Raw genomic sequence first — 220175 nt, 5'->3', positions numbered from 1 at the left:
CCAGTGGCTTCCTAGTAAGTCCAGGATTGAATATTAAATCCTCTACTAGGATTTTAAAGTTCTTCATGATCTGACCCCTTCTTACCTTTCTAGTCTTTAAGTGTAAACTTGATTCCCCTCTACATATTCCATGACCCAGAGACACTAGCTTCCTCCCACATGACACACTATCTCATAAGTTTGTACCTTTTAAATGTCTTCGCCCATGCTTAGAACTCTTCCTCCTCATCTTCACCTTCTGACTTCCTTGGTTTCCTTCAAGTATCAATTGAAGTCTCACTTTCTGCAAAAAGTCTTCTTCATCTGGTACTTATTCTCCTCCCCCTCATCCTCCTCCTCTTTTTCCTTTCAAGGCAATCAGGGTTAAGTGACTTGCCCACAGTCACATAGCTGGTAAGTGTCTGAGGTCAAATTTGAACTCAGGTCCTCATGAATCCAGGGCTGGTGCTCTAAAACACTGTCACTTAGTTGCCCCATTATTCCCTTTTCATCTAAATGTCTTCACTCTGAAATTATCCCTAATATATCCCACATGTATCTTGATTGTACATAGTTGTTTACATGTTGCCTTCCCCTATTAGACTGTGAGCTCCTCGAAAGAAAGGATCCCCCCCCCCTTATTCTTAGCACCGCTGAAATTTAGCATAGTGTCTGGTACATAACAGGTGCTAAATAAACAACTTGTTGAATTGTTGATCCAGTTACAAACCATGAGTTCATAGCCTCCTCCATAGCCTATGCCTAGGAGGGGCTACCTCCTGTTTGTATCTTCTTTCCTTTAGCACAGGCCTTGAGAGATTTCAAGAGGCAGCTGGCCTCTTCCCAGGCACCAGAGCAGCAGGTTAGTGGCTACTGGTACAGTTGTTGCTGAAGCAGCTGCAGAAGCAGGCCGACTAAAAAGAAAGAGTTGCTTACAGATACAAAGACCATTGGAAAGAAAGAGCCCACCTGGTGTTGATTAGACTTTGCAGCAGTGGAGTCAAAAATGCCAATGGATAATTAGCCTTTTCGAAGAAATTGTTTGCAAATGTCTCAAAGAAGTTAAAATGTTAGCCCTTAACTGCTGGTACTAAGAGTGATAAGTTCCTGGGTTGTTCTTTTTTTTTTTTTTTTTGGCGGGGCAATGGGGGTTAAGTGACTTGCCCAGGGTCACACAGCTAGTAAGTGTCAAGTGTCTGAGGCCGGATTTGAACTCAGGTACTCCTGAATCCAGGGCCAGCGCTTTAACCACTGCACCATCGCTTCTGTTCTAATCATCCTATGATGCATCATTGCTTGGCATTTCCTTTCTCTGTGGGAATAAAATAATCTGTTCCATTCCTGATTCACATTTGTCTATCCTACCCTTTGCTAGGGAGAACCCCTAGAATTGTCCCTGAAGTAGTTGGAATAGGGACCTGAGCCAATAAATATGAGAATGAGGATCCTACTTCACTATCAAGAGATCAGGCTTCTCAAGCTGAATCTGGGCAAACTTCAAGGCTAAGTAAAGGGCCTGGATAGCCACAGACTGGCAGCCCATCACTGTGCCTATCCCCCTAATCTCATTACCTTGCTACTAAGAGGCAAAGAATGTATCATGTCTTTTTCACCTTGTATTCCTTCTGTTTACCAGATCCCTTTGCACACAGTAGCCACTTAAAAAGTATTTGCTGTAGAAGATGGAAACAAAGTTAATGTAACATCCTTCTCCGGAGCCTCCTTGACCTCCCAGCCAGCCTGTCAGGAGGCTGCTAGAACCAAGTCAAGGAAGGAGCCAGGGATTTGAAGTCAGAAGGCCTGGTCCTGGGGGAAGCTAGGTGGCGCAGTGGATATAGCACTGGCCCTGGATTCAGGAGGACCCGAGTTCAAATCCAGCCTCAGACACTTGATACTTATTAGCTGTGTGACCCTGGGCAAGTCACTTAACCCCCATTGCCCTGCAAAAAAAAAAAAAAAAAAAAGAAGGCCTGGTCCTGGCTTTGCTACTTCTATCTTTTTTTTACAAGTCATTTAACACCCCTCAGCCTCAGTTTGTTCACTTGTGAAAATGAGGGATTTGGACTCCATGGCCTCTATGGTCCTCTTTTATCCCAACCTAAGATCCTGTGAATCCCAGCTATTAGGCCCCGAGCTCTTGGTTACACTAGGCCTAGCCTCTACTGCCACCTAGTGGAGTTTGGGAGATGAGCACTGATGACTGATAAAGAGAGGGGCAGAAGCTTTGCCACCCTGGGTTCCCCAATACTTCCATGGACTGTGATCTCATTGGTGGGAACCTCTTCCTTAATAGATACCACCTGTCCCTTCTGGGGAGAACCCTTAGACAGGACACAAAAATATAGAATTGTCCCTGGAGTAGTTGGGGTAGGGGAATGAGACAAATCATATGAGAATGAGGTCTCTGCTTAACTCTCAAGAAATCAGGCTTCCCAAGCTGAGCCTGGGCGAATTTCAGGGGTAGGTAAAGGACTGTCTGTTCCTGTACCATTATTTTCATGTCCTTTCATAAATTCTTCCCTGTGCACCTGTCTGAGGCAGAACAAAGTTATCCAACACACAGCCCACCAACCATATACCCAAGTATAGCCTGAATCAGATTACAATGTAATTGGGAAATATTTAACAAATAAGTAAAAATACAATAAAACATAGATAATGTTAATATATGGTTCTTTAAGTCAATATGCTATGTATTGATACATATGTATGATTTAGTGGCTCCTGTTTTTATTCGTATTCTCACCACTGTTCTTCCATTGACTCTTTTAATATTTGTAGACATCAGCACCACTTTTATTTCTTTTTTTTTTGTGGGGCAATGGGGGTTAAGTGTCTTGCCCAGGGTCACTCAGCTAGTAAGTGTTAAGTGTCTGAGGCCAGATTTGAACTCAGGTACTCCTGACTCCAGGGCCGGTGCTCTATCCACTGTGCCACCAAGCCATTCCCAGCACCACTTTTAGACAATCCTTCTCTTATTGCTCACCTTTGTAGTCATACTCTGCTCCCCTCCCCTACCTCTGGCACCCTCACTAAAATTATTAGTTCTCTTTATTTTTTTGTTGTTGTTGTTCAAAAGTTTTTCAGTCAGACATTATTTGTGACCCCATTTAGGTTTTGGGTTTTTTTGGCAAAGATACTGGAGAGATTTGCCTTTGCCTTTTCCAGCTCATTTTACAGATGAGGAAACTGAGGCAAAGAAGGTTAAGTGACTTGGCCAGGGTCACATAACTAGTAAGTGTCTGAGGCCAGATTTGAATTCAGGAAGATGAATCTTCCTGACTCCAGGCTTGGCATTCTATCCACTGCACTACCTAGCTTTGAAGAGACAGATTAGAAAGCTATTGCATTAGTCAACTGGGGAGGTGACGGGGCAGTTGCAGTGGGACTATTGAAGAAGGGGCACTTGTCTGAGGTGTGGCTACAGTAGTATGAATGGCACTTAGTTACAGGTATGAAAGCAACAAGGATGGAGTAAAAATTGAGATGTTTCTGACTTTTGCAAACAGGTTAAGAGAAAGAATAGCAATTCCATTCGCAGAAAGCATGACATCAGGAGCAGAATATCAGCATAGTATGATGAAAAGACCAATGGAGAACAGACAGATTTTGTTTTCACATTAGGAAGAATTTCCTAACAAATTAGAGCTGTCCAACAATAGAGCAGATACCTCCTGAAGTAGGAAGCTTCCCATTACTACAAGAGGCTGGGTGATGGCTTATCAGAGATTTGGGGGAGAGGATTCTTATTCTAGTTGACATTTGACTAGATGACGTCTTAGGTCCCTTCCAACTCTGCGATTTGGGGATCAGTAAACTGGTCCAATGCCCTCCTGTTCTGTCCTGTGTAGCCTTAGTTACTAAGGGTCTGAGGATCCTTAGAATCTAAGAGAACCTTTTGTTTTCACAAACATAAAGCTGAGCAAATTAAGCTCTGGGACAAAGGGTGTGTACACGAGTTTCAGGTTGCTGAGGAAGGTTAGACAAGAGAACATTTTACAGACACTGCCACCCACTTCTGATTCTCTTAAGAAACCAGGTAGCAAGCAATAAGCTGTGACAGAGTTCTCTAATTGCATAATCAGGGTGACAACAGGGGTGTATTCATTTTTCCACCTGGTGATTCTGTTGCCTAGTTAATAGCCAACGAAAATGCTTCTCTGAAAACAAGTTGATGCAGGGCTGCCTTGGCTAGAGTTGAAGCTTTTAAATCTATCTGGGAGTCCTTGGCAAAGTGTCTTTAGAATCCATCCCATCCCTGAGGTCATAGACACTTGGGAAACTGACACAGCATCTTAGAACTGGTAGGGAAGTTGGAGGTCATCCTTTAGTTTCACACGTGAGGAAACTGGGGCTCATAAAGGAAAAGTAGCTTGTTCAACATCATACCAAGAGTTAATAAAAGGTAATTCATTTTTCTATAGTACCTGAGGTTTCCAAAGCACCTCCCTCACAACCCTGTGAGGTAAGTGGTTCAAGAATTTTTATTACCATTTTATAGATGAAGACACCCAGTCTTTAAGAAGTTAAGTGGGGGCAGCTAGGTGGTGCAGTGGATAAAGCACCAGCCCTGGATTCAGGAGTACCTGAGTTCAAATCCGGCCCCAAACACTTGACACTTATTAGCTGTGTGACCCTGGGCAAGTCACTTAACCCTCATTGCCCCACTTAAAAAAAAAAAGAAGTTAAGTGACATGTATGTGGTCACACAAATGTAAGAGCTAGAATTCAACTACAAGTGTTCTGGGTCCAAGCCTAGCTCTTGCCACTACCAAATGCAAAGATGGAACTGGGACAGGAAGCAGGAAGGTATAGTGAAGAGAAGTCTGGCTCTGGAATAAGTCAAAGGACACAGAGCATGAAAGAACCTCAGAGCTCATCTTATCAGACTCATTCATTTGCATGGTCAGGAAATTGAAGTCCAGAGAGACTTATTTGTCCAAGGTTACAGAGACAATAATTAGCAGTGTAAGGACTTGAACCCTGGGCCACTAACTCCAAATCCAGAGCTTTCCACATGCACTGTGAAGCTCCTTACCAAATTGCATTCATCTCTGAACTTCAATGATAGGCTCCAAGCCTTTTGGGTATTTCCAAGTCCCTGAACTGACTTGGTTCTTTGGATTCATCAATGTACCACACCTGAATCTGAATTGCCTATCCCCTTCCATCATTTCAAATACTCTCCCCTTGGGGGCAGTTAGGTGGTGCAGTGGATAGGGCACCGGCCCTGGAGTCAGGAGGACCTGAGTTCAAATCCAGCCTCAGACACTTAACACTTACTAGCTGTGTGACCCTGGGCAAGTCACTTAACCCCAATTGCCTCACCAAAAAAAAAAATACTCTCCCCTTACCACTCACTTCTCTCTTCCCCTTTTCTCCCTTGTCCCTATGGTCTCCAGTTCAGAAGAATGCATTTCCTCAGATTTATATACAAGGAGAAGAAGCAGTGTGGCCTAGTGGATAAAGAACTAGTTTTGAAACCAGAAATCCCCGAGTTAAAAGTGCTAATTCTGAAACCTATTGCTGTATGACCCCAGGTAAGTTGCTCTAGCCAATTAAATCTCTAAGTTTCAAAAAAAGCATCAACACTCATTGATAGAGAGAATTTCCTTGCCTGTGAGCTCCTTATAACAATGAAATCACAGGTCCAGTCCGTATTTCTCTAAATAATGAGAGATAATATGGTCTAGTAGATAGAGAACCTCCTGTGGAGTAAAAAAAGACCTAGATTCAAGTTCTTCTTATGGAACATAATGACTCTGTAACCATGGGCAGATTTCTTAACCTTAGAAAATATAAATTTATAAATAATATTGTTGCAAATTCAAGCAATTCTGAGATTCTACCTCATATTCATCACAGTGTCAAAAAGGACAAAAAAGAAAAATGATAAATGTTGGAAGGGCTGCGGGAAAATAGGCACATTAATGCTTTGCTTTTTTTGTTTGTTGTTGTTTATTGTTGTTTGGGGTTTTTTTTTGTTGTTGTTGTTTTGGGTTTTTTTTGGTGGGGCAATGAGGGTTAAGTGACTTGCCCAGGGTCACACAGCTAGTAAGTGTCAAGTGTCTAAGGCCAGATTTGAACTCAGGTCCTCCCGAATCCAGGGTTGGTGCTTTATCCACTGCACCCCCTAGCTGCCCCCACATTAATGCTTTGTTGGTAAAACTGTCAATGGGTACAACCATTTGGGAAAACAACTTGGAATTACTCACAAAAAGTTACTGAACAATGAATGCCCTTTGACCAGTTGTGCTGCAGAGAGATCTATGCCCCAAAGAGGTCAATGAAACAGGAAGAGGTTCTTTATGTACAGAAATATTGATAGTAGCTTTTTTTGTGGTGGCCAACCCACACCCCCAAACCCCAGAAACAGAGAGGATATCCAACAATTGAAAAATGGCTGAATAAGATGTGACATATGAATTGTGTTGCAAGGAATGACACCATAGATGATTTTGAAAAGGCATAGAAACTTACATGAACTCATGTGGAGAGAAGTGAGCAGAACCAGAACAATTTATACTGTGACAAAAATACTACAAAAATGAATAATTTTGAGGATTTATATAAACTAATGAAAAATTAAATTGAGTCGAATCAGAAGAACAATGACTATAAAAACAAAAAACTTTGAAATCTGTAAGAATTCTTATCAATACAATGACTATTCATGATGCCAGAGGACCCAGATATAGCTGCCTTCTGGCAGCTCTGATATCTTTCTTTCTTCAAGCTCAAAGTTCCCAGTTCTTTTAACAAATCCCTCTCAGCCCCATCCCTAATTCTTGTCACCCTCCTCTGAACTTCCTCTAGTTTGTTGATGTCTTTCAGATGAACCCAAGTCTCTGGATACAGTCTGATCAGGAGAAATGATAGCAGGATAATCCTTTCCCTATTCTGAACTCAGAGAACTACACTTCAGGGTTTCCTAATGTTTGCTCAGATTATTAACATATTTAGTTTTTATCCTATAGAAATAGCTAAGGATTTGGTATTGAGTAAAAGCTTTTTAAACTGTGGATCTCAACCCCACATGGGGTTGAGTAACTGAATGTGGGTGGGTTCAAGAAAAAAAAATGGGCAATACCAAAAAGTTAGGTATACCTATTTTATATACCTATATTTCCGGGGTCATGTGAAAGCTTCTCTGGTGAAAAGGGGTCATGAGTGGAAAAAATTTAAGAAGCTCTGTATTACAGGGCCTGGATTTAAATCCTATCTCTGAGCTTGGACCAGCTACTTCTCCTCTCTGGGACTCAGTTTCCTCACCTGTAAAATGCAGAAGTTTGTCTAAATAACCTCTAATGATGGCAGCTGCACGGGGCAGTGGATTGAGCACTGGACCTGGAGTCAGGAAGACCTGAATTCAAACAGGGCCTGACACTTAGTAGGTGTGTGACCCAAGCCAAGTCACTTAACCTCTGCCTCCATTTCCTCAACTATAAAATGATGAAAATAACAGTCCCTACCTCACAGGGTTGTTGTGAGGACCAAATGAGATAATGTTTTAAAGTGCTTAGCATAGTGCCTGGCGCATAGTAGTATACAAATGCTTATTTCCTTCCTCTCTCCCCACCTTCCAGTACAAACCAATGCATGATCCAGTCCTATAAATTAGGAGTCCTAAATTACAGATGGGCTACAAATGATAAAATCTACCCTCTCCTCATTAATGTGTTGAATGCTATTGGAAATCACCAAGAGGGAAAATTTGGTTTGATTTCATCTATCAAGAGGATGCTTTTTGGTCTCTACTGGCTCATGCTTTATGAGGTCACTCCAGGAGAAGGAGAACCAAAGGGCACAAGGTTTAGGGCAAGTCTCTGGTCTTAGTCTTGCTATTGGTTAGGGAAATAGGAAGAACCTTCCCTTTGGACATGGGGTGCACACTCCTAGCTCTTGCTTTTTACATATCCTAAAAAGAATCTTGGGAGGTAGGCTGATGGACAGGCAATAATTATTTATTATGTGTTTACTATCTACCAAACACTGTGGTAAATCTGGGAATATAAAAACAAGCAAAAAGAAAGACAGCCCCTGCCCTCAAGGAGCTTACATTCAACTGGGAGAAGATAAGATATGAAAGAACTGAAAAGCTGAGAACATCAAAAAGCTGAGGGTGGGGGTGAGGAAGGAGAGACAAGGAAGAAGAGGGTGGTATGGTGGTAAAGTCTGGAGAGAAGGGAAGTCTGGGAAGGGAGCTTGGCCAGTCAAAGCTTGTCCCCATAATGTAGGGGATGGAAGAAACCCACCAATGGGGAAAAGGGACTAGCATGGCAGAGATACATACAGTTACTGGTTTATGACCTTTTGGCCATGACATAAGTTTAAGGATTGCTAGAGGGTGAGTAAGTCAGGGGAAATCCCATGAGATTCCCTGGAGGCAGGAAGTGGGAAAGGCAAGCAGGTTTATTCAACAGATACTTCTAAGCACAAATAGTGCAGGCAGGGGAAGGGATGCCACCAGGTGCCTGGAGTTAGTTGTTATCTGGTGGAGAGTGGTGTCAGGGATTTGGTCATATGGAGCACTTAGAGCAAAATAGGACCAGATGGATCTCCTCTTTGCCTGATCTATAGTCAGAGAGTTAGGCTTGGCCAGAGACTGATACCCAATCAGCATGCTAATTAAGAAGCCTTAAGACAGGAAGCCCTAAGGAGACAGCTAGGTGGCTCAGTGCAGCCCTGAGACTGGAGTCAGGAAGACCTGAATTCAAATATGACCTCACAAACTTAGTAGCTGTGTGACCCTGGGCAAGTCATTTAATCTCAAAGCACTTCAGTTTCTTTGCCAAGAAAACCCCATGGATAGTAATGGTCCATGGGGTCATGAAGAGTTGGACACAGCTGAACTACAACAAAGTAATGGGCATGAATCCTGATAGTGAAGAGACAGGGCACTCCATTTATAAGCCAAAAGTCTCTACAGTCCTTAAATATAAAGATTTTATTTTTGTCCTTTTATTCCCAGTGCCTAGTGCAATACCTGTCAGATATTAGACACAATGATAAACTGATTTAAATGGATTTAGAACACCTGACCTATTGAAACTCCAATCAGCTGTTGCAGTGTAGGGGGAAAAGTTAAGAACTATCTGTGTGACCTTGAGTAAGCTACCACCTCTCTGCGGCTCAGTATCCCAGTATGTAAAATAAGGGTTTGGGACTGAATGGACTGAGATGATGAGGCCATGACTGAATTTGAAGTAACACCTAGTTTTAGATCTTGGCTCTCCTACTCACTAGCTACATAACTTAAGGAAATCTCATCACCATTCTAAAACTCTGTATCTGGAAAATGAGTTAGTAATATTAATACCATCTACCTCAAGGAGACTGTGAAGATTATCGCATCATTGATTTAGGGCTGAAAGGGACCCCCTAGTCCAACTCCCTCATTATACAGCTTGGGGCTGGGAATGTTAGGTAATTTGCCCAACATGTTAGAGGTCATGGGGAAGCTTCAGAAGTGGAATTTGAATCCAGGACCTCTGACTTAGTTTGTGCTTATTCCACAACACAGCAGCGGAATGAGATAATATATGCAAAATAATCTGTAAACCTTAAAACCCTCTATGTATACTTTTGAGTTCCTTAGTTTAACATTCTATGCTCCAAGCTACCTTCCAGCCCTGACATTCTACATCCTAAAGTCTTTTCCAGCTCTAACAGTCTTTGTTCTATCATCAAAGACGCTGGGGGAACTTTTAAAAGCTGGGAATTTTCACAAATGAAAACTTCGCCACACAAACCAAACAGCTGCAACGATTTAAACTTGAGAGCAGGTAGAGGCCCTGAAAGGTAATCTCAGAGAAAAGGAGGCTAAATGCGGTGAATAGACCACTCCCTAGTCTCAGCTGACAGCTAGCTGGCTGACATCCCAAAGGAGAGAGGCAGAAAGAGGCCCTGCTTTGAATCAGTCTAAGCAGCTGCAGCATTTACAATCTTGAGCCTGGGTATGAAGAAATGACCCTAGATGACCTCCTTGCCTGCAGCAGGCAGATGCTTAATAGGGAGGCTACCAAACTGAAAGACCCTCTGAGATGTAAATTGAATCTGCCAGGGGTTCCTTTATATCTTGGTCCCTCTCTTTGAGGAGGTAGGGGCAGAGGAAACAAGGAAAGGATTTGGGGACTCTGTTCCCTAAAGTAAAGTGGAGGATTATGGGAGAACCCAGTTTGGACTGACTCCAAGGACAATAATGACAACTCCTATTTCTATAGCATTTTAAGGTTACACCGCAGTGTTTTCTCACAACGGTACCAAGTTCTGCTATTTATTAGCTGGGTAACCTTGGGGAAAATGTTTAACTTCTTTGAGTCTCATTTTTCTCACATGTAAAATGAGGCAGGGGTGAACCAAGTGACTTCTAAGGTCCCTTTCATTTTTGGAGGGATGATCCTGTAAGGTAGACTATATAAGTATTCTATTTCCCATCTTATAGGTAAGGAAACTAAATCTCAGAGTGGTGAAGGGACTTGCTCAGTGCCACACAGCCAGTAAATATCAGAGCTGACATTTAAAAGGCAGTCCTCCTGATTGGAAGGGTGACTTACCTTTCTCTTCAGCAACAGTTTTCAAAGTATGGTCTGTGGACTCCTGGGGGTCCCTGAAACCATTTCAAGATATCCATGAGAGCAAAGCTATTTTCACAATGATACTAAGATGTTATTTGACTATTCAAATACTTCTTCCTTTTCCAACAACATATCCGTGTGTGGCCAGATTTTCTTCATATACTTCAACCAAAATAATGTATCACAATAGGTTAGATGCAGAAGCAGATATGACAACCCAGTCTTCTATTAAATAAGATATTAAAGCAATTTGCAAAAATATGAAAAAACTATGTCATTTTCTCATCAATTTTTTGTTTTGAAACAATAGTTTTTCATTAAAATATTATTTTAATAGCCTATTAATAACAAAATGATTTAACAAAACATTTTAGTTATAATTATTTATTTTAGTTTTTTATTAAAACTAAAATGGGAGTGTTAACATGAAATAGTTGTTCATTTCAAATGAATTTTAAATGTATTGGTTTTAATTTCCAATATGGTAAATATCAATAGATGTAGCCCTCATAAGAGTCCTGGGGCAGGTCCTCAATAATTTTTTAAGAATATAAGGGGGGGCAGCTAGGTGGATAAATCACCAGCCCTGGATTCAGGGGGACCTGAGTTCAAATCTGGCCTCAGACACTTGACACTTACTAGCTGTGTGACCCTGGGCAAGTCACTTAACCCCCATGGCCCTGAAAAAAAAAGAATATAAGGGGTCCTGAGACCAAAATGTTTGAGAACCATTGCCCTACATCATATAATTCTTAGTCACTTTGGTGGTATAGTGGGGGAATCGCTTTAGAGTTAGCGATTAAAGATTTGAATCCCAGCTCAGCATCTCCTTAATTAACTAGCTATCTGAATTTGGGTAAGTCCCTTCCCTGATCTTGGCCTGTTTCCTCCTGTAGAAAATTAAATGATTGGATCATATGGTCCCTTCTAGATCTAAAATCTTATGAAACACAATACCTTTTTAAAAAAAAACATGGGGAGGAAGGAACTAAGAATAGTTCTCTTTCTATTTGCACATAGGACTAGTACTGTATTAGGTCTCTGTAAATGTGTAAAATTTCCCTTTGCTTGTTATTTTAACTCCCATATGTTTCTCCTGTGTGGCTTAGTAGTAAAACTCTTTTTAAAGAGGTTAAAGAGAAGTGTGCTCTGTTTCTGGGAAGAAAAGAAAAAGGCCTGAATGGAAAGAGTAAGAAGTCAGGAAACCTGGTTTTTAGAACTGCCTATGCTGATAACTCATTGGCCAATGTTGGGCAACTCACACCCCCTCCCTGAATCTCAATTTCCTTACTTCCAAATGGAGAAAGTTAGACTAAAAGGTCCTTAGTATAACCATGGTGCAGTCTAAGAGTTGATCAGTCCATCAACAAGCATTTACTAAGCACCTTCCATGTTCCAAACACTATTAAACACTGAGGCTACATAGTAAAATTAAATAATCCGTGCCTTCAAACAGCATGGGTGTATATGCAGAATAGATACAAAATGAATGAAAGTTAGTTTAGGGAGGGAAGACACTGGGGACAGGTGGGGTTGGGGGCATGGTGACAGAGGAGAGTGGAGTGAGGTGTAAGGAATGAGGAAAGGCTTCATACTGAAGATGAAACGGATCTGATTTTTGATGCAAACCAGATTCCAAGAGGCAGAAATAGGAGCATTCCAAGCTTGGGGAAACAGCCAGTGCAAAGGCAGGGAGGTGGGAGAGATAGGGAAAAATTGAAAAAAAGTCACTATATAGCTATAAATTGCATGGATGGAAGGAATGTGAAAGAAGACTGGAAACTGAGAAAGGGGCCAAGTTGCAAATAATAATGACCATAATAATAGCTGGCATTTATATAGTGATTTAAGATTTGCAAAATGTTTCATCAGAGCTTTAAATGTCAGAGTAAATAATTTATATTTGATTCTAGAATTAACAGGGAGTCACTGTTGTTTGAGTAAGGGTTGGTTAATTTTAGAGTTAGAAGAATCAAGTTTAGAAAATGAGCTTGGATCTAACAGTTATGAATTAATTTCTCTGTGCCTCATTTTCCTCATTTGTAAAAACAGGTGTAATGGTACTTTTGTTACTGATCTCAATCACTGTGTTGTTCTGAAGAAAGTACTTTGGAAACCTTAAAATGCTTCATTAATGTAAGTTACTGAGGTGCGGTTGGCATTGTCCATCTTCTCTCTCAAGCCTGGAAACCAAAAGTGTATGAAGCTCAAAGAAATTTAGGGGCTGGGAGAAAATTGTAGAGCTCTCCTCTCTCCTGCTCTCCCAGCTCCACCCCACCCTTCAAGCAGGCACAGGGCATTGATCTACACCAATGACGACAGAGTGCCAAACCAATGGGCTCTGAGACTCAGGTTGTATTTTTACTATTATATTGGTTGTCAGGTGATGAGTCGTCCCCCCCCCCCCTTCAGCTCCAGCAGGTCATAAGGATCATCTATCCCAAAGCTTCTTAAACTGTGAGTTGTGACCCCATACGGTGTCATGTAACGGAATGTGGGCATTACAAAAGATTTGGCAACAGTAAAAGGTTATGTATACCTATTTTATATACCTATATAATCAGGGTCACTTAAAAATTTCTCAGGCGAAAAGGGATCTCAAGTGGAAAAAATTTAAGAAGCCCTGCTCTATCGCGGAGTGGAGAAGCTTATAAATTGCCTTAGTGGAGAAAATACCTAGAACATCAAAATCACAGATCACTGAAGTATTATGAGTTTGACTACGTGCTTCTCTAGCAAACCAAGCTAGCAAGAGTCTGGTTCAGAGAGGAGAGTTGGTATATAGAAAGAAATAGAACACCAGCCAGCCAAGTTCAGGTACTTCCTGGTGAAAATAGGACTGCAGTAGACCTAAAGCACCACAAGGAGGAAGAACTAGCTTCTGTCAATTTCCCCCCAAAAAACCCCAAACAAAAGAGAATCTTTTCCACTTTCCTAGCACACATAGAAATTGAACCCATTCCAGTCCCATGTTTTCCTCCTGTCCCTCCCCATCCCCTTCTACATGTTACTGAATTTTTCTATTTGTATTATGGATAAGAACAACCCATGGAGAGGGCAGAGAGATGGCCTGGGTTTAGGAATCAAAAAGACCTAGATTCAAATCTCCAGTCACATATTGGCTGTGTGGTTTTGGACATATCACTCAACCTCTCAGCATCCTCAAGAACTCTCCAAACACTAATGCATTGTTGGTGGAGCTGTGAGCTGATCCAACCATTCTGGAGAGCAATTTGGAATTATGCTCAAAGGGCGATAAAGCTGTGCATACCCTTTGACCCAGCAATCCCACTTTTAGGTCTTTTGCCCAAAGAAATCATGGAAGGGGGAAAGGGACCCACATGTACAAAAATATTTATAGCTACTCTTTACGTGGTAGCAAGGAATTGGAAGTTGAGGGGGTGCCCATCAATTGGGGAATGGCTGGACAAGTTGTGGTATATGAATACAATGGAATACTATTGTGCTGTAAGAAATGATGAGCAGGAAGAGTTCAGAGAAACCTGGAGGGTCTTACGTGAGCTGATGATGAGTGAGATGAGCAGAACCAGAAGAACATTGTACACAGTATCATCAACATTGAGTGTTGACCTACTGTGATGGACTATATTCTTCTCACCAATGCAATGGTACAGAAGAGTTCCAGGGAACTCATGATAGAAGAGGATCTCCAAATCCAAGGAAAAAAAAAGAACTGTGGAGTATAGATGCTGATTGAACCATATTATTTCTTTTGTTTTGGGTGCTGTTGTTTTTTTTTTCTATTTTGAGGTTTTGCATCACTGCTCTGATTCTTTCTCTTGTAACAGGATTAATGCAGAAATAGGATTAATGTTATTATGTGTATATATATGTGTGTATATATATATCTATATGTATATGTATAGAGATATATAGATATAACCTATATCAGATTACCTGCTGTCTAGGGGAGGGGGGAGGGAGGGGAGGGAGGGAGAAAAATCTGAAATTGTAAAGCATGTATAAACAAAAGTTGAGAACTATCTTTACATGTAACGGAAAAAATAAAATATCTCATAAAACAAAAAAAAAAACTCTCCAAGACTACAATTTAGAGAACAGTTGCAGATCTACATTGGTAGAAGTTTCTTCACTGATTGCTCCCTGTGATGATGAAATAACAGATCTTGGTAAAGAAAATCACTGAGTATGTTTCAAGTTCCTTGCAACTCAATATGAGGCAATAGTGACAAAACATTTATTTTGGAGATAATGCAATATCTTGGGCTGTATTAGTACAATTTCCTAGGTCATGTTGTGGTCAGAATGAAAGAGAGGATAATTCTGTGGGGTTCTGCCTTTGTCAAAACACATCTAGAACATTATCTCCAGTTCTTGGTGCTTTATTTGAAGAGGGATCTCTATCAATTGGAGCATAAGCTGAGGAGGGTGACCAGGATGGTGACAAGGATTCAGAGTGCTGTCATGTGATGATCAGTTGAACTAACTGAGAACATTCAGTCTGGAGGACCTTGGTAGATCTTGAGAATGGTCTGTAAATACTTGATTGGTTGCCATGTGAAAGAGGGATTCAGTTTATTCTGCTGAATAGCAGAGGGCAAAACAAAAGATGAATGGGCATAATTCAACGCAATATAAGGAAGAGCTACCTTACAATCAGCTGCCCAACAATGATTTAGAATCCTAACTCTAGAATGGGAAGGGATCCCAGAGGACATCTAGTTCAACCCCTGCATCTTACCGAGGAGTAAATGGAGGCCAAGACAGGTTAAGAGTTTTGTCCAAGGTCATATAGGTAGTAAATATCAGAAGTCAGATTTAAACCCAGATTCTTTGTGCTTTCTGCTGTATCACATTGCCTCTTAAGGCTGGATGACCACTTGGCTGGATTTAGAGTAGTAGTGTTTTTAGTACCTCTACCTCCTCTTTTCTGAATGAGGAATTGGTAGGAAATGGCTGCATTATCGATTATAGTCCTCTCTGATCATTAAGTATTGTGGATGACTTGAGAAGTTGATTGTTGATACATAGGTGAGCTTGCTAGTTCCTTTAATGGTTTCCATTTCTCAGATTTTCACTTCTCACAAAGATGAGGCTGGGTTGTTTTTCTATTTGGGTCAAAGTTGCTCTTTTCTGATTTGAATAGGCATTTCCAAAGGGGAATAGCCAAATGAGGAACTAAGACTTTAAGTAGGGTGGAAAGACCACCCCAGAGTTGGCTGGGCACATCCTCTGAATGCCAGAACACTGGGCAGAATGTCCAGGGGCTGGGGCCAGCCCCAGACAAAATTGTGAAATAGGGGAAAGTTCAACTTTGGAACCTCCAGCCTTCCTCATAATATTGGTTCCTCATATAATTTATGTATTTATTTCGAAAATTTTGTTGATACCCTTTCCCCCTCACCATCATTTCCCAATACATCTCTCTTCTTTCTGTACCCAGGGAGCCATCCCTTACAATAAAGATTAACAAAAAAGAATGGGGAGAAATTCAGTTCAGCAAAACTAAACAAAAACATCAACTAAATTCAATATCATCCATAGAGTTCCATACCCATAGTTCCTACCTCTGCTAATGTGAAGGAAGGTAGCCTCATTATACAAGATCTCAAACTGTATTACAAAGTGGTGAAGAAATATTTTTGATGACTAGCCTAATTTTGGGGCTAATCTGATTGGGGTACTTAATCTGGGACTTTTGACTATTTGGCTATCTGACTGCTATTAATTTAATGTGGGTCGTTTATAAAGTATCACCACACTGCTCTACTCTCAAACTGATAAGCAAAATATTAAGAAGCCTCTTAACCAAATAATCAAAGCAGAGTTTATTTATGAGATACTATTGAAAATTAAGAATACAGGGAAATAAAATGTACAACCTGACTGCCTGCGAAGCTTCTCTTTCCACTGCGTCTCTTTGGAACTTCTTTAATACAATAAGGGCCTTAGCCACCGCTTGCCTTAGGGCACTCAGGTACTTTATTCTAACTCTGAGCCCCTTTCACTTTGTAAATCCCCTTGCTTCTAACTTTCCTCTCCTTACTGCCACTGCTGAACCCCTGTGTTTCTCTCTCACTGACCTTCTGTCTGTTTGTCCCGTCAGTCTGCCCTTCGGCCTCTCTTTTCCCTGATCCTAGTCCTTCTCGTCTTCTCCTGCATCCTTGTAGCTCTGTCTCTAGTCTGCCGTGCTCCAACCTTTCTAATCTCATCAGCCGCTGCTTGACCTCTTCTCTGCCTCATCTCGCCCATCCAATCCCCTGAGTCTAACTCCCACCTCTATATATACACCTTTCTTTTCTCCACTCAAATCTCGGGGCTTCCCACGCCCCCACAGACCAAGCTAATCCACCAGTCAGGGCTGCAGCTGGGCCTCATCTGCTACACCAGAGCCCAGCCTGGACAAGCTCAGGATCTCTCAGATACCTCCGCTCAGGGCGGAGGGAGCTGGGGGCTTTTTCTCCCCAACTTCTGACCTGGTGTCTTGTACAGCCCACGGGGCTTTTGGGCTCAGCTGAAGCAGAGGGGGAGGGGCACCAGCACCTCCCACACAGAAGAGACCCTGAGGGCCTGAGGCTTTCTAATCTCAGCCTAAAGGTAGGGTCCCCAAATCAAAATAAATTTCCACAGTGGTCACAGGCTAAGAGATAGAGTGGTGAATCAGTGGAATAGATTAAGTACACAATACACAGTAGTAAATGACCATAGTAACCTAGTGTTTGACAACCTAAAGATCCAAGCTTTTGGGAAAAAAATTCACTATTTGACCAAAAATTGCTGGGAAAATTAGAAAGCAGTTTGGCAGAAACTAGGTATAGACTAACATCTCACACACTATACCAAAATAAGGTCAAAATGGATACATGATTTAGACATGAAGGATGCTACTATAAGCAAATTAGGGGAGCATGGAATACTTTACCTGCCAGCTCAATGAATATGGGAAGAATTTATGAACAAACAAGAGACAGAGAGCATTACTAGATATAAAATGGATAATTTCAATTACACAAAATTTAAAAGGTTTTGCACAAGAAAAATCAATGCAGCCAAGATTAGAAGGAAAACAGAAAACTGGGAAGGGGATTTAAGCAAGTTTCTCTGATAAAGGCCTAATTTTTCAAATATGTAGATAACTGAGTCAAATTTCTAGGGATACAAGTCATTCCCCAATTGATAAATGGTCTAAGGATATGAACATGCAGTTTTCAGATGAAGTAATCAAAACTTTTTATAGTCATATGAAAAAATGCTCTAAATCACTATTGAAAGAAATGCAAAATAAAACAACCCTGAGGTACTACCCTACATCTATCATATTGGCTAATATTACAGAAAAGGGAAATGACAAATGTTGGAGGGGATGTGGGAAAATTGGGACATTAATGTACTATTGGTAGAGTTGTGAACTGATCTAACCATTCTGGAGAGCAATTTGGAACTATGCCCAAAGGGCAACCAAACTGTGCATACCCTTTGACCCAGCAATAGCATTACTAGGTCTGTATTTCAAAGAGATCCAGGAAGGAAGAAAGGAAGGGAAAAGGACCCAAATGTTCAAAAATATTTGTAGCAATTCTTCTTGTTGTGGCAAAAAAATTGGAAATGGAGAGGATGCCCATCAATTGAGGAATGTCTGAACAAGTTGTAGATGATTTTGATGAAACATGAACTGATTTAAAGTGGAGGGAGTCGAAACAGGAGAACATTGTACACAGTAACAACAATATTGTACAATGATCAACTGCGAATAGCTTAGCAATTTTCAGCACTACAAAATATCAAGACAATTCTCAAGGATCTATGATAAAAAATGCTATTCATTTCCAGAGAAAGAACTGATAGGATCTGAATTCAGATCAAAGCATCTGGGTTTTTTTTTTTTTGATCTATGTTTTCTTTCACAACATGACTAATATGAAAATAAGTTTTGCATTGATGTATGTCTATAAACTTAATCAAATTGCTTGCCTTTTCATTGAGGGGAAGGGGAGGAAGAGCAGGAGAGAATCTAAAACTCAAAATTTTTTTAAAAAGAAGGCTAAAATTGTTTTTATATGTAATTGGGAAAAACAAAATATTAGATTTTTTTAAAAGGTGAAAGTTGATGCAGCATCCTTCTGACTTATTATTTCCACACCAGTCATATGGAGACCAATCAAGGGAAGGCACTAGTTCCATTTATTGTTGTTTTCTTTGGTATGGGCTCATTTGGATTCAGTTTTAAACCAAAGATAGGAAAGACAATCACAGAATCTTAGCAATGGAAGAGATTTTGAAGGATTTTTATCCATCCTATCTCCTACTTGAAGCATCTGATCATAGGTTACAAAGATTATAAAAAGAGAGCTGTGAGGAATTTTAGAGTATCTAATTTTATAGATAAGTTTGGAGGAAAAACTATTTTAAAAATGTATACATCTTCCATCACACACTCCATACAATGGAACTACATTCGCACTTTCCATGCCTTTGCATAGGCTGTCCCCCATTCCTGGAATGTGTTCCCTTCTTATTTCTACCTCTTAGAATCATTCTTTTCCTTCAAGACTCAGGTCAAGCATCATTTTCCGTTTCCTTCCCAATTCTCCTAGCTACAAGTGTTTCTCCCCATCACGTTGTATCTATTTTATATATAAGTATGTAAATACCTGTGTAAAAAGGGAAGTTATTTGGTGGCCCCTCCCTCCCCAGTCCAGTGGATATAATCACAGGTAACTAAGATGTTACTGTCTTTGAAAGGTGTTAATACATCATGTGTACATATGACTCCCATAGAAAGTAAGCTCCTTGAGAATAAGGACAGTTTCATTTTTGTCTTTGTTTCCCTAGCATCTAGCACAGTAGTCATAGTAGTTAGTTAATAAATGCTTGTTGATTGATTCAGCTTTCTTTTCCCCTACTTGGGATATAAAACCAGGGACTGATGGGGGCAGAACAAGAACAATTTTGTCATTCAGCAGGTAGGACCTGTCTAAGTGGAATATATGGGATGTTAAAGGACAATTAACACCTCTTGTATGAGGGCTTGTTGAACCTTTTTCAGGGCTGCTCATCTACCTTTGGTGTCCACCTGTTACCCAACTCTCACCTATGACTCCAAGAAGCTGTAGCACACATAGTTGACATATCCCATAAAACCATCGTGGCATATGGGCTAAACCAAGTTAAAGGTAACCAAGAGGCCTCAAACTTGTCAGTGAATGAGTGGGATGTCTACCTCAAGCATGTGAAGACTCTCCCACAGAAGAATGGGTGCATGAGAACAATTTGTTCCAACAGCCATGAAAGCAGCTAAAGCAGGTGCTGTGGGGTGCTTAGATCTTGGTCAGACATAAAAGATGTCAAAGTCATCCACTGCATCCCAGGCATCTTAATTTTTGTCTTGCCACTGGACTTTGATGACTGGAAGAAATAGTGAGGCTGAAGACTTCGCATAACTCTGCCTTGCTTAAATCTGATTCATGTGCGAGTCAAGACATAACCCTCATGATGTCATTGGGTCCTCCCTGAAAACAAAGAACAAAGGAACCACCACCACCACCACCACCCTGTCCGTGTTCTATGCCTAACCTAACATTCAAGTCCCTTCACAATTTGGTTTTAGCCAGAGTGTTCAAACTTTTCTTTCATTATTCTCCAGTATTCACCCTTTGCTCTACCCTGGCTGGTCTACTTATTGTACTTCCTCCCAAACGACCTCCCATACATTGAACTTGCATATCACCTTTCCTCCCCCTCCAAATACCGAATGGAAAAAAGCATTTATTAATCAGTGCCAGGCACTGAACTATACAGTGGACAAAAAAACAAGACAATCCCTATCCTCAAAGAATACACATTATAATAGGTGAAGATAAGACATATAAAGCAGTGGTGGCCCATGAAGGGTGATCTTAGAAGTTACGGGGATGGTGAGTGGCATCATAGGACAGGTGATTACATACTGTTTCTTGGGATGGGAGCAGTGGTTTGCTTATTGCTCCCTGAACATTAGGAGTACATGATCACAGGGTGACTGATGGAGGATTGAGTCAGATGTGAAGGGAAAAGCACAGCACCATGACCTAAAGATGGCCAGATTGCAGTGAATTTATATAATCATAGAATCACACAGTGTTCGAGTTAGAAAGGAACTTAGAACATAAAAAGGTAATTTTGAAAGAGTAACCTTATAACATGTGGTTAGTTGCTGTTTGCATTAGACCTTTGGCAGGAAGCTACTGATTGCCAATGAAAGTCAGTTGGGTAATTCACCTTCTCTGGGAGGAGAAAAGTGCTATAACTGAATAATGGTTTGATCAGGAGTTTCCATCCATGTAAACAGGTGTCGATAACAGCAATGGACACTACAAATAGGAATAAGAGAGGACAGAGTATCTCCTGTGGGTCAAGAACATTTTGCAATAACCAAATAGATTGTGTGATGTTTGTATTTCTGCCATGATCGAACAAATGTCATCTACGCTCAAAGTACAGTAGTAGCCTATGAGAAGAGGAGGCTAAAGGGGTCATAGAACACTTCTTTAACCAGTTTATTGGGGAGAATGAAGTATGCCTCGAAGAAAAAGGAAGTAGAATTCAAGCTATAAACAAGTGTAGCCCATCTCCCTAAGATCATGGAGAACTAGAAGGCTTAGTGCTAGACAGAACATAGATGTTTTGGCTTTCAGGTTCATACTAGTTATGAAAAGTGTGATGAAATCTCTCCTCCCCATCCCTTGGGTCAAGTGACTTTGGACTTTGGAGAGATATTGCGTACCAAGAAAGTTTGGCATTGAAGTGACATAGGAATGAGGTGGTGTGAAGAATGTTGCTAGATGGCTAGATCCAATTGGGTGGAGCAATGGGTGTCTCTACCCACAACAGAGAAATCCCACTGTTTACCTGTCTGTTCAATTACTTCCTTTTTACCTTGACTACTAAGGAGAAAAGAGGGAGGGGAGTGATTTTGTCCCTTTAAGAAGGCTAAGCCCCAGTATTTTGAGGCCACAGTTCCTGAATTCAGAGTTGAATGGCAGCAGGAGATGCCTGTAAAGAGGACAGGATAGAGTTTCTTCTCCCTAACATAAACTAAAGCGGTTGGGAGGGGGGTATGGATTTTATAGATCCCTTTTGATCTTTTTTTCAGTGAAAATTGATAGGAGCTTAGGAACAAAGCATTAAAAGAATTGAGAAAGAACAATTCTCAGGGAAAATATTCCTGGTAAAGAGAGCTGGTAGCCACAGTGGTGGGCTAAGTGGGTGAGATAGTGGTTATTTTTTGATTTGAGGTTTGAAAATAAAGTCATGCCCATCACAAGGGAGGAAGAGTGAGTACTAGAATAGAAAGTCATGCTTTCATGTGGGGTGTTCATGGCAATATTGCCATGGGAATATACTACAGACAGCCTGTACAAAAGGATGAAATCAATTTGGCACTTAGGAATGTTCCCTTCAACACATGTGCAGATGGGCCCTTTAGTCTAAGAAGGTGATTAATAGCTCTGCTTGATTTTTTTTTTTGCAGTAGCCTTTTGGTTGGTCTCAGTGCCCCAAGTTTCTCCTCATTCCCATTAGTCTTCTACTCATCTGTCAAAATGATCTTCCTAAAGCACAGGTCTGACCATATCATCCCTCTACCCCAACTTAATTAACTACAGCGGCTCCCTCCAGGGTCAACTGTAAAATCTTCTATTTGGCTTTTAAAGCCCTTCACAATGTGACCTCTACTTATATTTTCAGCCTTTTTATAGTTTATACTTTTATAATTTAGTCTGCTTCACATACTGGACAATCCATTGGCCTACTTGTACTTCCTCAAACGCTCTCTCTCCCCACTCCATACTTTTCCATTAGCTATCCCTTCTACCTGGAATGCTCTTATGCCTCCTCTCTGACTCCTGGCTTCCTTCAAAATCCAGCTTATATTCCATCTTCCACAGGAGGCCCTCTCCTTGCTGCAGTTCTTCCCAAATAAGATTATCTTCTATTTACACTGTATATATCTTGTAGATACAATTGGTTGCATGTTGTTTCCCCCATTAGAATGTGGGCTCCTTGAGGGCAGGGACAGTGTTTTTTCTTTTATTTCCCTAGCACCTGCACAGTGCCTGCCTGGCACATAGTAGGCACTTAGAAAATGCTTAGTGATTAACTTGCTCATCAGCTCCACAAAGAAGAAAGAAGTGAAACAGAATCCTGTCCTGTATCAACAGACTGGAGGGTGGAAGAATATAACACAGAGGAGGAAAGGAAGAAAAAGTGTCCCTAAAAAACTGAAACTGTTTTTTATTTTGTTTTGTTTTGGTGAGGCAATTTGGGTTAAGTGACTTGCCCAGGGTCACACAGCTAGTAAGTGTCAAGTGTTTGAGGCCAGAATTTGAATTCAGGTCCTCCTGATTCCAGGGCTGGTGCTCTATCCACTGTACCACCTAGCTGCCCCCAAATTGTTATAAATAACACTCAGCCTGGGGAAGCTGGTAGCTAGATCTGAATGCCCTCTTATTCCCTCTGCCCTCTCCAGACTAGAGGAGCAGTTGAGTAATCAGCACCTATGGCCTTTCTCCCACAATAGTCTCCTGCATCAACTAAGAACAATACAGTTCATCTCACATTTCTATTTAAGATGGGACAAAAAAGGTTGTAGAAGATCCAAGCAGGTGTCTGAAAAAGATCCTACATAGAGTAATGTTAAAGAAAATGAAAGAGAAACAGAAGTAATCTTTATCCAGTCCAGAATTGCACAAAAAGATAGACAAAATCCAGCAGAGACTGGAAGAGGAAGCTAGAACAAACTACAGAAAATGAGAGAGCATATATAAAGTGCTTTACCAACTTTAAAGCATTATATAAATACTATTTATTGTTATGGTTATTGAATGGAACTGAATCCTATGTGAGAGAGAAAATACCAGGGGAAATATGAGTAAACAGAAGAAAACAACAAACACTTGGGTTAAGAGAAGCCCAAGTGGTAAGCATAAAGGAACTCTACAAGTGTAATCAGGACCTCAGAGGGGAAACAATGGATTTGTTCACAAGGAATACAAGAATACAAGAATGGGAAGAAGTGAAGCAAGGGATACAAAATGAACTCCTGGACAAGAAACTGTTGACTTTAAATAAAAGTATTTTATTATTTTCCAGTTACATGTAGAAATAGTTTTCAACATTTGTTTATATAAGATTTCAAATTTTTCTCCTTCTCTCCCGTCCCTCCTCCCCGCCCCAGACAGCAGGCAATCTGATATAGGCTATATATACATAATAACAGAAACTGATGACTTTAGTGGTTTGGATGACACTTTCTTTTCTTTTTTTTTTTTCAGTCCAATGAGGGTTAAGTGACTTGCCCAGGGTCACACAGCTAGTTAAGTGTCAAGTGTCTGAGTCCGGATTTGAACTCAGGTCCTCCTGGATCCAGAGCTGGTGCTTTATCCACTGCGCCACTTAGCAGCCTATAGGTTGGATTATATACATATACATATACATATACATATACATATACATATACATATACATATACATATGTATATATATATATATACACACATACACACACACACACATATATACATATACACATACATAGATTTTTTTTTTTTTGGTGAGGCAATTGGTGTTAAGTGACTTGCCCAGGGTCACACAGCTAGTAAGTGTCAAGTGTCTGAGGCCAGTTTTGAACCCAGGTCCTCCTGAACCCAGGGCCAGTGCTCTATTCACTACACCACCTAGCTGCCCCTGGATGATATTTTCTAATGGGTTCAGTTAATACTGCTACAGAGATGACTTCAATATCTATCTATCTATCTATCTATCTATCTATCTATCTATCTGTCTATCTGTCTATTTGTCTGTCTATCATATATCCCTAATCTCTCTCTTGAGCTCTAGTCTTCTGTCACCAACTTCTTTTTTTTTTCTTTTCTTTTTTTTTTAGTGAGGCAACTGGGGTTAAGTGACTTGCCCAGGGTCACACAGCTAGTAAATGTCAAGTGTCTGAGGCTGGATTTGAACTCAGGTCCTCCTGACTCCAGTCCAGTGCTGTATCCACTGCGCCACCTAGCTGCCCCCTGTCACCAACTTCTTAATGGACATTTCCATCTGGATGTCCTATAAGCACCTCAAATTCACCATGTCCAAAATGGAGCTTTCATCTTCCTCATGCCCACCCCAAACTTGTCCCTTACTTTAAATTTCCCTGTGCTTCTTCATCCTTGTAGTTACTCTGGTTTGAAACCTAATCACAATCCTTGACTCTTCCTTCTCCCTTATCCTATATCCATTTAGTTGCTAAATGTGTAGATTCTGCCTTCATAATATCTTTCACATCTGTCCCCTTCACTCACCCAAGTATCGCCCTAGTTCAGGCTCTAAAACACTTCTCACCTGCACTTTTGTACTAGTTTCCAAATTGGTCTATCTTTTCTCTATTCCAGCTCCACTACAGCTGTCAAAATAATCTAAGTCTGTCGTTCTCCTACTGGAAAATGTTCTATGGATCACTATTGGTTCTTGAACAAAATTTAGACCCCTCATGATGGTATTTAAGAACTCCATAATCCAGTTTCAGCCTACTTTTTAGGTTCATTTCATATGACTCCTTCATACTTTCTATACTCTAGTCAAATTGGACTTACTAGTTGTTCCCCAAGTTCAACATTCCATCTCTTTCCTCTTATACAAATTGTCCCCTATTCCCAGAATATACTCTGTCCTGTCTCTTCCTTTCAAAATCCTTATCTTCCTTAAAGGTCAACTGCCAGCTCCCTAAAGCTTACCTAATTTGCCCCACTCAGTTGTAAATGATGTATATACCCTCAGATTACCTTGTATTTATGTGTTTGTTTGTATGTTATAGTTCACCATTTCTATCCCCCTCTTCCCTTTGGAGGACTGGCTTTGAAACTGTAATGACCTAAGTTCAAGTCTTGTCTCTGTAAAATTGAAAATTGATTTTGATTCTATTTTAAAGATCTAATCAAGCTGACATAGGTTTAATACTCTCCCCACACCATGTGAGTCTAAACTTCTTACCCTTGTAACTTCACCCTTCACCTAGATTTTGGAGAAACTTGCCTATGGTCAAGTTTTCATCTTGTTATTACATCTACCCTTTATTCAGGTAGGGCAGCTAGGTGCCCCAACTGATAGAGTCCCAGGTCCCGAGTCAAGAAGACTCATCATCCTAAATTTATATCTGGCCTTAGACACTTACTATCTGTATGACCCTGTGTAAGTCACTTAACCCTGTTTGCCTGCGTGCCTTAAATGAGCTAGAGAAGGAAATGGAAAACCACCTTTTGTTTTTAAAAAGAATAATCTTTGCCAAGAAAACCTCACATTGGGTCATGAAGAGTTAGACATGACTGAAAAATGAATTACTCATGTAGCCTGCAGTGGTTTGAATTTTATTTCTATTATTTTAATTTATATTTCACCATAGTATTGTCCACCTTTGTAAATAACTTCACCCACCATCCACTTAAATCAAATTCAAGTTGATTGAATCAAAGCTGTTGACTATCACCTGAGTATAACTCCCATCTCCCATCTCCCATCTCCCAGTGAGGAAGTATTGAGGAGGAGCTGTTAACACACCTCCTGATTCAAATGTCTAGGAATTGGGATTGTCTTACTTTTTCTAGGGGAGGTCAAATGACGTAGTCAGGCCTATCAGAAGGAAGACATATCTAGGTTTTAAAACCCCCATAAGCCCTCACTCAGGGTATTTGTTCACTGAGAGATGCCATTGACCCAATTTATTGGTTACTGCTAACTTAACTAATAAACTGGTCATGCTAGAAATCTTGTCTCTCACTTTACCTTAATTTTCAAACTGTAACACCTCCAACACATTCTGGCTATGTGATCCTGGACAAGTCACTTAACCTCTCAATTCTCTTTGCCAGTGGTACCAAAATCAAACAGAAATGGTGGTTACACATCCATACATAAGAGTCACTGCTGGCTGCATACTGATTTAGAATCGAAAGACAGTCCCTGCCCTTAAGGAGCAATACATCTGTACAAATTAATTATACAACAAATTTGTACAAACAAGCTATGTCTGGGATAAATGGGTAGTAAATAAGAAAGAAAAAGCACTACAGTTAAGAGGGGTTGGAGATTACTTCCTGTAAAAGATGGAATTTTAGTCAGCACTTAAAGGAATCTAGGTAAGCTAGGAGGTGGAGATAAAGAGGGTGAGTATTCCAGGTACTGGGGCCAGCCAGAGGAAATGCCCAGAGTGTCTTGTTAGTGGAATATCAAGGAGGCCAGTGTCTACGGATCAAAAAATACATGACAAGGAGCAAGACAGAAGAAGATTGGAAAAGAGGGAGAGGGCTAGGTAATGAAAGGCTTTGAATGCCAAATAGGGCATTTTGTACTTAATCCTGGAGGCAACAGGGAGTCACTGGAGTTTATTGAATGGAGGAGGGTATGATATGGACAGACCTGTGCTTTAGGAAAATCACTTTGGCATCTAAAGGAGAATGGATTGGAGTGGGGAGAGACTTGAGGCAGGCAGACCCACCAGCAGGCTATTACAATAGTCCAGTCATGAAGTGATGATAGTCTGCACTAGAACTGAGGCAGTGACAGAGGAGAGAAGGGGTCACATTCAAGACATGTTGCAAAGGTAAAATGAAGAGTCCTTGGCAACAGATTGAATATTGAGGCGAAGGATAATGAGGAGAAGAGGATAGATAGAGACACATAGACAGCTGTGTATATAAACACATATATTTACATATGTATCTATGTGTGTATATAAACATACATATACATATGTATGTATTTATACACACACGTATATATGAATGATGGGTTTTTTTAATCCTGGGAAGATAGGTAAAATATTTATATCTAATCAAAAGAGCCTTGAAGGGAAGAAAATAAACTATGCATATTTATTGAGCTAGATACCATAGAGTAGGTATAGTATAAGAATACTAGGAATAGACATACCTGGTAATTCACAAAAGACAAAATCTAAGAAGGAACCAAAAATATAATCCATGACTTCAAATGTCTAGACACAAATGTACCAACTAATGATGGGTAAAAAAGCCAGGTGCTTGTTACCTCTAATTTAGGACCCTTCACTATCCTGAGGACTTCCTCTGAGTTTGAGTCATAGCTTTGAATCTGAGTGTTGTCTGGAGGGTTTGTTTTTGTTTTTGTTTTTGCAGGGCAATGAGGGTTAAGTGACTTGCCCAGGGTCACACAGCTAGTAAGTGTCAAGTGTCTGAGGCCGGTGCTTTATTCACTGCCCCACCTAGTTGCTTCCATCTCTAGAGGTTTTCCAGCTTATCAAATGACCTTGCCAAAATGTGAAATCCATAACTGAACATAGTACTTCCATATGTATACTCCTTTGTTCTATCTAGCTTATAATTGTATTCTCTTTTTGGTTACCATATCAAATTATTTATTTATATCAATTGAGTTTATGGCCCACTACCCCCCTCCCCCCACACACACACATTGAGATTATGCCATGTGAGAACTGATTGCTGAACTTAGGGGGGACATGATAGCTGCCTTCCAGTATTTGAAGGGTTATAAGGGGACTTGAAAGTGTGAAATTAGGCTTGACCCTACAGATTAGGAAGAATCTGTAGAATTTACAGGAGGGCAGATTTTGGTTGTTAGAATAAAATTTCCTAACATTTGTACATAAATTCAGTGGGTTGCCTTGGGGATGATATTTTCCCCTTACTAGAAGACCAAGGCTGGATATTGTAGAGGGGGATTTAAAGTCAAGTTCAGTTCCAACTGGATGGCTTTGGAAGTCCCTTGCAATTCTGAGATGTTGTTAGTTTAAATCTGGAAGGGACTTTAGAACACAAAAAATTAGGCCTAGAAGCAGAGGTATTGTGAAGCTAGCTTGAATCTGCTCCTGAAAGATGATTATTAAAATTTCAGTGTGAGCATTTATACCTCAGAAATCAGCATATGGTACAAATTGGGGCTTAGTTTATTTTTTTATTCATTGTCTAGCCTTAACAAAGTGATGGAAAAATGGTAACAATGCAGATTAAATTTTAAAGTCTGTTGTGAGTTTTTCAGAAAGAAGGTTGTTAAACATTTACCAGCATACTGTCTAGTGTGATAGTATCACCTCGACCATGTTTGTTGTTGTGTTATTTCAGTCATGTCCAACTCTCCATGACCCCATTCTTGGCAAAAATACTGGAGTAGTTTTCCATTTTCTTCTCAAGCTCATTTTATACACGAGGAACTGAGACAGGGTTAAGTGGCTTGCCCAACATCACACAGCTAGTGTCTGAGACCAGATGTGAACTCAAGTTCTCCTGACTCCAGAGCCAGTACTTTATCCATTTCGCCTCCTGGCTGCCCTAAAAGTGACCTTAAAGTTAATCTATTTTAGCCTTTTCGTTTTTTTTATAATAAACATTTTATTTAGAGTTTTGAGTTCCAAATTCTATCCTTCCCTTCTTCCCTTCCCTCCCCCCTCCCTGAGGCAGTAAGTAATCAGATATGTTATACATGTACAGTTATGTAAAACATGACCATATTAGTCATTTTGTACAAGAAAAGTCGAATAAAAGAAAAAAATGAAAGAAATAAAGTGAGAAATAGCATGCTTCAGTCTGTGTTCAATCAATATCGGTTCCTTTTTTGGGAAGTGGATAGTAGCCCTTTCATTTTACAGAAAATGAAGAACCTGAGGGGAACTGTCCAAGGTCAGAAAGCTAAGGGTTAGCAGAGCCCAGTCCAGAATCCCTCTCTCCTTTCGTGTCCACAGAGAGAAATGATTATATGAAATTAATGGTCACAAACCACTCATTGAATGAATGAATGAATGAACGAGCATTTATTACTGACTGGGGACAAAAAGGCAAAGGCAAAGATGGTCCTTTCCCTCAAAGATCTTACATTCTAATAGGGGCAGACAATACACATAAGGAAGCACCAACCAGGGAGAAGCACTTGGTCTGGATAGTTCTTCTGCACTCTAGGTCTTAATTACAATTGTAAGATTCCCATGAGAACTGCTTGTCAGATTGTGGTCATGGGGCAATTTAAGTACTGGAATGTAGTATAAAATGCAAACTCAGAGCCTCTACTGGGACCATGTTAATAGTTTACATTCTGTCAACTACAAGGTTCTCCTGGGAGGAGTATCTGACAAATCCTGTTAAAATGTTAATAGCATGTCAGGGTTAAAGCTCCCTGACCCCCTCTATTCCCTTTATGTTGGAAATAGGCTATTATTCATTATATCCCAATTGCCTACTATTTGCTGAGAATCATGAACTTGATGTTCATAGCATGTTTGTTCATCTAAAAAGCTCTTTAAATACAAGATATCATTCAGGGGTATGCTGGTAAATGTTTAACAACCAGTCCTACCAACACCCCCCACTTTTAGGTTTAATCTTCATTATTAACATTTTCTCCATCACTTTAAAAAATCTAGACAATCAACAAATTGATAAATCAAACCCCAATTTGTAGCATTTGCTGATTTCCAAAGTGTAAAAGGTCACACTGAGAATTTAATGATCAACTCCTGTGGCCTCTAATATACTTCTAATATATTTCTCATTTGATCCTTCCAAGTCTTCGCTGAAGCAGATAACACAGGGAGTGAGAAAGGCAAGGTAGTGTAGAGGAAAGTATGTTAGATTGAGGCAAAGAATATCTAAGACTAAAGTCCAGTTCTTCTATTTACTTCCCATCTGACCTTGGGCAAATCACTTAATCCATCTAGGCCTTAGTCTCCTCATCTGTAAAACAGGAAAAATAATACTTGGGCTGCCTTCCTCCTAGTATTAAATTGAGGAAAGCACTTTAAAAAAGTTCTCTTAGCTGTGGAAAAATTGGAACACTATTACATTGTTAGTGGAGCTGTGAATTTGATCCAACCATTCTGGATCTATTTGGAACTATGCCTAAAGGGCATACCCTTTGACCCAGCAATACTACCATTAGGTCTTTATCTCAAGGAGATAATGAAAAATGGAAAAGGCCCCACATGTACAAAATATTTATAGCTGCTCTTTTTGTGGTGGCAAAGAATTGGAAATTGAGGGCATGTCTATCAATTAAGGAATGGCTAAATGAGTTGTGGTATATGAATGTAATGGAATACTATTGTGTTGTAAGAAATGATGAGCAGGGGGCAGCTAGGTGGTGCAGTGGATAAAGCACCAGTCCTGGATTCAGGAAGACCTGAGTTCAAATCCAGCTTCAGACACATGACACTAACTAGCTGTGTGACCCTGGGCAAGTCACTTAACCCTCATTGCCCTGCAAAAAAAGAAAAAAAGAAAAGAAATGATGAACCGGCAGATTTCAGAGAAACCTGGAAGGACTTAACATGAACTGATGCTGAGTGAGAGGAGCAGAACCAGGAGAACATTGTACACAGTCTCAACAACATTGTGTGTTGATCAACTGTGATAGACTTGACTCTTCTCAACAATACAACGATTCAAGATAATTCCAAAGGACTCATGATGGAAAATGCTCTCCACATCCAGAAAAAAGAACTGTGGAATCTGGATGCAGATTGAACCATACTGTTCCTACTTTTTTGTTTTTTTGAGGTTTTCCCCTTTTGTTCTGATCCTTCTTTCACAACATGACTAATGCAGAACTATGTTTAATATGATTGTACATATATAACCTATATCAGATTGCTTGTGATCTTGGGAAGGGGAGAGGGAAGGGAGGGAGGGAGAAAAATTTGGAACTAGAAATCTTATAAAAATAAATGTTGAAAACTATCTCTACAGGTAACTCAAAATAATAAAATACTTTTATTATAAAAATAAAAACAATGAGGAAAAAAGAGTTCTCTTTAACACATGAGTTATTAATTTTATCCTGTAGCCAAATTGGCTTTCTTACATTTTTATATACCTTATATGGTGCTGTCCTCCATGCCTAGAAGGCACTTCCTCTTCACCTTTACCTCTTAGAATCTCTAAAACTCCTTAGGATTCAATTCAAATGCCACCTTCTATATGAAATCTTTCTTGATCTCCGCACCTTCTCCCACAGTTGCTTTAAGTTGTCTTCCTCCCCTACCCCTTTCCACCCCAATAATATTATATCCATTTCCTACAAATTTTACCTATATCTATCTGAGTCCATGTTGCCTCCCCATAGCAGATGGTAAAAAGGTTAGAGACTGAATTTGGAGAGGATAAAATTGTAAAATTTGAGAGAAACTGAAGGAAATTTGAAGAATAATTTCCAAATTTAAGTTCAATGTTGAGGTGAAAGAAGAGCAGGACCAAGGACAATTAAAGAGAATATAAAAGGATTGAGGAGGATTAAGGAAAGTAATTTGAAGAGGAAAGTAGAACATCAAGAAGGAAAGGGGAATGTAGTTGACAGGTCAGGGCACAACAAAGAAAAAAAAGGTAAATTGAACAATTAGTAGGTAAGGCAAATTGTGAGTGAGATTGATGGGTGAGGCAAATTGATGAAAGATATTGAAAATGATATAAGGCTGAAGAGGAGTGAGTGAAGCTATAGAATTGATTTTGAGACTTAGTTGAATGACACTGTCAAGTTATTAAGAAGTGTCTAGATATGAGGCATAAAAAACAAGGCTGAAAATATCAATCAAAATGCGGAGGAGGCAAATTATGCAGTGACATGCATTGAGTGTGCAGCATTTGTATTTCTGCAATGGTTAAATGAGTTTACCCGTGTTCCTCCTGTAGAAGAAGTTTTAGGCATTAGAAGATTGTGTCATGGGGAAAATAGGGTAGGGGGTTTGGGATAGGAGTTTGAGGTAGGGGTCCTTAGGAATTCCTCTTTAAAGAATTACATCCTCTTGCACACAAAAACAATTAGAATAAGATAGTAGTTTATTCTGGGACTGGGGAAGGGAAACCAAGGGAGAAATCCTTGGACTTCTCATGCAGAGGAAGGCATGGCACAGAGCATGGCTCTGAGATACCAATCTCCTCAAGCAGAAGACAGGCAGATATTTTTATAGAAGACCTATGAGGTGATTGTCTGACTGTGGAAAGTTCCCTTGTTGAGGGAGGAACATCCCCCACTTCTGGTGGCTGGAGGAGTTGGGTGAGGGGTGGCTGCGAATCTCTCAAACCATCTCTCTGCTCCTCAGGCCACAAAGGCAGCAGCCACACCTAATTTTATCTCTTCAGGGGTGAGGGAGACTAGAATGAAGGGGTCCTGGAGCTAGCTCCGCTGCGATCTGGTTCCACTTATCTCTTTAGGTGTGTCTGTCCTTTGGATTAGTTTCCTTTTTTTTTTTTGTGAGACAATTGGGGTTAAGTGACTTGCCCAGGGTGGTCACACAGCTAGCAAGTGTCAAGTATCTGAGGCCGGATTTGAACTCAGGTCCTCCTAACTTCAGGGCCGGTGCTCTATCCACTGCACCACCTAGCTGCCCCAGGAGAAGGTTCTTTTATGTAACCCAGAGAACTTCTGGGGTGCTCTGGGCCCATAATTGCATCTTCATACTCTAGATAGCCAGTAAAGGATAAAATGTTCCTAAGGTAAACAGAAATGGCATTTCAGTGGTGGAAAAAGGATGGTGGAGAAGAGAAGAGATAAAGAGAATTACACAGAGGAGAAAGGGGAGGGAAAAGACAGCTGGATGATTAAAACTTAGAAAGAGATTCAAGGCTCTTCCTGAAGAAGAAGCTGGATGCTCTGAGGATACTGTTTGTCCTCCAAAGAATGACATAGTAGAGGCACAGAAATTATCAGCTGAGAGATCATACAGCAATTGTCAAAGGAAGAGAAGAATAGTAGTAGTTGGTGATTCCCTCCTCAGGGGTATAGAAGCAGTTATTTCTCAAACTGATAACAATAGGGGTTTGTTGTCTTGCTGAGGCATGAGTCCAAGTCATAAAAGAGAACCTTCCAAGACTTATGTAATAGAACCATCATCTACCAGGATTCTTCCTCCCCCATAGATGAGGCTAGTGTTCCCTTAAAAGATAAAAAAACCAACAACAGGATTTGAGTTGGTGGGAGTAGGGAAAGGCTCAAGCTTCTTCTCCATGGTGAAGAAATTAAATTGATTCTGTATCATTTTGTAATTGATTCTATTCTGTAATTGATCCTATTTTGTATTACTGCCGCATTTTGTATGATTGCTCAAGGCACATTTTTTGTCTCTTTGCCTAAGAGATGTTTAAAAGTTTAGTTCTCTTTCTAAACACTGTTCTATTCTTGCCTCAAGGAAATTTATCCTTGAGGGATGCAGGAGGACAACAGTCTGGTCTAGCATCTTTATAGAACCAAGCTATCCTTCAAGGATGTCTGGTTTGTTATGTAAAGAAATCTGATCCACTCCCTCTAACCTTGCAAGTGGATTCAAACAATAAACATTTTTTTAGCCACAGGAGAGAAGGAGGGGGTTATTGCTAGCTCTTTAATCCAAATTTCTGACCAATCAGGTCATCTTCAACTCCATGATGCTGCTAGCCCTATAACAAATTATATTAGTTTCCTTACCTATCCAGTTCTTGTTTTTGTTCAATGCCTTTAAAAAGGAGTTGTGTCTCCTCCTCTGGATCATTGACCTAACTGAGGTATCCATTGGACACACTTTATTAACAGTTTCACATCCTGCTAATAAAATGAAAAGACTCAGAATTCTGCACCTTATTATTAAATTCTATGGAGACGCTGAATATAGCTTCTTGGAAACCTCTGGCTGTATTGACTCTACTTCCTTGTGAAGTAAGGTCATAAAAGGCCCACCCATGTGGGATTGGGATCTTTCAGGTTTGGTGGATACCCCAAGACTATTTGAATTACCTCACTCTCACCTTGCTGACTAGACATATTTCCATATGGAGTTTGGAGGCAATTCAGGGAGATACATGTCTAACTAAGCTAAGTGCTACGGTATCCTTATTGAATATCCTTTCTTTGTTAGGGCTAATTAAACTTCCTTTTCTTACCCACTCAATGTCCTATGAGACCTACCTCATTTCATCCCAGTATCAAACCTGAGCTAATAAGATATGGACCTGAAGCAGTTCTGCTCCTAAAAATTAATCAAAATGGATAACAGCTATCCTTCAGATCAATGGTATCAAACTTAAATAGTAACAGGGTCCAATAAACCATACATAAGAATCCATGAAGGGGGGGCAGCTAGGTGGCGCAGTGGTTAAAGCTCCAGCCCTGGATACAGGAGGACCTGAGTTCAAATCCAGTCTCAGACACTTGACACTTACTAGCTGTGTGACCTTGGGCAAGTCACTTAACCCTCATTGACCTGCAAAAATTTTTTTAAAAAAGAATCCATGAAGGCTGCATATTGACTTCTAAAACCACAAAAGTTTATTTTTTAAAAATTAATATATCAACTCATTAAAATCAGATAGGAAGTATGTTTTAATCTGGTTTTGGCCACACTTAGGGCTTTTATTTTATTTTAATTTTTTTTTTGGTGAGGCAATTGGGGTTAAGTGACTTGCCTAGGGTCACACAGCTAGTAATTGTTAAGTGTCTGAGGTCAGATTTGAACTCAGGTCCTCCTGAATCCAGGGCTGGTGCTCTATCCACTGCGCCACCTAGCTGCCACCACATTTAGGGATTTTATGAGCCACATGTGGCTTGTAAACTGTGTGTTTGACAACTCTGCTTTAGACCACTGGCCCTGCTTCTAGCTTACCTCCTACATCCATGATCCAGAGAAGCAAACTGTGGAAAAGGATTCCCACCTCTTCTACCACTAATGGTCATCAGTGGGACAGTTAAACCAGCCTGACTGAAACAGCAAACCATTGTGATTGTGAGGTATGTACCAGGTAGGCCAAATCACTGCCAAGACTTTGACCATTAGCTATCCTTAGAATCATATGGAGAGAACCCGGGACCCAGAATCCAAAAGCTTTGGGAATAACAGTGCCCCCTAGACCACCACAGCAGCCATTAGAGAATAGAGCAACTCTTGTGGAGTTGCAGCTTGGCACTTGTCTCACAGGTACTTCAGTCCCTACCTCTTCAGCAACCCCAGCTACTGAAGACCCAGAAAAGAAAGTTCTTGCCACCAAAGTTCTTGGAATTGCTAATTAGTTAAACATTAGTGGAAATTACATTAAAGAATATTCATTACCATCTGTTTTGCCAAAGAACCCCAAGGTCCATTTGGACTTTCAATTTGTTTTGCAGCTGAAACCCCCTCTATACACTGTCTCCCCATTTTAGGATGGAAGGTCCTTGAAAGCAGGAACTGTTTTGCTTTTCCATGTCCATCCTTAATGCTTAGCACAGTGCCTTGTACATAGTAAGTGTTTAATAAATGCTTTTTCATTCATTCATTCTGATGATTCATGTCAGTGCAGATGGCACTGCCAGAAGGAACCTAAAAAGTATTGCCACTTTACAAAGTCTTGGACAAGAAACTGAAGAGTGTAGGGGGCACAGCTTGTGTTTTCTTCATTGTTACCCACAGAAGGCAAGACATGCAGGAGAGGAAAATTAATTTGGGAAGTGAGCAGCTGACTATGAAGATAATGTCTGAGAACGAGACTAGGGCTTCCAAACTATGGCTTAAAATTTAGGAATGACAGATTTCTGATCAGAGATGGAGTAGTAGTAGTAGGCCTCCATCAGTCTCGGACGACCGTGGATCAGTGCCTTGAAGAGCCACAGGCCACAGTGTGGCTGTGCAGTCCGATATGGGAGCCGCAGCTCCTGAGTGACTTGTAACTTGTAACTGCCGCATCCTGTGTTGTATCTACCCCATGAGGAGTAGCTGGAGTGTCCTCTCCAGGGCGCTGGCCTGGGCAGATCAATATGGAAAACAAACTGTTGCCTATGCCGCAGGTTTTCCCTCTCCGCGACAATGGTGGATCCAAAGGAGAGGCAGAGCCAATACAGTTTGGCACCAGTGCCGCAGCAGGAGTTGCCAGAGGGATGTGATGTCCAACATCCAGCCTAAGGGACTCCGACTCCTGATTTTTCCTTGGGGTTAACTCCCAAAGCCTTTCCCATATATGGGTATAGCCGCAAGGCAGCAGAGGTTTAAAATCAGGGTTCCTTCCCCTAGGCGGGTTGCCTGCCAAGACTAATGAGTCCCACCTGCCCAAAGCGACTGGTTTTAAGGCACCAGTGACCCGCCTTCACCCCTTTTCTTGTTAGTGGAAACAGTTCCGCCATGAGAAGGCCAGGAGTTGGGCTTCAGTTGTCAGAGGCTATTTAAGACTCACGCCATTGGAGCATTTTATAGAGAATGGGAGCTTATCCCCACTCCCACCCCAGCATGACAACCTTTGGAACCTCAGAGATGGAGTATACCCAACAAATACATAGGAATTTATTTGCTGGGTTTCTTACAGATATAATTAAGTGGGCTTTAAACCGAAAAGGATGGAGGTGGGAGAAGCCTACCTATGTATATCCCTCAGATTAGATACCATAGAGCATGTGTGTAATGAAGAAAGAATATCAGTTTAGGCATCAAGAAGTACATAGGAGACAAGATCCAAAAGGGACCAGTAATAAAATCCATGCCCTCAGATATTTATACACAGATACCCAGAATATAGGCAACAAATGAGAATAACCAGAAGTTCTAATGCAAGGAGAAAACTTTGACCACAATTACTACAGAAATTCATAAGAGAAAATACAGGACTAGACCATGGCTCTGGATGGGTATATCTTTTTCATAAAAGAAAGTCTGGGGTAGCATTGTATATTAATAAACCATAATCATATAAGCAACAGAAAGAGGAAACAGAGGAAATATGACAGAAAGTATTTGGGTGAAGGTCAGAGAAACAGAAATGATCTGGTCACTGGGAGTTTACTACAGATCACCTGGGCAGAAAGAGGGAGATGAGTTTGAGATCACAAGCCTGACAACACGTTCTCATTCTCTCTGTCTCTTTCTTCCTCTCTCTCCCTCTCTTCCTTCTTTTTCTCCCTCCCTCCCTCTCTTTCTCAGCAGCTAACAACTTCCAGATTTGTTTTAATTATAATTTCATCTTTGAAAAGGTGGAGGAACCAAGAGGGGAAAATTCAGTTCTAGATCTGATTCTCACTAACAGGGAGGAACTGGTTGCTCTGGTAGAAATGATGGAAAGGGGGTAGCTAGGTGGCACAGTGGATAGAGCACCAGCCCTGGATTCAGGAGGACCTGAGTTCAAATCCAGCCTCAGACACTTGACACGTACCAGCTGTGTGACCCTGGGCAAGTCACTTAACCCCAATTACCTCACCAAAAAAAAAAATGATGGAAAGCCTTAGGGGAAGTAATTTCTTTCTTCTAGGGTTTGTAATGAAGGAAAGAAAATTCAAGCATAGTTTTACATGCACCTGACATTTTGGGGAACCAGATGTCTAAAAATTAAGGAAAAAAGATAGATAGGATACCATTGACTAAAATACTATAGGGCAAGTCAGTACAGGATGGATGGGAGATGCACAAGAATGAAATTCTGAAGACACAAAGGGAAACAGTTCCAATGAGGAGGGAAAATGGGATTTTTCTGAAAAGTCTAATATAAATACCCAGGTAACTCACCAAACAATTTGGATTTTTTAAAAAGTACAAAAAATAGAAGCAAGGATTTCGGTGACAGAAGCTGAATGTAAGTGTGGTGTGGGCCTGTGAAAATAGTGTCAGGAATGATGACACTCATAAAGGTCTATGGCTGGTGATGGATACTGAAGACAACAAAAAGGGTGATTTTTTAAAAAGGCTGTAATGAAAGAAAATACTGAAAGAAGTAGTTTGTGTGATTAATGTCATTATACATGATATATACAAGATCATGGAAAATAGGAGAGATGTTCCTGCCAAGATGGATCCTACACTGGGAGGTCTCCCAGCTTCCACATATCTACTCCAGCAAAACCCTGACATTTGGACCAGACTAAATAATGCTCAAGAAATCCAGTGCAAAACTGTAATGACCTCTCCTACCTCAGGACTGCACAACACGTCAGCCAGAAGCCCACAGGCAATAGGAAAGGGAGCCTTTCCAGAAAAGTGCACACTCAGTGGGACTGGAAACATGACATTCATCAAGGCTTTGTGTCTGGAGGAAGCAAAGATGAAGAACTCCAGTTAGAAATTATATGCGCAGAAGACTGAAGATGAATCATGCCACCCACCTCTTGGCACAGAGGAGATGGACTTAAAAGCTAGAATCGAGAGACATGCATTTTGGTACATGACCAATGTGAAGATTTGTCTTGCTGGATTATGCTCATTTGCTGTGAGGGTTTTAAAAATATTATTTAAGTTGGGGCTGGGGTGGAGATAGGAATGGGGAGAAGCAGGGAGTGAGAGGTATAATTTTTTAAGAGTGCTGTAATCAGGGCAGCTAGGTGGTGCAGTGGATAGAGCACTGGCCCTGGATTCAGGAGGACCTAAGTTCAAATTCAGCCTCAGACACTTAACAATTACTAGCTGTGTGACCCTAGGCAAGTCACTTAACCCCAACTGCCTCACAAACAAACAAACAAACAAAAAACCCAAGAGTGCTATACTCACCTGAGAAAGCCCCAGGGTGGTTAGAAAGCCTCAGGTTGGGGACCTTGGAAGCCCTTAGTAGGAGGCACCAACCAGCTCTGTGACAAGCATCAAGGCATCATGGTGTTTAGAATAGGACAGCCCAGGCCCAGGACTCTGAGGTCCCTAACCCTCTGTCATGAAATGTGAGAGGCAGCCCTAAAGATCTAGTGCTCTGAAATCTCAAAGATTGAGAGGAGATGAAAGTCAGCACAAGTACCCAGTGGACCCAGGGTGAAACCAAGCAAGGCCAGCAATGCTACTCAAAAGTACAACACCCTTTGCCAGCTCTTGGGACAAAGCTGTAATTCAGGAGAAATTCAGAAGGGGAGATAAGTAAATCAAAGAAAACACCAATCAATATTTTAAAATGACTACAAATTCAATCTCATAACAACAGCAAGCAGAGATTCTAAGGAGAAAATGGTTTTTGCCCAAGGAATAATAATAACAACACTTCACTATGTGCTAAGTACTTTACAAATATTATCTTCTTTTATTCTCACAAGTCTAGGAAGTAGGTAATATTATTATGCTAATTTTATAGTTGGGGAAACTGAAGTAAACAGAAGGTTAAGTGATTAGCCCAGGACCATATAGCTAGTAAGTGTCTGAGGCTGAATTTGAAGTCAGGTCTTTCTGACTCCATAGCTACTGCCCTATCCACTCTACATGAATACCTAGAAGAAATGAAGTAGAGGATAAAATATAAAATAAAAGCTCTTAAAGAAAGATGAAATTGGGGGCAGATAGGTGGTACAGTAGATAAAGCACCTGCCTTGGATTCAAGAGGACCTGAGTTCAAATCCAGTCTCAGACACTTGACACTTACTAGCTGTGTGACCTTGGGCAAGTCACTTAACCTTCATTGCCCTGGAAAAAAAATAAAGATGAAATTAAATTGCCTTAGACAATTGGGGAATGGCTGAACAAGCTATGTTGTATGCATGTAATGGAATATTATTATGGAGCAGAAAATGACGAATGAGAATTTCAGAGGATCTTGGGCAGGATGAATGACAGATTGAGGTATGCAGAACCAGGAGAATGATTTATTGTTTTGGGGGGTTTTTTGTTTTTGTTTTTGTTTTGGAGGCAATTGCCTCCAACTATGTGACTTGCACAGGGTCACAGAGCTAGTAAGTATTTGAGGCCGGATTTGAATGTAGGTCCTCCTGATTTCAGGGCTGGTGCTCTGTCCACTGTACGACCTAGCTGCCCTCAGGAGAACAATTTATACAACATCATAAAGGAAGAACAGCTTTGAAGGACTACCTAATTCTAATTCTAAATCTAATTCTAATCAAAGCAATAACCAATCTTTGCAAGAGGACCTGAAATGAAGCATATTAGCCATGTCCTAACATAGAGGTGATGGATACAAGGTGCATATATTTTTGGACATGGTCCACACATCGGTTTGTTTTGCTTAACTAAAGCTTACTCATTACCATGTTCCTGCTCCATCTCTTTCTCTGGGTAAATGGGAAAGAGGGTGTTTGAGGGAGAGCGGGTTAGCAAACATTATGGCAAAAAAGGGAGCTATTACAACAGTGTAGCAGGAACAAGCAGGATGGTTTTGAAAGTATCTTGTGGACTTTTTAAAAGTAAAGGAAGTGGTATAAAAAGAGCAGTAATTGTTTCATATAGAATCCCCTTTTTGTGTTTTGCCCTGTGTGTGTACATGTTTTTTTAAAGAATTTTTAAAAAAGAAAATGGAGAAAAATAACAAGATTAGAGAAAGGCAAATGTCATCTCGATTATCAAAAAGGGAAGCAAAGAAAAACGACCAACTATATAGGTCAGTGAAAGTGACTTGGATTCCTGGGAAATTTCTAGAACAAATCTTTAAAGAGATGGTTGGTGAATATCAAGAAAGGGAAGTGGCTTCCTCAAGAACAGGTCATACCAGACTAACCTCACTTCCTCTTTTGACAGGTTTACAAAACTAGTAGATGAAGCAAATGTTGTGCATGTCATTTACATAGGCTTTGGAGAAAATGTTAACAAAGTATCTCATACTATTCTTGCAGAGAAGATAAAGAGATGTGGACTAGATGATAAGATTTGCTGGATTCAGAACCAGTTGGATGGCTGAACTCAAAGAGTAGTTGTAAATGATTCAGTGTCAACATGATAAATTTCCATCCCAGTTCCAAGAGATCTGGGCTGCTCCCTGGGTTGTACAAGATTTTTTATCAATGACTTGGATAGAAGCATATATAGTGTGATGACCCAAATTTGCTGATGATACAAATCTGAGAGAGACAGGTACATACTGGACAATAGTCATGATCCAAAAGATTTTTGACAAGATAGTGCATTGGGCTCAATCTAATAAAATGAAATTCAATTGGAATAAATATACATTTTACACTTAGGTATAAAAAAATCAATTCTTCCAGAGTCAAATGAAGGAGCTATTAGACAGTACTTGTTCTGAAAAAGACCTGGGGTTATAATGGACTGCAAGCTCAATATGAGTCAGCAGTGTAGTATGGCTGCCAAAAAAGCTAATGCAAACTTGGACTGCATTAAAAGAAGAACAGCTTTCTGGAATAAGGAGGTGATTGTCCCACTGTACTCAGCCCTAATCAGACTTCATCTGGAGTATTGTGTTCAGTTCTGGGCACCACAGCTTAGAAAGAATATTGATGGACTGGAGTGTGTCTAGAGAAGAAGATCTATTGAAGGAACTGGGCATGGGTATCCTGGAAAAGGGGAGCTTTACCAGGGACATGATCACCATGTTCAAGTATTTTAAGGGATCCCACATGGGGGAAGGATTAAGCTTGTTCTATTTGGTCCCAAAGGGAAGAACCAAGAGCAATGATAAGAGTTTCCAAGAAGCAGATTAAGGCTCGATGTCAGGAGCAACTAAACTATGAGAACTGTCCAAAAGTACAATGGGATACCATGGAAGTTGATGGGCTCCCCCTCCTTAGAGGGCTTCAAGCAGAGGATGGACAAACACTTGTCAGGTATGTAATATGGTGTTTCCTGTTGTGTGTGGGTTGGGCTAGATAGTTTCACCTGGGTAGAACCTGCCTTTAACCTGTGAATTGCCAGAGCCCAACAGAGCAGGCTTGAGAAAGGAGAGTCAGGAATTAAATGGAGGCTTTATTTTCAAAGTGAGGAAAATGGCTTGCAAGCAAGGGCACATGTGCCTGGGACCCACCCTTCATGGAGAGGACCAAGCCAGTGTGGGGACATCTCAATACTTATATTAGCGTCTGCATAGTGAGCTGTAGCCCTGAGAAGGAGAGGCGATAGCAAGTTTGATTTATTGCAGGATTTTCTGAGTTTGTCCAGGACTTGTCCAGCTCAGAGAACACCTGATGAATTATGTAATTTTGTCAGAGGTCAAGATCATCCAGGGGGTGATCACAAAGGATTGTTGTCTTGCCAAGCTAGGGCACAGCTTTCTTGCTAGGTCTAAGCTCTGGAAAACAGGGGGCCTCCTAATATTTTGTTAATAGCCACTTATGGTCCCGTCTAATTTTCAGATTCTCTGCTCCCATGATTTTGTGAGCCCCATTTGATATGTGAGGAAATTGAAACCTAGACTATAAAGGGAATTTGCATTCTGTCTCTACAGTGTGAATTTGGAAACATCACTTACTCCTCCTGGTCATCAGTTTCCTCATTTGTCATATCAGAAGTAATGAAAGAGTCAAGATTCAAAACCAAGGCTTCAAACCTAGGCTTCCTGACTCATGGTTCAGTGTTCTTTCTGCTGTAACACATTGACTCCAAATTATATGGATATTATATACTTGAAAAGATTCATGTGCAAAATCAAGCCAACACCAGATTGAACTGATTGTTTTTTATTAAGCGGCAGACTGAAAAACAAAGAAAGACCCTTAGTTACATTCTCAGGCAACTTTTACATTTTTGTTTATTAACACACCAGATGGGCAGATTACTTTAGTACATAATTTATTGGCATAAGGAAACCAGACCATCCATTAAAGAACCAACCTGTTGATTATAACCCCTTACATAGTTGTTGAATTTAGAGCCCCCAAATATTCATGAAGAATGGCATTACATGTACAGAATATGCTGGAGCTATTGATGGACATAGTACAATACTTTGACATAATAATGGTGTGAAGCAAAGAGTCCTAGGGTAGCTAGGTGGTACAATGGAAGAAATGCTGAGTCTGGAGTCAAGATGACCTGAGTTCAAATCCAGCCTCAAACACTTACCAGGTGTGTGACCCTGGAAAAGTCACTTAACCACTGTTTGCCTCGGTGTCCTTAATTGTAAAATGGAGATAATAATAGCACTTACCTTGAAGGTTGTCATGAGTATCAAAAGGGATAATATTTGTAAAAGTGCTTAGTACAGTCGTGTCTAACTTTTTGTAACCCCATTTGGGATTTTCTTGGCAAAGATACTGAAATGGTTTGCCATTTCCTTCCCCACCTAATTTTATAGATGAGGAACTGAGGCAAAAGGAGTTGTGACTTGCCCAGAGTCATATAGATAGTAAATATCTGAGGCTAGATTTGAACTCAGGAAGATGAGTCTTCCTAACTTCAGGCCTGGAACACTATTCATTGTGCCACCTAACTGCCCAAGGAGATGCTATATAAATACTTATTCCCTTCTCTTCCCTAACCCCCACCATGATCTAAAATTTGTATCAATTAGGTTCTAGTTTAAGCTCTGCCTTTTACTAGCGATAGAACCCCTGGAAAAATTTCCTATCCTCTTTCCATATTGGTTTCCTAATCTGTAAAATGGGAATAATAATATTTGCACTAAATATCTCACAGGGTAATCATGAGGATCACATGAGATTCATCAGTCAATCAATCAGCAAGCATTTATTAAGTGCCACTTTGCCATTGTGCTAGATGCTGGGGATACAGAAAGAAAAACGAGACACTCCTTGACCTCAAAGAGTTTATAGCCTATCATTTAATGGATGTAAAATAGCCTGTGACTCTAAAGTGATAGCAAATGCGAGTTATTTTCTTATTATTTTTAGTTCACCCACTTGAGTAGCAGCTCTTTCTATTCAGAAAAGAGCTCTCTGAGTTTCCCCCTAGAAAATAGTCGGCTACATAACAATCTATTTCCATGGCATTTTTTTTTAGTGAGGCAATTGAGGTTAAGTGACTTGCCCAGGGTCACACAGCTAGTAAATGTTAAGTGTCCAGGGTCAGTGCTCTATCCACTGTGCCACCTAGCTGCCCCTCCATAGCATTTTATAGTTGGCAATTGTGCTTTCCTCATAGCATCCCTGTATATCCCTATAGATAGATAGTTGAAACATTTATTAAGCACTTACTGTGTGCTAGGAATAGTTATCACAACTGTTCTTGTTTGCAGATAAGGAAATGGACTCAGAGAAAGTACAGAACCATTGGATCAAGGGATCATAAATTTAGTCCCTCCATGGGAGGGACCGTAGTGACCATCTCATCTAATTCCTTTCTTTTTACAAAGCCATGAAGCTAATTAATAAATGAAAGAGACAAGATTTAAGGATAAACAAGAGACCCTGGATCACAGAATCCAAAAATACTAATGCTAGAAGGGACATGAAGGATTTTCTAGTCTAAGCCCTTCCATTCTTCCATTTTAGACTAAGGTCTCAAGGGAAAAAGGTTCCAAGGTGAGTTAGTGGCAGAACTAAGATTAGAACTTAGGTCTCCTCCCCACCTGGGCCAGTATTTTCTTCTACAATGAGAACATATATCAGAGGTGTCAAATACATGACCCACAACAGTCTGGAGTGTGGCCTGAACTAGATTAAAATGTAATTGGGAAATATTTAACAAAATAAAATATAATAAAGCACAGATACTATTAATTTGTGGTTTTAAGTCAATATATGGCCCATAGGGATCCTTATGTAGGATTTGGTGGCTTCTGTTTGACACCACTAGTATAGATCATCTCATTTAACCCAGGAAACATTTATGAGGTGCCAGCTAAATTCCAAGCATTGTGCTAGGTGCTGAGACTACAAACAAAGACAAAAATGCAGCAGTCCCTGACTTCAATGAGCTTACATCCTACATAGGGTATAGATATACACAGATGAGTCAATACATAATTATTGGAGGGGAGGGGAACAGAGTATTGATAGCTGCAGAGGTAGAAGGGGAGGTTTGGGGCAGGTATCTTAAAAGATAACAGCCGAGCTGAGCCTAAAGGGAAGACAAGGATTCTGAAGGGGAAAACATTGAGAAGGGAATACACTTTAGGCATCACTGATGTCTTCAGGGAATGCAGAGAGACAGGAAGGAGCATGTTGAATATGGGGAACAATTTATAATCCAGTTTGGCAGGAACAACAAATGTGTGTGAAGCAGCAATGTGAAAGAAGGCTGTAAAAGTAGGTTGGAGCCAAATTATTGAGGGCCTGAAATGTCAGGTGGAGATGTTTAGATTTTATCCTTTGCACAATAAAGAAACACAGAAGGTTTTTTGAGCAAGGGGGTGATATGGTCAGACCTGTGCCTTAGGAACATTATTTTGGCAGTCGAGTGGAGGATAGATTGGAGAAGGAGGCAGGGGAACCAGTGATGAGACTTATAATCAGCCCGAGAGGAGATGAGGGCTTGAACTAGGGCAGTGGGGATGTAAATAGAGAGTAAGGGGACACATATGAAAGATATTGTAGTGATAGAATTGACAAGGTTTGGTAACTGACTGAACATGTGGGGAGTGAGGAAGAGGGAACTGTCAAAGATGACTCCAAAGTTACAATCTTGGATGACTGGGGGGATATTAGTGCCCTAGGTAAAAAGAGGAAAGTTTGTAGAACATGCACGTTTAGGGGGAAAGGTCATGAATTCCATTTTGGACATTCAAGATTGAGATGCTGATGGGACATCCCGGTGGAGATGTTTATCTGGCAGTTGGCAATGCAGAAGTAGACTTCAGGGGAGAGATTCTGTGCTATATACATAAATTTGGGAGCTATCTTCATAGGAATGATAATTGAACCTAAGGGTTCTATAAAGGTCTCATGAAGAAAGAATAGAGAGAGAGGAGGAGATGGGGAAAAATCTCAGATGATCCCTTGAAAGGATGCCAGGGTTGACAAAGGCTTTTTAAACATTGGGAAAATCTGGATGTGTTCATAGGCACTGGGGAAGGAGCCTATTGAGAGATTGAAGATAAGAGAAAGGGAGGCAATGATTGCTGTGGTGAGCTCCTGGAGGAGACAAAAGGGAATGGAATCAAGGGCACAATTAAAGGCCTTGGGAGAATGACCATTCTCAGAAATGAGAGCAAAGGAGAGGAGGACAAGCAGATGGGAAGAGGGGTTTTGAGCTATGGAGTCAGGGAGATGAGGGAGGTCACAGTAGATGACCGTAATTTTCACAGTAAGGAGATGGGTGAGTTCTGCTGAATGGGAAGAAGGGGCATCGAAGGCTGGAAACAAAAGGAGATTTGGAAGTCACTTCAGGGAGTTTGATAGAGAGGACATCATTAGTCTAAAATGATATTTTCCCCATCCCTTATAGTTTGGAACTGGTCAGTCCAGCATATTTTCAGGGTTAGACTTCTGTATGTAAAGACTTGATACATTTATTAAGCACTTACTATGTGTTAGGAATAGTAATCACAACTATTCTTGTTTGCAGATAAGGAAATGGGCTCAGACCCTGCCATGTTCCCAAGGGATCATTCTGTACCTTTCCCTTTTTCCTCTTTTATTGTCAAGCTTCTAGAAAGAGTTGTCTGCTCCCTTACCACCTATTCAATCAATCAACTATGGGCCAAGCACCACGCTAGGCATTCTTTTTTTTTTTTTTTTTAGTGAGGCAATTGGGGTTAAGTGACTTGCCCAGGGTCACACAGCTAGTAAGTGTTAAGTGTCTGAGGCCGGATTTGAACTCAGGTACTCCTGAATCCAGGGCCGGTGCTCTATCCATTGTGCCACCTAGCTGCCCCACACACTAGGCATTCTTAATCACCTCAGGCTCTTGGAGGGAGTAGGGAGAGGAGAGGCTGCCTTGGTCCTTGCAGGGGCTCAGGCTTGGTTTGTGTCAGTACTAAACCTGTCCCCCAGATGACATTCAGCAGCTGAACATGATCCTTCTAGCTGTCTCTGCCAGCCATTTTGCTTTGGGTGACTCCCTTGGGGAGTGGAGTTGGGAGAGGCTGCTGAGGGAATTGCCACAGATGCACAATGCACTGAGCATTTACCCCAGAGTCCTAGGTCTCTCTCCTTCACCGCAGCTCATTCTACCTTGCTGGATAGGCACATGGCTGCAAAATGAGCTGGGGCCTGCCCCAGGCTGTCATTATAGTGAGACAAATATTTTGATTTGTAGAATGTTAGAGTTGGAAAGAATTTTTAGGGATCAATCAGGTGAGGGGTTCTTAATGTGGTATCTAATGATTAAGAAAGTTTGAGAACTTGAATAGTTTCTTTTATTACATCATTATTTTCACTAACTTCTAACTGGAATTTAACATTTCCTTCAATTATATAAAAAACCATTATTCTGAAGAAAAGTCCATAGGCTTCACCAGATTTCCAAAGAAGACCACCCCCCCTCTCCCTCTCTCTCTCTCTCTCTCTCTCCCCCACACACACATGCGCACGAGGTTAAGAACCCCCTCATTTTACAAATAATCCTGGGGGCAGCTAGGTGGTGCAGTGGATAGAGCACTGGCCTTGGATTCAGGAGGACCTGAGTTCAAATCCGGCCTCAGACACTTGACACTTACTAGCTGTGTGACCCTGGGCAAGTCACTTAACCCTCATTGCCCTGCAAAAAAACAAAACAAAACAAAAACAAAAACAAATAATCCTCATGCTAAGCTTTCTGCTAACAGCAAGAGAAGGTATTGACCCCTTGTGAAGAGTGGGTTTTGGTTCAGAGTCAGGGAGGAACAGTAGGGGGATGGTTTGCTTTCAGGATTGTGGAGGGCAGCAGGGTAGGGCTGCAGGGTAGAGTTTTGGAGGACTTTGTATATGCTTATAATAAGCACATATGGTATATGTGGTCTCCTCCTATAGAACAGAAGCTCCCTGAGGGCAAAGCCAGATTCATCTCTTGTCTTTGTATTCCTGGGGCCTGGCACAATGCCCAGCACATAGCAGGTGCTCAGTAAATGCTTGCTGATTGATAATTAAAGAAAGGACATGGGGGAGGGGAAGCTAGGTGGCACAGTGGATAAAGCACCAGCCCTGGATTCAGGAAGACCTGGGTTCAAATTTGACCTCAGACACTAGACACTTACTAGCTGTGTGACCCTGGGCAAGTCACTTAACCCTCATTGCCAGGACATAGGATTTAAAGCTCAAAAGAACCATGGAGGTCCCTTGTTTTACTAATTACTACCTCGTGTGTCCTTGGACAAGTCTCTTCAGTTATCAGGATTCAGGTGCTGACTCTAAATCCCATTAACTTCATTGGCTCATCTAGGAGGAAGTATAAAAACCAATATGCTGGTGATAACCTTTCTACATCCCTAAAAGACCAATTTGGATTGTGATAACAAAAGGAAAGGGAAAGGAATAAGTATTTCTGGAGCTCAGATTACCAGACCCTGTGCTAAATGTGTCATTGACATTATCTCATTTGATCCTTGCAACAACCCTCCAGGGTAGGTGCTGTTATTACCCTCATTTTACAGTTAAGAAAACTGAGGCAAATAGAGGTTAATCAGCTTGCCTGGGGATGCACAACTAATAAGTATTTGAGACTAGATTGGAACTGGGGTCTTCTTTATTCCAGGCCCAGCACTCTATTACACCACCTCAGTAGTTCTAATAATAACATTTGCCTAGTTGTCTAGTTTGCAGGGGTAGCTAGATGCCTCAGTGGATAGAGTTCTGGGCCCAGAGTTAGGAAGTCATCTTCCTGAGTTCAAATTTGCCCTCAGACATTTACTAGTTATGTGACCCTGGGCAAGTCTCTTAACTCTGTTTTCCTCAGTTTCCTCATCTGTAAAATGAGCTTAAGAAGGAAATGGCAAATCACCCCCAGTATTTCTGCCAAGAAAACCCCAAACAACGTCATGGAGAGTTGGACATGATTTAAAAATTATATAAGAACAACACATAGATTGCACGGCATTTTAACCTACATTATTTCTGATCATCACAACAGCCCAGTGAGGTACTAAGTAGAACAGAGATTATTACACTCTTTTTTTTTTTAACAGGAGAGACTAGTTCAAAGAGGTGAGGAGACTTGTCCAAGGTCATCTACCTGGTTATTGGGAGAGGGAAGCCTCAAACACAGTTCTTACACCATTTCCAGTACTCTTTTTAATACATGGCTCATTCAAAAAAGTGATTGTATTTTATGCATGAGTCTCTGCATGTTAGGCTGATCTGCTTGGTGTGAGTATCTTCCTGGTTGTGGGGTTCTTTGGAATCTGAACTACCCATGCTGTCATGGGCCTGAAGACAGATGAAAGCAATTAGCAAGATGATTGGAAAAGTCTTCACCCAATGGGAACTCTTGGGAGAAGCTCTGTCGGGGAGCAGTCAGCAGCATTGTAGGATTCGGTTTCCCAGGAGGAAGCATGCTTCCTTGGGCTAAACAAGAGGCCTGAAAACACCTGGACCATCAATGCTCATCTCAGGGTTGCTATTGTCCTGCTGTGTAGAGGGAGGAGAAGGAAAGAGAAAAGGAGGAGGAAACTAATAGGACCACAGTAATGCCCTGGGGGGTGGGAATGGGAGGGTGCTTTGGGAAGCAGGCAGGGATGAAGGTGATGCTTCTGCTAACATAGGACAGGAAAGATGAGGGAAGGATTAAGGGACTTGGAAATTCAACTCTGGACCATAGGATTTAGGGCTAGATTTTGAGATCCATGTAGTCCAACCCCCTCAATTTAGGAAGGACAAAATTGAAGTCCAAGAGGGGCTAAGTAAAAAAGAAATGAGAGATTAGATTTGAAATCAGATCCTCTGACTTCAGATGCAGGCCCTTTCCACCACATCACACTTATTTCACTGTCTTACTTGGTACTCACATTGCTCAGCCATAACCATGATAATAATAATAGAATTGATATAGCACTTACTATGTGCCATGCACTATGCTAAGTTAATTATAAATATTATCTCATTTGATCCTCACAACAACCCTGGGAGGTAGGTGCTATTATTATCACCATCTTCAGACAAGGAAACTGAGGCAAATAAGCGTGACTTGTCCAAGCTCATACAGCTACCCTGTAAGTATCTGAGGCTGGCTTTGAGCTCAGATCTTCCTGACTCCAGGCCCAGGGCTCTATCCATTATGCCCTCTAGCTACCTCATGATTCCTGAGAACTGATCATGAAGCATTCTACCCACTTCCTGACACAGTGGTGTGGTGATGGATTCAAGACTCAGAATGAGACATACATTTTAAGAAGTAGCCAGTAGGGAGATTGGTTTTATTTGACCATCACATTTGTTATAAAGGTTTCCTTTCCTTTCTGCCCCGCCCCGCCCCCCGACTCCCGAATTTGGAGGTCAGGGCAAGGGTTAGATTTGAAAAGTTAGAAAAAAGAGGGGGGACAGCCAGGTGGAGAAGTGGATAAAGCACCAGCCCTGGATTTAGGAAGATCTGAGTTCAAATCCAGTCTCAGACACTTGACACTATTTGTGTGACCCTGGGCAAGTCACTTAACCTTCATTGCCCTGCAAAACAAAACAAAACAAACAAGAATTTAAAAAAAGAAAAAAAAGTAGGCCACTGAAGCATTTTTTTTTAATGCAAAGAAAATAGAAAGAAGATCAGAAGGAACTACAGAGAAGTTATATGTTGAATTTATTATATACTTTAAAAGAAAAGCAAACTATATAACAGAGATTTGCAATTTCAAATTCATTTCTCTTTTTCTGTTCTACTATGTATATGGGAAATGCTTATTTGGTGTTTTCAAATTTGAAAAATAAAAAACCCCACCTAATTGCTCCCCCCTCCCCTTCCCCAGGAAATGCACAGAGGAAGGGTGAGGAACTGTGCCTTGACTAGGAGTGCTGATTATGGGGTAATACAAAAAGCAAAGCCCAGAGACACAAGGCCTAGTTTAGATAACTAGTACAACTACTGACTTCCTCTGTGACCTTGCATGAGTCACTTCCCTATTCGCAGCTTCAAAACCTCAATTTTCTAAAAAGGGACTGATTAGCATTGGGCATTGGTGGTCACAGGGCATTATGTAAGGGGAAAAGGTACTGGTAGAGAAGCAAGCTTCTCTCATACTCTGAGCATCACGGAGGCACTGGGCAGGCCAGTTAGATAACACCTTTACTAATGGCTCACAGGGAGACTAATAGATATATCTCTAGAGTTTCTTCTACCCACTGCCCTTCTCCAAGGGAGACTTTAATTTCTGCCAAGAAGTAAAGCAGGAGGACTGAGGCCAGAGGTTGATCCCTCTGTTCTTATCAGAGATAGCAGGTACTAACCTAGAATTATATCTATCAGCTCCCTTAAATATAGAGGATACAGTGGGGCAGCTAGGTGGTAGGTACAGTGGATAAAGTGCTAGGCTTGGAGTCAGGAAGAGCCGAGTTAAAATCTGGCCTCAGACAGCTGTGTGATCCTGTGCAAGTCACTTAAACATTTTGCTTCAGTTTCCTCATCTGTAAAATGAGCTGGAGAAAGGAAATGGCAAACCACTCTAGAATCTCTGCCACGAAAACCCCAAATGGAGTCATGAAGAGTTGGACATGACTGAACAACACCATGGGGCATATAGTTTTCAGGTTCAAATATTAAATACTATATCTACAATGGACTAAATACCAGATTCATAATGGATACACACAGGGCAAATAATAAAGAAACCTATTTGTCCAAATCTATAGCAAAACAGAGGGTGGAAAAAGTATATATGAGAATATATAGCAAATAATACAGAGTGAAGGAGTTCTCCCTTTGGAATTAAAATAGCTCAGTCAAAAGGGAGAGCCCCAAATCTTATCCAAGGGAAATGAATTCCCCATAGTTTTTTAGAACATCAAGCTGTGGATAGGGACATAATGGAGACTGCCAGCTTCTCTCATGTCAGCTTCTTCCCAAAGTCCTTTGATCCCTTCAGCAACTCAGACTAGAGTTGGCATTGTTCATCTTTCTGCTCAAAGCTGGAAACAAGAACTGAAAAGACAGAAGAAACTAGATCTCTCTTCTCTCTCTTCTCAACAACCCTTCACACAGGTGTGGGTAATGATCTGCACCAATGAAGAGAGAGTCCTATACCAATGGGCTTTGGGGCTTGGATTATGTAGATGCCATATTTACCTCAAATCCAGCAAATTGACAGACATGAGAAAAGATGGGAATAATTCGTGTGGGAGGACTTGTGGGAAAACAAGTACACTAATGCATTGTTGTTGGAACTATGAATTGATTCAACCATTCTGAAAAGAAATCTGGAATTATGTGAGGAGAGTGACTAAAATGAAAATGCCCTTTGAACAAGAGATGCCATGGCTAAGAAAATCAGTGACAAAATGAAAGACCTCATACACACTAAAATGTTTCTAGCAGCATCATTTATAGCAAAGAACTGGAAACATAGTAAATGTACATGAGCAAATTATGATACACAAATATAATGGAATATTATTGTGCTGTAAGAAATGACTACTATAGTGAATATAGAGAAGCATGGGAATCCAACTTGGAGGAACTGGTGCAAAAATGAAGTAAGCAGAAAAAAATAGTACAATAATCAGGAAAAATAGTACAGCAATATAAATAGAAAGAACAATACAATAAAACTGAACATTGAGAAATTATCATAACTAAGGCTAGCCCTAAAGAAAATATAAGAGAAGGCACCTACCCCTAATACTTTGTAGAAGTGAAAGACCATGGGTGTGCAACACTGAATATAACATATAACACTGCATCAGTCTCTTTTGATATGTTGGTTAAGTTTGCTGAATTTCTTACCCTTTCTTTTTAAAAATTTTTTTATAAGGGGTGGTCCTCTGGGAGGGAGTCATTATACCAGGAAATATAAGTGATATAAAAGCAAAGGATACCAATAAAACTTTTTTTAAAAAAACTAAGTTTTATAATATAAGGTATTATAGAAGAGAGGTGGATCTGGAGCCAGGAAACATGATTCTGAGTTCCAACTAGTTACATAACAGTATATAAATCTTTTTTTCTCTGTGAACCAATGTTTTTTCATCTGTAAAATGGGAGTAAAATATTTGCACTTCTTTCCTTACTTGGTTGCTATGGGAAAGTAAGGTGCTTTATAGGCTTTGAAGCCATATTACTGTATTAATATGAGCCATTGCATTTCTTAGCTGGTCCTTAGTATGCAACCAGGAGGACAGGTTGTCCTATATATAGTTGTTTACATGTTGTCCCCCAATTAGATATTGTGCCTGTCAAGAACAATGGTTATCTTTTGCCTTTCTTTATTTCTGCAGCACTTAGCACAGTGGAATATAGTATGGGATTGATAAAAATTTACTGGTTGACTGACTGAGAGGTGGCAAGTGGAGGAGAGAGAGAGAGAGAGAGGAGACTTAGGAAAGGTGAAAGAGCCCAGAATTCAAGGAATATGTAGTTTTCTGCTGTCCATGGTTTTCCCTGGCACAATGAAAATTTTCTTTTCCTAATACTGCTCCTTTTTGAGCTTGGTCCTTTTCAGACTTGCCAGAAACAGCAGCTGCTTAAAAAAAACATCAATCTAGGGCACTTAACAAAGGCCAAATGCTGCCTTTTTGAAAGTAGCCTGCTGAGCAGGCCATCCATGGTGGGGTCAGCAGGCACATGGGTCCAGGGACAAATAGTGTTGGTTGCTCCCGGATGCCTCCATGCTGTAGAAGAGAACTTACTAGATCATCTTACTCCCTCCTCCCTTGGATTCAGGGGCTCCACATTTCCTTGGTTTTTCTCCTACTTTCATAATTTGCTCTTCTATCTTCTTCATTGGCTCCTAATATTCTTTCTCACTTTGGGGTATGGGTGTTCCCTAGGATCTGTCCTTGACCCCTTTTTTCTTTTACCTTCATGCTCTCTTCCTCTCAGGTTTCCAAATACTACCTCTTTGCAAACATCTCTCTTCTTTAATCATTGACTCTTCTAGTCACCCACATTTGTAACCCAGGAGTTACCTTTCTTCCTCACTCTCTCCCACCCTACAAAGCAAATTAGTTGCCATTTTTATCTTCACAACATCTCTTCCATTGTCCCTCTTCACTCACACAGCTGCCATCTTCCTTCAGTCTTTCATCACCACTTGCTTAATAAATGTGTATTGGTTGATAATTCAAATAAGGACATAAGGTTTAGAGCTGGGAGGGAACATAAAATGATGTTTACTTCACATTGCATCAGTTTCTCCAAGTCTTCCCATGCTTCTCTTTATTCACTATAGTTATATATATATATATATATATATATATATATATATATATATATTTTTTTTTTTTTTTTTTTTGCGGGGCAATGAGAGTTAAGTGACTTGCCCAGGCTCATGCAGCTAGTAAGTGTCAAGTGTCTGAGGCCGGATTTGAACTCAGGTCCTCCTGAATCCAGGACCTGTGCTTTATCCACTGTGCCATCTAGCTGTCCCTATTCACTATAGTTATAATTTCTTACAAGATCATACAAGATAGCACAGAGTAGACTCAGGATTGGAACCCAGATTCTCTCTTACCAGATCCAGTGATCTTTTCCCTATACCACAGTGCATCTTTATTCCCAGTTCTTGACTCTCCTCTGTACTCCAGACCCATATTTTTAACTACCATTAGGGTATCTTTGCACAACTATGTCACAGTAACCTTAAACACAACACATCCAAAGATGAGTTTCTTATCTTCCTTCAGCTTTGAAATTTTCACTATTTTGACTGTAATTTGACTATTTCTGTCCATGTCATCCTCATTTATCCAGTTTTCCATGTTTGTTACAGTGGGACTATATTTAACTCTTCTCTGTCCCTCCACTCTAAATATCCAATCAATTAACAAGTCCTGGCATGTCTACCAGCATGACATCTCTCAAATCCTCTCCATTCCTACTGACACAGGCTTTCGTTATAATCAAGAGATTGAAATAGCCTCCTATAGGGTTTCCTGCTGGCACTCTCTTTCCTCTCCAATCTGTCAATATTGCTAGCAGAATAAACTTTCTTATAGAAAGATCTGGTCATTCCATTCTCTACTCAAAGATCTTTGAAGACCCCATTCCACTTGGTGCAGTGGATAGGCTTAGAATCAGAAAAACCCGAGTTCAAATCCTGCTTTAATCACTTACTAGCTATGTAGCCCTAAGCATGTTACTTCACTGCCATTTACCCCAGTTTCCTTGTCTGTAAAATGCGGGGTAATAATGGCACCTACTTTCCAGAGATGTTATGAGGATAAAATGAAATAATGTTTGCAAAATGCTTTGCAAACCTTAGAATGCAATTATCAATATTACTTATTATTATGGTATTATTAAAATTCATGCTTTTGGGGCATTTAAGGTATTGCCAAATAGAGCATCATCCTACCTTTCCAGGCTTATCTTATATAACACTTGTCTTGTTCTTTGGGCTTTCCCCTTTTGTGACAAAAGGCAGAGCTTTGTTAGCTTGGCAGGGAGTAAGAGAAGAGCTTGAAAGCAAATGTGATAAGACTGTGGAAGCCAAAAGAGAAGTGCCAGGGACAAGGTCAATGACTAAGGGATACAAAGGAGGCCAACATGGTAAATGAGGAAGAAGCAATTCCTCTCCAAGTCTAGTCCACCCATGCCTACACCTTTACTACCAGAATAGTGAGCTAACTACAGCAAAAAGCAGCTAGAGATCCCTGCCAATGATAGAATAATGGAACAGAAAAACACGAACTACAGGATTTTCCATCTGTGCTGGGTTCTGAATCTATTCTCCATACCTCAGGGAGACATCCAGACCCAGGTCCTGAGTTTCTGAATCTTTACCTGGAGATCAGCTTCATTGGATGGTGAGTCCTTCCTATAGTCAGTCACTCAGTAAACAATTATTAGGCGCCTACCATGTTCCAGGCACTTGCCTAAGCATTAGGGATACAAGAAAGGGAAAAGATAGCCCATGACCTCAAGAAGCTTACAATCTAATGGGGGAAGATAACATATAAAAGGGAGCTGAAAATCAGCAAAAGGGATGCCATTTGATGGACAGCTGGGTGGGAAATGAAGAGATATCTGGACTTCCTTAAATGGAGATTCTGGAATGAGCTCTCCACTCTCTATCCTTCAATCAGAGAAAAGGGGGGAGGAGGGACCGCAGGGCAGAAGGTACTGAGGTACATGCCAGTTCCAAGGCTAAGGTGATCTTGCAGTATGAAGAGGTTTATGGAGAGCTCCAGAAAAGACTAAACAAACCAAACTTTATGTTTCTTAGAACTCTGGGTAGGAAGGCATAGCCAGGTTTAGAAGTTGTAGGCATACAGCCATGCTGTAGATGCTGTATTCTATATTGTTTTATTGTTTCTATGCAAAGCTATGAGTTTCTTTGAGGAGCTGACTGTATTATGCCAAGGTAACATGACTAGGCGAACTAGAGGAGAAATTGGTCCTTTCTCAAAACTACTTAGAGGGAAGCGGTGCTTAATGTCTGGGTGAACATGGGGATCCCAGTTCCTCTTTCTTCCTGTGGAATAAGATTATGACCAATACTATTTGGTAGTTAAACTTATATTACTTCCCCCAGTACATCCTATGTCCCAGCCAAAGTGATTTATACTCTGATCCCCAAATAAGCCATTTACCCTCTTACCTCTATGCCTTGGATCAAGTTGTTCCCTATGTTTGTGATAACCTCCCTCTTTCTTCTTTGCCTATTGAACTTCTCTTTTCAGTTTTTAAAAAAAGTTTAAAATTCAATTTTATTTTATTTTCAGGTCAGCATTCTCTCCCTTCCACCTTCCCCATAACGAAAGCAAGAAAAATAAAACTTATTACAAACATATATAATCAATCAAAACAAATTTCTGCATTGACCACGTTTTTTTTTTAAATGCTTCAATCTGTACTCTGAGTCTATCACCTTTCTATCTGGAGGTGAGTAGCATGTATAATTATAAATTCTTTAGAATTGTGGTTGGCTTAACTGTTTAATTTCAACTCATTCTTTAAAGCTCAATTCAAATGACACCTCTTCCATGAAGTCTTACCTGATCCCCTTAATCAGTGATGATCTTTCTCCTAATATAACATTCTATCATGTAACACTTTGTCTTCTAACTCCATTGTATTCATCATCTGAAGGTATGCATTTTAGTCACTGTAATATGTAATATTTTTCTAATATATTGGAAACTTCATGAAAGCAGGGACCATATCTTACCTAAACTCTGAATCTCTCTCAGCAAGGATTTTCCTAAATTATAAAATGAGAATGTTTGATTAGATGATCCTTTTGGTGGCTTCTGGCTTTAAAGTCTATGACACTCTTCCTATAAAATGATTAAGTACTGTTTTTGTGCAGGGCACTGCCCTGGGTTTTGGAGAAATAATATTTAATAGTATTTTTTATTTTTAATATTTATTTGTAGAAATCAGAACTATTACTAGTAACATGAAAATGTTCCATCTCACTAATAATCAGAGAAATACTAATTAAAATAACTTTGAAGTATCACCTCATACTTATCAAATTGGCTAACATGACATAAAAGGAAAATGACAAATTCTGGAAGGGATGGGGGGAATAGGGTGCACTGATGTGCTGTTGGTAGAGTTGTAAACTGGTTCCAGTCATTCTGGAGAATAATTTGGAATTATGCCTAAAAGGCTTTAAAACTGTATATAACCTTTGACCCAGAAATACCACTACTTGGTTTGATCTCAAAGACATCAAAGAAAAATGGAAAGGACTTACATATACAAAAATATTTATAACATCTCTTTTTGTAGTGGCAAAACATTGGAAATTGAGAGGATGCCCATCAATTGGAGAATGGCTGAACAAGTTGTGATATATGATTGTGATGGAATACTATTGTGCTATAAGAAATGACAAGGATGGGGGCAGCTAGGTGGCACAGTGGATAGAGCACTGGCCTTGGATTCAGGAGGACCTGAGTTCAAATCTGGCCTCAGACACTTGACACTTACTAGCTGTGTGACCGTGGGCAAGTCACTTAACCCTCATTGCCCTGCAAACAAAAACAAAAACAAGAAATGACAAGGATGATGGATTCAGAAAAAAACCATGGGAAGACTGACATGAACAAATACACAATAAAGTGAGCGGAACCAGGAGAACATTGTACATAGCAAAAGCAATATTGTAACAGTGATCACTTGTAAAGACTTAGCTATAAGACTCTGATAAATACAATTATCTAGGACTCATGATGAAAAATACTATCCATTCCCAGAGAGAAAACTGATGAATTTTGAGTAAAGGCTGATGTATTTTTTAACTTTATTTTTCTTGGCTTTTTTTTGCAGCATGGCTAGTATGAAAATACATTTTTCACAACTTCATGTGTATAATGGGTATCATATTGCTTGCCTTCTCAATGGGTGAAGGAGGGATAGGAGGGAGAGAGAGAATTTGGAATTATAAATTAAAAAAGAATGTTAGAAAAAGGAAAGAACAAATTTCTTCTTTTCTTCATTTGTTTATGAGGTTTTTATGTCATAACACATGGCCAGTTTTTCTAAAGGTACTATACAGAGCTAAGCAATATGTATGTTCCTTTTTCTTCCCATTTAGTAATTGCCAGAGATCTTTAATATCTAACTATTCTCAAATTTTATTTAGATCCATAATTTCTTGTTATCTTTTGGGGGGTAATATATTTCTAGGTTCAAAAGAGGTATGTTGAAGTCCCTAACTATTATAGTTTTGCTATTTTCTCTCTATAGTTCACTTACTTTTTTCTTTAAATATTTAGATCCTATACCATGCAGTATATATTAGGTATTGATATTTCATTATCTATTGTGCCTTTAAGTATAATGTGGTTTTCTTACTTATCTCTTTTAACCATATCTATTTTTACTACTTCCCTGTCTGAGATCTTGATTACTACTCTTCCTTTTTTGAGTTCATCTGGGACATAATAAGTTCTGCTCTATCCACTCACACATATAACTATGTGTGAAGTGTTATCATTTAAGTGTGTTTCTTCCAAAAAGCATATTGCTGGATTCTGCTTTCTAATCCCTTCTCCTTTCCTTTTAAAATGCTTCAATCTGTACTCTGAGTCTATCACCTTTCTATCTGGAGGTGAGTAGCATGTATAATTATAAGTTCTCTAGAATTGTGGTTGGCTTAACTGTTGAATTTCAACTCATTCTTTAAAGCTCAATTCAAATGACACTTCTTCTATGAAGTCTTACATGATCCCCTTAATCTGTTTTTATGAGTGATTTAATCTCATTCATGTTCATATTTATGATTATTAATTGTGATTTCTTTCTATAATCTTCTTATATTTCCCTTTTCTCCTCTCAGCCTTTTCTTAACAAAAGAAAGTGGTAAGAGAGAATGTGATTAATACTATTGATCTGTAATTGAAGTGGTCTCTTCCAACTCCACTGTTCCTAGACAATTATTATTGGTTATTACATTATCTTTCTTTTTGATGTCTCATTAACTATTCATCCTCCAAAGTGAACTTTCACTTACTTGTGTTTATTCCCCACCCTCCCCACTCCACTCCATTTCCCACTTAAATCCCATTCTCCTTCCCATCTCTTCCTGATTCCTAAATGAGTTTAATATGCTTCTCCACCAAACTTTGTGTTTCTGTGTGTAGTTTATGTAGATGAGTGCACACTCCTATGTGTGTGTGAGAGTGAGAGAGAATATATGTGCCTAATCCTCCTTTGCCTGGTTTAGAAAAAAACTAATGTATTTGAGATAGCTGCTCCCTCCATGGTGTTTATATACTCTTCTTCTCAAGCACCACAATTATGAAAAATATTAAGTTCCTTTCCCTTTTCCATTTCTTCCCTTGAGTATTCATTTTCACTTCCCTTTTCTTTCTTGTCTTAAAACCATCAAAACAGAACAAAATTACTGCTAAGTTCCACATTTGTTTTTCCTAATTTTCTCTGGTTCTTGAAGACTGAGGGAGCTTTTAAAAAGACAATTGTCTTCTCTCCACCTATTAAAATGAAAGATCATCAATGTTAGTGCCTTCTAGTTGCTCATATGTACTTACCCTTTTGGCTTTCCTTGGCTCCTGAGTTTGTATTTAAAATTTTCTACTCAGATCAGCTTTTTCCCCCATAAGGAATCTTTGAAAATCTCTTTTCGGAAGATGTTTCTTTTCTTTGTGGGACTATACTCAACAACAACACACTCAGGCCTTTGTCTTTTGCCTTTTGACAAAGAAGTGATTGATGAATTCTATTATCACTTTTGTCTTGTTATTTTTTTTTTTTGCTTTTGTAAATAGTATTTTTTCCAATTACATATAAAGACAGTTTTCAACATTCATTTTTATAAGATTTTGAGTTCTCAATTTTTTTCTCCCTCCTTCCTTCCCATGTCTCCTCCCCAAGAAGTAAGCAGTCTGATTAAGTTATACATGTGCAACCATGTAAACATATTTCCACATTAGTCATGTTGTGAAAAAAGAAACAGAACAAAAGGGAAAAAATCACCAACTCCCCCCCCCCAAAAGGTGAAAATAGTATTCTTTGATCTGCATTCATACTCCATAGTTCTTTCTCCAAATATGGACAGTATTTTCTGTCATGAGTCTTTTGGAATTGTCTTGGATCACTGTATTGCTGAGAAGAACTAAGGCAATAATAGTTGATCATTTCATAATATTGCTATTACTGTGTACAATATTTTTCTGGTTCTTCTCACTTCACTCAGCATCAATTCATGAAAGTCTTTCCAGGTTTTTTCTGAAATCAGACTGCTTATCATTTCTTATAACAGAATAGTATTCTATTACATTTGTATACCACAACTTATTCAGCCATTCTCCAATTGATGTTGCCCTCTTGTTCTAATAGAGCTGAGCAGTTTCCTTTTTATGATTTCTTTAAAGAGATATTTAGGCTTTTGGGGGTGGGGCTTGGTCATGGTTTTCAGGGAGTTGTTTTTTCTCCTTCCATTTTTTCCTCCAGTGCATTTATTTAACTTCTAACTTATTGCTTCATTTCTTCTAGGCACTCTTTTAGTCCTTGTGGCAAAGCCATTTTTCTTTTTCTTTTTTTTCTTTTCCTCTGAAATTCTGCTTGTAGTTGTCATAGAGTTGGTCTTTTCTTCTGGCTTTGCTTCTTAGGTGTCTCCTAGACTCAAACATTTCTTTACCATTTTAGGTATTTTCTTCTGTTTAGTCTTATCTCCAAACCTTGGTTTTTATTTTAGGACTTTGTTCCAGAGCCAGGAACAAACACTCTTGGCTTAGTTTTTTAGGCCCTGTTTGGTCCTGTCCTAAATTTCCAATGCTCCTACTGTTGGTTTCCACTTCTCATGGTGTGTCTGAATTCAGTGTACTGGTAGGGTTCAAGCCTCCCTGTAGCACCAGGTAAGGTGCTACAAAATTCTGGGTACCCTTTTTCGGATCTTTGTTTGAATATGTGTAGGAGAGCTGTTGATGCTGGGAAAACAAATTTTATGTATGGAATAGTCATTTACTTCAAATCTAGTGGAGGGAGAAGATGCAAAATCAGAAAGCAATAATATGCAAACAATTGAGGTGAATTAAAGATGTACAAAACAAAGAATTATGTGAGATCTGAGAAGGAGGATTGTTTGACTGGGAGAACATCAAGAAATGCTGCAAGGAGGAGATGGTAGCATTTGAGTTGGCCTTTTAGGAATGGGAATGACTTAAATGGAAAAAAGATAGAAAAGAAGGCATTCCACACACTGGAAAAAATCAAGAGCAAAGGCATGGAGTTGGGCAAGGGCAGTTAATCTTTGGGGTGGGAGAGTGGAAGGGGATGTGTGTCAGAATTGGAGAGAAGTTGTCTAATTTATATAAAGAGTAAAGTACCCAGAAGTGAATAATATCAACTACAGCTGTAATTTGGGGGACTATGGGAGCTGGAATGAATATTGATTAAAAGATTCCTTCTCAGAGATTGGTACCTCTGAGCCACGTGCTTTGTGACTATCTCCCCATGAGAAGTCCAAGTATTTCTTTCCTGGTTTCCATACCCGCCCCCCCCCCTTGCCCCTAAATAAACTACCACCTTATTCTAAAAAAAAAAAAAAAAAGATTCCTTCTCATTCTTCCTGAGATTTTGACTCAGGGCAAAAGGATAAATTCCCTACAACCCATCAAACTATTCAGGCTGGCCTAATTACAGATACTGGTAATTTTGTGGGGAGAGTGTGGAGTCAATGTCAGATTGGCAGTTCTTTTGGGAAGAGTAAATGCATGAACTCATCCATGAACAAGGTGGTGCCTTTTGCTGGCCATGGGAGATATCTGAATCTTTTATCTGAGCATCAGGTAGTGGGTTTGGGGAGTATCAATACTTTTTTATTATTATTTTTCAATTTCATGTAGTAATATTAGACTGAACTTACAATGTGAGTGCATTTCCTTGTAGGTCATTAAAAATGGAGAACAGTAATTTTAATGGGAAAGGAATCAAAAGCTATAACTAACCTATATTTGGAGATTTCTCCATGAGCAAATTCCTGTTTGGGGCAAAATACCAGCCAAAGCCATGATAAATTCATAAAATATTATATATGAATGGCTTACATTGAAAATCTTATACTAAGCCTAGTTGTCTGAGCCAAGATAATGGGGTGGGTGCTTGTAGCAGGTAAGATAAGCTTCTTTGATGAGCTCTTTGATGATCAGAGGATCATAGATCTAAAACTGAAGCCACACCTGAGTCCAAGCCCCTCATTTTATGCCTGGAAAAACCAAGGTTCAGAGAGTTGTTACTTGCTCCACTCATACAGATAGTAAATGAAAGGAGTAGATTTGAACACAAGTTAGCTGGCTCCAAAGCCAGTGTCTTTTCTCTATGCCAAAAGGCCTCAATTCTTTTTCCTGTGGTGAGTACTCAATCATCCTTCTTGCCAGCTAGGGAAGTATACTCTTTACCCTATCTATTGAGATTTACACATAGCCATCAAAAGCCTCATTAGCAAGTGTTTCTCCCTTATCTGTATGTGGAGTATTTTGTACTTCTCATGACTTTACCATATTCTCTACTTTCTCTGGCTTTCTTTAAGTCCCAACTAAAATCCCACCTTCTACAGGAAGCTTTTCCCAACCTTTCCTAATTCTGGTGCCTTCCCTCTCTTAATGATTTCTTATTTATCCTGTATATAGCTTGTTTTGTATATTCGTTTACATGTTGTCTCCCTTATTAGAATGTAAGCTCCTTGAGGGGCAGAGACTGACTTTTGCCTCTTTTGTATCCCCAGCACCTAGCACAGTGCCTGACACATTGTAGGTACTTAATAAATACCAATTGGTTGATCATTTGTGAACATATCCTCTCTTACTTCTTTAACCACAAGCTCTTTAGGCCAGGGACCCATTTTTTTTGTTTGTTTTTTTGGTTTTTTGTGAGGCAATTGGGGTTAAGTGACTTGCCCAGGGTCACACAGCCAGTAAGTGTTAAGTGTCTGAGGCCGGATTTGAACTCATGTACTCCTGACTCCAGAGCTGGTGCTCTATCCACTGTGCCACCTAGCTGCCCCCAGGGACCCATTTAAAAAAAAATCTAGCTCCCTTAGCAGACCTGGACCTTGCACATAGTAGGCATTGAATTGTTGTTGTTGTTGTTGTATGTCCTTCGTTCTCAAAGAGGACCATGACATCAGGAGGTGCTTTCATGACTTGCAGTGAATTGCATTTAAGTGAGGGAGAGCTGTGCAAAGTAACCAGCATCACTCTCTAGTCAGGAGCCATTTAGGTACAGTGGCAAGACATAGATCAGGACAACTGGAGATGTCCCTGGACATGGTGGGAGACCTTGAATAGAAGTAAGTTGGATGGAAGCGAACTGCTTGAATGCCCCCCACAGAAGCTAGCAAAGGACTTTATAGCCCTAGCAGGAGTTCAGCAAATGTGGAATTGAATTGAGTAACTCTGGCTCTCCCCGTTCCCTCTTCCAATCTTACATACATCATTTAGCTGAAGGCCTTGCATGAATTAGGGGCCTAATAAATGTTTGTCTATTGAATTGAGCTGAGAAAATTTTAGATTTAAACCCAGTTCTTGGCAGTAGGAAGAAGGATCAGCAGTTTTTAAAAGTTAATGCTTTCCCCCCAAACTCCTGCCTGATGTCAAAGAAGTCTCTACATTTCTGAATATTCAAGCTTAAGATGTAGTCTCTTTGGGCTGATCATAAGCAAAAGAACTAAGGGAGGAAAATGGCAGAAAAGCACTCTAGAGATCAGATGGTGAAACAAGCGGGGTAATGGTGTTTATTTAGAAATGACAAGCTCCCTTCCCCGCCGCTGGCTTTGCTTCAATTTTTTGTTTATCCCTAAAGTCTGGATGGAGCTACTGTGTGTTCTGCTATTTTTAGCTCTGGCTAGCTGGCAGGCGGAGGTGGTCCTCCTGCTGACTGCGAGGGGGAGATGGGAATTTGCTGAATTAGGCTCCTTGTTCTGCTGAAGGAGGCTGGCAGACTTTTACTCAACTATAGGCTTTCAGGGCAGAAAGTGCAGGCCTGATAGTGATAACTTGGTGATCTCCCCTGGCCTATACTTAATCTTGACTACCTCCATTAAAAGGAATTGCATCACTGTGAGTCAGATCTGTATTTTCTCCTTTCCTTACAGAAGGAGGAAACTTATTACGCAAATGGCTTGAAGTTGTATATGAATCATTCATTCAACATTTATTCATTAAATGCCTAGTATAAGCATTACCCTATCCTAGGGATTTGAGAGGAATAAGACTTAAAAATGGATCATCCTCTAGTCTTCAAGGGGCTTACCTTTTCTAGAATCAGAGTTGAAATCAGTTAGATTTTTTTTTTTAAAAAGGCAGTGTAGCTTAGAAGAATCACATCAGACTTGGAGTCCAAAGATCTGGGTTGGAGTTTTAACTCTGTCACATGGTAGCCATGTGACCCAGGACAAATTAATTTACCTGTTGGAGCCTTAATATCCTCATTTGTGAAATAAGTATGGCAATAATATTTTCTTTTTTGTTGTTTTGTTTTGGGTTTTTTGTGAGGCAATTGGGGTTGTGACTTGCCCAGGGTCACACAGCTAGTAAGTGTCAAGTGTCTGAGGCCAGATTTAAACTCAGGTCCTCCTGAATCCAGGGCTGGTGCTCTATCCACTTCACCACCTGGCTGCCCCAGGCAATAATATTTTCAAGAGGAAGAGTGGCATAGTGTACAGAGAGTTGGCTTCTAAGTTAAGAAGTCCTAGCTTTTGACAAACACTAGCTGTGTGGCCCCAGGCAAGTCACTTCAGCCTAGGCAGCTCTTTAAGAATTCACATCACAGGAGAGATGCTGAGCTGCTTTGAAAGAGATAGCCTCACCTGGAAATCTCCCTACTGACAAAATCACAAGTCCAAGAAAAATAGAAATAATAATAAAAAACAGTTGCACTGCCTACCTCACATGGTTGTTGCAAGAAAAGTGCTTTGTAAACAGTTAAGAATTTTAGAAATAGATACTGTTTAAATTCTTATGACTACTTCTGACTTCATCTTTGCTCTCAATTCAGAATCTCTGCTGAGAAGCCAAGAACCCCCTGGGGGTTGCTAGGAAGGCCTCATGTTTGTTAAAGAGAAAGAAAGGTTCCAAAGTGTTTCTTGGGATGAATTCTTAGAGAAACTTCCCCTGGTCAGAGAATCTACACTCACCAGTCAAGATTTGAGGTTGTTTTAAGGGGATTTGTTTAGACCCCTGATGTTTTTAAATGCAACCACTCTGCAGTTAGGAATTTAGAGACCATATATTCCTGTTTCAGAGTGTACCTACAGAGTTGTGGGCCTTCAAGAAATACTAAATAGAAATAAGAAACTCATATATATACATACATACATGCATACATGTATTCAAAATTGCATAGCCAGGACAAAAGAGAGGGTGATATAGGCTGATCTTTTAGTGCTCTCAAAGTTTTTTTCTAAATTGGCTCTGGTGAGACAGGACATGTTACTGTTTTTCAGCCCCTGGATTTTTAGTTTAATTTAGGACATACTGAAATTAGAAAGGCCTTCAAAATGGCCATCCATATTCTCTTTATGAGTATCAGTGTAGTATGAAAGAAGAGTCATAGATGGGGGTCAGGAATTTTCAGAATTTTTTGTATGTATGACAAATCATTTCACCTCTGTGGACCTGGTTATCTTCTCTAGAATGAAGGAATTGGGCTGAAGGATCCCTAAACTTTCTTCCAGCTCTTATATTCAATGTACCTTCTGGTTCTGAAATTTTGGCAGGTGATCTCACTTAACCTTTCTCAACTTCTGTTTCCTCATCTATAAAATAGGGGGTACTAATGGCATCTAACTCACAAGGTGGTTTTGAAGCTCAAATGGTATAAAATCTCTAAAACCCTTCACCGATCTGAAAGTGCTACCAAAATGTTAGCATTTTATTAAAATGCTAACATTTTGGTAGCACTTTTGGTTTTTTTCTTATTATATTGGGACAGCTAGGTGGTATAGTGGATAAAGTGCCAAGCTTGGAATCAGGAAGACTCATCTTCATCATTTCAAACCTAGCCTCAGATACTTGCTAGCTGTGTGACCCTGGGCAAGTCATTTAGCCCTGTTTGCTTCAGTTTCTTTATGTATAAAATGAGCTGGAGAAGGATATGACAAACTACTCTACTATCTTTGCCAAGAAAACCCCAAATAGGGGTCACAAAGAGTTGGACATGACTGAAATGACTGAACAAAAACAATTATTATATTATCTACCATTATTATTATATCATTATAATATACATTATATATGACCTAATTGATGATCCTAGTGTTCTAAGACTCTAGGTGTTCATTGTAGACTTTGCTGATTACTATTTTAAAATTCTGAGTTACATACTAAAGGGAATCAGGGATGGTGCTATTTGCAACATGATTCATCTGGTCCTTGTGTTTTGGGAAGAAAAAGTGCATGTAGTCTCCTGACGTTATTAAGGAAACACACCTGGGGGCTGGCTGTCTTCATCATTCTGGCTTCAGGTTCCTGTGAAATCAATGCTTCAGCCACAAGTTCATCCAACAAAAGGCACCAATGTCACCAAAGCCTGGAGCTCCTCAAGGGGCACCTGAGGTTAAAAAAAAAGAAAGAAAGAAAGAAAAAAGAAAAAAAAGGAAATGCTGAAGGCTTGTCTACTCCCTCTGCTTTCTCCTCACAGACCTACTCCATTCTTGCCTTCAGGGAGGAATGGTTTATGCAGAATATTGGACAGTAGACATTGACAGGTGCAGGCCCACCTCTTTATGAGAGCTGAGGTCACAGAGACCAATCCTATAAACATTATACAAGTAAGACTCCCATGGGGAAGCTAGGATTTCACTGTCTTTGAGCTCAGAATAGATTATGCCTGCCATTGCTCAGCATGTGGCAAGACAATGTTTATGCTAGTAAAATGTGTGTCAGATAACAATAACAATCAAAGAAAAACCAAAAAAGAAAAAAAGGTGAATTGTGAGATTTTGACACAATAATGTCCTATAATATTAGGTTTAGTAAACACTTTATAGACATGATCTCATTTGATACAACCAACTAGTAAAATGTATAGAATAAGCATGATTAATATCTCCATTTTTCAGATGAGAAAACTGAGACCTAGGGGAGTGAAGTCATTTGCCCAAGACATACACCTAATAAATGAAAGAACCTTTGGACGTCAGAACCAGTGCTTTTTCTCTGTACTAAACTACCTCTGCTCTTCCATCCCCCCCCCCCATGAGAAAACACACACACACACACACACACCCCTGCTCTTTCTGCCTGTGGAGGCAGCTGGTGACAGAGTGGATTGAATGCTGGGCCTGGAATCAGGATTATCTAAGGTGAAAACCTACCCCAGCACTTACTGTGTGACCCTGGGCAAGTAACTTAACCCTGTTTGCCTCGATTTGTAAAATTTGTAAAATGAGCTGGAGAAGGAAATGGCAAACCACTCCAGTATCTTTGCCAAGAAACCCCCAAATTAGTTCATGAAGAGTCAGATAAAACTGAGAATGAAACGACTGAACAACATTTGCCCTATTAGCTACCTTTCTGATGAGGATTCCCAATCACACTTAAACACTTCAATCATTAGGCATTTATTAAGCACCTACTATGTGTTAGGTATAGCTCTAAGCACTAGCGATACAAATGCAACCATTTATTATGTTTCTTTTAATAGCAGAAACATTTAGAAGTATCTCTTTAACATTTGACCTTGTTATTTTTAAATGTCACTTTGCAGTAGGCTCAGATTCCCACATTTTATCTTACTTCCTGTCATCATTTTACAAAGATGCCACTGAGCAGGTGTGTTGCCTGTAAACACACCCACAGCACCAAACAAATTGGGCAGACATTTTAATAGCAGCTCAATGGATCACTGAAGTCAATTGCAAAACACATCACTTCCAGCATTTAACTGTGGCTGCTAGTGCAAAAACATGAAGCGAGTCTCCTGATAGGTCTGGAAACTGCTCATTCTGGTTGTTTCCATGAAACAAGAAAGGGAAATACTTAAGAGTATTGGCCCATAGAATGCTAGTTATTGGGGGTCTTTATAATAGAAAGTTCGAATATGACTCATAGCAAATTAGTATTAGAAAGAATCCTAGCATCTAGATTAGGGGGGGGGGGGACTTTAGAAAAAAGAATGTTGAAAAATAAGACATTAGCACCTCCAGGGACACCAGAACAAAGAAGTATTTACTAGACATTGCCACTGCCCCCATGCAGGATACAATTTAGCTGGGGGGCAATAGGTCATATACATTTAAACAAAACTAGTAATAAAAGTTAAATGATACATGAATCATGAAGAGAATAAGTGTTATAGAGGGTCAAAAGAGAGAGTATTGAGGCTTCTTGGAGAAAGTGGGATTTAAGCTGACCATTAAGGGAAGGGAGGATTTTGATAAAGATGGGGGAGCAACTTGGACCTTCCAGGCAAGAGTAACTACAGGAACAAATGTGGGTATAGTGTTTTCAGGAGACAGGCATTGGATCAGTTCTGCTGGAGCTAAGGATCTCGTGTCCCAGAGACCCCTTTATGTAGGATACCAATCAGAGGATATGCCAGGGACCAATGTTTCTATTCTAATCCCTCTTATGGGTCACATCTATTTTTAAAGTTGATGAAGTGTTGGAAGCATTTCCCCTAATTATTTGGAAATCATTTGTAATTTAATAAGATCTTGGGAACAATGAAGGAGGCAGAACAGTGTGGTAGAAAATGTACCTTATGAGGAAACAGAAAACAGGTTCTGGTGATGTTCTGCCATTTCCTACCTATTACCTTGTGGATGTGAATGGGGATGGGTTTGGAACGTGGCTAAGCTATTTACTATCTAAGCCAGAGATGTCAAATACATGGCTCCCAAGGGTGGCCAGAACCACCTTAAAAGGTAATTGAGAAATATTTAACAAAACATTTTTAAATACAATAAAACAGAGATCATATTAATAGTGGTTTTCTAAGTCAATATGTGGCCCACAGAGATCCTTATGAATAGTTTAATGGTTCCCATTTCTACTTGAGTTTAACAGCACTAATTGAGGTGACTGTGGCTAACTCAATTTACTTCTCTGAACCCAAATTTTCTCAGTGGTTAAATGAAAGTACTAAACTAGATAATCATTAATATCATTCAGGTATTAATGTTATATGTAATTTGCTCCTAAGTCATTTTTCTTCTCTGGACCTAAACTGTAAAATTCAGGGTTCAAACTAAATGGTCATTAAGATTCTTTACACTTTTTCTTTTTTCTTTTTGTTCTGATTAATGTGGAAATATGTTTAACATGATAATAATGCATAACCTATATCAAATTGCTTGCTGGCCTCAGGAGGGTGGAGGGAAGGGAGAGTAGGAGAAAAATTTGGAGCTCAAAAAATATCTTTACATATAGTTGAGAAAAATTAAAAATTTTAAAAATAATTAAAAAAAGAAAAAAAGAGTCCTTACAATTTTTCAAGGCAACTAGATGGCTCAGGGGATAGAGTGCTGGGCCTGGAATCAGGAAGACCTTGATTTCAAATTTCCTGTATCTTTGCCAAGAAAACTCCATATGGGATCATGAAGAGTTGGACACAACTGAATAACAACTCTATCATTCTGTGATTTTACTTTCTAAATCCTTTCTAACACATTCTATGTTCTATGATCTAATAGATATTGAAAAATATCAACTTTATCTACTTTTAAAGGGATTTCAACATATAATAGCACATCTGTGGACTTTATGGGTTAATTACTTGGGATTACATTTCAGGAAACCTAGGAATAGGTAACACCTGCCTGGAGGCAGGTCCCTGTGACTTCCAATAGTCCATTTAGTACTCTATTCTATGATTTCAGAATCTAGATCCAAGTGCCATTCCAGATTTTTCCCTATAGCCAAGTCTTCAGTCATCATTGAGCATAAGGGATACTTACTGCACACCCTGTACCAGAGCTGCATTAACTTTTCTTGCTCAGCAGAGAACCTCTGATGAAGCATGGCCACAGCTGATCCAGCATTTTGCAAATATCAGGAAGATAAAGGGGTAAATATTAACCAGGGAAGCACGTGGATGGGGAGAGCAGCTGAGGATCCCATCACTTGATGAAAAACTGATAATATAAAGGGATTGTCCTTTGTAGGGCAAAATCAGGAAGGCTCAAGCCTGGGACTGGCTGGAATATGGATGGTTTTTCATTTGGACAGTTTTATATAAATATGTGGTATAAACCCATATACATTTTAAAAAAAGAAAAAGAAATATAGTGCTGGGGGTGATATCCCATACCTGTGATCCTGACTCCTAGGGAAGCTGAGGTTTATGGATCACTGGAGTTCTGAAGTTCTAAGCTTCATTGAGCTGAGCTGATTGGGTGCCAACACTAAGTCTGGCATCAATGTGTATAGAACAGAGGAACCACAAGGTTGCTTAAGGAGAAGCAAAGAGGCCCAGGTTGAAAATAAAGTAGGTCAAAGCTTCCATGCTCATTAGCACTGGGATTGGGCCTATGAGTGGCTGCTGCACATTCAGCCTGGGTGAGATAGGGAGACGAAATCTTAAACACACAAACAAACACCACCACCAGCAACAACAACAACAACAACACCATGGTGTAATGGAAAGAACACAGGTCTTAGAATTAGGAGAATCCATTTCTAGCTCTGGACTCTATCACTCACTGTGACACTGGGCTTCCCTGGCTTCCTTCAAGTCCCAGCTAAAATCCTACCTTTGTACAAGAAGCTTCCCTTAATCCCTCTTAATTCTAGTGCCTTGGGCAGCTAGGTGGTGCAGTAGATAAAGCACCGGGCCCTAGATTCAGGAGGATCTGAGTTCAAATTTGTCCTCAGACAATTGACACTTACTACCTGTGTGACCCTGGGCAAATCACTTAACCTTCATTGCCCCACCAAAAAAAAAAATCTAGTGCCTTACCTCTGCTGATTACTCCCATTTTTTTCCTGAACATAGTTGCCTGTACGTAATTGTTTACACATTGCCTTCTTTGTTACTGTGAGCTCCTTGAAGGCAGAAACTATGTTTTGCCTTTTTTTGTATCCTCAGCATTGAGCATAATACCTGGCACATAGCAGGCACTTAGTCAATGTTCATTGCCTGATTTTCCTCTGCCTCAGTTTCCTCACCTATAAGATGAGAAAATTGGACTAGATGATCTCTAAGATCCCTTCCAATTTTAAAAGTAGGTGACAAATTAATACCATACAACCTTTTGGACATTGTCTCTTAGGATTCTCCACAGTGTATATTCCCCATTCCAGCCAAACTAGACTATTACTGTCTGCCCCTAGAACATGTCCTACACACTCCCACCCCTATGCCTTTGCTTACAGTGTTCCTTTGACTAAAATGTCCTCTCCTTCTTTGCTTACTGATTTTCAACCCAACTGTTAAAGCCTGACTCAAATGGTATTTCCTGAAGGAAGTCATAAAGTCATAGATAGAATCAGAGCTGAAAGGTAACTTGGAGGCCATCTAATCTAAACCCCTCATTTCAAAGATGAAGAAACTGAGACTAAGAGAGGAAGAAGGGAATAAGCACTTCCTAAGTACCTACTGTGTGCTAGGAACTGTGCTATATGCTTTACAAATATTATCACATTTGATCTCAACAACCCTGAGAGGGTAGGTGCTTTATTATCCCAAATTTTATGGTTGAGGAAACTGAGGCAGATAGAGGTTAAGTGATTTTTCCCCAGGGTCGCACAACTATAAAGTCTCTAAGGTAGGATTTGAATTTAAGTCCCGAGTCCAGTCTAGTATTCCAACCCACTGTGCCACTTAGCTATATCCAAAAATACTTTCCACAGTGGAAGTTGAATCTAAAAACCAGGAATCTTAGCTGAGAAGCCATGCTAGAAATCGTCCATGACTTTCCTCCTCAACTACATATAGCACTTTCTTTCCCACTCTCCAGTACTCTTTTTCTTTTTGGTGAGGCAATTGGGGTCAAGTGACTTGTCCAGGGTCACACAGCTAGTAAGTGTAAAGTGTCTGAGGTTGGATTTGAACTCATGTCCTCCTGACTCCAGGGCCAGTGCTCTATCCACTGCGCCACCTAGCTGCCCCTCCAGTACTCTAAACATAGAACATTCTGTATTATGGCCATCTATGTTTATGTCTTATCCCCCCTCCTGGAATATAAACTCCATGAAGACAGGGGCAATATCTTATCAAACTTTGTATCTCCTCAACACCTAGCCCAATGCTTTGCTCATATCAGGGTCTTAATACATGCTCAATGGAGACATCAAAGGATCTTAGAGTTGGAAGAGACTTCAGAAATAATTTAGTACAACCCACATCTGAATATGAATCCCTTCTGTGTTCATTCACTCTTCACTTGAAAACCAGTGTTGGGGTCTCGCTGCTTCCCTTTTTGCTCTCAAAGTTTGTAAATGTTTCTTTTAAATTCTACCAGCATTATTCTCTGCACACAGTAGGTGCTTACAAAACATCTATTGAATTGACATACATTGCATTCACAGTCAAAATCACCCATTTATTCTCTAATTTTATTTCCCTAACTTTAAGCCCCTTGCATTTCCTAGGTGACTGAGCGGACTGAGCATGAGGCCTGGAGCCAGGAAGACCTAAGTTCCAATGTGACCTCACAGAAGTACTGGTTAAATGACCCTGGGCAAGTTACTTAACCTCTGTCTGTCTCATTTTCCTCAACTGTAAAATGTGGGGTAGTAATAGCATCTATCTCCCTGGGTTGTCACAAAAATCAAATAAGATAATATTTGTAAAACATTTGGCACAATACCTGGCACATGGTAGGTGCTTAATAAATACTTGTTCTCTTTCCCTTCCCTTGAGGGCAGGAACTCTATCTCATCTGTATATGTCTTCCCAGAAGTACCTGCCACTGTACTGGGGCACATCTTTTGAGGAAAGTGATGTGGAAAGTATGACATGTGTGAACTTTTTTCCCCAAGATAATGATGATGATGATAACAACCACTAGGTTCTACTTGAAAACCATAGAAGTGAAGAATAGGTATCAAATTAATAAATTGTGGCTTTGTACATTTAATTTTTTTTTTGTTTTTTTTGGCAGGGCAATGGGGGCTAAGTGACTTGCCCAGAGTCACACAGCTAGTAAGTTTCAAGTGTCTGAGGCCAGATTTGAACTCAGGTCCTCATGAATCCAGGTCTGGTGATTTATCCACTGCGCCACCCAGCCGCCCCCTGTACATTTAATTTTATTGAAGTAAATCATGTAAAAGGAGAACTTCATGTACCAGTCTTCATTAAAGTCATGAGTATTCTTTAGTATAGCAAATTTATTTTTAACTTCATAAATATAGCAAGATCTTTTTATACTATAATTCTGGTGCTAGATGACATGATTAATGCCCACCTTGCTGACTGTTACATCAGGCTTTTACCACATGTGGTTGTTACATTTTGGGGGACACTTTACTTCTCTGAACCCTAGTTTACTCACCTGTAAAATGGGAACAATAATATTTGTGTAACCTACCTCACAGGGCTGTTACGAGGAAAGCACTTTGTAAAACCATAAGGCACTTTATAAGTAGGAGCTGGTATCATAATAACCAAATCCATGAAATATAGAATTGGGTTATTACTTGGTGGAGTTATATGTTTGACTTCATAACTATTATTGAATTTAATATGGCTTACATTTCAGTAGGGAACACAGGCTCAGCAGAAACTTTACTGTGCTGACTCCAAGGCTCATGGTCTGTCTTATACTAACAAATAATTAGCTTCTTTCCATTCCTACTGCCTCTACTCCAGGCTGTTTTCTCATTATCTCTTACCTTGACCATTAATGTGGCCTCTTCTTACCTCAGTGTATCTTATATACCACTACCAGATTAATAGTTCTACTACATGTCCCTTCCTATAACTTCTTTGCTGAAAATCCTTTAATGGTAGTCCATTACCTACCAAATGAATGAATCAATGAAAAAGGATTTATTAAGGACTTATTATTTGCTCTGTGCTAAGTGCAAAGCACTGAGGATGAAAATGGAAAAAGTTAAAAGTTCACCTAATTAGAGGAGAAGGTATATATAGGAGGTTTCTATTTGCAAGTAGTTGGAAAGGCATTGTGATCTTTAAGGTGCAGCAGCAAAACAGATGGTAATTTAGCACCCTCTTAATGTCATTTCCATTGATAAAACCATATCTGTTTCTGATGGTGAATTATTTGATAGTGCCAAGATCTAGTGTTAAGAAAACAGTATCTTTGTCTGCTTTGCTCCCCCTCAGGAGGGACTGCAGGACCTACAGAGGTAGTTGCTAGGTTGAATCTCCATAAGGGTTGCTGCCCTGGATAATGGCTGCTGGGAGTAGCCTAGAAGCTGAATGGGGAAATAAGGTGTTATTATTTCCAAAACCCTGGCTGTACATCTGGAAGGCAGTCAGTAGTTGTAGGTATGTGTGTGTGGGGTGGGGTGGGGGAGACCCTTTCTTCACAAGGGTTGTTTGATTAAATAATGGCTTTGGGGGCCAGGATGGAAGCAAGGCAGGTGGTCTGGGGGACACCATTATTCCCAGTGGCTTCATGTATGTACCTTGGGCTTTAGCCAGCTAGCTTATTCACTGTTTCTGGAACATGAACAGAAGCATAGGTCATAGAGAATTTAGAGGTAGATAGGACTTTAGGGATTATTTTTTCCTAACCCCTCAATTTACAAATGAGAAAAATGAGGGTCCCCCAATGAAGTGATTAACCAAAAATTATACAGGTAGTAAATGGCAGAACCAGAAATAAAATCCAGGTCTTGACTCAAAATCCACTGCTCTTTCCATTATGTTTCACTGCTTCTCACCCTTTCCCATTTCTATTCAATTTCTTTCTATGGTCTTACTGTACCCTGCATTTGGAACAACCTCCCACTGCATTTCACATGCCAGCAAGATTCTTCTTCTTCTTTTTTTTTTTTTTTTTAGTGAGGCAATTGGGGTTAAGTGACTTGCCCAGGGTCACACAGCTAGTAAGTGTTAAGTGTCTGAGGCTGGATTTGAACTCACGTACTCCTGACTCCAGGGCTGGTGCTCTATCCACTGTGCCACCTAGCTGCCCCAAGATTATTCTTAAGATTCTGTAAGCTAGGTTTCAGCAATATGTGAACTTATAACTACTAGAAGAATAGACTGATTTTTAAAGAGGCAGGGAACCAGTGACCAAATAGCCAACATTAGATGAATTATGGAGAAAACAAGGTAGTTTCAGAAAAAAAACCCGTTTACTTCTGCTTTCTTGACTGATTACACTAAAGCTTTTGACAATGTGGATTGCAACAAAATGTGGAAAGTCTTCAAAGAGATGTCTCCTGAGGAAGCTGTATATGGGTCAAGAAGCAACAATAAGAACCAAACATGGAACAACTGATTGATTTAAGATTGAGAAAGGAGTATGACAAGGCTGTATATTGTCATCTTGTTTGTTTAATTCATATGCAGAGTTTATCATACAAAATGCCAGGTTGGATGAATAAAAAGCCAGAATTAAGGTTGCTGGGAGAAATATCAACAATCTCAGATATGCAAAGTGATACCACTCTGATGGCAGAGAGTGAAGTAGAATTAATAAGCTTCTTGATGAGTGTGAAAGAGGAGAGTGAAAAAGTTGGCTTAAAGCTTAATATGAAAAAAAAAAAACCAACTAAGATCATGGAAGCTGGTCCCATCACTTCCTGGTAAATAGAAGGATAAGAAATAGTAGAAGTGTTAGAATTTATATTCTTGCGTTCAAAGATCAATGCATATGGTGACTAAAGTCAATTGATCCCTAGAAGAAAAGTTATGGCAAATCGGGACAGCATACTAAAAACCAGAGACATCACGTTAGCAACAAAGGTTTATATACATAAAACTATGTTTTTTCCCCCAATACTAATATATGATTATGAGAGTTGGACTATAAAGAAAGATGAGCACCACAGAATCAACACTTTTGAATTGTGGTGCTAAAAGTACCTTGGACAGAAAGGAGATCAAATCGGTCAATACTTAAAATTAATTCAGACTATTCTTTGGAAGGACATATACTCAAGCCAAAGCTTAACTATTATGGTCACATACTGAGAAGACAGGACTCATTAGAAAAGACCCTAATTTTGGGAAGGATTGAAGACAAAAGGAGAAGGGGATGACAAAGCATAAGATGGATAGATAGCATCATGGAAGCAATGAACATGAGCTTGGACAGACTTTGGGAGATAGAGAATATGGCCCATGAGGTCGTAAAGAGTTGGGACATGACTAAACAACACCAGTGCCCTGAATCTCTGTGGGTTGAAATCCTACTTCTTCCTTCAAGGTCTAGTTCAAATAATACTGTATGCCTTTCACTGATCCTACCACATAGAAGAAGTACCTTCCTCCTCTAAACTCTCACAGAACTTTTTACTTTACTGCCATACCTTAGCTGCCTTCTCACCCTTGAAGTTCCCTTTTCTCCTGTGATCTCATATTGGAACATCACTCCTCCCCAATGATTTCCTCCCATTGATAAGTTCCTCCCAGAAACCCTATTTTGAGAAAGGGCTCAGGTTAGCTGGCCTTCATTTCTCTCCCAGTTCTGCTTCTGTTTCTCCACACTTCAGCATCATGCCCCACTTGGTTCTTTTTTTAAAATTTTTAAAAAAATTTATTTTTGGGGGGCAGGGCAATGAGGGTTAAGTGACTTGCCCAAGGTCACACAGCTAGTAAATGTCAAATGTCTGAGGCCAGATTTGAAATCAGGTCCTCCCGAATCCAGGGCCAGAGCTTTATTCACTGCGCCACCTAGCTGCCCCCTCCACTTGATTCTTTATGTGTTGTCTTTCCCCATTAGAATGTAAATTCCTTGAGTACAGGGTAGGATATGTCTTCCTTTTTGCTTGTATTTGTATCCCTGGCACTTAGAACAGCGTCTGGCACATAGTAAGTACTTAATATATGCTTCTTAATGACTCCCTTCTTTTATTTATTATACTCTATTTTGTTTTATTATTTGAACATGCTTCATCCCTCTTTTTCTTTCTTTCTTTCTTTTTTGTGGTGGGGTGATGAGGGTTAAGTGACTTGCCCAGGGTCACACAGCTAGTAAGTGTCAAGTGTCTGAGGCTGGATTTGAACTCAGGTCCTCCTGAATCCAGGGCCAGTGCTTTATCCACTTCGCCACCTAGCTGCCCTTCATCCCTCTTAATGAACTGAAAGATCCATTAAGGCAGAGGCCATATCTTAATCAGCTCTGTATATTCCATAATACCTAGTATGACTGATGTACTGCATGGTAGGTACACAATAAACGTTGAAAAAATGAATGAATGAAATGATTATAGCTCAAAGTATGAGCAACATGTTATGATAAAATATTATTTCTTCTGAAGACAGGGTTCGGTTTTGAATGGAAACATACAGAAATGCTATTCTGCCCTTTTTGTAGGAGCTCAGCACCTGCCACAGATATGATCTAATTTACCCATACAATAACTCTGTAAAGAAGATAAGGGAGATATTGGTTCCATTTAACTAATTGGGAAACATTTCACAAAGAAATGAATTGATGTGCCCAAGGTCACAGACTGAGTTGGTGGTGGAGCCAAGAAGAAAGAGCCTAGACCTTATGACAAGCTTTTTCAATTAGAACACATCCCTCCTGCCTTTCTGTATTTATGCATCCAATGCTATTAAATGAGGCGAGAGTCTGAGTGGTTTTCAGATGGTTAAGAGCTATAAGGGCTCTTGGAGATCCTCATCCAATCCTGTCAGTTTACAGGGGAAGGAATTGAAGACCAGAGAAGGGGAATGACTTGTGGCCCACAGTTCCTGGCAGAGCCAAGATTAGAACCTGGGTCTTCCAACTTCTAGCGTGTCATTCATACTTTTCACTGTGCTTTGTTACCTACACGAAGCAAAATAGGCACGGGATCTGTCCTGGCCCCATTTGTTATACCCCCAAAGGAGGGGATTCTTTCTTAAAATAAAGGAGTTTCTTACTGGAATGTGGAATCGGGTTTTAAGAGGGGAGGAATGATAAGCCTTTCCCTCCTGTATCCCTTTTTTTGTGAATTGTGACTGGAGAACAGGAACTTCTGAGCATTAGGAGCAATGCATCGAAATCACCAGGTCCCATCAACAGTCTAATTAGGAAGGGGGGCAAGTTTAGCCCCTCTGGGTAAGACTGCTATAGGCCTTATAGACTGAATGCCTCTTCCAGCCTACAGAGAAGTCTACATACACTTCATAAGATAATGGGATTTAGACTTGGAAGGAACCTTAGAAATCATCTACGTCAATTCTCTTATTTTACATTTGGGGAAACTGAGGTACTTGGGCAAGGTCTCACAGATACTAAGCAGCAGAACCTGTAATCCAAGTTCTGACTCCAAATACAGTGGTCTTTCTATTGTGAGTTCTTAGGACTTGGCCCTTTTTGCAAAACCCGGTAATTTTTGCAAGGCACTGTAGGCTACACGAAAGAGCACCGGATTTGGAGTTAGAACACATGGGTTCAAATTCAGTTCCTATTCTAGCTAAAACCTTAGACAACCCATTACACCTCTTTGAGTTTCAATTTCTTCATCTGCTAAACAGAGATGAGAATCATACTCTTATTATCTCATAACATTGTTGTGAGAAAAACACTGTATAAACAGCTTGAAAAGTGAATTGTGTTATTATTGTGAGGTGTTAATTCCCTGGGATCATATAATAACTGCTTTCGGTTTAATGAAATTAGCCAGGGCTTTGGGCTCCCATCCATCCATAACTGGGACATCTTTTGCCTCCCCAGAAGTGTCAGCATCTCCATCTCATGCTTTTGGTATATTCTCTGCATCTCGGAGCTACGTTAGTGTTCGAGGATACTGCAGGGACCGAAAGACCGCCCTTTGGGAGGTAAACAGCAAGCTGGGGCTGCTGACCCAGCGCTCCCCACCCCCCACCCCATTGTTCGGCGTGGAAGAACGAAAGGGGGTGTGTGGGGGGGAAGAGAAAAACACTTGACAGTCCCTACCCTAGGCCGGCTTGGCTGGTTTAAAGGAACAACGGGCATCACAAAACTCTGCCCGAACTCGGGGTTAGAAAACAACGGACTTAGGGGTGCATCCTTTGTTTGCAACCCGTACACCCGTCAGGAAGGGAGGGAGCTCGCGCCCCGCTAGCTCGTTCGCTAGCTCAGCGAACAATGCAGCCGCAACCACCGCTGGCCGGGGATGCTGGAGCTCGTGCTCGCGTCTCCCTCCCCCTCCCGACACTCTCCCCCTTCCTCTCCTAGCTCAAGGCCTTCTTTGATTCGTCGTCTGGGCACAAAGAGGTCGGGAAGCGGCGTCGTCACGTGGGCTGGAATGGCTCAGGATTGGTCAAGTGGGCTCGTCGATTCCGGAGGGGGCGGAGCGGTCCGTTACGTCGCCCTTCTCCCGGGCCCGCCCGCCCGCCGGCCCGGCCGGCCGCCTGTCAGAAGGAGGCGGAGGGCGGGAGGCAGGGATGGTGCGGCTGCGGGCGTCGGCGTCTCCGTCTCCGTCTCCTTCTCCGTTCCGGTCTCTCGGCTTGACTCGTCTCGGCTGGACTCGGGGCCGGACGCCGCGCTTACCCCCAGCGCTAGCGCGCGAGTGACCGCCTGACTGAATGAATGACCGGCCGGGGCCGCCGCTGCCGCGCGCGCCATGAGAAGCCTGCCCAGCTTGGGGGGCATCGCCCTGCTCTGCTGCTGCGTGGCCGCCGCCGCCACCACCTCAGTCCCCACCACAGCCTCCGCCTCCCCCGCCGCCTCTGCCGCTGGGACGGTACCAACCCCCTCAGGCGGACGGGACCGCGCCCCCTCGCCTCCCCCCTCCGGAGCCGCCGACGCTGGCGGTGACGGGGAACTGGACCGGAGTGCTGCGAAGCAGGTGGAGGAGCCGGACAGTCACGCCCCCATCACGGTCAGCGCGACCGCCAGTCCAGCGGCAGAGGGGACCCCTGAGCTCGAGCCGGAGCCCACGCCCCGCGGGACCGAGGCCGCCCCCACGGGCCCCAGCAACGCCCTGACCACAGCCCCCCAGGTCCTGACCCCGACCCCAACTTTGATTCCGACTACGACGACCCAGATCGTGGCTACGACGCAGACAGCGACCCTGACCTTGACCCCGTCTGTGCTCTGGAGCAGCCCTTCGCCCACCCCACCTGCGGACCAGCCTGGCAAGCCCGCCAGCCCCACGCCCAGAGGTGAGCAGCCGCCCCGCCCCACCCTCTCCTCTCCTCCCCTCCCCCTCTGGGGAGGAAGCTCCTGGCCTCCCTCCCGGCTTGGCTAAGCCAGGTGTCACCCCACATTTTTACTCCCGTGCTGCTCCCCTCCCCAAAGCAGGTTCAGAGCGGACCCCGGCCTTCTACTCTAAGATTATCTGGGTGCTGTCCTCAATCCCACTCCTAACGAGCTCAGGGAAAGCAGGGAGAAGACGTACCCCAACCTTCCCTGTGTGTCACCCATCCCCAAAAGAAAGAGGTCGTGTGGAAGGACTATAAGAAGTAACATCTCCCCTATCTTTCCTGTCTCTCTTTTGGCCTTAGTAAGTGGTCTTGATTTTTTTTTTTTAAGGGTCATTTTTTATCGCTTGTCTCAAAGGCTTTTAAGGTGGTAATGATTTGGAAACCCAAGGGAACTTCGGTTTCTCCTGGCCTAGCGAATAGTTTCACCCTTTCTGGGCCACTCACTCCTTGGTGAGGATGTGAAAGATGCAGGACATTCATTCGCATCCGTACGCTTTTGTCTCAGACACTGAATCAGGGCAAACTTTTGGTTCATGAATTTTGGCTGAGTTAGCGCTGTCTCTTTTCCAGAAAGGGAAACGATTATAAAAGACCTCCTTGCTCCATTGGTGAAAAATTGTGTATCCAGGACCTCCCAAACCCTCAGTTTTCTTCTTCTTCTTTTTTTAAATCTCAACTTTGGATCTGCATGTGACAGGTGGAGAAAACACTGAGAGAATGTTGTTTACAAACAGTGGTAGGGCATAGAAACAATAGGGATCCAGGTTGTCCAATGACATAGATAGATCAGGGGACATTACACTACCGTATCTAGGTTGAACACACTTTTTAAAAATAGGTTTAAAATCTTTTATGTTCTTTCTTTTCCTTTCTGCCTGCCTTTCCAATCACAAATTTATCTAATGTGCTCTTTGGATAATTAGAAGTCTAAGAAGGAATCCATATTTTCTGAAAACCTGCTTGTTTCGATTTTTACTGTTGATAATAGTAGCATATATTTTTAGTTCTGCATAGTGCTTTACATAGATTATATCATAAATGACATTTTCTCAACCCATGTTGTAAAAGAAATTTTCTAATGATAGTCAAAGAAGATATTCTAGGGACCTAATTTTTAAAAAAACATTTTAAGATCATAAGATTAAGAAAAAAAAGATCTTAGGATCATAGATTTAGATCTGGAAGGGATGTCAGAGTTTATTTAGTTCAGTCCTCTCATGTTAAAGACAGTAAACTGAGGCACAGGAAAACTAAGTGACTTGCCCAAGATCCTGCAAGTAATGAACTTCAGAAGTGGGATCTGGATCCAAGAGTTGAGCTTAAGTTCTTTGATGCCTTGGGTCCAAAGGTGGGTCTGAAATTGAACAAATGAGATATAACTTTAAAGTTATTGTCCAAGACTACTTTAAACGAGAATTTTCTAAACCCTTTAACTGCTAGTGCAGTTTTTATGGTGGTTGGCACCCTTTCTAACCCATTCTTCTAATTCCAGTCATAGTAATGGTTCTCTGTTCTAGTTCTTGGACTCTGATTTACTTAAATAGGTATTTATTCAAATAGGTATGGAGTCATACTTTTGCCCTTATTTGATTTTTTACCAGTGCTTATAAGCATATGGTAGATCAAGGGCCTTGCCTATATTGGGGGGGGCATTAATCTAAATAGGATTATAAATTTTTCTTCACCCTTGAGAATGATTTATCTCTTCCAGTTTGTTGTACTCAAAAGAGGGAGAGTGATAAACTAGCTTAGGTTTGTCTGTGTAGCTTTTTGTTTTTCAGTATGCTTAGAGATGGCTGACATTTTTGTGTAAATGGGCCATCCTTGATTCTGGGTATGTATTAATTATTATTCACCTGAAAAACCTGATAGATTTCATTCTCTCTTCCTCATTAGTAGTACTCAGATCACTGGGTTTGGAAAGCACCTTGCAACTAACTATAAAGCACTACATAAATAAAAGGTATTAACTATTATCAGCAACCAAATTTAAACATTCAAGTGTCAGAAGAACTGGTTCCATGTCTGGGTTCTGCCACTTATTGTATAACATTGGACAAACTAATTTGCCTTCTTCGGATCTCTGTTTCCTCAATTACAAAAGGGGATAGCCACACTTGAGCTACCTAATAGTTAGCATTTACCCAGGGCCTTAGAGTTTGCTTCTGTAACACTTTACATAAGCAATCTCATTTAATCCTCACTACCACCCTGTGAGGCAGGTAAGTGAGGCTGAAAGAATTAAGTAATTTGTCTAGGGTCCCATAGTTAGCAAATGTTCTGAGGCAGGATTTATACTCATGTCTTGACTCCAAGTCCAGTGTTTTATCTACTGTGGTACCTAAGAGCCTCAAGTAAAGATCCTATGAAGTTCATTATTATAGGATTTAAAGCTGATAGGTCTACCTTTAATCATTTAGTCCAACATCCACATTTTACAAATTAAGAATCTGAGGCCCAGAGAGATAAAGTGACTTGTATTTAAAATACTTAAAGGTACATAAGTAAATAATATTCAATTCGATTTAATACTATTTACAAAGTAAATTATATAGCTAATATATGAACCCATGTCCTCTCAATTTAGTTATCTTTCTAATACTATCGTGAAAATACTTTCTAACTGTAGAGCATGATGTAACTATATAAACTATTACTGGATAAATGAAGGCCCAAGATTGGAAATTCCAAAAAAGAATCTAGTTTAATTAAAATCATTAAAAATTATAATGTTTTTATTATTTTTTGGTAAGTAGAATAGAATTAAGTAAAATGATCCAGCATTATCCAGAATATCAATACCCAATGCACCCATGGCATGATCACCACAGATTTTGAAGTAACCTAAGTCACACCTTATAAATCTTCAATAGCCTTTCTCTGCTTTAGAGACCATGCATTTCTGTGTAATTCATGCTGGGATATGCACATGTAATTAACTCTTAATGTTGAATAGACTTGGGTCAGTTTAACAGACTTAGTTCCAACTAAAAGTAATGTAATTACATACTGATTTTTCCTAGGGAGAGAATGTTAGAGGTTGCTCAGTGGTCTGCTTCTCATAGGATAACAGTTGTCTGCCATTGCTTGGAGAAATCTTTGATTCAACTCAAGGAAGCTAGTTTGGCTTGCAATGTTGGTTTCCCTGGCTTCTGGGAAGATGGCTATGGCTGGCATCCATTCCTGTTAGGGCTCAATGCCATTGGTAATATTCTTACAACTGTCCTTAGGTTTTAAGGCTGCATTTTGAATTGATGAGAGTTTCTTTCCTTTAAGCCTATAGCTAAGAGCTCCTCTGTTAGGGCCTCCTTTTATTTTCTGGGACACTGCTCTGCAAACTGAAACTAATTGCTCATCCAGCAGACACCATTCTGTTCCTACCAGAGCAAAACATCAGACTAGTTTGTACATTTGAGAAGGAAAAGTAAAAGGCTTTGATACTAGAAGACAATACTAATCACTAGGGTACCATTCAGATCAGAGCAAGAAGATACTGATGCAATTATGAATGCTTGAATTCTGTGAATGCAGAAGATCTTTCTATAGACAAAAATCTGAGGGCAAGTCAAAGTCGGTTATTGTATCCTCATAGGACAGCATAACTGCATAGATAAAAACAATATGAATTTAGGTGGTATAGGAGTAAAGGTTAGAAAATAGTAAGCTGTCAGAGTCCCTTCAAGTACTGTAGTTCTTAGATTATTTTCAGGCCTTTCTTTAGGCCAAAGTCATTAAATTTATTTATCTGTGACTTAAGTTACAAGAAAGGAATCAGTGTCTAAGCTGGGATTAGAGTTCCAGGGTTTGGAAACCTAAATAGTGTCATATGAGCATAGTATGGCAGAAGCATTCAAATAATGAAAGAAAAGGTCTAAAAATACAGGTTCTTTTTTACCTGTGCTAGAAATGTTAATTTTATCCTAAAATTCCCTGCTACTTTGTTTTTGAGTCTCACTGTGGCTTAGAAGTCATGAACTTTTAATAACTGAAAAATACATTAAGGTCCTAGGAAACAAGGAGATAAAGAGCATTCTATGTTCTAAGGTACCTGCCAGCTCTTATGTAAACAAATTGTCATATGCAAAAGAGAAGGAAATTTGTATTGAAAAAACAATAGTGACTCTTACAGTTTAATCTTTGAAATCTCTAGTGTTTTTCAGCTTTAGACCTACAAAATAATTACCCCCTACCTATTCTTTTCTGTTTGGGGATATTTTGTAGACCATAATGCCAAAAAATACACGAATGCTTTTGGTTATCTTTTCAAGATGTTCTATTGTGATCTGTGATGAATTAAAACATCATTTGTAGTCATCTTACTCTGGGTCAGGTGCAGTGTCCTTCCACAGCTATCTCCTGTGTCCTATCACTGGCATAGGTGCTCACAACTCTTGAAATATTTCAATCTCCTGACCAATTGTCAGAGTAGTATAATCAGCCTTAAACTATAGTCTTGTTTAATAAGTCATGTTTCCAAGAGGTTTTGTGGGTAGCCCACAATATACAAATATACAGGAAGAATATGACTAGGCCTTTAGAGTCTTGATTTTCCTTAAGATTAATAGAAATACTCACTACTTTAATCTCAGAATCTGTTACAGATAGATATTAACTCATCTCCTGGTACTCTAGTAAAAAAGGAAAGAAAAATATCACTTCGTCTATTTTACTGATCAGTACAGTAAGTTGCAGAACTTATTAGTAAATTCTGTACGGGCCAGTTTTAAGAGAGACAGATTAAAATAAAGACACAAGATCTTTCTTACCTAAAAGACAGGAATATCAGTTGAGATTACTTTTTAAAAAAAACTAAATTACAAATTTTTTATTCAAGTGTATACCATCCTCTCTGGGCCTCAGTTTCTCCTTCATCAAATGGAAGGATCGGACCAACTTTGGTTCAACAATGCAGCACACATTAATGTGCACAATTCTATGCTAGGAGCTGAGGATGAAGAGAAAAATGACAAGATAGTCCCTGCCATCATGAAGCCTTCTGTCTGTTTAGTAACCCCTATTCCCCTAATATCTCCTTTGTGTGTTCTGACATTCTCTATTCTGTTTCCTTCTGGCTTTAAAATTCCTTGAGTCTTTTTCATCATTGTTGACTTTCTGTTTAGCAATGAGATGAAAAATCTTTTATTTGTCAATCCTGAGATATTACTATGGGTTCCTCTGCTCTAGTGACTTGATCTTTTTCTACTACAGCTTTTGATTTTTATTTTTCTTACTTGAGCTAACTACATTTATTTCTCTGACCATTTTAGACAAAGGTTTTTTAAAAATGGAAAGGATAAAGATTATAAGCTTTAGGATTGCATACATGTGGTCTATTAGAATCACAATGAAAAAAGTTTCCCAAATGAACCATTTTTTCTCATCACTATGCACATGGCATAGTATTCAATACTGCATGTGGTTAATTTGTATCAGGAGAATAACAGTAATCCTTTCAATGCCACTAAGCCACAAGTCAAACTGATGTAAGAAATGAAATCTTTTTCCATATTCCTTTTCTTATGCTTTGTCTGTATTTTGTTTTCTTCCCTTCTAGCTCATTTCTAGTTAGAATCTCTCAATTTATGTCCTTTATTTCCATATCTTTTGTCTAGTTCTATAAATTTTCCTCCTCATGCTCTTTATGGAAGCAAATTATTCTCTATACTTGACAATTTATAGTTTTCTATATCTCATTCTTTTTTAAAAGTCAGTATATTTTTATCTTAAATTTAAATTATTTTAAAATAATAAACATTTTCATTTATAGTTTTGAGTTCCAAATTCCCTCCCTCTTCTCCCCCCATCCCTGAGGAAGTAAGCCATCAGGTATGGGTTCTACATGTTCAATTATGTAAAATGTTACCATATTTATCTCATTCAAGAAGATTTTTCTAGAAAATTTAAAGGTCTTTGGAGATATCCTTATGAAGGATATCTTCAATAGTATTGAACAAAGGGAACTGTATTGTTATTTGGTCTTAAACCTGTTCAGCCTGTGGGTGATCAATATTTTTTACTACATAAATATTAACTACCCCTTATTAGACTATGAGGCCATACATGTCATTGAGAGACAGCATGATGTAATGGAAAGAGGACTGGACGAGGCATCCAGAATGCTAGGGTTCTAGTCCTAGCAACTGCCACTACCTAGCTGTGTTACCTTGAGTACATTAAATATTTCTAAGTTTTGGCTTCCTCATCTGTTGGTGCTTGAAATGGATGGTTTCTGAGTCCTTGTAGTTCTATTATTTTCTCTTCTAATGCCATGTTATCTTTCCCTCCTAAACTTGTTTCTTCTCATGATTTTATTATTTTTATAATGCCACTATTTACTCTGTCTTTTATGTTCATAACCATGATAATGTCTCTTCCCATTGCATTACTTCTGATTTCCAATCATTTATCAAGACCTGTCAAGTTTGAGACATCTCTTGAATCTCCCTCCTTTCTCTCTGTTTTTATTCTGGCCACCCTATTTGTAAACTCATATTAGCACCCACATAGAAGACTGCAACTATCCTTTCATTTTCTCTACCCTCTGTTTTAACTTTAACTCTTAACTTTTTAAACCTTTAACTCCTTCTCCACTCTTTCTCCCCCACCTAACCCTGCCATCCTGCCAGAATATTTTTCTTAAGCATAGATCTAGTTATATCACTCCTCAACTCAAAAGTTTTCAATAGCTCATGATTGCCTCTTTAGTAGAGTTGAAACTCCTGACTCTGGGCTTTGTTTATACTGTTTCCAATGCTTAAAATGTCTTCTTTCCTTTCTTTGACTGGTGAATTCTTAAGCCTAACACACAGCATCTTCTCCATGAAGTCTTTTCTGATTGCCCAGTGAGTAATGACTTTCTCCTTCAGGCCTCACATATTTTGTTTTGCACATCTCTAAGGTACTTATCACACCCATTGTCATGTACACCCTTAAGCCCTGCTACTGAGGTGGCTGAAGCTACTGGATGGATTGAATTAAGGAATTCTGAGCTGCCATAGGGCTAAAGCTGATCTTGTGTCTGAAAAGGCTGGCACCGATAAGGTGAACTCCCAGGAAGTAGTGGGCCCCCAGGCTATGTAAGAAGGGTGAACTGGTTGTAAAGGCAGTAAATGGCTCATAGACTTCCAATACAGGCAAGATAGAGACCAGTCCTGAACAAATAGCTGTTTATTGGATAATATTTTATGGTTGTCTGTGTTTGTGCCTTTCCTCCTTCTTGGAATATAAGCTCCATGAGAACAAGAACCATGTTTATCTAAACTTTGTTTCTCCCCTGGTACCTAGCACAGTGTTCTCTACACACATGTAGGTCTTGAGTCTTAGTAAATATTTATAGAGTGAATCATAGGATCTTAGAGTTAGAAATAACCTCAGAGGTCTAACATATATTTGAATACAAATCTCCTCAATGACCCCTAGTTTCTACTTGAAAACTTCAGTAATCAGTAACTCACTATCTCCCTTATAGTGCTAACATTCTATGATTTTTCTTCCCAACTTCTACTGAGTATGTTTCAGGGGAAGAGTAAAGAAAGTATTTTCCTAACAGAAATGAAAAAAAATCTGACTGTAAGTAGACTCATTACTAAAGATAAGCAGCCATTCTCTTCTATATGTATCAGCAGCTATTCTTATTAATAAGTGGATATGAAATTACATATGAAAAATGTTTAAAAAGAAAAAAGTATACTATTATTTAAATTACAAGATTTCCTGTTTAAAAATAAGTTAAGCAATTTGGAAATTAGCTTACCCGGGCACCCATGTAATATTGATTGAGCTGCTGGATGCCATATGGTATCCTGCCCTGTGTGCTTTCTAAAGACAGACAGGGACATTACAGTCTATGGTATGTTTATTTTATTTTATTTTTGTATTAAAATCACATTCTTTGGGAGTAGTATAGAAAGTTAAATTTTAACTTTTTCAGGTTTAGTTTTCACTGGCTTATTAAAGTCAGTACCTTATTACATGAAGTATATTTTCTTATTTTATGTATTAATGTAGAGGCAGAGATTAGCTCAGAGAAGTTAAATGACTTGCCCAAGGTCACACAGATAGCAAAGCTGGGATTTGAACCCTGATCCTCTCATTCTCCCAAGTGTGCTTTCTACTAATGTTAATGCCAAGGACAGGGGTGGCTTCATGCAAAGTCTTATTATTTCTTGGAAGTGAAATATCCTTATTGCTTTTCTAGTTCAGGATTTTTTTTTGTTCTTAACTTACCATTTTACTTTTTTTGCACTGCCTCAGTTCAGTTCGGTAGCAGTATGGAGACTTTTTTCCTTTCCTTATTCATGCCCTGTTCCCTACCCTCAAGTCCCTTTTTTCCTACAAATTTCTACTAACCATATTTTAATACTTTGTTGGCCTGTAAAAAGTGAACTCATTATTTTTTCTCTAGACTTATATGAACTCATATATAGTGAAGTGAGTAGAACCAGGAGAATATTGTGCACAGTGACAGCAATATTGTTTGTTAAAGAACCATGAATGACTTAACTATTCTCAGCAGTACAGTGATCCAAGACAATCCCAAAGGACTAATGATGAAGCATACTATCCATCTCCAAAGAAAGAACTGATATTTATTGAACACAGACTGAAGCAAGCTATTTTTATTTTCTTTCATATTTTTCCTTTTATTCAAGTTTTCTTATACAAAATTACTAATACAGTAATGTTTTACATAATTACACATGTATAACTTATATCTGATTGCTTACCACCTCAGGGAGGGGGGAAGGGATGGAGGAAAGGAGGAATAGAATTTGGGACTCAAAACTTTAAATAAAAATGTTTATTATTATTTTTAAAAAGGGACTCATGAGAGTAAGAAGTTCTAAAACCTAGTCCTCAGTTCCAATTTTAATAGAGTTATAGATAATCTAGAAGAACAGAGAAAGACAAAATCGCGTACATCTCTTGGTGAAATTAATCTCTATTAAAAATATTTGGTGGCAACAGATTTGGGGATTTTACTGTTTCACCACTGATGAAACATCATAACATTTTAGAATTGGAAGGGAAATAAAATTCTAGTTGAATTCAATGACTACTGAAAATAAAAAAAATAACATAAACATAGAAAAATACCTCTATAATTGGAAATTGAGGGGATGCTTATCAATTGAGGAATGGCTGAACAAGTTGTGGAATATGAATGTAATGGAATACTATAATAAATAATAAGCAGGCAGATTTCAGAGAAAGCTGGAAAGACTTACATGAACTGATACAAAGTGAAGTGAGCAGAACCAAGAGAACATTATATACAATAACAGCAACATTGTGAGATGATCACCTGTGATAGACTTAGCTCTTCTCAGAAATACAATGATCCAAGACAATTCCAAAAGACCCTTGATGGAAAATGCTCTCCATAGCCAGAGAAAGAACTATGGAATCTGAATGCAGATTGAAGCATACTATTTTAATTATTTTTTAATAGTTTTTCCTTTTTTCTCTTTCCTCTTTTACAACATGACTAATATGGAAATATGTTTTACATGATTGCACATATATAATTTATATCAAATTGCTTATTGTCTTAGGGAGGAGAGAGAAGAGGGGAAAAGGGAGAAAATTTGGAACTCAAAATTTTATTTTAAAATGAATGTTAAAAATGTTTTCACATATGATTGGAAAAAATAAAATACTATTTAAAAGAAAAAAAATAATCAGGAACAACTCCCAGTTTAGCAAAGCATAGCAGACTGAAACAAGTAAATTGTTTGGTAAGAATATGGGCTGCTTCTTCAAAGAAATAAACATTTTAATAAATATATGCTTGCTTTTTAAGATAAAAGAAACACCTCTATTATCTGCTGATATGCCCTGCCCCAATCCTCTATCGAACTCTCCCTTGAAAAAAAGAAAGCTAAGAAAAAAGACACCATGATTATAAAAAACATTATATACCCATAGTCTTCCACTTTTCTGTGGAGAAGAGGGAAGTGTGTTATATCATTGTTCTCAAGAAACAAGATTGAATATTACATTTAATCTGAGTTCAGCATCCTTTTAGTGTTTTTATTTACTTTATTGTTTCCTAGTTCTGCTTAATTTGTTCTGTATGAATTCATATGGGTCTTATCATGTTCCTCTAGATTCATCATATTGGTCATTTTTCACAGAGCAATCATATTCCATTATTTTCATATACCACAATTCAGCTATTCCTTTATCTTTAGACACCCACTTTATTTACAGTTTTTGATACCACAAAAAGTGCTGCCATGAATATTTTGGTATATATATATATAGTTTATATTATTCATCCATCTTTGACTTCCTTGAGGTATATATTTAGTAGTATGATCTCTGAGTCAAAGGGTACAAACAATTTCATGATTCTTGCATAATTCCAAATAATTTTCCAGAATGTTGGATCAATTTACAGTTTTGTCAAAAGAGAATGAATTGATGTACTTGTCTTCCTACAGTCTCTCCACCATTTGCCAATTTGACAGATATGAGCTGAAGCCTCCAAATTGTTTTAATTGCATTTTTCTTATTGGTGATTTGGAATATTTTTTCATATGACTTGATAATTTGCATTTCTTCCTTTGAAAACTATATACATTTTGACCACTTATCTATCTAGTAATGGCTCTTAGTCGTACATCTATGCATGTATGCATGTGTGATTTCTATTCCTTATGTGATTATGAAATTCCCTAACCTACGGAGCTAAAAGTACTGTCAGCTAGCTTCCCTTAAAAAAATGACCCTTTTTCATTTAGTTTATCTATTTGGAGATTATTGGAATATATGATAAGATTGTATCTGTTTTTAAGTGGTGGGAAACTCACATGACTCCTTGCCCACCTTTGGTCAGTCTCGTTTAACTGGTACCTCTGACCCTGCTGTAAAATTCTTTGGGTACCCTTTCCTATCTTAAAAGCAGAGAAAGTTTTTTCTACTGAAAGAAAGTTGGACACCATTGGTCTATATACCTTTCCATTTGTCTCTCATTCCATCCCCCTTTATCTTTATCTTCCCTGGGCTAAGGATAGAGGGTTGTCAGTGTCTCATTGACTATCTGGTCCTACAGAAGTTGTCTGGTCCTTCCCCTCTCACCCATGTTAGATTACAAAATGGAAAGTAAATACAATATATAAGTCCTATATTGTAAGTCATACCCAGTCTGACTTATGACCATAACAGATGACTAACTGCTCTAAGATGAGTTGCTGAAGGAAAGAAAACTTAGGAGAGATCAGTTTCATTTTGCCATGGATTGCTGAGGTGTTTGAGTGAATACTTTAGTAAACAGAAATGAGAATTTCAGAAATTAATTAATTTTATTTATTGTGTGTCTGACACAAGCACGACTTCCTTTTAGCATATGTACATGAATTATATATGAATTATTAAGTATATATTTAACAATTCAGAAAATATCATGTGCTTACTATGTACAAGATGGAAGGCAAGGAATTATGGCAGATAGAGAGCCAGTCTTGGCATCAGAAAGATCTGTTTTCAAGTCCCACTTCTATTACATATACTGTTATCATAACCTTTATCAAGTCATTTAACTTTTTAGTGCTGCAGACAACTCTGAGATTATAACTTGTAGAGCAGTTGCAGATCTACATTGGTAGATGTAATCTCCCCCCTGGAAGTCAGTCAATCAAACGAGCATTTATTAAGCACTTATTATGGACCAAGGCACTCTGCTAAATGCTGGAAATACAAATAAAAGCAAAAAAATATTTGCCTTCGAGGAGCTTACATTCTAGTGGAGAAGACCACACAGAAAAGGAAGTAAAAAAGCAAGAGAGGGTGGAGAAGGTACATGACACGAAGGCATGATAAAGCCCAGGGGAATGCAGCCTGATGGAAAAGAAAGAGATGGTTAGCTTGGGCGCCCACCTTCCATGGTGGTGCTGGGAGGAGAATTCTAATCAGAGGGAAGGGCCCCATGAGCAGAGGTACTTACCACTTTCCAGTACCGACGTGATCTTTCAGAATGAAGAGATTTCTAAGTCATGATGGAGAAGCCAGAGGAATAGGTCTAGTTTAAAATATAATTTACAGGCCACCTTGCTGGGGAAGATTAGTCAAGTAAGTATTAGTTGAGAATTGTTGCTTATCTTCACTAACAAGCTTCTTTGAGTCCTCATCTAAACATATTGCTTTTGATTAAAAAAAAAAGGAGCTATTTGTACTGCTCTTGTATGTATCTGAGCTGGGGCTTGCTAAGTACTCTTGGAAAAAATAATTTAATCTGACATTGCACCAATTTCCTAGTACAATCTAGAATAATCCCTGCATTTTCTTTTATTTCTAGCTCATAGGAATGATTATGCACACAAGTGAAAACACAGGCTTTGAGCAAGGTAGAGCTCCTTGGAGTCTGGCCTACTTTAATGAAAAGGCATTTTTGTTATTGTATAATCTTCTCTCATGATAAAGTCACAGAACTTGTCTCTGTTAAAGAAAAAACAGCATCCATAGCTATAACCTTTCGAAGAATAAAATAGCTGAGTTTTTATAAGAAGAGCCCTGGAGTTAAGTCAGGAAACTTAAGCGTTAGTCTGGCTCTACCATTTCCTCGGTCACCTTGGGCAAAACACTTAACTTCCTTGGGCCTCAGTTTTCTTATGTGCCATGGAAGGAGCACCAGATTTGGATTGGAGAACCTGAGTTCAACTCGTGGAGCTGCTGCCTACTACCTAAGTCACCTTGGGCAAGTCAGAAATTCCCTGGCCTCAATGTCCTTCTTTGTAAAATAAGATGACACAATTTTTAAGGTCTCTATGATCTATTGCCCTCGAATGGCTTAGGCTTCCTTATTTTTTTTGATGAGGCAATTGGGGTTAAGTGACTTGCCCAGGGTCACAAAGCTAGTAAGTGTCAAGTGTCTGAGGCCAGATCCTCCTGAATCCAGGGCTGTGCCACCTAGCTGTTCCTAGGCTTCCTTATCAAATAATGAATGTACCATCCCTGGGAGTGTTCACACAGAAGCTGGTTGATCATCTGTTCAGACTTCTATAGAAAGGATGCCTAACTTGGGTGAGATATTGGCCTAAAATGGCCTCTGAAGTCTTCTCTTACCTTTGTGGGGCTGGTAAACTCAAGAAGCCCAACAACAATGGTGTATCTACTAGCCTGACTCCATAGCCATTGTTCAAGGGAGCAATCCTTGTGGACATACTACCTGGCAAATGCCTGTGCAGTCGCTGTAATGCCCATTCCCTCAGCAGCCACAGATAATGAGGATTCAGAAAAGATAGTTCTCAACTCGACATTGTCACGTAGTTCAACATAAGAAACTGATATGGTGGGGGCAGCTAGGTAGCTCAGTGGATAAAGCATCGGCAAATCTCGCCTTGGGCACTTGACATTTACTAGCTGTGTGACCCTGGGCAAGTCACTTAATCCTCATTGCCCTGCAAAAAAAAAAAAAAAGGAAGGAAGGAAGGAAGAAAGAAAGAAAAGAAAAGAAACACAGAAAGAAAGGAAAGAAAAAGAAACTGATATAGTTTACTAATGAAAATGACACGAAGAAGATACATTGCCATCTGACTTGTAGCAAAAGCCTTCTATACATCTTGGCTTTCCTTATTTCAGTGTGAGTTCACTGAAAGCAGGGATTATCATTTCTTATTATATATATCCCCCTTGCTTGGCACATAGTGAATGCTTAATAAATGTTCTTTCATTAATCTGTTCTCCAACTTTGGGGATTCCATAGGATAACTCTTTCCCCTTCATAGTGACACTATAATTCCATGAGTATATTATTCAAGGTTCCTATAGTTCTAAAATTATATAAAAAGATGTTATATCTGTGCTGAGGTTAATCCAAGTCACTTGATTTTCCTTAGAGCTACTTTAACTTTAAGCATCAGCTGTAATTTCTGTCAATGATTCAGCAACAATTCTTTTTCCTCAAAGTTGTTTGCTTGTTCTCCATGAGAGGCAAATGTGTAAACTGATATTTTTTAATTATCTGGGCCAAAGATGTCATGTCCAAGATTAATGCCTATTTTTAAAAAATTGAACTACCGGTAAATCTTATCTTTGAATTTGTGAAACCAATTGAAAAGGAGGTGAATTTTCTATTTCACACAATTTTAATTGAAAAATTTCTTAGACTCTCAGAGCTTGAAGTGATCTTTAAACAGAGAATGTTCAAACATGTAGCTGGAAGTGACCTTTGGGATCTTGCCCAACTTCTTTATTTTATACAGGAGGAAACTGAGGTCCAAAGAGAGGAGGCTAGCCCATGGTTACATAGTGGATCACCAGAAGAGCTTGGGCAAGAATGAGTGTCCTGACTCTGAGTGTTGATTAGACTTGTTGGGAGATCATTATTAAAATACCCTTTCAACTTTATCACACTACCATGCCTATCTTTTAACATTAATGAATAGATTACAGTTTGGTGAATATTTATTAAGTATAAGGCACTGTGCTAGGCTCTGAGGATGCAAAGGTAAGTAGTGGCTTGGTTATTTTCCTTGAGGAACTTACTTTCTACTAAGATGATGAAACATGTATACATATAAGTATAAATATTAGGTAGGCAAAGGAAATATCTGAATAAGATAGCCTATGAAGAATACGGAAGAACATTTTTCAATTCTGGTGTAGAAGGGGATCAAGGAAGGCCTCCTGGGAGGTTCCTGACCTGAGCTTTGGAGGAAGATGAGGAGTTTGAAAGAGAATAATGAAGTGAGAGTAGTTTTCTGTCATGGGTGATGGCTTATGGAGGCAGGAGAGTACATGTCATATTTGGGGAGCTATTTGTAGACCAGCATTGTGAAATAAGCTTCTAAAGGTAGGTTGGAGCCTGATTATGGTAGGCCTTGGATGTCAGGTGAGGGAGTTTGTATTTTTGAGTAGTGATGTGGTCAGTCCTGTGCCTTAGATTATTTTAGCAGCTATTATAAAGCATGGATTGGAGAGAGAAGTGAGTAACTGGATGCAACAGAACCAGTTAGGAGGACTTTACAATAAAATCCAGGTTAGATGTGATTGAGACTGGACTAGGGTGGTGGCAATTGAGTGGAAATAAGGGGATAAATATGAGCTATACTGTGGGTGTACAGTTAATTAGAATTGTGGACACAGAGGGAGGGAGAGAGAAAAATCAAAGATGATTTGGAGACTTCCAACCTGGGTGATTGTCAGGATGGTTGTGCCACAACAGAAATAGAATTAGATAAATAAAATAACATTTCTAGCTTGGTAAAATACACTGTTATGATTAAAGTCAGTTGACAAAATCAGAAGTTTTGGCATCAGAAGCTATTTGATTATTTCTAATTGATATCAAAACTCTCTCCCTTTCCCCCTAACTTTGGTTTCATTCTGCTAGTTTTTTTTGCCATTAGTCCAACTTCATGAAGTCCTCAGTAGTCTAACTACCTCTACCTTACCTCCCTAACTTTTTCTTACATCAGTCTCTCATTTACCCACCACTCAAATAAACTATTTAATAATCCTCATTTATAACTTGTGCTTTCATTCCTTAACACCTTTCTTTGCTCATATGATTCTCTACACCAGAATTGCTCTCCTTTCCAAACTGTTTATTAAAAATCCTATTTGTTCTTTAAGGTCCAATTCAAATGTTACTTTACTTCCTTGTACCTAAATTTCCTCATCTCTAAAATGATTCGAGTATGTGATCCCTGAGAGTACTTTTAGGTCTAAATTTGTGATCCTTCATAAGGTCTTCCTTGATTTCTCGATTCCCTCTCTGGAGCTGCTTAATATTTTTATTAGTGATTTGAATGAAGTCATTCCTGCAGAACCTGACTATCATATTTACAAGTAACAGAAAGTTAGGAGGGTTAGTCAACATGTGTAATAACAAAATTAGGATTTAAAAAAAAAAACAAAACTTGACAGACTAGAACAGTACACCAGTTTGAGTAAGGTGAAGTTTGTAAAGAAAAATGTAAAGTGCTACTCTGTATTTTTAAAAAATCATCGGGGCCAGCTAGGTGGCACAGTGGATAAAGCACCAGCCCTGGATTCAGGAGGACCTGAGTTCAAATCCGGCCTCAGGCACTTGACACTTACTAGCTGTATGACCCTGGGCAAGTCACTTAACCCCTATAGCCCCGAAAAAAAAAAGAATCACACACACACACACACACAAAATCATCTTTTAAGTTTGCAAGATTGGAGAGATATGTGTGGTTAGATAACAGTTCATGTAAGACCTAGGAATTTTAGTAGATTGCAAGTTTAGGAAGAGGCAACAGTGCATCTTAATCAAGAAAGTTAAAGTGATCTTAGGCTACATTAAAAGATATAGGATGTCAGAGAGAGAGAGAGAGAGAGAGAGAGAGAGAATCCTGAAAATAGGAAGTGATAGTTCAGACTGCCTCCATGTATTATGTTGTTTTAGAACTCATATTTCAGGCAGGATATTCACAAATTGGAAAGTGTACAGAGGAAGGTGAACAAGATTGTGAGAGACCTTGAGCTCATCCCATATAAGAATCAGTAGAAGGATTTGGGGTTGTTCAGCTTGGAGAAGACTTGGAATAGGGGTGGAGTGAGGTTGTCTTCAGGTATTTGAAGGGCTGTAATATGGAAAAGTTCAGCTTGTTTTGCTTGGCCCCAGAGGGCAGAACTATGTGAACAGTGGGTGGAAGTTGCAAAGAGGCAAGTTTAGGCTCGATTTAAGGATAACTTCCTAACAATTAGAGATATGTAAAAGGGGAATGGGGCTGCTTCCAAAGGCTTTAAGTTTTAATCCTCCAGTGAAGCTTTATCTTCAAGGCTCACTGGCCACTTTTAGAGGCTGTTACAAGGGAAATTCTTGTTCAGCTATATGTTAGTTTACAGGTGGCTTTCTTAGGACCCTTCTTAGGTTCTATGACTTTTAGATCATTTGTGTATATTTCATCTTCTCAATATTTTATGATAAAATCCATCAGAACAGAGACTAGCTTGTTTATGTTTGTGTTTTCCCTAGCTAGAATAGTATTGGGCACATAGTAGGTATATAATAAATGTTTATAGAATTGAATCAGATGGAGCTGTGTGTGTGTTTACGATAATGTAACAGTTGTTCCAGTTAGACTATGAGTGAAGAAAGAATTTACACAATTGGGAAATGGTGTGAGCCCTGCCTAGCCACAAGGGAAAGAATGTGAGTGGGGCTGTTTTCAACCTGGCTGAAGAGTGTTAACAAATAACCCCACTTGGAACATTTTAGAACCTTTAGCTAACTGGTTGGAAACTGTCAGAATTTTCTTTTGTTTTAGTCATGCATGCTTCTTAGAAATCAACAAATCACCAGGGATCTCTTTGGATCTGGTTCCCTTTTTTTTTTTCTTATCTGGTGCTTTTTCTTCATTTGTATGAGGAAAATAATCATAGAATCTTGGACCTAAAAAGGACCTTAGGACATATAATATCATCACATAGACTCTTTAGAAATTATCTAGCCCAATCTTTACCTGAAGTATGAAACTATCCTTTTTAGCATGTCTGACATAGAAGTATTATAGAAGGTCTTCTATTCCCTGCATATTTTCCTTCTAGTAACAGGAAACTAACTTGAGTTCAATTTTTAGACAGTTCTAATTATTAGGAAGCTTTTTACATTGAGCTAGCATGCTAAAAATCTGAGCTCTGTAACTTTCACCTAGGAAACTCTGATCAATAAAATGACTAATCATGGCAGCAAACAACTGATGAAACATGCTTGCCATTACCTTTTGGTAGAGAGGTCATGGACTGTAGGCATAGAATGGGATATGCATTTTCAGACATGACCAATATAAGACAAAATTTCTCTGCTTGACTTATTTGTCAGAAGGGAGGGCTTTTTTTTGGGGGGGGGGATGGAGATTTTGCCAAGTAGGGGAATGGAAAAAGAAGAAAAACAGAAAAGTAGATCAGTAAAATACAGAAATACAGAAGAGAATGAAAGACATTCAGAAGGGGATGCGGACAAGAAGTACCATGTTAAAGCTGATAATAAACAGGCTATACATGGTAATTCAGTTTCACAGGAAGCTATTTTTTCTGTCCATTTTAGTCCTCTTTCTGACATTTCCATGGACATTATAATGTTTGTTGATGGGCAAGTTCAAAATTTGAAAAAAAAGAAAGCCAACCTTTTATTCAAGGGTATCTATACACATGAAAATAAGATGATCAACTGGAAAGAAAGCAATTAATTTCAAATTCCAACTATTGCTGTAGATGCTTTTAAAAGACAGGATGTAGGGCATCTAGGTAGCACAGTGGATAAAGCACCAGCCCTGGATTTAGGAGTTCAAATTCGGCCTCAGACACTTGACACTTACTAGCCATGTGACCCCTGGCAAGTCACTTAATCCTCATTACCCCGTCCAAAAAATAAAAGTGATAAGACAGGATACTTCTACATTTTGGTAGATCTGTGATTAATTATTAGTATAGGTTCTCCTTCCACTGGTATAGATTGTAATCCATCTATGATTTCTTGCTTTGCTAGATCTATGTAATATAATTGGGAGGGTAAGGGAATAAGTGTTTATTAAAGTCCAGGCAGTATGCTTAAGATTTAAAAATATCTCATTTGATCCTCACAACAGCCTTGTGAGGTATATGCTATTATGATTCCCATTTTACAATTGAGGAAACCTAGGCAAATGGAGGTTACATGATTTGGCCAAGGTCACACAGTTAGTAAGTGTCTGAGGTAGAATTTGAACTCAGATTTTCCTGAGGTCTAGCACTCTATCCACTGTACCACCTAGCCACCTATGATTGGTATGATTGATTTCCTTGCGCTGGTGTATTCCCTCTATGATGTTTTCTTCTATATGTTACTTGTCTTTATTCTTTCTGTTTTATTCTATTTACTACTTGTCTTTATTATTTCTCCATCCAACCTACTAGAAACATTCTTCTTGTTATTTTAACATTTTATGGTTACAAGTGTAGCACAAGAGCTATATTAATTCTACTGCGCTTTTGCTACATGATTTGACCACCTTCATTTTCCAATCGCTATACACAAATAATCCTAATCTGTAACATGGAGGTGGGGAGAAAGTTGAACTATATTATCACTAAAGTCCTTTCCAGCTCTAAAGTTCTATGCGCCTATGTCTTTCATGTCACTTGTTATATATCATAAGAAAGGAATAGTTAAGATCTCAGAAATGATTTCTTTAGCCAACAACATCTTCACAATTGCATAACTAACATAAGTATAGAGAATTAAAAATCTTCCTGCCCTTTCCCCCTCCACTTTTTAAAAAAGTTTTTAAAGAAGAGCATTTGACTAAGCAGAATAAAATGAAGTTTTAAAGACTCTCTTCAAAGTGTCTTCTACATATACTTAAAAAAAAATTATGCAAGACTCCAGGATAGCTGCGGCCACAGAAATAACTATTCAGTGATATGAGTATCAACAAAAAGAGGCTAAAACTAGAAGATGGCTCATTTGAGGTGTGCCACTAAGTGAAATTAGATAAATTAAATATAATACTAGAGATCTTTTAGCAGAGGCCAGACAACTATTTGCCAGGGATGTTACAAAGGGGGTTTCTCTTCAGATACAGGAACTAGATGACCTGTGAGGGCCCCTTCACCTCTAAAATTCTGCATTTCTTTCAGCCTTAAATAGAGATAAGCATTTGGAACTTCTGCTGCAGACTTGTTTAACATTTTATAAGTCACTATCTATCTCTGTGCTTTGGCTTATTCCTGTCTAAAACAGGGTTTAGCATATAACTTTACCTTCTTGCTATGCTGGGCAGGTTAATGAATACCTATAAAATGTTCTGGAAACAAAAAGCCCACTAACTGTTGGGTGTTATTATACTGAATTGTTGATGTACTAACTACAAAACTATCCTGTTTAACTGGTTTTGGTTTTTAAATTAGGCTGTTGCTTATAGTTTTCCAAAAATATAAGACAATGTGGTTCAGTTAACCAGTGTAATGGAATCAGAAGATCTGAATTATATGTGATTTAGGGCAAGTCTTATAACCTCCCCGTGACTATGAGTTTCCCTCTCTGTAAAATGGAGAGTCTATTATTTGCTCCTCAGCTTCTCAGGATGTTAGTTATAAATGAGAAAGGCAGCTGTGGAACAATGGGGAAAAAAAACCCATTGCATTAGAAGTTAGGAGGCCAGGGTGTAAGGGCTAAAATTCTAGCTAAACTATCTAAAAGCTAATGAGTGGTTGCCAATAAATTATAAGCTTTAGCAAGAGTATTTAAATGTTTAAGTATTTATTAAAGAGCATTAGGATCAGAGAGAAAGGTAAAAATCTAACTATTTCTAAGAGACCCCATCATCTGACCCACCATGGCGAGGTCAGGAACCAAAAGAGATAGAATCCCTCCGCCAGCGTCTTCTTCCTACTTCGTGTCCTCCTCCCAGAAATGGGAGGCTCCTCAAGTTGATTGGCTGGTAGCCTTGATAGACAGTACCCACTAGCAAATGTCACTTCCTGACACTAAGGACCTTGACCACATGGCTTGCCCTCAGAGGCCTTCACCTCATAGTGGAGCTTTTCTACAGTAAGTCTCTAGCAGGTGGCGTCATTCCAATCGTTACAAGGATTTTAAGTCTGGCACTGTCATCTTGGCCAACTCACTTGACCTCTAACATAGAGAATCAACCCAGCTGAATTTCTGCATCTATAAAGTAAGTGATCACCAAGGTCCTTTTCATTCTAGTAATTTATATTGCCCCATTTCCACCTTTTATCTATATAAGGATGTGCTTAATAAATATTTCTTTAACTGAATTCTAACATTTGATATTCCATGATCCCTTCCATCTCCAACATTCTATTTTCTATAGTATCTTCTACAATGATTCGATGAATTAATCAACAAGTATTTATTGAGTGCCTGCCTTGTGCCAGGCATGTGCTTGTGGCTACAAGGTTAGAGTGAATCAAACTCCATTCACAATGAGTTTATATTCCAATGCTCAGTATGAAGTAACTAAAACATGTAAGTCATTTTGAGTTTTCGCAAACAAAGGCTCTAAGAATATGTTGTTTTCCTTTATTGTTACTTATTACATGGCCTAATAATATAATGTAACCAAATAGTTTTGATCTTTTAAAAAAAGCTAAATGAATAAACATTATCCCCTCAGTTGTCTTGATGTAGTATATATTTCTTTTTTTGCAACAATAATTATTGTGATTATTATTATTAATATTATTACTATGCTTTAAGGTTTACAATGCATTTAACATGCATGATCTAATTTTACCTCCACAACTCTGAGTTAGGAACTACAGCCATTATTTTCTATAATTGCTACTTGGGGCTATTGAGTCTCAGAGAGGTTTAGGGACTTCCCTATGCTCATATGGCTAGCAAGAATCAGAGACCTTCACACTTAGGTAGTCCTGACTCCCAATTCTGAACACTATCCATTTCACCACTCTACCTCTCTTATACCCACCACACAGGGTAGGAAAAACCATGAAGAAAGCTGTGACAACAGTATACTGTGAAATTCAACTGTCTAAATCATGGCTCCCAAGAGTTTTCTGTTTCTGAAAGAGAATGCCTTGGGATGATGGGCAAATGAACACACAGGCCTATTTCCGATGATCCTTTTCACCTCTCCAACAAGGTTTGGTTCTCTTCTACTCTGTTTGGGCTTCTACCAACTTTTGACTCAAGACTCATTGTGGAAGGAGGCCACCATGAGAGCCCCATTCCAGGAAGACTTCCATGAGCCCCAAGGCAACTTGAGGGATTTTTTGGGGTTTGGCTCTGACCTGACTTGGACTTATCCATATGAGGGCTAAGGGGGAGGCCAGACCTTTGTGTGGCATGTAGCATGTATTCTTTCAGTGCTGTAGTGTAACTAAGATATTTGTTAACTCTGTTGAAAATTGTAGTGCTGCTTTTTATAGGATTTTTATTTCTTAAGAAAATGTATTCCTTTCATCCTACCTTTCTCTATTACATACAATAATATTTCCCTCCTGTGTTTTTAATGGGCACCTATCTCCTGATAATAGTATATTGTGTTTTTTCTTCTTCTTTTTTTTTTTTGCAGGCAATATTGGGTTAAGTGACTTGCCCAGGGTCACACAGCTAGTAAGTGTCAAGTGTCTGAGGCCGGATTTGAACTCAGGTCCTCCTGAATCCAGGGCCAGTGCTTTAACCACTGTGCCATCTAGCTGCCCCCCAGTATGTTGTGTTTTTCTGTCTTTAAAATGACTTTCAACTTCAAGTAATAGTCTACCAATTTTACAGATGAGGAAATAGAAACTTTAACTGGAAAGACTCTTAGAAACTATCTACTCCAGTCCCCCTCATTTTTCAGTGGAAGGAACTGAGGCCCAGAGAAGTTGTGGTTTGTCCAGGGTCAAAGAGCTAGTATATGGAAGATTCAGGATCCATGCCCAAATTGTCTCTAAATCTAGGCTTCTTTCAACTATACTATGCTACTTCTAAAAGGATCACTACTAACAGGGACAAAAGTATATGCTAACTGTGATAAAAATGGACCCCTGAAATATGCTCTGAGGCTCCTGAATTATCTATTATATGACTCTGTGATGTAACCTTACAAAATAATTGAATCCCGGAGTTGGAAGAGACCTTAGAAGTTCTCTAGCTGAACCTGTACCTGAAGAGGAATCTTCCTTACAATATTTCTGACAAGTAAACACTCATCAAAGCCTCTGTTTAATGAGAACCTCATCACAGCCAATTGATATAGCTCTAGACTCCCTTCTCTTCTGCTTTCTTCCCCACCCTCCTCAATTTGTGTGCTGGTTAGTGAACTTGGAGTCAGGAAACCTATATTCTCTATACAAACAAAATAACAAACATCTTGAACATTTCTTTCCTCATTGGACTGACTCCCTGGAAATTTTCTTCCTACTTCAGTCCCACCTTGGTAAAATAAAAAGTTACCCAATCTGCCCTTCCCTCACAGAAGAGGCATAATGTAGTGCAATGGAAATAGCACTGATTTTATTTACTGTTACCTTTGTGACCTTTGGCAAATCTTTAGTTTTTCTGGACCCAATTTCTTTTTTTAAGTGCAGGTATTGAATTAGATGGCTTGTAAGATCCCTTCAGATTCTAACTCTGTGATCTATGGAGACTTTGCATATACTTAAAGGATCCTTTTTAACCAGTTGCTGTGGGTTTTGAAAAATTGTTCATGTAATTTGTGCAGTCATAATGACAAGAAGTTTCAAACAGAAGAAAACTGTACTTGCCTTTAAAATGAGGAAGAACACAATTGTGTTATGATGATTTTAAACTTAATTTTATTTTCCCAATGAACAAAAACCCATCTTCTCTCCCTCCTCTGTCCCCCTTCTGCTTCCACTCCCAGCTGACAAAGAGGAAAAAAAAATCCAACAACCCCTTTTAGCAAATGTGCACCATAAAGCAAAACAAACTCCTACATTGATCATAGGAAAACATTTCACCTCAGTCTCTATCCTGAGTTCATCCCTATCTCTTTTATGAGATAGTTTGCTTGCTTCATTATTAGTCTTCTGGAATTGTGGTTGTTAGTCATTTTGTTGGTTAGAACTTAAAGTTTTTCAAAGGTTTTTTTGTTTTGTTTTGACATTACTATTACTATTGTATAAATTGCTCTCCTGGTTCTTTTTACCTTACTTTGCATCATTTCATAAAGGTCTTCCCAGGTTTCTCAGTTGTCTTCCCCTATTAGAATGTAAACTCCTTGAGGGTAGGACTGTTTGTTTCTCTTTTGTATTTGTAGTGTAGCCTGTGTGTTTAGCACTGTGTCATCAAATGTCAAGCACTTAATAAATGGGTTTTTTTTCTTTCGTTCATTCTCTCATTCAATTTTCCCAACTTTGTGGGGGGGGGGGTAGGCAGAGCAAATATTATTCTATTTGTAAAAGTGAAAAATAAATAGGGCTAAGAGATGAGGTTAATTGCCTTAAGTTACACAACTACTGAATGTCAGAGTCAGAGCTCCTACCCAGATATTTTGAGGCTAAGTAATGAACTCTTTTCTGTGTGTGTGCAGAGCTATGATGGCTAAGCAGTCTGTATGTGCCTAACTCAAAGGAGGAACATGGTCAATAGGCACCTAGTATCTGTTGAATTAAACCAGTCCATGTATATACTGTCACATGTGTGTATGTATATATACACACATGTATACACAAACACTTGTATATGTAAAACATTTATGTGTGTGTTTAGGTATGTGTACATATGTTGTTCAGTCATGTCTGAGTCTTTGTGATCCCATGGATCATAGCACACCAATGCTGTCCATGGGATTTTCTTGGCAAAGATGCTGGAGTAGTTTGCCATTTCCTTTTCTAGTGGATTAAGGCAAACAGAGATTAAGTGCCTTGCTCAAGGTCACACATGCTAGTAAGTGTCTGAGGCCAGATTTAAACTTGGGTCTTCCTGATTCCAGGCCCAAAACTCTATCTACTGAGCCACCTAGCTGCCTCTGTGTGTGTATGTATGCATACATACATATGTGTGTATAGTATGTGTTTATGTGCATGGACTAATTCAATTCAGTAGATATTGGGTGCCCATTGACATACATACATACACACACATACATATATACATACATACATACATACATACATACATATATATGCCCACACAATACATACAAGTTAGGGGGAGAATGAATCAATGACAATGGCTAGATGTCATGGCATGATAACTAGGGTAAAGCATGGTCAAAGATCTAGAAACAGTGGGCAATGTGAGTTTGTGCTCACTTTTCACCAGTCAGGACAGTATGGTCTCAAGATTGGAATATGTAAAGAATATGTAAACAATGGGTCTTATTAATGGTAAGCAATATTATTTTAAACTATTGTTATTATTATCCCTACATAATAACATGGATTTTTCTACTTGTTGAATTTGGGCTTTTATGTTATTCCAATTTTAAAATATTATTCCTGTTTTACAGATAAGAAAACAAAGGCTCTGCAAGATGAAGTTAAATGTCTAAGTTCACATAGTTAGTAAGTGGTAGTGCTAGAATGTGAACCCAGTTCTTCTGCTGACTTTAGAGTTGGTATTCATTTTATTCCACCATTATATTGTTTGACAATTTATGTTCTTTCATCCTTTCCATCTCTGACATTCCCTTCCTCTGAATTTAGTAACACACATGTTATTAAAACATGGACTTCTATGGTTGCTTCTTTCCACAGTCCTACTTTTTACCATTTTAACAGGGTATTTGTAACCAAGTCCTGATACCCATAAGAAGATCACAAGGGAATGCATGACTGCCAGATATGGACAATGGCTATTTGAGAGGATTCCCTGGAGCCTTTGCTTAACATTCTGAAAATAAACCTCCTTTTAGCCTTGGTCAGAGCAGTACCATTACTGTTGTGTTTTGCAACTGGATTGAGATAATCCTCATTTGATTTAGGTCACTCAGAAAGGATAGAAGATTTCCAACACACTGGGTCCACTCTGCAGAGATTCAGATCAGCTATTGGAAGGGGTTGGCATTTCAGCATCTGTAACATTGTGCAACTCCTCCAGTCTACTGTTATGATGCCATAGTCCATAGATTGTGTCAGAAAGGCTAGTTGGGTTCCACTACCCTTGAAATGGCAGGTAAAGTTTTTTATGTTTTACTTTCAAAGCCCATTGGTGACAAATATATGTTATATTCCACAAGACAAAGATGATTGCCTTATTATGAAAATGATTCATATAACTTAAGGCATGTAGGTAGAAGCTGTGTTAGTCAAATTACCAATATTCGGTATGTGAGGTTTTTAGTGCTGGTTATTGCACCTTCATTCTGGGGTCTCTCATTTGGCATTGCAAAAAGTCGAGGGTCATTTTCCCTTTATTTAAGAACTAAATGGACTGATAGACTATTAGAATATTAAAGTCCAAAGTGACTTGGAGATCAATCATCTGGCGAATCTAACTACTTCCATTTTACATATAGGGAAACTGAGGCCTAGAGTAAGTGATTTGTCCTAACTTATGCAGCAAGTTAGTGATAAAGCTAGTACTGGTACCCAGGTCTTCTGATCCATGATTATACCACACTTTGGTATAATCTTTAGAAGAGTATATATATATGACACTATTGGCAGTGCTAATAGATGGACAGATGGAACACTGACATCTGCCACCACATGATTGTTGCTAGAAAATGCCTGGATTGACTCCAGGGCTGCCTTGGCCTCCCAGGGGCCATCTGGACTGAGGAAAAAACAGGATTTCTCTCAACCTACCCCAGAAAATGATGATTTTAAAATATTGTTATAGAGTTAAGAGCACCAGTCTATGAGTCTGGAGAGGCAAATCCTAATTCTGCCTTTGTCATTGCCTTACTGTATGATTTTGAAAAATTCATTTTGCCTCAGTTTCTATGTCTCTAAAATGAAGTGGGTTGGATTTAGATGTTCTCTGATGTCCCTTCCCATTCCAATGTGGTAAAGTTTTATCTTCTGATATCCACTATTCTAAGGTCCTTTCCAACTCTGCCATTATGTTTTATTGTCCCTTCCAGCTATGAGATTATTTATTCCAAGTTCTCTTCTTACTCTGACATTGTTCAATTGAATAAAAATAGTTCAGGTTTTTTTGCATACATCTCTTTATAGCATGACACTGGGAGTAGAGATATTGCTGTTGGGGGCAGCTAGATGGCGCAGTGGATAGAGCACCGGCCCTGGAGTCAGAAGGACCTGAGTTCAAATTTGGCCTCAGACACTTAACACTTACTAACTGTGTGACTCTGGACAAGTCACTTAACCCTAATTGCTTCGCCAAAAAAAAAGAAGAAGAAGAAATATTGCTGTTCCCATTTTACAGATGAGAAAACAAAGGCTTTGCAAGATGAAGTTAAATGTCTATGGTCCACACAGCTAGTAAGTGGTACTGCTAGGACTTGAATCGAGTTCTTTTGATTTGTTTGACAGTTTATGTTCTTTCATCCTTTCTAACTCTGATATTCCCTTCCTATGAAATGCTGATTTGGTTCCACCTGAGAGTACCCATTTCTAAGTTCAAAAACAGTCAGAATGGCTTTGTGGCCTAATTTTTCCATGTAAAAATATTGCTAATGATTGATTAACAGTCATCTTGGTAATATAGTCATTCTTCTCACTCTAAACAGAACAAAAATGACAAGATTGAATATGGTTGGCTGTTTTTTACCCATTTGGCTATAGAAACATGTTCTTTTTCACACTTGTTTTCATAGAAAATTAGTGATCTCTTTTATTGCTGTGAGAAATGGTGCAAGATATATTTTATTGTAACAACTCTCCTTGTCCCCCCTGACCCCCCTTGTAAATTGTTTAATTATGTATTTGGTTTTCTTTTCTCAAAGCTAGCTCCATGGAGAGTATCAGGAAGAATAGTTTGGAGTCCTTTCTCAGAGCTACCTATGCCAATATTCCATTGCTCTATTCTTCTCCCAGCCTGGTGAAGGCATTGTGGCATAATGGAGAGAATATTGTAATTCTGAGGCTCACAAGACCTGTGCTCAGGTCCCAGTCCTACCTGACTGTAGGTTTGCTGGGTGATTTTGGGTAAGCCTTTTCTGGATCTCAGTTCACATATCTGTAAAATGAGCAACCTGTAGACTAGATTATCTCTGAGATCTACTTCCCAATTTTAGCATTGTTACTTTGTCATACTTTTGAAGCCTTTGTCAAGTATAATGAGGTTGTGTCTATGCTTGGAGTAAAGGGGTTATTCAGGCAACTCTCCTTCAGCCCCCCCTGTTAAACAAAACAAAACAAAACAAAACAAAACAAAAAACAGAGCTCAGGGCAGTAGTACTGTTTCCTTTGAACAGATGAAGAAATTAAGCTCCAACTTTGGGAAATGACTTGAGAGGGGAAAAAAACCCGAAACCAGACACATGCAAAAAAACCTCCTCAGAACCACTATATAAATATGTGTTTTGTAACCTTGAAGCACTTAATCATTGTTTTTATTATTGTCAAATTATTATAGATCCCTGTTTCTAAGTTGCCTGTTTTAGTGCAGAGTTCTTTATTGTGTTAATGGATAGATTTTCTGGAGAAACAGATGACTCATTATCTAGCTAATGGTCAGGTTAATTTAGGTCAGATTAATTTAACTCAAACTGGAATAAAGGTACTGAAATAAATTGATATATAAGACCTAGTATTGCTAAACAATATTGTTTCCTCTATTGCATTATATCAATTTATTCCTAATGCCTCTTTCTTTCTGATTTCAGTCATTGTAAGTTTGTTTTCCCTCAGTGGTCACCCTAAATTTGCATCAGTTTACTTCTGACTTATCTTCCCCCCTCAGTTTCCTTCATGGTTATGTGGATCTCAAATGTCAAGTCCCCTATTCAGAAATCTTTGTTGGCTTCCCTTTTGCCTATCAAGTTCTTACTCCTCACTCTGGTATTTAAAGACTGATACAGTTTGGCATTACATAGCCTTTCCAGTTCCCTCCATGACCTCTGCACTCCAATCACACTGGATTGTTCTCTGTTCTCCATACATACCCTGTGTCCTGTGCGACTTTGAATTGCCTTTGATGTCTAGAACATTTTTCCTCCCCATTGTTAAATTCTTTACCCATCCTTTATTGTCAGTGCAGAGTACATCTTCAATTCAGCTTGCCTTGATCTTCTTGATTGGCGATAATTTTTGTATCAGGTCTAACAGAGATAAAAAACAAAGTGCTTTCTAATGTACTTAATTTATTAAAAAAACAGTTTTTACTTAAAGTTTTGAGTTCCAAATTCTATCCCTCCTTTCCTTCCTTCCCTCCTCCCTCCTTGAGGCACTAAGCAATCAGATATAGGTTATACATGTGCAATTATGTAAAACATTTCCATATCTAATGTACTTCTAAAATATATCTTATTTAGCAGCAACTTTTAAAAATTCTGCTGCTGGACTGTGTACTTCTTGAAGATAGGACCATTGTCTATGTATTTCCTCGAGCTCCTAGCACAGTGCTAATTGTGGTCTATAAATATAATGGAATGTTAATGCACCATAGGAAATTATGAATTATGAAGGATTTAGAAAAGTATGGGATGTCTTATATGAATTGATATAAAGTAAGCCAAAACAGGCAAACAATACATACAATGACTAAAACTATGTGTATGGAAAGTTTTTGTTTTTCACAATAGAGATAGAAATGTTTCCTCAGAGGCCAACCCTAACTAGCCATATAAAACCATATTCTATTTGGATTAATAATTTCTGTTTTAGTAGCACTTTCAATTCCCAGTATATTTCCCCACTCTTTTCCTGAGAGCTATTTCTCAAAACAAATAATTTTAAAAAGGAGAAAAAGCAGTTGAAGAAAACTAATAAATATGTTAACCAAATTTAATGTTTTCTGTAGTGTCATTTTCCACAGCCTTACTTCTACAAGTAGAGAAGTGCATTCCTTCTTTTAAAAAATCTAACTTTTTAATTCTAAGCTTATCAACTACTAAATAAAATTAAAATTTCTATATACACAATAGAGCAGAAAAAGATTGTACTTGAAATGATAAAATGCTATTATATATTCATGTTGCTTTTTCTTTTACATATGTGATAAACGCAATGTGTAATTTTCAAAGCTGGCCTGTGTATCTGTGTTTCTTTCTGGACTTCTGTTCTTATCTACATTTAAAAAAGAGATTCAATGATCCTCTTTTTTTTTCTTTTTTCTTTCTTTCTTTCTTCCTTTCCTTTCCTTTCCTTTCCTTTCCTTTCCTTTCCTTTCCTTTCCTTTCCTTTCCTTTCCTTTCCTTTCCTTTCCTTTCCTTTCCTTTCCTTTCCTTTCCTTTCCTTTCCTTTCCTTTCCTTTCCTTTCCTTTCCTTTCCTTTCCTTTCCTTTCCTTTCCTTTCCTTTCCTTTCCTTTCCTTTCCTTTCCTTTCCTTTCCTTTCCTTTCCTTTCCTTTCCTTTCCTTTCCTTTCCTTTCCTTTCCTTTCCTTTCCTTTCCTTTCCTTTCCTTCTTTCTTTCTTTCTTTCTTTCTTTCTTTCTTTCTTTCTTTCTTTCTTTCTTTCTTTCTTTCTTTCTTTCTTTCTTTCTTTCTTTCTTTCTTTCTCTCTCTCTCTCTCTCTCTCTCTCTCTCTCTCTCTCTCTCTTTCTTTCTTTCTTTCTTTCTTTCTTTCTTTTTGTGTGTGTGTGTGAGTCAGTTGGGGTTAAGTGACTTGCCCAGGGGCACACAGCTAATGTCAAGTGTCTGAGGCTGGATTTGAACTCAGGTCCTCCTGAATCCAGGGCCGGTGCTTTATCCACTGCACCACCTAACTGCCCCAATCCTTTTTTCTTTTTCTTTATTTTTTGGGCCATCCTATAGGTAGCTCTTCTATCTAACAGGTGGATAGAGCACTGGGCTTGGACCTGAGTTCAAATTTACTCTCACTTAACAATATCTGCTTTGGTTTTCTCATTTATAAAATGAGAGTAACAATAGCACTTGCCTCCCAGGGTTATTGTGAGGATCAAATGAGACATTTGTAAAGAACATAGCATAATGCCTAGAATATATTAGGAACTTAATAAATACTTGTTCCCTTCCTCCCCTCTCCAGTTTTTTCTTTTAAAAGGTAAAACAGTATCACCAACAATGTTATATAGTCAAGAAAAACAAATTCCCATATTGTCTCTTTTCTGAAAACATATGTATCTTTCTGTACCTTGAGGCCATTACCTATATATCGGAGGTGAGTAGCATCTATCATCTTTGTAATCATAACTGGACATTGCATTGATCAGAGTTCTTGAGTCTTTCAAAGTTGTTTGTCTTTACAAAGTTGTCGTTATTGGGTGAATTGTTCTCCAGCTCAAGCCTTTCCAGTTTCTCAGAAACCATCTCCTTGTTATTTCTTAATGGTTTTTTGTTTGTTTGTTTGTTTTGCAGGCAATGGGGGTTAAGTGACTTGCCCAGGGTCACACAGCTAGTAAGTGTCAAGTGTCTGAGGCCGGATTTGAACTCAGGTACTCCTGAATTCAGGGCCAGTGCTTTAACCACTGTGCCATCTACCTGCCCCCTGTTATTTCTTAATGGCTCCATAACAATCCATTGCATTAGTATATTATAATATGTTCAGTCCATTCCCCAATCAATGAATACATTCTTAGTTTATAGTTCTTTGCTGTAACAAAAAGAGCTGCTATAAATTGTACATGTGGATACTTTTCTTCATTCTTTGGTGTCTTTGATGGTGGTGAGGATAGGGGAGGGGGGCAGAATAGGCCTAGTGGCCCCAGTAGTCAAATGAGGTATAAACAATGACTTTTTGAATATTGTTTCAAATTACTTTTCAGAATGGCCCGATAAATCAGTAGCTCCACCAAGAGTGCATCAGTGTGCCTGTATTCTCACAGGCCCTTGAGCAATTATCATTTGCCCTTTAAATCATCCTTATAATCTGATGGGTGTCAAGTGAAATCTCACCTGCCTTTCATTATTTTAGTTTTATTTATATTTCTCCCTCCAATTGGATTAACATTTCTTTAAAGTGTTTATGTTACTACTCAGTATATTAAGCATTAATATTAATGCTACAAAGTTCATTTTTCAAACTTTATTGGATTGTTTTGGGGGAATTTGGGTCCTCTGAGTCCTAATATGACAGAAGTCAGTCAGCAAAGGTACATTCTTGTACAAAGCAATATATTGTAACTCTTCTCTGGCATTAAGTTTGGTCATCATAATTTTAAAATATTCAGTTTCTATTTGTTGTTCTTTCCATTTACATTGTTTTAGTCATTATATATGTTGTTTGTCTATTTCTGCTTAACTTTATATTACTTCTCATATTTCTCTGAATTCCTTCATAGTAATAATTTTCTGTGATGAATAACATTCCATTATATTAATATACCACAGTTTGTTTAACTATTCCCTTAGTCAATGGGCACCTACCTCATTTCTAATTTTTTGCCACAACAAAAAGTGCTGCTAAAATTATTGTGGTGCATAAAGGAGGTTGTGGTTAAGCCACTGCAGTAAAGAACATGGACATTTCGTACACTTTTTAAGCATAATCTCAAATTACCATCCAGAATTGCTGGATCAAAATACAACTTCTATCAATCAGGTGTATCAATGTCCTTGTCTTTCCACAATCCCTCCAACTTTGACTGTTTCCATCTTTGTCACCTCGTTGAGTGAGCTGAAACCTCAAGAGTTGTATTGATTTTCATTTCTTTGCTTATTAGTGATTTGGAGCAGTCTTTTATGTTAGCAATGCAATTTTACTTTGAAGTTTTGGTAGCTTAATCAGTCTCTCTGAGAGCGAGTACTATTCCAGTTCTAAAGACTTAGAGCAGGGTTCTTAATTTTTGTGTGTGTCATAAAATCCCCTCCTGCTTTGGCAGTATGGTGAAGCCTGTGAATGATTTCTCAGAATAAAATGTTTAAATGAATAATATAAAGCACATAGAATTAGAAAGTAAACAAATTACTGAAATCTAATATTAAGTATTTTTTAAAATTTTTGGGCCCCAAGTTAAAGACTGATTCTAGGTAACTGTTATCCCACCAAAAAATGTTGGTTTTGCCTGAACTTGGTGTTTCAGAGAAGTATATTCCTTCTGCAAAAAGTGTAGGTTTGGCTATCCATGTTAAAATCTCGCCAAACACAAAGTCATACATTGGAAAGACTAGTTTTAGAGGAAGGATAGTGGTGGAAAGAACCCTAGCCTGGGTTCTTTGTCAGTATTTTATCCAGGCTACTGTCTTTTTGTATCTTTAGCTACTATTGCATATGAAATCACTGATTTAGAAATACAGATGGCATAGTTAACAAGTGATTGTACTCCCAGCCCTGAATCCCCTAGTGGCCTGTGGATTTAACTTTTTTTTTTTTTAATTTCCTTTTTGCTCAACAAATCTAACATGGTAGTTTCCCAGTTTCTCTAGTCATGTTTTTAGTTCTCTTTTTTGTCTTGAAATCACCTGAACCTATAATTTCTTTGGACTTAAAGTATAAATTAGTCTCCATTATTATATTTTAGGCCTATCCTAATATGTTTTTCATTCCTATACATACATTCATTAAGAAAACATTTATTAAGCACCTGCTTATGGGAGCACTGGGCTAGAAGTAGAAATAAAAAGATGAATAAAATGTTTATGTTCAAGGAATTTATATCTTGCAGGCAAGATAAAACATGGATACATAAGTATAATACTAATTGTACTATAGTAAGTATACTAGGAAAGTATAAAATATTTAAAGATAATATGAGGGATCAAACAACAGACTTTGGTCTTTATATCTGAGCTCTATTTAGACAAAATGAAATACTAGAAAACCACATTCAGAAATACACTATACTTCACGCAGTTCAACTTGGAGTATATTTATCATGAAACTAAGAAAAGTAATTCAGGTAATTGTATCTTTTTTTGTTAAATTTTTTATTTATCTTAAACTTAAACACAAAATGAGAAAAGAAAATAAAGAATACTTCCATGTACACAAGAGAACAGAAGAGAGGATTCAATATAAAATAACAAATTTCCATTTCAAGAAAACCTATATAATAAATACTACACATTGTTTTCAAAGCTATCCAGCTTTTCTTTGCTTCCTTGTAGGTTTTCTTTTGTTCTCTGCTGTTTACTTTTTACTTTATTTTTTCCCCTCCTTCTCTCCCCACCCCCAAAAAAGGCTACAATTAAACAAACACACACATATACATATATATCTATAAACATATGCATATATACACATATATACTGATACACACATATAAGCCCATACTATACATATTTCCACTTGTCATTTCTTTGTCTGGAGGTGGATAGTACCTTCCTTCATAGGGCCAAGTCTTTCTATGTTTTTCTAAATCAACCAGCTCATCATTTCCTATAGAATTCCAATAGAGTTACATCCTATCTGAAAGATTGTCCATGAAAATCCGCCCCCCCACCCCAGTTTTCTGCGTTCCTTCTATTCTTGGCTACATTGGTTTTATTTATACAAGAAATTTTAAATGTAAAATAATTTAAATTATATCAACAGAGCTAGAATATACTTTATGATCTGATCCTGCTGAATCTCCTTCCTTTACATCTTTTTTTCCCTTGGTTTCTTTGAAATTCCTGACCTTTCCTTATTATTTTTTTCTAACTCAGATAATTTTTTTAGTAATTTAATTGGCATGGCATTGAATAAATAGATTAATTAGGTAATATTGTCATTTCTTATTATATTGGTTTTGCCTACCCATGAACAATAAATAATAGGTAATGGTATCTTAAGTAGTTACTTAAAACCTAGAAAAACTTCAGTGTGATTGGAATAATTTAAGTGTGATTGGACAGAGGTGATTATGAGAGAGCATTCTCCACCCAAGGGATAACTTGTGGAAAAGCCTGGAGGTAGAAGATGGAATGTCATTTACAGTGGCCATCAAGTAGGTAGGTCTCCTGTTTAGCTAGAACCTAGAGTATGTGTTTTGTGGGGCAAGGGGAATGGCAGTTTGAAATCAATTTGTAAAGATAAGTTAAAGCAAATTTGTGAAGAGCATTTTAAAAAATCATCACTACCCTTACTTATTCTCATTTTCTTTCTTTGTGTATGTGTATATTATATGCATATATATGCCATACCCCAAAGAAATCAAAGAAAGAGGAAAAGGACCCATATGTGCAAAAATATTTACAGTATTTTTGTGGTATCCAAGAATTGGAAATTGAGGAGGGATCCATCAATTGGGGAATGACCAAACATATATGGTATATATGTGTGTGATGGAATGCTATTATGAAGTAAGAAACAATGAAAAGCATGTTTTTAGAAAAACCTGGGAAGCCTTGTATAAACCAATTCAAAGTGAAGTGAGCAGGACTTATAATTTATAATGACATCAATAATTTGTATGGTATCAATTAATATGATATCAATAATATTGTAAAGATAAACAATTTTGAAAGACATAGGAACTAAGATCAACATAATGAAACCAGCCACTATTCCAGAGGACTCATGATGAAATATGTTCTCTACCTCCAGAAAGAGAAGTGATAGATTCAGAATATAGATTTTTTTTCTTTTGGAACATGGCTAATTCAGGAATTTTTTTGCTTGACTATACATATTTTCCCCATTACAAATGTATAGTCATATGTAAGTATGTATATGTATGTATATATGTGTGTGTATTTATCTCTGCATTCTGAGTCTTTCACCTATCTATCAAGAGATGAGAAGCATGTTTTCATCATTAGTCTTGGAATCCTAGTTAGTCTTTAAGCTGATAATAGTTCAGCACAAGAGTATTCCATCACCACTTCCATGCCATAACTAACTTATTTATCCATTCCTCAGTTTATGAGCACTTTTAAGATTCTTTCATATACCCATTCTTTGCCACCTCAAAATGAACCATAAATATTTTTGTACAGTCTTAGAATTTGTTTTGCTTAGAACTCATCCTTCCTTTAGTCTATCCTCCCTCCAGTTCCCCCTTCCCCCTTTTCCCCTTCCCTCCTGTTTCCTTGTTGAGTGGAATATATTTCTGCATTGAACTGTGTGTATATTCTTCCTTCTTTTGACCAGTTCAGATGATAGTGAGGTTCAAGAATCAGCCACTTTCCCTATCTACCTCTTCCTCTTTGCTTGTATAGATGTCTACTTGTGTACCCTGATTACATGAGATAATATTCACTAACCTTCCTTCCCCCCACACCCCTGCCCCTGCAAAGTGTTCCATTTCTCTCCATTTTAAAGACATAACAGAACCAATCCCAGGCCTTGTCTAATTGGATTCCCTATATAAACTCTGTTAATAGAGATCAGAGGAGGGAGACACATGTATCATCTCCTCATATTTGAATGTAAACAGTTTATCTTTGTTTAGTCCTTTATCGTTATTTATTCATATTTACCTTCTTATGTTTCTCTCTTTTTTGGGGGGGGCAGGGCAGTGAGGGTTAAGTGACTTGCTGTGGGTCACACAGCTAGTGTCAAGTGTCTGAGGCCGGATTTGAACTCAGGTCCTCCTGAATCCAGGACCAGTGCTTTATCCACTATGCCACCTAGCTGCCCCCTTATGTTTCTCTTTACTTTTGTTTTTGAACCTCAAAGTTTCTCTCCAACTCTGCTTAGAAGTCCACTATTTCATTAAAGGTTCCATACCCCAAGTCCTTCTCACTTCCCAGCCATATAATCAGTTTTGCTGAGTAAGTTATTCTTGGCTATATATCTTTTGCCTTCTGGAATACATTCTAAGTTCTCTCCTTTATCATGGTGGCTGCTAAATTGTGTGTGGTCCTGACTGTGTTTCTTTCAGTCTAGGAGAACTACTTTGTGCTCTAGTTCTAAGAGATCTGGGCAGTATTCTTTTAAGACTTCTTGAAATAAGGTGTCTACGCTCTCTTTTTTCATACAGTCCAATGATTCTTTGTTTTTTCTTTTTGATCCATTTTCCAGGTCATTTGTATTTGCTGTGAGATGTCTTATATATTTTTTTCTATTTTCTGATCCTTTTGACTTTGTTTTAATATATATTTTTGTTGCTTCTGTTTTGTTCATTCAAATTTTCAGGGATTTTGTTGCTTGGGCAAAGTTATGTGCCTTTTGTGCCAATCTGTTCATTACTTTTCCAATTCTTTCTTCCATAGCTTTCATTTCTTTTCCAATCCCCCCAATGCCTTGCATCATATCCATAAAAACATTAACTCTTAAAAAAACTATTTCTTCATCTATTCCAGGGATAATAGTTTATCTCCAAACTGTGTTTTTCTTCTAAGATTTTTGCTTGTAGATATTTTGGAGTTTTTCTCTTCTGCATTTGTGTTTCATTATAATAATTCATTTCAGTGTTTTTTTCTTCTTCTTGTTGTTGTTTACCTATTCCTCTAGCCTACTTCCTAACTTTGTACTTGATATTATGGTAGGTACTGCGGGAATTTCTGGAAGGAAGGTCTAGATTGGTCCTGTTGCTACTTTCTTGGGATATTATTGAATGTTACGTTATTCCAGCATGTCAGGAACAAGTTGGAGATCTACAAATTTTCAGTGCTTCCAAAATGGTGTGATACAGGGCACAATTTGATTGCTGTCCCCATGGTCTTAGCTCTGCAAGTTATTGACATGGGTTTAGGTTGGAGCAAGAATAGACTGCTGCTGCACTCAGCCTCTGTCAGCCCCCTAGAAAGCACTGTTGTTTTCCAACAAAACAACAGAGTGGCAGAATTGTAGGCTCCCTTTTGTTCTGGGATTTTCATTCTGGTTATTCTTATATAGGTTGGGAGAGATACTAGAAGTGAAACCCTGCTTTGTGCCTGAGGTCTAAACTATACCATGCTGCTGCTGGCTTCTGAACTTCCTCCATTCTCCATACAAAGCTGAGGGCCTCCCTATGAGGAGATGCTTCTCTCCCCTTGCTCAACCCCAGCCTGAATTTGTGACAAGAACTGAGTATTGGGTGACAAAGCTGCCAGTATGGGTCTGAGGGAGCCCTGATTTGAGTCTGGGTATTTCTTTTGCCCTGGTACACAGCCTCTCCCTCTGAATTAGAGTGCACACTCTGGGGCATGCCCATAACTTGACCTTGTTCTCAGGATCTAGACATCTCCCTGTCTTTTTCTCTGGGCTGAGATGGGTTAGAAAAATGACTAATTGTAACTTTTTATGGATTTTATTATCTGGATTCAGTCCGATCCATTTTCTAGATCTGTTTGGAGAAGTTTGTGTAGGGGATTACCTCCTTTCTCCCTGCCATCTTGGACTGGCTATACATATTTGTAATAGGTTTTGTTTTTCTTGCTTTCTCAATGGTTGGGGGAAGTGGAGGTGGGAAGGAGAGATTCAGAAGTGAAAATAAAATAAAATTGAATTTTAAAAAACATATAGTTATATTAACACATACATGTAAGGACTAGCAGTTTAATAATAGGAGTTAATACTTCTTTTATATGTTGCAAAGCATTTTATATTTATCATATTTTTATTTATATGTTTGATCCTCAAAACAACTATATGAGGTATATAGTACAGATATTTTGGTCCCCATTTTACAGTAGAAAGAAGATGAGGAAAATGAAACTCAGAAGTAAAGTGACTTATTCAGAGTCACTCAGTAGTGGAGCAAATACCTTTAAATTTAGGGTTCTTTACAAAATACCATCTGGAGCAGCTCCTGAGAATAGAGTTAGCAGACAGAGAAATAACACTGTATATATGTGTAGTCCCATGCTTCTATATATATTATAGTAGAATGTTAGAGCATAGAATGATGGCAATGAAGAGGACCTTAGAACATGGGATGTGGAAGCTAGAAGAGATCCTTAGAGGTGATCTAGTGCAACTTTCTATATACTTTAAGAAGCATAAAATATAATTGTTTCTAACAAAGATAATGAGAAGCTACTTTCTGTCCCTTTAAATCTGTCGCAGCTATGATTTACTTAAAAGCCTTGTAGATTTAAGATTATACAACAAAAGAAGGTTTGCTCTTTCTCTTCTGTTATTAAATAAACACACATGAAACCTACTTGACTTGTTGGTAGCACAAACAGATTTCTAATGCTAATATTAGTGACAGGACAAATGCTATGAGCTATGTAAAACAACAAACATTTTTGTAGAATAAGAACCCCAGATTGCCAATCATTTGAAAAGATAGATCTCTTTATCACAATCAAGAACATGCAGATTAAAACAGTTTTGAGGCACCTCCTCATACCCATTAAATTGGCCCAAATAATTTAAAAGAAAACTCAGTGCTGGTGGGATTGCAGAAGAGCAGCAGGCACATGTTTTAATTGCTGGTACAACTGAAAATTAGAGGAATCTTTTAGAAAAGCAACTTTGTAGCATGCAGCAAAAGGTACAAAATCATATCTTTTGCCTAATAATTCTATAGCTGGAAATGTACCCCAATTTATTAAAAAGAAAAGGTAGCAATCAAAAGGTATCTTAACAACTGTGTAATGTCCAGTGATAAACTAAATTGCAACTAAGATTGATAAGTTAGAGGAAGAAATATGGAAGCAAAAACAAATAAACCAGAATAGTGTGTACATTAACCAAGGAATGAACACACAAAGAAACTTGGTGAAGACTTAGCATATGTGACTGATAAGTTATGATGTTTTTTGCATTGAGAGTCATTTATTTAAATTCAGGTAGTTGTAGTTGCAAAGCAAATTTAGTTATATTGATATTTAGTATTAAGTTGATAACATTTATGAAAATAAAATAAGGGGATTAGATTAGATGAACTTCTAAGGTCACTTATATTGGAAACATATTTAGTATCTGCTGATATGTTACTTTTCTTATAATACTAGCATTTCTTCCACTTTACCATCTGATTATCATGCTTCTATTTTTCTGGAACATGACAGTATTTTTCTTTCTTATCTGGGCCAAAACAAGTGTTACTTCACCTAATTTAAGGGGAATTCTTTTCTCTAGGAAAGTTCAATTTGAGAAATGTCAATCATTGCCGAACTCAAGGAAATGTCATGCTTAACACAGGGGTGTCTCAATACCAAAAAAATTTTGGTGGGTGATTAATCACTGCAGAGGTAAAATTGCCAGTCAAAAATATCACAGTACCTAAGAATGTTTATCCTGAAGGAGGAAGGGTCCAGGGAAAATTCATCCAACTGTTTATCTGTATGTCTAATGGGCCTAAATTATTCAGAAGATCTAGTATTAGTCTTTCAATCGATACTCTCATAAAAGTATCACTTTTAGTAGGGCTATTTTACACTATTGATTAATATACCACAGACTCACAGATTCCATATCATGGAATCATAAAATCTAAGAATTAGAAAGGAGTATAGGAACCTCTCTTCCTTCCTTCTACAACCAAGGAAACGGAGATCAGAGGGGCTACATGACTTTCCTAAGGTCACCCAAAAAGTAAGTGCCAGAGCCAGGACTATAATCCAGGTCTTCTGATGTCCCATACCAGTATTCTTTCTGCCAAACCAAGCTATTTATATATCCATTTATACTACAGGATAGTACTTTTAGAAAATAAACATTTTTGGAGAAGCTGTGGAAAAATTGGAACACTAATGCATTGTTGGTAGAGTTGTGAACTGATCCAGCCATTCTGGAGAGGAATTTGGAACTATGTCCAAAGGGATATAAAGCTGTGCATACCCTTTGATCCAGAAATACCACTATTCTTTCCCCCAAAGAGATCATAAAAATGGGAAAAGGACCCATATATACAAAAATATTTATAGCTGCTCTTTTTTTTTTTTGGTGGCAAGGAATTAGAAATTGAGGGGATGCCCATAAATTGGGGAATGGCTGAACAAGTTGTGGTATATGAATGTAATGGAATACTATCGTACTGTAAGAAATGATGAGCAGGTGAACTGATCCAACCATTCTGGAGAGCAATTTGGAATTATGCCCAAAGGGCTATAAAGCTGTGCATACCCTTTGACCCAGCAATGCCACTTTTGGGTCTTTTCCCCAAAGAGATCATAAAAAAAGGGAAAAGGACCCACGTGTACAAAAATATTTATAGCTGCTCTTTTTGTGGTGGCAAGGAATTGGAAATTTAGGGGATGTCCAACAATTGGGGAATGGCTGAACAAGTTGTGGTATATGAATGTAATGGAATTCTGTTGTGTTGTAAGAAACGATGAGCAGGTGGAGTTCAGAGAAACCTGGAAGGACTTACATGAACTGATGCTGAGTGAGATGAGCAGAATCAGGAGAACATTATACACAGTATCATCAACATTATGAGCTGATCAACTGTGATAGACTAGATTCTTCTGTAAAGAATTAATTGTTATTTGAGGTTTTTACAATTAATTCTTTACACTTCTCACCAATCCAATAGAACAAGAAAGTTCCAAAGGACTCATGATGGAAAAGGCTCCCCAAATCCAGAAAAAAAAGGAACTGTGGAATATGGATGCTGATTGGACCATACTATTTCTTTTGTTTTTGGTGCTGTTGGTTTTCTGATTTGAGGTTTTTCCTTTGTGCTCTGATTCTTCTCATATAACATGACTAATGGAGAAATATGTTTAATGTTATGTATATATAACCTATATCAGATTGCCTGCTGTCTAGGGGAGGGGGGAGGGAGGGAGAAAATTTTGAAATTGGAAATCTTATATAAACAAATGTTGAAAACTATTTCTACATGTAACTGGAAAATGATAAAATACTTTTATTAAAAAAAGAAAAGAAACAATGAGCAGGCAGATTTCAGAGAAACCTGGAAGGACTTACATGAACTGATGCCAAGTGAGATGAGCAGAAATAAGAGAACATTGTACACAGTATCAACAACATTGTGTGTTGATCAGCTGTGATAGACTTGACTCTTCTCAGCAATACAATGGTCCAAGATAGTTCCAAAGGACTCATGATGGAAAATTTTCTCCAAATCCAGAAAAAAAGAACTGTGGAATCTAAATGAAGATCGAACCATACTATTTCTACTTTTCTTTGTTTTTCTTTTTTGAGGTTTTTCCTTTTTGCTCTGATTCTTCTTGCACAGCATGACTAATGCAGAAATATGTTTAATGTAATTGTACATATATAACTTATATCATATTGCTTGCTGTCTTGGGTAGGGAGGAAGGAGAAAAATTTGAAACTGGAAATCTTATAAAAACAAATGTTGAAAACTATATCTACATGTAACTAGAAAAAATAAAATACGTTTATGATAAAATTTAAAAACATTTTTATTTAAAGTTTTAAGTTCCAAATTTTATCCCTCCTTCCTTCCCTCTCCTTCTCCTCCCTGAGGTGGTAAGCAATCAGATATGGGTTATACATATGCAATTATGTAAAACATTGTTGTATTAGTAATTTTGTATAAGAAAAATTAAATAAAAGGGAAAAAATGAAAGAAAGTGAAAAATAGCGTGCTTCAGTCTGTTTTCAATCAATATCATTTCTTTGGTGGTAGTGTGGTTCATCATTAGTCTTTTGGAATTGTCTTGGATCATTGTATTGCTGAGAATAGTTAAATCAGTCACAGTTCTTCATCGAACAATATTGCTGTTCTGAAGTACTGAGTACATCGTTCTCCTGGTTCTGCTCACTTAGGATAGAACTTATTGATGAATAGCAGTCCTTCTATAGATTACCATGGGTAGGGAAGTTACTTTGAGGTGTCAGATCCATCAGTACAACAACAACAATGAACAACCTTCCCAACAGTTCGACCAACTTTCTAAGTCATTTAAGTGGGAATTCATTGATGTAACATAAGATTCGAAAAATTGGTTGGTGCTTGTGGAGAGCTTTGAATGCCAGTTTCATTATTACTTCAGTGTTTAAGTGCCCACTCCCATAATTTCTTCAACATTTTGTCACTATTCCACAAATTTTAGGAATGGTATTGTTGATAAAGGATGCCTTTGGTAATAAAGTTGCAAAAAATGAAGCATTTTTTCCTTTGGTCTTCCTAACTGAGGGTGCCCTGGATAGACTCCTACTTTGGAAAACATCTGAGTGGGCAGACTCTTTTGCCACACTGCCCTCATTGTGTGCCGTCATTTTCTCAGCCATCTCATTTCTTACACAACACAAGCACATAAGCATCTCAGATCTCTAGCACTTGTTAAAATGAATAGGAAAAATTGTTTAGGGAGCGAAAAGGATGCATATTGTTTTCAGACATTTGGGTGTCATATTCAAATGAAGGCTCTCTCTTAAAGAGGATTATAATGACTAATGATAGTCAAGTTTAGTCTTCTCTTTACATGATCATAAAAATGCAAGTATGGTAACACTATGGAACTGTTTCAAGAGGCCCTTTTGATTTTATGTAATTTTTCTATCTTCTGGGGAACAGATACATTGTCATGTTTGAAACTTTAGAGTCCTCTCACACTCTTCCCTCTATCACATCTCTTTTCTCTAATCGGTTATCACATCCTTTGGATTTCACTTCTACAACATGTCTCGTATATGCCCCTTTTTTCTCCATTCCAATTTATATAACCCTTGGTTTTTTCCCCCCAATTTTATTTTTATTTTCAGATTCATATTCCTTTCCTCTCAAGGAAGCAATAAAGGCAAAACCCATTATAAACATGTATACTCAAGTAAAGCAAATTCACATTTTGTACCCTAAGTGTTTTGTACAATGTCAATTCAGCAAGTGATAGCAATGATATTGATGACGAAAGATGCCTTTAGTAGTACTCCTTTGCATTGTTTAAATATTTTTCCTTTGATTGTCCTAAGTGAGGGAGCATTGGAGAGGTTTCTACCTTTTTACCATCTGCCTGGACTATATGAATAGCTTCTAGTTAGACAGTTCTTCTCTCTATTATTCTCTCCCCTTCTGATATCTCCTGTCTGTTTTCAAAATAATATTTCTTATGTATAGAACTGGGCATGTCAATGCTTTGCTTAAAAATCTTCAGTGGCTCCCTATTGTGTACTGAATAAAGTTCAAACTTCTTTGAATTCAAGGCCTTCCACAACCTGTGCCACCTAACTTTTTCAGCCTCAATTTGTGGCCTTCTGTGTACTCTAAACTATGGCTAAACTAATCTCTCTATCCTTGAAAGATTCTCTGCTTGCCCACCTCTATACATCTGCTCTCACCATTTCTGATGACTATGGTATCTTCCCTCCCACTCTCTTCCTACTGAATGCCTGTCCACCTTTTAAATCCTAACTCAAATGACACCCATAGCAACTCAAAAAACAGAGACATGGAGAGACTGAGAGCTCTGTAAGTGGAAGTGTGGACTCATAACAATTAAATTATGTATCTTTGAAGTATGAAAGGATAACAAAATTTAATTCAGCAAGTATTGACTAAGTACCTTTTAGTAAATGTGTCTGGCACTGTAATAGTGCTGGGGATAAAAAGATAAAAATGAGATGGCCCCTTCCCTGGAGGAGCTTGCATTCTACTGTGATCAACAACCTATACACAAATTCAGATTTTAAAAAGCAAGTTCAAATATATATAAAACAAATACAAAGTAATTACACAAATAAGTTCGGCATGTATAGAGTACAAAGTAATTTCAGAGTGGAGAGCAGGAGGTGGGGGGAAGAAGGGGATAAAGGGAGAGAGGAAAGAGAGGAGGGAGGATCAGGAAAATCTTCCAGTACAAGGGGGGCCTTAAGCTGAACATTGAAGAGAATTGGGGATACCAAGAAGGAGATATGAGGAGGGAGAACATTTCAGGCACGAAGTACAAAGATACAGGGGGAGATGGGATGTTGTGTATGGCAGCAAGGATGTCAGTTTGGCTAGAGCACAGTCTGTGAGGAGGAGTAATATGAAATGAGTTTAGGAAGATATCTTGGATTGTGAAGTACTTTAGATGCCAGGCACTGGAGTTTTTATTTGATCCCTGAAGTAGTAAAGAGCCACTGAAGTTTCTTGAACAAGAAAATGATATGGTCCACCCAGGGCTTTAGGAATGTTACTCTAGCAGCTATGTGGAGGGTGGATTGGAAAGTGGGCAGTGTCTGGCCTAGGTAAACAGATTTTCCCAAGGTCCCAAAAGGCATATATCTTTCTGTTAATTTATCTTCTTATGACATCAGATAGCAGATTCTGCCTTCCTGTATTTCTCCTCACTCTCCTCTTTCCATTACTTTGAATGTCATTCAGAATCATAAGATTTTGTTATAAACTATAAAGTGCTTTCCTCACAACAACTCTGTGAGATAGGTATAGAGCAAGTATTATCCCTATTTTATAGATGAGGAAATTGAGACTCAGATGAAGTCACTTGCCCAGAATCACACAGCTAATAAATGGTACCACCTGAACTCCTGTCTTCTAATTTTGTGACCAGGGTTGGGACTCTGCTTATACAGCATTCTATTACAAATTGCTTACTGTTTAGCCTATTCTAAAATGTTTGAGTATGAGATCACTATGTATCAGTTCATACAAGTCTTTTCAGGCCTTTCTGAAATCATCTTGCTTGTCATTTCTTATAACACAATAATATTCCATTGCCATCATATACCACAGTTAGTTTAGCTATTCCCCAATTGATGGGCATTCCTTTGATTTCCAATTCTTAGCCACCATAAAAAGAGCTACTACAAATATTTTGATACCAATAGGTCTTTTCCTCTTTTTTGGGATGTCTTCAGGATTTAAACCTAGCAGTGGTATTGCTGCATCAAAGGGTATGCACAGTTCTTTGGTGATTTTTGAAAACAAAATTATTTTCACTTGTGTGTGTCATCAGAACTTACCTAACATTTTAATCTTAAATTGAGTGTGTATTCTATACCTGCAGAATAGTGTTACCATGTCTAGATACCTTCTAGCCCCTTTAAAGAAACCCTATTAGAAGGTAGCCAGAACAAAATTTCTTTTAAGTACTCAAGATCCTTCTCATGCTTCATCTGTAAAAGAGGGAGGTAAATAAGTTGAACTCTTAGGTATTCCATATTCAATGTTATGATGATAAAGTCATGAAGGGTCAGTGGAAAACTCAACATTCAAGAGTGAAGATCTAGTTTTGAATTTCACCTTTGCCTCTTGACTACCTGTGTGACTTCAGACAAGTCATTTAACCTTTTTAGTCTTCAGTTTCCTAATCCTCAGTAAAATTAGGACATCAGACTACATGATTGCCAAGGCCCTTTTAGCTCCAAATCTTATGAACTTATTAACTAAATAGCATAAAAATCACATATTAGGTCCATTCATTTCATCTAACATTCTGTCTCAGACAGTACCACAAGGGAACAGTTTATGATTGATGGGAAAACATAAAAAGTTGTCTGTAAGTATTTGAGAGACCTTTGAGGGGTTCACTGGACCACTTTTCTCTTAAGTAGAGTTCTAGGCCTGGTGTCTACATTTGCATCATAGAACCATAAACCATTATAAGTGAAAGGATTTTAGAAATCAATCCAATGGCGGGTTAAATGACTTGCCTAACAGCACACATCTTGGGTTAGGAAGGAAGGAATTGGAACCCAGATCTTCTGACTTGTAGCCCAGCTTTTTTTTCCACTATAGCATGCACCTAACTAGTTGTTTGGTTACTGGATAAGTCATTTCTCTTCTCTGGACCTTAGTTTTCTCATTTGTAAAATAGCACTACTTTTATTACAAAGATGTTGGAAGGAAAGCACTTTATAAACCATAAAGCTTTATAAATGTGAGCTATTTTTTGTATTATGTCAAAATATGGTCAAACAGAGACTAAATTAGCCCTTGTTGAGAATATTATAGAAGAGATTCATCCACTTGTCATGGGGTTGGACTAAATTCCCCATTACTCTATGAAATATTTATCTTTTCAGTGTCTCAGTTATTAGGGAGGAAGGACCAGGTGATGGGGAAAATGGAATGATGTGGCCTCTGCTGTTATAAAGCTCTTTTTTTGGATATGAATAGTTGAAGGGTTATCCAAATACTTAGTCATGGTGATAAAGAATTTCAGAACTTGTTCTGGGGAAGAATTTTTACACTGGGTAAGGGTTGAATGATGGTAAAGTGTAGTAAGAAAGTCAGAAAATTTGTCAACATTTTGAATATTAAGTAGATTCAATACTGAACATAATGCAAAAATATCCCTTTTCTCATGCCTCATCTTCCCCCCACTTTATGAAAGTTGTGTAAAAAATACCATGTAACAAATATAAACTTGCTACACTTCTGGGCATTCAAACAACTGTAGAATCGGATTAAGTCCAATTAGAATTATATAATCACAATATATTAGAACTTGGAACACAGAATAATAATAGTAATACCATGAATTCCTCATGTAGATAGTGGATGAGTTTCACAATCAGATCTTCCTATACTCCTGGCTATGTGACCTTGGGCAAATCACTTAACTTGTCAGAACCCTTAAGGGCATCTCCCAAAGACTAGAAGTAGTTGCAGAACAGTTTTTCATTTCCACTTTTGGAAAGAGTTTCCTTATTTAGAGTTTTCTATGTGAATGAAATCCCAGACCCGGACCCTCCCTACTGTCCAAAAAAAATTTACAAAGTCTTTCCCACTCCACTGAGAAGTTGCATATGAGGAAATTAAGACTCTAAGAGGTAACTTGACTAGTAACATTAAACTAGTAACTAGTTACAAAAACTTGTTTTTTCCAACTCTAAAGAAAGTGAATGCTCTTTATATCAGTGTGCTGCAGATAGAAGAGATGTTAGAAGCTCATCTAATCCAAACCATTTGGTAGATAGAACAGGAAACTAAGGCCTAAGAAGGTGTAGTGACTCTGCTATGGACTATATAGTGTTAATGTCATTGTAACCATAGCCTCTTTTTTTTTTTTTTAAGTGAGGCAATTGGGGTTAAGTGACTTGCCCATGGTCACACAGCTAGTTAAGTGTTAAGTGTCTGAGGCCGGATTTGAACTCAGATCCTCCTGACTCCAGGGCCGGTGCTCTATCCACTGCGCCACCTAGCTGCCCTGTAACCATAGCCTCTTTTTTTTTTTTTTTTTTGCGGGACAATGGGGGTTAAGTGACTTGCCCAGGGTCACACAGCTAGTAAGTGTCAAGTGTCTGAGGCTGGATTTGAACTCAGGTACTCCTGAATCCAGGGCTGGTGCTTTATCCACTTCGCCACCTAGCCGCCCCAAACCATAGCTTCTTAATGGCTTGAATGCATTTCTCCTGAGTCTTCCATCTAGTGCTTTCTCTTTATCCTGGAAAGCCAAAACTCTTAATTGTTAGATAAATGTATAAACAGATCTTAGTCATTGTATCCAAACTCTTTAGATCACAAATTCTTAATCTGTTTTGTGTCATAGACACTTTTGGCAGTCTAGTGAAGCCTATGGACCTCTTCTCAGAATAATATTTTGAAATGCATAAAATAAAATACACAGGATTACAAAGTAAAACAATTATATTGAAATATAGTTATCAAAAAATGTTTTAAACAAGTTCACAGACCCCAAGTTAAAAACAGAAGGAAGCTTTTATGTGTATTGATTGCTACTTTATTACTGTCATCTAAATGGGTGCTCCTTCCAAATGGGCTGATCATAATTTACCTATTTCTCGAATCTTCTGTGACTTTTGTCCACATTCTCCCAGAAGTCTCCCCATAGGGTATGGAGTTGATTGATTCACCTACCATGCTAGGGACCTTTCTCTAGATGTCCTGACATTGCATATGTTTGAGCAGAGCACACAAGCAGATTTTCTATTATCCTTCTCTTTTGCTACATGACTGGCCTACCTTTTCTAATCAGGCTTTTCTTTGACACACATCCATAGTTCTTTACTGACAATATAATGCATTCTATTCTTCCCCTCCATTAACCTTGAGTGACTTGACACTTTAATTCTTCAGATACAGCAGTATTCCATGCTTTGTAGCCATGTATCATTGGCAGAAGTGTATCTATATTTAAAAGATGGTTTATGTTTTAGGGAGAAACTTGAGCTCATTAAAAACACTGTGCAAATTCCTCAATGTGAACCAATCTAATTTTCTCCTCCTTTACAATTCTGGGCCTATTTTATTGCCCACATGTGGAGTCTCTCCAAGTTATATATGCTGATGGAGTATGGGCTATTTAAGTGCACATCATAATCTGGAGAATAGACATTCTCCATCCACTTCTTAGTTTTTCTTATGTGGATAGTTAGGCCAAATGGAGTCAGCATAGGTTTCATTCATTAAGCTGTGCAGTTTCCTATGGCTTGATGCAATTAGCACAATGCCCCAGGTTTATCATCTCGTCTAGGTTATGGTATGCATACATTCCTGCCTAGACACATAGAAATATATTCATTGTCCTGTCCAATACTACAATTATTTGAATTTGTAAATAGCACCTAAGGTTGCTTCTTTGCAAATGAGAGATAGGTCTAAAGAAAAGAACTAAATTATTCTAACTGGAACCAAAATATCAATTAGTAATATGCTTTTGGCCCCAAGAATGTGTTTTAACAATGAAGAGAAGACAAATATTCAATCATGTGGGTGTGTCTTTAATTTCGCTGTGATTAGATGAAGGATTCACTTGCCAGAATCAAATACAAAGTGTTCCACCTCACCAATAGAGAATCAGAGACCTTTTCAGTAGCCAGCATAACTAATCATTTGATTTAGTATATTCTTGCTTACAAATAAAATTGTTTTAAGGAAGAAACTGCATTTAATAAGAATTAGATTTGTTTTTATAATGTATGTTTTTAAAATAAAGAATGAAAAATTGCTTTGGGCTGGAATCAGTGTTTTAGGTAATTTGTCTTTTTGTAGACTGTTGTGGAGGGAAGGGAAATCATTAAATCTTTTTTTAAAAAAAGGTTATTTACGTAAAGAATTGTTTTAAAGAATAATTATTTAAAGAATTCATAAATGGATACTATAAAATTGATTCATTAATACATATATGCATATAACATATATTAAATAAATGCTGGAGTCCAAAACTGTAGGATCCTAGAATTTCAGAACTGGAGGGACCTTACAAATAATTTAGTCCTACCCCCTAATTTTATAGATGAAGAAACTTTGAGTAAGGGGAAGTGAAAGTGATCCAGCTGGAACTAGACCCCAAGTTCTCTGACTTTCAGTCTAGAGTTCATTCAGCTGTACCATATTGTCTCTCCACTATGTGGGAAAGATATAAACACAACTAAGATAGTGTCTTTTCCCTTAATGAGTCCAATAGTCCAAATTCATTCAACCATAACACTTCGATTATACTTTCTTCAAAGGAATGTCAGTCTGCCACCTCTTTATATTTAATAGTGCAGGTTTCTACTTTGGAAATTAAGTAAAGTCTGAGTGACTCACATGCTAATCCTTTGTCCTAAATAATACTGATGAACATAGGTTGCCAGTTTCTATGAGAATCTATGAATATAAATTCCTTGCTTCATTGGATGGTCATGGATTACTTTAGGCACCTCCCTTAGGTATGACTATTACAAATAAAATTTCCTCATTTGAGACATCTCTTCATATCAAAGTTATTTTGTTATATAGGTTGCTTCATTAAGATATCAGAAGATTGACATGTTAGTTATTATGCTAAAGGCTATATTCCAAAATGATTATATAGATCAGATTTCTGTTAAAAGGACAACTTAGAATCTACAAATCACTTAAACTTTGTTTTGGATTCACTTCTACCCTACCCTGTCTCTTAGCCATTCAGCACCATGATTTAAGTGTGGAAGGGGCAGTAGCATAGTGGAAAGAGAACTGAACTTGGAGTCAAAGTTCTTAGGTAAGAGTCATGGCTTTGCGACTATATAACCACTAATAAGCCCCTTAAATTTTCTGAGCCTCAATCTATTCATTTGTAAAACAGAACTAATAATACTTGTTCTACTTGTTTCATAAGGTTGAAGTTAGTATCACATGAGATAATGGGTATGAAAGTATTTTGAAACTATATCTTTTATGTACATATCTATTATATGTAATGCTATATAAATGTAAGCTGCTTTTATTGCTACTTTTTTAGTCTTCATATGTTAGTGTGAGGAGTCAAAACCGCATTTTAGCTCTGATACTTTAACTAGGAGAGAACAAGGCTCAATCAAAAGACCTTAGACTAGATACAAAAAGGCCTTTGAACTATAATGATACTGTACAAAAATACTATTCAGATAGGCAAGGAAATTTGATCGAGCCTCAGAGATTATAAATGATAAACTGAGTTGAGAAGAGGGAATTCCAGAAATTAGAGTGAGTGTGGAGCTCTAGTTGAGTCTCTGGAAATCTCAGCTTTGGACTTGGTTAGGTCTCCTTCTTCCCCTCCCTTTCTTTGGACCTTGCCAGCTTCTAAAGATGTTGGACCTCCCCATCTTCTCATCAGAGTATCCCTGAATCATCTCGTGGCAGTGTTTGCATCATTGTAAGCACACCGGACTCATACCTCTTCAAGGAAACCAGCAAAGAGACTATACTATGTTTAAAGGGAACTTGAGCACCCCACAAATGGGAAAAAGAACTTCTAGCAATCAGAAATTGAATTACTCTTTGGCCACATGGGCTCTAGTTTGAGCTCACTTTTTCTTGGTTGTGGGAGAGTGTGGCACAGACTTTTGGGAGGGTGTTTTGTTCCAACTACTCTCATACTATTTTGGTAAATATACCTTTCTAAAAGCTACTTAAGGCTGACTGACTAATTATTCTCAACTGATAATCTTGGAGGTAAGCACACTAGTAGAGGCTTGAGCCAATGACATCAGAAAAATCTCCTGATCCCTAAGAACCCTTGTGGAAGATATAGACAACCTAGTCTGGAAACCTGACTCATTTATGAGAGTGAGATTTAAGATGAGGATATCTCAGAGCATATTTGGCTTCACTAAGCTGCACAGATTGAGACCTCATACCTTATCTTCCTCTCCCAACAAATAAAAGCTATAGAGAACTATAGAACATAAAGTATCACATATGGAAGGGAAACTAGAACACAAATTAAAGTTGGAAAGGAACTTTGAAAAATAACTCCACTGAATTTTTAAAAATTTATCTTTCTATTAATGCCTTTTGTTTTTACATCATATTCATTTTAGAATATATCTTCTCCATTCTCACAAAGCAAAGCTATGCCTTGTAACAAATATTAAGAAAAAAAAAAGAGCTCAGCAGTTCAGTAAAACCAACCAATCCATCACCCATGCCTGGCAGTGTATGTAATATTCTATAGCCTGTGTTGCTACAATGAAGTTCTTCTCCACAGGAGAATTTTTCTTGAATTAAGGTGAACATTGATTTTTAAGTTCTCCTAACTTGCCTTACTCTCCTACTAACTCAGATTCAATTCAATTCAACAAACGTTTATTAAGTACCTACTATGTGTCAGGCACTGTGCTAAGTACTAGGGAGATAAAAAGAGGCAAAAGATTGTCCCTGTCCTCAAGGAGCTTACAATCTAATGGGGGAGACAACATTCAAGCAAGTTAATGCAAAGCAAGCTATATACAGGATAAACAGGAAATGGTTTATTTGAAAGTTATTTATTTGAAGAGCACCTTCAAAGACAAAGGAATAGTTTTTATTCAAGAGGGAAATGAAAACTAATTCAAGCCTTCATTTTCCTTCAGACATTTGCTAAAAGGTATTAAGAACTTTTCTTTTGCTAGGAGAAATTTCTTCCATATCTGCTTTGATTATTCTGTTTTGCAGAATGGAGAATGGCTTTTTCATTAGGAAGGAAGAGAATTATATAGTAGATTTAACATTAGAACATACAAACTGATCTTTGGGATTGGAAAGTTTTTCATCTTATATTTGTTTTAAGAAAAGCACTTTGTAAAGTAATACAATTATAGGATTTACACCTAGAACCTTAGAGTCATCTAGTTTAACCCCTTCATTTTACCAGTGGGGAAACTGAAGGCTTAAGATCAATTGGCTTGCCTGAGGTCACACAGATATTAAGTAGAATAAAGATTTGAAGCCAGGTCCTCTGATTCCCAATCTAGCTCTCTTTTCACTGTAACATTCTGCTCTCCTTAAAAGAAATCAAAATAAAAGTCACATTAGATACTTCAGAAAAAATTAATGAAAATCCATTTGGAGAGAACAAAAGTACTAGAGTCTAAGGGAAGAAGGAACAAAGGAGAATAACATGTGCGGACCTCAGATTATACTATAAAGCCATAATTATTTAAAAAAAAAAAAGTAGAGCACCGGCCCTGGATTCAGGAGGACCTGAGTTCAAATTCGGCCTCAGACACTTGACACTTACTAGCTGTGTGACCCTGAGCAAGTCACTTAACCCCCATTGCCTCACCAAAAAAGGAGTTGGTACTGGTGGAAAAAAAAAAAAAGAAAAGTGGAACAGATAAGTTAAGGAATAATCAGAAATCACAAGTCCAGTCCTTGTAGTTGCCTATAGTTCTTGGACATCAGACCTTTGTCATAAATATTTGAGACACAGTTTTCCCAGTCAAATATTGCACTTATTTTAATTGCATTTATTTTATTCATACAAAAGCTTTTCAATTCAACATAATCAAAAATGTCTAATTTTCTTTTATTATCACCTCTTATTCTTAGTTTCTTGTGGTAATATCTAAGATATTGGCCTAAACTTAATTTGTCAGACTGCTTTCTAGCAGTTCTTGACAGTTGGGAGTTCTTTCCTACTGAATTTATTATATTCTGTGGCTTGTTGAACCAATGAGTTATTGAATTCAATTATTTCCTGTTCTCCCTTAGCTAGTTTGGTCTATGGATCTTTTTAATTTTTTTTAAATCCGTACCAAGTAAGTTGATGATTATTGCTTCATAACATAATCTAAGATCTGAAAGGTCCTATTCTAGGAGAGAATTCTTAACCAAACAAAGGATAGAAGAGATCACAAGTATACAATAAATTTATTTAGATTACATAAAATTGAAAGACTTTGTACTAACAGAATGAATGCAGTTAGAATAAGATGTGAAACAGTTAATAAGGAGGAATCCGTATAAATGTGTGTCTGATAAGGCTTGCCATCCAAGATATATAATGAATTAATGCAATTATATAAGGCTAAGAGCCATTCTCCAAATGATGTGGTCAAAAGATATGAATAAAACACTTTTCGAAAGAACTGCATGTCATTAGACAACTATATGAAAGACCAGTCCAGATCACTAAAATGTCCATATCATTTGACCCCAAAATCCCACTGCTACATAGGTCTTATATACACCAACATATTCATAATAGCACTTTTCATAGTAGCAAAGAACTAGAAACGAAGTACATACCCAATGATTGAGGAACAGTTAAATAAACTGTGGTATATGAATTTAATATACTATTATTGTGCCAATAAGAAATGATAAATATGACAAATTCAGAAAAGCATAAAAAGACATGAGTTGATAATAGAGTAAGTAAGTAGAACCAGGAAAACGATGTTTATAATGACCAATAATATAAATGAAAGAACAACAAATTACCATATAACTGAATGGAAAGAAGAAAGGAAATAAGAATTTATTAAGTGCTTACTAAATGCCAAGCACTGTGGTGAGCATTTTCTAAGTATCTCATTTGATCCTTAAATAGCTCTTCAAGGTAGGTGTTATTATTGATCCCCATTTTACAGTTGAAGAAACTGAGGCAAATAGAGTTTTAAGTAACTTGCTCAGGGAGGCCACACAGCTAGTAAGTGTCTGAGGCTGGATTTGAACTCAGGGCTTCCTGTCCAGTGTTCTGTCCACTGTATCACCTACCTGCCACGTAAATATAATACAAAATGGAGAAGTACCAAGGAAATGGAGATTTGGAATTATGGATGATTGTTAGATTATGATTTTCTCTAATTATACAGAATTAGTTACCTATAATAATAAGTTATAGATACAGAATGTAATCTAAGTCAGTCATCAAACAGGCTGCCCCCATGCCACATGCATCCCACAATACACCTGAGTGTGGACCAGACTAGATTAAAATGTAATTTGGAAATATTTGACAAAATAAATAAAAATACAATAAAACATAGTGTTAGTATGTTTTTTTCTAAGTCAGTATATGGAAAACAGGAATCCTTATGTATGGTTTAGTGACACACACCCCCATTTCTATTTGAGTTTGACCACTGGTCTAAGTGATAGAGCTATTTAAATTTGTATTGGAGTCGAATATTTTCTTACCTTTGGAAATGGGTATATGTTAGTATATGGTATTCTTAGTATATGTTTTGTCTCCCGGTTACTGGCCAGACAAATAGATTAAAATTAGGCAGGTATCAGAGCTCCCATTATCAGATGGTCAGATTGACTGTATGGAATACTTTGTAATACCTCAGATAAGATCTAAATAGTGACCCTCCAGGCATAGGGGAAGAGTTGGTAGGAACTTAACCAGTACAAATCCAGATGTTCTTGGCTGAGAACCTCTCCTTATAAAGGCATCTTGCTTGCAAAATTTCATAGTAGAATAGGTGCCCATTTGTCTAAAGAAGGATGAGAGAAATTTTTGGCCTGAGGCACGAGCCTAGACAGTGGGGTCTTGTAGTTGACTTTGCTGGTCTTTAATTTTTTTCAACTATTTCTCAACAAAAATAAAGATCATCTTCACTTCTGTTATTGTGCTTTTTTTCTACCTCTGCCTAAAGATTTACCATGTTACCTTGGGCAAGTCATTTGCCTACCCTGGACCTTAAAATATCTTGCTTAACACTTACTATGACAGGCATGTCACTCTGAGTGTGTTTTCGCATCAGTTCTGGCTATACCAAAGTTGTTATGTGGAAAACGCTTTGTAAACCTAAAAGTGCTTTATAAATTAGAATCATGATGACATTCTAACATTCTATATTCTAGGGTCCCTTTTAACTCTAACTTGTCATTACTCCGTGAAATGCATACCTTACCCAATTTGTTTTAAATTGCTAAATAAATATACACAATTATTTTAATAACTCATATTGCATAAAGACTAAAGGATGCTTGTAATATTAATTGTTTTGTAAGGAATACAAACCTCTACTATTGAGTTACTTCTATTAAAATTTATTTTACATAAATAAATGTTTGTATAAAAACTACCTTGGCCAAAGTAATTTTGTTAAATTTTTTAAAAATACATTTTATGTAGGATGTCAGACAATGTATAATGTTAGTAGGTATAATTTGAAGTTTGTCTTCTGGGAGTTATTGTGTGACTGTGTGTGGTTGAGTGCGCACTTGAATTTGTTGCCAAAGTTTAACAGCAAAGGACAAAGGCAGATTTCTGAATGCTAAGTTGTAGCTACACTGAATACTTTTCAAAGGTATTTAATTTTACATTATTACAATTCATTTGTGAATGAATTGGTTGTAAATACAGTATAGTAATAGTTTCTAGGGAGGTAAAAGGCTTGGATGAATTTATGCCCTGAAGAAATAGGATTTGGGGGATTGGAGGAGACCTGTTTTCATATTTTTGAAGGGCTATCAAATGGAAAGGTAACTATAATGGCTCTTCCTGGCCCCAGAGGACAAAACTAGGAGTAATGAATCAAAGTTGTAAAGAGGCAGATTTAGCCTTAGTGTAAAGAAAGACTCCTAAGAGTTAGAACTAGCCACAAGTGGAAATAGTGCATCAGGAGGCAGTGAGTTCCTCTTCACTTAAGGTCTTCAGTTGAAGGCTACATGACCATATGCCAAGCATTTTAGGGGGACTTTCTATTCAAGTTCATGCTAGACTTCTAAACCCCTCCCAATTCTGAAATCCTTTGAGTGGTTTTGAAAGCCTCGTTATATATGTTATATATGTCTGGATAAGAGCAATTAAGAACTTAATGCTTACTAACTACATATACTTGTTTCCTTATATCCACGATGATATAAGAAACCTCGATAAAGATAACGAAGCTCATCAGAAGAAGACAATTAGATGATGATTTTTTTTTCACCATGAAGACTCATGAAACAGAATTTAAAAGCATTTCATTAATTTTCATTGCATCTTTATGTCACAGACCTTTTGTCAATCAAAGGAAACTGAAAACTACATTATTTGCCAGGACACAATGAGGAATAAAATCTTGGATGATCAATTTCTTGAAATTTTTCTAGGAGAGTATAGAAATGTAAATATAGAAGATAAATGTAAGAGTAATAATAATTTATTTACTGATGGGCTTCTTAAAATCAGAAAGTGGATTTCCCAAAATCATGGTAAAAAATTCTGTCCTTGATAGAAAGACCCTGAAATGAGATTCAGAAGACCTGGCTTTATCACCTACTAGTTATGTTATCATATTTGTTATGCTTCTCTGGACCTCAGTTTCCTGTCTATAATATGAAGAAATTGATCCAGATGCTCTCTCTAAAGTCTCTTCCGGCTCTGGGTTTCTGTGTTTTTACAACTTATGTTCTAAAGCCTCCTCTAGCCTTAATATTTTAGTATCTTATGATTCAGTGATTCTGTTTCTTCAGATTTACTGTTTCCATAACCAAGTAACCTGACTCCTTTTGATCATTTATAATATTGGTTCATAGAAGACAGGCATCAATTATCTTTTGTCTATTTTGTGCAAAGCCTAGTGCCAATTAACATTTGTTTGAAAACAAAACTATAATCCCAAATCAAATTTGATAGGTAGCAAAGGAAACTAGTTAGTAATTGCAGCAAGGATAATAACTGTTCTCTTAAAAAACTACTTTAACTTTGTACCAGGAGATGGCCTGATGTACAGTGTGCAAGTCTCTTGATAATATTTTAATTTCATTTTTATTGGATAGCTAAAGAGATTGTTCCATCCTTCAAGGTACTGTTCCTTTCTCTTGTTAAGTATCAGCTTTCAGGATTGTCCATCTTTCTTTATATTTGAGGAAGGCACAGGTGAGAGCCTTGTTCTATTGTGTAGTAGAGGAAGTTTATTAAAAGCCTGAGGCAAAAAAGGTACATTGCTCTTTACCAGATCTAAATAACAGGGTACAAAGAAAGATTTGCTATGGAATCATGTGGCTAAAGTAATACTCTATTCAATACTTAACTGCTTGCTTTTCTATCTGCAGATTACTTCTCTTTGACTTTAGAATAGGCGACTTGGGCACTGGATTCTTCCATGGTAGTTAGTGTCTGAAACAGTTCAGAAGATCAGCCACATGATCTTAGCATGTTAGAACTGAAAGGGATCTTAAAATATGTAGGAGCTCACAGAAGGTCTTAGAACTTACAATGAGAATCTCAACATAGAACATGGAAGTTTTGAGATAAATAGGACATTGAAATACAGAATGTTGGAGCCAGAAAGGTTCTTAGAAATTAACTTTTTTAAGTCCTATATTTTACAGATGGTGCAAATGAGACCCAGAGAGCAGGAGTGATTTCCACAGCCACACTGAATTTGTGGCATATTCATAAGTCTTATTTCTGTATCCTAGGCAAAATTTTCTTTATATAAGTTTTCCTTTTTAAATAAATATCCCTGAATGAAAGTCTACAAATAACCTCTAATAATAGTATAACCTTAGACAATTAATTTTCCCTTCACTTAGTTTCTTCATTTGTAAATTGAGGGGCCTAGATTAGAGGATGTCTTCTGGCCCTTGTGACTCTGATAAGTCTTTGTTTCAATGAAGCCTATCCCCAGAAGCAGGGAACAATTAGCATGCAGGAAAGCTCTTTTATCATAGTAAACAGAATTGGCATATATTCTCTATTCTTTTAATTAAAATTTTTTTTTTATTTTGGTGAAGCAGTTGGGGTTAAGTGACTTGCCCAGGGTCACACAGCTAGTAAGTGTTAAGTGTCTGAGGTCAGATTTGAACTCAGGTCCTCCCGAATCCAGGGCCAGTGCTCTATTCACTGCGCCACCTAGCCGGCCCTCTATTTTTTTACTTTTAAGCTGTGCCACTGACTAGCTTTGTGACTTTGGTTGGGGAAATTCATTTTGCTGAGCTTTAAATTTCTTCATCTGTAAAATGAGTCGATTAGACTGGTGATACCAGAGGTACCTTACTGCTCTAAAGCTCTGTGATTTTGTTTTCCGCTTTTAGGTACTGCAGCATGTTGCTTTGAATGTTTCCTCAATATTACTGTTGACATACTCTATCTTTCCTTGTTAAGTCCTCTGTAAATGTTGCTGAGAAGGTGTCACTTGAATTATTCATTTACCTGAATTATTCATGTGTGGTTAAATGGTTCTCAACAAAATGAAGCCCAGCCTTTAAAGAGGGAGGCAAGAGAAGAGCTGGAGGCAGTACTGACTGAAGAGCTACAGTGGAAAGAGGAGAATCTGGAGAGCTGAGTTCTACATTTAGTTTCTTGTGCTTCCATTTCCTTATCTGGGAAATAAAGGGTTTGGACTGTATCTAGTCTTTTGAATAGTTCCTGGCACATAGCAAACACTAGATAGATAGATAGATAGATAGATAGATAGATAGATAGATAGATAGATAGATAGATAGATAGATAGATAGATAGATAGATATAGATAGATAGATAGATGCTTGTTAACTTGTCTTGATGACAGGCTCTCTACTAGCAGCAGCCTGTTATAGCATAAACAGCATTGGTTTGGGAGTCTAAAGAGAGCTGAGTTCTAATCCTGGCTGCACTATTTATTCTCTTTTTCACCTTAGAAAAGTTACTCTTCTTCTCCTCAGTTTTCTCATCTATAAAATAAAGAGCTCAAACTAGAGGATTTCAACTCAAAATCCTTTTTTTCCCCTCTAAATCCTAAGAACTCTTAAAAACCTTCTAACATTCTGTTATTATTGGATGATAGTAATAGAGGCAAACAAAAATGAGCGATAGTGTTGTTTAGTGGATGGAAAGCTGACCTTAGAATTAGGAAGATCTGAATTCAAGTTCAGTCTCTGACCCTTCCTGGCTATATCACCATGGACAAATCACATAAGCCCTCTGTGCCCTGGGAAACTCTCAAGTTGTCAGAACAGTTGGTGATCTGCCTTGTAGAAGAGATTTCCTCCTGGGGAATTCCCTTAAAAGTGAAATCACAGTTCAGACCAAAATAAAAGAGCAGTAGCTCACTCGACTTTACAGTTTACAAAACCCTTTCATCACAATAACTTTCTAAATTAGGTAGTACTAGTATTCTTCTCATTTAATAGACGAAGAAACAGGCTTAGAAAGATTAAGTGACTTGCTTAAGCGAGTTAAAGTTGGTATATTGACTCAAAGTCTAGTGTTCTTTCCAGTCACCATCCTGGCACAGTCTACATTTTACCATTCTGTATTCTAAGGTCTTTTCTAGCTACAACAGTCTAACACTTGAACTTTTGGGCAAATGGCCTAGTACTTCAAGTGTGATCAAAACTTTTTACAGAGAAGCTGGGCCTAAATCCCTTTGTTTTCATGGCATGGATGTAAAGTGAACAAGAGGCATTTCATGAATGTGCATTTGGAATTTTTTATGTGGATGAATTTTTATTTTAAGATATCAAGCTTTTCTCTGACAGTTTCAGCTTGTAAATTTCCACATCCCCAGACCAGCCTGGTTTACCTCCAGAAACTTATCAGCTTTATTCCTAAATTTCCCAGCTATGGCAAGATGTGTGAGAGGCAAATGTAATTTGAGCTTCACTTTTATGCTAGAGCAAGAGCCTTAGAAAAATATAAAACTCTCCGTTGATAATTCCTTTTCCCTAAAATAAGGACTTTTCTAAGATTCCTCTATCATAAATATACAAGGATAAAATATGGGTCTAATGAAATGTACATTTGGAAATAAATGTTCCATATACACAGGAAATCAGGATAGCAGCCAGGCTAGTGTCATGTGGGCTTTTTCATCTTTTGACATATAGGCAGAAGTATGTTGTTAGATATTGCCTGGTTCTCCTCTCTTAAGTTTGCTAATCAGTTTGTCTTTTTCACACCATCTTAAAATCAGGATAGCATATTATTTTTTCTAGTTTCTATATTGGATTTGTGAAGAAAAGCTGCTTTGTTGGACTCAGGACTTTCTAGATTCAAAGACAGCTGTGCTTCTGCAGAAAGAACAGTGAGCTTGGATGAAGTAGTTAGGAGATGCAGGTTTGAGTCATTCTTCCTCCACTTAATAACCATGTGACTCGGGAGCAGGTCACTTCATCTCTGTCAGTTTCCTTATCTTATGCAGTTTGGTATTTTGCTTCTTTTCCTTTTGCACATTGACAGTGCTTACTTGGTGCATACAGTAATTGGAAGGGTCTGGGCCGGTAGTTTGACCTTCTGTTCCCTCAATCCAGACTCTATTGTGGCTGTGGCCCTACAACCATTATGTCATCATTTAATTGGTTTAGGACCCGTAGGGCATGCGAGCTGGCTTTCTTAGGCTAAGTTGGTACTTTGGGGGAGATTCATTGATTCTGAATGTTAGGGTTTAAGTCAGATGGTGACGGCTTATGTGGGACAGATGGTGGTATAGTGGTTTAAAACTCTGTATCCTGGGATTCATTTGGAGAATCATTATGGGAAGTTCCAGTCTGCCTTTCCAGATTTATCTTATAATATTCCCCTTCAAGATCTAGCTAAATAAAACTGCTCCCAAGATTATAGGGTCATCAGATTTAGTGTCTGAAGAGGCCTTAGAGCTCATCTACTTAAACTCTGCCTATGCCTATCCTTGCAAATACTCCACTTTCATCATTTTACAGGAAACTGATACCCCAAAAGGGGAAGTAGAAAATAGAACTAGAATTCAAACCCAGATTTCTGCAATATCAAATCCTGTGCTCTTTCTATTCGAGCATAGTGAGTATACCAAACTGTTCTCTCCTTTTCTGTTCTTATTTTTCCAGCATGCCCTTTTGAATGCTGTTGACTATCCCTGAAATGATCTTTCACATCTCTACCTGTCCTAATCCATAATCTTTCTTTTCCTCCAGGGCCTAGCTAAGGTATCAGCCACTTAATGAAGCCTTATCTATTTCTCTCCCCATTCCCCCTTTCCCTCCATTAAAAGATTGGTGTCTTCTTCCTGGAAATTCTCACATCACTGTTTGTACCTATCATTTGTACTTAACTTTTATGGTGGTTAATGGTATATTTGTCTTACCCCCAATAGATTGTAATCTTTATCAGGGCAGAAAATTATGTCTTATCTCATCTTTATATCTTTACCAGTGCTTAGTAATGTGTATATATGTATGTATGTGTATATATATATATACACATACATACATACATACAGTCAATCCTCAAATTTTGTTGGGGTAACATTCCTAGAAAATGGTACAAAAGTAAAAAATGTGAATGTTGATGCATTGAACCTATGAAAATAGGAAGTTAGCTTTCTATGACCACCAAAAACTAATATTTTGCTAGAGATTGCTGAAAGTACACTTTTCTACATAAAATTCTTTATAAAAAAGTTAATTCTGAAAACATGCGCTTTTCCTAACACAGTAACCATGAAATAACACATAAAATGCAGTACACAAAATAACATTGGTAACATGCAAAACATTTTTCTCACTGGTAATTTTCTGGAATTCTGTAACCTTTTGTGCTAACATCTGAATAAAATAAATTGATTTCAGACAATATTCACTTTTCATAACACATGAAATCTATAGTACCATAAAGACTACACAGGAAATAATATTCTTAAAACTAAAGCATTTTTTAACCTTTATCTTACCTTCCAGTGTGTCAGATGGTGGTATGAGGGTATTATTCCCTCATTATGCACTTGAAGGGTTACTTTAGCACTTTTTTGGAAGTAGTTTCATGAATACTTTTGTGAATATTTACAGCCTTTTTGCAGATATATCAAATCATTGATTTGTTAATACCAAAGATGGATGACAGCAGTTGCAGAAATCTGGCATGAAGTTTATTTAACATCTTCATTTTCTCATTAAGCTGTATCACTAACTTTGCATGCTTGGACTTGGAGCCCAAAGGATTTGAACTACATTTTGAGGGGCATCAAAACTTGAGTTTTAAAGGCAAACAATGAAAATATGGAACAAATGCACAGGGGGTCTTGACAACTAGGGTGAACAAGACCAGGATACCAGCCACCCCACAAACTTGTGCATATTGCACCTCTCATTTTTCTCTTTACTGTGCATAGCTGTGGATGTGCAAGATTGCCATTGTGAAAGTGAAAATGAGGTTACTGATAAAATCAAGTGAATGTTTGAAGTTGCAAAAGTTGAATGTGAAAGTTGAAGATTGACTGCATATATAAAATCCAACCTGTGATTTCATTTAGATAGGGAGCTACCAGTGAGAAACTAACTCCCTTTATCAATTCAGATCTGCAGCTATTCTCCAATTTAAAATCTCAGAGTGGCTGGAGAAAGGTTAAGTTATTTGGTTAATTAAGGTCATGCATTTAGTATGTGTAGAGGCAGGACTTGAAGTCAGGTCTTCAACCCAGGTTTACTTGACTCTAACCAGCTTTCTATGCCATGATGTCTCTCAAATTTCATGTAATAGGTGGTTAATAAATATTTGAATAAATGCAATGTAAAGGCCAGAAACCATTATAAAAGTACTTTTTAACTTAAATATTTTATTCACCCTTCCAAATAAAAGTTCATAATGCAAGATTGCTCTTTTCTCAAAGAAGAAAAACACCAAAATGTCCTAGGTTAAAAAAAAATTATAAATTTGTTCCTCAGTTTTTCCATCCCCGTTTTTATTTACTTACATGCACATATGTCTATGTTCATGTTCTCGCACAATTTAATAAGAGGTTTTAGATTATCCTTCATCTCCTGGACCCAGACCAGAATCCCACACTACCTTTCATAGGCTAACTGAGTAGGTTGCCAAGGATTCCTTTCTGTATGTTTGAAGATGCTCCTCTGTTAGCCTTTATGTTTACTCTTTCCTCTGTTCATTGCTCTGTAGGATTCCCCAAGATTTATTGGGCCTTGGAAGGAAAAGTATGACTTGAACGATGAAAAAGTATGCTGCTTTTTCTGCCAGGCAAGCAAATGAGCTTTTGAGTGTTTCATTCCAGATAGTGTGATTAGCTTTTAAGTGTTCTTTCTTTTCTATCTTGTTCCTCTCCTTAGTTGCACATTGGTGACATGCCATCAGTCATGCCACAGTCATCTTTGTGCTTCTCTGGAATATAAGAATTGTCCAAGGTAAAAGCCAATATTGTTGGTTCTTCCTTCTCTTCAGTCAGATGAAAGTTTCCTTTCTTCTATCCCACACTACAAGTCCTAAAGTGAGGGCAGGCACTGCATTATTGCCATACTTAATACATAATTAGGAAAAAACTGAAGTAGGTCATCTGAACATATCTACTAAATCAAGTAGAAACCACATAGGATAGTGCAAAGAGCATTCAAGTTTGAAGTCAGAAGTGCTAGAATTGCATTTTGCTCTGTTACTTAATAGTTCTATAACCATTGGTAAGTCTGACTATACTTCTCTGACCATAAGTTTCCTTCATCTAAAAAAATAAAAATTGTATTACCTAAATGATATAAAATGACTATGAGAATCAAATGAAATAATGTATGTGAAATGGATAGTAAACTTTTAAGTGTACCCTAGAATTATTATGGATATTCCCTTCACAATTTATCTCATTCCTTCCATGTATACTAATCTTAATAATTTCTTGTCCATATTTTCTAATATAGGATCTACTCAATACAAAAATTATATCTAAGAGGTGCTAATGTATTGATTAAACTCTCCATCCACTGCCTTTCATGCCTATTACACAACTGCTTTATCACATATGAGTAAATACTGAATTTAAAAGAATTTAATAACCACTAAATATATGTTGGGGATGCAAATACAAATGTAACACTTTTTTTTTTTTTGGTGAGGAAGTTGGGGTTAAGTGACTTGCCCAGGGTCACACAGCTAGTAAGTGTTAAGTGTCAGAGGCCGGATTTGAACTCAGGTACTCCTGAATTCAGGGCTGGTGCCTTATCCACTGTGCCATCTAGCTGCACCAACACTTCTTTCAAGGAACTTACATTCTAATAGGAGAAGACAACACATAATCAGAAGTGTTGGGCAGGAAATGGTGTTTTGGTCTGGAGAGTCATAGTGGTGGGTTAAGCCATAAGACCATAGGATGGTCTTTTAAACACACCTTTTCAAGAAAGCAATAGTTGTATTGATTTTATTTTTGTTATGAGTACAAGAGGTGGAGGTAGGCAAACATGAATGATGAGATAGTTGGGTTGAAAAACAATTGGATCTTGGTTCAAGACAACATGACCATAGAGAAAGAGTTCCAAAACAGAATAGCTAACTCCTCCACTGAAGGGTCTCTGGTATTCCGGAAATGTTGCTATTACTATGGATACATAATGGGTCTGGCCTCAGAGTCAGGAAGAACCAGGTTTGTTTTGTCTCTGACATATTAAATATATCAACATGGGCTAGTCACTAAAACTCAGTGCATTCAGGAAAATGGATCAGTTGTTGCTGATTTGCCTCAGTATTAGGATTTTTATCATAGGGAGTTCCTCAAACTAGATGACATCTTAAACTCAGTATGTCCAAAATTGAACTCTTTCCTCACAAACTTTCCCTTTTTCAAACTTCCTATTACTGCCAAGAGTACCATGTCACATCATCCTTTCTGTCGCCCAGGCTTGCAATCTAGGTTTCATCCTCAACTCCTCACTCTCCATAACCAATTAGTTGCCAGATCTTATTGATTAACATCTCTTGTATAAACCCCTTCTCTCCTCTGGCACTGTTACCACCCCCACGTTGGCCCCTCATTCCCTCATGCTTGGTCAATTGCAATAGGCTTCTCTTTGGTCTCTTTGCCACAACCTCTCCCCATTGCAGTTCATTCTTCATTCAGCTGTCAAAGTGATTTTCCTAAAGTGAAGGTCTGACCATATCACTTCCGTATTCAATAAGCTCCAATGACTCTGTTACCTCCTGGATCAAATATAAAATCCTGTTTGGCTTTTAAAATGTTACATAACTTGGCCCCTAACTACCTTTCCAGTCTTACATTTTACTTCTCTGGGATCCAGGAACACTGACTCTCTTACTAATTCCTGGCACATGGTGAGTGTTTAATACATGCTTATTTACTGATTGGTATAATCAGAGCACCGATTTTTTTCCTTAAATTTTTAATGTTTTGTTTTTTCCAGTTACATATAAAAACAATTTTAACCATTTTCTTTTACAATTTTGAGTTCTCTTCCACTCTCATTGAGAGGGCAAACAATTTGATAAAGGTTATACATGTGTGATCATGCAAAACAATTTCCATATTAGTCGTGTTGTAAAAGAAAATACAAAAAAAACAACAAGAAAAATAAAGTGAAAAAAAAAGCTTTATGCTTCAATCTGCATTCAGATTCCATCAGTTCTTTTTCTGGAGGTGGATAGCATTTTTCATCATAAATCCTTCAGAATTGTCTTGAACCTTTGTATTGCTGAAAATAGTTGTCATTCACAACTCTTACTGTGTACAATGTTCTCTTGGTGCTGCTCACTTCATTTTACATCAGTTCATGTAAATCTTCCCAGATTTTTCTGAAAGCATCTTGCTCATCATTTCTTATGGCACAATAGTATTCCATCACAATCATATACACAACTTGTTTAGCCATTTACCAATTGATAGGTATCCCCTCAATTTCCAATTCTTTGCCACCATGAAAAGAGCTGATATAAATATTTTTGTACATATAGATCCTTTTCCTTTTTAAAATTTCTTTGGGATACAGAGCTAGTAGTGGTATTTCTGGGTATGCACAGTTTTATAGACCTTTGGGCATAGGTCCAAATTGCTCTTCACAATGGTTGGATCAGTTTACAATTCCACCAATAGTGCATTAGTGTCCCAATTTTCCCACATCCTCTCTAATATTTGCCATATTCCTTTTCTGTCATATTAGCCAATCTGATGGGTATGAGGTGGGACCTCAGAATTGTTTTAATTTACATTTCTCTAATCAATAGCAATTTAGAGCATTTTTATATGACTATAGGTAACTGATTTTTTCATCTGCAAACTATTCATATCCTTTGACCATTTATCAATTTGAGAATGACTCATCATCATAAATTTGACTCAGTTCTCTATATATTTGAAAGATGAGGCCTTTATTGGAGAAACATGCTAGAAAAATTCCCCCCCCCCCAGTTTTCTGCTTTCCTTCTAATCTTGGCTGCATTGATTTTGCTTATGTGAAAAATATTTAATTTAATGTAATCAACATTATCCATTTTATATCCTATAATGTTCTCTGTCTCTTGTTTGGTCATAAATTCCTCCCTTATTCAGAGATCTGACAAATAAACTGTTCAATGCTCCCATAATTTGCTTATAGTATTACCCTTTATGTCTAAATCATGTACCCATTTTGATCTGATCTTGGTATATAATATGAAGTGTTGTTATACATGTAGTTTCTGTCAAATTGCTTTCTAGTTTCCCCAGCAGTTTTTGTTAGTGAGTTCTTGTCTGGATCTTAGTGTTTATCAAAAACACCCTATCTATCCCATTGATCTACCACTCTATTTCTTAGCCAGCACCAGATTATTTTGATGATTACTGCTTTGTAATACAGTTTGAGCCACCTTCACACTTTTTTTCACGAATTCCCTTGATATTTTTGACCTTTTGTTCTTCCAGATGAATTTTGTTATTATTTTTTCTAGCTCTATAAAATAATTTTTGGTGGTTTGATTGGTATGGTACTGAATAAATTATCATTTTTATTATTTTGGTTTGGCCTACCTATAAACAATTAATATTTTTCCATTGTTTAGATCTTACTTTATTTTGTGAAAACTGTTTTGTAATTATGTTCATATCGTTCCCGGGTTTGTCTTTGCAGGTAGACTCCCGGCATTTTTTATTGTCTATGGTTATTTTAAATGGAATTTCTCTTTCTATCTCTTGCTGATGAATTTGTTGGTAGTATATAGAAATGCCAATGATTTATGTAGGTTTATTTTATGTCCTGTAACTTTGCTAAAGTTGTTAATTATTTCAACTAGCTTTTTAGTTGATACTCTGGGATTCTTCAAGTATACCATCATATCATCTGCAAAGACCGGAAGTTTTGTGTCCTCATTGACTATTCTGATTCCTCTAAGATCAAATGTTAGAGCTATGGCTTGAACAACCCAATAACTGGCCTTAAAAAATCTTTCCAGTCTTCTTACACTTTACTCTCCTTCATGCCCTCTACAATCTAGTTATTCTGGCCTTTGTGTACTTCCTCAAGTTACCTGGTATTCCATCTCCCATTTCCATGCCGTTATACTGGCTGTCCATAGTGCCTAGAATGTTCTTTCCCATCACCTCCACTTCTTCATTTCATTGCCTTCCTTCAAGACCCAGCACAGATCCTCCCTCTATAAGAGGCCTTTTCTAGTCTCCCTTGCCGCTACTGCTTTCCCTTCTCAGATTACCTTCCATCTATTCTGTCTATATCTTTTATGTGCTTAGTTATTTTCATGTTTGCTTCTACCTTTAAAATATTAACTTCTTCAGGTCAGAAACTCCTTTTGCTTTTCTTTTTATCCCCAGCACTTAGCACATACTAAGTGGCACATACTAAGCTCTTAATAAATGCTTGTTAACTGACTAGCCTCATCTGATAAGAGTGACAGAGGCAGATTAAAAACTTGGAATGTAAAAGCTAGGAGGGATAGCAGAGATGATCTAATCTAACTCCCTCATGTGACAGATGAGGACACTGATAAGAAACATTCTCTATCCTTTGCTGCTTCTGCCCTTACAGCCACCTTCTCCCATTGGTGAATTCTTCATAGAACCTCCATTTTGGGGAAGGGCCTAGACCAGTTACCTTTCATTCTTCAGTCTTTGCTACCATCCCTCTACACAGGCACCTTTCCCACCTGATCCCATCCCTGCTTTTCCGCTCCTTTTTATGTATTGTCTTCTCTTCTCCCCCCCCCCCCAGGATTTGAGCTCCTTTTCTGTTATTGTTTTTCCTTGTAATCATATTCATAGCACTTAGTACATTGCTTAGCATATAGTAATCACTTAATAAATGCTTCTTCATTTGACTTGACTAGACATGTGAAGTAAGTTGCCCATAACTGGTTAACTGTAGAAGTAGGATTAAAATTCAGTTCTCTTGCCTCTTCATCTAGTCTTCTTTCTACTATGCCACCAGGTTTTCTGTATCCCAAGTCCAACAAAACATAGAGAAAATATGGGTGCTGGCTGCTTAAATGTCAGTCAATTGAATTTCAATAGGTACTTAAGGATAACCAATGCCTCATGGTATAAAGGAAAGAAAGCTGAATTAGACCCCTGTTCTTTTCTTGAATGAGCCTTTGGCCTTGGTTTCCTAATTAAGAAACAAAGCAGAATAGATTAGATGGTCCCATCCTTTTCTAAAATCCCACGCTATCTGGCTCCATTTTGGAATCTAGTAAATATTGATCCTATCACTTTACACACTGTGCTTTGCACTAATTTAGCTAACACTATTTTGGCTTAGATAATTAGCAAGGTGCATCCCATATTGAGGTTGCCAGGGGAATTGGGTAATGGTTATATTTCCTTCAGGGCATATTAACTTTGAGTACCCCTGTACATCTTTTCCTTCTCCTAAATTTATCTACCCTCTCTTCTTAAGTATCTACCCATGACCTCATTTCTCCTTAAGGCAGACAAATGTCAACAGTTGACTTATTTTTTTTTTACCTTCTCTTAAACCCTAGCCTATTGTGATAACCCATTTTCATAGTGCTTAAAAATTTTCAGTTCGCTTTTCTAACAACTGTACGGTAAGGTAGATAGAACAGTTATAGTTATGCCTTTTTACAGACAAGAAAACCTAGTTTGGGGCACCTAGGTGGCACAGTAGATAAAGCACCAGCCCTGGTTTCAGGAGTACTTGAGTTCAAATCTGGCCTCAGACACCTGATACTTACTAACTGTGTGACCCTGGGCAAGTCACTTAACCCTCATTGCCTTGCAAAAAAAGGAAAAGAAAAAAAAAAGGAAAACCTAGTTTTCAAAACAATAAAGGATTACACAGGTCATAATCAGACAGCTAATAAGCATCAAAGTCAAGACTTGAACATGGTTATTAAAGCTGTACTCTTTTCATTATGCTATCTCTTAATTTATAGGAAAAGTTATATATATGAATATGGAGCTTGATGTGTTAGACATTCCTTTACTTCTCTCTTAAATTGATGCCCTTTTTGAATTTCTGTAGGACCCAGAACTAATTCAGTTTCCCAGAACTTGTCCAAAACTGTCAATAGTAATGAACAGAACGAATTTACCTCCAGCATTGGATCACTCAGTGTATGGTACATAGTGATACTACAGTCTGAATCCTCTACTGAAATTGCATTTTCGTTGGTTACTCTGGAGTTCCTGACTTTTCATGGTAGCCTGGATTTCAGATTTAGTCCCATTCTCTTGCCCCCAAAATATATTAGGCTTTTATGACATTGCCCCACATAAGTGAAGCAGTTTATCTGTATCTCATCAACAGTAACTTTGCAAACAGATCTTTTCTCCTGCACTCACATCAGATTAGGACTCCTCCAGCTGCTGAAAACTGCTGGAAGCAACTTGGCCTTGAGCAAATGCTCACTTATGTGGAAAGCAGGAAGATGATTTATGATGTTATGCCTCTGTTGCAATAAGATCCTTTGAATGTACAGCAATACATCATCACCTCTTTTCCCTCACAGTCTTCCAAGTGATGATTCTTGTAATGAAAGAAGTACAGATAAATTTGATGTGTCAAGCTTTTTATCAAGTCTAAGATGACTAATTATTCTTATTCTATGTTTTCCCCACTATAACCCTCATTTTTTAGGCTATGTCAAAGTTATAAGGAAAAGGTCTTGCTTGATGACCCATACAGACCTCTACAAACTATTAAAAGGCAAAATATATTAGCAGGTCTTAGTCTTGAATTTTACTATCTTTAAAACAGTTGTCTATTATAGTTGGAGAAAATTGCTTATCTGTGGAAACAAAACCCTGAAATAGTTAAAGTAAATCTTGACATCTGTAAATTATGAATGACTTAAAATAATTGACTACTTTTCTACTCTGAGTCTGTGACGGTGAACAAAGTGATATAATATTATAGAATCATTGAGCTGAAATGGACATTAGAATATAGAGCACAGAATTTTAAAACATCAAATGTTAGTTGGAGAGGAACTTAGAGGACACCGAATTTAATTTCCCAATAATCCCATCTACAAAATTACTGACATGTTTAAAGGGCAATAAAGAGACAGCCCTGGCTGTACAAACAGAGCATCAAATAGCTACAATGCTTGGTTGCCACTGAACCTTTATCCACTGGCTTTGGGTGACTGGGTGGTTTGTTGTTGTTTTATTGTTTTCCCTTCTTCAGTAGCATTTAGATTCACTTAGTTTTTTTTTATCTTATTTTTGGTGGAATGGGTGGGGCAGAGCAGTCACTAATCTTATCTTACCCACTGGGGACAATGATTCAGTTTCCCGGATGGAAGTGCATCATTGGTGGAATAATGGAATAAAATACTCCACACTGATTATAGGGTCTGTTGGTTTTTGTCACTTGAGATAGGCTTACCCATAGCCAGTCCAGTTTGGTTAGTTTAATGTGTGGTAAAATTGGCCAAGCAAAAGGAACTTGAATGTATGGTGTACTTCTGCCAATTTCCAGGAGAAATAAAAGTGTCCTTCTCAGAGCTGTTTTCATTCTTTGGAGTGAGAATCTTGCCACAAAACTACCTCTGGCAGATTTTCATGCCAATAAATAATGGTTTTGTCTAGAAAACCACATATTCAAAAAAAGTGAAATGAAAACCTGAAAAAGAGAGCCTGGCTTGTCAAAGAAATGTCATGTGTAGGTATTGTAATCACAGCCATAATAATCTTCATTGTGGAAGGAAGTTGGTGGTCTAGCTTAGACACAGGCTTGAAATAACATACACTCTATTATATAGAATCATAAAGTTTTAGGTAGTATAAATATTATTCTTCAAATGAAAAAACTAAGGTTCATGGAAATCAAAAGACATTCACAAGTACTTAGTGACAGTGCATAGACTCAAATCCAAAATTTTCAACTCTTAAGTATATGATGAGCTTTCAACCTCCATGTATTTTTCAATTCACACTGCTTCTATCTGTTTGGCTGGATCCTGCCTATACCAGATTTTAGCAATAAGCCTTATAAAATACTGTGTATGCCTAATAGCACTGATGGTTTTGGGGAAGATCTTAACACAAAGGATGGATGGATTTACAGAAAAGCCTCAAAGAATACTATCAATCTTCCTTGTCCTTCCTTCCCCCTTTAATGTGTGTTCTACTGAAAAGAATAAGTATTTTCAAACTGGCAATGTTTTCAGCCCTATAAATGTTTGAGTTAAGATGCTTCTAAATAAAAGGTTTGAAAAGGATCTGTCATTTTATTTGTTTGGATACTTAATTTACGATCTAAGGGGCAGCCAGATGGCACAGTAGATAAAGCACTGGCCCTGGATTTAGAAGGACCTGAGTTCAAATCTGGCCTCAAACACTTGACACTTACTAGCTGTCTGATCCTGGGCAAGTCACATAACCCTCACTGCCCCGCCCCCCCCCCAAATTATGATATATAAAATTCTGTGGCAAAAAAAGTATTTACTTTGGTGATGAATATATTTGAACTTGGCTAAACTGACACTTAAGTGACAGAACAGTAGTTCATTACTGTATTCATTCTTGAAGCCTTTCTGGTGGGGTGGGGTCTGCCAGAACCTGTATTCTCCTGGTTTAGCCCTTGAGAAACTAGGGTCACTTCTAGTCTAGGATGAGGCAATAGAGGACTTTAGTGAAGAGCCCATGGTAGGCTAATCCTTAAATACTGAGTTATCTTTTGCGTTGCTTGTTGTGGGCAGAACATGTTAAATCATTTATTAGAAATTTAATAGCTACATTTTCTGACTCTAGCTGTAGAAATATTTTGTGAGAGTTGATGTGGTATACCATAAAACAGCATTGAACTAGGAGTCAGAAGACCTGGGTGTGAGTATCAGATGTTTTATTTACCAACTTGGTGGCAAGTCATCAGGCAGTTAACCTTTTCTCACTGAATATCATTTTTCTCATCTATAAAATAAAGGTGGAACTACTTTTACTACCTGCATTGCAAAATACTCAGTAAACCATAGAACACAATGTAAATGTGATCACGTTGTTATCTTCTGTCTTGCTATAGCTTACTATAATTATCTATCTGTGGATAATTATGCAACTGTGCATTGGTGTCATTGAATAAACTTGTGTTCATCACGTATCATACAAGGAACTGCCTACAACAAAACGAAATGGAGGCCCTGCCTCTGATACTTCTATTCCAAAGAAACAAAAAATATAGCTACACACGGGAGACAAAAGATGAGAATTAAGAAGTTGTTTCTTGGAGAAGAAAGAGAGGTTAAATTAATTTCTTCTCTTCTTATAAGTCTGTTATGAAGCCTTGTATTTAAAAAAAATGCTTGTGACCCTATATATATATATGGAAAGCGTTAAATGCTTTGTTAATGAAAACTCATTCCTTCTTTTATTGCAGAACACATGTGTAACTGCAGTATGGTTGGGAGCCTGGATGGAAATCGATGCAACCAAACCACAGGGCAGTGTGAGTGTCTTCCAGGCTACAAAGGGCTTCACTGTGACTCCTGTGAGGAGGGCTTTTATCCAACCAGCACCCATGTCCAAGGGCTCTGCGTATCTTGTGGCTGCAACCCCCATGGAGCCATCAGCCCAACTTGTAGCAGGTAAGCAGATAAAGGAGAAGAAGGTGCTGCTTTGGGGAAAGGCGTTTCTACTTCCCAGGGAAGTGAGGTCACTTGGAATGGGCCTTAGCTGATTTCCCACTTAAGAGTTTTAAGGTTCGAAAGGAGAAGGAAGTCTGCTTTACATCCAATCTGAGACAAAACAGTGAAAGCCTTCCATTTAATCTACAATCCACTTAATCTGGTCAAATTTTCCCCTGTTGTTACTGTTTTTCTCTCTGTTAACTACAAAATATATGATGGCTGACATTTGACATTACTAAAATGCTTTTGTACCTGTTATCTCATTTGATCCTCACACCAGACCTATGAGGTGGGCCATGAAAATATTATTATCTCCATTTTATGGATTAAGAAATTAAAGTTCAGAAAAGTTAAGTATTTTACCCAAGAACAAACAGTAAATAAATAGTAGAACTGGTACAATAACCTGGCTCCTTTGATTTCCATTTACAGATAACCCAGAAAATAATTCCAGTGTACTTCTTAGTTAAAATACAGTTTGAAAGAATTCAAGATACAGATTTTAGAAGGCAGTATGGTTTGATAGAAGGAGCATTCTATTTGAAGGCAGGAAAAGACCTGCATTCAGGTTTTAACTTAACTTACTCTGGGCAAATCACTTAATCTCTCTGAGCCAATTTCTTCATCTATAAAATGGCAATAATATAGTACTTACACTAGTTTATCCGTAGTGGTGTTATTAGGAAAAGTCTTTATTAAAATACTATGTAATGATACTTATTATTAAATATATCCTTTATTTCCTCTATTCTCTAATCAGAGACTTTATTTCTAACCCTGGCCAGTCACTTTCCAAGTGCATGCTACAGTGAAAATAATACTTGCCTAGATGTCAGGTGACCTGAGTTCTAGTCTCAGCTTTACCAACAACTGGCTATGTAACTTCAGGCAAGTGTCATTTCATCTTTCTGAGCCTTAGTCTTCTTGTATATTGAAATTAAGAAGTTGGACTAAATGATTCCAGAATTCCCTTTTTTTTTTTTTTTAGTGAGGCAATTGGGGTTAAGCGACTTGCCCAGGGTCACACAGCTAGTAAGTATTAAGTGTCTGAGGCCGGATTTGAACTCAGGTACTCCTGAATCCAGGGCCGGTGCTCTATCCACTGCGCCATCTAGCTGCCCCCAGAATTCCCTTTTAACCCTGATCGTCCATGAGTCTGACTTGAAAGAAAGATAGTCTTGGCATGTAGAGTAACTATTGGGTCTGTCCATCATTTCCCACCTTGTTTGCCTTAAAATGAAGAGGTCAGAGGCAAGAGTTGAACCTAGTTGTCACCAAAGAGGTAGTCAAACCCTATAGAGATGGAGCAACATTGCAGTGACTCCTTTTATATGGGCTCTGGTTCAAGAAATCAGAGTGTGGGGCATCAGGAAAGGAAATACTTCATTTGGCTTGCTGTGCTAGGGCTCTCAGCATGTTTAACATATAATGCACTTGGTGCTATGTAGGACATTGCTTTTAAAGAGTTTGCATTGTATTGTATTATCCATTTTAGCCTAGAAATCATGCTATACAACAAACAATGGGTCATTTTCGTTAGAAAAGAGATGATGGGGGGGGCAGCTAGGTGGCTCAGTGGATGAAGCACTGGCCTTGGATTTGGGAGGACCCGAGTTCAAATCCAGCCTCAGACACTTGACACTGTGTGACCCTGGGCAAGTCACTTAACCCTCATTGCCCCGCCCCCCCCAAAAGAGAGATGATGCAGGAGACAAGAAGGGGATATCTTTCTTCAGCTAGGTGAAGAGCTGACGTATGGAAGAGCAGATTTTTGTCCTCCTTAGCTTGAATGACAGAACTAGGAGCAAAGGATGGAAGTTTTAGAAAGGCAAATTTGGGCTGAATATGAGGAAAAACTTCTTAACAGCTGGATGACTCCTTCTTGGGAATGTTATAGAAGGGAATCCTGCTTAGGTATGACTTGGACTAGATGAAGTCTCTAAGGTCCATTCCAGCTCTGAGATTCTAAGGTGGTGTTTGTCTCAAATAACTTAAAATATTTATTTTTATCTGTCTACATACATACATGTAATAAAGCATATTGCAGTTTATAAAGCACCTTACATGTATCCATCTCATTTGAACTTTATAATAGCACTCTGAGATAACTATTACTAATCCATTTTATAGATCATGAAAATGAAGCTCAGAATTCAAGTCCCCTATCACACAGCAAGTGGCAGATAAAAGAATGGGTCTTCTATCTCATTATCTATTGGCTCTTTCTACTACACCATGCAATCACAAGACAAATTGACAAAAAGTGGGAACATGGATAAAATAGGACTGGCATCAAACTACTATATGTTGTTTCCTTTTTTCATTCTTCTATTTGCTGATGTCCTTCCTCATTGTGGTTAAAAACTAGCTCCTCTTGGAGAGACAACTAAGCTACTGATTCCTAACTTCAAAAGTCTCTTGCCATACATGTGGCTTTGTGATGACTTCTCTGAACTTCCCCTGAAAGAAATCACTGAAAAGATATCTGCTGTCTTGAAAGCTCACACTGTTTGTAAGGCCTTTGTTATATGTTGTTAACACACTATTGGAGTTTCGGGAAACTTATTCTTTGATGGTTTAGCCTGCTCTTCATATAAATGATAAACTGGCTTTCCCACAAAGTCTGATGCATAGTTTTATCCTAAGATAAACTGCTCCTAAAAGGGCAGGTAGGTAGTGCAGTGGATAGGGTGCTGGACCTGGAGTCAGGAAGACTCATATTCCTAGATTCAAATGCAGCCTCAGACACTTATTAGCTGTGTGACCTTGGGCAAGTCACTTAACCCTGCCTCGGTTTTCTCATTTGTAAAATGAGCTGGAGAAGAAAATGGCAAGGGGAAAAACTAAAACAATAATATACTGTTGGTGAAATTGTATACTGATTCAACCATTCTGGAGAGCAATCTTTCCATATATTTCATCATTCTGAAATCTGTTCTTTGCTCTCGTGGAGACCTATAAACCCTCTACTACTCAATACTTTTTCAGGCTATTGCCCCCCTCTCACTTTCCTTCTTCTCCAATACTAAGCCTCAAAGGTTAGCTGTTACTTGCCGCCTTGTTTTCTCACAACTCATCTTTTGCTAAACTTTTAATTATGTAAGTTTATCCTGGGGCGTATGTAGTTTTGACTCTTAAATAAACATGCTCAAATACATGCTGATGGAGAAGATGATGAAATACTTATCAAGCACATGTACCACTTTCATATTGCATCTTGCTGTGAAATCCAGGAATGATTTGTATCTAGGATTCTTAATCACATTTTACACACTACTGTGGAATAACAGCTATTTGTATAAGTTCTTATTTCATAATCCTTGAAGATGTTACTAAAATCTAGAGAAGGGCTGGCTTGAAATAATGCCATAAGGATGGATTGACAAAACAGGGACCGAATAAGAGAAGACTTATGAAAGACATGTCCATTATCATCAGATATCTGGAATATGTGGAGGAAGCATCAGACATGTTCTTTGTACCTTCAAAAGGCAAAACTAGGTCATATGGGAGAAAGTTAAAGGGAAGCAGATTTTTGTTTAATATAAGGATAAATTTCATAACAGTTAGAGCTATCCAAAAGTGAAATGGGCTGCTTGATGAAATAATTCCTTATTACTTGAAGTATTCAAGCAGAGACTGAATGAATTTTTCAGAAATGTCATAGAATTGTTTCAGGTAATCAAGAAACAACTTTGACTAGACTATGTCTCAGGTCCAGTTCAATTCCACCATTCACTGAAAATCACTTGATCACTAAAAACAAATATTTCCATTTGAGTAAACTTTCTATAGAATGTTGTTTACCAACCTTAACAAATCCCACTCTTTTTCTTATTCTAGGAAAATCATGCAAAAGCATACTGTTTAGTATCTTATCATTCTTTTTCAAAAAAATTCTTTACGCATCTACATATATACCCAATTTTCATTTTAGATAATATACTAGTATTTCAATATGTAGGTTTAGTTTTTAAAAAGATAACCATAATAGTTTGAAAACTATAAATAAAACATTCTCCTCCTTTATTCCATTTGGGTCAAAAAATATATTTCCAGCACACTGTGTCGTGCATTATGCCAAGACAGGCATACACTAAGGATACTGGACTGGAAGCTGAGAGATTAGAGATCTGGACCTAGCTACAACTAGAGGCAAATAAATTGTTTCACCTCTCCTTTTCTGTTATCTATGTAAAATTAGGAGTTTGGAGTAGGGGACCTACTGTGTTCTAAGGTCCCTTCCAACTCAAGCTCATCCTATGAGTTTAAGGCAAAACTGGACTAAACTTGTAGCTTAAAACTCCAATTAAAGTAAATAAAGAGCCTAATTGGGTTTTGTCAGAAAAAAAGCAGTGGGTTTCATAGGTAAGCTCAAATGATGCATGGCTAAAAGTCCAGAAGGCCTGTATATCTTTTTAATACATTATGTCTTAAAGCACCTTTTCCTATATAACCTTTATACTCAGTCTACCAATTATTAACTAGACATCTGCTACAGCCATCTGAATAGAGGGAGAGGAAAATTTCAGATCTGACATTGATCTTAGTAAACATTGGTCTGACTTGCTATCGTTATGCTTACAAACAACATTCTTATTCTTTTATAGTACTATAAATAAATTTTCTATAATGTTTTATATTGTGGACTCCTGTAGTCCAGGTTATTAAATTGCTCCTGGTGCAGCAAAGAACATTTAAAGGCAATGTTTAGAAGTTAAAATTTTGTTACTGGAAAATTTTAGCAAAGACTCCTCCCCTGTTCTAAGAGATTTTTTTTTTGGTGAGGCAATTGGGGTTAAGTGACTTGCCCGGGGTCACACAGCTAGTAAGTGTTAAGTGCCTGTGGCTGGATTTGAACTCAGGTCCTCCTGAATCCAGGGCTGGTGCTCTATCCACTGCACCACCTAGCTGCCTAAGATATTTTTTTAAACCAGAAATTTTATCTATCATCCTTTCCTTAAATGGCCAAATTAATAAAGTGTGATGTACAGTATCACAATATTGATTCATCCAACTTCACTGAATGAATCAATGAAAAAGCATTTAAGTGCGATTTGCCAAGGACTGTGCTGAGCACTAGGGATACAAGTTCAAAAAACAAAGATTATCTCCAAGAACTTAGGTTCTAGTGGAGAAGACAACACACCAAGGGTCACCAGTGAGGGGCCCTTTGGTCTATGTAGTTACAAGGATGATGAGAGCCTTAGAGGAGTACATTGACACACTTCTATAAATAATGCCACAATTAGAGAAGAGATGAGGGCGGTTGTTTGTGTCTATGGAGGAGATTAATGGAGAGTCAGGAATGAAGTGAAACATGCAGATCTAAATTAGAGACTAATGATATCCAGAATAATAAATGAGTTAAGGAGTAAATAATTATGTTAAAGAGAATATCAGTGAGACAATATATGGGAACGTAGAGGGCACAGCTAAAACAATCCTCAGGTGAAATGTTAATCTCTGAGAATTTATATTCACCAAATGGAAAAAGGATGAATTCACTGAGCCTGCAGGCTTTTAAATTGCTATTTAAAAGACTAGTACTAGAGAAAAAAAACCACTTGGACCTAAACAAATGCAAAAGAAATTTTGAGAATTAGAGGATTTTGAAAATAAAAGGCCTAGAGAGTTGATAAAACTAAGAGATGTATTAGTTTAAAAATGAACAAAACAAACTTTTAACAATTCTGATTTTTAAATTAATTTTAAAAACTAGTGAAAAATCAAATAACCAAAATATATAAGGAACAAGGAGAATTAACAACAAAGGAAATAGAATTATCAAATACTACTGGGTACAATTTATACAACAAAACTTGACATTGATAGTTTCTAGAAAAAATATAAAATATACACAGTAACAAAAGACAGAGGTGTTAGCTCAGTTTCAAAAAAGAAAGAGGGGGAGAAAGAAAGAAAGAAAGCCATAGATGAATTGGTGTAGGGAGGAAAAAGCTTCAGCCAGATGAATTTACAAGTAAATTCTTTCAAATATAGGAAGAATAATTAATGCCTGTGTTACAAAATTATTCTCAATAATAGAGACAAGAATTCACCAAGCTTTTTTTATAAGACAATTAGGGTTCTGATGTACAAACCAGAAAAATACAGTGTAAACCAGAAAGAGAATTATATAATAACTTCATTAATATTGATACAAATGTCTAAAATAAAATCATATCAGCAATATATCCAGAAAATAATTCTGGAAAAAATGATCAAGTTTGATTCATTTTCACAGATGTAAATATCATTTAACATTAGAAAAACAGTCATCCATACCCCAAAAGAGAAAAAGACCTATTTGTAAAAAAATATTTATAGTAGCTCTTTTTGTGGTGGCTAAGAATTGGAAATCAAAGGAATGCCCATCAATTGGGGATTAGCTAAACAAGCTGTGGTATATGATGGTGATGGAATATTATTGTGTTATAAGAAATGACAAGCAGGATGACTTCAGAAAGGCCTGGAAAGACATGTATGAAAGACATGTATAGTGAAGTGAGCAGAACCAAGAGAGTATTGCACACAGTGACAGCAATATTGTTGGATGAAGAACTATGAATGACTTGACTATTCTCAACAATACAATGATCCAAGACAATCCCAAAGGACTATTGATGAAACAAACTATCCACCTCCAAAGAAGGAACTGATATTGATGAAACAGACAGAAGCATGCTACTTTTCATTTTCTTTCATTTTTTCTTTTAATCAAGTTTTCTTGTACAAAATAACAAATATGGTAACACTTTACATAATCATACATGTATAACCCATATCTGATTGCTTGCCACCTCTTGGAGGAGGGGAAGGGGAGGGAAGGATAAAAATTGTGACCCCAAACTATAAATAAAAGTGTTTATTACATTAAAAAGAAAAGAAAAACAACAAAAAAGAAAAACAGTCATCTTAATAACATAAACAAAGATAACAAAACCAAATAGTTATTACAGTAAATTCAGAAAAAGGCTTTGACAAAATGCAGCATGTTTGTATTTAAAATGTAAATTTTAAATGTTTGTATTTAAAACTTCTTAAAGTACAAGTAAAAAAAGTCATTCTTTAATATAATGAATGGCATATATTTAAAATTAAGAACTAGCATTGTTGGTGGTGGAAAAACCTAAAAACTACTCCCCATGTGTTCCCTTCCACCCCTGTGATTTGACATAATTCTAGAAGGTTAACTATAGCAATAAAACAAGAACAAAATTATACACAGGCAAAGATGAGACAAAATTAATCCTGTTCACAGTTGACATGATGATATACTTGGAAAACCCCAGAGAATGAGTAACAAAATTACTAAAGAAATCCACAAAAAAAGCATTAGCCTTTCTATACAGTACTAATAAAAACCAGGAAGGAACACTCCAAAAAAAATCCATTCAAAGTAATTACAAAATACATCAAGGGTCTGTGAGTTAACCTAGTGAAACATACAAGTTCATATAAATAAACTGTACTATAATAAGTAACTACAAAATATTATTTACAGAAATAAAGAGACAAGTAACTGGAAAGCAGTCTACCTTTCATCTTTGGTCCACACCAATATGATAACAATAACAATACCAACTAGAGGTAGCTTGGTATGGTGGGAAAAGTATTGAATTTGGAGTCAGAGAACTAGGGCTTAAATCATCTGTGCCACCTTGGGCAAAGTACTTAACCTCTTTGGGCTTCCATTTTCCTCACTGATAAAACTAAAGAGTTTGGATTAGATATTCTATCAGATTATTTCCAACTCCAAGGCTATAACCCCTAACATCCTCAAATGTATCTGTAGATTTGGAGCTATACCATCAGATTCTAGATACTTCTTAGAAGTGGACAAAATAAAATTCATCTGGAAAAGAAAACACCAAAAGGTCTAGAATCTCAAGGGAATTAAGGGGCAAAAAGTATTAGTAAAGGGGCATAGCATTCTGAATAGTTATCACCTATACCAAAATAAGATCAAAATGGATATGTGAACTAAAAAGTATGTACTATGAAAAAATGAGAAGAAATTAAGATCAGATATCTTTCACAACTATAGCTTTCATAGAGGGAGAGAATTCTTAACCAAACAATGGATAAATCGGGTCATAAAAGATAAATATTTTACTACGTAAAATTTTCAAAAAACTTTTGCATGAGTAATATCAGTGAAGACTAAATTAAAAGCCAGATGGCAAAACATGGAAAATATTCATGTTGAATATCACCAAGAAAATTTTGACCTCTAAAATATTTAGGGAAATGATGCAACTTATAGCACCAAGAACTATTCCCCATTAGGTCAGAGGTTGTAAACAAACAATTGTCAACAACAAGAACAAAAAAGAATTTCAGACTATAAATGACAACATGAAAATGTACTCCAAATCACAATAATAGTGATACAAACTAAAGCAATTCTAAATCTTCACCATACATCATAACACTTGTCACAGATGGACAGTCATTACTGAAGGAGCTGTAGGAAAAACAGACACACTGATGCACTGTTGGTGGAGCTGTGAAGTAATCTAACTGCTTTTTATATCAGTTTGTAATCATGCAAGAATAGTTAAATTGTACTTATCTTTTGACCCAGCATTCTGAAACCTGGGCATCTATCCTAAGAAAGTCAAAGACAAAAATAGATCTAATATATACCAAAATATTCATAGCAGCATTCTTCTTGATAGCAAAGAACTGGAAATAAAGTATGGGTGTCTGTTTACTGGAGCATAGCTGAAAAACATATAGGATGGGTATTAAATAGAATATTAATTTAGAGGAACAACTAACATGTTAGGAACTCAGAAAACATGGAAAGATTTCTCTGAACTGCAGCAAAGCAAAAATAAATAAATGAACAAGAACCAAGAAAACAATATACACAAGTATTAACAATGTAAATGAAAAGATTGCTAAAAAAAAAAGTGAAGCCTGAATAATGGGAAAAAGTAATGAACATCTGGAATGATATACCTCCTCCATCATAGCAGAGAGAGGTGAAGAACTTACTTAGACAAAATATTGTAATACATTGTCAGGTTATGTCACTGTGTCTGATGTTTTTGCTTAAATATTTTTCTTTGTTATTAGGAAGGATTTACTTATGCATATTATGTGTGTGAAATAACTTATCTTTAGCTAAAAGGCATCAATAAAATACATTTTTGAAAGAAATCAGATGCCTCATTCAGTATGAGGGTTTTAGATATTACTTGTTAAAACCAATGTCTTCAGTTTACTTATTGCTAATTTTCCAGTGTTATACTGTATGAAAAATCTTGCATAACTAGCTGTTTTTTTACAACAGTATTAGCTGTTGAGATATTTTCATTTTCTAGGTCAAGGCTGCTAAGTATTTTTTTTTCATGTTGTAAATCTTTGTGCTCTTCTTGTGGGTATTCACATCTTCCTAAACAGTAGGCATAGTAGATAGAGTACCAAACTTAGACTCAGAGTCTGTAAGACCTAGGTTTCAATTCTATTATGTGCTATGTGATCCTGGGCAAGTAACTTCAACTGTCTTAGCCTCAATTTTCTCATCTGTAAAATGGGAATCAAATTAGCACCCATCTCAGGATTATTGTTGGGATCAAATGGGATAATGTATTTTAAGTGTTTTGCAAATGTTAAAAGTGCTATAGAAGTGTTAGCTATTATTAGCTTCCTGTCATTCACTAACAGTTGACAAATCCCCACGCTACAAATACAACTTGAGAATTCAACAAATTAGAACTGGAACATCATCCCAGCAAAACTGTTGCCTGCTATTATCTGAACATAATGTGGATCCCTTTAAATATGTGTGTATGTGAGTGTCTAAAAACCATAGACAAGTAAAACAAATGCATTTGCCATATCAAAAATATATGCCTCATATTGTGTACCTAGAGTCCATCACCACCTCCTTTAAGAGGTGGGTAGTATGTTTCATCATAAGTTATCTGTAGTCCTGATCCATAAAAATTTAAGAATAACATTTTAAAATGTATTTCACCATAAACAAATGCTGATTATGGGATCATCAAGCTGTATTGAATGAAGAAATCAAAACCTTGTGAGAACAGAATAAAGTATAGATCATACCCAGCATCCTGTCTGCTAGCTCACTTGAGCTACACAATAGGCCTGTGAGGCAGAAAGAGAAGACGGTATTAACCCCATTTTGCTGATTAGGAAATAGTCTCAGAAAGCTTATGGATCTTAATCATAGATTGTTGAGTTGGAAGGAACAGGAATGAATGAAGCATTTATTAAGCATTTACTCTCTGCAAAGCACTGTACAAAGTGCTGGGGATATGAGTGGAAAAACAGGAGCTCACATTCTAATGGAGATGATGCATATGGAAGGTTTCTGCGCATCAGATGGAAAGGTCCCATGGTCCTTAGGGTCCACTGGCAAAGAGATGGTAATATCTCTTTGATGTCATTTACACTGATAAAATACCCATGTCTTTTGTATAAACATTTGACAGCACCAAAGACTTTGATGGTGATAACTTTCTTTTCTGAATCTTCAGTAGCTGTGGCTTTAGTACCTTCAAGAACAGTTGACAGGTTACATTTCCACAAAAGTTGCTTCCCAGAATGGTGGCTCCAAGCACTGTGTAGGAAGCCTGTTCCCAAAGGCTTTTAGGTTCAACATCCTGGGCTGTCTCCATCGGTGGAGTTTAGTCAAGATGATAGTGGCAGTTTGACTGGCTTGACATATACTGCCTCTTGACTCTCCCTCAGAGTGCCTTGCTGCTTCAGACTTCAGATATTATTTCATTATTACCTCTATCTGAAGCATGAATCTCTTCTATAATTTCCCAGCAAATGACCATCTAGCCTTGTCTTGAAGATCCTTTAGTTATGGGGAACTTAGTATCTACTTTGAGGCAATTTATTTAATTTTTGGAAAATATTCCTTTTATGGGTCCGAATCATCCTCCCTATAGTTGTTGTTGTTTTTATTCCTTGGTCCTAATTCTGCCCTAGAAAACTGCTGAACACTTAAGTCTAATCTTCCACAATAGTCCATCAGGCATTTGAAAACAAGCTAGTATGTCCTAATCCCAAAAGTTTTTGTTTTTTAACTTTAAAATACTAGGACGCAAAGATGGGCCTTGAATTCTGTCTCCTGGCTCTAAATCCAAAATGCTTCACATGAGGAGTTAATTTGCCTTTCAAATATTAACCATCATGAAACATCCTAGAAATTTATTTTGGTACATATAGAATGGTCATATCAGAGAATGAGTTCCTTCTGTATTTGGTGACTGTAATGGAATGAATAGCTTTTTAAAAAGTGCTATAAGCTTCATGTTTGAGGCTTACAGGACTGAAGTAGTTATACCTTTTTATGGGAATCCAGGGGAAAACTCAAGGCTAAATGCTTCAATGTAACAATTCAGACACTGAATGAGGTAGAAGGGTTCAATAGTGTTTTGGTCTGCTTTACCCTCTAGGTAACATATTTCATGGCCTGAAAAACACAGCTGCCTTGGAAAAAGGAGCACTGATTAGATTTTCTAATGGAAGTGGGGGAGCCAGGGCTTTCTCTCTAGAACAAGGGTCCTTCTGTTCTATCCTGAGCCTACCAATATCAGTTTTAGAGGCTCCCTTCAGAACTGCAGATTAAAAAAAAAGATACTGAAACCAGACTAGGAGTTAGCAGTTCTATATTCTGAACATGAAGAAGAACTTCATAATGATCTGACCTGTGCCAGAGTAGAATGGGCTGCTTCATTAAGGAGAGAGTTTCCTGTCACTAGAAGACTTCATGAAATTGTTGGATGATGATTTGTCAATATAGAGGAGATTCGCATGTCAGGTAGGAGTTGAATATAAAATGAAAAATAACATCCTCTGAATTTAATCAATCAACAAATACTTGATTAAGTGCTTCCTATGTGCTGGGCTTATCTTCTAATGGGGGAGACAACTTGTAAACAACTTTACAAGAGAAATACCGTGTAAACAGGAGGTCATGGCAAAGGGAAGGCATTGGCAATGATGCAGAAAGGGGAAAGGCCTCTTACAGAAGGTTGAATTTAAGCTAAGACTTGAAGTAAGCCCATAGGAGGGAGAGCATTCTAGGCATGGGGGACATCAAGCTATAAATCAGTCAGGAAATGGAGGTTTGTGTCCAAGGAGCAGCAGTACCAGTGTCACCAGATCATTGAGTTGGTGGAGGGGAAACCTAAGAAGACCGGAAAGGTTGCAAGGGTTTTAAAAGTCAAACAGAGGATTTTATATGTGATCCTGGAAGTCATAGGGAGCCAATGGAGTTTTCTGAGTCAGGGGGAGATATGACATGGTCAAACCTACACTTGAGCAAGATCATTTTGCTACCTGAGTGAGTGCACTTGGGGTGTTCTTTCCTCCTCATCTCTGCTTCCCAGTTTCCTGCAGGAGACCTTTCCAGGTCACTGACCGCCTCCCCTCTTTCCTTTAAGATTGCTTTTCATTTATGTTTCATATATCATTCATTTATACATGCATTGTGTGTGTATATATACATATATATATATATATATATATATAAATTTGCATCTTATCTCCATTAGAATGTGGGCCCCTTGAAAGCAGGGATCATGTTCTTGCTTTTCTTTGTATACCCAGCATTAACATAGTGCCCAGAATTTAGTAAATGTTTAATAATGCTTGTTGAATGAAGTAAAAAATGAAGCCATTTATAAAGTACTTATTATGGGCTAGGCAACGTGCTGAGCTCTAAGGATAAAAAAATACAAAAAATAAGACAGTCCCTTCCCTCTAGAAATGTATAATCTTATAGGGAAAAGACACCCCATATAGGGAAATGGTGGCAAGGGGAGAGAATCAAAATTCCCTTTCTTGGAATTTGGGGGAGTCTAGGAAATCAGAGGGATTGTGAGTTAAATACATGGTCCAGTCAATTAACTTGCCCATTCTAGAAGCAATAAGAGTATATTGATTTGACTACTATACCTAGGCAAGAGAGGGGGTGTTAAATGGATGGCTTAACCCTAGGGCAAGAGTTCTGGAGCTGATTGGGTTAACTTCCCCAGGGATTGGTGTTACAGATCCTGGAAGTCCAGGTAGAGAGAAGTATGGCTTCAGTGGCGGGGAAGATGGCAAGATGATCTGGGTGGAGGACTAGATGAGAATCTACCTGTAACCTCCCATGCAGCTCTGAGATTGTTATTCTAAGTGTCACATTGCTGAAATAGCAACCTATTAGATCATCAAAGCGGGCTCATATAAGTTAGATAGATGACTTAACAGAATTTAGAGCCAAAAAAGGATCTTAGTTATTATCTAGTCCCTTATTCTATGGATCAAAAGAAGTGGTATGCCCAAGGTGACATGGTTAAAAAATTAATGGCTATATTATAAAATATTATAATTTCCCAAGTGTTCTACATGCATTATCTCGTTTGACATATTTTGATAGCTTGTCTCTGTTGAGTGTTTTTCATGTTTCTTCCAACTTTTCCAATGAAAAGTGACCTCACTTCTTACATATCATATGAACTATATAAAGTCCTTTCTTTCCTCACCTCCCTCTTCTGTCTTTCTTCTCTGTCCCTTCCCTCTCTCTCACCTTCCTATTTTTTCTTTAGTCATTTCTTGAGTTTTTGCTCCACAGCTTATTCTGCAAACTATTTTTTCACATACTGAAAGAGGACTTACTTTTTTTTGGTGGAGCAGTGAAGGAAGGTTAAGTGACTTGCCCAGGGTCACTCAGCTAGTAAATGTCAAGTGTCTGAGGCTGGATTTGAACTCAGATCCTCCTGAATCCAGGGCCAGTGCTTTATCCACCACACCACCTAGCTGCCCCAAGAGGACTTACTTTTGACAGATTTGTGTGCCACGTACTGCAGGTGCCCTGAAGTTGACATCTAAAAATCATAAACTGAAAAAAATCTATAGATGTATATAATGAAAGACAGTGCCCATTTTTATATAGCATTTGAGAGCAAAACTTATAGTATTTCATCATGATTGAACTAATGTACTGTCAGCTATATCTCTCTAGGAACGGAATTATCTTTTATGGACCAGTGTTGACAAGCAAACTGTAGTCTGTGAGCAACATTTGATTTAACATTTAAAGGCCTTCATTACCTAGCTTCTCACTACCTTTCCAGTCTTTTTATTCATTATTCTCTTTCACCTATTTTTTTTTGGGGGGTGAGGTAATTGGGGTTAAGTGACTTGCCCAGGGTCACACAGCTAGTAAGTGTCAAGTGTCTGAAGCTAGATTTGAACTCAGGTCCTCCTGACTCCAGGGCCAGTGCTCTATCCACTGTGCCACCTAACTGTCCCTCTGAGCAACATTTGAAGAATAAAATGCTTATACAGGGCATATTGTAATGATACTTATAAGTTCACTTGATATTTATTATATTCTGAGACCTGTTTGTTTTTAATTGTGTAATAAGCGCCCATCAAAGGGAAATGTTGAACCTAGGTGCTAATGTGCTCAATAATATGAGTAATTCAAGACTTTGATTTTTTTCTCCAAATAAAATTTCATTGTTATTTCAATAATAAAGTCAAAATAGTGAAGTAAAATACCGGACTGCGTGTTGAGATTTTCATTCTAGTCAGACCTCTATCATTAGCTCGTTGAGACCTCGGACTAGTCACTTACTTTCCTCTGAGCTGCAATTTTACAAATCCGTAAGTGGATTGTACCAGAGAAACACCACTACCATCATCTTTATTCATTTAATCGGCTTAAATAAGAAGCATTTCAAGATAGTGTTAACTTCTGACCTTCAGTTTATACCAAAAATTCTCTTCCCTATTACCAGCTGTCTTCTGGAAATGGAGAATGAGTAGCTAGGTGGTGCTGTGTATAGATTTGTAAAAACAATATTATGTTGGAGAATTTCAAAATACAATAGAGTGCCAAGCCTCAAGTTAGAAAGACCTGAATTCAGGTCTTCAGACACTTATTAACTGTGTGAGCCTGGGCAAGTCACTTAACTTCCATCTGCCTCTTTTCTCAGTTTTAAAGTGAGGATAATAATAACATCTACTTTACAGAGTTCTTGTGAAGATAAAATATTTGCAAAGCATTTAGTACAGTGTCTGGCACATAGAGGGTGCTTAATAAATGCTTGTCTCCCCCCCCCACCCTGCCTTTTCTATGTTTATTGGAAGGTCAGTAATTTGACTTTCAACAATGGTGTTCCCTACACACCTAGGACAACCACAAGGTTCCTTGCTAAGATATTTCACTTCTTTCCTAACTGAAATTTGGAACTCCTACCTTTAGGAGAAAGAGCAGCTTAATGAAGTCCTTTGAGAAGAGTTGAAAAAACACCTCTAAAACAATCTCCTGGTGTTCAATTGTTACTTCATTCAAACTAGTTCTGCTTATAGTACGTATGGATCGATTGGAGATAGAATCAGAAAATAGAAACTTACATGATCAAAAATCCCCCCGGAAATGTACCCAGATATATCAGAGGCTTGCCTAAAGACCCATAAAACAAGAATATTGTATTTAATAAAGATACTAAACTCATAATTTAATAAATTATTTTATTTAATAAAGATAATAAAAAAGAAAATTGTATTTCATTTCAAATTTTAGTTTTGCTTAATGTTAACACAAGAAGAAGAAATCGGCCATTTCAAGTTCTTGCAAACAAATATTATTAAAATTACAGAGTGCTTAGTAGGGTTACTAGCCTTCTGCCACCGCAGAAGGTCTAGGCTGGGATGAACCTTAGAACAGAGTACATCATAGCTGGAAGGGATTGTAGAGAGCGTCCAACCCAGTTTCCTCTTTATATAGATGAGGAAAGTAGCTCAAAGATTGACCCAGGGTCACACAGTGAGTGATTGACAGAACTGGAACTAGTAACTAGATGTATTGATGAATAATCTCATTCTTTCCATCTTCCTAAAGCTTTCTTAATGCTTCTGAGGAAGATTTTAGAAGACCCATTGCCCAAGAGGGAGAGCTGAAACAAGCTCATTAGTATTGATATTCAGTATAGAAAACATTAGTAACTACCTACCCTAGTTGGCAGTCACTTTCTTAATCATAATACAGTCAGAGTTCCATTCCCACAGATGGGTATTCCCTTTGTAATTCTGCCTTAGGCATTCAACCGACTGACTTGAGTGGGCATCCCTCTCCTTTGAGAGCCTGCCCTTTTCAACAGCTGCCTAGAGAGGGAAAAACATACACAGAGGCTGATAAACTAGTCGAACAGTCTGGATACCACCCTTAACTTTTTTCCTGGGTAGATTTAAAATAACAGGAAAAGGATTTTTTCTTTTCTTTTTTTAAGGAGCCTGGTGAGGAGAGGGGATGGGGGAGGGAATGGGGACTGTTCGTTGTAAAGCTGCCCTGGTAGTGCTTTCTCAACATGTTACTCATGGCCCAGGGCCAAGTTCTGCATGTGTAAGAATTAAATCACTCAGCAAATAGAAAGCTTTGCCTGTGGTCACTTCTTTTATGGAATAAAGCCTTTACAACACCCCCTTTCATGCTCTGCCTCTATTAGAGTCTGTTGAACACTCCTCGAAGCAAAGGTCAGTGATATAAATGCAATGAAGCCACAAAAAAAGTCCTGTTAACAGACCAATTGTGCTCATAAAAATCCACAAGCTTGAAATAAAAGACCTACAGTTTCATACTTGGAGAGGGAGAATTGAACTGGATCTTGATGAGGAGCCAGAAATTTAGAAAATTGAGAGTAAGAAACAAAAGATTTCAGATAGAATCTGTTCTTTGGATGTTGCTCATTGAAGACTCTGGCTATGACTTGATGACTAGCTTATATGACTTTTACTACTCATTACATGTATGCCTAGATTAAAAAAATATTTGGTCACTGAATCATTGAAAAATCATAGAATGAATTCCATTTATATAGTCTCAATTATTCAGGAGCTAATTATTACATTTTAGGATACTTCAGATCCTTTGACCTTCCATAGTCATAGATTGTTAGTATTGGAAGGAGTCTTAAAGGTTATCCAGTTTTGATATCCTGGAAGAGCCCTGGTCAAAAACATCAATTCAAACCCTACCTTTGCAACTTCCTAGTTGTATAATCCAACTTTAACTCTCTCCGGGCCTTAGTTGCCTCATTTGTAAAATTATGAAATGAGATAAAATGCATTTTGAGGGCCCTTTAAGCTTTAATCTGTTTTCTGTGATTTCTAAGGCCTCTTTGAGCTCTAGAATCTAGAATGCTATGATTCTAAGTGTTGATTTCCCTAAGATGATTTGGGGATCCTGGTTAGTATAATCAAGGAGATAGAAAATATACTTAATAGCACAACACTAGTGGTGCTTTTCTTAGAACAATCATTTAAGTTGTTTGGATAGTATCAGGTTTCTTATCAAAATGACTATCAAAGTGAACTTAGCCTTATTTTCATCACCATAAGTTAGGGATAATATTTGCAGTATTATTAACTTTGTATAGTTATTGTGAAAAAAGTACATTTTGAATTATGAAGTGTTTGTAAAGCTCTTCCACTACCTATGTTTATTAATGTGGGCAAATCATTTTGTTTCTAGGCCTCTGTTTTTTCCTTTCTAAGAGTAATGATTTTAGGGTAAACAATCTCTGAGTCTCTTTCTTACTCTAACATTCTATGTTGTAAGGTCTCTTTAAGTTCTGATATTCCATAATTTTTGAAGCACAAATCCTCTCTATAATTATTCCTTATTTTAAGCATAATCAAGATAACTTATCTGTGCATGAGACACAAATTCTAAGCAACTTTGGTATTTACAGCAGTACACAAAAATAAAAGATTTTTAGCAAGTATTTAATTTCATATCCTTACTCCTGTGATTTTATACAAAATATTATTTCTTCAGAGCCTTGCTCTCCCCTAAAAAGAGAATTTAATTCCATGATTTGACATTTTGGTGTCAGATCTGCTTTTAATATTACCCTCCCCACTAGCACAACACATACTTTAGAAATCATTATGCAATCAGCAAAGCCTCTTTGGTTGAAAAAAAGGGTAGCTTTATCTTTGAAAACATTGGGCCTTTGTGCTAAACATTCTTTGCTCTTTTGAGAGTGAGTAGTCTAAAACATATTTAGAGGGAATCTTTGACTGAAATTCATGTTCTGAAAGAACATTCCATAATATCAAATATGGCTTCTAATAACTGAACTCGATAGAGTCAAATAATTTTTTTAAATGTTCATTTGAACACTAAAAAGTAACATGGATAAAACTTTTAATGGCAAGAGAAAAAATCAATTAACATCATACTTCTAGAACCATGAAATAGGTAGAAGTTATGGAAAGGCAGAATTAGGCTCAATGTAAGTAAAACATCCTTACAGAACTATTTCAAAGTGAAACTAACAACCTTTGAAAATGGTGACTCAGAGGTCTTGAAAGACCATTTTAAAGAAGAGGTATAGGTGAGTTCTATCTGTGTTTGGTTGTGACTAGGGAATCACTTAAGGTCCTGAGATAAGTGTGATTCTTTAATAGCTTAATTCCCTCATTTTACAAAGGAGGAAGCAGACCCAGGGAGGAAGCTATGTCTTATTTCATTCACTTTGAGAATGACACCTTTAGTTAGATAAGGATGCAGACTTGAACTGTGATATCATTGACATTGAGATCTTCTGGGTTAGAAAACACCCTCTACTAAAGCAGTTTGGCACCTTCTCTGCAATTTTTCAATCTTTCAGTTGCCTACAGCACTGAACTCAGGGCTAGTTAAACCCAGATCTTTCTGGCTTCAAGCATAGTTCTCTATCCACTACAACACTGTCTCTTGATACCCATAATACACACATCAAAGCTGCACATTTACTCTATTGTCTGAATGTACTACATTGTGTTCAAAGCTATTTTGAGAGAGTAGGCATGAATAGATACCTAAAAGACAAATCCCAAGCACTGACCCCTTGAATAGATTCTTACTGTCACATTCACATTTTTTCCACCAAAGTTGATCAATGACAAGCTGTAAAAAATTTTCTTAGTAAAAGAATAGTTTCAATACAGGTTGCTTCTAACTTTTGAAAGTTTGTTCTAACATATTGATTACAAGTTGGTTGCCGAATAACTTCTCAGGCCGGTCCACAAAGAGCCATTTAATCCATGATACAACTGAAATAATATATATAGTGTGTCAAGCTCTTGCGAAATTGAAAATGCTAAACAAAAACAGATACAGAATGAACTTGTGATTTCATCAGTATAGGCAGGAGAATTCCTCTACCAACTGATGTCAGCACCTTCTCTCAAATTTATAATCTTAGTTGCCCAGAGCATGGAGAGGTTATATTAACTTGCTTGGGTCCTTACAGACGACATATGTCAGAAACAGGAGCTGAAACCATAGGATCTGAACCTCATAGCCAGGTCTGGCTATGAGGCCAGCTCTCTATCCACAATGTGATGCTACCTCATTTTGCTAGATAAGTGTCAGTTACTGTTTTTGTCATTTTCATTTTTGTTTTTCTCTCAGAGTCAAAATCCTGTGTCCCTTTGAAGCATGATCCCTAACTTCTCATAAGCTAGAATCCTATTAAAGCCCTTATGAGTCCTGAACCTTTTGATCCCAAAGCCCAAATATTTAACTTCTCTATGTCCTAAAGAAAACAAACAAAAACAAAAAATAAATAAATAAATAAAGTTAAGGATTGAGGACTAGGCAGGTCTCATCTATCAGCATTTGTTGTTGAGGTGTGGGGGCTATGATACCTGAACTTCTGGAGATGGAAGTAGAGAGTGGGCAGTTGGCCAAGCCCATTTTTCAGTAGCACTTGGGAAAGGGTATTAGGTATTGGGTAGCAGTGAATATTTGTATATATGGAGCATTGGTCAAGGAGTGGCCACACATGTTGGTAGAAATCAAGAATGAAAATTTCAGTGTATTCAAAGAACTGTACTTGGTAGCTAGTTTACTTTTTAAAAAATAGATATGACACGGTTTCAGAAAGTAATTTTTTTGTATTTGTCTTCTGTCAGATTTTTGTCAGTCAAAAAAGATTTCTCCAACAGTCTTTTTTTGGGAGGGGGCAATGAGGGTTAAGTGACTTGCCGAGGGTCACACAACTAGTAAGTGTCAAGTGTCTGAGATTAGATTTGAACTCAGGTCCTCCCGAATCCAGGGCCAGTGCTTTATCCACTGCCCCACCTAGCTGCCAACAGTCTTTTAATCATCCTGAAGGCTTTTCTGACAAACTGTTTTGATGTTTGTAACAAAAGAGATATTCCTTCAGCATCTTTTCTGATCTATATGAAGAGATGATTTTTTTCTATACTTGAGAGCCAGAGTTTGCTAGTTGTTTCTGGCACTAATTGCATGTTTTTCTATTCCAAAAGGCTCCTTCTAAGGGTCTTAATATCTCCTCCACAAAGCAAGCTGATATGCATATATAACTGTTGTGTTAGTAGTTTGGGGGAATGCTATTTAGCTAAAGCTGTCAGAGATTTTTGAACAAGGAAAGTTGGATTACACTGTTAAGGGCTAAAATTCTAGCTAGTCTGTCTAAAATATCTAATGAGTGGTCGCCAATAAATTATAAGCTTTAGCAAGAGTTAGGCTTTTAGGCATTTATTAAGGAGAATAAGAATTTGGTAAAGAGAGAGAGAAAGGCCTAGATTTCTAGCTATTAAAGGGAGAGCACATTTCTAGCTCCGCTCTCCACCAGAGTCCAAAGGAAAGAGAGCGAGACCGAGCGCCAGTCTCTTCCTTCCTCCTACCACTAGCCCGTGTCACTTCCTGACGCCAAAGAAAAGACTCCTGGTCTTGCCCTAAAAGACCTTCGCTTCATGGGCGGAACTCTTTTACAGTAAGTCTCCAGCAGGTGGCGTCATTCCAATTGTTACAACACTCTATATTCTAATTTGAAATGCTAGCTCCTTTAGGACGCATTCCTTAATCTCTCTTTGTCCCATCACCTTGGTAATGACCTTTTCCCTCAGACCTCACAAAGCATGTTAATGCCTCTCTAATGCACTTATCATTGTTGTATTATATAGTATAATTATCTATTCTTAAGTCTTACCCCCCAACTATATTATACAATTCCATGAGGGGAGGGCCTATATTTTACCAAAGTCTAGCACAGGACTACGTACACGGTAGGCTCTTAATAAATATTTGTTGAATTAATGAATGCATGAAGCCAATTTGAATGCTTTTTACAAATAAAATAAGTTAAAATATAGCCTGGCCGCTTGACAATAGGTGTATTGCCTTATTTATGTAGACCCTTTAATAGGGGAATCTCCCAAGAGGTCCAGGAGCCTGTAGTCAGCCCCACCCAAAGGGGAAGGTCATAGTGCACCACTGCACTGCTGCAAGGAGGGAATGAATCTCTTTTGTGGCACATGTCCCTCTTCTCTTTATGAAATAATGCTAACCTGTGTATTTTGAGGGGAAAATCTCGCAAACCTTGAAGCCCTTTATATATGTGAGTGGTTATTAATTTCCACAAATAACAATAACAAATTAATATTTATAGTGTGCTTTTCCATTATAAAGTCATGCTTACTGGGAGCTAGGTGGTGCAGTGGATAGAGCACCAGCCCTGGAGTCAGGAGTACCTGAGTTCAAATCCAGCCTCAGACACTTAACACTTACTAGCTGTGTGACCCTGGGCAAGTTACTTAACCCCAATTGCCTCACTAAAAACAAAACAAAACAAAAAATAAAGTCATGCTTACATGTGATGTCATTTAGCCCTTACCATAACTCAGTAAGATAGACCAGGCAGTTATTATTTTACAGATGAAGGTGCCCAAGGTCATACAGTATGTGACTGAACTGGGCTGTTAATCTAGTCCTTCTGACTCTAAGTCTTGTGTTCTTTTTACTATACCACACCATGACTTTATATTATTTCTACTTCTCATTAACTAAGTTACTGATAAGTGTGTCATCAGAAACATCCTTGGGCCAGCCAGGTGGCACAGTGGATAAAGCACCAGCCCTGGATTCAGGAGTACCTGAGTTCAAATCCCGTCTCAGATACTTGACACTTACTAGCTGTATGACCTTGGGCAAGTCACTTAACCCCCATAGCCCCGCAAAAAAAAGAAAAGAAAGAAACATCCTCTTCATTAATAAGTACAATGGATAATGAAGAACTTCTTTGTCTATCACTACCTAGGGCAGAACAAAACAAGAGATAAATTTTAGGCATAAAGAATCTAAATGTAATGGCCTAACAGTGAAGATTATGTTCCACTGGGATGAATTACAAAGGGAATTTTAGATATTTTTTTTCTCAGTAGAACCAATCCTATCCTATTCTACCAATCCTAGAGTGGTTTGAATGGTCCTCCCTGAAGGCAAGTAGTGGACTAAATTCCTTCTGGCCAGCCCTATGATTTATAGAATCACACTGATTGCTTATGATTATATGATTATAGATTCACACACATTCATTTATATATACACATATATGACATATCTAACTCCTTTTGGCCATGCATCTCCAACTTTTGAGATACATAAGTTTTACTTTCTATATAAGTTGAAACTTATTATCTGTTAGAAAAAGTGTAGCTGATTCAATTACATTCAGCCCAGATTCCAAAGTTCTTTTCTGTCTCTAGCATCCAATATTCTAATATTCTTTTTTCCCCTGCAGAGTATCTTCCAACCTCTAACATGCTATGGTTATAAACAGTCTATAACATAGTCTTCTGGTGTGGACTGTAAGGAGAGTATTTTGGGTTTTTTGTTTTGTTTTGTTTTGTTTTGTTTTGTTTTGTTTTGTTTTGTTTTGTTTTTTTGCGGGGCAATGAGGGTTAAGTGACTTGCCCAGGGTCACACAGCTAGTAAGTGTCAAGTGTCTGAGGCCGGATTTGAACTCAGGTCCTCCTGACTCCAGGAACTCATGTCTTCCTGAATCCAGGGCCAGTACTTTATCCACTGTGCCACCTAGCTGCCCCTGTGCCAAATAGCTGCCCTGGAGAATGTTTTTTTCATAAAAGTATTTTATTATTTTCCAGTTACATGTAGAGATAGTTTGCAACATTTGTTTTTATAAGATTTCTAGTTAATTTTTTTTCTCCCTCCCTCCCCAAGACAGCTAGCAATCTGATATAGGTTATATATGTACAATCACATTAAACATATTTCTGCATTAGTCATGCTGTGCAAGAAGAATCAGAGCAAAAAAGGAAAAACCTCAAAAAACAACAAAAAAAATAGACATAGTATGGCTCAATCTGCATCTAGATTCCATAGTTCTTTTTTTTTCTGGATGTGGAGAGTATTTTCCATTATGAGTCCTTTGGAACTATCTTGGACCATTGTATTGCTGAGAAGAGTCAAGTCTATCACAGTTGATCAATACACAATGTTGTTGATACTGTGTACAATGTTCTCCTGGTTCTGCTCCTCTCACTCAGCATCAGTTCATGTAAGTCCTTCCAGGTTTCTCCGAAATCTGCCTGCTCATCATTTCTTACAGCACAATAGTATTCCATTACATTCATATACCACAACTTGTTCAGCCATTCCCCAATTGATGGGCATCCCCTCAATTTCCAGTTCCTTGCCACCACAGAAAGAGCAGCTATAAATATTTTTGTACATGTGGGTCCTTTTCCCTTTTTTATGATCTCTTTGGGGAAAAGACCTAATAGTGGTATTGCTGGGTCAAAGGGTGTGCACAGCTTTACAGCCCTTTGGGCATAATTCCAAATTGCTCTCCAGAATGGTTGGATCAGTTCACAGCTCCACCAACAATGCATTAGTGTTCCAATTTTTCCACAGCTTCTCCAACATTTATTATTTTCCTTTCCCAGAGAGTGTTTTTAAGGTTTGTGTCTAGGCAGATATTAATAGATGTGATATCCTTGTCTTCATTCTCTCTTGTCAGATGTGAAATATAATAAATAAATAAGTAACAAGTGATGTTTCTATGATTTCTCCAAGTTCTGAAGAGTGAGTTCTAATGGAATATAGGATGATCCAGGAAGTAGATGAGTACTTATCAAGAATATAGTGCTTGGTAAACAGGAATGTTTCTGGAAAGTGGAGACCTTGTGTTCTATGAACATTCATTTTAAGCTACCCCAGAATGCAGAGGATAAAGGTGTCAGAAATGATTGGGATCAGCAGCATAATAACTGAATGTGTTTAGTCACAGGGCTTCTACACTCCCAGTTCGTGAAAAACACTCCTAATGATCCTAGTTAAATTTGTTTTCAATAGTGGGGTTGTCTGGTATGGTCTGTTTGGCATTAAAAAATAATAATTGAAATGATTTAGCTTTTGTTTAATTTCCCTATTTTTCTTTGCAGCTCTGGGAAATGCCAGTGTAAAGTGGGCATTGGAGGTTCCAAATGTGACCGATGCCAAGATGGGTATTATGGCTTCGATGAGAATGGCTGTCTGCCCTGCCAATGCAATAATCAGTCTGTCACTTGTGATGCCTTCTCAGGTAAAGCATATCTTCACTCCAAGGTGTGATCTTAGTACTTAGACTTTTGCCCTTTGCTCTCTATGCAACTAAATTATAAACTCCTTGAAGGCAAGAACTGTGGCACCTATCATAGGCCTTTGCACTTGATAAGTACTTAATAATTGAATCAGTGAATTCATTCATAATATTTCTTCTCAATTGGATTATAGTGGGGAGGTAGGATGGAAAGTGAGTGAGAATGGACTACATCTTATACTTTATCTCTATCCCTCTTAAATACTTAGCACCATGTACATAGGCACTTAAATAATATTGGCTGTTACTAGCTCTCACCTATATGATTCCTGGGGTAACTTTACCTAAGGATAAAAGAGATCATTTGACTTACTCTTATTTCATTGTTATGATCTTCAGGTAACTTCTAAATATTGGAGGAGGCTGGGGTACAGATCTGATTTCATTGGTTTAGGTAACTCTACCAATGCAAATCTGCAACTGTTCTGCAATTTATAATTTTAAAGAGTTGTCTAGGAGCACTGAGGAATTAAGTGATTTGCCCAAGGTCACCCTGAGTGACTTGCCCAGCATCACACAACCAGTGTGTATCAAAGGTGGGACTTGACCCCAGAGCTTCCTGATTCCAGAGCTAGTTTCTATCAACTGCACCACACTGTGTCTCATGTACTCTGTAAGTCTTAATGAAAATTTGTTGATGAATATGTTAACAAGGACTAAGAGTTAGATTCTGTTCTCTTTGTTGACTTTTTCATGTAGTCCTTTTACGTCTAATCCCTATTAGTTAAAATAACACTTATAATAATACATATAACTATCACAGGAATACTGTGACAATTAATAGTGGTATTTCTAAAAAAATTAAAAATTATTTTATTAAAAAGACCCATCAAAAATAAAAAGTATTACCAACTATATAATTAAAACCATGTACTTATCTAGAGCCTTCTTAATGCAGGTTATACTTATTTTGTTGCAGGCTTGTGTCTGTGTCTTTTAGGCTAAAGCATTATCTCTGAGGACCCCTATCCCTTAGCTAAATTCCTCTATCTATTGCCTTGTATTTCATTACTGTAAGTCAAATTGGGGAACAGGTTAGTAAATATACATATAACTTTTATGGAGGGAAAATACAGATTTTATTTTAGAAGCAGTTTACAGATATAAGTACACATACATGATCTTTTCCTTTTACTCTTCAGTCTCATCTTATTAAAATTGATCGAAACAATGGATCTTAAGGCAACTGAAAATGCACTTACATTTGTTAATTTAAGTTAATTTGGGGAACCTTTTCAAGACTAGATTACAGGCTAAAGTGTTTTTCCCTTTTAATAACTTTTATAGTTTATTAAATGTTATATACTGACTTAATATTGTAGAGATCATGAACAAAATGGCAGATCCCTCCAATGTGAAATTACTTGCAAAATTCATGCTTTGTGCTATCTACACCTAGAGAAATAGGAAATTGTTTTCCCTATAAATATAAGGTGAAACCTGTGCATTTTGAGTCATATTAGAGAATTTCTGAGAAGCAGAGATGAAGCTAGCTTTACTTAAAATTCTTTTTTTCATCACCTTTAATGTGGTTTCCCCAAAACTGATGTGCTGTGGCTGCCCCCTGGTGGTCAATAGCCATATTATCAAACGTTTATTCCAGGCTTTGTCTATACCTTTAATTTTAGCAGAAGGGAAAGAAATTTGCAACATTGGGCTTACCTAGTGCCTTCCCTCTAAGAACTCATAGCACTTTCATATATCCCACTTCATCTCACCTATCTTAAAAATATGCACTTGTTAAATAGTAGGTATGATTGTAGATTAATAGATAAAAATCCATTAAAAACCAATGTCACACCTAAAAGATAGGAAAAGGGATTGTGAGGCTCCCCGTGTATTGGGGGTGGGGAATGGCAGATGTAATTGCAGAATTATTGTGAATGGTCTTTGAAACATGATGGTACAGAGGCACACTTGACACTCACTAGCTGTGTGACCCTGGGCAAGTCACTTAACCCTCATTGCCCCTTGAAAAGAAAAGAAAAGAAACATGATGGTGCACGTGAGAGGTCTTAAAAGATCAAATACTATCCCAATTTTTTAAAGCGAGCAAAATGGAGTCTACAACTAGGGGCCAATGAGTTTGATTTTGATTCCTGGCAGAAATTCTAGTACTTATTATTTAAAGGAATGGTTAGTGAACTTCCAGAGGAAAAAAAAGAAGTTTTATTAGCAACTTGGATACACACATCCTTTTCAATTTTGCATATAACACATAGCTAGGAGGGAAAGACAGCACATTGAATGGCTGAGTCTAAATAGATCTTGATAGGTTAGAATGTTGGGCCAAATCCAGCAAAGGATAAATTTTTTAAATTATACTTTGAAAAAATTGGTGTCAGAAGTTGAAATGGGAAATTTTGGTTAGGTAGAAGATCTAAGATACCATGATTCTATGAAACAACATAAATTATTTTATAAACTGCCAACAGCACAATTCCCATTTTATCTCTACACATAACCACTTATAATAGCCCCATTGTCCTGAACTCTGGTACTCAGAAAGAATTCTAATATTCAGTATATTTAATAATAATTAAAATGCTGTTCTTAACAAGGGCAACATTTTCAGTAATAAGGATATGATATGAACAGAGATTTTTAAATACAGTATATGTTGTTTAAGATTGTATCTAATGGGAGATTGGTATCTCAGAGCCATGCCTCTGTGCTATGCCTTCTCCCCATGAGAAGAAGTCCAAGGATTTCTCTCTTGGTCTCCTTTCCCTCTCCCCATGAGAAGTCCAAGGATTTCTCTCTTGGTTTCCTTTCCCTAGCCCCTAAATAAACTATTATCTTATTCTCCTGGACTTGTGTGCAAGAGGATGTAGTTCTTTAAAGAGGAATTCCTAAGAACCCCAAACCCCTATCCCATACCCCCCATATATTTCCCCATAACAGGTACACAATTACTGTGGGCTATGAAGGACTGGAAGAAGGTGCTGAACTCCTAATGACCCTAATCCTTTTCCTAGTGAGAGGATCCCCAACCATAGAGTAGCAGTAAAATTCAGGGGGTTTCTATATGTCATGGGGAAAAGGTGGGGGGTTCTTAGGTAGTCTTCTATAACAAATTACACACGCAATCAAATTAGAATTAAAGTGGTCTTTTTATTTGGCACTAGGGTAGGTTACCGAAGTCAAAGACTTCACCTCAGGGGGAGGAGAGCTTAGAAATATTCTCCTCACAGAAAAGAAGGAAGGCAAAAGCCTTTATAGAGGATAGATGGGGTATCTACCTTAAAGTGGAAAGTTCCTTTTTGGGGAGAGATGAGGAAAGTCTGGATGTTTTTCATATTCCTGAAAGTCGAGGGGGATTTTTCTGAAATGATGGTCTTGTCCTTTGGGGTTATCTCTGTCTCCTACCTCTGGTCATATAGTAGCCATGCCTAATTGACTTTCCTGCTATAGAATTTTATCTCCCCTTACTTCTTAGGTCTGTTGTCCTGATATTTAGTTGGTCAATCTAAACTTTAATAGTCCCTTGATTCCTTGATATGTCTGTCCTATTATCTGATCATCTTTGGTTTTGCTTTTTCACTAGAGAAACTTCTAATTTATCCTAAGCCCCATGTCACTGTACAATTCCCTTGAAAAAGTAGGTCTCACTCCTTGCAAAGGAGTTGAAAATCTCTATTTCTTGGCTTAAACACTACCTCCTACATGAAGCCTTTCCTAGTTGCCCTAGCTGCTAGTACCCTTCCTCCAAAATCACCTTGTAACTACTTGGTTTATACATACAGTCAATCCTCAGAATTTGCCTTTAATTTTTGCGACTTTGAGAATTTGCATGATTTTATTAGTAACCTCATTTTCACTTTCACATTGACAACAACACACATTTAAGGCTTTGTGCAGCAGAGAGAAAAAAAATGAGAGGTGCAATGCACAGGTTTGTGGAGTGGCTAGTATCCTACTGGGTGCTTCAATGGTCTTGTTCACCCTTGTAGAGTAAAAATCTCTTCCATGCATTTACTACATATTTCCAATGTTTGTCTTTAAACTCAATTTTTGTGTTGCAAATATGCCCCCAATGTAAAAAGAAAAAAAAAGATTGTATACAAACATCCAAAAAGCATCATTGCTGTTGTTTATAGTAATAACAATAAGTTCTGTTTATAGAATTATTTGAAGTTTATCCTTAATAGTATCCTCTGAGGGAATTATTATTATTGGTGGTAGTAGTAGTAGTAGTAGTAGATTTTACAGGTAAGGAATCTATAGTCCATAGAGAGCCTCTGAAGTACCTCCTAGTCCCGGATCTCTGATCTTAAATTTGAAATGTAATACTTTTTATAACATCGAAGACAAGAAGTCAGTCTTTGCTGTCAAGTCATACAGAACCCACTTTCACCTGAAAAAAAAATTCACTCTTTTCCCTTTTTTGAAAATTAGGATACATGCCTATCTCCAGTCCTGTCATTCTGCATAATTCTTTAGAGACAACTCATATTAACTTAAAGTGATTTCTATCTGTTCATATATGTGTGTGTGTGTATGTATGTATATACATACACACACACACATATATATAAAAGGATTTATTGAATCAAATACATTGTGATGTTTGCAAAGACTCTGGGGCCCACCTTCAAATTACTAGCTAGTCAGCACATAACTTTGAGCCTGATGGCACAATATGTGTGTGTGTGTATTTTTAAATTACCAAATATGGCTTTCCTGTCAATTGACTTCTAAAGGATTAGACCACTAATGAATGCTTGAGTTGCTTAGACATCTCTTCCCTTCCTCATCAAGGAAATTTTATGACAAGTACAATGTAATCTAAATAGAAAGAGCTCTGGACTTGGAATCAGAAGGTTCAAGTCCAAGCACTAACATTTTTTGGCTGGGTAGCTCAGAGTATCAGTTTTCTCATCTATAAAATAAGGAAAATACATGTACTAATACTGGGACTATTGTGAATATTGCAAAAGTAGTTTTATAAATTTAAAGAACTAGAGAAGTGAGAGGAATTATTTCCTTAAGATCTTGCTTAGTTATGAGTCCCAATGTAATAGAAACTGCATTTGAATTAGGAATTGGGAGACCTACATTTTAATTTTGGCCATCACTAGCTAATTGTGTAAATTTGAGTGGCAGTTCGCCCTGCATCAAAATGAAGATGAAGATGGGATTGGACTATATAATTTCTAAGGTCACTTTCAGGCATAATATTACATGGATTGTCTTTTAAGAGCTGCCTTTTTCTAGTCAGAGCTAGAAAAGGTATGCCAAAATAATTGTCATATCATAGAAACCCAGTGTCCATTGTTTGAGCATTAGACTTTGGACTTTGCCAAATCAGGTTGGACTTAGAGCCCAATAGTTTATCATAATGGAATTATTTTCTTAAAATCATTTCCCTGTATTTTTTAATGGGAAAGGAGAATTTGAAGATGGGGAGAAGATAATACAATCTTGAGGAGAAAAGCAGCTTCTCCTCTCCTCCCCCAAAAGGACCTCCTCATAATTTATACCTATGGCTTTGACCACCTCTCCTGACTCATCCTGCCCCACCACCTATTGCCCCACCCCCACCCTGCATATCTAGCCATCAGAAAATAAACAAATAGACAGTGTAATGTACAGTGCTTATTCAGATAACAAAAAATTTTGAAAGTTAGGATTAAGTGTCATATAGAACTAAAATCTAAAGCTAATCAACAAACATTTTCTATTTGTTGTTTAGAACAAAGCTTCTTAAACTGTGAGTCAAGACCCAATATGGGGTTGTAGAACTCAATGTGGGGGTTGTGAAGAATTTGGCTACAGTAAAAGGTTATGTATATCTATTTTATATACCTATGTACCCAGGATCGCAATTAAAATTTCTCAAGACAAAAAGGGCTTGTGAGTGGAAAAAGTTTAAGAAGCCCTGTTTTAGAGGCCATATAGCAGTGCAAATATACATCATATTGCAATCAGGAAGGCCTAGATTCAAGTTCTGCCCCTGACATATACTGACTTTGTATCATTGTAAGAAATTTAACCTCTCAGTGCCCTAAGGCCTACAATGACTATAAATTTCAAATGAGTTGCCAGTCTGCATTTGTGGAGTTTCCACATCAGAAGTTGAGCCTATATCAATATCTGAGGTCTGAATCCCTCCATTCCCAAATAGATCCCTAGAAGCAGTGCAGTCTGTACTTTCCCCCCAATCTAGCTTCAATACAATCTGAGAGTGATCTATAATTAATGTGATTTTTCAGTATATTCCTGTATCTGTCTTTTCTTTCAGAAAGATTTAATTGTACTGGTATATTTATACCAATTAATCATAGTATTTAGGGAGAATCAGATTATTAAGGCTAGCACTAGAACTCAGTAAAGTTCAGCTAATCTTTATCAGTGTATGAGTATAAATTCTTTAATATATAGGCTAGGGGGTAGCTAGGTGGTGCAGTGGATAAAGCATTGGCCCTGGATTCAGGAAGACCTGAGTTCAAATCTGGCCTCAGACACTTGACACTTACTAGCTGTGTGACCCTGGGCAAGTCACTTAACCCCCATTGCCCCGCAAAAATAGATAAATAGATAGATAGACAAATAAATAAATAAATGAATGAATGAATGAATAAATGAATAAATAAATAAATAAGTAAATAAGTAAAAACAATATATAGGCGGGGGCAGCTAGGTGGTGCAGTGGATAAAGCATCGGCCCTGGATTCAGGAGGACCTGAGTTCAAATCTGGCCTCAGACATTTGACACTTACTAGCTGTCTGACCCAGGGCAAGTCACTTAACCCTCATTGCCCTTCAATAAAATAAAATAAAATATACATAGGTGGAGCCAAGACGGTGGAAGAAAGTCAGTGACTTGCTTGAGCTCTCCCCAAGACCCCTCCAAATACCTTCAAATAATGCCATAAGACAATTCCTGGAACAGCAGAACCCACAAAAGGACAGAGTGAAATAATTTTCCAGTCAAAAACAACTTAGAAGGTTGGCAGGAAAGGCCTATTGTACCAGTGTGAGAGTGGAATGCAGCCTAGCGCAGGCCATGCCAGTGCAGATCCAACCCCAGAACAGACCCAGCCCCAGCAAACCAGGCCTTGGGAGCCTCTTAATCAACTGCAGCAGCAGCTGCTTCTGCAATTCACACCACAGTTGATGAGGGGGTCAAGCAGTTGGCCAGGGGGAGATTACAAGGGTCTCTTTGCTGATGCTGAGGCGGGATTCTGTTGTTTTGCCTCAGATCTGGGTTCCAGTCTTGGGTGATGGTCCCAGGTGGGGGAGGAACACAAACACAAGAGCTTAAAGCCATAGTGGAGCAGGGTTGTGTTCCATGTTCCAGGGCAGAGAAGCAGGTCTGTGGTTGCTTGCAGACCAGAGCACAGGCCAAGAGAGTGGTGAACATACCTCTCCTTAAATCATACCACCTTGGAAGAACTAAGGACTTACAAATTCCTAGAATTATTTTGGAGAAGAGCCGTTCAAACTGCCTGAAGCTTGAGGCAGTATGTGCTCCACCCTAGAAGCAGTGCCCTACTTTAACAAAGAATTAAAAGTCAAAAAATAGGCTGGGGAAATGAGCAAATAGAAAAAAATGCTGACCCTAGAAAGTTTCTATGGTGACAAGGAAGATCAAAATACACCCTCAGAAGAAGATGACAAAGTCAAAGGTCTTACATCCAAAGCTTCCCCCCCCCCCCCCGCCAAAAAAAAAAATGAATTGGTCTCAGGCCATAGAAGAGCTCAAAAAGGACTTTGAAAATAAAGTAAGAGGGAGCAGCTAGGTGGCACAGTGGATAAAGCAACAGGCCTCGATTCAGGAGTGCCTGAATTCAAATCTGGCCTCAGACACTTGACACTTACTAACTGTGTGACCCTGGGCCTCATTGCCATGCAAAAAACAAACAAAAGAAAAAAAGAAAATAAAGTAACAGAGGTAAAGGAAAAAATGGAGAGAGAAATAAGAGTGATACAAGAAAATCATGAGGAAAAAAAAGTCAACAGCTTGAAAAGCCGAATTGGCCAAATGGAAAAAGAGGTACAAAAGCTCTCTGAAGAAAATAATTCCTTAAAATATATACAAGAAAAAGTTCACCATTCTATATCTTGCCTCCATACTATTGCCCAAGCTGTCAACCATGCCTATATGTTCTTCCTTCTCACTGCCTGATGCCTCCTCCAGAAGCCCTTTTCTGAAACCTTCAGTTTTGTCAGTGTTTTTCCACCCCTGAAATTACTTTGTATTTATTTGTCATCTATGATCCTATGGTCTTGTCATCTGTGTACATGCTTTCTTACCTTATCTCGGTTGTGGTTGAAGGTAAGCTGCTTAAGGATAGTGATTATTTCATTTTCCTTTGGCACAGTGGATAAAGCCCTGGGTCTAGAATCAGGAAGACTTGAATTCAAATCTGGCCTTAAACACTTACTAATTATGTAATCCAAGTGATATATAAAAATACTTAATCTCTTCCCATCCTCAGGACATAGCACAGCATTGCATGTGGTAGGCTTGTCAATTTGAATTACTAAGTTTTGCCTCAAGTAAAACAAGAGGCCCCTACACCTCTAAACATTTTTAAATAATTTCTTTCAGGTACCTGTTTGAACTGCCAAGGAAACAGCAAAGGAGACCACTGTGAAGGATGCAAAGATGGTTTTTATAAGAGTCCTACTGCCTTCCATAAATGTCTTCGGTGCCCTTGTTCAGCAGTGACATCTACTGGCAGCTGTTTCATACGTAAGGTTTTTCCATAAACCTACATTCTAGACTTGTTTAACATTTATAGTAGAAACCATTTGCTGAAGTACTTTACTCTAGGTACTGCTGGTGGGAAGGAGAATTAGATTAATTAGACAGAGTCCTTGATCTTAAGCAATTTGTCCCATGATACTTTACAGGGTCATTGTGAATATCAAGTTGAAATAGTGTATATACACTATTTTCTTTTTTTTTAAAACTATGATTTATTTTCTTTCTTTTTTTGTGGGCAATGAGGGTTAAGTGACTTGCTCAGGGTCACACAGCTAGTAAGTGTCAAGTGTGTAAGGCCGGATTTGAACTCAGGTTCTCCTGCATCTAAGGCCAGTGCTTTATCCACTGTGCCACCTAACTACCCCTGTACATTATTTTCAAAGATCTGTACAAGGGTAAGGTGGTCTTGTAAGAAAGTAAGCCTCCTTGGTTCTACTACTTCCTAGTTTTGCTATCCTGGGCAAGTAAGGGGGATGAAGTGGATAATCTAAGAAGCATTTTCCAGCTTCAATCTTCTGTTTTGTAAGATCACAGGGTCATAGTGAGTCGGAAGATGCCTTTGAGGTCATCTAATCCAGTCTTCTTATTGTACACATAAGAAAACCAAAGGCCAGATGTTGTGATATACCCAACTTACACAACTGAGTAGTTTCACAATTAAATGGTGGATTAAACTCCTTTATTGGCCCAGATGGAAACTGGTCTAGTACAGGGGAAAGAGCTCTGAGTTTGGACCCAAAGATTTCATATTGAGTCTGACTCTACCTCTTTTGCCTGTAAAACCAATTTTACTTTTTAAATTTCTTCAACTTCCAAATAAGGGGAGTAGAATAGATAGCCCCTAAGGTATACTGTTTACTTTCTAACTTAAAATACTATGAACAGATTCAGAAGTCAAAATTAACATAGATATGGAATAGATAGGCATGATTTCTTATAATCACTAACTTGTCATAATAGGATGATTTTATCCAGACATATATTTATTTAGGTGATATTCTCACACTGCTACAGATAATCTCATTAATCCTACAAAATGGCTAATGGTTCCTGTGTCAGAGCTCTGCCTTGGAAGCATTCCCCTGGCCTGAGTGAAATTTTAATCTGATAACTTGCTACATCCTTCCTAATTTCTTTATTATGTCAAAGTAAACTATGTTATTTAACATAGTTATTTAACATGAATTTACATATCACAATCTCAGTTACTTTTAAGTATTGAAACATATATCATATTACCTGGTAGGAACAGGCAGTTTGCCAAATGTTTTTCAATATAAACTGTTTCTGCAGATGGTTTGTTGGGCCAATCACTACTCTGTCAACGATTATAAAAGTCCTACTTTATCATATCTATGAGGACTAAAAATTAATTAGGTATCTCTGATATGTTACTATTATTCAGACTCTCTGAGCATACTTCATTCCTTTCCTACTGAAATAGATAACCCAGATTTCTCTCTCATCCTCCCCAGAAGGCAAGCAGCTAGCAGAATAATTGAATCCTAAAATATCTGAGTTGGAAGAGACCTTGCAGCATAGAGATTTTGAGACAGAAGGGGCTTCACAGCTTAGAATGTAGTAAACTGTCATTGTCTTTATGTCATTGCTCGGCATATGGTAAGTGCTTAATAAATGCTTTTTGGCTGATTAGATCGGTCCTATAGAAACTGCCTAGTCCAGTTCCCTCATTTATCAACAATATTGTGACAGCCAAAAAGTTAATGCAGTCTTAGACAAAAGCAGTAGAGACGGGACAACTAGGTGGCACATTGGATAGAGCACTGGCCCTGGAGTCAGGAGGACCTGAATTCAAATCCGGCCTCAGACACTTAACACTTACTAGCTGTGTGACCCTAGGCAAGTCACTTAACCCCAATTGCCTCACTTAAAAAAAAAAAGGCAGTAGAGACATGTATTCCAGGAATAAGGCAATGACAATCTCACTGTCACTACTGGAGTATTGTGTTCAGTACTGGGTAGCACAGTTTAAGAAGAATTGAGAAGCTGGAAAGTGTTCAGAGTTGTCCAACCCAAATGATGAAAGGCCTTGAGTCTGTGTCATAAGATCAGTTGAAGGAACTAGACACATTTAGCATGAAAAAAAAAAAAATGGTGGCTGTGGGGTGGAAGTGGGGATCAGATTAAAGCTGTCTTCAAGAATGTGAGGAAATCAAGAGAAAGAGAGATTAGACTCCTTTCATTTGATCCCAGAGGAAAGAACCAAGAACAATGGGTAGAAGTTGCAAAGAGATACATGTAGGGTGATGGCAAGAACTTCCTAACAAGTAGAGCAGTGGACAAGTGGAACGGGCTGCCCCTTGGAGGGAGATCTGTTGTCCTCCCTAGCGCCTCACAGGGGTTTGATAACTACTTGTCAGATATGTGATAATGGGGCCTCTGGTGTATGAGATGGAGAGCCTAGCTACTGAGGTCCCTTTCAACCTTCAAACTCTGATTAGTGAAGTTGAAACTCAAAGAAGGGGGTTGAATCACCTAAGATCATGTAACTAATCATTGGCAGAACTGTTATAGAATTCCAGCTATTATAACTAATATTTATCTCATTCATTTTTCATATAATATATGTATCTATATATGTATATATTGTTTTTAAACCATAGGAAGTAGGAGAAATTGGAAAAAATCCAATTTAGTATCAGCAATATTTTGGTTATTTTTTAGGTCTGTATTTTAAAGCATGTTGCTATTTTGTCTCTTTTAGATCCAGGGGAGTTGGTGCCTAAATGTGATCAATGCAAAGAGGGTTATACAGGCCCAAACTGCAATGCCTGTGAAAATGGCTATTACAACTCTGACAGCATCTGTATAAAGTGTGAGTGTGGTGGTCATGTAGACTCTATTAAGACTCCTAAGATCTGCAAGCCAGAGAGTGGTGAATGCATTGACTGCCTCCACAATACTACTGGTTTTCACTGTGAGAACTGCTGGGAAGGCTATGTCAGAGACCTCAAAGGAAACTGCTTCAAAAAAGGTAAACTCAACTAAGAGTGTCAGTTCTATGCCCTGTAACAACGCCTTTAGGAAGAGCCCACTCAGCCCTGTTCACTGCAAAATCAACCATAGTTCCTCTGTAGCCCAAAAACATTCTTCCCTGTTATACCACCACTGTTCCTTCCTACTTCTTCCCCTCAACTCAAGCAGTGCTTCAGCAAGATTATATATCCATGAAGTTGATGTTTGAATATCCTATTTACATATGTCCACCATTTGAAGAGTAGTGTGGGAAATAAAAACGAAAGGATTAGACCTCAAAGAGTTTCTAGCAAATTCAATTCAACTGCTATGAATTTATTCAAAAGCAAGAGGAGATCCTAAAATGAGTGCATCTTTGACTGATCTTTCCAAGTTGGGAAAATTTTGCTTCCATTTACTAAGTGCTTATCTGAGCATTGGCAACAGCAAAATGGGCTGTTCATACTTCTGTCTTCATGGATTCCAAAAGTTGATTTTGTCAGATAATTGCCCAGGGAAATCTCCCTTCTTTTTAATCTGCTTGTACCTCCTCCCGCAAAACACACACACACACATACACACACCCCTCCATTGTAAACTCAGGAAAAGTGAGTCTTGCCTTGGGACCCAGGCAGTCTTTGTGTCGTTTTCACACTTCCATTTGGCCTGTATTGTTTCAATATTAATAATTGAGATATCCTCTCATTCTTCTTATCTTTTCTCTATACTTTCACACTGCGTCTAGCAATCTAAGTTCTTTCCAAGTAGGATTAGAGTTTGATAGTTGGAAGACTTCACTGACAGCCTAGAGTTCTTTCCAGGAACTGTCTAAGTTCTTTTTGTTGTCATTATCACCATTATAATTAAAATAACGGCCTCCAATATTTGAGTAACAATTTAGCAAGCACTTGCTCACCATGGCCTTATGAAGATGAGGAAATCCAAAGTCACAGAATGAAAGTTATCTGGTGCAAATAATTATTATTCCCACTTTATTGAAAAAGGAACTTGAGATTTAAATCAACTTAAGGGACAGCTGTAACCCAAACCATAGTTGTTATATTTTCAAGTCCAGGTTTCTCTCAACTACACAGTACTATTTTCCTAGCTATAGAAACAGGAGAACATGATGCTATTACTTTGCTATTCAAAGTAGGTTATCAGGGGCAAGTAGGTGGTGCAGTGGATAAAGCACCAGCCCTGGATTCAGGAGTACCTGAGTTCAAATCTGGCCTCAGACACTTGACACTTACTAGCTGTGTGACCCTGGGCAAGTCACTTAACCCTCATTGCTCCGCAAAAAAAAAAAAAAAAAAAATTACATACAAAGTAAGTTATCATGTAACAAAAGCTTTTTTTACATGTAGAAAATAAAAAGAAAGTCACAAAGGATTTAGATAGATGGATGGATGGCATAATGTCTTGAGAAAGTCAGGGTGCTCAAGGTGTTATTAGATTAATAGCCCACATCTGCATAGTTTGCTTATGAAATGCTTCTACTTCTAATATCTCATTTGATTTTTATAACAAGTCTCTGAGGTAAATAGTACAAATATTATCTCCATTTAACTATCTTCATTTCAAATATTATAATACTCCACTATCATCCATTTCATAGATGAGGATACTGAGGTCCAGAGAACTGAGTTTACTTTATTAAGTAATACAGCTAATATGTGGCAGATATGAGGCTTGAATCCAATTCTACTATGCTGAACTTACCTTTGTAAAAAAACCTCTAGGTATGTCAGCATAACTTGTGTTCAGGTGCTTACCATGGAATTCTATATAGACACCTCCCCATGACCTACCTTAAAATAGGCTTTTGGTTTCACCAATTACATGTCCACTGACGTGGAAGAATTCATATTAATCCACCAAAGGGAATCTTGAAACATTTACTATGAAATTCTCTTGAAGATTTTAAGGTGGATATACGTACACACTAGATGTCAGCCAGGCATATAGCGCTAATTGTTCCAAGTTTTAGGCCATAATCCTTATCAAGAGATTTATTTTTAAAAATAATTCTTTCCTTCTTTAATGTTGGTGCAGTGATAAGAACACTTTTGTGCAGTGTTCTGAAAGAGCAGTTGCCTGGGAGTTCAAATACCTGGGTTCAAATTCTAGCAGTGTAACATCAGTCAACCTCTCTGACTTTCCACATTTACTAAATGAAGGAGTTGAATTAGATGCCCTCTAAGTTCTTTTCCAGATCTGCTAATCTATACCTTAGCATTCTTTATTCTGTGATCTCTTGTAGAGATCTTTTATAGTCGTCTCTAAAGCTAGATAATTCTGTTTTATTGCTCATTTTCTCTTTATTTTCAGAAATTGTTGTTACTACGACTGAAGGGGCTACCACTTTGGTTTCTAATGCCACTTTGTCTACATCACCACCCACTGTGGTTGCAAATAGTACATTTACCCCCACCACTCTACAGCCCATCTTTTCAATGGGATCTTCTGAAAACAGCACCTCAGCATTAGCTGATGTATCATGGACTCAATTCAACATCATCATTTTGACAGTCATCATCATTGTAGTGGTCCTGCTCATGGGATTTGTGGGGGCTGTGTACACATACAGGGAGTATCAAAACCGAAAACTCAATGCCCCCTTTTGGACCATTGAACTGAAAGAGGACAACATCAGCTTCAGCAGTTACCATGACAGCATCCCCAATGCTGATGTGTCTGGCTTATTGGAAGATGATGGAAATGAGGTGGCTCCCAATGGACAGCTAACACTCACAACTCCCATACATAACTACAAAGCTTAAGACCAGAACAGAGTGAACCAAATTCCTCTAATGTTGTGAAAACTACAGTGCTTATTGAAGGGAGCAGCAACAGCAACAGCAGCAGCAGTAGCGGTGGTGCCCAGGGGTAGAGCCTGGCCTTGCTTGCTTGCTGAAAAAGCAAAGGTGTGTAGTGGATCCCAAAATTTCAGGTAAAAATTTGTAATGCCTTCAGCCTGTCATCCTTCATTTCCCCAAGAAGATCCATAGAATTCATTGTTGTTAAGGACTTGAAGCAAAGTATATTTTTGTACCCAGCCATGCAGGAGTGTGTAGCAAGACCAAACTCTGTAGTGAATCTCGTATCCAACTTCCTGAGAAGCTCCTGGGGAAGCCAGTGTCCAACAAGCAATCTGCCACAGGATGATTGATGTTTCTTTAGGAGGAAAAGGACTGTTGGAAGTCTTCATATACATTCCTAATACACATTTCTTTTCAAGGTGGGGCAGGGATGGATCTCCATTTTACTCTTCTGAGAGATTTCAATGAGAAAAAACTGATGAGCCACAAGCATTGCAATAAGCAGTTCTCTATTGTTTCTGGAATCGGGGACAAATGAATCCTAAAGGAGATTCCTGGAAAAATTCTCCTTACTGAATTATCACCTAGTGATATAATACAGTGCAGGGTGAGATTCTTGGGCTGGAAGAGAGAATGAAGCAGTATCCATGATGAGGAAGCTGATGGTCCCCCTCAGGGTCTCAGTTTGTTATCAATGCCCCAGCCTTCCTAGAAACAGTGTGTATATAGACAGTGTAGCATATCTTATCAACATTGCATTTGTAACTATTTGTAAAAAAAATCATGTCATATTTTATCATTTAGAATTTATTTGTACAGCAGAAGTTAGTGGCATTGTAAAAAAGAAAATACAAGAATTGGTTAAAATACTGTAAAATAGATGGCAATATTGCTGGAGCTGGGACTCTGGTAAATATCGATCATTTTAAGTCCCTCTATGGACGTCATGGGCAATTTTTAAGAAGTTGAGTATTTCTTTTCTATTATCTTCTCACCCTTCAGTCCCTCCTTCCTGCAGTTCAGCCTTAGAATCACCCACCTTTTGACTTTAAAAGGATGTGAATAGTTAAATATAGTCAAGAAATAAGGTTCGATTTTGAAGTCATGGGCTACCTTGGATTGCAAAACCTTGTCACTTCTCAAAGAGATACTATCTCACCCTTTGTAAGCATCTAATTTTACATCATGTAGATGAATGTAAAATGGTAGTTAATATATAAATTTCATTTTGCTAGTATCCTCCTGGATGTAAATGGTAGTCTAACGAAAGAAATGGAGAAATCCTCATTTCAAAAGAAATGAAAGGTTATTGTCACATCACCAGGGGCTCCTTCTATTCCTGTCTGTAAAATATCTATATTTTGATTTCCCCCCTTTCAAAAAAAATGTTCTCACTCAAATGTTTTGGGCCACTGTGCCAATTTTGATTTGCTTATGATGACATGTAACAAGCTGTTCAATTTGCATGGGCTCTTTACTTCTCATGCTGCATAATGGGGAATTTGGGGCTGGGGCTGGGGCTGGAGGAATATAAAGTGCTAACTAACTAGAACATATATTGGTCCAACCTTTCTTCACACATCACTCCAAGAGTGACTATATGTATGAAGTAGCTATGCAGCAAAGTGTCCAAACACTGTCCCTACTTTAAGATATCCTTAGAAATCAGGTTGCAAAGCATATTACAAAAAAGTAAAGTCTTGGCTGAATGTAAGCCATTTGGAAATAGGTTTAAACCATCAATCAAGCTGATTTTTTAAAAGATTGAGAAGTAAAGGAAGAAGGAGCAGGATATATAGGGAAAGGTCCTGGACAGACCTACATCCTGACTCCTGCTCTGTGGATAATTAGCTGTATGACTTAACTAAATCACTAAACATCTATGAACCTGAATTTCCTTATCTCTAAGAAAAGACAATTCAGCTGCATAAACTCTAAGGTCCCTTTTAGGTATGGAATTCTTTGATTCTAAGTACTGATATCAATAAGCAAAATGGAATGAGCAGTGTGGCAAAAGGGGAATTCAAGTAGACTTATTTGGCTGGTTCAAATATAAGATACTAATTACTGCTCTGCAGAAGTTCTTCCAGGTCAGTCCCTTGACTTTGCTGGTATTTTACTTGGTACCTAGTCTTGTTACTTACTGCCTCTGGCTCAATAGCAGTTGCTTGGGGGAGAACAGATGGTCAATTTCTACATTCGGTCATGTCCAACAGAAATAGGGGGAAATTGCATAGACAGGTGAAGTCATCTGTAAGGATTTTCCATTGTTTTAGAGGAACATGCCATTGATGAGCTCCAGTCTGTGGTTGGACTACACTGAAACTGATGTTGATTCTATTTCTGATACTAATAAGATGTCCACCTTGCCACTATTAAAACAAAACAGACATGAGAAGAATTCAGTCTTTGCAAATAGAATTAAACCAGTTAGGAAATGAGGTGAATTTCGGTCTTCTAAAAGTTCAATCCAGGCAGTCAGTACTTTTATTCATATATGGATACCAGAATAAAGCTCTTAAAAGGAACTATAAACAATTGAATGTACTTATCTACTACTTTCCTCATTCCCTCATACACACCATTGTGTGTATGTAACTCCAGCCAATGAAATATCTTTTAATGTTTTAGTATCACCTAGCCTTGCTCTTAGAAATGATTCTTTATTGTAATAATCAGTTAAAATATGATCCATAACTTACAATAGTATGCAAAAAACAATTTTTAAAGTCAGAAGTCCTGGAGTTTATAATTTGACAAACTAACAAATGAATATGACTTCTCTGCACATCATCAACTCCTATAAGGGAAAAACTATAGGATAGAGAACATGATTTGGAAAGTCCAATGGTTGGAAGGATCCAGATGTTAAAACCTTTAGGAATTAGCATATCACTAAATATACAAAACTACCTTATGTGAATTTGATTGGGAAAAGAGCAGATGCTGACTACTACCAGGTGATGACTTCATCTCTGCCACCTCTGTCATCATTTCAGGAAGTAGATTCCCAAATGGGGTCAGGTCTAGGCAAATTTGCTAAATAGATCAATTTTATCCTGAGTGTTTACTATATGCAAGGCATTGCATGCTCTGCTGAATATCATTCACCTTTTTTTTTTGTTCTCGACCTTTTGGACCCCAAATATCCAGCAATCTCCAGTCACTTGGCTTTTTCCACTTATGGAGAACTCATTCATTGATGAATTCATTCCATTATCTTAGAAACTCAATATGTTACCCACAATCACATGTTTGTGTTTTAAAAGAGGATAGTGGATGTTGGGGATAGAAGGGAAAGATTTTTGGATTGAGGACATTAAATCATACCACATATATAAGTCTACTGTGCCCACCATTCTGGCCTCAGAGAGCCTAGGAAATTCACATCCTGACTAGGATTCTTCCTCTTAATTAGGGACCTAAAGCAATGACCCTTACTTTGCATCTTGAATTGAAATTAACTCTATAGGACATTTAGTTTGGGCCTGTAGAGATAAGAGGCCGGGGGTACTTCCTAGGATATTTGTTTATCTATGTTCTCATCCCTCAAGGAAATTCTTTATCAAGGAACATGTATCATCATTTGAATTACTTACCATCATATACTGAGCATCATCTAGTTCATGTGCATTAAGAAAATAAAACTCACTCATTCATGGAAAAGTTCTAAAAGGCATTTCTTAGGGCAGAAAGGTTAGAATAGTCCAGAGAAGGAAAAGAAACCCTGACAAGTATTCCAAAAATTCTTAGTATGTGGAGAGATGGTTGGTCTTATTTGGGGGTTGGGGGGGATTGGTAATAGGAGGGTAATTTAGAGGGGTGAAAGTCCACACTCTGAATATCAGCTGATGTCTGCCCAGGGGAAAAGCAAGAGCCATTTTCACTAATAGGAACTTCTCTGAAAGAACCAAATGATATCCTAGGGACCAAAGGCTTTTGCTCAATAAGGTATCAGTGGTTGAATGAAGTATTTTCCAAGGCTTTTGTCATTGTATCCTTATTCCATCAGATGCAAGTCATACTTACACATACTAAATATCTTATAGCAACTAAAAGACATGAAGCCAGGTCCCAAGCCTAAATCAAACTAAATGATTTAAAGCTAAATTTGATTTAAAGGCGCAAGAACTCTGCTAGTCATCCAGTCAACTTATTGTGATATATGTGTCTCTGAAGCAACGAATGAATTTCTCTTTATCTCACTAAAATCCTAATGCAGATTTACAAAGATGTCTCACACATTTACTGTACTAGCTTCAAAATAAATTTCTAAAAATGTGTATGATTTGAATATATGAAAGATTTATACAAGAGTGTTATTTAAAATGATTAAAAATAAATGTATATAATTTGTACCTATTGTATATTGGCTCTTGGCCTTTTTTTTTAGATATAGTAAAAAACATGATTGAATTTAATAAGCTTTCTGACAGGGAGTCAGTTGGTTTTCATACAACATGAATGTTTTGGGCTTTTCATACACACACATGCATTTTACATAAATCATTTAGAGAATATTAACCTATATAGTAATCAATCTCCCAAACCATAAATACAAGTTTTATTTATTTTTATTATAAATTTAATATTCACAACAAAATGAAGTAAATCTCAAAATAAAACCCTAAAAATGAAGTGTTAACATTTTTTATATAAATATAAGAATACTTAAAGAGTATCTGTGCTTTTATCAGTGATCTTTCCCTGATACAACTCACATCCCTTCTACTGTGTGTCTTCCTAGATGGCTTTCAGGAGTTGCTGTGGCCAAAACATTCTCTAGCCTATAGCTAGTCTGATGATGAGCTTCTCTGACTTAGGCTGGTGCTTAGAAAACACAAATAATAGTCTTTCACTGGACCCACACATGAAACCTTTCCAGCTTGATGTAGGATCTGATGAAGTTGATATAGCATCCCAAAACTCAGGATCAACTCTACTCATAATGAGCCATTGGAGGAGGACTTGAGTAAAGGATTAAAATGATATACATTTTTAACAAAATAAGAATAAGTACAGGCATGCTGGTATATACCTGTAGTCCCTGCTGCTGGGGAGGGTGAGGCTAGGGGATTGAGTTCAGGTGTGCTTGAGCTGCAATGGGGCTAAAGCTAATGGGCTGCCTCACTAAATCTAGTACAATATAGTAATGCCCCCAAAAGCAAAGGGACACCAAACTTCCCAAAGAGGAGCAAAGCAGCCCAGACCAGAAAAACAATAGGTTAAAACTTCTGTGCAAATCCATCTTTGGATCAGGTAAGTAAACACTACACTTCTGACAAGAACAAAACTATTTCTTTACCCTACCTGTGTCCCATTCTATATCATTCTGTGACTGATTCAACCCAACAATATTTAGTGCTTGCTGAATATAAAGTATTATATGTGGCACTGAGAATATAAAAACAAAGCAAGATTCAAAATTCCTTTTCCTCAAGAATTTTCTACTAGGATGATAAAACACATATCCTGATAAGAAAAAGTGGGAATTTGAAGAGAGTGATTACTAACAATTAGGGCATTGGGAATGACTTCAAGTAGGAGGTGCCCTGTGAGTCAATTAATAAAGATTTTTCAAGGCTCTACCATGTATCAGACACTGCATTAGGTGCTAAGAATATGAAGATAATAGATGAATCAAACCTTGAAATAAGCTTTCTAAAGAGTAAAGGTGAGGAGAGAATGCAGTGGAAGTATGGGGGTCAACCCTGTGTAAAGGCAGGGTGCAGAATGTCATAGCTGAAGAATAGCCAGTGAAGTGGTTTGGTTGGACATAGTTTGTGAAATGGAATAAAACAGACTTAAGGTAGACAAATGGCTTTAAATGGAAAAGGAGAGGGTTTGGAGGGGAAGACAATGAGTTCTTTTTCGGACATGTTGAGTCTGAAATTTGAATATCAAATGTGAAATATTCAACAGATATTGACTGACAAAAATTAGAGCTATAGATCTGGGAGTAATCTGCTTACTAATGGGAGTAATCTGCTTATTAATGATTACTGAACACATGGGAATTGAAGCCACTGAAAGAATAAAGAGAGCAGTGAGTAGGAACCAGGACTGATTTGGGGGGAGCAGAGTATTCCCAGTTAGGTGGAACACCTGATAGAATGTAGATGATCCAGGAAAGGAGACTGAAAAGGAGCAGCCTAACAGAACCAAAAGTGTTTGGTGTGATGAACTCATGAACACCCAGAGAGGTATACTATCCAGGAGGAGAAAAGTGGTCAAGAGTGTGAAATGCTGCAGAGAGGTCAAGAAGGGTGAGGGATGAGAACAGGCCAACTGGATTTAGCAATTAAGAGATCATTGGTGGGGCAGCTAGGTGGCTCAGAGCACCAGCCCTGGAGTCAGGAGTACCTGAGTTCAAATTTGGCCTCAGACACTTAACACTTAACTAGCTGTGTGACCCTGGGCAAGTCACTTAACCCCAATTGCCTCACTAAAAAAAAAAAAAAAAAAGAAGCGAATGAGACTAGACATGGAAATGCCATGTCTAGAGAATAAGTAGACCAGTGTGTCTGGAATATAGATTGGGGGTGGGTGGTAGGTGGGAAGTAATATGAATTTAGTATGGAAAAAGAAGCTGGAGTTTGACAGAAAGTAGGATTTACTGAGCATCTTATACCATATACCAAAATAAACTATAAGAGGTTGTGACCTTAATGTAAAAGTAACATTTCACATACACACAAAAATTAGAAAGTAGAAAGAGGCACATTTATGGGGAAAATTCTTAAACAAGAAATAGATATGATTATTATGATTATATAGAATTAAAAAGTTTTTGCATGAACAAAATGCAAAATTAAAAATTAAATAGGGAAAGATCATCACAATTTATCTCTGATAAAGATCTGATATCATATTTTAAAAGTGATTCAAATATATGATCAAGAATCATAACCCAATATGTAATTGGTCAAAAACTATCAACAGGCAATTTTCAAAAGAGAAAGTGTAAACTATCAATATCCATATGAAAGAATGCTCCAAATAATGAATAATAAATGAAAATCAAAGCAATTCAGATTTTACCTCATATCCATCAAATAGCCATATATGTCAAAAGATGAAAATAGTAAATACTTGAGGAGCAGTGAGAAGACAAGGACACTGGCACTAGCAGTAACTTGGTACTATACTGGAAAAGTCACTAAAATGTACATATCCTTTGACCCAATGTTACCGTTACATCATTTGCCATTTTCATCTTTTGTTGAATTTTCCTATATGATGACTGGGTACTTTAGAAATATCAGCTTGGCAGCTACGTGAAGAATGGATTGGAATGAGATTAGAGAAAGGAAAGCCAACTTAGAAGCTATTATTTTAGTCCAGGGAAAGGTGAAAATGTAAATTTGGATACTGGCTATGTGCATATACAAAAGGGAACAGACATGAGAGAGACTGGAGAAGAATTGATGTGCTTTGACAACTGATTAGGTATGGGGGATGAAGAGAGTAAAGATTTGAAGATAACTACAAGTTTGTGAACCTGGGTGACTGACGGGAGTCGGGGTGGAATCCACAGAAAGAGAAGAAACTATAATGAGTTCAATTTTGTACATGTTGAATTTGAGATGTAGATTTTCAAGAGGGAGTTGGTGATGTAGGACTCAAGCTAAGGCTGTTCATCCGCCTTTGGTGTCCACTGTTCACCCAACTCTCACCTGTGGCTCCAAGAAGCTATAGCATGTGTAGCAGCTACAACTTGGTAAAACTAACTCTGCAAATGAGCTAAACCAGGTTGAGGGTGACTGACAGGCCTCAAACCTATTGATGAATTAAGGAGATGGCTACCCCAAGTATATGAAGACTTACCTTGGCAAAATGAGTGAATGAGAACAATTTGTTCCAACATCCCTGAAGGTGACTGAAACAGACACTGGAGCTCTTAGAGCTTGGTCAGATATCAAAGATGCCAACATCATCCGCTGCATCCTGGGCCATTGCCAGTCATCCTGACTTTTGTCTTGCCACTCGACTGATGCTGATTATTTTGTGCAATTCTGCCTCACTTAAATCCAATTCATACACAAGTCAAGACATCATCCCCTAATGTCATTGGTCCTCTTCAAAAAATGAAAGATAAAGAACAATAACAAGGGGGAGAGGGGGTTGGATATGTAAATTTAGGTTTTATTTGCATAGAGTTGATAACTGAACTGTTAAGGGCTAAAATTCTAGCTAAACTGTCTAAAATATCCAATGAGTGGTCGCCAATAAATTATAAGCTTTAGTAAGAGTTAGACTTTTAAGCATTTATTAAGGAGAATAAGAATTTGGTAAAGAGAGAGAAAGGCCTAGATTCCTATCTATTAAAGGGAGAGCACATTTCTAGCTCAGTTCTCCACCAGAGTCCCAAGGAAAGAGCGTCAGACTGAGCGCCAGTCTCTTCCTTCCTCCTCCCACTAGCCCACGTCACTTCCTGATGCCAAAGAAAAGACTCCTGGTCTTGCCCTCAAAGACCTTCGCTTCATGGGCGGAACTCTTCTACAGTAAGTCTCCAGCAGGTGGTGTCATTCCAATTGTTACAGAACCCAAAGGAGCCGATGAAATTAGTAAGAGAATATGAAAAGAGAAAAAAGGGACAAGGATGGAGTCATGAAGTATACCCACATAAAAAGAGTGGGGCATGGATATTGATCCAACAAGACAGGAATGGTCCAAAAGATAGGAGGAGAATCAGGAGAGAGCAATATATCAAAGCTAAGAGGAGTTTGGTTATGAATGAGGAAATATAGTATGATAAATTGAGGTGCTGACAAGTAAAGCAAATAGTTGATTTTTTTTGTTTTTAGGATGTAGGAGATCTAGGCATGTTTGTAAGCAGCAAGAAAAGAGGCAATGGGCAGAGAGACAAAAGATTAAAGAAGGGATGATCAAAGATACAAGTACCAAAAGAGTCAGGAAAGGGTGGGAGCAAGGGTATGAATATGCATTTATATCATAAAAGTATTTCCATGGTTCCTTGTGTTCTTCATATATGTCTACTTTATATTGTTATAATATACCATTATATAACATGCCATAGTGAGGAAGCAAGGCATGGTAGATATAGAGCTGACCTCCATGTCAGAAAGACCTGGGTTCAAGTCCCGCCTCTGACACATACTGGCAGTGTGATTGGACAAGCCACTTTATGGTGCTCTAGACAACTCTCTAAAATTGTAAGTTGCAGGGAAAGTGCCAACTTTAATTGGTAGAAGGAGTTTCCCTGGGAGTTCCCTGTACCAATAAAATCAGAGGTTCAATTAACATACCATAATTTATTAAGCCATTGGTTCACTGTTGGACAAGGGCACAGTGGATAGAGCACTGAAGTTGGGAGGACCTGAGTTCAAATTTCACCTCAGAGACTTACTAGCTGTGTGACCCTATGCAAGTCACTTAATCCAGATGGCTCCAGTGGAAAGAGTGAGGCTGGTGACTGCACAGCCCTGCTTCACTTAAATCCAATTCACTGCAAGTCATGACATGTGTCAGGGTCCTCTTCAAAAACAAATACACAACTGTTGGACATATAAGTTGTTCCAAGTTTTGATCTGTTACAAATAAATGGCTATGAATATTGTTGACAGATCCCTTTTTTCTTTTTAATGTTCTCTTTCAGATATAGTCAAATATATCCAGACCAGTAGAATGTCTGGACAAAGGGCATGATCAGTTTTATTATTCTTGTAAATTGTTTGATTGTTCTCCAAAAAATTTGACCTAGTGAGCTGTTTCACCAATAGTATAATAGAGTACCTGTTTCTCCATAGCTTCACCATGTGTTGGCAGTTACAGAGTAAACTTGCTTGTGTTATATACTTTGTTATCTTATCTGGACAGTAGCTGGACATGTATTTTCCTTTACTAATAAAAATCTGTAAGAATGCATATTTTATTAGCTCAGATCATATCTTGTGTAAATACAGTTTATTTTTCCTAACATAGTTAATTGGTGTGGAAAAAAGTAAGATTAGGGCAAAGTGTTATTGAACATAACTCATCCCATAGGAACAATACTATAAATGAGTAAACGGCTAATGTAACATGTGGGTTTCATGAATGGGTTTGAAAATATATGTTGGGGGCAGCTAGGTGGCACAGTGGATAGAGCACTGGCCCTGGATTCAGGAGGACCTGAGTTCAAATTTGACTTCAGACACAATGCTTACTAACTGTGTGACCACAAAAAACAATAAAAATTGAATGCTGCAAATCTATCAAGAAAAAGCTTGACCCCAAAGAAGTGATATGAAATGTCTTCCCCTACTCTTTTACAGAGGTGAAGGATTCAGAGATATGAAATATTGCATATAACATCAGATTTTTTTAATGTGTTCATCAGTTTTTCTGAATTTATCTCTTCCTTTTTCTATTTGAAAACAATTCTTTGTCATAAGGGGTGGCTCTCAGAGTGGGAAGGAGGAAGTATAGGTGATGTAAAAAGCAAAGATAGAAATAAAAATATATTTTTATTAAAATTACCATGGAAATGGAATGTGTAGTACTCAGTAATTAATTGGATGAGCAATGGAAGAGGTGAAAGAGAGAAAAGAGGCAACAACAACAAGATTTTGAACATAGCAGTAGTGTCACTGATGAGAGGAATCAGTTTTGAGGAAAAGAAAGTTCCATTTTAGAAATTTGAGAGGTTTTCTACTCAACGTTGAGTCTGAACTATCTGAACAACATACTAGATAAGACATGGGTACAGAGCTCAGGAGCAAAGTTGGTCCTATTTGGTATTTGGTAATCATCTTTATGGACGTGATAGTGAGCCATGGCAAAGAGAAGACAGAACCTTTAGTAACATCTAAGATGAGAAATTAAGAGATAAGGAATCAATGGAGACAGGAGTGGTTAGTGAGGCAGGAGAACTAGGAGACTGAAGTGAGCTTGAATCCATAGGAAGAGAGATAATTTAGAATGAGGAAATGCTAGAAGGGGGTCATAAAAGATGAGAACTGAAAAACAGGCTTTTGGATCTATTGATTAGATTAGTGATGACCCTTGACGAAGCAGCTTGTGAAGAGCAGTGGAGTTGGAAACCAGATTGCAAGGGCCTGAGGAAAATGTGAGTTGGGAGGAAGCAAAGGCATAAGCATAGCTAACTTTATACAGCAAAGGGAAGGAGAGAGATGTGACAGTATTGAGTGGAATCAAAGGGTTAAGCATAGCTTTTTAGAATTGGAGAGACCCAAGCATGTTGAAGGAAGGAGTCAATTGAGAAGATGAGGGGGGAAATGGAATCAAGGACAAAGCCTTAGCAAAGAGGATACACACTTCTTCCTCTTTTTCAGAATGGAAAGAAGAGTGAAGTGGTAAGTTCTGTGGAGTAAATGAAAGTCTTTAAAAATTCTTCCTTCTAATGAAAGACAGCATGGTTCAAGTGGTCCATTTGAAAGGGTAGTGGATTTGGAGCAAAAGAACTTGAATTTCAATCCCAGCTCTGCCACTTAACTATCTATGTGACCTTGAATAAGTCACTTGACTTTTATGGGCCTAAGTTCTTCATCTATTTTTTTTTTTTTTTAGTGAGGCAATTGGGGTCAAGTGACTTGCCCAGGGTCACACAGCTAGTAAGTGTTAAGTGTCTGAGGCCGGATTTGAACTCAGGTACTCCTGACTCCAGGGCTGGTGCTCTATCCACTGCGCCACCTAGCTGCCCTAAGTTCTTCATCTACGAAAGGAGAGGGTTAGATTATACAGCCTCTAAGTTTCTTTTTAGCTCTGAATTTATGGTCCTAATGACTGCAGCTTTAGGGAAGTAGGAAGCCAACTACCTACTATAACTATTAAGAGTTAGAGTATATTTATGAGTTTAAAGAGAGAAGAAAGGGTTTAAAACAGTAATTGTATAGAACAAGATCCCAAATAAATAATTATCTTGTAAAAGTCCTTTACAATTCTAATATTCTCTAATGTCTTAAGTATTTAAGTAACATTCTATAACTCTAAGTAGCTTCTGAAGCCTTGATCAAAGAAGCTGATCTGCCTCACAACAAACTGGCCCCAGACAGTTGGTCATGTTCTAATCCAGGGCTTCTTAAACTTTTTCCACTCACAGCCCCTTTTTGCCTGAGAAATTTTTACACAACCCTGGGGCATATAGGTATGTAAAATAGGTATGCATAACCTTTTACTGTTGCCAAATTTTTTGTGACCCCCCCCCATTCACTTACGTGACCCTATATGTGAGTGCAATGTACAGTTTAGGAAGCTAGGTATCTAATCAATAAAAGACTGATTTTGGGGGGTGGGAGTGGGGAGTGGGAGATTATACTTTCATTTGTTCAAAGTGTCTTGAATATAGGCAGTAGCTGCCCTTGTTGAATTTTCACATGGTTTCTGGAATACCAAGGGTATCTATATGCTAGCTGTTTGGCAGAAATCTATTCATATTTTGATCTTTTCCTCTTTTTACTCAGGCACAGTGCACCTGCAGCAGAAGTTGGGGTGGGATGGGAAACATTTCTTTTCTAAGAATTCTTTAGGCAATAATAATATCCGTTTTGATGATGTATCCAGTTTCATGTTACAGGATAAAGCTTATTAACAGCTCACTAAAAAAGTAAAAATAAGTGGACATCTGCAGAGGGGAAAATTGCCAGAAGAAAAATCACCCCTTTAGAAAAGAACAAAACTTTTATAATAGCTCCTCATTTTGATAGGAGAATATAAAATGATGCTCATGTGTTTGGCATTGTCACTATGTAGATATAAAAGAGCTTTATTGGTAGTTTTGTTGCCAACCTACTGGTAACATGTCCATAATCAGAACAAAAATAGATTTTTTTTTCATGCTGATAGTTTTAGATTTCCTCACAGAACAACATGTTTTGAACCTCTTAACTGTAATCCTCAGTTTGTGTCCATTCAAATGGGTCCTGAAATGGAGATATCAACAAGATAACAAGGTTTAAAAACAGAAACTAAGGGGCAGCTAGGTGGTGCAGTGGATAGAGCACCGGCCCTGGAGTCAGGAGTACCTGAGTTCAAATCTGGCCTCAGTCACTTAACACTTACTAGCTGTGTGACCCTGTGCAAATCACTTAACCCCAATTGCCTCACTAAAAAAAAAAAAAAACCAAAAACCAGAAACTAAGAAGTCCATGATTCTTTTTGTTGTTGTTGTTGTTTTGTTTTGTTTTTTTGCAGGGCAATGAGGGTTAAGTGACTTGCCCAGGGTCACACAGCTAGTAAGTGTCAAGTGTCTGAGGCCGAATTTGAATTCAGGTCCTCCTGAATCCAGGGCCGGTCGGTACTTTATCTCACGTGCCACCTAACCGCAATCCCCCCCCCCCACCTCCGCCAACCCATGACTCTCTTTTGAACATACCCACTTCAGGAAAAACCTCAAATTTCCACCAAACCAAATAATTCTCAAGAAATCCAGAGAGAAACTAAAGTGATTTCTTCCACCTAAGAACTGAACACAAAGTCAACCAGGAGCCCATTTAGAAAAGAAGCCAGCACCAAAGCTGGAATAAATAACAAATCTAACCTGATATACTTACTAGCTGGATGATCCTGGCCAAATCTGCTTAACTTCTGTCTGCCTCAAGGACCACAACTGTAAAGTGAGAATAATAGTACCTACCTCCCAAGGCTGTGGTGAGCATCAAATGAGCACTTAGCACAATGCATGACATAGTTGTAGGAGCTTGATAAAAATGCTTGGGTTTTTTTCTTTCCTTCCTCTACTAAAAATGAGGGATCTTAGGATAAAATATTCCAAAAGGCAAAGGAGATAGGCTTACAACTGGGAATAATGACTTCTAAAGCTAAGTATAATCCTCCTGGGGTGGTGGTGGTGGTGGTGGTGGTGGTGGTGGATCTTTAATGGAATGGAAGACTTTCAAGCTTTTGTCATGAAAAGACCAGAGCAGAATAGGAACTTTAAAATTTAAAAACAAGATTCCAGAGAAACTTAGAAAAGTAAATTTATTTAATCAACTGAAAGGAGATATGTGCTAATTCTAATGAGAACAGAAACAAATGCCTCTTGAAAACCATAATATGTTCAAAGGGTACTGAGGGAGTTAAATTAAAAAAAAAAAATAGGTCTTGGGTAGATTGGTTCTTTCTGAGTGTTTGAAGAGGGAAAAGAGAAGGCAAGGAAAAGGAATGTTGTTTGTTCTTGTTCAGTCATGTTCAACTCCTCCATGACCCTATGAACAATCTCATGGACAACACCATGGGGTTTTCTTGGCAAAGATACTAGTGTGGTCTGCCATTTCTTTCTCCACTGGATTAAGGCAAACAGAGATTAAATAACTTGACAAGGATCACATAGCTAGTAAGTGTTTGAGGCCAAATTTGAACTCAGGTCTTCCTGACTCCAGGCCTAGCATTCTAGCCATTGAGCCATCTAACTGCCTCCAAAAGGAATATACTAGTATAAAAAGGAAGAAGAGGGTAGAACTGGCTACTTCTTATAATTGAGGTGAATGAGAAGAACACAGGAGGAAGGGGTTAGTGGAGTGAGTATCAAATGAACATCATTCTTGTCTGAAACAAAGGAGTTTTGATTACATGCCCCTTTGGTACAGAAATATATTATAATCAACAGAGAAACAAGCAGGAATGGAGAAAGAGACAGTTAAGAGGAAAGATAATAGGAGGAAATAGTCCCAAGCAAAATAATCTTCCTAATCTTGACCAGGGAATTAAAAAGGAGTAAAAGAGAAAATCAAAGAACTCGAGTTAAAGGGAATTCCCATCAATTGGGAAATGGTTAAACAAATTGTGGTGCATAAATATAGTGGAATATTATTTCAGTGTAAGAGATGATGGAAAAGAAAATTTCAGATAATCCTTGATAATAAGAATTTATATAAAGTGAGCAGAACCATGAAACCAATTTATACAAGGACAACAACATTGTAAGGAAAAACGACTCTGAAAGATGTAAGAACTCTGATCAATGTAATGGCACCAACTATGTCTCCAAAGGACATATGAAGAAACATATTATCTACCTTGTGCCAGAGAGATGATACATAAGACATAGATTGTTGGACATGCTTAATAAAGGAGTTTGTTTTGCTTCATTACACATATTTATTACAAAAGATTCTTTTTTCAGTCCATTTTTAATTGAGGCATGGGGGAAAGGGAAGGGACTGCCAATAATGATGCCCCCAAAAGGGAGTCATTTTTAAAAATTCACGGACGGCGCATGATCCGACAATACCACTATGAGGCCTGTACCTCCAAAGAAGTCAAAGAAAAAGGATAAAAAAAGACCCCTATGTACAAAAATATTTATAGCAGTTTATTTTATGTGGTGGCAAGGAACTGGAAATCAAAGATGCACCCATTTATTGGGGAATAGATGAACCAAGTTATAAGTGAAAGTAATTGGATACTATTTTGCTATAAGAAATGATTGAAAAAGTGGTCTCAGAGAGACTGGAAAAACTTGTATGAACTGATGCAGAGTGAAGTGAATAGAACCAGGAAAATAATTTATGCATCAACAACAGCATTGTAAAGACAAAAAAACTTTGAATGACTTAAGATGCCTTATCAATGCACTATGAACCACTATTCCAGAAGAACAATGGTCAAATATGCTACACACCTCCTGATGGAGAGGTGATAGACTCAGGATGCATTCTTTGGACATAGCTAATTTTTGTTCACTATATTGTGATGAGTAAAATCTAATGTGTGTGTCCTTACCTGCCTCCCAGTGTAGGGGGGAGAACTAGCTAAGGTTCACTTATAAATTCAGGAACAGTTTAGGCTTTTAAGCATTTATTAAAGTATATTAGAGGTTAGCAAAGAGAGAGAGAGAGAAAGCCGCCTTCACCTAGCTAGCCAGGAGAGTGGATATTCAGTTCCACTGGAAGCCCCCTGTCAAACAGGAAGCGGGTGGTCCCCACACATAGCTCCAAGATAATTGGCTGATAGCATTCAAGTTCATTGATTGACATAACTTACAAGTGGTCCATGAACTTCCATGGATGCCAGGATGACCTTAGAAACCTTAGAAAGGTCATCTCATGCTTTCTCAACAGGGAGTGGTGCCCTGGTTCTCACAATATGTATTTGTTACAGGGGATTTGTTTTTCTTTTTTTCTCCCTGAGTGGAGAGTTGGTAGGGGATAGAGAAAATAGATCTGTATTAATGGTAGCCAGAGGGTTGGGGGGAGGAATCAACTAAAACCAATAGGAGTCAAACCAAAAATAAAATTCACATAAGGGAACATAAGAAAACACAGGTGAGCAGGACAGATTTGAAAGTAGAATCTTTTTTTTAAGCTAGCAGTACGAAATGGAAATTCATAGTTTCATATATAATATTCAATTCTCTTTTTGTGTTCTGTTGTGTTTATGGATGAGCTCTTTTTTTGGTGTTTAAATTCAGGGAAAAACATTTTTTTAAAGAAGAGTCCTGGTATATTACACTGATGATGAAACAATCAAAGTCATCCCTTGGCCCATCACATCCTTGGTCCAGGCACTTCTTTGTACAGGAAGGAGACGTTAGCTGTCGTGAACAAGTGGTGAAAATAGAAATATCTGGTTCGCATCTTAAATTTCTATCATATTCCTCTCTTTAAAATCTTTTTATGTGACTTGAGATTAGGTAGTTAAAGCTGATATATGGGAAGAAATCAAAATACATGATGTGATTATAAAAATAGTCATATTTCAAAGAGTATGCCAGTTCTTCATGAACACCTTGTGGGGGGTAAAAAGTGTAATGAATAGAAATTATACAGATTTCCCAATATCTGCAGCTATAAAACAAAAGTTGCCAGATACTCCTTTAATTTAAAGTGTGTTACTTGTTTATCATTTAGAAAAGTGTTGGGAGAAAACTATTTGGAGGGAAATGTTTTTGTTTGCTGACAACTTCCTTTGATTGATTTGGGCCAAAGCCCTTCTGCACTGCCATGCTTGGGAAATATTTAGGAGCTGAGAAACCATACAAAATTCACACATTTCCTCCTTTGAGAAAGAAATAACCCATCAGGGGCAGCTAGGTGGTGCAGTGGATAGAACACTAACCCTGGATTCAGGAGGACCTGAGTTCAAATCCCTTCTCAGACACTTTACACTTTCTAGCTGTATGACCCTGGGCTAGTCACTTAACCCCAATTGCCTGCCCCCCCCCAAAAAAAATAACCCATCAGATAACTATGCCCCAAACCAGATGATCCATGATTTTGTAAAAAAAAAAAAATTTCAAGCGTCTTAGAGGCTGAAACCCAAGAAGAGGTGGATTCAAGCATGAGAAAGGTGACTGAGAGTGAAAGAACTTCCTGATGGCTGATTTAATATTGGAAGTTCTGTATAAGATTGTTGTTTGTCTCCCTTAACTGAGCCCTTGGCTTGAAGTTGCAGTTATTTACATCAAGCCTGTTCCTGCTTTGATACTTATGCAATTTTCATATTTTTCTGAGACCCTGAAATCTAACCAACTCTAAGGCTTCAAAATCCTGCATGGTTGGTGGTAATCACAAAAACCACAGACAAAATCCATTTTCTTTCAACAATGATAACCATTATTTCAGTATTTTCATAGGACCATGATCTCATCATTGTGGGCACTTCCCTTATTCTCATTACAATTACCAGCCCATCTCCTTTCCCAGTCATATATCTCTTTGATGATCTATAAAACTGTAGTTTTATAGGTACAATTCCTTGTAATGTGCTTTAGCCTCTTTCTCTGGGCTTTTATACCCTTTGAGAGATTCTTAATTTTAACTCCTTGGAGGATATAGTATTTGTAACTATACACACACATACATATATAAAATACAGGATGTTTGGTATGTATATATTATACAAATTTATATTTATATACAAATGTGTATATGTGAATATAAATTTATATGATATATGGAGAGATATGTGGATATAGTTACATTTATAACACATACATTTACATATATATGATTACAGAAACCATAATCTCCTATAAATGGTTTTATATGTATGTATTAGTGTATAGCATCATAGGAATAATGTTGCTGTTAAAAAGATAGGATTTTGTTTTCATGATATTATGTGGGATTAATAAAGGATCTAATTAAGGGAGTTTGGGAGGAAAGCATTTCTCTAGTGTTTTTCCCCCTTCAGGCCTAATTTGTCAAACTACCTGATTAATTCTTCATACCCTCTCCTCTAAATGGGAGACAGAATTCCTATTGATATGTGGAAAAGGCACCAGAGCTCAGATTATAATATGGACATACAGGTTGGCTGTACCAAATAAAATTATAGGGTGTCTGGTATATATATGAAAAAAAATATATTTGTGTATATATATACATATATATATGTGTGTGTGTGTGTATATATATATATATATATACACACACACACACATATATATTCTGATATATAGGTATCTGGTACGTGTATGTATGTATGTATATATGTATGTATATATCCCTTAATTTATGAATTACAACTTTATCTGTACAGTACCAACCTGGTATGTCATTGGTATGAAGGTCATTAAACAGAGTAGGTACTTTTTGATACAATATATTCCGTTTTCCATTACAGTCGTATTAATGGCCGGGTTCATGAGAATATGTCAGCTATTCTTTTAGAGCAAGAAGGAGTCACGGAGATCATCTAGTAAAATCCCCTATTTTATTTTTATTGTACTTAAAACATTCTTTATGCCTTTTGCTTTTATACTACAGTTATTTCATAATCCACCAGCCCCTTACCCCCTCTCCTACTGAATACTCCCCTACAACAAATAAAAATAACTAAGCAAAATCAACTCATACATCTACTGGGTCTAATAGAATATACAATATTTTAGATCCATAGTCCCCCACCTTTATACTGAGAGGGATGAGATATATTTCAACTATTTTCTGTGACTGATTTTTTCCTGGTTCTGCAAACTTTGCTCTGCATCAATTTATTCAAGTCTTTCTGGGTTTCTCTGAAATCCACATGGTTCACATTTCTTAACGTGTATATAGTACTATGGATAGTCATTCCTCAACTGATGGGGACCCACTTGTTTGTTGCCACAAAAAAATGCAGCTTCGAGTGTTTGGGTATATATTATGCCTTTGTTTTTGTCTTAACTCTCCTTACAATCACTTCATTTTAAAGAGGAGAAAGCTAAGGTCTATAGAGATACACTGACTGGCCTAAGATCATGTCACTAGAATATATCAGAGTCAGGATTAAAACCCAGCTCCTCTGATGCCAAATTCATTTCTCTTTCTCCTTTATCATACTACCTCTCAAGTACAAAGATCTAAGGCTTTTTTTAAGTGGTTTTTTTGGGGGGGGGATCTGCAAATTTCTTACATTGTGACCTTAGACAAATTATTTGAGTTCTCTGGACCTAACTTTCCTCATAAAAAATATAATAAAAATAACTTTTGCCCATAAAACTGTCATTTACATAGCACCTTTTAGAGTATAAATGTTCCTTTACCAATACATATAAGCACATCTTCTATAATTTCTAGTCTTAGAGAGTTGACTGGAGTACTGAAAAGTTAAGAGATTTGTTCAGTATCACACAGTCAGAATGTCAAAAACAGAAATTGAATCTAGGTCTTCCTGACTCTAGGGATAGCTCTCCAGCCACTATGCCATGCTGTCTGTCAGATATAGCACATTAAAGTTTACAAATTGTTTTATCATATTATTTTGTTCAAGGATCATAAGAAACTGAGGTGTGGAGAGATTTAGTGATTTATCTATGGTTGCATTGCTAGTAAGTGTCAGAGGTGGGATTTGAACCCAGATTATTCTGAATTCATGTCTAGAACTCAACCTACCATGCTGCTTGACTATATAATCATCGTAGAATCATAAACTCATGGATCTAGAGTTAGAAGTGAATTCAGAGGCTATTCCTTTCATATTAGAGATAAAGAAACAGGTTCAGAGAGTTTAAGTGATTTGCCCAAAGTCACACAGGTAGTAAACATCAGAGATGGAATTTGAACCAAGTCTTCTGATTCTGGTATTAATATTCATCCCCCAAATCCTTTCCTAATATTGTCTTCTAAAGTTCCTCGCAGTTCTAAAATTATTCGGTTTTTCAGACAACTGTTCCCCAGTGCCAACAAAATATATCAATCAACCAATCAATAAACATTTATTAAATGTCTGGTTTGTGCCAAACACTGTACTAAGCACTGGAGATCCAAAAAAGAGGAAAAAAACAGTCCGTGTCCTCAGGGAGCTTGCAATCTAATGGGGGAGGTGACACGCAAACAAATATGTACAGAGCAAGCTATATACAGGATAAACAGGAAACAATTAACAATTAAGAAAGTCACTGGAATCAAGAAAGGTTGGGGATGGCTTCCTGTTGAAGGTGGGATTTTAGATGGGACTTAAAAGGAAGCCAGGGAAGCCAATAGTTGGAGTGGAGGAGGGAGACAATGCTAACCATGGGAGACAGCCATAGAAAATGCCCGAAGACCCAAATTATATAGTCTTAAATTCAAGGCTTTTCATAATCTGGCCACTAGCATGTCTATCCAAACGTGCCTCTTTATTCCTCCACACAAATGCTCTTCTATAACCAAACATTTATTTTTTTAGATTTGCCACAGAAATTCTTGCCCCTGTAAACTCTTTGTGTGTTTCCTTCACCTATAATTGATTTCAGTGTTTTACAGATCCACTATTTCATCAATGTGGGTCCTTCCTCCACCCACAAAAGTCAGTTTTCATGAATCATCATATCCAAAAATATTAAGAACCTGGTAGTCAATATTCTGTTGATTAGCCTCACCAAATTTAGCTAGGCTGGTCCTTGGATGACAGATATATGGACTATTACTAGGCCTGGGTTTGGAGCAGCTAGATGGCGCAGTGGATAGAGCACTGGCCCTGGAGTCAGGAGTACCTGAGTTCAAATCAGGCCTCAGACACTTAACACTTACTAGCTGTGTGACCCTGGGCAAGTCACTTAACCTCAATTGCCTCACTTAAAAAAAAAAAAAAAACTAGGCCTGGGTTCAAATAATTTTCAGCTTGGTAGGATACACCAGAGCTTTTGGAGTGGCTTTTGAGGACCCAGGCTTATCTCCACCTTGAGATGTGGAGAGATTTCAGCGAGTCGCCCAATTAATGCTCCATAAATTAAATTTGGGTTCTACATTGATGAAGTATTCAAGGAGGTATGCTATTAAATGCATTAGTGCAGGTATGATACTAAATAGTCTTTTATGTTCCCAACCAAGCTAAATTCCTTGAGAGCAGAGACCTTTTCTTGTTCTTTTTTTGTATCCTTAGGGCCTAGCGATATGTCCAGCATACATTGCATTCATGAAACTTCATTCTAACAGAGATAGTCAGAATATAACAACCCTATTGGATAAGTGCATTAGAGAGTTACAAAACAAGATGATATAGGATCGGTAGGGGGTTCAATAGGCATGGAGAGGCATGGAGGGTGTTGTAGGCACAGGGATTGGCATAAACAAAAGCATAGACTTGTACAGTATATTTGGGGGGACAAGGAGAGTAGGTAGTAAACCAGTTTAATGGGGTGGAGGGGGAGGTATAACATATAGGGAAATGTAGTCAATGAGAGAAGAATGGAAACATTGTAGGTAGGTTGATTGAAGAGAGCCTGGTGAGCCCTGCATTCTCTTCAATTAGTTATGTTGTCAAGATGGCACTGATTAATATGGGTGAGACTGGTAGAAACTTTGCCAAATGAAAAGAAACTTAGACATACTCAGTCAAGCAGAGTGTGTATTTGATTTGGGAACAGTATCAAGTCGCTTGTTTTAGAATGTGCAGGACAACACTCCCCAGCTGAAACTGTGCTGACATATCGCATTCCTTCAATGGGTAGCTCTCACCCACACACCATATTGCACATCCCCAAACATTGCACCTCGTGCTGACTGGGTAGGAACCAAACAAATGCTGTTCTCTGGATGTGCCCTGCCCCCACCGCCTCCTCTTGCCATTACCTTTAGAAGCTTGCCGAACAAGCATGCTGCATCTCCCCACTCTTATTTCCCTGACACATTTTCTAAATGGGCTGTTGTTATCCTTAATCACCACAGCTAGATTGCCCGGCTTCCTCTGAAATAAATAAAGCTGTTTTTTCTAAGCAGTTATAAGAGATGAGATTTCTACCAGACAAGGAGAAAGACATTATGGGTGGTCTATTAAGATCTTCCTTTACTAGAACTAATAACTTAGGGGTAATTTAAGCAAAGTGGATGGATTCCAGTGGTAGTATGAATGCCTAAAGGGACTATTGGAAGTTGGAGAGACCTTTAAATTCCAAGAGGGGACCAGACCGTTGCAAACTGTATCAGACAGCAAAAATAACATTTAAATTTCTTTTATTATTAGACTGTGAGCTCCTGGACAGCAGGGAATGTTTTTTTGCCTTTCTTTACATTCCCAGAGCTTAGCACAGTGCTTGGCACATAGCCGGTGTTTGAGAAATGCTAGTTGCTTGATTGATTGGTTTAGTAAAAGAGAAAGGAAAAGATTTTATCTTTATGTCCAGAGAAGATCAACTTCTATTGTTGGGGTGAAAAGAGATTTGTGAGCTGGTCCAATCCTATGTCCTCATTGAAGGGAACAAAGCCTTGAGTTCCAATATGAGAGGTAAAAACCCACTTCTTTGTTTTATGTATATTTGAGATAATATAAAATATTCTTCATGGAAACATTATTGGTTAGAATGATAGAATATTTAAGCTAGATGTAAACTAATGACTGATCAAATCACATAATGTATATATTGTAAGCCTTAAAGTGTTATATAAATGCTAGGTATTATGATCTAAAATTAGAACTAAATGAGACCTTGGAACATAAGATATTCGGGACAGGTACTAAAGCAAGGGGCAGATATTAGAAATCACCTACTTATACCCGCCCCCAACACACTTTAGAGATGGGAATAGTTGTTGCCCTTCATACAGCTAGGAATATTGAGTTCCTGAAAGAGGAAGTAACAGGATTATAAGATTTAGAGCTGAAAAGGACCCTAGAGATAATTTAGTCCAATTTCTTTATTTGACAAATGAAAAACCTAAAGGTTAGAGAAGTGTGATGAGTTGCCAAAAGTCATGCAGGGGAGAAGAAAGGAGAGCTCTTCTACTTATTAGTTGTGTAACTTTAGACAGGTGACAAACTTTCCTTCTCTGTAAAATGGAGGAGGCTTGGTGAGGTTTTCTATAAGGTCCCTTCCAACTCTACCTGTGTTGCAAGTCCAGTTGCTAGCCATCCAGGGTTTAATGGCTTGGTAATGTAAAAATATTTATTACTGACTGGTGCCTAATCTGTTGACTTTTGACTGGCTGGCTATCTGACTGCAATTAATTTCCTAAGCCAGTCTGTTAGGGCCTGTTCCTTTCCCCACTGACACTTAGACTGATAAGAAAAAAAGGATTAAAATGCCTCTTTTAATTAAAGCAAATATGGGGTTTATTTAGGTGAATAAACTTAGAGTTAAATGTAGAAACTTTCTGCCACCTCTCACCTATGGGTGTGCTGGCTGCTGCTGCTGCGGCCTACAGCCACGCCTCGCTTAGACTGGTTCACCTTCAGTCCTCTCCAACCTTCTCAGTCTTCTCCCTTTCACTCTTTAACTTCTCTCTCTACCTTCTAACCGAAAAGTCCTCTGCTTCACGGTTCCGCTCCTTTCTTCTAACTCCAAGCCCCCTTCGCTTTGTCGACCTTCCTGAAAAGCCTCTTAGTTTCCTCTTTCTTCCCCATGCTTCCTGATCTGTTAAGGAGCTCTTTGCTGTGTCTGGGTCCTGCATGTGAATGCATGGGGACTAGATTATATGCTCCGGGTGAGTGAGACCAAGGAGAATGTGCTGGACTCTCAATCTGTAGGCCTTTGCTCTAGTCTCAGCTTTATTACTTCCTGTCTATCAGGGTGACCTTGTGCAAGTCAAAGTTCTTTTTTTTAGGTCTCCATTTTTTCTATAAAATGGGTGAGTTGGACTATGTGATCTCTAAATTCCCTTACGTACAGTGGATAGAGCATTGGGCCTAGAGTCAGGAAGACTCATCTTCCTGAGTTCAAATCTAGCCTCATATTTAGTAACTCTATAACCCTGGGTAAATCACTTAATCCTGTTTGCTTCAGTTTCCTCATCTGTAAAATGAGCTGGAGAAGGAAATGGCAAATTATTTCAGTATCTTTGCCAAGATAATCCCAAATGATGTCACAAAGAGTCAGACACGCCTCAGCAACAACAACACCGAAGTTACCTTGGGCTTTAATATTTTGTATTTATTTAGCACCATAGCACAGTGTTAAAGGTAGCTAGATAAGGGGGCAGCTAGATGGCACAGTGGATAAAGCACTAGCCCTGGATTCAGGAGGACCTGAGTTCAAATCCAGCTTCAGACACATGACACTTACTAGCTGTGTGACCCTGGGCAAGTCACTTAACCCTCATTGCCCTACAAAAAAAAAAAGAAGAAAAAAAAAGTAGATATAATTATAGGTAAATATAGATAGATATATCTGTATTTGTATATTCATATATTGTGTCTACTATATAATAGGTACTTTTTGAATGCTTATTGATTGATTCTATGAATAGAATAGTTTCTCTATATAATGCAAGAAGGTGAAGAAGTCTGTTGCAACTCCTCCTGTCAATTTCAAAGAACCAAAGGCCATTTCTTAAATGCCATATATGTCAAGCCACCCTGCCCTCGCACAATTGGCTGCTTTTTGCTGTTATTTTGAGGTTGATGGATTAGAACTGAAAGGGACCTTGAATGCCATGTGGAAGGAATTACCATTCATTTTTTTTAGGGGAGCAATGAGGGTTAAGTGACTTGCCCAGGGTCACACAGCTAGTAAGTGTCAAGTGTCTGAGGTCGGATTTGAACTCAGGTCCTCCTGAATCCAGGGCCTGGTTCTTTATCCACTGCACCACCCAGCTGCCCCCTGATTACTCTTCATTTTACAGATGAGAAAACTGAAGCCCAGAGATGTTAAGTGACTTGCCCCAAATCGCTTAGCTAGAGTGAGATTTGAACTCAGGTACTATAGCTCCAAATCCAGTGCTCCTTTGACTATACTCTGCTAGAATTCTTACAAAGTCCTGGAAACTCAGAGTTAGAGGGGACTCTAGAGGTCATCTAGTATGCTTGCTTCTTGCAATTTATGTGTATCAAAAGACAGTGGAAATCATTAGCACATTGCAAGTCTAACCCTCTGCTCTTCACTCAGTAGGTATTCAAAAACGAATATATTGATAACTATGATGATAAAGCATGAAGGGAGAAAGGAAGCAAACGTAAGGGAGGCTGTGTGGAGGAGCATAAAACTGGACCTCAGGACACCTGGGATTGAATCCTGTCTCTGACACAGACAAGCTGGATAAACTTGGACAGGTCCCTTCACTTTTCTCAATTTGCCTCACATGTAAAATGAAAGAGAGAGGAGATGGAGTAATGGATTATTTTGAAAGCACCTTCGGGCGCCACTAGGTGTTGCAGTGGACAAAGCACCAGCCCTGGATTCAGGAGGACCTGAGTTCAAATCTGGCCTCAAACACTTGACACTTAACTAGCTGTGTGACCCTGAGCAAGTCACTTAACCCTCATTGCCCTGACAAAAAAAAATGCCTTCCACATGACTTCTAAGACCTCTTCTAGTTCTTTATTCTAAGGCCTCTTTCAATTTTAACATTCTATTGGGGGGAAGGGGATATTGTTTTAACTTTTAATTAATTTAGTTTTTAAAATTTATTTGTAAAAATTTTGAGTTCCAAATTATCTCCCTCCTCTACCCATTCAGAAAGAAAACTATATATCAATTATACATATGAAGTCATGCAAAACATATTTCCACAGTAGCTATGTTACAGAAATAAGCAAACAAACAAAGCCAAGAAAAATAAGATAAAAAAAGAATGCTTCAATCTGCACTCACAATTATCAGTTCTCTCTCTGGAGGTGATTAGCATTTTTCATCATGAGTCCTTTAGAACTGTCTTGAATCATCATATTCTTCAGAATAGGGAAGTCATTCACAGTAATCATCATACAATATTGCTATTACTGTGTACAGTGTTCACCTGGGTCTGCTCACTTCATCAATTAATATAAGTCTTCCCAGGTTTTTCTGAAACCACCCTGCTCATCATTTCTTATAGCATAATAGTATTTTATCACAATCATATACCACAACTGCTTCATCCATTCCCCAATTGATGGGCATCCCCTCAATTTCCAATTTTTTGCCACTACAAAAAGAGCTGCTATAAATATTTTGTACATTTAGATCCTTCCCCTTTTTCTTTGATTCTTTGGATATTTTTAGGTTCCTTGTCTTTAACATCTTATGTTCTGCCAATCAGTGTTATAACATCTCTTTCAGTTCTAACATTCTATGCCTTCTATGATATGAGTTGTGAATACTTATTTTGGTCTGTATGGCCTTAAATAAGTCAAGATCCTCCTCTTCAGAATAAGGGTGACAGGGGCAGCTAGGTGGCGCAGTGGATGGAGCACCGGCCCTGAATTCAGGAGTACCTGAGTTCAGATCTGGCCTCAGACACTTGACACTGACTGTGTGACCCTGGGCAAGTCGCTTGACCCCCATTGCCCTGCCAAAAAATAAATAAATAAATAAATAAACAAAAGTTGACCAGAATTAGGGTGACAGGTCCTAAGGAAGAAGATGTCCATCTCCAAAGAGATAGCTTGAATAAAGCTTAGATCTTTGTAGCAAATAGTCTTTATTTTAGGAAATCTGAAATTAGTATGTGAAGGTCAATAAGGAATTTAATCAAGAATTTTCCTGAAGGAAACTCAGGAAGACTTGTCTGAACTGATGCACAGTAAAGTAAGCAGAACAAGGACAATATACATACACTTTACTAGTATTTCTAACTTTAGCTAGAAATCCAGAGGCCTGTTCATTACATGCAAAATTTGATTTTCCCTTTTTTGAATGAATTAGATAGTGTTTTGTCACTTGTATTGGGTAAACTTTACTAAAGGAAAAAGAACCTGGCTACCTGTTGACAGCTTCCAGATGAGGAAATTGCTTCAGAGAAAAACACAGCTTGGACAAAAATTCAGCTAAAATTCCTTGAAGAAATGAAGCAAAGGCTCTTTTTAAGAGTTAAATTTTTAAATTTAAATAAATGAAATTAGAGCACTTAAGGAAAAAATTGGCAATGAGAGTCATGGAAGAATCATAAAGGAAATTAAGACCTTTGACATAAGAAATACAAAATCTTGACCAAACAACGAATCCTTGAAAATTAGAATGGACCAAATAAAAACCAGTGACTCCATGAGACAACCAGAAATAGTAAAGCAAAGTTAAAAGACTGAAAAGATAGGAGAAAATATAAAATATTTCATAGCAAAAGCAACTAAACTGGAAAACAGATCAAGGTGGGGATTTAAGTATTACTCTG

The 220175-nt window shown here is 38.0% G+C and overlaps 1 protein-coding gene across 1 annotated transcript; it reads left to right on the top strand.

The window, feature by feature from the left end:
- The first annotated feature begins 79988 nt into the window (after positions 1-79988).
- On the top strand, positions 79989-197153 carry MEGF9 (multiple EGF like domains 9). The gene is made up of 6 exons (XM_043981754.1): positions 79989-80760; positions 153583-153790; positions 178076-178215; positions 186830-186973; positions 189714-189983; positions 192296-197153. The coding sequence occupies exons 1-6, from the start codon at positions 80220-80222 to the stop codon at positions 192745-192747; spliced, it is 1755 nt and encodes a 584-aa protein (XP_043837689.1). The 5' UTR covers positions 79989-80219; the 3' UTR covers positions 192748-197153.
- Positions 197154-220175: the final 23022 nt, after the last annotated feature.

This window comes from Dromiciops gliroides, chromosome 2, assembly GCF_019393635.1.
Source record: "Dromiciops gliroides isolate mDroGli1 chromosome 2, mDroGli1.pri, whole genome shotgun sequence".
NCBI classification, from domain to species: domain Eukaryota; kingdom Metazoa; phylum Chordata; class Mammalia; order Microbiotheria; family Microbiotheriidae; genus Dromiciops; species Dromiciops gliroides.
The sequence above is the reverse complement of the archived record's forward strand: the minus strand, read 5'-3'. Positions and strand labels throughout refer to the sequence as shown.

What these genes read in the sequence shown, in the direction of transcription:
- MEGF9 (XM_043981754.1), top strand. Translation starts at nt 80,220, where the DNA reads ATGAGAAGCCTGCCCAGCTTGGGGGGCATCGCCCTGCTCTGCTGCTGC. An exon ending in ATCAGCCCAACTTGTAGCAG is followed by an intron (nt 153,791 to 178,075) that starts GTAAGCAGATAA and finishes TTTTCTTTGCAG; the next exon opens with CTCTGGGAAATGCCAGTGTA. An exon ending in CACTTGTGATGCCTTCTCAG is followed by an intron (nt 178,216 to 186,829) that starts GTAAAGCATATC and finishes AATTTCTTTCAG; the next exon opens with GTACCTGTTTGAACTGCCAA.